A 287,158-nucleotide genomic window follows, 5' to 3' on the forward strand; every position below is an offset into this window, starting at 1 on the left:
GTTGAAAACTTGACGAATATATACGTCATTGGCAGTGAACAGTTGATGAATACGCAGAGTACATATTGAACTATTTAAACATCATGGCTTCTTTTTAGGGGGGGTCAGGCGATTCAAAATTTTTAGCGTAATTAATTGCATGACTTATATAATATAATAATTAACTCACGATTAATTGCAAATTTTATATCTGTTCTAAATGTACAATTAAATGTTTTTTCCCCCTCATTTTTCATACTCTTAACAAAAGTGGGAAAAAATGTTAAACTAATAGAGATACGAAAGGGCTTATTAACTCATTCAAACCCAAAAACATTTTCAATACTTTGTCCTTCACTGTTTTTTTTTGCTAGAGCATACAGAAGGCCTTGATGCAGCCTCTGAACTGAAGAGAACAGTTGAAGCAATGGTAGTTATTACAAAAACGACCAGCAGGTGGCAGCAGAGTATAAGAGATCAACCAGGGCAACAAGCTCGTTTTGCCAGTGTTTTCAACAGATTTGTGAATAATGATGAAACTTAGCGCTATTCTAACGCTAATTGCTGCAAAACAGAAACAGATACAAATATACTTTTTTTTTCCTGATAAAAGAAGAGACTCTAATCAATCTCCATGTTTTTATAGCAATAAAACACAATATTCTGTGCGCCTTGCAAAAATCAGTCAAAATCCAGCAAAACAGACGGGAGCGAAGGGGGTTGCTTCAGTGAAAATGGCTGCCAGTGAATGAGTTAAAACAGGGTGCGTCCCAATACTTTTGTCAACATTCTCAGCTGAGCGTCATCTTTTTTTACTCTTCCCCACACAGGCGCTCCTCAGAACGCCAAACCAGAGAATGTCGGCCCCCCTCCCATCTCGCCAGTGTTTCGCACGGGGAGCGAGCCCCTTCTCAGCCCCAAGCCGCAGCAAACGCGTCCCTGTCACCTCGGTAACGCGCACACTGTCGATCAAAAGTGATCACCATGCAAAGGCAGAATCGTTCCATTTCCATTACATCGGATTGTGTGCCTAATGTTTTGTCCACTCGGCTTAGGTGGGGGTGTGACGCTGCGAGGGTCCGATGGACAGCTGCACTCCCGAGCGCCCCCCAAGCCCCTCAGGATCTCCGCCATGTTCCCCAAAGCCCCCCGGCCCACCGCGCCGTCGGACCAGGACGGTGACCCGTCCGCTTTCTACGACGAGCTGGTCGTTCAGGTCGGCCCCTTTCACGCACAAACTTGGACCTGAGACAATTGGATTTTTATCAAGCATATTACGATATTTGGCAGAGTAAAAATTACGATAAACGATTAATGGGCCGATTAGTTTAAAAAAATGTAATGAATAAAATAACCTCTTTCGGTCCCTTAACACTTACATCAACAAAGGTGCGAATTTCAAGCTGGTTTACAACTCGATGTCCTTTAGTATTTGTTTAAATTTACAACTGAGAGAACAAATGGCAAAAAACAGGTTTGTTTGAATGTCTTTGTCTTAAGTTGTAATAGAGTAATGTGGAATTTTTTTTTATATTCCGTTACATCTGATTGTGTACCCCTTTCACACTGCCACACGGCATCCAGCAGATAATTTGATGTGACGTATAAAATCCAGTGCTACCTTGACGTACAAATTTAATTCTTTACGTGACCATGCTCGTAACACAAATCACACACATCTCAAACCATTTTTCACCATTGAAATGTCATTAATCCACGCCAGTCGTCTTAAAAACACCCATTCTGTTGGTACCTTTCACACAGAAGGGTGGAAAAATTCCAGCTCAACTTTATCCTTTATCACCCAATTTGATGTTGGTACATTTCACAGAAAAAAATGGTGGAGAGAAAACACTAGGTCAACTTCTTCACCCCTTTCCAACTCGGTACCTTTGACGCAAAAAGGAGCAAAACACTGGGTTGACGCCCCCCCAGCATTCCTTGCTATTGCCGTTCATTCAAAAAAAATCAATCAATAAGTCAAAATCAATCAGTTATTTTACAGGCAGTGTGAAAGGGGCTTTTTTTTTTTGTGTGTCTTGCAGTCCTCACACGTTGCCTGTGTGTGTTCAGGTGCCTCAGTCCCGCCGCAAAGGTCACGTGGATCGGCTTCGGGCGGAGGAAAAGTGGCAGAGCCGGGCGCGGATCACCGAGACCTCCTTCGGCTTCCTGGATGCCGACAACAGCGGCGAGGCGGCGTCCCGTCTGCCGCGACTGCCGGACAAGGAGCACTTTGAACGTCCACAGGTTTCTACGCGCCGCACAACACCACATGAATTTCCTTCTACCAGGTCATAAAAAAAATATATATATATAAAACTTATGTTCATTAACCGTCAAAAGTTTGGAGTTGCCTCATTCATTAGCATGCGAAAAGTGGCAACATTTTGACTGCTGTCTTTATACCTTATACTTTCACCCTGCAAAGGTCAACTTTGTACCTTTATTCTGTCATAGTACGTTTTGCAGAGTGTGACTGTATCCCCACATTCCATATCGGTACCTTTCATACATAAAGGTGAAAAAAATACTTGACTTCGTTCTGCTATTCTTTGATAGCTTTGAGTCTAAAAGGTTGAAAAAAAATTAGGTGGTCAAAAATACTGGGGTTGACTTTGCCCTGATGTTCTGTGTTGATACCTTTCACACAGAGAAACACCAACGCGTTGAAAAACGCCATGTTGACTGCGCATCTCCACAGCCTGTGTCATTAGGTTGACAATAGGGCTGGGTTTAAAATATGGATATAGCGATATCGAATCGATATCGCTTTTCATAGGCCAAATATCGATTCATAAAACCATGTATCGATACTTTACTTTAATATGGCTTCTTCTGGTCAATTAATGTGCCCGAGCCCGTGTGAGCCTTGTTCAAATGTGCCCTTCTGTTATTCAGAGTAGCCCAAAAGCAGCCCAGTGCTTACAAAGAAAGGAACCAGCTCAAGCGTGAGCTGCTGATTGTTATATCAATTGAAAAATGGGCTTCGTTTTAATACAAGCGGACCACATCGCGGGTCTCCCTCTCGAAAAATACACGCTGTTTAGACTGATGCACTGTGGAAAAGCTTTTCTTTTTGCAGTAGTTTTAAATGGCTTACCTTAACTAAAATTCTGCGTCACATTGGAGCCAAAAGTAGAATCCTGATGGTTTACTGCGCATTTTGCTGCTCTAAATAGTAAATAAGTCATACTACACTAGAATTTACACGAGACTACGGACTTCTTCTTCTACTTCCATTTGATGGTTGTCAAATACTTTTGGTTCATTAGCGCCCCCTTCTTTACCATAGATACCTATGGCTATGAAGAAGGCCACTGGCGGTAATGCGTGACTTCTTCTTCTTTTTTTTATCGCGGTTGGCAGGTGCGTTTGGTGCATTACCGCCATCTTATTAAAGGGAGTGCATGCATGTGGCAGTAATTAAACTGTACATTAAATGAAAAAAAGAAGCGAAAGACTGAACACAAATACCCCCTAAAAGAAGTAAGGTAATAAATACACAAAATGCCTGTGACTGTGTCTCTTATGTCAATTTCTTTTTATTTATTTATTAACCACTGGAAGCTTAGCATAAAAACCGTCACAGGAATGTGAATGCCGTGATTTGCCAGAGTGTTGCTGCCACTTTATATACAGAGCGCTTTAGTTGTAATTGATTTCAATTATTATTTATTGTTTTGATCAGGTCATGTTCAATAAAAGATACATGATTAATGCTTTGGATTAAATTATAAATGTAAATATTCATATTTTTACTAATGCTCCAAATAAGAGAAAGAAGTTTCTACTATTTGCAACATTGGTACTTCTGGGAAGGTTTTCCAAGTAAAAGTAAAATTGGTACTGCATGAAATCCTTAACTGAATTGAAAATCAATGGGAATTGTGAATCGAATCGAATTGGGCCCTTCGGAATCGAATCGATTTTGGAAATCTGAATCGATACCCAGCCCGAGTTGACAAATGTTGTTTTGACTCCATTCACACGTTCCGCGTGTGCACCTTTCATGCGGAAAGATGGAAAAATACTGGGTTGAATTTGTTCTGCCATTCCGTGCTGGTACCTTTCACACAGAAAGGTAAAAAAAAAAAAATGCAGATTGATTTCATCCATGCATTCCGTGCCAGTACCTTTCACACAAAAAGTTTGAAAAACTGGATTGTGTCTATATTCTGTGCTGTCACCTTTCACACAGCATTGTGCAAAAATACTGGATTGACCTTTTTCTACCATTCCGTGTCGGTAACTTTCATGCAGAAAACCGAAAAATGACAGCTGGCTTTGTACTTGCATTCTGTCTTGATACCTTTCACGCAGGAAGTTTGAAAAATGTGAAGGTTAAACTACATCCTTAAATTTATTGTTAACACCTTTCATGCGGAAACCTGGAAAAAAATGTTGTGCTGACTGCATGTTGGTACCTTTCACGCCGAAAGGTTAAAAATGATTACTTCATCCCCATAACCTGTGTTGGCACCTTGCATATAGAAAAGTGGAAACATACTGGGTTGATTTGTTGGTATCTTTCACACAAAAAAGCAGAAAAATGTTCACGTTAATACCTTTTCACACAGAGAAAAATGTCATCTTGACTTTGTCCCCTCCGTTCTGCATCTTAACCATTAAAAGAAAAAATTGACGGCTACATTTAATGTTGCGAAATTTCCATCTCCAATTTATCGGTCTGTACCTTTGACACAGCTCCCTCATGAGGCGGTATATTTCGATAACGTCCTTCTTTCCCCCCCACGCCGCTCACAGGTAGAATGGATCTCGTGCTTCCAGCTGGACCGCTTCGAGTCGCTGCTGTTGCCGGAAAACAACCGCCCGCTGGAGCCCGGCGTGCTGCTGGCGCTGAAGGAGCTCTTCAACCGCTCGGACCCCAACACCACCGCGCTGCACATGCTCAGCGTGGACTGCCGGGTGGCGCGCATCGTGGGCGTGACGGCCCAGCAGAGGCGGGCCATGGGAGTGGCCTCGGGGCTGGAGCTCGTCACGCTGCCGCACGGCCGACAACTGCGCCAGGACCTGCTCGAGAGGTACCGAGCGCTCGCGGTGGAGAATCCAAGCGAAAGGTCCAAACGAAATAGAACGGAGCAGAGCAAATGGCGAGATTCGAGATGGCGCCGCCCCCCCGCGACCGGCCATTTGCACTTGCTTACCAAACAACTCAAATAGTTGTTGTTCATTTGAGGTAACACAATTGAAAAGATATGACGCAATTTTGAAGAATTGTAATTTCCAACATAAAAAGGAAATTGTTGACTTATATATTTTTGTGATATGCATTTTCGATTCTATAAAATGTTGCCCTCAAAGTGAAATGTTGAGTAGTGGATGCAAAGAAGCTGTGGGAATATTTTTTGATTGGCTTTTCAAGTCGCGCCTGACAGAGTTGGACTTTTTGAGGCCTGAACTGAAGAAGAAAATACTGCAGAATACTTTTTTTTTGATAACCCAATCATTGGTTGAATAATTTCAGTAAAAATATTATATAAATTATAATATTAACTGAGCGTTGGCTTACATTTGAATCTGTTAGATGTTCCATTTTAAGAGCGAGACAATAGTCATAACGAGCTAAAATTAATTACAGTAACCTCCATCATGTGTTTTGGGGGCTCGCTATCCTACTTTTTTTGTTGATTTATAAATACAATATATGCAGTATAATAATATATATTCATTCATAAATGGAAATTAATTGTGTTTATTTTGGATGTAATTCCATTGTCAGCCATGTTTAACACTGTTAATTTGAAAGACAAGTGAAAACAGGAAGTATTTCAAGTACAGCCTAATATTTGCTGAAAAAGAACGATATTAAAAGTCAAGTCATTTTCAATTCCGCTTTTTACGACGACAGAAAGCAATGAATGTAGGTTGATTTTTTTTTATCATCTTTGAGCATAATTATTGCTGTATATTTGGAGATACGTTTGTTAGTTTGGAACAAAATGACATTTGCTTAGTGCGATAAAAACACGCCTATGGAGTCATTAGGCTTATTTCACTTACTGCTGGGATGAATCCCCCCCCCCCCCCCCATTTTAATTTATTTTGCCCCCCCCCTGTAAGATGCCACTTTTGCCGGCTGTGCATGTCGACGCCGTGCCATGAGAATGTGCCCTTCGCCACTCGGTCATGATAAGTTGGTCTTGCGCAACAGAAATGAACACGAGTGTCCCCCCCCCCCCCCCCCCCCGCAGGCACCACCTGATCGCGTTGGGCGTGGCCGTGGACATCCTGGGCTGCACGGGCACCGTCAGCCAGCGGGCCACCGTGCTGCATAAGTTCATCCTCCTGGCGCAGGCGCTCAAGGACCACGCCCACGACCTCTACGCCTTCTCTGCCGTCATGAAGGGGCTGGACATGCCTCAGGTGGGCCGCCATCGCCGCCCGCGTCGGTCAGAAAAAGCACGGCTGCGTTGGGGAAGCGCGGGATCGAACGCCCGAGGCAGTCAGTTGGCCATTAAAGTGCTGCTCGGCGTGCGGCGGGTAAATAGATTGGGTACGAAAAAGAAATGAGTGAATGCAGTATCACCTCAGCAAGTATTTTATTTTCATTATTAATGGTGTCACGATAAAGTAATTAATCGACAACTAATTGGTGATCAAATTAATCGACAACTATTTTAGATTAAAACCCTATCCTACTTTGAAAACCTAATTTGAATCCTTAATCCTAATTTGAAATTCTAAGCATAGTTTGAAACCCTGATTTGAACCACTAACCTGAGTTTGAAAACCGAGCCACACTTTGAAAGGCTTTGGGTAGGGATTCAAATTGTGTTTTTAAACTTGGGTTTGGGTGTTAAAGTAGGATTTCAAACTAAGGTTATGGGTTCAAAGTGGGGCTTTAAAGTCGAGTTATGTTTTGAAACTTTTGATAAGGCTTCAAATTTGAGTTAGGGTTTCAACTTCAGGCTCGGGTTTGGGTTTCAAATCGGGTTTTTTAAACAAGTGTTAGGCTTTCAAACAGGTTCGGATTTCAAACTTGGGTTGGGGTTCCAAATGAGGGTTTTAAAATGGGATTAGAATTTCAAAGCGGGGTTTCAAACGATGATTAGTCGAGTTGCCACTTGTTATAAAACGGATTGACAAATTCAGCTGTCAGAATGTGCGACCTCGGGTTCAGGTTTCAAATGAGGGTTTCATAGCAGCGGCGTGCAAAGGATGTTGAGAACGTCCGTAACCCGAACCCCCGCCCCGGGGGGGGGGGGGGGGGGGGGGCATCGCAATGTGCCAGTCCGCCCGGGCGTCCGCTGATGTGATCCACGGAGCGAATGACTGATTGCGTGCGTGCGTGCGTGCGTGCGTGCAGGTGATGCGACTGGAGATGACGTGGCGCTCGCTGAGGAGGAATCACACGGAGAGCGCCGTCCTGTTCGAGAAGACCCTCAAGCCCTTCATCAAGTCGCTCAACGACAGCGACGGTGAGGCGCACGCGCGCAAAAAAAACAATCCCTTCAAGCACGATTTGTGTGTTTTGAAGTCTGTCCTTTTCCACCCGTTTGTGCGTTGAGAATGCGTTTTGGGAGGTCCGGTGGCCGTGCCGCACCTGGTCCCGGCGCTGCTGCTGATGGAGGGCGAGGACGCCGTGGAGGACAGCGAGCGCGGCTGCCAGATGCTCTACGACGTCTTGCAGGCGGCCCGGCGCCACGCCGCCGGCGCGCGCGACTACCAACAGCACGCCAGCGCTCTGCTCACAAGTACGCGCGCACGCGCAACATCAACACCAACAATAATGCGACCCATACCCTTCTAGGCAGCTATAATATTAGTTCTTCTTATTTTATTATTCTACTCATTTGCTCCCAAAAACGTATAAATGCGTTCTATTTTAAAGTGTCCCAAAGACGTATTTATATATATATTTTTAAGTTTTTTTCTATTTTTATGCTAGAGCATACAGAAGGCTTTGATGCAGCCTCTCAACTGCAGAGAACGGTTAAAGAAATGGTAGTTATTACAAAAACGGCCAGCAGGTGGCAACAGAGTATAAGAGATCAGCCAGGGCTATGTTGCAAAAAAAGCTATTTTCCCCACTGTTTTAAACAGATTTGTGAATAATGATGAACTCAGTCAAAATCCAGTCAAACAGCCGGCCGGGAGCGAAGTGGGTTGCTTCAGTAAAAATAGGCAACTTTATTCTCAATTACGTTTTTTAGGACTGTTGTCATTTTTTTCCTGCTACAAAAAGATCTTTATTTGACTTTATTCAATTACAACATTTTCACATCAAAAAATGCAACTTTCTCAATCCCAAAACTAGGAATTTATGCTCAGATATTTACCAGTACTTTTTCTTACATAAAAAAAAGACTATTTTTGCAATATTAAAATTTGATGTAAAAAAATAAAAAATCTATCATGGTAATATGTATCCACGCATACATGTAATAATGCTTTTTTTAAACGTAAAAAACAACAACTTTGACCTCATACCTGTCTAGGTGGCTGGACGCCCGTCCCCGAGATGCTGGAGGCTTTCCAGACCGAGTTTGCTCTGCGACTCTTCTGGGGACAGTCCGGAGCAGAGGCGGACAGGAAGGAACGCCACGACAAGTTTGACAAAATTCTCTGCGTGCTCTCGGACAAACTGGAACCGGTCGAGATCAGACCCGAACTCTCTCAGCCTCTCAGCTGAGACCATGGGAGCAACTTTCCTGATGAAAATGTGACGGAGAATTCTTTATCCATGTTAAATTATACAATTACAGCCAGTGGAGTAGTGGACAATTCAGATTTCATGTGGGCCGCAGCCCATTTAGGCAGTTGTACAAACTTCGCCCTATCTCCTTTGATCAAAATGTGATTTTAGACCCGAGGGAGTCTTTGACAAAGTTGCATTATTTACTTGCCACCAATGGACCATTCAGTCTTTAATTGAACCGCAGCCCAACTATGCAGTTGTACACACTTCTTCAATGAGTGAATTTGAGTCGAAAGACATGACAGAGAACTTTTTGTTAGATTGTATGATCTGAACGAGTGGACACTTCAGGTTTTAATTGGGCCCCAGCCCATCTTGGCAGTTGTACAAACTTCTCTCATAAGACTTCAAATGTGAATTCTGACATTACCTATCATAGCTAAGTTATACATACAACAAGTGAACCCTTCATTCGTTAAGTGTACCACAGCCCATCAAGGCAGTTTTGCTAACTTTACCCTGACCTGCTTTTGGGATAAAAATGGGATTTGGACAGATGGTGTAGAACTTCTTGTCGTAGTTAAATTGTACATATGAGTAGACTCCTCAGTTATATTAGACTGCAGCCCGTCCAGGCAGTTGCACAATTATCTCCCAAAAGATTTTGTGGTAAAACTGTGAGACATCTTTAAATCATATATGCAACAAGTGGACCCACTTGTCTTTCATTGGACCGCAGCCCATCTAGGCAGTTGTCCACTACAGAATTACACTGTTGTATTTTTTTTTTTTTTAACTGATTATGGATAAATGTGCTGAGCTGCTTTCACAATACGAAATGTTTTTTTTCACTTGTGTAAATAACACCAAGTAAATGTTTATTTTTCTTGTACTTTTCTTGCATTATTTGTAAATATTTACAGTATAGACCAATTAACACCACAACCCGACTAAAATAAGAAATAAGATCAACAACTTCATTTGTATTTTGGTAGTTCATATTTAAAGTTTTTAGTGCTCATGTACTTTTTACGATACATCCATTGAAACATTTTAGCGCAGTATCCAGTGTGAGTCAGGCCCGAAATGCGGCACTGACTGTGTGACCTTGAACAGGCTCATTTAATGATACAAGGCAAACAAAAGTGTCAAGTGGGTGTGCTGTTGAAGGGCTACGAGGGCTGCACTAAGAAAATCTTTCACTTTTCACAGTTTTTACGAATGAAACCCACAAAAAAAATCAGGATTACTGTAATAATTTTTTTTATCTTGAAAAATAAAAAAACGAATTCCTTAAAATATGAAGAAAAATTCTCTTAATACAATTTTTTTATGTAGAAAACACGATCATGAAAAGTATGATGTAAGTTTGACTTTTTAATTACATTGTCTTGAAAAACTTTGACTTGGCAATATTGCAGTATGTTAAGCAGAAAATATGAATTTTATATTATAGTTACTATCATGAAAAATATACTCAGATTTTCCGCTTTTTATTTGTATAATAAAATCTCACTTTTTTTGTATTTATTGTATGTTAAAAAAAATACTGTGAATAAAACATTGAGTCTTAATGATTTTTCTTTAAAAATATTTTTTAACAAGGCTACTAAAAGATAAAAGGGAAAAAATCACTCATGAAAAATTCTGACTTTTTACTCTCAAAATAAGTTTGTATTCACAAAGTAAAAAAAAATTTATGTTAAGAAATGTTCTCGTAATATGCGTAATATTTTTTTCTCAGAAATATACCGATTTTCTAGTACTACATCTTTTGAAAAAAAACAAAAAAAAACTTTTTGAAAAAAATATGAGTTTGTCCTAAAATTAGAACTCTTCACTTTCTTGATTTAAGAAAAAAATGACTTATTAAATGGGAAAAATTTGACTCACTATTCATAATATTAAGCCATTATTTTCCTTGGAAAAATTATGGGGGGGGGGGACTATTTTTTTTTTTTTTTAGTGCAGCCCTCAGCACCTTAATAATGTCCATGGAAGGACATTTAATGCCAACCCAGTAAAAATGGATCTTTGACGTCAATAGCCGTCAACGGCAGTGAATGAGTTCATGAGGATTTTTTTTTTTAAATGACAAAAATAGCATCCAATCAGAAAAGAGGAGCGTGGCTACAGCAGCTTGTTGAATAAAAAAAAAAGTTGTTGTTTTCCGAGACTAAATGCACTGCGGAAAAAAGCCGTACATTTCCTACATGGAGAGTTGCAAGTGTACGACGAGGACGTCGTGACCTTAAGTCACGACCTTGACGTAGGAGGAGGGGATGAAGCCCTCCTCCCCGTTGGCCCGCAGGACCCTCATCCAGCCGTCGCCTTTGTCCTCCTCCATGATGGTCAGAAGCTCGCCGTCCGTCACCGAGACGGTGCCCTCGCTGTTGCCTGCGTGGACAAAACAAAACAAACCCCACATTCTTCAAGTCGTCTGTGCAATCGGGGCAGTCGGGGAAGTGCCCCGTCGCACGGCGCCTCGTTTATTTCTAATGTGTCATTTTCATTGCAAATTGTATTTTTATGTATTTGAAATGTGACTTTATTCCCACAAGATAATGACGGTGAAAGTGACTGTTAATCAAAAATATATACTTTTTTTTTTTTTTTACGACCAATCATGGCTCACCTGTTTTCTGGGTTTGGTCAGCAATCTGAGCCATGATTGGTCGTTACCTGTTTCCCGCGCACAGGTGATGTCATCTTTAGTTGTAGTGGCAACGTTTGTTAAAAAATATCTTCTTACTGCTGAAAATGGCTCAATAAGTCATGAAAAATGTGACTATTATTGACAGATTATATTAGATGTTTTAAAAAAAAAAATCTGGAAAAAACTAGGCTCATATTAAAACTTTTTTTCTGTTCACAACTTTTATTCTTAAAAAGAAGAAAAACTGTACTCATCCTCACATTACTACTTTTTAATCACAAGAATATACTTGAATAATATGACTTCATTCTCTGTAGTTTTTTTCTAGAACAAATCCAACTATTCTCTTTTACTTTTTTTTTTTTTTTAACTATTCTTGAAAAAATATAACTTAATTATTAATTGTAATAATAATAGTAATAGTGCAACCATTTTTTTTAAATAAAAAGAATATGACTAATTACACAGCTATTAGCTAATATTGAGAGACACGTTACGTTTTTGCTTTAAAAATACAACTTTATTCTCATCTTGATTTTTGACTTTAATCTCGAAAATGCAACTGATCTCCATTTTTCTAGAAAAAAACAATTATTCTTGAAACAAAACTTTTTTCTCATAATATTATGATTTTATCACCAAAAATATTCTACTATTCTAAAAAAAAATGGTTTTATTCTCCATCATTTTTGGGGGACGTTTTATTTACGAAACAATATTCTCATTGTGGTATCTTGACAACCTTATTTCTCATAATACAACTGCCACAAAAATATGACTTTATTCTTGATTTTTTTTTATTATGTACTGTTTGTTTTTTGGAAAAATATATTTTTGAAAAAACAAAACTTCATTTTCACATTTATGGCAAAAATCGGACTATTCTTGAAAATTTTTACTTTTTAAATAATTTTCTTGTAGAAAAAAATACTTCAGTTGTATAACAATAAAAGTTTACAATTACAACTTTAAACAATGCCATTTTACTTCATGAAAGGAACGACTATTTTGTGCCTTTAAAAAAAAAAAACGGACTCCATTCAACCTTGAATTCCGCCTAGCAACAAGTCATTGTTTTACAGAGTTTCCATAATTGTGTGGACAGAAAAAATATGCAAACCTTCAAAGTTGTACAAAGCCGTGCACTGGCCGCAGTCGTCAAAGTCGTCGTCAAACTCGGTGTAAATGTTCTGATGGTTTTCAGACGTCGCGACTCTGTGGGACGCAAAGAAGAAGAACGCGTGAGCAGTCCCAAACGATTTTTGTTCCTGACTTGGAGTCCATTCAATCGGCAGGAATTGTTCGCCAACTTGAGAGCTCCGGCGAAACACTACGAAATTATTGCGGGCATGTTCCCAAAAGAATGCTTATTTTGGACTCTTATCTCCTGGATGCTGATGCTGCCGGACGTCGCCGCCCCCTTTCAGTCTCCCTCGCCCCCTCCCCCCTTTCATTCTCCCGTGCTTGAGGAGCCAGCGAGGCTGTCTCCATGGCAACGAAACGATGTGTTGGCAACACAACACAAGCTCCTCCCCTATTATATGTGCAAGTATTTGAGTCGTGATTTTTATGTCTGTATGTTTTTATGAGGATTGTCCCCCCCCCAAACACATACTAATTGGGGCAAAGCTTGGGAATTGTTTTTTCATTGTTTTATGTTAAATTTTTCATTTGAGAAAACTGTTGGGGCGACCCGTTCGGTTTTTCAGTTTTCCATTCCTTGCCGTGAATTTGTTGTCGTATTGAAGACGAGCCAGTAGCGGCGCCCGTGTTTGTCCTTACGTGTTTTGCGTGTGGTTGTTGTTGTTGTTGATGGCGTTGGCGCATTCGTCTCCTCCGACCGCCTCGGACAGCCACGTCTGCAAAAACAGAACAAGAAGAAGAAGAAGAAGGAGGAGGAGTCAAATGTCAAGAGGAGTTTGGTAAGAATTCGATTTTGGACTTTTGCAGCTCGTACTTCGTATTTGGCGAGCTCGCCGTGCAGGTATCCGATGTTCTGCGCCGTCTCGGCGATCTGAGGTTCCAGAAGTGTCGGGTTGCCCAAGTCGGCGTTCTGCTCGTACACGCCTTTCATCTTCTCCAGGGCTTCACTGGCGCCCAAGCACACGTTGACGTTAGTTGCCTCACAGAATACATTTGATTTTTAACGCACTTTACGTTTGGAGAAAGACGTCAAAGTGCGCAGAACCGGCAACAGAGAAATGAAATACAAGCAGGCAACAAATAAAAAAAGGTAAAAAAAAAAAAATGAAAACAATCAATCGATGAAATCGGATCAAATCGGATCAAATAAAACATGCTCATCACATTTTCAAAAATTCCGCTTTAATCTGTTTCAATACAATTCAGAATCCCAAAATTTAATACTAAACTGTATTTTTATTCATATACTTGAAATGACTGAAATGTGTTCATTACATTTTGCCTTATAATGAACAAAACACAATTTAAAATCGTTTTTTACATATACCAAATAAAAGTTTTGATTTAGTTTTCATTGAAAATTCTACAATTAACTTTCAACGTAATTATCAAAACGTGTATTTACATGATATGAAATTATGTCAAAATTGTATTAAAGATTTCATTCAATATAAATCATTTTTGTGTTTTAGTAACAACATAGCACATCATTTAATCATTCATTAAATTCATTGTTTAAAAAAATCATTAATTTAAGACCACGCATTTTGTATACATTTTCAATATGATACATTTTAAAATCATTTGATCTGTGTTTTCCAATAATATAGCACAATTACATTTTTCATTAAATGTCATCCGTTTTTTAAATTTTCAAATGCCTATTTTTTAAATGTTATTTTGTGCTCATAAAAGTCAAACTTAAATGACATTTTTTTATTTTTGTTTACTGATTTCATTTATAAAAAAAAAATCATGTACATTTTGTGTTACATTACTATTTGTACATTTTAAATGAATTCAATCGAATCAAATAGAATGCCTTGTTTTTTATTCTTATTTAAAAATGTTGAAATTAATTTTGTGTTTGATTTTTCTCAATGCCACTTTGACCTCATTTAAAGTGTCACGTGGCGAAAACGGATGCCATTTTTATTCAACTTTTGACGCCATTCTTCTTCAAATAAGCCCCCCCCCCCTTCGTTAGGAAGAGGCGGGCGTCCAGGTGCACCCGATCCCGTCTCACCTGGTCTCCTGCGTCTTGTGGAGCTTTTTGGACACGTCGTCGATCTTGGCCTGCAGCATCTTCTTCCTCTGCTCCGGAGGAAGGTGAGAGAAGTCCTCGGCCGGCGGCGGCTACGCACACGCACACGCACGCGCACGCGCACACGCACACACTCGATGATTTTTCATGCCAAGTATCCAACAACGATGCTGACCACCAAAACAAGATTCCGAACAAAAGCCACAATCATTCTTTTTTTCTTCTGTGATGTCACAAATGTTGTCATTTATTTCATCTATGTCATAATTAGGATTCAATATAAATACATCCTTTACATCGGTAAAAGTTAAAATGGGAAAGAAAGAAATAAAAATGAAAAATAAAACGTAAAATAAGGCATCAAAAATGAGCATTAATACTGTATTCTTAAAAACAGAATTGACTAAAAATCCAATTGAAAATAAAAAAAAATATTGAAATGACATTAAAAAAACATTTAAAAAAATAAAATATAAAATGAAAATAAAAAAATGAACATAATAGTTAAAAAATATAATTCTGATGGAAAATTCCAATTTAAAAAAATTGAATGAAAATCTTAACAATTTTACAGGTACTAAATACTGAAAAAATTAAAACAATTTCCAAATATCTAAAAATCAACAAACAAAAAACTACATTTAAATCAATTTTTGGGACACTTTAAATTAGGAAATATAAAATCAAAAAAATTTAAATCAAAAAACATTTAGCGGCCACGTGATTAGGTACACCTGCACGAACAAAACGAGAGAACTTTTTTGATGAAATTTTTTCAGGGCTGGACGTACTGAACTGAAAGATGTTTCTAGTCATTCATATTTTGAATATTAGCAACAACTTTTTGTCCGAATTTCTCTATTTTCCCGCATGCAGGTGTGGCTAACGAAGCGGCTGTGCAGGTGTGACATCACAGAAGGCGACGTTATCATTGTGAAGAAATGAAAAGGAAGATGGCCGCTCCCCCGCACCGTCACCCCCCGCCAAATGACAACAAGTTACCGCGTGCTGTTTCTCGGCATGCGACGTCTGGACGGAGACAAGAGAATGCTTCATTTGGACCGGTCGCAACACAAAACGTGAAAACGACACATGCAAAAATCCCCAAAATCAAAATCCCAAAAGTGCTGTTGCTGTGTGGAGGAAACAAGTCAGTGCAGGAATTAGACGGCCCCGAGGGGGAAGGACAGGAATGCGCACGTCGTTTTACGACTGGCTCACTTGGCAGCATTCTTTAGCGTGCGTGCGTGCGTGCGTGCGTGGGTCATTAAGTAGTCGTCGTGGCGACCGTACAATACAAGAGGCACATAAGTCATGATGGAAGGAAAACATAACAGCTGACGCGGATGTTAATACAAATCGTGCCTCGCGTAATGATTGACAGGCAGACTGACCAATGATGCAACCGACCAATCACGTGTGCTCGGTGTAATGAGTGCATTGTAGACCGACCATTGGTGAGTAAGTGACGCAGCCGACCAATCGCTGGGGTTGCATACTTTGACATGGAGACTGGCCAATGCAGGTTGATGACCGACCAATCACTGGTGCTACTTTTTATGATTGACATGAAGACAGGCCAGTGAAGAGAGCTGAAAGACCAATCACTGGTGCCAATTTAATGATTGACATTTAGACTGACCAATGGAGAGCGGTTAGTGACCAATCAAAAGTGTTACATGTAATGATGGACATGTAAATTGACCAATGCAGGTTGATGACCGACCAATCACTTTTTATGATTGACATGTAGACAGTCCAATTAAGAGAGCTGAATGACCAATCGCTGGTACCAATGTAATGATGGACATGTAGACAGGCCAACGCAGAGTGATGGACACAACCGACCAATCACTGGGGTTGCATACTTTGACATGGAGACTGGCCAACGCAGGTTGATGACCGACCAATCACTGGTGCTACTTTTTATGATTGACATGAAGACAGGCCAGTGAAGAGAGCTGAACGACCAATCACTGGTGCCAATGTAATGATGGACATGTAGACAGGCCAACGCAGTGATGGACGCAACCGACCAATCACTGGGGTTGCATACTTTGACATGGAGACTGGCCAATGCAGGTTGATGACCGACCAATCACTGGTGCTACTTTTTATGATTGACATTTAGACTGACCAATGAAGAGTGGTAAGTGACCAATCAAAAGTGTTACATGTAATGATGGACATGTAAATTGACCAATGCAGGTTGATGACCGACCAATCACTTTTTATGATTGACATGTAGACAGTCCAATTAAGAGAGCTGAATGACCAATCGCTGGTGCCAATGCAATGATGGACATGTAGACAGGCCAACGCAGAGTGATGGACACAACTGACCAATCGCCGTTGTTACGTGTCATGACCGACCAATGGCGGTGTCGTGACATAAGCAACCAGTCGCAAGGGCCGCATTTGACACCCCTGACGAGCACGTGATGTAATCCTGGGCGTTTCGATTGACATGCGGACCGCCCAAAAGAAGACGACAAAACGACAAGTCGCCGGTTGGGCATGTAATTAATGACTGACGTGTAAAGCGACCAATGCAGGCGCACGCGCGTGTGTTGACCTTGTTCTTCTTGCTGAAGGGCCAAAGCCGGGCTCGCACTTTGGGCGGGTTGAGGCTGGAGTCGGAGCCGGCCGCTTTGATCCCCTGCGTGTAGTCCTCGAAGTCCACGTCGCCGGGACGCTCGAAGCCCGACTTGTGCTGCTCCACCAACAGCAGCGAGTCCTGACGCCAAAGGACACGAAAAACGCAATCGCAAGTCAACATCAGCAACAGCGACGGCGGCTAAAAATGTCTGCCGCGAAGCGCGTTTTGCGCCGCTGTCCATGTTTCTACGCGGGCCTCTTTTGCAAACGCGCGCGGTGACCGGACAGGAAGTTATTGAGCTCAACGTCGCTAACAGGCGGCTCCACTCGTTTCCTCGTCGACTCATCATCGACACGTGACTTTTGAGACACGAATATATTTGTAATGTCGATATTATGACGTACGTGTGAACTAAATTGCATTCTCTAGCGCGCTAATGCTAATCGCGATTGCTAACCGTTTAGCAAAGGCTAGTTTTGTTGGTAATTAATAATGCATATGTACGTAAGTTAATTAATAAACACACACGCACGTGATATGAACACACGAAGATGATGATGTACGTGTGAACTAATTGGTCAGCTAGTGTTTGTTTTCCTTAAATGGCAGTCGCTAGTGCGCTAATGCTAATCGCGATGGCTAACCGTTTAGCAAAGGCTAGTTTTGTTGTTGTTTAATAATGCGTATGTACACAATGTAATAAATTCAACATTCAACACACACACACACAATATGAACACACATGAAGACGCAAAACACACACAGTGTGGTGATTTTGTTGTTGTTTGTTGTTTGTGTTGTGTGGTTCGATCGCTAGTGCGCTAATGCTAATCGCGATTGCTAACCGTTTAGCAAAGGCTAGTTTTGTTGTTGTTTAATAATGCATATGTACACAATGTAATAAATTCAACATTCAACACACACACACACAATATGAACACACATGAAGACGCAAAACACACACAGTGTGGTGATTTTGTTGTTGTTTGTTGTTTGTGTTGTGTGGTTCGATCGCTAGTGCGCTAATGCTAATCGCGATTGCTAACCGTTTAGCAAAGGCTAGTTTTGTTGTTGTTTAATAATGCATATGTACACAATGTAATAAATTCAACATTCGACACACACAATATGAACACACATGAAGACGCAAAACACACACAGTGTGGTGATTTTGTTGTTGTTTGTGTTGTGTGGTTCGTGGCGTGTCCCCGTGTGCGACTGGCCTGCTTTTCGTCCACTTTTGCTCCGGCCGCCGAGATTCCGTCCAGACATTTGGAGATGATGGGCTGTACCTTCTTCTCCAAATCGGAGAACTGGCAGTATCCTTCCGCCAGGCGATGGATACGACGCTCGTCGAGCGCCTGTAGCTTCTACACACACACGTGCGCGCGCACACACACACACACACACACGTATACGCGCGCGTTGTCAGCCGACGCGTCAACGATGTCACAGGCATTAATGTCATTAACGTGTTTTAAACCCCTCACCATTATGTACAAATATTTCATTCTCAATACACAGCCATTAATAGCTCAACTGCTGGCAACAAAAGTGAGCACACCCCTTTGTGAAAATCACCCAGCTCGACCCAAGTGTCAGGATTTTTGCCATCATTTTTGCAGCACTGCCCAAATCTTACGCAACACAAGAGCTCACACAGACCAAATACGTTTATCCTGGTCTCGTCAGACCACAGGATACCGTGGATATCAAAAAAGTTTTTTCTAAACTTAAAAAATATATATAATTCTCTCCACCTTGTAACAGTAACGAGTCACATGACAGCAGGAAAGAAAAATGGCTAATTGGGCCCAGTTTGGACATTTTCCCTTCGGGGTGTACGCACTTTTGTTGCTTGGACATTGATGGCTGTGAAATGAATCATTTTGAGGGGACAGCAAATGTGCACTCTTTTACGAGACGCTGCCGACGTTCTCACATTGAAGATCTGCGGTATCTCGGTGTAGTAGAAGTGGTTCTGGTCCTTGTTGTACTTCTGAAGTTGCGCCGCGTAGTCGTTGCGGCATTCCTCCGCCGCGTGCGTGCGCATGTGCGCGTGCTGCTTGGCCTGAGGCGGACCAACGACACAACGTGACAACAACGGCAGCGGGACCCAAATTGGCCACATTTTACTGTCAGCGTTCGCCTCGCAGCATTCGCACGTGTCACCTGAACGTTTACATTTTTTTACTGCGAATGCTTCTCTCGCGGCATTCACACATTTTTCAACTCATAACTGGCAGTTCTCATAATCGAGTTTTTTTATTTCTTTATTTCTTTACGTAAAATATTAAAATTGTTGTCTCAGCATTCACGCATTTTAACGTGGAAATGATGCTCTCTCAGCATTTCTCACCAGGAACGTTTGCATTTTTTACTGCGAATGCTTCTCTCGCGGCATTCACACATTTTTCAACTCATAACTGGCAGTTCTCATAATCCAGTTTTTTTATTTCTTTATTTCTTTACGTAAAATATTAAAATAGTTGTCTCAGCATTCACACATTTTAACGTGGAAATGATGCTCTCTCAGCATTCCCACCTGAACGTTTACATTTTTTACTGCGAATGCTTCTCTCGTGGCATTCACACATTTTTCAACTCATAACTGTCAGTTCTCATAATCCAGTTTTTTTATTTCTTTATTTCTTTACGTAAAATAGTTGTCTCAGCATTCACGCATTTTAACGTGGAAATGATGCTCTCTCAGCATTTCTCACCAGGAACGTTTGCATTTTTTACTGCGAATGCTTCTCTCGCGGCATTCACACATTTTTCAACTCATAACTGGCAGTTCTCATAATCCAGTTTTTTTATTTCTTTATTTCTTTACGTAAAATATTAAAATAGTTGTCTCAGCATTCACACATTTTAACGTGGAAATGATGCTCTCTCAGCATTCCCACCTGAACGTTTACATTTTTTACTGCGAATGCTTCTCTCGCGGCATTCACACATTTTTCAACTCATAACTGTCAGTTCTCATTTCTCAAAATCTTCTTTTCTTTTTTACATAAACACTAAAATAGTTGACTCTCAGCATTCACATAATTAAAAAAATTCTGATTCATAAAATCGAATTTTGGATTTTGTCAGTGCGCACACTCGTCTCTCAGCATTGAAGTGTGTGCGTGTTTACTTTATCCACGTCTATCTTCGTGGCGTTGGCGTCGCTCTCCGTTTTCTCCGCCTGTTGCGTCGCTTTTTCGGCCTCCGCCCACTCCTTGGCGAAGCGCTTCTTTGTCTACACACGCACACACGCGTCATTGATGATGTCATCAAAAGCGGGACGAACGTAATACCGAACACATGAACGCAAAAACCGCAACACGAAGATAAACGCAAAAGGCGAACACGTACGCTTTCCAGCTGTTTGAAGCTGCTCTCCAGGTTCTGTTGGGCTTTCTTGCCGTCGGAAAGATGCTGTGAAGGCAACACGATGCGTTCAGGGACAACGCTGGCACTGCCGAGTGCGCGCGTGTGCGCGTGTGCGTGCGTGCGTGTGCGCCGGTCACCGCTTTGCGGTCCTGCTTGAGGTCCTGCAGGAACTTGGTGAGCTCCACGCAGATGTTGGTCATCATGCTCTCGGCGATCATCTCCCGCTGGCCCGCGTAGTCGTTCAGCTCGTTGACGATCTCCTGCAGGGCCGCGTGGTTGCTGAACCTGAACGCACGCGCGCGCGCAACATATGAACGACGTTGAACGATGGGAGAAGGAAAACACACGCAAGCCGAACACGCGTGACAGACAACATAAGACAACAGAAAACACATTCAGGCTAATAATAATAATAATAATAATCAGGCGATTTTTTTTTTATTGTAATTAATCGGGCATGACTTCAATAGTTAACTCACGATTAATCGCAAAATCTGTTCTAAAATTACAATAAAATATTTTTCTCTCTAAGTTTTCATAATCTCGTTAACATAAAAGTGGAAAAATGTTAAACTAATAAAAATATGGCTGCATCTGATACAGTAATTTCATCATTCATCAAATTGGGTTCAAATGAGTGCGTTCATTTTGAGTTAATTCAAAGTCCCTTTAACGAGAAAGTGGCTCGACATTCGGGAGTGTTGAGTATAATGAAAGTCGAATTTCCTTTTGTACAGCAGAGGACTATTATTTTTATGGTAATCCGCTGTAAAATAACAGTATGATACTGGCGACCAGACCAGACCATAAATTAACGGTCATTTTGTTAGTGTGTAAAAAAAAACAACTGTAAAATGCAAATGAAGGGTTGACAGAATAATACTGTGATTAAAATTATTGTAACAGCACAATAGTGCATTACTTTTTACAGTAATCAACTGTTGTTTAAGGTCACAGTAGTACACTGTAAAAAAAACGCATGCTGCCGGCGCTTCGAGCTGCCAGTAGTTTACTGTAAATTGACGCTAATTATTTTTTACAGTGCACAACAAACAACCTAAACACACACGCTTATTTTTACAAAATCACATGCACACACGCACACACACACACACAAATATACAGATGCAACCTGAAAAGACACACTCGGAAGACACACAACCTGAAAATGACAAACGCACAACCCTTTACACAAAGACGCACACAACCATAACATGAAGACAAATACACAACCTGAACTATCTGGACAAACACACAAAAACACACAATAAACATGCAATTGTGACCTGCAGTCTTGCTCATCTTTGCTTCCTCTCTTGGCGTACTTCTTGGACAGACTCCTGCAACACACACGGTCAGCCGTACATCATCGCACAGTGACACACACACACACACACACACACACACAAGGCGAGCGGTCGCACCTGAGCTGCTTGGCGTAGCTCTGCTCGATCTCGGTGCGCTCCTTGACGAACTTGATGTAGCGCTCCACCAGGTCCAAACCCGCCTGAGTGTGCTTGTCGATCACCTCGTTCTGGTCCTGATGTCATGTACACACACACACACACACACACACGTGCGTGTCTTACTATCTTAGTGGGGACATCCCATTGACATAATGCATTCATGATGATTAATACAATCACGATGAATATAATAATCCAAGTCGTGTAAAGTTCACAATGGTAATTATGTCATGTTGTGACGTAACACTTTGAACGTACTTCAAAGTCAGTACAACATATTGATAAAGTCGTTCGAACAAATTGGTAACCAGAGGTGGCAAATCCAGGTCCAGAAAGTAAAAAATACTGCCACAATTTGGCATTAGCCTCAAGTGCTAGTTAGCTAGCTCCCTAGCTAGCTCCCTAGCTAGCTCCCTAGCTAGCTCCCATGGCGCTCGTTTACCTGCTAGGGAGCAAGCTAGCTAGCTAGCACCTGAGGCTAAAGCCAAACTGTGGCAGGGTTTTTACTCTCTGGATCTGGATTTGCCACTTTTGTTGGTAACCTTGTTCGAATGTGTTGATAAAGTCGTTCGAACAAATTGGTAACCAGAGGTGGCAAAACCAGGTCCAGAAAGTAAAAATACTGCCACAATTTGGCATTAGCATCAGGTGCTAGTTAGCTAGCTCCCTAGCTAGCTCCCTAGCTAGCTCCCATGGCGCTCGTTTACCTGCTAGGGAGCGAGCTAGCTAGCTAGCTAGCACCTGAGGCTAAAGCCAAACTGTGGCAGGGTTTTTACTCTCTGGATCTGGATTTGCCACTTTTGTTGGTAACCTGGTTCGAATGTGTTGACAAAGTCGTTCGAACAAGTTAGTAAAGTTGATCGAACGGCGTTGATAGTCGTTTGAACAAATTGGTGAAGTCGTTTGAAAAAAATGGTAACATCGTTCGAACGTGCTGGCAAAGTCGTTCAAACACACACACACACGCGTGCACACTTTCTGATCACACAAAAACGCACAATTGAATCCCAATAGATTACACATCCTGAACGAGAACGCAAACAAAATGAACACACAACACACTTCATGAGAACAACTTGCAAACTCTGAGCACACTCTAAAAAATGACCGCAGTGTGTGTTGCCGTGTGTTGTTGTTTGTGGTGCACACACACACACAACAGGGCTGTTCAAGCAACACGAGCGCATGTCAGCACACATTCGAAGTACAGTAATGGACAAAAAAAAAAAAAAAAAAATTGTGTAATGGGAATGTTTGCCATTTTGGCACCTGCGCAAATCTCCTCATGGGTGTGTGTTGTATGTGTGTGTGTTAGTGTACGTGTGTTGTTGTTGCGTGTGGTACAGCGCGGGAACGTCATGATGACGTAGTCTACTTGGAATTGCCGCACAGTGAGCGAGACAACGACTCCGCCTAAGTGATGTCAAGGCCGTTTGGGGAAGGGGGGGGTGGGGGGAGAGGGGGGGGGGGCAGTGTCCTGTTGGGGAAGGAAGGGGGGAGACAATGGAGAGGAAAGAGGGTCAAGGGTGAGGAAGTCAGCTGAACGACAACAAAAGGGCTCAACTTGATCACGCCCTCAAGTCGTCGCGTCGGCTTCGTCTGCTTCAGGGACTTCGACGACGCTGAGCGCTCCGCCGAAGTCTGAACCAGTCCGACTTGTCCACCCGCGCCGCTCCGATACCCGTTGACGGCATGCGATCCAAATCTCAGCTGGCGAGACCGAGGAAAGTCCAAGCATTTACCTGCGGTTTTGTATCAGTATCGTCCTGAATAACTGGAGAGGAGCCGTCTAACTAAGTAACCAACTAACCAACTAACCAACTAACCAACTCCCGTGTGAGCAAACTAAGAAGTGCGAGAACTACTCTAACTAAGCAACCGAATAACATTAGCATAGGAACAAACGGACCAATGAGTAAAAATTTACAGACAAAAAACTCTCAAGAAAATCAACTAAAAAAAGATGATGTAACTACTAGAACCAACCTACCACATAGCAACTAACTCACTAACAAATAAATGAGCAATTGAAGCAACTAATTTAATGAATAAAAAAACTAAATCACAAGCGGGCTGTCGATGACGGAACAAAGTTTTGTACTTGGAAAATATAGCACACTTTTGTATTCTGTATGAAATAAACCCCAAAAGAGTAATTTCTTCGCAATACTGAAATCCAGTCATATGTGGCGTTCCACAGGGTTCTGTTCTTGGCACGCTGTTGATAACCATTTACCCTTCTTAGCAATCAAACTAACTTATCAATGAGGAAACTCTGTAAGCACGTCATGAAAAAAACTCACAAACAACTAAATCAACTACGAGAGCCAACCAAACTTACTAATGACACAAACTAACAAGGTAACAAAAACAAACTAACAAAGCAGCATACAATGTTCGGCAATTGAGCTAACCAAGCACGTAATGACTCATTTATGAACATAAACAAACACAGCAACGAATGGAAGAACAAATAAAAAATAAAAAATAAACCCCAAAAGAGTAATTTCTTCGCAATACTGAAATCCAGTCATATGTGGTGTTCCACAGGGTTCTGTTCTTGGCACTCTCTTGATATCCATTTACCTTCTTAGCAATCAAACTAACTTATCAATGAGGAAACTCTGTAAGCACGTCACGAAAAAACTCACAAACAACTAAATCAACTACGAGAGCCAACCAAACTTACTAATGACACAAACTAACAAGGTAACAAAAACAAACTAACAAAGCAGCATACAATGTTCGGCAATTGAGCTAACCAAGCAAGTAATGACTCATTTATGAACATAAACAAACACAGCAACGAATGGAAGAACAAATAAAAAAAAAAGAACATAACGTCGTAGTACTACAACCAACTACTTATACTCATAGAATAACAAACAAACTAACGTAATAACTAGCTAACAAACGTAGGCACAAAAACGAAAACATAACTTCTGACTATTGTGCTCAATTGGGACAACAATAAGCTTTTTAGTGCCACAAATTTGAAATAATGGTTGCAATAACATCGAGGACATTAGGGTGTATCTGCTTGAGGGGAGTGGGGGGGGCGGGGGGGGGGGGGGGTAATAACCCAACAAAAATAATAAACAGCTGCTCAGCCACACGGGACAAAACTGACATCTCATAATCATTTTCATTGGTCAGAACCCCCCCCCCCCCCACCACCACCACCACCACCACCAAAAACAAGAACAAGGTGAGAGAAGGTGAGAAGGTGTCGTTGTCCCCGAAGTGTCCCGACCGGACTTCCTGTCATACGTAAGCAAGCCAACAGGTGAAGTCGTGTACTGTTCACCTTTAAGAGAAAACAGCAAAAGGTATGCGGGAGGGATTGCGAAATCTTCTTTTCACACTCTTCCACTCACGCGCATTATAAACTCACACTGCTTCCCGACATGACTTAAAGCAGAAAGACCTCAAAGTGACCATTTGTTGTTGTTGTCGTTGTTGTTGTTCACAAAAAGTGCGTGAAACTCACCCACAAATCAGTGCCCCAGTCCATGTCTGCACCTTTCGCACGTCTCTCGAGCTGAAGTTCTCCTGGAAGGCTTTGAAGGAAGTCCACGCCTTCTCACTGCACAAAACAATGCGGGTACGGGTTTTTTTTTTTTACCCTCCCTTCTCCTGAAACTGGTTTGTGTCATAAGAGAGGAGAGAGAGAGAGAGAGAGTAAAAAAGGGGAGGAGCCTAGCAGCTGAGTTGATCTTAAAGTAGCAGCAGCAGCACATGGTTCTTAAAAAGCTAAAAAAACAACAACAACAACAACAACAACACAAACGAGAGTGAACAAACAAGCAGTTAAACAAACGAATTAAAGCATTGAGGAGCAAACAAACAGAAACTGAAAAAACAACAACACACTATGTAAATAACTATTAGCAAACAAGAACGCGCGAAAACAAATTAAAGAACAAAGACGTGAATGAACGAAAGAATGAAGGCGTCAATGAACTAACTAGCTTACAGTAAATGAACAAACTATGTGACTTTAACTGCCGTGAGCAAGCGAGCGAGCAAACTAATTAAGGAACACATGAATGACATTTCTAATTGCTGAAAGAATGAAGGTGCAAACTAACTAACTGGTGGGGAAAAGGTGATTATGTAAATGAGCTGATCTCATCCAATCAAATGCTTTAACACAATTATACAATATGGAAATGTTTTGCACAATCAGGCTGATAGCTGAATTTTAAACCACATCATTTCCTCTAAATAAGTATACTTTGAAATCGATGAGGCCTCCTAAAGACAGGAAATGCCGCCGGAATCCTGATCGACGATGTCAAAAGTGACGTCACATCGCCCTGCATGTGTTTGACCTTGTTGCCACGGCAACTTGAGCATCCAACACTCCCTGCTCCTCTCTTCCTTGTTCTTCTCCTTTTTTTTTTTTGTCATTCTGGGGATGAGAGGTCTGCTCGTGTCACCGTGGAAATCGATGCTAATAAATGATGGATATCATCAAAAACATGATTCCAGAAAGTAGAACAGAGAGAGAGAGAGAGAGACGCACGATCGGACTATGTGACCAAAATGTGTGAATGCACGGCTAAAAGGAAAATACAAGGATAGATGGATGCGTTTTGTGGTTGATAAAAGCGTGGGCAGATACTTTGGATGATGGATCGATTGACGGCTGGATGGATAATACCTAATAATGTGCCCACCTGTCGCCATAAAACGCAAACATAATCATGTTGTAGTACTGGATGTGAACCACTAGATGGCGATGTTGCTATTCTTATCCTTCAACTCTCTCTCTCTCTCTCTCTCTCTCTCTCTCTCTCTCTCTCTCTCTCTCTCTCTCTCTCTCTCTCTCTCTCTCTCTCTCTCTCTCTCTCTCTCTCTCTCTCTCGTGTTTCTTGTCCTTCAGCCGTTGCTTGAGATGTTGTTTTCTCTCTCTCTCATGGAGCAACAGAAGAGAAGAGGATTACCAGATCGATAGAAGAGACAATCTCCTTCCTTTCTTTTCCCACAACCGCGCATTTTCCTCTTCTTATGCTGCTCGGGATCTCACCAGTGAAAACACATCAAGGACAAAGACAGACAAGAGAGCCGGGGGACGGCAGACGAGGAGAAAGTCCCAGAAGAAAAGAAAGGAAGGAAAAAGGGGGCGGGAATGAAGGATAGAAATGGATGGAAGGAAGACAGGAACAAAAAAAATAGGAATAGAGGAAACGAGACAGGAAACCAAAAGGAAAGAAAGGAAAGGACAGATAGCAGAAAGATCAACAGAAAAGACAGATAGCAGAAAGAGCAACAGAAAGGAGAACCAAAAAAAAAAGAAAATTAAAAAAGCATGTGAAAGGAGTAAAGTTAACTATAAGGAAGGCAAGAAGAGAAGTGATATAGAAGAGAAGAAAAATGAAGGAAAGGAAAAGAAAGGATGAGAAAGGGGAAGATGGGAAATAAAATAAAACACACTGCTGCAAATAAACACAACAAAATGAGTGTGTGTGTGTTTGTGTGAGAGTATTCCAAAAGTTACCCATCTTTTATGCATGAGTGTGTTTGTGTGCATAGCTGTGCGATTCCAATTACACGTGCCCAGTTAGGCCTACTTCCTGTCACACACAAACACAAACACAAACACACGCACACGCACATGCTCTAATTCACACATAATGCTGCCCCAAAGATAAACAAAGCGCATGTGCACACACAAACAAGCTTTACAATGGAATGTGTGTGTGCGTGTATACATAAATAGTTCAGAATGGGAAACAGAATGTGCGTCTCTTCCTGACCAAACGCCCATTTCCTGTGTGTCCTACTGAGACACAATCTGGACACACACACACACACACACACGCACACACGCGCACCCTGAGATGAATGATGTTGTTTTTTTTGTTTGTTTGTTTGTAACATAAAAGGGGAAGTCATCCATTCAAATCGAACTCAAACTGCTTCTTTTTTTATGGTCTTCTTTGGAAATAAGAGAGGCAGAATTCATCTGTTTCTAGGTCAAACTTTGGCCATCAGAAAATCTATTCAGGTGATTTATTATTTATTTTTTATTTTTAAAATGATCAATTGTCACAAAAGTATGATGAGAAGTTGCAAAAAAAAACAACCACTAAATAAAACTCAAAAGTAGGAAAAAGTACTGTTAACGACAGCAAAAAAAATAAATAAAATAAAACTGCTTTCCCCCCTGATGTCATTCTTAACTATTTTACAAATGTGAAAAAAGAAAAAAGTTTACCACTGCAAAAACCTCAATTAAACTAAAAAAAGACAAACAACTAACGATGATATTAGATTTGTCAAAATATTACATAAATAAAACTAAAATACAGTAAAACGGCTCACCCTCTGAAGTCATTCTATGTTTGTGGAAAACAATTTAACACCTACAAAAATCAAAATCAAAATACAATAAAGTCAAACTTGTATTGGTAACTAAATATCCCCATGTCTTGCAACTGGAAAAAAAAAAAGTTAACTGAAGTAAAAAAAAAAATATTTTTTTTTTTAAAAAAGTTATGCTACTTGCTCCACACGTGACAGATGTCATTGGACTTAAATAATAATGATTTAAAAAGATTATATATATATATATATATATATATATATATATATATATATATATATATATATATATATATATATATATATATATATATATATATATATATATAGCAAACAAATATAAGAGAAATAATCTATCAAATAAAAAAATAGGGTCTAAAAGTGAAAACCCCCCAAAAATATCTTAAAAAAAATCACCACAATCCAACTAAAATAAAGCAACTCGTTCCAGTTTGGTTTATTATTGTGTTGTTCTTTTTACGGCTTCTTCGAATCTCATCTCATTACAAATCTAACCAATCACACGCCCTACCCTGCCTCATGCATATTAATGAGTGAGGCGGAGACTTTAGGGTCCCGTTTCGACCGCATAATCTGTTTCGTGTACGTGCGCGGCGACACTTTGGATTTGCTGATACGCACTTTCACCCTTATGAACCTTAATATATCCGTGCGTGCGCGCGCGCGCGTTTGTGCGTGTGTGTGCGTGCGTGTGATGCTAATTGGCTGCTGGCTTGCTCTGGAGGCTATAAATAGATTCAACAAGGCAGGTCCTCCCTGCCTGTTAAATATTAACAAGAACTTCGGTCACTCGTTACGGTTCTCTTGTGTGTTTTTGTGCAATGCACACTTTCCCTTTGTTTTCTCCATTATTTCACCGCCCTGCTCAGGTGGTCTCTTTTAATGGGGGTGCATTATTTAGCAGCCGGCCGTCTGACCAGAGGGACCAAAAACCCAGAGGATATAAACGAGATGATGAATAAATGAGAAGGTGGAAGTGATACAGACGCCAAGGTCGAATTGAGCCAAAATAACAACATTTTCCAGTTGGCCAGCATCAATAATTAAGAAGCGAGTGCAGAGAAAAAAAGACACTCATTAAACGAAACTAAGATGGCAAATGTAGTGTTGTGGTCACGCTGCCTGTTAGTGTGAGTTAGCGTATTAAAAAGCATAGCAAACAACCCCAACGAATGCTACATGCATCCAGTTACAAGACGCGCCATGACTGTGTTGAATGGTAAGTAACAATCCGCTAATGAACTGCACTGACGAATGCTAATGTTAGCCATTTGTGTCAATTTGCAAACCTAAGGCTAATGCTGGTTGGTGACAAATGGCAACCGAACAACTCTGACGAATGCTAACGTTAGCCACTTATGACAGCTTGGTAGCAAAGATGTTGAATGCTAATGTTTGGCAATTACAATTCGCTAATTAAAAACGACGATGAATGGTAACAAATAAAAGCCATTATCTAAAAACTCTTGAGGATGTTAGAAAGTTGGCTAGTTACGACCGGCTAACAAATCATTCTAATGAATGCTAATGTTAGCCAGTAATCCCAAATTGCTAACAACACTGATGAAGGCTAATGTTAAAGCCAGTTACGAAAATCAGCTAATAACTCAGACAAATGCTAATGTTAGCTAGCAACGACAATTTTCTTACCTGGCAACACCGGTGAAGGTGAATGTTAGCTTGTTACAACAATTTCCTCACTAACTACACTGATAAATGCTCATATCAATGCCTGGGATCCACGCATACGGCGACATTTGTTTTCAGTTTTTTTTTTTTTTTTTTTTGCTTGTCTGAAACAGAAGAGGGAGAAGAGAGGAATGAAGTTTGTTGATATTTATTGAAGGAACAAAACCATGCAGACCCAACACAATCCACCACAAAATCAACAAACCCGACCGTGTCCGTGACTCCTCTCCAGACCCGTCTAACGTGGTCTACCCGTCGGCGCGTATGACGTGGAAGAGCGTGACGTTGTAGAGCACCTGGTGTCCGTTGTTCCAGGTGTACAGCGCCCTCTCTCGGGGATTGTAGTCCATCATGCTGATGTGCGAGTAGAGGTTGTGGAAGGGCACGTCCGTGTACTCGTAGGTGGACGTGTTGGTGTTGTAGGCGAAGTGGACCTTGGCTCCGGCCAGGTGCGAGTTGGTGACGTAGAGGACGCCGCAGATCATGAAGGCCTCGCCCGCACTGCGTTTCGGGAAGCCCGTGGACCAGCTGCGTAGTACGTCCAGGGAGCGGGGACACAGGCGGCTCACCTGAGAGCAACAATCTGCTAATCAAGCACTTGAATGGATGCTAGCATTAGCCCGGAGCAATCAGCGAACAAACAACGCTGTTGCAAAAGCTAACGTTAGCCAGTTACGATCAGCCACCGCGCAACTGTGATGAACGCTAAAACGTAAGCCGGGTACAAACATTGAATAAAAACTCAGTCGAATGCTGTTAGCTAGTTAGCTAGCAACTCTAAGGAACACTAATATCAGCCCGGTATAAAAATTGGCTAAGAAATCCATTGAATTCCAACGGTGGCGAGGTACCACAACTCTTGTCAACCGTTTAAAACGGCTAACTAGCAACTGTGATGAATGCTACAATTAGCGTGTTACGACAATTGGGCTAATGCGATAATTAATCCATTTAAATGAATGCAACTCTTGTCAACCATTTAAAACGGCTAACTAGCAACTGTGATGAATGCTACAATTAGCGTGTTACGACAATTGGGCTAATGCGTTAATTAATCAATTTAAATGAATGCAACTCTTGTCAACCATTTAAAACGGCTAACTAGCAACTGTGATGAATGCTACAATTAGCGTGTTACGACAATTGGGCTAATGCGTTAATTAATCAATTTAAATGAATGCAACTCTTGTCAACCATTTAAAACGGCTAACTAGCAACTGTGATGAATGCTACAATTAGCGTGTTACGACAATTGGGCTAATGCGATAATTAATCCATTTAAATGAATGCAACTCTTGTCAACCATTTAAAATGGCTAACTAGCAACTGTGATGAATGCTACAATTAGCGTGTTACGACAATTGGGCTAGCGTTAGCCAGTTACAATCAAATAATTAACAACAATTAAAAATGAATACAAATGTTAAACTCGTTCAACAAGAATTCTGATTAATTCTAACATTAGCCACTTACGATAATTGTCCAGCTCACATCTCACACAAACGCAAACTTTAGCCAGTTACAACAATCTGCGATGTCACAAATTTTGATTAATGCTAACAGACACAATTTAAAAAAATAAAAAATAGAAGTTCATAATAAGCTTTTGTCATACCACGATGTTTCCGGCGTTGGGTATGGATGTGTAGACGGCCCACAGGCCCGTCTCGTCGGCCATGAGGTCGATGTCGGAGGATCCGCCCCAGCTGTACGGAAAGGTGTTGTTGTAGCCCGCTCCGCTAAGGCTACGTTGCAGCAGCACGCTGCGAGAGCGGAAGTGGTATTGCACCTACGACACACGCGCACACAAACAAGTCATCTTCTTACAAAAATAGCAAGAAAATAAAGATTTTTCTATTTTATTAAAATTAAATAATTGCCAAAATGTTATAATGACATAAATTATGGTCAAGATGGTCACGCCCAAGTTTGAAGTCAATCGGGTTAACCGTGTAGGAGAAGGGGGCAAAAGTAGGACCCCTGTAAATGAGCAAAAATGGGCTAAAAAAATTGGACATTCAAATACTCCTACCTCACTTCCTGTTCATTTTAGGGTTCAGCTATCCAAATCTTTTTTTGTTCGTCTGGATGTGCTACGGGTGCCACCCAATTTTCGAATCGTGGGACAATCGTAGCGGGACAGGGATCCGTTAAACCTATGTAGGGGGCGCTACAGGCCCATTTTTCTGTTATCAATAGAAAGGACTAATGAAATACAATTTCTAGGTATTATTATTGATGACCATATAACATGGAAAGCGCATATAGAACATGTCAAATCTAAGGTTGCCCAAACCGTGGCCGTTTTACACAAGGTTAAAAAAATCATTGACCAAAAAAATGCTTTTTTATTGTTATAGAATTCATTGATTGTCTCGTACCTGACCTATTGCATTGAAAAGTGGGGGTGTCGTTTTTGGTTGTGGATGCAGAGACCACACGAATCCAATATTCATCCATCCATCCTCTTAACCGCTTGTCCTTACAAGGGTCACAGGGTCGCTGGCTTCGGTCAGTGGGCGGGGCAAACCCTGAACCGGTTGCCAGCCATAATCCAATATTCGTGCAACTTAAAACTTTAAAAGTTAATGAATTGATGGAGTTTGACCGCCTTTAAAATAATGTATAAAACCCATCATGAAAGCTTACCAATTACCATGCAAATCAATAAAAAAAAAGAAAAAAAAAGGGAAAATGAGTTCAAAATAAGAGGAACAAAAACCAAACCGAAATGTACAGTAGAACAAAACAAAAAGAAAGATGTGTTTCAACTCAAGGTGTCAGTTTGTGAAACAATCTGAATTATAAAACGAAATAACCTCAGTCCATTTATATTTTTAAGAAATGTATAAAAGCTCAATTAGTGGAAAAATATATATATAGCACAAGGTCATTGTATTTAATTATTTGATTTAATTCTTACTTTGAAGCCGTTTGCTGTCATCTATTTTGGCAGATATCACCTTTCCTTTCTTTTTCTTTCAAAGAATGAATTATTTTTTTGAATCGAATTGAATTGAATTGAATCATGTATGGCGACATTAAAAAAAAAATTTTTTTTTTTTTGCTAGGCCCGATGTGTGTGTAAAGTTTGGTGAGTTTTCGTTTAGTGTCTCAAAAACGCGATAGTTTGCGGAGAATAATAATAACGAATAATAATAATAATAAGAAGAAGAATAGCTACAGAAACAATAGGGCCTAAAAAGCGCTGCATCGGCCCCAAAAGAAGCCGACCCAGACGGCCAGTCCAGCCCCGCCTCGTGGGGGGCTTCGGGGCATCAAATGAGGATATTGCCCTTTGCCCCCTGAGGCCATTTCTTTCTTCACTCATCAATATTTGCAATCAAATAAAACCAAAAATGTTTTGGGGTGCTGGCTGGGGCACCCGCCCCCCCCCCCCCCCAAAAGCGTGTGTGCGCGTGCCACGGTTGAACGTTTCCCCTTCGAACCCACCAGGATGTTGCTCTGGTGCTTGTTGTAGTAGAGCGAGCCGTTGTAGACCACGTGACCCGTGCCGGCCCAGGCGTGCGGCAGCAGGTGCTGCACGAAGTTCTGACCCTTGGTGAAGTCGGCCATGGTGCGGTACTCCAGCACGCGCCGGCCGCGGTAGAAGCCGTCCATGGACCACACCTCGAGCACAACAACGCAACATTTCAACGCTTTCGTGGTGGGAAAATCCAAAAACAAAATTTGTGTTATTTTAGTCTACAAACATAACATAACAGGTTACATGTTTTCAATAAAAAAATTATTATTATTTTTTTAAATGACATGGACAGGAAGAATAACGGGGCCCGGACGCTGCGCCTGCTGATGCGGCCTTGCTTGTTGTGTTGCTGCTGCTGCTGCGCGTCTCTGAGCGGAAACTCTGACAGGCGCAGGGTCAAGGCAGCCAAATAAATCACACCTCGCGAGGGCCAGACGGTTGCCTTGACAACCACCTTCACGGGCTCACTTCACATACAGTGCACGCGTGTACGCTCGGAAAATGTCGTAGCCCACGTTTATTTATAAACTTGCTGTGCTACTTTCTGCTCCCCGAATCGCCCAAAATAACGGTTTGAAAGTGGATCTGCGGATGTTCAGTTTTGCTGTTTTTTCGGTCCAGGGAAAATCCAGGAAGGACCCGAACACCAAAACAGCAAAAAACATACCATGTGGGAAAGTGTTAGGTTTGAAAAAGTAAATTTTAGACTACCTAAAAGCTGGTCTAACTTGTGGTGCAGGTGCTGCATTGCAATTTTTCCCGGGTTTAAAGGGATACTTGACTCATTGGGCCATTTTCAGCAGTGGAAAGTTCATATTTTGTCCATAATCAATTTGATAACATCATTATGAGCCAATCATGGCTCACCTGTTTTCTGGGTTTGGTCAGCAAACCGAGTCCTGATTGGTTGTTACCTACTTCCTCAGCACAGGTGATGTCATCTTCAGTCGACAGCAAGTGGATTTTTTTTTTTAAAGATATTAATTGTACATAAAAAATAATTACTAAATTATAGACAAAATAGTAACTTTTAACTGCTGAAAAAAAAAAACTTTAATTGAGGCGCAGGCAGAGAGACAACATTTTTTATCTGTGTGCCTTGGGACCCCAGATTGGGAAATACGAGGCAGAGACAGACAACCCCAAAAAAAAAACGAAACAAAACACGTGACCACCTTTTTAACACCTGCTTCACACGCGCGCGCGCACACAGGTCCGAGCAGAGCGTCAGACTCACCCTGCTGTCAGAGCTGGGAATCATCGCGTCAGTCATCCAGGAGCCGAAGCGGGACCCAGACGCCCGCACGGTGACGGGGCCGTTGACGGCTGTCAGGCGACCGCAACCTGCAAACAGAACATGCTTTTATTTGGGGCGCGGGAGAAAAAAGCCTAATTAATGAAATCAATCAACACAATTCGATTTTTGGGTGTTCGGGTTTTATCTTCCGAAGTCAGCTTGTAATTCATTTCATGCTTCGAGATGCAAAATACCAAATGACATACTATGAAAGCACGAAAAGTTTTGATCTCATTCAATTACAAAACATATTCTCCAAAACATGCTTTTTACTTTTAAGAATAATCATTTGTTTCCTTCAAAAATCACAACCTGATTCTGTGAAGATTATTTTCAAGTAGAACGTGAATTTATTCTCACAGGATTCGTTTTTGTCTTGGGCAAATCAGCTTTATTAAACCTGGCTTAACTCTGGTCTGGTCTCGTAATATTTGGACTTTATCAAGTTTTTATTTTGAAACAAAAATGCAACTTCATTTTTGAAGACATTTAACTTGATTTGTGTAATATTATGTCAAAAATCATATTTTTCATCTTCTAAATCTTATGGCTTTAGTCTTGAAAAAAAAATACGTCATTCTGGAAAAATGACTTTTTTTCTTCAAAGCTAAAAAAAAAAATGTACCTTTTATTTTGAAATTACACAACAATACTAAAAAATTATTTGTTTTTGGTAAAATTACAATATTGTTCTTGGAAAGAACATTTTGTAATTATCATAATACCGTATCTGATTTTTTTCCATGACTTTCTTTGAACCCCCCACATATATATGTAAAAAATAAATTTCATTGGCCCCAAAAAATCCAAAGGTACTGTCTTAATAGTATACCTTTTTAGTGAAATCTATATATATATACATATATAAAAAAAAATCCAACTTTGTTTTCATAAAATTACTGTATAATTAGCTTATGTGGAAAAAATGTCCACGTCAGTAAAAGTCCCACAAATGGGGCTGTGAGTAGCAAAAATCATGACACCCCCCCAAAAAACTATTAAGTTTGGACACCCAGCTGCTCTAATGTACTACTTTCCTATTTGGCAACATTACATGTCACATTGGGCACCTTATTTCCAAAAGCACAAAAAAAAAAAAAAACACTAGTGTATTTTTTTTTATTATTATTATTATTATTTTTTAGTAAACACCTGTCAAGAGCTTGCCAAAAATCCAATAGCAAATGATGACTAATGAGTAATCAGGGCAAGTCGACTTAAAGTTGCTGGCTGACCGAGTTTGTTCATGCAGCTGTGCAGTCGGGTCTCCAGCAGCAGGACCCTCCTCTGCAGCTCCTCGTAGTCGTACGCCCCCACCTCCTCCTGGATGGCCGTCAGGGCCGCCGACAGGTTCGACAGTTGGCCTCGCAGGCCGGTCAGCGTCTGAACGTCGGCGCGGTACTCGTCTGCCGCCGACAGGAGGGGCTGAAGCTGGGTCACCTGACCCTTCAGCTCCTGAACCGCCACAGCAAGCGGCCGGTGAGACCTTCTGTATTATCGACTCTGATGGTCCCATTCATTAAAAAAATCGAAAAACTTAAAACTCATTGCAATTCTTTATCACGTGAAACGAAGACACTTTATATTCGATTTCATTTGACTTTCCTGTCACTTTAAATCCTCCATCTTGTTTCTGCCGGGAGGTGCGAAGGAGCCGCCAAGCGAGAAGCGGCGCTCGCTAAATAGAAAGAGGCCCGAAAGTCCCATCTGCTGGGCACGGGATAATCCCTGAGGATTCCCGTGGTGCGCCACTCAGGCCATGAGTTGCGCAACAAGACTGCTTTATTTTTCATGAGTTGGCTGTGCGGGTTTTCGAAATGGGGCCCGAATCCAGGCCAGCTGGATCTGGCGGGAGATGTTTGGAGATCTCTGTGGACTTGTTATCCAGGTCTTTGTTTTGCTTACATTCTTCAATGGTGACGGTTATTTCTTCGGCGGGAAATGATGCACATCACCATCATGCTTGTCTACTCCATCCTATCAAGCGATGTTACCAGATGGTGCTAACCACTTTTAGCTTTTGTTGAAGATTTGAAACGGTCTCGGACGCTTACAAAATCAAGCATGTTATTATTATTATTTTTTTTTTTTAATGCTCAGTTGCCTTTGATGCACTCCAAAACCCACGTTAGGTTCATTGAAGGTCAGGGGTGGCAAATCCAGGTCCAGAAAGTAAAAACCCTGCCACGGTTTGGCTTTAGCTTCAGGTGCTAGCTCCCACGGTGCTCGTTTAGCTGCTAGGGAGATAGCTAGCTAGCAAGCACCTGAAGCTAAAGCCAAACTGTGGCAGGGTTTTTACTTTCTGGACCTGGATTTGTCACCTCTGTTGAAGATGCTAAATTATTTTAGTGTTTAGAAACCCTTGATGCTAGGTTTGTCAAAAATGCATGTTAGGTTCACTGAAAATACTAAACTTGGGTTTGTCGAAGAATATCTAATGACTTGGACGTTAGGCTTGTATATGCTAAATCATTTTGATGTTTACATGAAGACACGAAGGTCCCATTGGTTGACCACGCCAAATAACAAAAACATGTACGTTAGCTTGGTATTACGCAGGAATGTAACGATAACGGCAATATCGTGATATGACGATATTAAAACTGCCAAAAATATTGGCGTCGTCGTGTCCCGATATTAAAAGCAGCACATCTATTAAAAAAAAAGTCAGGTTGTTTTCCATTTGTGCAGCTCTAGCACCCTCTGGTGGCTACTTTTGTAGTGCCGTTTAATTTTCACAAGGCATGTTTTGGCCCTTCTATGTTTAAAATCCACGTCAGATGAAGGGGAACGTAATATGCTTGTGAAGTGAGTCAATATGTGGAGGGACTCGACGTGTGCGTGCATTAGCAAGTAAGTGCTAACATATGAAGTGTTATTAGAGATTGTAGGTTGTTTATATGTATTGTTGTTACATACAAAAGCTTTTTTACTTTTTTTTTTTAGTATGAGCTCTTTTTTTTTTTTTTTTACAATATCGCGAGATGTTTTTTATACGGCCAACCCCCTCACAATATCGTGATCATATCGTATCGTTAAATCACTAATTTTAAGTTGGTCGTAGATGCTAAATTGTCCTTCGATGTTCACACAAAAACACGTTCACTAAATTGTCGAATATTCTCAAGTAACGATTCAGGACATTCGACAAAGGGCTCGTCATTACGCTGGGAAACGGAGCTGCTGCATGTTGTAATTATATTCCACAACTTAAATAATCAATAACCACATGCTATTTTTAGCAACACTGTGGGAAGAGTGTGGAGTCGGGGTGTGCAACATGGAGGAGGGTTTCCTCTCTGCAGGGGTTCCGGATGAAAGGAAGGAATTAGAAAAGGTTGGCCGGAGGCGCAGTCAGATGAAGATGAGGAAGAGGAGGGGCGGCATTAGCAAGTAAAATCAAGTCGTGTTTTTTGTTGTTTTTTTTCTTTCCACACTCGCTGGTTGAATCCATTCGGATGCTGAGGGAGGAATTCGACAAGGTGTCGGAGCGAATATCGATTTTCTCCCCCCCCATCTCAGCCAATAGCTACACATGTTGTTTCTTGATTAAGATGTCAACTGATAGTTGTTTCATCGCATCATGCGGGAACGATTTGCTTCATCGAACCTAACCTGCGACGTCAAAGTCGATTCGCGTTAATAATGGCTGTCTTTTTGTAATCAAATTGTAAGAAGCTGACATGCAAGACAATTCAGAGCCTTGGACAAATCTAACGTTTGCATTTTCACACAATCACAACACACCTGAGTCTTCAACAAATAATAACTTACGAGTTTTTGTAAACACAAACAATTTGTAGTGCTGTTGAAAAGTCTTTGATGTGAAGTCGATCCAATTTTGCAATGCAAAGATTTGTAATTCATACAAGTGACGCATTGAAATATGCAATCTGCCTTCCAGGATTCGTATCTTTTTTTATTTGTCTCTCACTCTGCTGCCCACAACGTGTTGAGAGTTTGCATCTGTTATCTCGAATACATTGACCTTTATCTTGACCTTAGCTGTTGTTATAAAATATAATCATAATCTGTTCGTCAGGAGGCTCAAAAATTTCAAAATGGCAGCTTTAATCTCCAAGTGCCACCACCCTGACCTACATTCAAATACGGTATCGTCTTGGGCTCAGTGTTCATCACAATAAGGCAGAAGTACAGTTAACTTTATGAAAAACAAAATTCCAGGAACTAAATTTGAGGAAAAACGGGCATATTAAAAAAAAAAAAATAAATAAAAACAAAGGGGTTGTCAGAATTGGGGGAAAAAACAGGTCGATCTTACAGGAAAGTTTTTCTTCCAAGAAAAATGCCATCTCAAATCGCCATATTTTTGGCAGAATATATATATATATATATATATATATATATATATATATATATAATTCTTTCATTTTGGGGGAAAACACCCACATATTTTTCAAGACATTTAAATAAATCAAACAAATAAATAAACATATTTGTTTTTTTTGGGACATTTTTTAAGGATTTTTAAAAATTGATTTATTTACCCCCAAAAATCATAGTACCACTCAGAATGTATCACAGAATGTTGACATAATTATAACAATAAAAAAAAAACAATGGGTTTGTGAAGCGATCAAGCTCGGCAGCTGGAAACAACTCTGGCTGCACTAAATAGAAGATTGAAGCTCTGCATGGGAGGAACACGCCCCCCCCCCCTTCCACCATTCCCCCACAAGAAGCATCAGATGAGGATAAATGTGAAATTGTATTATTAATGTTGACTTGTGAAACCAAAGCAGCGGGAGCGCTTTTTTTTTATTTGGCACTTAGAGGCGACGGCGGGAAGAAAAAAAACGCAGATGATGTCTTGTGCCCTAAAAAATGAAGCGCTTGGGCTCACCCAGAGGAGCTCACACGTGCGAGCAGGGAACCATACGGAAAAGTTAGCTGCGGAACTGATGAGCGCGCCGCCGCTCGAGTCAAGCTAACAAACACAAACGGAAGCAGAAGGAACATTCGGTATCACGCGAGGCGAACTTAACATCGCGAACCTTACGCGAGCGTCAGACAACTCTTTGGACAAAATTGAAGTATTTTGCATATATTTTTGTAAAACATCAAAGACAGTTGAAAGTCTTCAAATAACCTTACAATCATATTTTTTGTAGAACATCCATGACAAAATAGTCTTCTTTTCATAAAACATCATAAACAATGTCACGTCAATTAACCTTATAAGCAATTTAGTTTCACTAACCTCGTGTACTTATTTTCGAGAAAAAGTCAATAAAGATTTTGTTTCAATTAACTTAACAGGTATTTTTGTAAAACATCATGGACCATTCCGAATCTTTAATGAACTCTTACGCACATAATGAAGCGAATTTCTATCTAACTATTTATTATTATCATTATTATTATTTCTAACTATCCAAACGTATGTATTTTCATTGATCATCGTGTCCAATTTAGTGCCTTCGATAAACATAACAAAACTAGCCACATATTTACAATTTAGTTGAACTAACCTAACGTACGTACTTTGATAAAAAAATCCAATTAAATCAAAGACTTTCGTCAACAAACCTAGCATAAAGATTTTTGTATAACATCATAAACAACTTGTCTTTAATCAACCTAACATAATCAACCTTATATAAACATTGTACATAATTTGGTTTTTAACTAACCCAATTTAGGTTTTAGTAAAACAGCATAGACAATTTAGAGTATTCGCTGAACATGACGTAATTAACCTTATGTATACAATTTAGTTGAGTTTACCGAACATACAAACCTTCGTGGGAAAAAAAAAAACTTAGATTTGAATGAAATGAATTTCAAATCGCTACTGCCACCTGTGGCCGAAAAATGAAACAGCATTTTCCCTTCTTCATAATGCGTATGTGTCGTCGTGCGACGCAGACACGGGGCGGTCAATTCGAACCCGAATCCAGTCTGAAAACTTTTGGCCAGAGGCTTGTAGGAGTTGCAATTATAAAGAGCTAAAGTGTTAACCTACGAATTAAAAATGGTCAAATAAAAAGGCACATTTTGGGGCAAATTGCAGCTTTAACTAGCCTAATGTATAATTTCTTTAAAAACATGATAAACAATTTAGAATAGAACCTAACATAACGAACCATACGTAAACATTGTAGACAATTTAGAGTTTTCAACAAGCCCGTCTTATAAAACATCTAAAAAAAATTTAGGCCCTTCAACAAGCCAGATTATATTTTTTGTAAGTGCTGTCAGAGTTAAAGCGTTAACTCATTAATTAATCACAAAACATTACCGCAGATTATCCTTTACCTTGACATCAGATGGTTACGTTTAAGGTAGCACAAATTGTGCTTGAGCAATAAACATAATTCATAAATGTTTGCGTTTGACTTTCAGAATATTTGTTCATTTTAAACCCCTGGGGTCATTTATTTTTTCCATTTGAAATTATGCAAGTAATTAATCGATTCGAAAAAGAGGAGGAAGAAAGAACATGTGCAGCGGATCCAAAAATGTCATAATATTAAATGTCGAAAGAATTTGCATCTTCAAATTTGGCGGGCAAAAAATTTGTTGATAAAAAGCCTTTAGAATTAAGCGATTCATCGTCCATCCATCCATCCATTTTCTGTACCGCTCGTCCTCACAAGGGTCGCGGGGGTTGCTGGAGCCTATCCCAGCTGGCTTCGGGCAGTAGGCGGGGTACACCCTGAACTGGTTGCCAGCCAATCGCAGGGCGATTCATCGTGATTAATCAAAATTCTAAAACGTGATTCATCTGATTAAAAAAATTAATCGTTTGACAGCTGTAAAAAAAAAATTAATCGTTTGACAGCTGTAAAAAAAAAATTAATCGTTTGACAGCTGTAAAAAAAAAATTGCAGTGCAAAAAAAGAAGAAAAAAAAAAGAGGCAGAGCCGACGATAAAAGTGCCTCTTCTGCTTTGGTTTCGTAAGCCAACATCAATAATACAATTTTGCATCCCTCCCCATCGGATTCTTTTTTTTTTTTTTTTTCCATCCTGCCATGCAGAGCTCTCAATCTTCTACTTAGTGCAGCGATGCAGGTGTCAGCACAGCGACGGCATCCGCACGCTGCTTTATGTCCTCCTCCGCCTCCTCCCGCTGCCCGAAATCAATGCGTGTGCGCGTGTGCGCGTGTGCGTGCGTGCGTGCGTGCGCGCGTGCGTACCTGTAGCCCCTTGTTCGTAAGCGTCCGGGGGCTGCTGGCGAACGAGTGCAGACGTCCGTCCACGCCCCGCAGCAGCGGCTCCGACTCGCGAAAGTGTCGCAGGTCCCTGGAGGTCCGCAGGTGGACCCCCTCCACGGATTGGCTCACGTTCTGCACCTGAACCACAAAAAATGTCTTACTGGCATCGCTCTGATAAAAAAATAAAAATAAAAAAAATAAAGAAGAAGAAAAAAATAAAAGTGCCATTGTACATTCCTATCGAACAAACATGGACATTTCCAGTTTGGCGTCTTTGATGTTCACCAAAGCGCATATGTTAGGTTGCCGAAGGCTGACATTATCTTTGATGTTTACGACCAAACGCATCCTCGTAATCATCAAACATTATTTAAAAGTCTTGAATGAATATGAAATGTGTACGATCACAGGAAATGATCTTTGATGACAATTTTTTTTTTTTTTATATTTAGAGTTTGGAGTTTGGCGTCACAGACTGGAAACTGCTTTGATTTTTCAACCAAATGTGAACAAGTTAAGAAAAAGTATGTTGGGTACTCTTGTCTATGACACTTACAATTTAAAAGTGTTTTAGTAAACTTCAAAGACAAACGCACTAACACCATGTATACATTTGGTAAACATCAAAGACAATTTTGCGCCATTGACAAACTTCATGTAAAACATCGATGACAATTTTGAGCCTTTGAGCCTTTAAGCTTAAAGTACGTTTTCCTAAACATCAAAGACAATTTTGCAAATTATTGTCAACATCAAAGACAATTTTGAGCCTTTGACAAACTTCATGTAAAACATCAATGACAATTTTGAGCCTTTTACCCTTTAAGCTTAAAGTACGTTTTCCTAAACATCAAAGACAATTTTGCAAATTATTGTCAACATCAAAGACAATTTTGAGCCTTTGACAAACTTCATGTAAAACATCAATGACAATTTTGAGCCTTTGAGCCTTTGAGCTTAAAGTACGTTTTCCTAAACATCAAAGACAATTTTGCAAATTATTGTCAACATCAAAGACAATTTTGAGCCTTTGACAAACTTCATGTAAAACATCAATGACAATTTTGAGCCTTTTACCCTTTAAGCTTAAAGTACGTTTTCCTAAACATCAAAGACAATTTTGCAAATTATTGTCAACATCAAAGACAATTTTGAGCCTTTGACAAACTTCATGTAAAACATCAATGACAATTTTGAGCCTTTGAGCCTTTAAGCTTAAAGTACGTTTTCCTAAACATCAAAGACAATTTTGCAAATTGTTGCCAACATCAAAGACCATTTTGTGCCTTTGACAAACTTAATGTACATGTTTTCGTAAACATGAGAGATGACTTTGAGTCTCCAATGAACCCAATGTGTGTGTTTCGGACAAACTCGAATCTAAAACACGTACGTTGGCTTTGACAAAGACTGGAAATTGTCTTCAATGCAAAACGTACACGTTTTTGGAAACAAGTCAACAGTTTGTCTGATTGGCCGAAATGCGCCTGTTAGGTTTGGAAAAAGTCGATTCGTTTGCCGCAAATTGTGTTTGCTGACTGCGATCCCGGTTGTTGCCGACGTCCCGACGCGAGCGCTCATGAGCGACTTTTCTCGTAATGCACGCTTAAGACAGCTGCCATCAATTATTGAGCGCGCGTTTCTCACAGAAACGCTCGCACTCTCCGACGCTGTCGTCATAAACACCAGCAAAAGAAAAAACACTCTTTTACTTCTTTCTTTTACTTCAATTACGAATCGCTGGTATGCGCGCGCGTGTGTGTGTGTGTGAGAAAGAGAGTTTGTGTGCTTGTGAGTTTTTGGTTAAACGTGCGCATTTTTTGTGTAACTGTGTAAATCATAAGTGTGTGTGTGTGTGTGTGTATGCGTGCGCCATTTTTATGCGTGTGAGAGTGCTCGTTTATGAGTAATTGTATCGTGTGCGTGTGTTTGTTTCATGTGTTTTAGTGTGCGTGGATTTTCGTGTGTTTTAGTGTGCGCGTGTGTGTGCGCTCATCTTGGTTTGTGTGTTACAGCGCTGTTTTTATGTAATTATCTATTTGTATTTGTGTGTGTTTTGTGCATATGTGTGTGTGTGTGAATCTTTGTGTGTTTTAATGTGTTTATTTGTGCATGTGTGCGCACACTAAATTTTGTTTGTGTGCGTCTTTCATGCGTTTGTGTGTCAATCTAGATGTGTTTATTTGTATTATTGTACATTTTGTGTGTATTTTTCTGTGCGTGCGTTTGGTTGTTTGGTGAGAGAGAGAGAGAGAGAGAGAGAGAGAGAGAGAGAGAGAGAGACTTTGTTGTGCCTTACACACACACACACACAGGTTTGTTTTACTGTCTTTGTGGGGCCATCTCATTGACATAATGCATTTCCTAGCCCCGCCCCCTAAAACCAAGTCTTGACCCTCAAAAAGAGGTCTAAACTTGTGGGGACCAGCAAAATGGCCCCACATGGACGGGTGGGCCCCACAACTGTGTGAACTCCCAGAATGTCGGCCCCACTATGTAACACACACACACAGACACACACACACACAGACACACACACACACAGACAGACACACACCTGTAGAGTCAGCAGGTTGAGCTGTCGACTGCGGTGGTCTCGCTTGCAGAGGTTGCGGGCGGGAGCGACCACGGCGCACACGCAGCGGCCGTCCGGGTCCGACGCGGTGCTGTACACCTGCCACGCCTCCTCTGAGCCCGGATACAAACCCTGCACGCACACACACGCAGCGGAATATGTCAACATCCATCCTCCATCTTTCCTTTTATTGCTTCATATATCCGTCCGCTGTCGAGCTTTTTGCATAATTGTGCACTCAGGCATCCAAAATGGAGAATCTCAAGGCGGCTAACTGATGCTCTTCCCCCCCCCCCCCCCCCGCGCGTCTCCGAGAGGCAGAATTAGCGGGAACGCCGCCATCGCGCCTCTTTCCGACTGCTGCTTTCGTAGAAATGTCTTTTCTTTGAAGAAGTCCCATTTTTGGAGTTGGACACGTTCAAATAAACACACGCCCCCGAATGCATCGCAATGCAGTATGTTTTCATGTTTAAATTAGCTTCCACCTGGGACCCGGAATTCTCCACGGCCATTGGCCGGATAAGACGTCAATCACGACGTGATGACGAGCAGCGGCGATCGTCTGTTTTTGTTCGTAATCGCGATAGAACGCAAACACAACGGTTGTTGTCAAAATGACGAAAAACATCTCCAAGGAGCCTCACGCAGAATCCAACATCTGCGTCTGCTTGTGTGTTGACATCAACTCCAGGGTTTGTTGTTGCTACGGTAACCAATGGCCAGATGTCCCACGGGCCGGCCAGTCTTCCCAGGGAGAAAATATCACCCCTGGCAGCGCAAACAAACGCGCGCGTCTCCAAATGTTGCACGCACGTTAACAAGAAAATGGCAAGTGTTGCAATTCACTCGTGTTTGTTCCTTTTCTATGACTTGAGTCCTCGTTGGGGGCGGAGCTACATGGTGGGGCCGCTTGATTTAATGAGCCAATATTAGCGCTTTTAAATGTTTGAGTTTTTTTAGATTCAGATTCAGAATGCTCACAAAGGAACAACTTTGTTGGTAAAGTGAAAAATCCCACAAAATAAATACATTTTACACATCATAACATAAGTCAAACATAATGACATTTAATTGTGCCCCTCCAAAAATGTTGCAATTTTTTTCCCCAATTTTTCTCTCCGTTGTAAAATTCCCTCCAGGCTCCCAATCAGCTGTCGAATAGATTTAAATTTTTTAAATTTTTATTTAAAAAAATGCTGATGGAATAAGAACTCATTCGGGTTCTGAGATCTGCAGATGGGGGTCAAATAGTGGAAACGAGTTCAAAGGAAACACGGTGAAGCTGCATTTAGCTGTTATGCTGCACACAATTGGAATACGATGGAAACAGAAGTGAAGTCAGCCCCGAGTGTAAATGCTTTTAAATCTTATACTCAACTCAACGCAATTTAGGGCTGTGCGATTAATCAATATTCAATTTCAATTACAATTGCTAAATCAGCATTATTATAAAAAAAGATACTAATTTTGTGTCGTTTACGTTGTTTTAATGTATACATTTGCACGTTTTTAAAAAATTTTTTTAAATAACTAATTGAATAAATTTTATTTCATCCAAAAGGAACTTGCATAATTCTAATGCTTTAAAAAAAAAATTGTCTTAATAATTTTTACATTTAAACATTTTCTAGTTTTGTGACAAAAAACAAATGATCGTCGCAATCGTGATTTCAATTATTACCAAAATGAATGATGATGAATATTTTCTTCACAATTGAGCAGCCATAACTTTATTTATAAAGCACTTTAAAAACAACAGCAGCTGAATACAAAGTGCTGTGCGGTCAACACGAAACGTTGGAATAAAATACCTTTTGATTAAGCTCTTTTAGTGTTTGGTGTGACAAGTTCAGCCGACAGCACATAACAAAAGCTCGATGTGTGTGTGTGTGTGTGCGTGTGTGTGTGTGCGTAACAACAGAGTACATACGCTGACGATGCGTTCTTGCGTGCCATCCAGGGAGACGCCGACGGCGGTTCCGTTCAGTCCCACCAGTGAGGGCAACGTTTGGGACATCCAGTTGGTGACCATGGCCATGGTGCTCAGCACGGCGCCGATCTTCAGCATGGGCACGCTCATCTTCAAACACACACACACACACACACACACACGCGGCGGCTCCTTAATTAAACTCTTGACATGCTTAAAAGAAAAAGAAAAAGAAAAAGGAAAAAAAAAAAAAAAGAACGCAAACGTCTGCTCTGTTGCTTCCCAACGTCAAGTGTCCTCAATGTTGTTTAATCCTGTCATGGCCATGTGAGGTTGCTTCCAAGATGCTGTCAGGAGCTCTTTCTCTCTTTTGTCTTCCCTCTCTCTCTCTCTCTTTCTCTCTCTCGCATCCCTCCTCCTCCAACCTGAGATGACGTCAAAAAAAAAAAAAATCACACTCCCCCCACCCCAAAAAAAAGCCTGTGTCCTCTTTTCCCTTTCCCTCCCTTTTGTCCTTGTCCTCCTTCCCGTCCACTGCAGTCCGCCACCCTCGCTCTGCTTCCTGTCCACGTATTGATTGATTGCCTGTGTGAGAGAGAGAAAAGAGAGAGAGAGAGGAGAGGAGAGGAGAGGAGAGAGTGATGCTGGGAATTGATCAGCATCCTTCCTGTTCTGTGGCCTGACGCTTTTTGCATTATGGTGTTTTTTTTTTTTTTTGTGGTGCAACACTCCCACCTTGTGGTCATAAATAAGTCTCCTGCCGTCTCATTTGTATGATCTGCGTGGAACTTCCACTCAAAGGGTGGGAGGGGGTTGGGGTTGGGGGGGGGGGGGGGGTGTTGTTAGCCAAGTGCCAGACTCAGCTGGAGTGCTGATCAGGATGCCCTCATTTCAACTCCAAGATGGGAACGCTGATCCAAATTATGGAACAACAACAACAACATCACTGGTTAGTTACTGTACAACATATTCTAAAATGATGTTATTGTTAGCCAGTAAATGAACATTGCAGACAACCAGCAATATCAAACAGAAATCACTCTACGTTTACGTTTCATAAAACACATTTCAATAAACAAATCCAACCAAAGTCAATTGACCAGCAGGGCAACCGGATTTGAAAAAAAACTGCCTGTGTGGGAGAGTTAACGCCATCACAGCTAAGATTGTTACATGCTAACAAAATGTTTTCTGGAGTCCAATTTGTGAGCAATCTTTTGCCCAATCCTACAATGCACGATCAAATTCGTCTTTTTTCTTCACAAAACAAACAAACCCAAGATACACATGCTATTTGAAAAAAAAAATTCTCACAAAAAATGAGTACAAAAGAGAGAAAGGGTCAACTTTACACAACACAAAGATGAGTTAAGGACTGTAGGTTAAGTTTTGTTAAGTTTACACTCTTGATTAAATTTGTCACCTCCTATTAAAAGGCCATACCTCAGTTGTGTATTCCAATTCAGGGGATAACAAAAACTTTAAATTACTTCACTGAAAACTAGTTATAACTTTCAGAGAAGTCGATATCACCAAGTTTCAGACTAAGTGTTGCAAATTATAGCCTGTGGGGTAGATGCCACGGACTTCCGGGTTTTCGGCCACTGCTGGACGCGTTCCAACAATCACACCCCCCACCTCTGCCCCCCCCCCCCCCCAACCCCCCAACCCCCCAACCCCCCAACCCCCAACCACTCGCTCCCGCCCCTCGTCTCAACTCTCTGAAATGCTTCAAACAACTGAGATAGACACACTTCACACTCGCGCTCGTCGACGGAACGCGCAACCGAGGGGCACAAAGGCGGAAGCGCAAGTACTGGGACGCGGCCCACAACAAACAAAGCTGATGTGTGAAAACCAGGAAGCCGGAAGTCTCGTCTCCTCCGTGGCATATACCCACTGACCCAAATGCACATTTTGAGGTCGTGCGGCCGCCATATTGCTCCTCCCAAGAAACGTTTCTCGGCATACCATCCTATACATTTACAGTATCGAAATCGCAGAACACTTGAGACAGTACTTAGTAGAAACAGCATGATTTACGATGTTTTAAATGTGTTAAACATAAATTGTATACATTATAAGCTTAATGACGTTTACAGCAGGAAATATGTATATTTTTATGAAAGAATTATAACTGTAATTGAAAAGATGCCTCTGCCAAATTCAATATTGGGGTATAAGGAACTGGGCGATAAAAGGAAAAAGGGGGTCTTCAAAGCAGCACATACCGTCCACTTGTTAATTTATTTTTATTTTTTTACTTGCTAAAAACTAGTGACCAAACTGCCACAAAACCCGCCCCTATACTAACTGTGTACGAGCTGTATATGTCTAATCTGTACATATACAGTAGTCTGCTCGCGAGAGGAGCAAGATGGCCGCCCTGTGACTTCAACGGCTTGCACGGGCGCGTATGGGCTAGCGGCTATCCAGTCATATATATTTAGATCAGTGCATTTAGCCCATTACTGGTAATGTCGCTTACATTTTGGGTTAGCGTAGTCATAAAGTACAACAAAACATTTCCAACTGCTTGTTATGAGACCACTGATAAATTTAGCTTTACTAACCTTGGTTATTGTTGCGAAGCGACGAGGGATTCGGGCAGATCATTTATTCACACGTAGTTCGTTAGCTCGCTCACATGCTAATATTAGCATTACAGCATTTTGTGTGGAAACTGAGGGGCACATGACTGTAAAAAAAACGAACAAAAAAACAGCAGGATTTGTGTCAAAGTTGTGTCATGAGCATACGTAGGCAGTTAACTAGCGTGCTCGTGTTTTCTAGGTTTACTTTGGTCACATGAAGTTCGCAATGCGAGCCGAGGGTTCTTTGATGTCAAGTTCTGTCAACAGCCAAACTGGCTGCTGCGCTCTTGTGATGGATGAAAACATGTGGATTCATCTAATGGATTCATAATCCACTAAAACACAAAATTATTCAGAATAGCTTATTGCCCAGTGACGGCACAAAATACAATTGCAGACATTTTTGGGCTGGACTTCAAAACTCCATAACCCCTTAAATTGCTTAAAATTGAAACGCCGCCTTTGACAAGTGATGTATAATGTATGGCTGAAAATGGCCTCCGAACAGTCCCGAACGGCGAGTTGTGTTCACTCAAGTGTGTCGCTAGATGTGCTGCAGATGCGCTTAAGACGTCGTGAATGATGAATGAACACGGCTGCGCTGAATGCAAATCACCCTCAGTACCTGCCTTACTCGTATTTCTGAAGGTGGAAATAAAATATGAGTACGACCCACCTATCATGATGAATACCCTTCAATGACGGCGTGCTCCTCGCTCGCCCGACAGGAAGTGACAGGCGCAAGAATAACTCGGCAAGTTTGTAAAATAGCCGTCAAATTGTTAATAACAACGCGCGCACACACATATGCAGTTGTGAACGTCACTACTGCGACGTAGCAAAACAAATTACCATTTCCTGTTCTATTCTACCGTGGCTATTGCTATGCTAATTATTAAGAGCTAACACCGTTATGCTAATCTGTGAATTAGAGAGATTCAATATACAGTATACAATATATATATATATACACAATTACATTTCATCACGAGGTCACGGAATTACATTTGTCGATGAGTGCAACGGCGGCATGACACGGCTAAACGGCCTCCACATTGGCTAAACGTTATCACAAGCTAATGCTGCTAACCCTGATCTGGGGCAACGCTGCAGCTCTTCTTACCTTACGGCTTTTGATGGTGCTTCCAGGCTCCGAAATTTTCTCCAAACAAGCTCATCATGTTTTTTTTGCTGAGACTCCGTGTTGGCAGGGAGATTTTATAAATACGACAAACTGTGACATCACAATACGACACATAAATGTCACAAAAAGTCTACACACTGAAGTCATGATGATCAATACACTGTTTGGAGTAAGTGAAAGAAGCCGCTTCGATTGAGGGTGAATTTTATTTGATTTTTTTTAATGTAATGGCTTGAGCGCCACATCCGGTCTATCATCCCTCCGTACAGGTTTTGAAACTACAACGCTAGGACACAAAGTGCAGTGGTTGGTACTCACAGGTCAAAGGTTAGGATTACAAACAAATTTCCTGTTCATTACCTTTTTTTCTTCAACTTTCTATTTTGAACTCAAACCTGCCTGAATACAAATATTTTCCCCCTCACATTTTCTTCCGTCCTCAATAGAAATAAAGCACAAAAAATGCGAACGAAGGAGACCGTGCGTGTCTGTGAAGTGACCCAAATCAGGCTCGGATTGATGTATTGTCTTGCTCCAAATACAGCCGGATGAAAGTCTGCGCAATAAGACGGGCCGATGTTACGTAATCCTCATGGGGATTCGTTGCTGAAGTTAAATTCCGTTCAAACATTTGTTCAACGAGAAAAAACAAAAAACAAAAACCCTCTTCCATTCCCGGCGGCATCGCACTGGGGGAAAACGTCAGGACATTCGGAAGCAAAATAACAGTCGACCAAGACATCACAAAATGTTAAATTACATTCAAAAGCATGCAGTATTTATTTAGTTTTCTGTAACTGCTAAACAACTTTGAAAATGTTTCTTCTCCTCATTGAGCCATCTCAGGGCATCATTTTGACATTTTATGTCCTCTACAAGCACCATTCAAAGCATGCAGCGATATTTGTGTGTTATGTTATTGAAAGAGTTTTTAAGATTAATACAAAAGTGCTGCTTCCCATCTCAGGGCTTAAGATTTTCATTTTGACTGCTTAACGTAGATCTATGTCCGCCAGATGGTGCGACTCTTGCCCGTTCAAAGTGATGTGATGCTGCTAAAAAAGCAATAATAAAAATAATACAGTCATCATTTTTGGACTACATAGTTTTTCTATGTGTCCACCGGAGGGATTTAAATACAAATTGAAAGCATGCAGCAACATGATGCAATTTTTACTGTCTTTACTGATGTTACATCAATGTTGATGCCTATCATTAAGAGAAATAAACCTTTTGAATTTTTTCACAGTCGTTTTTTGCGTATCCACCAGAGGGTGCCACACTCATTTAAAGCATGCAGCAACATGTCACACATTTTCTTTTTCTTTTTTTAAATTGCAAAAATTATATGGATAGTATTGCCAATCATTAAGCCATGTAAGGCATAATAAAATAAATATTTTTTAATCTGTAGTATTTAGATAATGAATGGATAGTTTTTAGGTTTGCCCACCAGAGAGTGCCCCATTGAAAGCATGCAGTTTTCGAACATAAAAAAAACATGTAATATATACCTATAAAAATCAGTGATACTGCCAAACAAACACGGAGTGATCTCGGAATCTAAAAATACAAAAAAAAAAAAAAAGCAAATAGTCCTGGAAATGACTATTGATGTCAATTTTATAGTTTTTTTTACAGCCGTTTTTGAAAAGGTGCTGTTTTTTGTGGTTGGGGACAAATGAGGGAGGATATTGAATATTTAAATGTACATTATGTACTTCGTTTTTTTTTATTATTAAGACACTTCCCAGTACAAACAATGACAACTTCTAAAAAAAAAAAAAAAAAAAAAACAATAATAAAAAAAATTAGAAAAAAAAAAAACACTTCCCCAATTTCCTTATGTAGACAATAGCACCGTGATGACATCACAACAACACACATGAGCATAACAACGTGGCTTAAAGCTAATAAACAACAGCAATGAGGTTTTTGGCGGGTGAATTTGGGCGAAATACGGCCATTCACGTTTTTTTTGCAGCAGCATGTGAAGGCCACAATCCGTTAGCATCCATCTTTTTTTTGTGTTTGTCCTTATTGGAGTGGCGCGCGAGCTGCAGCCTATCCCAGCTGACTTTGGGTGAGAGGCAGGGCACACCCCGGATCGGTCGCCGGCCAATCGCAGGGCGCTCAAGACAAGCAACCATTCCCACTCATGGACAATTTTAGCGTCTTCAATAAACTTAACATGCGTTTTTGGAATGCGGGACGAAGCCGGAGAAAACCCAAAACAGGAAGGGTGGAGCTCCGATTGGCGTGTTAACCACGAGACCGCCGTGCTGCCTTATCAGTAAGCAATAAAGTATAAATACGACGAGGCGCCCGCTCGGAGTCTTGGAAGTAGTTTGTTTTTCTTTTCCCTGCACGTTGAAAGAGTCAGTCAGTTTTGCTCTTTTTTTTTTTCTTTTGGTTCCGTCCCATCCGCGTCGTCCGGAAGGTTTAACCGCCAAAGCAGACGGGCCCGACCTGGAAGCCGAACTTCTGGCCTGCGTTGCCGAAGTCGCTCACCGCCACGTCGACGACGGGCAGCGCCGACGACTGGGGGGCGTCCATTTCCAACACCGTCCTCTCCTGCCCCGAGCGCGTCTGGGACGGAAGAAGCGCCATCAAGCAAGGTTTGTTTTTTGGGGGGGGGGGCAGGAATGAGATCTTCACAAGGACAGCACAGTTTGGAAAGTTTGGAAATAAAGCTTCTGATACGAGTCACGTTTCCATCCAATTGTTTCGTAATTTTTCAGCTCATTTACTGAAATTGCGCAAAATGAAAATGTTCTTCTTTTGCGAATATTGAGAGGGGACTCCGCCGCTGTAGGTGGCGCTATACACCATGAGAGATGTGATCCACCAGGAATTTCAAAGAAGAAGAAGCCCAGGAAGCGACTGCGCCGTGCAACGACGTCGTATGAGTTTGCTTTTGTCATTCTTGATCAACCGTAGCGGTTTTTGTTTTTTTGCTGTTTTCCATCTAAAATTGCATAAATATTCGCTTCTTTAACCCGTTAAGGCCTGAAGCGCCCGGCAAAACATGCCTCTAAAAGCTAAGGGTGACTTTTGAGAAGCTGAACTTTTCCTGGCAATTCAACAATATTAAAAAATAATTCATATCTCAGCTGCTGAAGCAGATAGAAACATCATTCCAAAAAGTTTATTACTATAAACCTTCAATATAATTTTTTTTTAAATCAACAAACAAATGTCGCATCTGCCGGTACAGAACTCCAAATATATTTACCTTCATAACTGGAGCGCAGTCGTAATAACCTCGGTGGATCGAGTGCTAATTATTCGCCGTTACAAAGCCGTCAACATTTTCAACATCCTCATTGTCTACAAACATATTTCATAAAAACATGTCACTGTCGTTACACTGATTGGAATTCCTCCCGCGCCGTTGTCAATTGCGGCATTTTTTTTCATAACTCCCGCGAATCTGCGTCAACCATAAACGCTCCAATAAAAATTCTAGGACGTGCTACGAGGCCCACGTCGCCCGATCGTGCGTATTCGGATGCGTTTTATCGGCTAAGAAACCAAGAATTGGTCAAATGACATAACCCGTGTTTCCATAGCCAAAATTTGCATTTTCCTTTTTTTCCGATACACTTCAAGCGCAAAAACTTTTTTTGCGAATTTTGAGCCCTTTTTCAAATTTCTAGAGTTTGCAGTTTTATTTTTGCATTTCTTAAAAATGCAAATAAAAAATGGGTGGATGGAAACCCCACTACGGTTTGGGCATGTGCAGAAGAGCGACAGTGGACAAATCGGGATGTCGGAGGTCAAAGAGGAGGCCGAGATGCGAAGGAGAGGGAGATATGGAAAGAGATGATTGGCTGTGGGCAAAGAGGAGGAAGAGGAAGGAGAGGAAGAAGAGGAAGGAGAGGAAGAAGAGGAAGGAGAGGAAGGAGCGTCAGCGCGTTTCCCCGCTCACCTGACAGCCGTCGTAAAGGGCGCGGATGTAGTGCGCATTCTCGTGCGTCAGCTCCTCGCCGTCGCCGCCGCGGAAACGCAGCGCCGACCGGTAGCCGCCGACTTCGCCGTTCAGCCAGGCGGCGGAGTTGAGGCAGTGGTACGTGAACGTCTGCCTGACCGTCACGCTCAGCAGCTTGAGGAAGTTCATCTGCACCACGGCCACCGGAACGCCGTCCACGCCGGTGTATGAGAACTGGGGGGGGGGGGGGGGGCGAAGAAGGGAAGAGCACATTTTCAGGCGGAATCGGCAGGGACGGCGGAATCCTCAAATTCACGTGTACACTCCGTGACCAGTTTATAAACATTTAAAAAAAACATATTCTGCTGGTCTTTGTGAAAGTTTCACATACAGAATGGAGGGCTGATGTGATTCAACTTGGCCTCAAGTTTTCACAAGTGTGTTCAATACATTATAAACATCACCGTGTACCTTTTTTCCTTTCCGGAATTTACTGTACCAGGTGCCGGGCTTCTCCCCTTTCCACCCGGCCAGCTTCACCTGATGGTAAACACAAAGTCCATTTAGTACCTCAGACTTTAGAAGCCATGAACTCATTTGCTCCCAAAAAACATATAAATACGTTCTATTTCAAATATTACCATGCTCCCAAAGACATATTTATACGTTTTTTCTAAAAAAAAAAAAAAAAACGATTTAATGCTATGCTATATATATATATATATATATATATATATATATATATATATAGCATAGCATTAATTTTTTTTATATATATATATATAGCATAGCATTAAAAAAATTTTTTTTTTTAGAAAAAACGTATAAATAATATATATATATATATATATAGCAAAAAAATTATAGGCATTAAAAAGTGTGTATATATATATATATATATATATATACACTTTTTTTCCTGATGAAAGAAGAGACTCTGCTCTTTCTTTTGGTTGGTTCAATGTTTTTATAGCAATATAACACAATATTCTGTGGGCCTTGCCAAATCAGTAAAAATCCAGTAAAAACAGCCGGGAGCAAAGGGGGTTGCGTGCGTCTGTGAAAATGGCTGCGAGTGAATGAGTTAAGTTCCTTGAGATGCAGAGGTCAAACTCACCGACTGAAATTTCTTGTCCGGGTCGAGACACGTCTCACCCTGAGCGGTGAAGTTGCAAAACACCTTGAAGGAGTCTCGGTGGCAGCCCTGGTTGGGGTCGATCCAGTACTCACCTGGAGGAGTTTCGATACGGTTCACTTAAAAGCACTGAACTACTACGTAGACTACTTTTGAGTCAGACAAGATACTTGCAGACCCTGCCAATGTGTCGAGTGCTGCAGAGGCGGGAAGTTGGAAGTAAGCCTAAGACCCAATTCACTCTTGACTGCGGAACCGACGCGGTGCGTTTTCCGCACGGCGTCCGCACGGACTGCAATTCGCACCGGAAATCTGCAGCCGCCAGATCACAAGATCGCGGGGGTTCACGGTGGAGTTGAGTTGAGTTCAAGTGTTTAACAACCCGTGTATATCGAGTCCTGTTGGTAAACAATAGCCTGCTGTCACATCGATATGTTTTTGGACATTATTTCTACCATGGCGAAGTACGTCGTTTTGTGTTAAAATAATGTTATTTTGTCATGTTTAATTTTTATTTTTTTTAATTTATTATTTTTATTTTTTTTATAAGAGCTCAGTATTGTTCATTCGGAAATGTCATCATCATTGCTCTTTTATTTTATTATTTTTATTTTTTATTATTATTTTTTTTTTTGTGTGTGTGTGTGTGGGTGAGTATGTGTATGTGCGTGCGTGCGTGCGTGCGTGCGTGTATTTGTTAGCTCACAAGAAAACCTATTAGAAAAAATCTCATACCGTTCACCTACGTCATGTTTAATTTATGATGAGCTTGTTTTTTGTCTTAAACTCATGTCATACTATGTAGTTAGCTCGCTTCCCACACAGAAACAAAAACGAGTTCGCAAACGGTTTTATTTTGAAATATACCAAATATATCTATCACGATGCCGACGCTCGACTTCCTGTCCCGGGCTCGTGTAATTTCTTCAGCTTCATGAAAATCCGCATGCGCCGTCCGTCCGGATCAAATCGAATGGCTTGCGAAAAACCTTCCGCAGCGCCGCATCCATTCCGCAGCTGCATTCGCACCGCAAATGCAGCTGGTGCGAATTGACACGCAGACTCGAATGCTTTCTTTTCCTTGCGGCGGCCGCACGGAAAACGCACCGCGTCCGTTCCGCAGTCAGTGTCAATCGGGCGTGAAAACTTCCAAGTTTCAAGCAAGTCGTACTTTACTGCGATATCAATCAAGGAAGTCATTTATTCACCTTCTTTTGACTCTATTTTGTCTGGTCAGGTCTTTCATATGTTTTATGGAAAAGTCCCAAATCGGGAGTCCGGAAATAAATAACAGCCCAAAATTGCAGACTTCATTTTGATGAACAGATGACACAGAATGTAGAAGTACCGTTGGGAAGTTCTGGACTGAGTAGCCAGAGCTCCTTGCAGGAGCGGGCGGGGCTGTGGTACGTCCCCTGGGGGGTGCGCAGGCCCTCCACCTCCACCTTCATGGAGGACAGCGAGGCGAACACCTCCTCCATGCCTTGACCGTCATTCTTGCCGTTGGTGCGAGCGTCCGACTCGGCCCGGTCCCCCTGGTCCCCCTGAATCCACTCCTCGTCGTCCTCCTCCTCACTGCCACCCGCGATCTCGTCCTCGCCTTCCAAAACCGCACCGTCCAGGACGTGAGTTCGCCTCGGCCTCCCTCGATCCGGCAGCGGTGTGACCGCCGGGTGTCCCTGAGGGTTTCAATTCTCAAAGTGTTAATTGAGGAAATATTTGTTTTGTTTTTTTAAATAATATTTTACAGTACTCACGGGGGGTCCTGGAGGTCCTGCGGGTCCAGTGTCTCCTCGGGGTCCAATCGAACCCTAGGTTCGCAAAACTCATTCGTTTAGTGCAGGTGTTTAAGACACTGTCAAGTTAGCAAAAGACCCTTACCGGATTTCCTTTCGAACCCTTTATACCGAGAGTTCCCTGCAAAGGACAGACAAACGGACGGCTGATCCACAACTCGACCTTACGATGCATACTTAAATCTGAAGAATTGTACTCACAGAGAGACCCGTGGGGCCAGGGGGGCCGTGAGGACCCGGAGAGCCAACGGGGCCCTGAGATTAAACAAAAAAACCAAACAGCAGTCAATCACCATTGGGTACCTTTCAAGACCAAGACTGAAGACCATGTGATCATAACATTGAGAAGTTTAGACCGAGTCGCGACTAATTTGAGAAATTGAGACGAGTAAAGACTAAACTTTGAGGAGTCAAGACCAAGTCAAAACCAACACACGTGAACCAATTCTTATTCTGGGGAACAGTTTTAAAAATGATGACATTCGCAGTTTTGGTCTTGATTCATCTTGACAGGCAAGACCAAGACCTGCAAGTGAAGTTGCCAATCAGGTTCGTGTTTTCAGTACCTCATCTCCTTTTGTACCCAGCAGTCCCTGATTTCCTGGCAGCCCTCGGTCCCCCTTCTCTCCGATGTCCCCCGGGGGTCCGATCAAACCTATGAGGCCTCCATGACCCTGTGGCACACGTCGGATTGAGTTCACGTGGACCGTTTTGTCGATGTGCGCCGTCAATCTTCAACTCACCTTGTCTCCGATTTTTCCATGGTCTCCTTTTAGTCCGATTAATCCTGGTGGACCCTGAAAGATATGGTGGTGGTAAATGGAACGATGTAGAAAAGAAGTGTGATCGAAACAATCTTACCATCGGACCAGGTGGTCCCGTCTGGCCAGTTGGTCCAGATAGGCCTTGTTCTCCCTGACAAAAAAAAAAAAAGAAACGATTGACAAATTTAACAATTGCACAAATGTATTTCTTGATCGGGTGACTTACAGCAGGACCAGGAATCCCTCTGAGACCTTGTGGACCGGCCTTTCCGGATTGGCCTTGACGGCCCACCGGCCCTATTTTTCCAACGGGACCCTCAATTCCAGGAGCACCCTGACATGAGCACAAAGTGACAAACTGTTAAAAAGATGTGAACTTTTCCCAAGTTGTGATTGAAGAACCGCTTTTTGGTGCCTACCTTGGCTCCTTTAAGGCCTTCTTTTCCGTCTTTCCCAGCTTTGCCCAAGTGGCCCTGAAGAGGGACATTATAGAAATGCGAAGATTTCACTGAGGCAAGACTTTTTTAGGAGTTAAGGCCAGGTCAAGACCAAGACTTCATAAGTCAAACAAAATTTTGCAGAGTTGGAGCAAAGTCATGACCTCGACTTTGGGACGTCAAGACCAAGTCAAGAATATGTGTTTGAGGTGCGAGTCAAGGCAAAGTCATGACCAAGACTTTAAGAAGAAAGGAAAAGAGTCAAGACCAAGACTTTGGCCAGTTCATCAAAAGTCAAGACCAAGACTTTGGCCAGTTCATCAAAAGTCAAGACCAAGACTTTGGCCAGTTCATCAAAAGTCAAGACCAAGACTTTGGCCAGTTCATCAAAAGTCAAGACCAAGACTTTGGCCAGTTCATCAAAAGTCAAGACCAAGACTTTGGCCAGTTCATCAAAAGTCAAGACCAAGACTTTGGAGCGTTAAGACAAAGTAAATAATATTTATTTGAGGAGTTAGGACCAAGTCAAGACCAAAACTTGGGGGATTTCAGACTTTAGACATCATCGAGACCAGGCCCAAGAGGATCTACCTTATCATCCAAGTGTCTCCCTAATTAAATCTGGAGTGTTTCATTTTTAATGTCAGCTTAGATTCAAGGTTGAAAAATTTTAACCCACCCTTCGGCCAGGAGGACCTAGTGGTCCTGGTTCTCCCGCTGCTCCTGGTGGTCCCTGGGAAACAGAGAATGAATGAAGAAAACAGGTTATACTATCAGTCATACAATTTTTTTTAAATAGATTTAACACGTAGGATTTGCACGCACAGATTTTCCAGGCTCTCCGGTGTCTCCTTTAGACCCGGGAAGGCCGTCAACGCCCTGACAGGACATCAAACATCTTTCAGTGATGACAGCATTTAAATGTATCCGCATGGAAATCAGTGATTGTGAGGATGGTGTTCATGAGTGGCTCGGATGTAGAAAAGGGGCGGGTCCACTCACGTTGGGTCCAGCCTCCCCTTGCTGTCCCAGGTCCCCAGTGACACCAATCGGACCCTGAGACCAGAGCAGTCCTATTATAACATGTTTTGCTGTTGAATATATTTCCCGAATGGTTTTTGAGGGGGTTCGATGGCGACTCACCGCATTGCCCTTGGCCCCGTCCTCCCCTTGGGTGCCTCGGGAACCCGGTGGACCAGCTGCTCCCGATAGACCAGTATCTCCTTTTTCCCCGTGGTCACCCGTCTCACCCTAAGGTACCAAAGAAGACGGACGTAAAAGGGCCGGTTCTGACAAAGTATGAGATACGAATCGAACTCAAACTCGCCATTTTCCCCGCAAAACCCACTGGGCCGGGATCACCTGATTCGCCGTCCTCGCCCTAGGTGAGAGACGAATGAAGGGATATCGTAAAAAGAAGCGAGGGTTGGAATGTAGACCACTGAATGGGAAGTGACCTAAAGCAAGTGTAATCATGACCTTTTCTCCGACCACACCGGGCTGTCCAACCATACCCTGCCGACCCGTGGGTCCCTGCATAAAACACAAAACTCATCGGAACCCAATCCATTGAAATGTATTGAAACGTACGTAGGACGTTCCGTACCAGTCCTCCGATTGGTCCTTGAGAACCCGCGGGCCCTTGTTGCCCAGGTGGACCCTAAAAAGCAGACCTCCAAATGAATGAGAGAGAGAAATGTACGGGTACGTGTGATGGAGAAAGAAAATGGCTGCCAGCTCACCATCAGCCCAGCATGTCCGCTCTCGCCTTTTTCACCAGGAAGGCCCGGCATGCCCTTGAAATGAGAAACATCGAAGCATCGTCCGCTACACGCGTCCCGATTGGCCGTGCGTGACTCACCTGTAATCCTATTGGTCCTCTCAAACCCTTGAAGCCACGAAGTCCCTCGTCTCCTTTGGGTCCGTACATTCCCTGCTGGCCCCGGGGCCCTACCTCCCCGTCTTGACCCTGGAGAACACACAGGAAGTTGTCCAACGGGCAGCGTCACAATTGTTGGCCTTTCATCCCAAATCCTCTGGTTTTTGCTTTGACCCGGTGCAACATCGACACGAGCCGACTCACAGGAAGTCCCGGTTGTCCGAGGGGCCCCTGAGTACCAGTGGGTCCTGCAGGTCCCTGCGGAGACATGATCCAAGGTGTTATATGTTTATGGCGGCCATGTTGAGTGTGTCGTTGGAGACTCACAGCTTCGCCTTTGTCGCCTTTACTTCCTTTCTGGCCTGGTCCTCCTTGCTCGCCCTGCAGATACAAAACTTGTTATTACCATTTAACGCCTTACATTTTCTTCTAACGTCATGTTGTTGTCATTTAACTCATTCCCTCGCAGCCATTTTCACTGAAGCAACCCCCTTCGCTCCCGGCCGGCTGCTTTACTGGATTTTGACTGATTTTGCAAGGCCCACAGAATATTGTGTTCTATCGCTATAAAAACACGGGGATTGATTAGACTATTTTTTCATCAGGAAAAAGAAGTGTATCTGTCTCTGTTTTGCAGCAATTAGCATTGGAATATATCTTAAGTTTCATCATTATTCACAAATCTGTTTAAAACAGTGGGGGGAAGGGCTTTTTGCAACATGGCCCTGGTTGATCTCTTATACTCTGCTGCCACTTGCTGGCCATAAAAAAAAAAAACTACCATTGCTTCAACTGTTCATCAAAGCCTTCTGTATGCTCTTGCAAAAAAACAACAACAAAACAAATAAATATATAAATATGTCGTTGGGAGCATGGTAATATACAAAATAGAACGTATTTATGCGTTTTTTGGAGCAAATGAGTTAATAAAAAAACTACATACTATCTGATAATGGATGGATGATAGTGGGACAGTAATTCTGTGATATCGAGGCTTAGATTGTTCCAACATGGGGCCTCATTTCCCGCTTTTTGGAGATACCAGAACCTTAAGAGAAGTACAACCATCAACTTTTGCTCGTCCCAGAGATTTAAAGACTACCTTAGAATAGGAATTTATTCACCTATGCCATTTACACAAAATCCAGTGAAGTGGAAGCATCTGGTGTGATGTACAAAATTGTTTTTGTATAGCGACTTTCTTTTGGCGTGACAGGGTGGGACGGGACAGGTGAGTCGGGTGTTAAACGTCCCACCGCAGCCCTGGTTTTGATTACCTTGTCTCCATCATCTCCTGCGGGTCCTGGAGGGCCTGTCGCTCCGAGCATGCCCACTGGTCCCTGTTCTCCATCCTGACCTGCTGGTCCAATTGGACCTTTCTCACCCTAGGACAAACATGCACAATTGGCCAGAATAAGCGCCTTTTCAAATCATCTAATTCTTGCCAACATTTTTTTTTTTTTTACTTTAAATCATTACAAAATAAGCAAAAAATATGGATATTCAATATGGATATAAACTTCTTTTTTTTTTTTTTTAATAAATTGAATTTTTTTCTCTCACTGATGTCAAGTTAAACAAATGCAAAGGGAAAAAGTATCGTGAACAATCAAATGTTCTACCTGAAATTCATAACATAATTGTAAGCACCGAGAGTCCAAAAAAGATAATTCTATTCTTTAAATGAATAGCCCAACTAATTGGTTATCGGAATTTTATTCTTCCAAATATCAGAATCAGCATTGGCCTAAAAAATTTTTTTCTATTAGTCAGGCCCAAGTAAGCACAACAGTAAAGATTTTTTTTTAAGGTATTAATTGCAAATCTAAATCTTACAGGTTCTCCCTTCTCTCCCATTGGTCCTGGTCCTCCAATGGGTCCAGCCCGTCCCGGCTGTCCAATGGCACCGGCCGACCCGGGGGGGCCTCTCTCGGCGGACGGCCCCTACACGAACAGGAACAAATGCTGTTCAGGTTCAATTGAATCGCTTTTTTAAAAAATGATTTGATTTGTAATAACGGCCAGATCATGTGACATAAAACAAAACGTTAAAAACCATGTATGTGTGTAATATAGCTTTTTTTGTGTAAATTCTAATTATAATAATATATAATTATAATTACTTATTTAATGTCTTAATGCTTTTAAATGTAGATGTAATACTGTTGATTTTACATTATTTTTTATTTTATTATGTAAATTAATCCACATAAATTTTTTAAAATGTAAATATATAATTGTTTATTTTACTTTTTATTGTACTATTCACAATACACTTGACTATTTAAGAACAAATACAATATTTAAAATAAAATTGTTAAATGCATGTGAAAAGTGTTTGCAATTCAATTCAATCAATTAAGTTGCTATTTTATGATTTATTTATTTATAAAATAAAACTAACAAATTTTTTAAATTTCTGTTATTGATACTTAACTGATTTTTTTTTTACAGTTTTACTTTATGAATTACAATAAATGTATAAACCAATTATTTGATAACAAATTAAAAACTGCTGTGGACGTAATATTGTAATTAAAAAAACATGACTATTTCATTATTTATTATTAATCAATACACCAATTAATTAATGAGAGAAATTACTTCATTTTATTTATCCAATTAAAACAAACAAACACATACCCTACAAATATGAGCTAACTCTTGATAATATCAAAGCACGGCGGGCTGAAGTGAAGAACGGAGTGACCAGTGAGTGACCCCGTAAACCATGCTTTGCCCCCCGCCCATTTATGCGGTAACTTACGTTGGCGCCGGGTGCACCAGAGGGTCCCGCGCTTCCTTTCAGACCTTGAGGCCCCTAAGAACACGAAACTTATGGTCACTGTATTTGAAATCGTATCGACTATTCAGTAACGTGAGTCGTTTGTGTTACCATAGCGCCAGAAGCACCTCTGCTCCCCCTGAACCCCTTCAAACCCGGGGGTCCGTTCTTCCCCATAGTTCCGGGTAATCCAGGATCGCCCTGAGGACCAAGCAAACCAACAGAAGATGACTCCGTGTTGACGATCGCGACGGGTGAGAGTGAATTCCGGGACCCACCTTTCCGCCTTCCTTCCCGGCCGAGCCAGGTAAACCGTGCTCACCGGGCACACCCGGTGAACCCGGGTGACCTCGGTCCCCTGTTGGGCCGGGCTCGCCTGACTTTCCCTGAAACGCACACAAAAGGACGACTGGCTCAATAAAAGAGGAACCATCACAGCTCACAAAAATCCAAAATGATGTAACTTTTACGCCACACCCTTAAGTTATAATAATAATAATAATAATAATAATTCTAACACTAATTGTTAAAGCTGATCTTTTATGTTCATTGCTGATTTTGTTTTATTATTGAATAAAGTTGGTCTTTAAAAATAAAAATCATTAAGGGGAGAGTGGGGTCATTTGTGCCAAGGGGCAAGTAGCTCAGCCCCTGTAATTTAGAAAACCATAGAAGAAGTTGGTCATGTGACCACGTATTTTTGAAGAGACATCCATTTCGCTCATCCGGTAAAAAAAAGGGAGACACGTGGCTTGAGAGATAAGCACATATAAATTCCCAAAACATTTTTTTTGCCCTCCAAAGTAACATTTCTATGATTAATGTCTTTTGATGTGTTGTGTTTGAACAATTATAGGCAACTTTGATAACAGGTCACACATGTTTTCGTGCTTTAGAAAGATACATCACGAGTCTATATTATGGTTAGCATGATGCTGGCTCAAAACAGCTGGGGGATGCATATTTTTCCAAAATGGTGGGCTTGGGGTCATTTGTGCCAAAGGACCAGGGTTAAGTTGTGCCAATGGCATTTCCCCTAAAATATGATTATTTACTTTATTTATTTATTTATTTATTTATTTATTTTTTATAAGAGCTCAGTATTGTTCATTCGGAAATGTCATCATCATTGCTCTTTTTTTTTTTTTTTTTACTTTATAATGAGATTGGCTGGCAACCAGTTCAGGGTGTACCCCGCCTACTGCCCGAAGCCAGCTGGGATAGGCTCCAGCAACCCCCGCGACCCTTGTGAGGACGAGCGGTACAGAAAATGGATGGATGGATGGATGGACTTTATAATGATGAGTTGTATTTTATTATTATATATTATATTTAAGTAAAAATTGGCACTACTTACCCCACTCTCTCTATTGATTATTATTTTTTTATACAAGTTTAGATGACGTTTGCCAAAAAAAGCCAAACTAAAATCAACAGCACATCAGCTTCAAAGCCCTAGAAGCTGACCAAAATGGCCGACTTCCTGTTCAATTTCAGCCACGGGTACTTGAGACTTATTTTGTGTGCCCTGTCATGAAAGATGTCAATTTCAAGTTGATCTCTGAAACAGTTGCCAGAGGTGACTTTTTCTTTAAACTTTCCAGGTTTGCTACAGACGGGACTTTTGGCTTGTGGCCCCACCTGTGGCCCCACCACACCAGAGGGTCCCGGGGGTCCCGTCTTCCCTTGGAATCCCTGCAGTTAAAAACAAAATGGTCAGGAAAAGAATATCCGCGCTTCCTCCAAATTCCACAAAGAAGATGAGTTGGTTTGTCACTTACCGCTTCTCCTCGTTGACCCGGGTGTCCCGGAAGACCGTCTTTCCCGCCTGTGCCCTACACAAGTGAGTCAGATTGCGGGGGGAGGGGGACAACATGAATCACATTAAAGGATTTTCTGTATATCAAAATATGTCATTTAAAAAAAAAAATACAATAAAAAAGTCAGCATGAGTGGGGAACTCACAGATGCTCCTTTGGGTCCAGGCTCTCCACTCCTTCCTTGAGGTCCTTGTGGTCCCTTTTCAAAATGCAAATCGCTCCATGAGTGGATAGCATGCAGCCTGTTTTCTCACCTCGTGTATTTATGCTGTCTCTCACCCTCTCGCCACTTGATCCGGGGGAGCCGTCGTGCCCGGAGGCTCCCTGATTTAAAAAAAAAGAAATAAAAAAAAAAGAAGAATGCAGCAAGTCACGTGTGGATCCCAGCGACCTCTAGTGACCCTCCACGTGAGGCGAGTCAGCTGACCTTTTCTCCAGGTTTGCCCGTGGGCCCTCTGGGTCCTCTACCTCCCCGTGCACCCTGAAGGGACGTGTCAGGAATTATTACTTGATTTGATTTTGTTCAAGCAATATTCGATTTTTAATGAATTTATACATTTTATTAGTTGACTTATTTAGTATATTGATTGTTGAGGTGTACCTAATAAAGTGTCAATGCTAGTCGGTGCTGCACTTACATTTGGCCCTCTCTGTCCTGCGCTTCCCGGTTGTCCAGGAGGACCCTGCGTACATGGAGCGAAAGGTTTTTGGATCAAGTAAAAATACTGACATAGGCCAAAAGCTTTTCTTTGTTTTATGTTTTTTTTTTTTTTTTTTTAAACACTCACTTTTTTGCCCTTTTCTCCGGGACCTCCTAATACTCCAGGAAAGCCATCAGAGCCCTGTGACAAGACGCCTGATTCAATTTAAATGTCTTTACTGTATGTAGGTGGATTATGAATGAAATGACCTTTGGTCCAAGTCGTCCGGGATACCCTGGCAAACCGGGTACTCCTAATTTTCCCTGAAAAACAGCAAAAAAGTTGTCCAATATTCCTTTTGGCTGCTGCTGTTGTTGTTTCTTTTTGCAATATGGCCTTTAAATAAAATATTTGACTTTCTTCACAAAAAATCGGGACGCTCTCTCGTAACTTCGTCCACTTACAACCCAGGCTAAATTTAGCCCCTCCCCGGCATATAAAAAAATGTCTTTCAGTTGCGCTGTATCGCTTCAACATACTTCCTTGGCATCAAGAAGTCACACGATTGCACCAAAGCAGTCTAATAGAAAAAGTAGGACGACTAAAGTCTCATAGGAAAATAGTTAATAGTGAATAGTTAATGACGAAAGTTCACCCCAAAAATCCACAAGCATATACATTTGTGAGTAGCCAATTGCAAATTTTACTACTTTCCTATTATTTAGGGCTTTAGTGCCATTTTGTGGCGTTTCAGAAAGAGCACAAAAAACACAAATAGGTGAATATGAGAACAGCAAACTGAATATGCAAGCGGGGTTACAAAAGTAACAATGTTAACCCCCCCCCCCCCCCCAACAAAAACAAGTCTTGACCTAAAGACTCGCATTACATTGATACTTTCTATACCCATCTGCAGCATTCAAATGATAAAAAAAGACACATTTTAAACACACTGTAAATGTATTTGGACATAAAATACAAGCATAAAGTATATCGGAAAAAATATTTACGCATTATAATATCTGTGTGTTCGAAATGTGTCTTTAAGAGGCGGGGTCTGGCTGGAACAGAAGAATAGATTTCAATTCATTTTCACATTGTTTTGGAAATCCCTAAAAAAGCTATTGCGTAATCTGCGGTACAACCGATGAATTACCAGCCATACTTTTTTTTAGCATTGTACTCCATACCTTTTCTCCAGATGTCCCCGCGGGTCCCGTTTCTCCCAGAGGCCCCAGTTGCCCTTTGAGTCCCTCGGGCCCGTCTTCCCCGCGTCCTCCCGGAGCACCGTTGTCGCCTCCGTCGCCTTTGCCGCCCATCTCACCCTTGGCTCCGGGGAAGCCGTCCTCGCCCTGAAGTGGGGGACGAAGGAGGTCAGCGAGGAAGTTGACATTTGAAGATACAATGAAGACGCTGTCGATGGAGATGACCTTCTCGCCTTTGCTGCCCTTCAGTCCTCGGACGCCATCCGCACCCTGGTCAACACACAAGTGGCTGCATTAGACTCATTTTTTTGAAAGGCTCATTTTCTCCATTTCATTTACAACACAACAAAAAAATCAGTCCCCAAAGTCAGTTACCTTTCGCAAACCTAAAATTTGGTACCTATGCTTGTCTATCCAGAGTGGACCCACGAAAAACTCTGAAGATACCAAGGTGGTTTGAAGTGGCCATTTTAGGTTCGTTTTGGCAATTTCCTACAAAGACAAACTTATTCTAAAAAAATTCAGTCCTCAAAGCCAGTTTTATATATTTACAAGAAATTTGGTAAAAATGTCTTTCCTAGGTAGACTGACAAAAACAGTAGGCCCCAAAAACACACATGAAGCCTGACATGTTATCTTAACAATTTCCTTCAAACTTTCCTTTACTAATTTCAAAATTTGGTAAACATGTCTACCATGTATAAAAAAAAAAGTCTCAGGAAGTCATGCCTGAAAACGCACAGGAAATCTGTAATTTTAGTGCGAATTAACTCTTTTAGGCTAGTTTTGGACAATTCTTAAAGAAAAAAAACTCCTGAAAAAATTCAGCCCCTGAAGTCAGTTTCTTTGAGCAACCTCAAATTTGGTAGACATGTCTATCATGTATTTAAAAAAAAAGTCTCAGGAAGTCATGCCTGAAAACGCACAGGAAGTCTGTCATTTTAGTGCGAATTAACTCTTTTAGGCTAGTTTTGTACAATTCTTGGAGAAAAAAAAAAATCCTGAAAAAATTCCGCCCCTGAAGTCAGTTTCTTTGAGCAACCTCAAATTTGGTAGACATGTCTATCATGTATAAAAAAAAAAAAGTCTCAGGAAGTCATGCCTGAAAACGCACAGGAAGTCTGTCATTTTAGTGCGAATTAACTCTTTTAGGCTAGTTTTGTACAATTCTTGGAGAAAAAAAAAATCCTGAAAAAATTCAGCCCCTGAAGTCAGTTTCTTTGAGCAACCTCAAATTTGGTAGACATGTCTATCATGTATTAAAAAAAAAAGTCTCAGGAAGTCATGCCTGAAAACGCACAGGAAATCTGTAATTTTAGTGCGAATTAACTCTTTTAGGCTAGTTTTGGACGATTCTTAAAGAAAAAAAACTCCTGAAAAAATTCAGCCCCTGAAGTCAGTTTCTTTGAGCAACCTCAAATTTGGCAGACATGTCTATCATGTATAAAAAAAAAAAGTCTCAGGAAGTCATGCCTGAAAATGCACAGGAAGTCTGTAATTTTAGTGCAAATTAACTCTTTTAGGCTAGTTTTGGACAATTCTTAAAGAAAAAAAACTCCTGAAAAAATTCAGCCCCTGAAGTCAGTTTCTTTGAGCAACCTCAAATTTGGTAGACATGTCTATCATGTATTAAAAAAAAAAAGTCTCAGGAAGTCATGCCTGAAAACGCACAGGAAGTCTGTCATTTTAGTGCGAATTAACTCTTTTAGGCTAGTTTTGGACAATTCTTGGAGAAAAAAAAAACTCCTGAAAAAAATTCAGCCCCTGAAGTCAGTTTCTTTGAGCAACCTCAAATTTGGCAGACATGTCTATCATGTATAAAAAAAAAAAGTCTCAGGAAGTCATGCCTGAAAATGCACAGGAAGTCTGTAATTTTAGTGCAAATTAACTCTTTTAGGCTAGTTTTGGACAATTCTTAAAGAAAAAAAACTCCTGAAAAAATTCAGCCCCTGAAGTCAGTTTCTTTGAGCAACCTCAAATTTGGTAGACATGTCTATCATGTATTAAAAAAAAAAAGTCTCAGGAAGTCATGCCTGAAAACGCACAGGAAGTCTGTAATTTTAGTGCGAATTAACTCTTTTAGGCTAGTTTTGGACGATTCTTAAAGAAAAAAAACTCCTGAAAAAATTCAGCCCCTGAAGTCAGTTTCTTTGAGCAACCTCAAATTTGGTAGACATGTCTATCATGTATTGAAAAAAAAAAGTATCAGGAAGTCATGCCTGAAAACGCACAGGAAGTCTGTAATTTTAGTGCGAATTAACTCTTTTAGGCTAGTTTTGGCCAATTCTTGGAGAAAAAAAAAATTCAGCCCCTGAAGTCAGTTTCTTTGAGCAACCTCAAATTTGGTAGACATGTCTATCATGTATAAAAAAAAAAAAGTCTCAGGAAGTCATGCCTGAAAACGCACAGGAAGTCTGTAATTTTAGTGCAAATTAACTCTTTTAGGCTAGTTTTGTACAATTTTTGGAGAAAAAAAAATCCTGCAAAAATTCCGCTCCTGAAGTCAGTTTCTTTGAGCAACCTCAAATTTGGTAGACAAGTCTGTCACGAGTAGATTCACCAAAAAGTATTCTCATTTTGTTTTCTCGCTATAACTGCATCGACGCGATGACCCCCGACCTTGACTCCTCGTTGTCCAGGATACCCGACAGGCCCCTGCACTCCCACGGGACCCTGCGACCAAAAATGACACCTTTTATTTTTCAACATAACATTTTACAAGCACGGATGACGACAATTGAAACGAATGTGCCCGTCTTACCGGCAAACCTTTTTCACCTGGTGCGCCTTCTCGTCCGGGATGACCCTGTTAAGCGAGAACACACGCTAATATCGCTAACATGGCATGCTAATGTGTGATGCTAGCGCTTGTCACAGTAGGAGAAAGTTAGAACTTCCATCAAGCGCTACGTCGGCAAATTTGCTTATACAAAAAAAAAAAAAAAGAATGGCTCAGTCAAGTCGGGAGGATTTTACGATGCCGCCGTGTCAAGCTCTTTACATGCCACGACTTGATGGCGAAGGTGTTAAGCTTACGGGAGGGCCGTCGTTTCCAGGTAAACCCTGCATCCCTTTCTTCCCTTGCGGACCCTGTCAGACAAAACGAAAGAAAAGAACAGCTGAAATTCCTCCGACCCACAAGAGTGCTAAAATCCTCGCCTCTTTTCCTGGTTTTTTTTACCTTCTCTCCGGGCAGGCCGACTAATCCCTGAGGACCAGGAAAGCCCTGAGGGAGCCACGGAAGATTCTTTTTTTTTGTAACCATCTGACTTTTCAAGGTGATTGTGCTCTTATTTTTTTTTTTTAAGTGTGCTTGTACCTGAATTCCAGGGTTGCCTTGCTGTCCTGGTGCGCCGATGTCTCCCGGGGCCCCCTTAAACACGAGCGCACAAACAAAAACGCACGCACACACATAAACAAACCGTGACATCGGGGCAACCGGATCAGGCTAAAAACACGATTTGAAAGACTCACGATGTTACCCTTTGAACCTTGAACGCCATCGACTCCCCGAATGCCCTGCGAGAAGAAATGAGACAGGTATTTAAAAGGGAGTGTGTGTGTGTGTGTGTGGTCTTGTTTTTGTGACATAGTGGGGCCAACATGTCGGGATTTCACAGAGTTGTGGGGCCATTTTGCTGGGCCCCACAAGTTTAGACCTCTTTTTGAGGGTCAAGACTTGGTTTTAGAGTTTAGGTTTGAATTGGGTTATGGTTGAGGTTAGGGTAGGCAATCATTTTTGCTGGTTGGGGTTAAGGGGAGGGGCTAGGAAATGCATGATGTCAATGAGATGGCCCTACAAAGATAGTAAAACAAACGTGCGTGCGTGTGTGTGTGTTTTGGAAAAGTTCACACTCACCGACTGTCCTGCGGGTCCCGAACGACCTCGAGGGCCATTCATACCTCTGGAACCCTAGCGCACAACATTTTTACACTTGTTAAGGCTTCCAAAAAAGTAAAGAACTGTGACAACTTTCCAACACTGTGCGAGTTTAAATTGGTGTATGGAAAGTGTGAGGAAAACAAAAAAAGGTCATTTAGTCCATGTGGACACTCACCGCATCTCCCGGTTGACCTCTTGGTCCAGGCGGGCCTTCAGAACCCTGCGTGTGACAACGACAACAGTGTCAAAAACAACAAGAAACGTGACATGCACAATGACTCCCATCAATGTTAAATAGTCGACCTTTTCTCCTGGCTCTCCGGCAGGACCCGTGGGGCCCGGTTTCCCCCTGTCACCCTGAAGAAATACAAAAAAAACGGCAGCGAGTTCCAGCATGCATTTCAAAAATCCTTTACAATAAGACCCCATGCTTTTATTTGCCTGAGGGACTGCTCATGTGCTTTGGTGGGTGCTGCTGTTTTGGCTAGCATCTCACGAGGCCTCATGTTAGCAGCATGACGTTGGCTTTATTTCCTGGATTGAACTGACTATGCGAATGGCCGTATCACAATATCCAAATCCTCTGTCAGGGGTTGGGATCAGATTTTCAAAGTACAAAACCTGGAATTTGGCCAAAATGGCTGCTCTGAACCAAAATGGTTGACTTCTAGTTGAATTGTGATCATGGGTCCTTGAGACATTTCTGCGTGTCTTTAATGATAGACATGTCCACCCAATTGTACGAAACTGGTATTCAGGGCTATTCCCCCCCCCCCCCCCCCAAAAAAAACTTTTCAGGGTTTGGAGTAAATTCACCCAAAAGAACTACTATGAACCAAAATGGCCGACGTCATGTTCTATTCTGGGCATGAGTCCTTGAGACTTTTTTTGTGCGTACATGTCCACCCAATTTCCTGTTGATCAGCGAAACTGGTCTCAGGTGATGATTTTGAATTTTCTGAACTTTCAAACCCTAGAATTTGCTGCGCTGCTGGAAAAACAAAAAGTTGAAAAATGTAGACTTTCGTTTCAATTTAGAGCATGAGACGTTTTGCTTTATCCTGTTAATATTGACACGACCCCTCAATTTGCTGTCCATCTGCGAGACTGGTGTCAGGGTCAGATTGGGATTTATTCATTTATTTTGTTTTAACCAACTTTCAATTTCAAAATTTCAAAGAAATGGCTGCTTAAGACCAAAATGGCTGACTTCCTGTTCAATATTGAGACTTTTTTGTGCGTCCGGTCATCATAGACATGTCCACCCAAATTGGTGTTGGTCAGTGAAATTAGTGTCAGGGGCAGATTTTTTTCTTCTTCCAACTTTCAAACCCTGGAATTTGCCATAAACGACAATTTCAATTTGGAGCATGGGACCTTGAGACTTTTTTTTATTTGTCCTGCAAAGACAGAGATGTTCACCAAATTTCCTTTTTTCCTTTCCTTTCGTTTGTGGTACTTACTTTATGTCCCATGTCTCCTGGCAGACCAGGTAGGCCGTCGAAGCCTCTGTCCCCCTACGGGCACAAACAGTTTTAGGATGACATTTTCAATGTGCCGAGCGGTCGGGTTCACGACTCACCTTTACCCCCGCCTCTCCGATGTCGCCTCGCCCGCCATCTGCCCCGGCTCGTCCCTGACAAACATCCAAACAAACGTTAGACTGCATGCATCAACGCGTATAAACTTGCGATTAAAAAAAAGTCGCACCCTTTTCCCGGGGCGTCCATTCTGGCCTGGGATTCCAGGGGCTCCGAATGAACCCTGAGTGGGGGGGACTGTGTTAGGGCGAAAGGAGTGTGTGTTACCGTGACAACCATCTTATACTTACAGGTGGTCCCAGTTCTCCATTGCTGCCCTTCAGGCCGGATGGACCTGGTACGCCCTGAAGACAAAAAATAAAAATAAAATCATTTAACTCAGCTATTTTCACTGAAGCAACCCCCTTCGCTCCCGTCTGTTTTACTGGATTTTGACTGATTTTGCAAAGCCCACAGAATATTCTGTTCTATTGCTATTGCTATAAAAACATGGAACCTACCAAAAGAAAGATTAAAGTTTCTTCTGTCACCAGGATTTTTTTTTAAATATTTGTATCTGTTTCCGTTTTGCAGCAATTAGCATTAGAATATGGCTAAGTTTCATCATTATTCACAAATCTGTTGAAAACGTTTGAACTTGTTGCAACATGACCCTGGTTGATCTCTTATACTCTGCTGCCACCTGCTGGCCGTTTTTTTTGTAATAACTACCATTGCCTCTATAGGTCAGAGGCTGCATCAAAGCTTTCTGTATGCTCTAGCATTAAAAAAACGTATAAATACGTCTTTGGGAGCATGGTAATATTTAAAATAGAACATTTTATAGGTTTTTTGGGGAGCAAATGAGTTAATATAGTATGTACGTGTGCGTGTGTGTTGGCGAGTAAAAACTCACAAGTGGACCAGGTCGTCCTCTAAGGCCAAGTGGACCAGGAGGACCCTTCATTGACAACTACAAAAAGAAGCAAGATGCAATTTACAGAGGTCAATCCGGTTGGATGCATTGGAGGTGAGGCGTTGGTTTACCTTGGTTTGCTGCAGGATGGCCTGAGCTTGAGCCTCCTGTGCAGAAATGATGGCCGATTTTTGACCGCCACCCCCTCTAAACTGCACAACAACAAAAAAAAGACATTCGAGATTCGTTACCTAGTGGCTATGCGGACAGAGGCTTAGCTTTATCCCAGCATTGATCTGGGTACTTTTGTGATTGTGAAACAATTTCCAGTAAACACACAAGACTCCACCCTTATAAGTATTCAGACCGCCATGTAGAAAAACAAAGATCCATGACACAAACAGACAAATAAATCACTTCCACCGCACACATGAACAGACTCAAGATTTTTAGCCCAATAACTATGCGGACAGCAACATGGCTTTATCCAGATCGTGCATTTGTCTAAGTTAGCTTTTGAAACGGAAGACAAACTCATAACTTCTTCAGCGTCCTGCATTGATCTCGTTTTTTTTTTCCCGGTTTTGAAGCCAAAAACCAAAGAACATTTACGAAAAAAAGTCATTTGCCATTTGTATTTTAAAAAATGGGCCGATCCTCTACTTGGGTCAATTTGACCCAACTTTGAAAAATCATCATTTTGTAAAAAACAACCCAGAAAGTTGGGTTGTTTTATACAAAATGACCCCATTTTTTAAAAGTTGGGTCAAATTGACCCATAAAGTGGATCACTCCATTTTTTCTCCATAATTGGGTTACTTTTGACCCAACTGTTTCTAGAATGTAAAAAAATAAAAAATATCACTGCTCACAAAAACAGACAAGAGCGCCTATTTTGCAACTATGCGGATGGACGCATATCCTGACCCCGAACAAGCATTTATCTGCATACTTTGGCTAATTTAGGACACTAAAAAAACGCTAATTAATTACGTCGTCATTGTACAATATGGCAGAAATCTCCGACGTAAGCGGCTAGCGGCTAGCTGTTAGCATGACCAACGACTGTCTGGCTGCCGGCTTACAAGTACGTTTGACAGCTTGAATTATTTTTCAATATTCCAATAAATTGCACTTTGAGGTCTTTTCATAATAATTAAAACAAACTTTAAAAAAACTAAATAGAACTTCCTCATTTATTTTATAAAACACTTTTTGCTCATTAAAAACAACATTCAAATGTCAAACATATCCGTTTCGATTTTAGGAACACAACTTTAAGCCATTAATACCTTGTTATTTTACACATGAACTACGTAAAAAGAAGAATGTTTCTGCGTCATATTGTACTTAAAAATTGTGTTCCTAAATCCTTGGCTATATTGGACATTTTGAATAGTTTTTTTTTTTTTACTTAATTGAAAAAGCGCTTTACAAAATAAAGACAAAGCACTATTTATCTTTTTAATTTTTAATTTTGGCTGATCCGAAAAAAAGATCCGATCCGTGACTCAAATCCGTAATCCGATCGGAACCGTGACTTTTGTGATCCCTTGCACCACTACTGCTCACAAAAACAGACAAGAGCCCCTTATTTTGCAACCATGCGGATGGACGCATAGCCTTACCCCGAACAAGCATTTATCTGCATACTTTGGCTTTTTGGAAAAGATAACACCAACAAAAAAAACATTGACTATGCACACAACCAGACTCAAAACTGCGTACGAAAACTATGTGGACAGCCGCATAGCTTGTCCACAAACGACATTGATTCACATTAGTTTAGTTGTGGAAAAGGAATCATTTTCTTTGTTTTTTGTTTTTTGTCTGTACGTTACCGGTAACACCATGACGTTTCCCGGCGGTCCCGGTATCCCGTCCACTCCGTTGAGGCCCGGCAGTCCTGGGGGTCCCTAAGAAGCCCGCATAGATTAGACCAGTTTGGGGCATGCTTGACAACAAACAGAGGAAAACCCTGACCAGTTCTCCAGGGTCTCCTCGAGGTCCCACCAGGCCCGTGATCCCGGAAGGGCCCGCTGGACCCTGCGCACACGCACAAACACACACAAATGAACACACACATAAGGCCATTCGCGTGGATCATTTTATTTCATTTAGTTCACTTTGGTGTGTGTTTTGTATCCTGCAAGGCACCAACCTGAGGTCCCGGAGGCCCGTACGAACCTACAAATTGTGTGCCCTGAAATCACAAAAACACCCAAAAAAAAAAGTTAGAAGAATCGATTTTAGGCTGTGTTCACAATCACTCTCCACAAGAAAGTGCTTGATATAGTGAGTCGGCCATTTTGTAGTGCTGATGTGTAGTGAGTACAGGTTCTCAGTACCAAACTCAAGGCCCGGGGGCCAGATCTGGCCCACCACATCACTTTACATGGCCCACTAAAGCAAATCATTTGCGTCTATTTGACATTTCTTACAAAAATCTGTAACAAAATGACTTGTCATCACTTTAAGAGGGGAACTTAACGCTATTGTCCATAATAGCGTTAAGTTCCACAATTGTTTGAACCTGCACTGCAACTGTCCTGTGTCCTGTGTCCTGGGTAATGGTGGCTTGAGAATGATGACTTATTCTGTTTAATTATTTTCCAGGAATGCAATAACAATCAGAATACTGTCTTTTAAATGGTGGCACATACAATGCATTATTTTTCTTCTTCAAAAAAAAAAAGTTTGGCTCCCCTTTAACTAATTCACTGGCAGCCATTTTCACTGAGGCAACCCCCTTTGCTCCCATCTGTTTTACTGGATTTTGACTGATTTTGCAAGCCCACATTGCTATAAAAACATGGAACCTACCAAAGAAAGATTCTCTTCTTTCATCAGGAAAAAAACAAGTATATTTGTATCTGTTTCTGTTTTGCAGCAATTAGCATTAGAACATAGCTAAGTTTCATCATTATTCACAAATCTGTTTAAAACACTGGGGAAAATAGATTTTTGCAACATAGCCCTGATTGATCTCTTATACTCTGCTGCCACCTGCTGGCTGTTTTTGTAATAAGTACCATTGCTTTAAGTGTTCTCTTCAGTTCAGAGGCTGCATAAAAGCCTTCTGTATGCTATAGCATAAAAAAAAAGTATAAATACATTTTAAAACCATGGTAACATTTAAAATAGAACATATTAATACGTTTTTGGGAGCAAATGAGTTAATAATGATGAGATGTAGAATTTTTGCCAGACAATAAAAAAAAACAATAATTTAAAAATAAATTGAACACCTTGTCCTTGACTTGTTATTTCAAAGCAAGTTATCCATAAAACGAATTTCATTACTCTTAGTCCTTTGCCACCATCTTGTGGCATCTGTAGGCAATTACAGTAGAATAAAACGTTTTTTTTTGTGGCTAATTGCAGATTTTCACCATTCGTAGCGAGGCTTTATCCCAATCCTTTGCAATAAATTAATCAATTGCATTCAACAATTCAAACGGACGATTCACTCGTTTCCTACCCCTCAATCATTACTGTGGACATTTTATTGAATTGTCTCGGTCTCCTATATCGTAATTGGCGAGTCCAGAACGATTCCAAACACAGCCAGTCTTTGAAAATGAGTTTTTCTTACCACTCCCAAAAGTGCCGGCTCTCCTTTCTCTCCTTTCTCTGGAACAAACTGGAAGACAACAACAGCATCAAAATGTTGCCCCTGAACATCCTTCATGACCTTAACAGCCTGCCACATTGCCATTGATGCCAAAAAAATAACACAATACAGTAGTTCTGTCACTATTGAATATTCTTAGAATCGATTCATCTATCGATTATTCAGTCGATTTAATTGCTACCTGCGTGTCCAGGCCGTATCCTCCTTCCCTCTCGGCCGGCCTGTATCGCTCATCCACTTCCTCATCTTCGTACTCGTACTCGTTCACCTGGTAGTCGTCCGTGGAGTTGTCGTAGTCCTCGTATTCGAAAATCTGTCCAACGAATGACAGGTGAGAGGCGGGGGGGGGGTGGGGGGGGGGGGCAAAAAAGCGGGAAATAGGAACGGACGCCACCCTTACTTCATACTCTGTCAGGTTGGGTCCGGCCGTCACCGTGGAGACGGACACGTCCTGGTAGATGTCGCTGAAGTCGTCATACTCGTCGAACTCCTCCACCACGGGCTTCTTGGGCGTTGCGTCCACCTGAAGAACACGCAGTGGATCATCTTCAGAGGTGGCAAATCCAGGTCCAGAAAGTAAAAAACCCTGCCACAGTTTGGCTTTAGCCCCTCGTGCTAGCTAGCTAGCTCCGTAGCAGGTAAACAAGCAACCGGGGAGCTAGCTAAAGAACTAGCTAGCTAGCACCTGGGTCTAAGGCCAAATTGGCAGGGTTTTTACTTTCTGGACCTGGATTTGCCAACTCTGATCATCTTCAATATCCATGATGAGCGGTGCGGTGAACTTGTTTGACATCAACTTTTGTTCTTTTGTTTTTCTTGCTGCTTTTATGCAGAGGTGGCAAATTGAGGTCCAGAAAGTAAAAAACCCTGCCACAGTTTGGCTTTAGCCCCTCGTGCTAGCTAGCTAGCTCTCAAGCTAGCGCCTGCTACGGAACTAGCTCGCTAGCACGAGGGGCTAAAGCCAAACTGTGGCAGGGTTTTTACCCTTGGACCTGGATTTGACATCTCTGCTTTTATGTGTATCACGACGAGGAAGAAGAATTGGGGAGATTTTTTTGTCTTTTTTCACACGCAAAAGAAAACAAAACTTTCCTGAGACTGGCCGTCCTTTTTGTGAAATCTTGTCACAACAACTGTTGACTTTGACTCAAATAAATTAAAACCAAAACCCCCAAAAAATAATACGACGATTAGACAGACTCAAGATTATTTGGATCACATCTGGAAGAGAACTGCATAAAAAAAAATGTCTCCAATGTGGTTTAAACAAGTGAAAAAAACAAACGCTGAACCTTCTTCACTGTTTTCCTTTCAATTTGGACCCGCCTCTTTCATCATCAGGATCTGGAGTGACTGCAATAAATTCTCCCCCCCAAAAAGACACCCTGCAGCGCTTTTGAGCCCACAGCCAGATCGTAAATCACGCAGTGTTAGGCGGGAAAAAAAAAGCATTTGTAGTCTTTGGAACTAAAACAATCTGACATATACAAGTCGAAAAATAAACGTTGGTTGTTTTCATACCACCAGGAAAAATAAAATGAAAGTGAATGGGGATTTTCCTGCTTGATAAAATAATCATCATGAATATATCATAAGATTTTATTATTTCATTGGGCTTATTCCCTTTTTCCTTTTTGACATTTACATAGACCATTTTAAAAATTAATGAAAGCACTGTCATCTTCAATCCTTCTTTTTTTTTTCTCCCGGCCACTCAGCAAAAAAGGTTATGACCCTTTTAAAAGTTACAATCAAATACTGTATACCAAAATAGTACAATATTTTTCATTTTATTTTATTATTATTAGCATTTTTTACTATACCAATTTTAATACCTGAAGGAAAATTTATTTTAATCAGTGATTAAAATGTAGTAAAAAAAAAATAATGACATTTGATGGAGGAAATAAATACTCATATGTCATTATTTATTTAAAAAATCCCATTTGAAAAATGCAAAAATTAAAATGTGGTTTTATACCAGACTACGATTACAGTTTTGTGCACCACACTACATGATTAAATATAGACCTCTTCAATCTTGCGCCCATAATAGCTCCAAACAGACTTGATTTGCACTTTTTATTTCGGGTTTATGCGGGCGAAGGTGTGTGCCAAAGTTATTGTAATGCTGCTCGTAATATTTCCTTTAGGACCTCAAAGCAAATATCTTGTGGGCCATAAATACTTGCAATATTTGTGAGGGAAGGAAAGCCGGCGGGCTGCTTTGGATTGACATCATTCGGGGGGTGGGGGGGGGGGGGGGCGGGGGGGCTCACCTCGTCTGCTGCGATGTCCATGATGATGCTATCGTAGGGTAATGCGGCATCGCAGTCGGGTATGAAGTCCCTGCAGTAGGTTTCGGCCGCCCCGGGGTCGTCCACCAGCAGCAGCTGCTGGATGTCACCCTGTCCAGTAAACAAAGAAGACGTTTTTTTGTTTTTTTACGAGGGATTCATGCGGAAGAAGATTAGGGCCAGTGAAGAGAGAGAAAAAAAGTTTGGTAGGATTCTCACTTTATTCTCAGAATTTTGATTTTAAAGTCAGAATTCTGTGATTTCTCTTTTCACTGGCCCTAATCCTCTTCGGTAGATTGAAATTAAATATTAAAACATCGTTTTTTTTATGTTTTTGAAATAAAATACAAAGCCAACCTCAAAGACGTCTTGGTCCAGCAGTCGCGTCCCGAACACGGTGACGCCGTCGGTGCTGACGTGTGCGTGGGGTCCCCGCAAAAGCTCCAAGGTTTCCAGCTTGGCGCAGTCCAAGTAAAGAGCGACCTGCCGGCCCTTCACGCTGTAGGCCACTCGGTGCCACCTAGCGGCAAATTGTCAACCATATCGTCAAGCTCCTAAATTGTCTTGGATGTTTACAAAATGCACGCCTTCGGTAGGTTGAATGTCTTCGAAGTTTACAAAAACATGTCGATTAGGTTCTCTGAAGATGATTCTCTTTTGTTTACAAAATAGTAAAAAAAAAAAAAAAATGAAAACAGTTGAAGAGTCCAAACTGACTTTGATGTTTATGAACACAGTGGAACTCTCCAGATTGACTTTGGTGTTGTAGAAAAATTTCATTCAAGAGTCCTTTATGAAAACTCGTAAGTTAGCTCACTGTGGAAGACACCAAACGGTCTTTGACGAGTTGTGTTTGATGTTGAAGGAAAACACATACATTGTGCTGCTAGTTGAACTCCGGCAATTGTAATTTGCACTCTGGTGTGTTACTACCCACTTGCCGTCCGCCAGGTTGATCCTCCTAAAAGTGGGGTAAAGTTCCGGGGTGGGCTGACCCTCGTGGTCCTCGTACAAAAAGACGGGAGAACGTCCGATCTCTAAACCCAATTGTTGCGTACCCTGTGACGACAACAACAACATCCTTATTCCAAAAGTCAATCTATTGCTCCCCATAATGACGACATGATGATTGATGCCCATTTGGCAGCAACGACAAGCTCAAATCTTTTTTTTTATTTTTTATTTTTTTATTAAGAGCTCAGTATTGTTCATTCGGAAATGTCATCATCATTGTTTTTTTTTTTTTTTTTTTTTTTTTTAAATATATATATATATATATTTTTTTTTCTTCTTTTTTTTTCAAATCTTTTTGAATGTGATGCCTCAGGCAGTTTGCCCGCTTGGTGAACAGAGAGCGTTGGTGGGCAGCCATTTTCAGAAATCTTGCTGAACCCTTCCCCCCGACTTTTTGCCTCTTGACAATCCTGTCTTCAGAGGTCTTCAGACAACTTCTTTGACTTAATGCTTGCTTTGTGCTCTGACATCAACTGTGGGAACTTATATAGACGGGTGTGCGACTTTTTACTGGACTTTGACTGATTTTGCTTGGCCCACACAATATTGTGTTCTATTGCGATGATAAAAACATGGAACCTACCAAAAGAAAAATGAGAGTCTCTTAAATAGTTGATCTGTTTCCATTTAACAGCAATTAGCATTACAATAGAGCAAAGTTTTATCATTATTCACAAATCTGTATAAATCAATGGGGAAAAGAGCTTGTTGCAACATGGCCCTGGTTGATCTCTTATACTCTGCTGCCACCTGCTGGCCGTTTTTGTAATAACTACCATTGCTTTAAGCCACCTCTTTAGTTCAGAAGCAGCATCAAAGCCTTCTGTATGCTCTAGCATAACCCCCCCCCCCCCCCATAAAAAAACATATCAATATGTTTTTGGGACCATGGCAATATTTAAAATAGAATGTTTTATACGTTTTTGGGCGCAAATGAGTTTCCCCATCTGATTTCATAATTTTTCAAAAATTTTGAATACATTTGTAAAGTAAAAAAAAAAAGAAGAATGTTGTGATTATGGGGTGCCGTAATTCGTCTCATTTTGTTATGAGGCTGTAAAGTACGAACATGTGAAAACAAATGATGCACTGCACGAACGGACTGATGTGACACAAACCTGAGGGTCGTACAGGGACAGCAGAAAGACCTGCGAGCCCTTCACAGCTCGAACTGTGGTCATCAGTGAGAAGTCTTCTGGAAACGGAGAATCTGAGACGGGGAGCACATGAAAACTTGAGCTCATTTGTCCAAATCGTTTCAGGTCGTACCCCGCCGGCAGGACTTTATTTATTTTACCAGGGAAAAGCTGCTTTGTGGGAGCGCTCAGTTGGATCTTCTTGTTGATCTTGAAGGCGAGGTCCGGCTCTTCTCGGCCCGTCCGGCTGGTGCACAGCCCGGCCTCCAGGGATACGCCCTCCATGTCCTCGGAGAGCTCCAGAACCTTCAGGACGTCGATTGGACTGCCTGCCAAAGACAAGACAGGCAACTCCAACATCAGCTTCGTTAAAGACTCTAAATTGTCTCTAATGTTTACAAATAAATGTACAGTAGGTAGATGAGAAATGTAAAGTGTCTTTGATGTTTACAAAAATCATGTGCATTAAGATCCTAGTAGACTAAATTGTCTTGGATGTTTGACGAATAAAGTAGAAGCGTTTACAGAATGCTCTAAATTCTCTCTCATGTTAACAAAAACCTGTACGTTCACTTAATTCAAGACTCAATTGTCTTTGATTATTATGAAAACGTTGGGCACCTTCAAGAGTAATTTGTCTTTGATGTTTGCGGAAGACTAAACTGCCTTTGATGTTGGAAAAAAAAAAAAAACGTTTTTAACAAACGCTGTCATTTGTCTCTGATGTTTACAAAAACTAGTTAGTACATTAGGTCTTTTAAGACTCTAAAGTGTCTTTGATGATTACAAAACAGGTGTGTTAGTCCGTTGACGTATCAATTCTTTGACGTTTACGGAAGCATGTATGGTAAGTTCATTGAATATTCTCAATTGTCTTTGACGATTAGAAATGAGGTCTTTTAAGACTCTAAAGTGTCTTTGACTTTGATTAAAAACACACTTATTTGGGGTTCTTTGATTGCCTTTTAGTCTTCAATGTTTACAAAAACAGGTGTGTTTGTTGTTGAAGATCAAATTCTTTGACGTTAAGAAGCATAGTTCTTATGTTCATTGAATACTCTCGATCGTCTTTGATGCTAAGAAAAAACATACATTAGGTACATTGTTGCTGAACTTTAAAGTCTCTTTAATGCTTCCAAAAACACGCATGTTAGCTACGTTGACGACCCCAAATTGTCTTTGATGTTTAACTCGTTCACTCCCAGCTATTTTCACTGAAGCAACTCCCTTCACTCCCGGCTGTTTTACTGGATTTTGACTGATTTTGCAAGGCCCACAGAATATTGTGCTCTATTGCTATAAAAAAAAAAAGTTTCCGTTTTGTAGCAATTAGCGTTTGAATATAGCTAAGTTTCATCATTGTTCACAAATCTGTTTAAAACAGTGTGGAAAATACCGTTTTGCTTTTTTTCTCTTATACTCTGCTGCCACCCGCTGGCTGTTTTTGTAATAACTAACTTTTCAGTTCAGAGGCTGCATCAAAGCCTTTTGTATGGTCTAGAAAAAAAAAAGTATAAACATGTTTTTAAAACCATGGTAATATTTAAAATAGAACGTATTTATATGTTTTTGGGAGCAAATGAGTTAAGAAACAACAATTTAGAAGTTATTTATAAAAACATCTTTGTTTGGTTCCTGGAATGCTCCAAATTATATTTTCCATAACAGAAGCTATACGAGCAAATTTGTTGGGCAAAATAAAAATAAGCAACATTCCATGCACACGTAAGGAAAGCCATGAAAAGGAGGTCGAGAGAGAGAAGCTAATAAGTGGAGAACACGTCTCGACTGGCGTGGATCATCGTCACGTGGATTTGTAAGCATTACGTAAAGCTTTCATACGCACGCACGTACACGTCTTGTTAAAGTCTGCCAGATGTATTGTGTTTATGTGTGTCCAACTGTCCATGTGTTTGTAATTTTTACCTTCATGTGGTGACGACTAAATTATTTGCTTTTGTTGCTGCTTTACTGGCTAAGAAAGCTGCGTAAAAATGCCTGTTGTATGGTTTGTCACCTAAAACGAGACGAGGGCAAAGTAGCTCAAAAATGAAATGAAAGGTTATGTAATATTTAGCTTTTATCTTAAAAAAAAAAAAAAAAGGCCATGTTTGGGTTTTGGGATAGAAACTAGGGTTGAATGACTAAAATGATTTTGTCGTCAAATATTATAATGTGATGAAAGTCGAGTCAAAGTCGATTGACTGATGATACAATTGATTTAGTTTCAGTACAACACTGTAAACCCGAACATTCAAAATAATCAAACAGATTAACTACACAACGCTCACATTTTTACAAAGTTGGTGTAACTTTGTATGCTTTGATGAGTAATTTGTATGGATTTGGATTAAATTGAACTCTACTCGTTTTTGGTATTGATAACTTAAAAACATTAATTCGCTGCAACTTAATAATATTGAGTTATAAAATCTTGTTTCTATTGTTTCAAAAATGTGTAATATTTACAAATAACATACTAAAAATAAAACTTATGTTGTTAGAATATGAAAATAGCAACCATAACTGTTTTTCCCACATGTGACACTGGAAAACTTTAACTTTTGAGTTTATCAACTCAACACAAAAAAAAGTGAGGCAACCGATTACCTTGTTTTTTTTTTGTTTTTTTACTTCTGCAAACGTATTCGGGTTAACGGTGGCGATGTGACTCCATTTTGTTACGCTGCCCTCATTCCTTGCCGTCCGTGGTCCCACTTTAAGAGCGCCATCGATTATGTCAAGCTATTGCGCTAATCCATACGCTACGTTCTGTTCTTACAGGATCTTCCCTGTGTTGCGCTATAACGCTCTTTTTATTTTTCTGCCGCCAACGTTTGCATGACCAACTTGTGTAAAGTTAGCTTCTGATTTTTTTTGTTGTTGTCTTTCAGTCAAACGTGACGACAAACGCTCAGAACACGCGGGACAAGACGAGACGCGGACAGTTTGCTCTTCAAACAAACGGCAGGCAAAGCGTTTGTATGGACTGTGTGTACAGTACACATGGCATGTTCTTTTTTTTTTTTTTTCTTCTTTTTTTAAGAGCTCAGTATTGTTCATTCGGAAATGTCATCATCATTGCTCTTTTTTTTTTTTTTTGCATGGCATGTTCTAGCGGCACGAAGAGAGAGGCTCGCTGCAATTTTGGATGCTTACAAAAAAAAACGTCCAGTCATCAGTGCTGCGTCTAAATGAATGAATGTTCGGTTTAGGTGAACGGTATGAGATTTTTTCTAATAGGTTTTCTGGTGAGCTAACAAATACACGCACGCACGCACGCACATACACATACTCACCCACACACACACACACAAAAAAAAAAAATAAAAATAAAAAAAATATATATATAAATAAATAAAAAATAATAATAATAATAATAAAAGAGCAATGATGATGACATTTCCGAATGAACAATACTGAGCTCTTAAAGAAAGAAAAAATAAATAAATAAAATAAAAATGAATGACCAATCCAGAGCGAGGGATCCCTTTTGCTGCATGAAGTACTTCAAATGTAGTTGATGTGGCTTGTAAAGACTGACCGCTGTTTTGACAAATTAGACTGACCAATGACCAATGACATCATGATGTCATCGACGAATCGCAAGGGATGACTAAAAAGTAGTAGGTCGTAATTCACAATTTCACATGGAGCCTAACCACCGCAGAGTGAAGGTCGCAACAGACCACGCCCCACTGCTGCGTGTAATGAGAGTAGATGGACCAATGAGGAGTGTGTCTGAAGTAACTAGTCAGTTATCAATGTTGCACCTAACTCATTCACTCCCTGCCATTTTCACTGAAGCGACCCCCTTTGCTCCCAGTTGTTTTACTGGATTTTGACTGATTTTCACAGAATATTGTGTTCTATTGTTATAAAAACATGGAATTTACCAAAAGAAAGATTAGAGTCGCTTCTTTCATCAGGAAAAAAAAGTATATTTGTATCAGTTTCCATTTTGCAGCAACTAGCATTAGAATATAGCTTAAGTTTCATCATTATTCACAAACCCTGGCTGATCTCTTATACTCTGCTGCCACCTGCTGGCCGTTTTATTAAATAACTACCAGTGCTTTAAGCCATCTCTTCATGTCAGAATCTGCACCAAAGACTTCTGCATGCTCTTGCATAAAACAAAACATAACAAACATATAAATATGTTTTTGGGAGTGAAGGACACATTTTAAAAAAATAATTGTATTTTTACACTTTTTGGGTTTGAAAGAGCGAATGAATGACAAGTAGCTTGACCAACGCAGAGTGAGTGACGTAACCGACCTGTCATGAGTGTTGCGTGCAAATAAGGAGCAACCAATGTAGAGCGTGCGACTTAACTGACCAATGACTTGCCATGCGTTAAACAACTGACATCCACTGTACCGACCAATTGCAGCACGCAAGGAAATCACCATCTTGAGACACACGGGAAAAGAGGGCATCTGCTGACTGAAGAATAACGCACACTGGGCCATATTTCGCTAAAACTGCTGCAGCGAGCCTTGCTGAGCTAACATTTCGGGTGGCAACACACACGCGCGCACACGCACGCACGCACACGCACGCACGGGAGTTGCAGCTGCATGGCCTGAGGACCAGTTGAGAAAGGCATAAAGTTACCAAATCTGTCAATCGGTCCTCACCTTCTGGAGCGCTCGACTTCCTTTGGCTTCCAGCACGTGTCCCAATACTTTTGTACACCTTCAATCACATTGAATAATTGAACAGGCAAGAAGAACTGGAAAGCAGATGCCTGTCAGTATTTGAGTGGGGGGGGGGTCAGTAGGTGTGCTTCTTGTAATTTGGGGTTGGGGTTGTGATTAGGGAGTCATCAGGCAAAGAATGTAATAACAATGTTAAGTGAAGCGAGCTGCCCCGCCCGCTTCATGACACTAAACTGTCATGTAAACTGTCACGACACGTCCGGTTTGGTTGGCAAGTCTGAAGCGTACACAAAAGCAATTAAAACAACACCAAACCTTTCACAATGATTTTTCTTCGAGGGGGGGTTTCGAGGGGTTGTTTGACGGAAAAATTTGATACAGTGTAACTTTACGGTGGGAAAACAACAAAAAATATCAAATTAAAAAACAAAAGTAGTTTTTATCAGTATAAGATCACAAATAACCTTGGATTTGATACTTTTATATAATCAGAAAAATATAAATAATTTTGGGCTCATCTTTTTGTACTATTTTTTTTCCCTTCAAATGTTCAAATTCAAGTTTCTTTTTTTCTTTTACCTTATAAAATGTGTTTATGTAAAACAACAGTGACTTTTCCTTGTCGCTTTGGGTGAAAAAACAAAACCCCAAATAATTTCTCTTGGCTATTCAGTTAAAAAACTGGTGACTTCTGATCCATTTTTTATATGAAGCAATCATATATTATATTCGGCCCTCCGAAGGAAACCAATACGATGACTCTGATGGTCTGAGACAAAAAAATGAGGTTGACGCCACTGGGTTAAAACCAAACGTGCAAAATTTCAACCCAAATAGGTCACTTAAAAAAGAAACAATTACAAAAACAATTTGAGGCATTTAAAGAAAAAAAAACTTTTTTTTTTATCTAGGTTTTCTTCAATTGTTCTCATTGCTTTGGATAATAAAAAAAGAAGCAAAATAGCTAAATGTATTTATTGTTTTCATGTAGAAAAACAATTATGGTGGAAACATCCCAAAATAAGAAGAAATGAGAAGAGGTATAAGTAAAAGAATAGGATGGACGGAGCATGTGTTCCATTTCCTCTTGGATCAAACACAATGAAAAAGCTCTCCTGCTGTCTGGCAACACACACGCACACGCACGCACGCACACGCACGCACGCACACAGACGGTAAAGTGGACGGATCATTAGCACTAGCATCATCGGTGTGTACGTAATCCCGGTTGATCGAGATTCTGGCTGGGGTGTCAAAGGCCCTTCAAAGTCATCATGTTGCGAGTCAGCGGGTCTCACGCATGCTCTAACTTTTGCTGTTGGACGCATCACGTCGAGAAGAAAGAGCGACGAGCGCATTCCTAAACCGTCGCACTGTCCAGGACGTTCCCAAATGTTTCTTATACCTCCGCTTACCAGTGACTCAAATGACACATTTTCCATTGCTCGGCCTGATTATTATTATTCGTATAATTTTTTTTGCCTTGTCTTGCGAGCAATGATTTCACTTCAGTCCGCTAGATGGCGGCAGCCATGATAAAAAAAATTTGACTCGATGTACGTCCTTCCAAGGCTGTAATACTCCAGATGAGAAAACGTTCATTTATTAAGGACTATGTTTTGATAAACTTTTGTTCATGTACCAAAATAAATTAATCATGTAAAAAAGGGGAGAAAAAAAAGACAATTTTTTCACATCAGATGTGCAATACTTTCGCGTTATGATTTTTTTTTTTTTTTAAAGCAACATATTTTTTTTCCATGATGTGAATGAGGATGTTAATATGAAGATTGGCTAACTTATTTTGCACTTGTGTGAAGGCACAATAGTGAAAATACCTACGAGAGGTCACGCTCGCGGCTCCAGGTTAGCACGCTAATAAGACCCCCAGGCCAAACTTTGACTGTTCGCATTATTTACAACACATAACGTCGTGTACGAAAGCATGTTAATCCTTCCAGGAATGATTGACAGGTGAAATTCTAGATTTCACAAGGAGGTCATCCAGGTGTAAGGGGTTGCTATAAAGTTCGCACCCTGCACCTGCCGTCGCTTGAGCCCTATATGATTTCCACCCGGCAACAACCGGACAAATGCTCATTAGCCTGTTGTGCCAATTATGTTAAGACCTACGTAGTTCACCAAGCAACAATTAAATCGATTTTTCATTGGTCCATGTGGTGCTTGTGATAGAAGTTCTATATACACTTTACATATCAACACTTGACAAATCTTCTCATTGGCCCGTGGCTGGGTTAGGTTTGATCCCTGTCAACTTTGCCTAGCAACAAGTGACATAGAGGGGGGGGGGAAAATTGGCTTGTGAGCCAGTTATGTTTGAGTACTATACAGTACATTCTGCCTGGCAACAATTAGATATATTTATTCATTGGCGCATTGGGGCAGTTAGGATTGAGGCTTATGAACTCTGCCTAGCAACAAGCACCCATGTTTTTTTTTTTTATTGAAACAAAGGTAGTTGACGACAGGGTACCTCGCGAAATTTGGATACGCTTTTTATTGGCCAATGATGATATGCAGCATTTATTTAGTAACATGTGAAAAGGTCTAGGGTCGTGACAATGGATTAAAAAAGACATTTAATTACTAAAATCACGGTAAAACAATGTATCTAAATTAGGTCAACGACAAACATGTTAAATAGGTTCTCAGAAAGTAAAGGCGGAATGATTGTGTGGATGTGGAGTGCACCTAATGTTGATTTTAAAAGTCCCTCAGGCTCATACTTTGCTTCTTTACAGCTGAAGAATTTACCAAGTGAAGCTAAAATTGAATTTCTTTTTGAGTCTACGCAAGCCACGAAACACTCCACCGATGAGCCGAAAAAGAAGGCCACCCGTGGCTTTAAATGTAATTTAGGTACGGTAACGGGGGGGGGGTCAGCATAAGAAATGAGCAGCACTCACGAAAAGTTGCAAGTTAAAGTACCACCGATTGTCACGGCAGTAGAATTTGAAGCTGCAGCGCAGGTTGAAATATGCAGCGAGGCGCAAAGAAAGAGCAGGTATGGAAGAACAAGTCCAAACACATAGTTGACGTGTCTAATAAATGTGCAGCGACTGTACAGCACCCAAAAAATAATAAAAGGAATCATATTGATAATAATAAGACAATTCAGCTCCGACATTTCCACAACAAGTCGTTCTTTTTGTCATCGGCTCGTTGGGCAGTTTTCAAGCCCAATGAACTCTACCTAGCAACAAGAGCCACAGGTCAAATTCTTACATTGGGTTCAATCGTATATCAGTTGCACCCCCAACCTCCCCAATGAGCTGAGGGGGCAGTGACCATTTGAATCCTATACATTTTAGTGGCATATTCATCATGGCCAATGAGAAAACTAGCCATTGGGCCTTTTTGTTTTTTTTAAGCACTGAGATTTCTGCCTAGCAACAAGTAGCATTGGGGCATGGATCACTAAAATCTGCCTAGCAACAAGTGGGTCATTTTTGCTCACTGAATGTCATGAAAAAAAAGAAAATGACATTTGCACATGTACTTAGAGCACAACAATGAGCCTTGTTTGCACACAAGATGGCGGGGAGGGATAGTTTAACAAGGTGTCCGTCACCTCCCTGAGGGCCTCTGGGTGGAGGTGATGATGACACAGCATGTCAACTTCCATCCACTCAATTTATGAAAGTGAAACCCTGATTTCAAAGTTTGTCTTCAAAACCTCATTTGAAAGCCAAACATTTGACATTAACTTGAAAATACAACTTTTTTTTTTTTTCTCAAGAACTTTTTTGAAAGATATACTATTGTTTTAGAAATAGGGAAAAAATTAATAAATAAATAAATAAATAAATAAATATATATATATATATATATATTAAAAATGGAAATATACTGCTTATGTTGTAATGTGTTGCTACCATTTGTGCTCTTGTTCAAACTACTTGAATATTGATGCTAGTTTCATTAGCCCCTCCATTGTATTTCCATTACGTGTTAGCGCGAAGCTAGTGGACCTCAAGGTAAAGTTCACGAGGCAGTATGCTTAGTTTGGTCGTAAACTTCAATGGTGATAAATATCTTCGCGCAGGCACTTGTCTTCCGTTTTGAAGAATTGCTCACTATCTTGCCAAACTGCTGCTTATGTTGGGAAATTCGCTGCCACCATCTCGTGCTTGCAACTTCCAGTTTTTGCACACAACTCAAGACGAATAATTGAGTGAGCTGGAAAAAGGCAAAGGTCGGGTCACTCGTGCACGTCGAGTTACTACGACATTTTTCTTGGCCAATGTGCTGTCGTCCCTCGTGTCAACTTTTTAGAAACATCATTTCAAAGAATATCCAATAAAAAAGTGTACATTTGGACGGACAAGCAAGCCTTCCTCCTACCTGCTATTGAGCCGTGAAGCCCGACGGCGAAGAAGAGGAGCAGCGTCCATCGATCCATCCTCCGCATCCTGCCTCCTCCGACGTCTTCTCAACCTCCTTTCCTGCCTTCCTGCTACTCCTCCTAATTAATCAAAGCATGAAGGCTTTAATCAATTCAAGTGAAATATTTCCAAGCGAGCTGAGCCGCAACCGAGTGGGGTTTTTTTTTCTGGATGGCGGAAAACGACAACAGCAAGGAGGGAAGAAAAATCCACCCCCCCCCCCCCCCCAATTATTGCAAGTTCACTCTTCCCTCCCACCCTGTACTACTTTTCCCTCACTTTCTCTCCCCTCCTTCCAACCCCCCCCCCTTCCTCCCTCCTTATGAAACTCCCATCTGCTTAATTACTTTTTTAATTAGCAATATTAAGTGACTAGAAAAGTAAGTACGGGAAATGACACAAGACATATCAGCATGATTACAAATGAAAACTGTGCTTCGTTTAGGGCACACCAACACACGCGCACGTGCGCCGCGCGCACACACACACACCAACGCACACTCGCACAAACACATTTAAAGCATGCTAGGACAGGACAAAGCTGCTGCCCAACTAATAAAAATATGCTGCTGCAGATTCCTGTGAGTCTATGCCACGCCATCCACGCACGCACGTGCGCACGCACGCACGCACGCACACACACCCACACACCCGCACACACACACACACACAGAATGAAAGCATAATGTAAAAAGTTCTTTGTTGTACTCTAAATTCAGTCAAAAGACAGCAATAAAAGTCGCCAATAAAAGCCATTTGCTCGCAGGAAGACATTTTGTTTATGGGGGTGAAGAAGGCAGCTGGGATTAAGAGCACATTGCACACATGCAGACGGTACCCATGAACACAGACCTTTTTTTTCTCTCTCTTTTTTTTTTTTAAAGCTTAAGTGGGGAATTAGGTTATTTTTGCTAAAAATTTACATACATTGATGAAATGTGGATTTAAATGATTTGTTTTCATTACTCCACGTTTTCCAAAACATTTTCCATTTTCCACCAAATTGTCACATTGTTAGTACTACACATTTTCTAAGATAAAATTCCAAATAAATGCAGTTTGTTTGATTTTTTTTTAATACATTTTTTACCAAGTTCTACACATTTCTCGTCACTAGCTAGCATTACTTCTGCTAACAACAGTAGCTGGGTTTACATTTACATTTTATTATTATATTTGTCACTGAAATCACTTGGATTGAAAAGATCTGTTCCAATCTGGTGTTTGCATTTAATCAGAAGCGCTGTTTTATGATGCGTGACATGCACAAATCATTGTAAACATAACATGACTTAACAAGACGGAGACAAAGACTTAGCAAAAATTTATAAATATAAGTTTAAAATAAAAATTAAAAATATATGCATTTTTTTCATAATCCAATTTTAAAAAAACATCGCAAAACTGACTAACTACCAGTAATATCCAGAAAAACAGAAAATTGACTGGATGAAACGATAAAAATACCCTTGTTAACATGTTTTAGTATATTATTAACGAACAGTTTTTCAGAACCAAGAACAAATTATTTATCTTTCCATTTTTTTCCTATTTGTAAAAAACTTTTTTTTTACAAAATAGGAAAAAAAAGATGCGATTGTGTTGTAAAGACTGAATGCAACTGACCCGCAGGACTGACGGAGGTTAATCCGCGTCTTGTCCATGTGACTTTGATCCTCTTTGGGTGAGCGCTCATCCCGCCTCAGCCTTCAGCGGACAGAGATGGCGAGCGGCGGCCAGAAAGTGGTGCTGATCACCGGCTGCTCGTCGGGCATCGGCCTGAGGATGGCCGTCATGCTGGCCAAGGACCAACACAAGCGTTACCACGGTAGGTGCATTCTTGCTGCTTTCCTTCAAGGCATCAAAAGGAGAAAACAGTAGTAATATAATATTAGAGTGTGCACAGCAATATTGTAATATTGTAAATCTGACATGGAATCTCTGCATTTAGTATGTTAGCGCCACAAGACAACCACTTTTTCACCTTTTTATGTTGGCATATTATGTGTATGTTTTTTTAGGTACATTTTAATGGCATTTATTTGTTATTTGTCGGCTGCAAAGTATCAAATTATGGAAAATATTTTTGTTATCATTTGAAATGTTGTTTTATTTGTATTTAGTTGTTTTGGTTATATAATGTTTACATGCTGCATTTCATTACAATTTTGTAATACATCAGCAAAAAAAAATATCTAAAAACACAATTCCATGGTGTTATGATAGGAGTAATAAAAAAATAAATACAAATTAAATCAATAATAAATAAAATTATATATATATATATATAATTTTATTTATTATTGATTTAATTTGTATTTATATATGTATATATATATATATATATATATATATATATATATATATAATTTTATTTATTATTGATTTAATTTGTATTTATATATGTATATATATATATATATATATATATATATGTATATATATAATTTTATTTATTATTGATTTAATTTGTATTTATTTTTTTATTACTCCTATTATAACACCATGGAATTGTGTTTTTAGATTTTTTTTTTTGCTGATGTATTACAAAATTGTAATGAAATGCAGCATGTAAACATTATATAACCAAAACAACTAAATACAAATAAAACAACATTTCAAATGATAACAAAAATATTTTCCATAATTTGATACTTTGCAGCCGATTTGACAAATAAATGCCATTAAAATGGACCTAAAAAAAACATACACATAATATGCCAACATAAACAGGTGAAAAAAGTGGTTGTCTTGTGGAGCTAACATACTAAATGCAGAGATTCCATGTCAAATTTGCAATATTACAATATTGCTGTGCACACTCTAATATTAATAAACCCATCTTTTTCTAAGGGCTATTAAGTAAGACTGATAGGGACCAAAAGACAAACAACAACTTACATCATGATGACATAAGTGGTATATGGGCCGTATCATTATACAGGATATTTAGTTATCCATCCATTTTTAATCAAACAAAACAAAATGAAGGAAATACTGATCAGATACTTTCCAATCGCTAAATCTGCATTACAGCCTGGCTGAGATTACATTTTGAAGGCCGTCAATGGCTATTCCAGGACACTAATGCTAACATGTGACGGTCCGCTAAGGCTACTTTGGCTTATATTTACCTCTCGTGAGTATCTTTAGCATTTCTGCATCCAATCCAATCATCGCATCAGCACTTTGACGCAATTTATGCCGCATTTCCCCCTCATTATATTTGTGTTTATTCCTGTGTCAGGAATGTTCACAAAGCGAGGAATCCTTAAAACCGCACACAACCTTTTGCGTATTGTGTGTGTGAGCCGGTGAACTCAGTTTGACACGGCGTATAGTGAGTCTTTTAATAGCCTCGTTTTCCCGCAACCGACGAGTAATCTCTGCTCTATTTGTAGCCTCGGCCCGATTTCCATTGCAAAGCATGGAAATAGAACCGATCGCAAAACGTTTAATTGCTGCCAACGATGATGTTGCGAGATGCGGGATAAAGAAGCATGTGTTTTTACACGACATGGCGGCTTTAGCTATCTCGAGTGTTTTTAGACCAGGCGGGAGAGCATCGTGTTCGTGATGGGGTCGTTGCCAAAGTTCAAAGTTGTGTAGTATATTAAAAAAAAAAAAGTCTACATATCCTGCTTAAATAACACATTTTTGTGAAATAAAAATGAAAAAAAAAATAATAATTTGACAATTGACAAATTTTTTTTTTATACTTTTGTAGCTAGTTAAAAATTTTTTTACTGAAAGCTACTGAATGCAGAAAATTCCATTTTGAATCGTGACTGACACCTGTTGACAAGAAAATGAAACCGCACACACCCGTCTTCACGTACACAATGCGACCATGATGTCACATCCGCAGACAGAGGGCGGGACATTCAAACCTGAATCCATTCTGAAAAGTAATGGCCAGAGGCTTGCGAACAGCTAAAGTGTTCATCCATACTAATTAGAAGATGTTTCAAAATGGTAAAATAAAAAAGCTATTGTGAAAACATTTTGGGCCAAATTGTTAGAGAGAGCAGCTTTGAACGAATCTTCTTACTTGTGCTTAAAATACACAATGTGAGTACTTTTGCTACCGCTAAACCAACCAGATAGCATTGTTGCTAACCAGTTGTTTATTCAAAATATATTCATTTGATGCATATTCCATTTAATTCCGTTCCTCAGATTGTCCAATCGTAAGACCCGTGAGAGGCACAAGCCCGATATGTTGGTCTGAACACTTTGAGGAATATCTTTTTTTTTTTTTTTGGTTCAACTCCAAACTTTCTTTCACTTTTGCTTACTCCATCCATAGTCATAGCTACGATGCGAGACCTGAAGCGCAAGGACAAGCTGGTGGAAGCTGCCGGCGACGCCTACGGGAAAACGCTCTCTCTGGCCGTGCTGGACGTGTGCAGCGACGAGTCGGTCGAGCAGTGCATCAACGGCGTCGAGGATCGCCACGTCGATGTTCTCAGTAAGTCGTTTTTTTTTTTTTTTTTTTTTTTCTTCTTCTAAGAGCTCAGTATTGTTCATTCGGAAATGTCATCATCATTGCTCTTTTTTTTTATTTTCTTTTTTTTATATATATATATATATATATATATATAAGTAAGTCGTTTCTAATGCCGCGGTTCGTCCGTTGACGGAGAGAGCGGACTCACTGGAAACACGGCGGACCAAGATGATAACGGGACGGAGGAAAAACGCGACGTAAGAAGATTCCTTTGAATCGAGTGACTCAAATGATTTGGTTCAGTGGCAGGAATTGGCGGATTTGGTAGAAACGTCCGCAGATTGCGAAGTTCTGGATCACTGACTCAAGTGGGCGCACTTCAGCCATTATGCAGAGAACTCAGAAGCTTCAGTCCAATAAAAATGACTCCCATGGTTCACTGAACGGCGGCACGGTGGCTGACTGGTTAGCACGTCCGCCTCCCAGTGCAAAGGTTGTGAGATCAAGTCCGGGCTTCGGCCTTCCTGGGTGGAGTTTGCATGTTCTCCCCGTGCTTTGCGTGGGTTTTCTCCGGGTACTCCGGTTTCCTCCCGCATTCCAAAAACATGCATGGCAGGTGAATTGGACACTCCAAATTGTCCATAGGTGCGATTGTGAGTATGGTTGTTCGTCTCTGTGTGCCCTGCGATTGGCTGGCAACCAGTTCAGGGTGTACCCCCGCCTACTGCCCGAAGCCAGCTGGGATAGGCTCCAGCAACCCCCGCGACCCTTGTGAGGACAAGCGGTACAGAAAATGGATGGATGGATGGTTCACTGACCAAAGTTAGTAGACTCATCAGAAATTCTGCAGACTTATGTTTTTTGGATTTGTTGGGGTCTGGATGTTTCTTGGGCTGGGGAGGAGTTCTGGTGGGGGGTGTCTGGTCGGTGCTGGATTTCACCTTCCTTGGTTTTCTTTGGTCCCCTCGGGTCTCCTGGTGTTCGGTTTAGGTGAACGGTATGAGATTCTTTCTAATAGGTTTTCTGGTGAGCTAACAAATACACGCACGCACGCACGCACGCACGCACATACACATACTCACCCACACACACACAAAAAAAAAATATATATATATATATATTAAAAAAAAAAAAAAAAGAGCAATGATGATGACATTTCCGAATGAACAATACTGAGCTCTTAAAGAAAAAGAAAAAAATAAAATAAAAAAATAAATTAAAAATAAATTTAAAAAAAAAGAAAAAGAAAAAAAGAAATTCTGCAGACTCGGTTGAATCGAGTGCCTGACTCGAGTAAGAAAAACTCTGAAATTGAAATTTAGTGGACCCAGAAGAGAAAAAGACGACGGACTTCGGAGACAGTCCTCCAATGAATACGACCACATTACATGAACGACCATCTTGTGTTTTCCCCCGACCAGTCAACAACGCGGGCATCGGCCTGGTGGGCCCCCTGGAGAGCATTCCTATCGAGGAGATGAAGAAGGTGTTTGAAACCAACTTCTTTGGCGTCATCCGAATGATCAAGGAGGTGATGCCTGACATGAAGAGACGCAAAGGGGGACACATCATCGTGGTCAGCAGTGTCATGGGACTTCAAGGTGGGCAGTGGGCACCTCCTGATGCTGCAATTCAATAACGCTGGGATTTTCTTTGGAGCTAAAGCGGCATTGCAACTCAAAAAGTGATGAATTTCGAAATGAAGCAAAACTGCTGTACAGCTGACAAGACACGTAAGAGACAACGGACAGGAAGCTTTAGTATCGACATAAACACATTTCTCAGTACGCCACCAAACCAAAATGTCGCCAAAAGTATACGGAAATAATTAACATCTTGTTTAACTTAACTCACAAATTCACAACCTCAGTGTGAAATCCTTTTAGTTGAACACTAACTGATTATTCTGTTGCATGAATGGCAACAGGTGGATTGCACAAGTTAATGATGCCTTCTGCCCTCTAGTGGAAGAGCATTTAATGGTTAATTGAATAGATAGATGAACAAAATACGACGGCGTATTAGGGTTTAGGGATTTTTTTTTTTTAGAGGGTGGGGGCAATATTCCAAGAAAAAAACTTTAGAAAGTGGTAAATTTGCAAGAAAAAAACTTGCGACTTCATAAAGTGGCAGATTTGCGAGAGAAAAAATAACGTACGAGAAATACACGTAGCATTATAGCATACTACTGGAATGTTTGTGCCAATACTTTTCGGTCGGGTTTTCAAATAAGGAGATAGTAATTGCTCCGGCAGAGATGAACCACGAAGCATGAATGCATGAAGACGTCTCGCTTTGCGAAAGTCCAAGCGTTGAAGTTAATTTGTTCAAATCTATATTTACTTGCACATTTATGTTTACAGAATTATCATTTACATACATTTTATTTTTATTATTATTTATTTATTTATTATTATTTATTTATGTATTATTATTTATTTATTTATTATTATTTATTTATTTATTATTATTTATTTATTATTATTTATTTATTATTATCTATTTATTTATTTTTATTAAATTTTTGTAAAAATGGATGTGTCGAATCTGCCGTCATTCACTTGCCTTTACCTAAAGCATGCTAGCTTCTGATTGGTTAGCGTTAAGTCAGCTGATAGGGATCAGGAAGTGTTGTTGCTCGAGTAGCTGCTGTGTATGAAAAGTAAAGTCTGAATGAAGAAGGAGTCCGTCTCCATCGTGCCTTTTCATTTTATAAACAGTGTCCCATTAACCACCAACTAAATCCTCATATTAGACGACGCCGCATGTATTTCTGTTGAGTTTTTTCTCGCAAATTTGCCACTTTATAAACTCGCAAATTCACAAGTTTTTTTTATATAGTAGAAAATTTGCCACTTTATAAAGTAAATATTTCCCCCCGCCCTCAAAAAAAAAGAAAAAGGTATACGTGGCCTTAAAACGACGTCATGAAAAAATAGTTTATAGTAAATAAATACATTTCTGACCAATTCCAGTAGCTCCTATATTGTTTTTGTTTGTTTTTCCTGACAGGAGTGGTTTTCAACGACGTCTACGCAGCTTCAAAGTTTGCCATGGAGGGCTTCTGCGAGAGTCTGGCCGTGCAGCTGCTCAAGTTCAACGTCAAGTGAGCATCATTTTATAAGTCAGGTCAGGGACACTTTACAGGGGAGACATTTTTCCAAGGACCCTCTCATAATTCTAACGCCAATTAGCCATAATTACCATGTGTTCCCCTCAACGCCATATTGAATATAGCTATAGCATTAAATGGATATTTTTCCCATTTCAGTTTTCCTCATTTTTCCTAATGGTGCAATTTGACTCCCCTACGAGAGTCTATAAGATTTCTGTGATGATATATAACAAATCACAATCACCACAGAGCTTTTAATTGCCCCAAAGCTAATGAAGGGATCTGTAATTGGTTTCTTTTGAACATTTTCTTGGCACGCCGCTCCTCATATGTAAGTATGCTTTTTGTTTTGTTTAACTCATTCAAACCCAAAAATGTGTAAACACATTTTTTATAATTTGTTCTTCACTCCCAAAAACGTATTTACACGTTTTTGTTTTTATTTTTTTTAATGCAAGAGCATACAGAAGGCTTGGATGCCGCTTCTGACATGAAGAGGTGGCTTAAAGCAATGGTAGTATTTACAAAAAACGGCCAGCAGGTGGCAGCAGAGTATAAGAAATCAGCCAGGGCCAATCATGTTGCAACAAACTCTTTTTGACAGTATTTTCATCAGGAATGTGAATAGTGATGAAATTTAGCTATATTCTAATGCTAATTGCTGCAAAACGGAAACAGAAATATAATTACATAAGAAGAGACTCTAATCTTTATTTTGGTATGTTCCATGTTTTATAGCAATAGAACACAATATTCTGTGGGCCTTGCAAAATCAGTCAAAATCCAGTAAAACGGCCGGGAGCGAAGGGGGTTGCTTCAGTGAAAATGGCTGTGAGTGAATTAATTAAAAAAAAAAACTCATTTATTTCCAATTATTTTGCAGACCCTAAAGCTATGGCTCATGGACCCCGGGATCCGCGGTTCGAGAACCACCATTAAAACATAATACAGAGCGGTGATCCCGTGATTGCTGTGTTCATTCCCAGATTGTCGATGATTGAGCCTGGCCCAGTTCACACCGAGTTCGAGGCCAAGATGATTCAAGACGTGCGGCAGAAGGAGTACCCGGGAACCGACCCGGACACGGTGCACTACTTTAAGAACGTCTACCTGCCATCTTCTGTGGACATCTTTGAGATGCTGGGGCAAACGCCGGATGACATCGCCAAAGTAAGTCCTACCACATGCTGAGAAGTACAAATACTTCATTTCATTCATTTTTTTTTTTTTTTTTTTTTTTTTTTTTTTTACACAAGTACAGTATCTGTTCTACTCCAGCCACCTCTGCCTTTTTCACAGTGCACCAAGAAGGTGATCGAAGCCAGCAGCCCGCGATTCCGCAACCTGACCAACCCCTTGTACACGCCCATCGTGGCCCTCAAGTACGCCGACGAGACGGGAGGCCTGTCGGTCCACGCCTTCTACCACATGCTCTTCAACCTGGGCTCGCTCATGCACGTCAGCATGACCGCCATCAAGTACCTCACCTGCGGCTGTCTGAGGAGCCGCACCGTGTCGCCAAACTAAGGAAGCCTAACAACTGCCACGACTTGGTTTACATTGAATTAATACTTCATGAGTCATAACCATGAGGGGGTGGAATGGTTGGTCTTGCAAAAAGGGTGGAAAATTTCCCTATTTGAAGCCAACCTTCAATTTTGCTAATTATTTATTTATTCACAGAAATATCCGTTTATTAATCCCGTTTTAAAAAAATCTGGAGTTTTAAAACCCTATTAACAGTATGTACAGTGAATCTCTGTCCCGTTCATCGTGTGGGATACCTGATAGGTAAAAATCCACAATATAGTGAGACCATTTTTTTTACTCTTGTAACTTTGTGACTTTTAATGCAACTGGAAGTCTGTACAAAGTCATAAAAAATTAATAAACTGCATATTTAGCAAAGATTTCAACTTAACCATTGCAGTAGTGATGCATCATATAATAAATTTCACTTAGAATTCTATCGTCATTTCATTGTGTTATGCCATATTTTCTTCTGTACATACAAATTGTAATAAAACCAATCCCTTCAGTCTTTTCGCAATTTGTTGTCATATCACTTTAAAACAAAAGATGGGTGACCAATTGTGAACGTTTCAACTGAATGGCGCCCTCTTCCGGGCTTATCTTATAAACATTTCAGTTCAGGGGTTGTGCAAAAACATCTCCCTCCCCCAGTAAACTTCAGATAGTATATTAAGTGTTATTGTTGTTTTATTTGCAAGAACATATTCATTTCAAATTGTATCAATAACGCAGTGCACAAGAAATGGTCACAATCGAAAAACGAAGAAACTGAAAAGCTAACTTCATCAAATTACTGACCAATTGAAATTATTCATCCACTTTCAGATGCACAACTCATCATATGTAAAAATATGCATGTGTTACCTGTTTTCTGATGCCGAGTCATGATTGGTCGTTACCTGATTCTGAGTGATGTCATTGTCAGGCCACAGCAAGTGGCAAAATGGCCGCCCCCTGAGACAGACAAAACCAGGTCGTTATTAACTATATATTTGATTATTTTATACATTATTTATACATTATTCATGAATGCCGTATATAGACTAGACTAGTGGGGACACATACAACATATTATTTTGAAGACAATTTGGGGGTTGACTTCCCTTTTTGTGTCTTAATTGTTTGTAAATAAATACATTCATTTCACCTTTCATTTATCCGCATTTTAACCAATACTAAACGATAAATTTGATGTTTCGATTGCGAAAACTCCATTGGAGTGACTAAAACTCACCGATTTTGACTTCGACAGGTAGCCGTCATCTTGCTCGTACTGATCGACTCATCGGAACTCGACTGCTGTGGCCTGCGTTGAGTGCAACGCGTAAATTCTTCCGCCAATTTGCAGCGCTGAATTATGTCCGTGCTTCGCCAACCAGGCGAATGCAGTGATGAGGGGAGCCGAATCCCGAAAGCAAGAATGTCTCCTCAGCGAACGAACACTTGACATTTAATTACCAGCGCCAATGGTGTCCACGGTGAGCGGCACTGCTGACCTTACAGACGTCAAAGGAACAACAAGTTCACCAGGTGGGATGTTTAGCAATTTAGCAGCAACACTAAACCGCATTAGCATGTGGGCTAATTGCTGCATCGCCAGGTGATTTTCAACTTGGAATCTAAATTTTCTACGTGTTCACTTTATTGTTTTATGTCCGGCATGATCGACCAAAAGGATATTAGTTAGTTTAAATCAACGTTATGGCTAAAGACAGGTTTTCCTCGTTTCTTGATTGTCGACTAAACTAAAAAATAAATAAATCAAATTATAGCTCGTGTAACTTTAATTGTTATCACATTTAATAAGTTCATTATAAAACAAAACAATGTATATAATTTTCGTCAATATGTTTTGGGTCAAATAAATTGTAGAAATGTAGAAATTCCCCCCCCAAAATGGAAAATGTGTTCATGATGTAGCTTAATTTTTTTAATATATATATAAATATGTGCTTATGTACCTGCCTCCATTTTAATTGAGGTGAACCCACAAATGTTGGTAATCTATAATCACGCTCATCAATGTGTTAATACAGGCCAGCCCAAGGAGGACTCCGTGATGGCGACGGTGGGCATGTCCGATCTGTCTGACGAGATCCTTCTCTGCATTCTGCGTTACGTACCCGTGTGCGACCTGCTCGCCAACGTGGCGCCCGTCTGCCAACGGCTACAAACGCTCTGCTGCGACAAGAGTCTGCTGGCGCACGTATGCCTATCCGAGGAGTACACGGTACACACACAGACAGAGACATGCATGCCACATGCAGAGAGACTTAGCAGGTGCACACAGATACACGCCATATACATACATTCATTAGATCGTATAGCATGTTTGCATGCCTCAGTTGGTGCTGCTGTTTTGGTTAGCATCAACATGAAAATGGGAACAATAGCGTCTACTACAGTTGCTGTTTTTTTTTTCCCCCTCCCCTTTCTGGGGTCAACTTGAGTGTGGCGTTTGTCTGTTGTTTTCCTAATATTTATCCCACCCTCCACCTTCTTGCGCAGATGGGCGATCAAACGGTACGCCACACGCTGCGGCAGCTGTCCAATCACGTGCAGTCCCTGAGCCTCAACGGCGTCTACTGGCTGAGCAGCGGCGCGTTGGACTCGGTGGGACGCTGCAAGGCTGTGACGTGTCTGGACGTGAGCGGGTGCCGGCTGACGGCGCCGCGTCTCTCTCGCCTCGTGGCCTCGCTGCCTCTGCTGCGCTCGCTCGCCTTCGATGTGCAGCCGGGCTTTGATGCCGGAAAGCTGGCGGGAGAGGCAGTGGATCGACTCAGCCGTCTGGCCGAGCTGCGGCAGACGCTGCTGACGCCCAGCTACGGTGTGGTGCCCTGCTGCGCTCAGCTACGCAAGTAAGGACTGCTCAGGAGAAAAAAGATCGGCATTTCTGTAGTAAAAATTATTATAATAATTATTATATTATTATTAAATTATTATAATAATTATTATTAAAATTATAAAAATACAATTTGATTAATTCAAGTCAAACATAACTAAAAGTAAAAAAAATTAATTCAAATGCAAAAATTTAATTACAAATAAATGTTATTAAAAGTAAAAAAAAAATTATTATTTTTTTTAATGGAACAGTAAGTTTAAAAGTAGATTCACGTAGGAAAAATATGCTGTAAAGGTGATTTTTTTTAAAGTTGCTTCTAAGTGTGAAAATATTTAGTTGTGATAAAAATATAAAACGAAATACACAAATAAATATAAATAAATAAAAAATCTAATTTAATTAAAATTAAAGATCAGATTACATCTGAAAATGGCATTAAAACAAAAACAAAGTTCAATAAATACAAATATATACACTTTGTTTTTAGACATGAAAGTAAATACTTTTGGATTTCAAATACAAAATTCCTAAAAACGAAATGTATTGAAAGTATAAAATGCATAACAGTTAAAGTCAATTAAAAATAAGTGTAAAGAAAAGACTGTCAAAATTTTTTTTTCAAATAACATTGAATAAAAATGTGATTAAAAACAATCCTTTGTGTGTCTTCCATGTGCAAAGCACTGAAATGTATTTTTAATGTGCCTTCTTTGAAAAGATCTCAAATGTTGCGTTGTGTTTGTATGTTGTTAGGCTGATGCTGCAGTTCGACATCTCGGATGTGACCAGGGAAGGCTTCGGCGTCAGCTGCCACCTGATGGTGGGCCAGAGCAGCGTGCCGCACTACGAGCAGCTGGAAGAGTTCAGCGCCCGACTGGCACCGGGAGAGGTCGCTTTCAAAACCACGAGTATTTTTTACTTCAATTTTACTTTTATTGCACCAATATTAAAATAAATAAATAAATAATTAAATAATACATATATATTATTATATTATTATTATTATATTATTATATTATATTTATATAATTTATTATTTATTTATTTATTTATTAAATATTATTTAATATTATTTATTAATTTATTTATTAAATATTATTTAATATTATTTATTAATTTATTTATTTTTATTTATTATTATATTATTTATTATATATTATATTATATATTATATATTATTATATATTATTATTATATAATAATACATAAACAAGCAAGCGACATAAAACAAGTTGCCAACAGGGGCCATAAAATGCGATGTTTGTCCGCCCTGAAGGTGAACCAGACGTTGCTTCTGCTCTACCTGGCCGTGTTCAGCGTTCACGTTCCGGAGCGTCTCCGCGTTTTCCTGGTGTCCGTGCCCGGCCCCAACCCGGCCCGCTGGCCCGCCGCCCCCTCGCTGGCCCAGAGCCTGGGCCTCCGTGGCGACCTGGAGGCCCTGCAGCTGCCCCGCTCTTGGCTGGACCCCTCGTCGCTGAAGCGGGCGCTGGAGGGCAACAGCCCCAAGCACCTGAGCTTCAGCCGCTGTCCTGCCCTGTGGCCACAGGTTCAATGAAAGCAAATTATATTGGCTACAGTGTGGTACCTTGACTTACAACCTTTTCCACACCAAGCTCATATTTCAAATACATTTTTACCCATTGATATTAATTGAAATGTCAATGATACCTTCCATATCCCCCAAAACCTTTTTTAATTAAAAAAAAAACTGCATTGTATTGTCTTTGTGCAGACTTGAGTCAATTAGTGGAGCCCAGACCTTAAAGGTGAATCGCTATTTAGCTGTTATGCTGCACACAAATGGAATAAGCTACCAACTGAAGTCAATCCCAAGTTTAAATGCTTTTAAAGGATCTTTGTGCAGTTTGTCCCTTTTTTTACTTGCGACAGCCACCTCTGGCCCAAAGCGTAACTGCAGCATCTGTGTCAGGCTCGTTCATGGTGCGCGGGGCAGGTGCGTGCACGATCTTAAAGCGACAGCCACAGTTGACAAACGAAGACGTGACTTGCACAATGCGCCTTCAAGTGTTGCGCTTTTAGTTGTGTGAAGCACAAGTTTTATGTATGAAATGTGCGCTATCAATGAAGCTGCCTTCCCTAAAAAACACAAACGAACCATGAACGTGCCTGACACAGATGCTGCAGTTACGCTTTGGGCCAGAGGTGGCAGTCGCGGATAAAAAAAGGGACAAACTGCAAAAAGATCTTTTAAAATAATTTGCTCCCAAAAACGTATAAACAAGTTCTATTTTAAATATTGACATAGGTCGATAACATATTTATACGTTTTTTTTTTAATGCTAGAGCATACAGAAGGCTTTGATTTAGCCTCTGACCCGAAGAGGACGCTTAAAGCAATGGTAGTTATTACAAAAAAAACGACCAGCAGGGGGCAGCAGAGTATAAGAGATCAACCAGGGCTATGTTGCAAAAAGCTGTTTTTGTTAGTGTTTTGAACAGATTTGTGAATAACGATCAAACTTATGCTATATTCTGATGCTTATTGCTGCAAAATGGGAACAGATAGAAATATACGTTTTTCCCTGATGAAGGAAGAGACTCTAATCTTTCTTTTGGTAGGTTCCATGTTTTTGTGGCAATAGAACACAATATTCTGTGGGCCTTGCAAAATCAGTCAAAATCCAGTGAACAGAGTGAAGGGGATTGCTTCAGCGAAAATGGCTGCAAGTGAATGAGTAAAAAAAAATAATAATAATAATTATTACTGCAGGTACTACCGTAATCATGCGTTGATGTAAAGCATTGTGACTGTTACTTACGTGCCTGCCTACCCACTTCCAAGGTTTTCCAGTCCCTGTTGGAGGGCGGCGTGCGAGACGCCTCGCGGCTGCTGAGCCTCAACTTGAGCGGCATCAACCACGTGCCGTACTCGGAGTGCCGCGGTGCCGAGGACCAGCTGCTCCCCGCCAACATGAGCCGACTGGCTTCCTGCTGCGTCCACCTGCGCCACTTGAACCTGATGCACACCCACTACCATCACGAGCATGCTGACACCCCGCCGCCGGCCGTGCCCCATTTGTGCGCCAGCCTGGCTCAACTCCGGCACCTTCGCTCGCTCACCTTACCTGCCTGCGCCCTTTCGGACGGCGTCCAGTCACATCTTGGCGCTGCACAGGACTCGTCCCTCTTACTCCTGCATGGCTTGAAGAAACTCCCTCGAGTGGGGGTTCAGAACTACAAAGTTGGCTCGGAAACGGGGACCCAAGGTCGGTGTGGTTCACAAGAGTTCGAGTCAACTCAGTAAATGGTTAAATGATTTATTTATTTATTAATGAAAGTAACATTTTATCACTTCAAGCAGCACTAAGGAACTTTTCAACCCTAATGAAATATTTTCATAACTCTTCTGATGAAACATGGACTTAAAACGAGTTGAATGGTACCTTTGCCATGTCCTGATGGGGTCTGTATCATTTTTACTGGCACTAAGCAACTTTGTGGAGGATGGTAGGAACACTGCCACAAAAAAAAACTACAAATGTGCTGACTACTTTATGGCATACGTCACTTCCCCTTTTCCCCATTCGTTACAAAGACTGAAGTCAATTTGAACGTCACCGCACAATTACTGCTTTCCTGGCAGAAGCTGCAAAACAACGGAAAAGTTTTGTCTGAGGAAACGTAAACCAAAAGGGAAAGCTACCCGGATAAAAGGACAGTCAAAGATCAACATTGGTCCAGCTTTCACTCGCTGGCGTGAGCTAAAAACCACACAATGCGCTTGTCCTCATGGAAAATGTGGTCTTCCTTCAGGCATAACATTATGGCTTTTGTCCATATGGCGGCGCCATAATCAACGTAAACTGAAAGTTCCTTAGTGTTGCTTTAAGTGTTACACAAACATTGACATCAGCATGGATGAGATGAAAATGTCATTCAAATTCAATAATTGTAAATATAAATAAATTAAAAAAAACTGAATTGTCTTACAATAAGTGAAGTCTTTCATAAATGTAAGAAAATACTTTTGGATTCATGTGAACAGTAAATTTCAAGAAAACAGTACATACAAAAAATGGCCTTCAAAATTCTATTTTCTTGTTAATTTATTTGAAAAAGAAATTAAAAATAATAATTTAATGGTTTTATGAATCAATATCACGTAAAAAAAAAAAAAAGAAGATTTTAAGCCCGCCCCAGGAAATACCTTGAACCTGTTCTAACCCATTGAATACTTAAACTCGCGTAATCATTTGGAGGACTACTTTCAACTTGACAAAATCTTTGTCTACTCCACCCACCACTAGGAGACACCACCTCGGGAATCAGCCAACTGGCCGCCGGCTGCCTCTCCCTGGAGACCTTGGAGCTCATCGGGCCGGGTTTCGTCTCAGCTCTGCCCCGCCTGGAGCCGTGCACCCGGGCAAGCGTGGAGCCCCGCGGCATGTGTGCGTGGGCCCGGGGTGTGGGGGACGCCCACCTGGCGGCGCTGGGAGGATTTCAACGGTTGCGCCGCTTGACGCTGGCCGGCCTGCCCGGTGTCCTTCGGGGGACGGGGCTGGCCCAGCTCGTGACGCAGTGCAAGGACCTGCAGGTGTTGTCGCTCGCCAACATCGGCACGCTGAAAATCATGAACTATAGCGCCTCCCTGCTGGAGGCGCTTAGGAACTGCTTGCAGCTACGAGAACTCAGGTAATGTGGATGCTTACAAAGCTGGTTTCTCTTCGCAACAGGAAATTGGATCGATGTGTCTGTCATGAGTAGACCTAAAAAAAAAAAATAATAATGGCCATCATGATTTAACCCACAAAAAAAGTCTCAACAAGCCATGCTTGCTTGACAAGACACAGGAAGTCTGCCATTTTGGTTGAAAATGTAGGATCATTTTTGAATGAATTGCATTTGTTGTGAATGTGTCGTTCAGGTTAGAGCAACCCTACTTGAATGCCAACGCGTCCTTCTTTGACGCCCTCTCCTGCTGCACCCGCCTGCAACGTTTCTGCCTCATCTCGCGCAACGGCTCCTTTGAGGCAGCGGCAGCCGAGTCGTTTGTGGAGCGTTGCGGCCGCGTGGTCATGTGCCACATGTTCACCGGCGGCACCTTGGTGGCCTGCCGGAATCTGCAGAAAACGCTCCTTGACAGGTCTGCGCTCAAATACACAACCAAGGCTGAGCGATGTATTTATTTCATCATTGCATTTTTTTTGATAATTGACATTTCGTGTGTGTCTTTTTTACAGGTTCTCCTCCCAGCGTCCGGGCCTCTCTGCTGTCATTTACCCCATACAGCACGAAGACTTGCCTTCCATCATCAGAGACATCCCACTCACCCTGTTGGATGGCACCACGTTATTCCAGAGTCACGTGGCCCAGCCGCCGCGTTTGTCACCATGGTGACGCAACGCAATACGTACTTCCAAAGTCTAAATTGGTGCTACTGTTGAAGTTTACGCTTGAAAAGACTGCTTTGGATCGTTTGTCTCGTTTTCAAGCATATTTCTTTTTGACATTAGCTTGATATGCCTCAAATTGAGTTACGTTTTGTTACAGTGAGATTAGAGGGAGGTGTCTTTCAGAACTTTCAATTTTGACTTTTTTCGGGGTGTCAAAAATATCATGCTACTCTTTTGCAAGTGCCAAATTAAAGGATGTATTTGTTTACAAACATATATATTGCAACTACAATTTCAATAAATTATTATTTTTAAATTGCTTGATATTTGTGTCCATCAGTAAAATCCAACTGCCTAAAAGGAAATTAATAATATATAATCAAATGATGTTTTTAAAATCTTTTATAAATGTGTGTATATATATAAATCTTTTACATTTAGTGTTTTTTAAATGGCAATTCTGAATTTCAAATTTTACTTTTTTAAATATTTGTTTCCGTGTTTTGAAAAATGTTAATCTTTTTAAATGTTTATTTCTATTTCTTCTCATTATACATGTTATTTTCTGATTTTTTAATTTTCTTTTAATTTAGCTGGAAGTGGTTAAAAAAAAGTTGGATTTCATTCCAAAATCTTTTATGTTTTGTTTATAAATACTATTCATACAAAGATGAATACAAAAAGACAGAAAAAAATGTCACGTGCATTTCTTTGTTTTTTAATATAAAAATGAGTGAAACAAAAAATACGTAACGTTTGTATGTTAGCAGGCATACTAAACAATTACTAATGTTGACAATCGGCCTGGGACACTTTAATTTGATTTCATGAACTAAATGAAACTCCTTTTGTTTTAGGCTAGCAGTGGGCACACAACACTACAGTTTTACATGAGCCTGATTATGTACCAGCCGAGTGTTTATATTTGCTCATCAACAGTATTTATTTTTGCTCGACTATCGACTACTCAAGACTTCTGTGGGCGGCGTCATCATCAGACATGGCGGCGGGCATGACACAATACGAGCTCGTGTTGTCAAACAAGACAACTTTTTAAATTAATTAGGAATTATTACATATATACTTTATAACCAGCTATCTTGAACCATGCTCCAGTCTGTAGCAACTTTTTGCTGCCGAAATGGGGCAACAATGTCAGCCATGGTTGCTAAGTTGTCCCGTCTACCAGCGGTCAACGAGCGAGCTGCTAGCCGCTTCGGCGCTCCAACGCACGTCCGACGGTTCTCCCCGACGGCCTCTTCGTGGCGGCAGGAGGCGGACTTAGCCTCGCATTCTGAGGAGAACTTCGGCGCTCTGTCCGCAGACATTTCCGCTCGGAGGTCTTTCAGGAAAGTTAGCCCGGAGATGTTGGACCTGAGCTACCGAAAAGACGACGACGACCAGAAGCCGGAAGAACCTTCACGCAGGCCCGGCAGGAGAAATACTACCTATTGGTACTTCTTGCAGTGCAAGAAGCTGATTAAAGCTGGGAAGGTTCGTATTATTTAGACGAATATGTATCTGTATATATCTACTATAAATTTCTAGTCCCAACATAATTGATTATTTCCCATAGAAGAAGTTAGCACTAAGGTGCGAGTGCGCAGAGAAGGTACCAGTTCCAACAAGATCATCAAATCCCAAAGAATAGTCTGGTACAGGGATAAAGTACTGGTAAGAGGAGGGAGAGAGAACATACTAGTCTCAAGGTACTAGCACCAGGAGAACGTCTAGTCATAAGAGAATGGTCGAGTCCCAAGTGAGGGTTCTAGTCTCGAGAGAGAGAGAAAACACATGCCTTCAGGCAAGGTTTTAGTCCAAGATAACATTCTAGTCTTAAAGGAATGTTGTAATCCCAAGAGAAGATACTAGTTCTTTTCACTTTGATTCAGCGCTCAGTATGAACGGTAGCTCCAGTCATCATAACAAAATACAGTAGATAACGTCACAAAATGGTGGGTTTAACTTGAAAATGTTCCATTTGAGCTTGAGGAGGCGTTGGAGATGTTCGAGAACGACATGCTGCGCGGGGAGCGGCTGCAGCCGGAGGAGTACAACTACAGCGTGCTGATCGGAGGCTGCGGGCGAGCCGGCTGTCTCAAGAAGGCCTTCAAGCTCTACAATGATGTGAGAGCACATCACATGACACACGGGAGGTTTTCACGACACGTATGTTGCGATCACGTACAATGCGTAATATGTGGAAGATAAATGCATTGAAAAACCTGCAATCGCGTCATACAGTGTCATGAAAATAAAATCTCATGCAAGTACTTTTCTTAATGTTTATTTTGAGTTTCTTAATTAAAACAGGGTAATTAATTATATTTAATGTTTATTCATTAATTAATTTTTACTTTTAATATTTTTAATATTCCTACTTTAAAGATTTTTTTTTTTTTTTTTTAACCTGCTTTGTAATAAATGTGCGTTCCAGCTGAAGAAGCGAGATCTGGAGGCATCGGATGCCACCTACACGGCCCTGTTCAACGCCTGTGCGGAGTCGCCGCACAGGCGTGTGGCTCTGGAACAGGCGCTCAAGCTGGAACAGGAAGTGAGACGCAAGAACCTCATCCTCAGCGTGGCAACGTACCACGCCGTCCTCAAGACGCACGCGCTCCACAACAACCTTCATGCCTGCATACAAACGCTCAGGGTTTGTGTGTGTGTATTTCGTGTCTGTGTTTGTCTTCAAATATCCATTGCATCCATTGATTTACTAATTTGCTCCCCAAAAAACGTATAAATACGTTCTATTTTAAATGTTTTAAGTGTGCCAAAGACATATTTATGTTTTTTTAATGCTAGAGCATACAGAAGGCTTTGATGCAGCCTCTCAACTGAAAAAAAAACGGTTGAAGAAATGGTAGTTACTACAAAAACGATGGCAGGTGGCAGCAGAGCAAACGAGATCAACCAGGGCCATGTTGAAAAAAAGTGCATTACATTTCTAAATAGATTTGCGATAGTGATGCTAAATTAGCTATATTCTAATGCTAATTGCTACAAAACGGAAACAGATACAAATATGCTTTTTTCCCTGATGAAAGAAGAGACTAATCTTTTTGGGGCTAAGGCTCCATAATTTATAGCAATAGAACACAATATTCTGTGGGCCTTGCAAAATCAGTCAAACTCCAGTAAAACAACTGGGAGCGAAGGGGGTTGCTTCAGTGAAAATGGCTGGGAGTGAATAAGTTAAAGAGTTATAAGTAATGACTCAACATTCTTAGCTTGTGGATGGCATTTTACATTGTGTGTTAGCGTTAAGCTAGCAGACGTTGGTCAAAGTTTGCTTGTACCAACAAAAATAAACAGCCATGGAAAAAAACAGTTTTTTTTAGGCTGTTTTATTGATAGTATTTGTGCTTAATCGTGTGTGTGTGTGTGTGTGTGTTTCCAGGAGATGCTAGATGTTGGCCACGCCGTCACTCAGGAGACGTTTCACTACTTGCTGATGGGATGTCTGAAGGACAAAGAGATTGGATTCAGGCTGGCTTTGCAGGTCTTTCTTCCTCATGATTATTGCTGGCCAAACCACGCTAACAGCTAACACTTTCTCAGATGGAATAAATGGGACATGCACAAAAAAAAGTAAATGGCTCATTGACAGATAAGAATTTCACCGGACTCGGCACAGTTAATTAATTGCTAAAAAAATATATATAAAATATTTATTCTTTATCATTATTTACTATTATCTACAATTTTACTACGGTATTATCTACAATTTAGGACATACGGCTATCGTGACAAGCTTCCTACAATGGTGGCATCAGGTGATGGTTGAGCACGCCACATAATATTTTCAACTTAAATCCATGTTAAGAGGCTAACAGTTAGCAATCTAAACAAAACTAGCTTGTTAGCCACACAAGTAAAATGATGGTGAAAAAATGTTTTCATACCACATGATGGAGGAATTGTTAGTACGGACCTGAAGCATATTTATATACATATTTGTGACCAGACGATACGATTATGTAACTGTTTAAATCTGTTAAAATATTCTGGCATTGCCTGGCAATGTTGCATATTCAGGCCGTTCCGGAGCTTCGCTTTGCATACCGACGAGTGCTGTCAAAGTGAAAGCGTTAACTCATTGATTGATCACAAAAAAAATCTCACAATCTTGTATTTACGCAGATTAATAATCACACCATTAATTTTGACTGCAGACGATCCTTTAGCTTAACAGCGGATGGTTACGTTCAAGGTAGCACAGGTTGTGTTTGAGCAATAAACGTTCAAGTAAAGCATTTCATAAATGTTTGCGTATGACATTCAGAATGTTTGTTCATGTAATTGTCAAACTACTGGGGCCATTTTTGTTTTCATTTTCAAAACATGCAAGTAATTAATTAACTGGATAGAAAAAGAGGCGGATGAGAGAAATTTTTTTTGAAGACGTCCTTCTAACATTTAATGTCAAAAGAATTGAGCCATAACAGGTGCTCTTCTAATTTGGCAGGCAAAAAATGTTGCTAAAAAAGCCTTTTTAATTAAGTGATTAATCTGATATAAAAAAATTAATTTTTTGACAGCTCTAATACTGACACACAATTTGTTTTGTTTGACAACCAGTAGTTGGAATCTTAAGGAGTGTACATTTTTGTGCCCTCCGAATTCGTGAACTTGCGCTCGTGTTATAAAATCGTTATAAGTTGTGTTTGCCTTTTACAGGTGTGGCGGCAGATGCTCAAGTCTGGCCTCATTCCGGACTCCAAAAACTACAACCTGCTTTTGAGGACTGCAAGGGATTGTGGGATCGGCGACCCCGCGCTGGCGTCCAGCATCCTGCTCCACTCGAACGAACCTCACGTCAAGTCACGCAAAGGAGTCGACATTGACCTTCTGGAGCGTCAATTGCTCCACCAACCTGACGTCCGAGATGGTGGCGGTGAGACACAAAACTCCTTGGTGCCTCTCGGACCAGCAGAAACTGCACCACTTCCTGTTGACTTTAAGCCAAACATGCTGGACCTGCTGGAGGGAAAGCGCGGCAGTGGCGTGATCTCCTTGGGCGCTGTGGAAGGAGCATCCGACAGACTGGCTGTGCTGGGCGGATGCCAAGGCTTCCTGGAGAAAATGGCAGCCGGCGGGCTTGAGCCGGACCTGCGGACTCTGACGCTGCTGGCGGACACCATGGCGCCCGGTCTTCGGTCTTTGGAGACGCTCTTGAAGGTGGCCAAGCGGCACCGCATCAAGCCCGACGTGGCTTTTTTCAACTCGGTCATTCGCAGGGCTGCCAAGAGCGGAGACCTGGATGGAGCTAAGGTATCGGCGCTGGGTTGGATGCTTGCAGCTTTGTGGGAATAGTTTGGGGAAAGCCCGCTTTTGGTTTTATGTGTCTGTACGTCAATGATTGAAGTAGAGTCAAGCATGCAAAAAAACCAATCACCAAAGCTACGTGTGAGATTTGAATTGCAGCCTCGGTGGACGTGAGCAGATGCCCGGGGCGGCAATCTGTCGTGACACTAGTCAGGTTTCCAATTTCCACGTACCTATTTTTGTTCGAATTGCAAGAAAGAAACTGAATGCAAATGCCAAAAATTCGCAAAAAGTTTTTTACGCTTGGAGGGTGTGTGGGAAATGCGCATTTTGGCGAATAAGCTACTACAAGAACCGGATACACGTCACACATTTTGACCGCATATTACATCACACGTACGTTTGTAGTCACAAAGCAATGTCGGACGATAAAGTAAGGTATGTTTGGGAAGGGCGGGCGGGACGAAACAAATATTTTTGGAATTCATTAAAGAAGCGAATATTAATGCTATTTTCGATGGAAAACAGCAAAGAAACGCTACGTTTATTAAAAATTACAAAAGCAAACTCATACAACGTCATCGCACGGCGCAGTTGCTTCCTTCTTCTTTTAAAGTACTGGTGGATCACATCTCTATGGTGTATAGCGCCACCTACAGCGGCGGAGTCCCCTCTCAATATTCGCAAAAGAAGAACAGATGGAAACGGGCATAAGTCGCATTTGCGTTTTGCACATTTTCACAAAATTCACTTAAAAATTTCGAACCATTTGAATGGAAACCTGACTATTGGCATGATAATAATAATAATAATAAAAAAACAACTTTCATCCATCATTTTCAATATGAGTGGCTGAGCGCCCATCCGAATTTGAAGGCATCAAGTTAAATTATGATAAATATTGTAGCTAGCCAGAGCTTAGAAGCCTCTAAAAAAAATCCACCTCATGTCACTCCCCATCCTTTTGCTTATGTAGTATGATTTTATTGATTTATATCCCCTTCCTATATTATATCTGTACACGGGAAATAAAAACCTCAAATTAAAGTTAACATCTAATCTACAACTTTTGTTGTGTGCAGGCGGTGTTGAGTGTGATGCGACAGCGCAACGTGAGCGTGGATGTGCAGACGTTTGGGAGCCTGGCACTCGGATGCCAGAGACAAAAGGAAGGACTTCAGCTACTCTCAGACATGGAGGTAAGGATCATCATCAAGGTTGTTATTATTAACCAAAACGAATGAAATTAAATACAACAAAAATTATTGACAAAATTACCAAAAAAACAAATGTTTTTCAAAAATAAAAAATAAGAAACTGTTGTTTGTAAATTGTATTTTACTTTATTTCACAATCCTTAGTTTGTGTTTTATTTTATTTTATCTTGCACTCAAAAAACACTCCATATATCAAAAAACTAAAACTAATTATTAAAAAAAAACTAAACAAAAACAAATCCGTTCCGTTCCGTTCCGTCTTCAATTCCGCTTATCCGGGGTCGGGTCGCGGGGGCAGCAGCTTTAGCAGGGAAGCCCAGACTTCCCTCTCCCTAGCCACTTCAGCCAGCTCCTCCGATGGGATCCCAAGGCGTTCCCAGGCCAGCCGTGAGACGTAGTCTCTCCAGCGTGTCCTGGGTCGTCCCCGGGGCCTCCTGCCGGTAGGACATGCCCGGAACACCTCCCCAGGGAGGCGCCCAGGAGGCATCCGAACCAGATGCCCCAGCCACCTCAACTGGTTCCTCTCAAAAACAAATCACTTTTGAAAAAATGAATACAAACCTGCTCTAAAAACTTATTAAAACTAATGGGGAAAAACCCCTCAAAATAAAATAACTATAGTGAAAAATCCAAAACTGATATAAAACTGATCATCATGTTAAAACTATCAACGCCAATAAAATACACAGTGCTAAGTCTCACTTAAAAAAAGAAAAAAAACCTTAAACTATAAAGTCCACTACATAAGTGACAAAACTGTAACATTATCAGTACTCCATTGACATGTAGACTGACCAATGACTCCATATCTTTTGTGTCAGGGGGCGGGGTTACAGCCCAACGCTCACGTGTTCTCTGCTCTGATTGGCCGAGCGAGTCGCCGTCTGGATTACGCTTACCTGAAAACGCTGCTGAAAAGCATGCGTGACAAGGAGGTGTGGCCTAACCAGGTCGTCATCAAACAACTGGAGTTTGCTGCTCGGTATCCTCCCAACTACGACCAGGTAACCACGGCGACCGCTGTTTCTTTAAGAGGAGGCATTATGAATTATTTTCACACCATTAAAACACTTTTCATGGGTCGTAATAACAGTGCTTCACTTTTTCCACATTCTGATATGGGTTATAAAAAAAAGTGCAGAATGAAATCTTACTTCTTACTTCCCCATGGAAAAGGTCTAAATATCACAAGAATAATGAAATCAGGTTTTGCAGAATGTTTCTCTCTCACCAACACGTTTTCAAAAATTTACATATACAGTAGGTGGGCAGCCAGTAAGAGACCCAACTAATTGTACACAAACAATAAAATATACATGTTTCTTAATATCACCCCTTTAATGTGTTGTCTTATTCATTCCTTTCCTCCCAGTACAAGTCCCGCAACAACTACCTGCTTCAGATTGACGGTTTCCGCGGCTTCTACGAGCAGTGGCTGCAAAGCATGCCGGCTCAGCGGGAGCAGGACGGACGGTCGGTCCGCTCCAGCGTGGCGTTTGTCAAAAATCAAGCAGAGAAGATTATGGGCCGCAGGAAGCAAAGAGCAGCGGCGAGAATCAAACTGAGCAGCGTGGAAAAAAACACAACACCTTAGTCAAGGCTTTTGTATTGTTATTGTAAATGTTATTTAAGAATAAATACAGGTATACCATTTCATTATATCGGTGGCATTATGTGTTATTTTCTGGGATGGGGCTGAGCCCTTCCACAAATATATATATATATATATATACACTCCTCTTTAGCTGTAAATGGTGCACAAAATGTACTGAGGAAAAGCAAGGAAATTAATTGATTGAAGGAATAAAGACACCAGGAATGAATGGTGAAATAATAAAAGGCGTTTTAGAGTGTGGGATAATGGGAAAGGGAGTGAGATATCAAGATTTATGAAACAAATTTGATAATGATACCAAGAGAGTAGATTGCAATAGATTTATTGTAGAGCGCACAATAACCGACAGGTGGCAGTAATGCAACGCAATAGATGTCAACCGCCGATCATTTAAATACCGAAGAAGAAGAAGCCGGATGTGTGTTGTGCGTTTGCAAGCCGCGCGGCAAATCAATCCAGTCGAATGTTTGGCCAACACCGGTAAGGACCAAACTCTCATTTTCTCGACTTCACATTTTCTCGATTTCTAAGCACTTCTATTGCTCCATAATCTAAGAGAAGGTGTTATATTCTTTGAGTCGTGACAAGAAAAGTGTTTGGTTTTAAAAGCTTTTTAGCTTCGCAATTCGGTGTGTTGTCAATTTGTCGTTTGTTTAAAACCTAACTTAAGTCGTCGCCTCGAAAAATCAGCGATCCTCCATTTTAAAAAAAATTAATAAAATTACGCCACGGGCCGATTTTGGCTACAACAATCTTTTGACGCCCTGGCATAAAACATACAGCCGCTCCCATTTTGAGTCAATGCGAGACAACTAATTCATTCATTTTGTAGCCGTCCTTGCATATAATTAACCTTCACAAAGATAAGATGTTGGAACTGGAAGTAAGTTATTCCGTTTTTGCTTGCTTTGGTCTCAGTGGGTCATTTGCAAGACTGTCTCCATATGTTATGTCGAGTAGGACTGCTATAATAATCGACTGTGTTTTCTCATTTTAAACGTCTGATGTTTTCCCAGACTTTCATGATGTGCACAGCTGTGGAAAATGGCAGCATTATCCTCATCAGCGATGATGATGATGAAGAAGAAAAAGACTACACCCGGGACAAATCCAGCTACGAATCGTCACTCATCCTCATGGAGATGGAAGATGTGCCACAGAAGGGTGAGCCAACCTCCATTTTGTTATCTGTACTTTTTTTTTTGAGCACCAAATAAACACAGCGTTATTATGTGTCTTTTTAGAGTGTATTCTGTCTCCCAGTAAGTTGGACGAGGACCTAGTGGTCACCTTCTCCCGTCCGGCTGAGTTGTTGCCCCATGCACGCTTCGACTGCCCCAAAAATCCTTTCACGTGAGGCCTTTAGTTTTATACAGCAGTTTCTAGTACTTGATTGATTTTTCTACCCAGTTCAATACAGTGGAGTTTCTAAAGCACCAATTAAAAACAAACGTGTGGCTACGGTGTGTACTGTTTGTCACGACTTGTTCGGGATTCATGGCAAGTGTTGTTAAACAACATAATGGCATATTTACTTAGTGAGATCATGATAAATAGCATTTTTAATTATCATGTATAAGTGCAACGATTAGTTGACCACATATTGAATTTTGAATGGATGACTTGTGATAATCATTTAGACACATTTTCCTTAAAATTGTTGTAATGCAGGAATTTCAGCTTCTCATTATTAAATATTCTGACATTTGCAAGTGTCTTCTTTTAAACTAGAAAATTAAAATGTTTACGGATCCAAGCATTAACTGAACCATATATCAATATTATAATATTGAAATAGATAATAGTTTTTAAAACAGTAATCACATTTGAAATTGTTTTCATTTATTCAGAAACAATAGTACATTTATTGTTAGATTAACTGCACTCGTGCATAAAAAATATAGATGTTTTCTCTGACATGATAAATAACTGTGATGACTGATCACGATAACAATATCTATCAAAGTAATCATGATCATTACAATTTTGGCCGTAATTGTGCAGCCCTAACTAACTTTCTAGTCCTCTGTTTGGAAACTGTGTTGAAATGGAGGAAATGCTAATGTTGCAAAAATGAAGGTAAAGCAAACTAAACGTCTACTTTGAGCACACATAATGCAAACATCTGACACCAGCCTCATTAAGTCGCAAACGAGAATGTCATAACTGACCATCAACACGGTCACTTCTGTCCCGCAGAGCGACAGACGAGCATGAAGAGCCCGTGTCCGGGAACCAGCTTCTGTGTGACCAGTGCTTTTGTTACATCTGCGACAAACTGGCAGCCAAGGTATGTGATGGCGTCTCGAGTTGTGCAGTGGCACTTTGAGAATTCAAATTGTTTCCCGCTTGCTCAAAACTCAGCACTTGTTCGGGGTCGTAAAAGAAGCAGGATCTGATGTTCGTCAGCTTTTCGTAGGGAAGAGGGACAGAGCAGTGTAACGAATAGCAAAAGTCTGCAGGCGTTTGATGCCATGTTCAATAGATGGCACATTGCCACAAGATGGCAGGAATGTTATCGGTATGAGTGTCATGAAAATTGTATATGCGAGTATGAGGATATGGTTCACAAATGTATTATGGTATGTGCCTATGAATTTCATGTACAGATGTTGCTGGCAAATGTGCACTTGTATATATGACGAGGTTTATACATTACCTTATCAGTTTATCAACATGAAAAACGAATAAGGGGTCCAACCAGAAATGTTTTTAATTTCCTCCTACCCCTTTTGAACATATAAACTCTTTTCTTTCTTCCTATTCTTTTTTTATTTATTTTTTTTTAATTTATTTTTTTATTTTTTTTATTTATTTTTTATTTTTTATTTTTTATTATTATTATTTTTTATTATTATTATTATTATTTTTTACTTATAATGTGTTTTCTTTATGTTTATATGTTCAATAAAACCAAAACCCAAGTGTGCAAAGTGGCATCTTCGCGGCGTGTGCCACTGCAACAGCCACAAGAAGAGCAACTTGTGGAACGGTGTGAGAAACGACACACTGCTGGGCCACTTGGCGCCCTTCAAGGTCGCGCTGTCTGAGGTCGACAGCCACCTCCGACAAGCGGGTACCTGCAAACTTGACCGTCCCCCCCCCCTACCCCCCCCCCCCCCCCCCTTCCTCTCGCCCGATAATAACATTCGTAATCGCTCACGCCAGAGTCCATGGTGTGCAGCTTCAAAGAGAAGCTCAGGCTTCGGATGGCGTCCTTGACGGCCAGAAAGTGTCCGGGTGACGGCGTCTCTTACGAGTGAGTCGCTCGCACCTTTTTTAATAACGCCGCGTGCCTTTTCTAAGCAGACGGCAGTTTTGTTTTCTCTCCCGCAGCTGCACGCCCGCCTATGAGTACGTGTCGGCTTTCTTGAACACAGCGGACCAACAAGATGGCCGAGCGGCGGCCATCATGAGGCTGGCGGCAGCTGAGGAGTTCTTTCAACTTTTCTACACACAAGGGTGTGTGGTTGTGTGTGTGTGTGTATACACTAACGTGTGTTCTTTTTGTCGTGTGCACATGTATAATCTTTTTTTTTCTTTTCTTACTTTCTGTTTAGGATTTGCTGCTCGGTGTTGCTCGCCACCACTGCCACGGCGGACAAATGGATGTTGGTGCACAGGTAGCATTTGCTTGTGTGACCCATTTAAGTGTGCATGCAAATGTGTGTGCGCGCTCACACGTGTGATTTGCGTATGACAGGTTGCTGTCTTCGCTGCAGCGGCAGATGGTCATGGATGATTTCACACCCGAGTTCATAAAAAAGCTGCAGGATTTTTACAGGAATTTAAATTTCCCACCTGAGCTGCATCACATCAAGTTCAGGTGTGTTTGTGTGATTTTGTGTTCCAGATTATCTGAACGATTATGGAAAATAATATAATTGTGATATATGTGATTTTTTTTTTTCCCCCCAAGGTGCTTTTCAATGAATTTTTTAACTCAACAAAAATGTAATTATAATAAACAATATCAGATTTATTATAGATTACAGGATTTTAAAATAAAGGCAAATGAAGCCTTAATATCATTTTTTTCTACTACAATTAGTTAAAATTTACCACTTCAACATATCCAACTTTTCATGTTGCATGCAACATGACATGTAAACTGCACTTTTTAAACGCCGCATTTATCAATATATACATATTACATATATTAAAAAAAAAAAGGAAAACATGGCGATCTCCAGTCAGTAAACTCACACATTCTAAAGTGTAGGCAAAGTAAAATTATATCTGCTTACATGACGTAACATTTTCTGTTTTGATTTAAAAAACTACTAGCATTCTGTAGCAACCCTTGTTGGGTAGTCTCCCATAGTCTGGACCGGCCGTGAACGCAAGATAGACTTTCGTTTTGGTAAGCTCAGCACGTTCGGAGCTGTTGTGTTCTTACCGACAGTTACATGCAAATTGTCATTAAGGAGTTGTTGTTTGTTTGCCGCTTGGCCTGATTAGGTCACCAGCGCGTAATAATGACGAGCAATAATCATTTCGTCCGTCCTAATTTTTTATTCATGAAATCGGACGACACATTTGGGCCCCATGCAGACCTATTTAACCTCAAAATATGGCACAAGTCAAATGTATCCTTTATTTTGGAAGGCTGCGCTGTATTTCCGTTTCCTGTTTCACGTTCTCCATTCGCAAGTAATCAATCACGATATACTACATAACATACAAAGAACTCCTTGTGGCGCTCAATAAATGCAAAATGACCATTTCAGCCTTCACTTCCTCACCAAAAAAACAGCTACAAGAGCGGGGCCGATACCAGATACGATGTGGTTTTTCCTGTCGATCAATGCACTGGCATGAAGTGTTCGTGTGATTGTCTCAGTTTGGACGTGCGCCCGTGGGAGGACATCCTGCTGGTGTCCGTGTTGAAGGGACAGAACGTTGACGGCGTGCGCACCAACAGAGGCAAGAAGGACACGCTGTGTGAGGACATTGAAGTCGCTCTGTTCAGGGTGCAGCGACTGCTGGACCAGAACAGGTACACGCTGGAAACGCACGCCATTGATGCTTAGGCTCAGTCGGCACGAGGACGACACGCGAGGTCGGTGGTTTTCAAATGGGGCGGCACGTCAGCGGGTTTGCGAGATTGTGTCCCACTAAAAGTCAGTTCAGTGCAGCAATGCCGTATTCGGTGTTGACAGTTGGGAACCTAATCCGAGGTAGTTAGAAGCCTTACTTGATTGAACATGATGCTAGGCAGGCTGTGAAGCTTTACTTTTCCAAAGGTTTGGAGGCGTCACTATAAGCGTTGAGCAAAAATAATGTCTTCTTTTTAAGTTGTAGCAAACAATTGAGCTGTTTTGTTGCAGACAGTTCTTGTTGCAGTAAAATATTTTGTAAATATATCTCGGGTCACATCATATGAAACGACTCTATGCATTAGCAAATATGGTCAAGCAATTCCTGTGCGTTGTGACCAACTGAGAAATTTGCGAGGAGCAGTGCTAGCAATGCCAAAGATGATGTCGTGTCGTGGGACCTTGTCATCGAACGAGCAATTACTAAGCCATGATTACTGTATTAAAAAAAAAAAAGAGTGCGTTGATGTGATGGAACATATTTTTCTTTTGCATGATATTGAAATGAAATAGTGTTTTTATTTTTAAATAAATTAACATTATAAAAATCCCAAATTCTCCCCACTGTCTCTTTATATTGGCTAATCTGTAAAATAAAAATAATACAGCCATGTGACGACTGAACAATAGTATGGATTTGTAAAAATATATCTTTCCACCTGGCAGTGTCGCTATTTTTAACTCCATCAGCCATTTTCGCTGAAGCTGCCCTCTTCACTCCCGGCTGTTTTACTGGATTTTGCCCACAGAATCTTGTGTTCTATTGCTATAAAAACATGGAACCTACCAAAAGAAAGATTAGAGTGTGTTCTTTTATCAGGAAAAAAGTACGTTTCCATCTGTTTCCGTTTTGCCGCAATTAGAATATAGCTAAGTTTCATCATTATTTTCAAATCTGTTTAGAACGCTTGGTAAATTAGCTTTTTTTTCCCAACACGGCCCTGGTTGATCTCTTTTGCTCTGCTGCCACCTGCCGGCCGTTTTTGTAATAACTACCATTTCTTCAACCGTTCTCTGCAGTTGAGAGGCACAAACATAAAAAAAACGTATAAATACGTTTTTGGGGCACTTAAAACATTTAAAATAGAACGTATTTATATGTTTTTGAGAGCAAATGCCTTGAGGTGGTCCTTGTTTAATTTGCTCCAGTGAAAGGGAAGGCTTACCTTTTTAGCCAATTAGAAACTTGCAAGCAGTTAATTGTTACCACAAATGTCTTGCAGGTTCCGAGAGTTGAGTCGCTACGTACGAGTCGTGCGGACGAACCAGATCAATCGGTGAGTGTGTGTGTGTGCGTGTGCCCTACCAGCCACTCACCATTAGATGGCGCTGTGACAACAACCCCCCCCCCCCCCCCCTTCCCGCTTCTGCTTCTCGGGCCAGCTTCCTGCCGCTGAAGGACCGCGCCCCTTTGTTCATGTGCTTGGGGGGCAACTTCATCCCTGCGCTGTCCGCCTTCTTCGAGTCGAGCAGGTACGCCTCGCGCATCGACCAGCACACCTTCTGGATGTACCTGCGCGTGCTGGACACGGCCACGGCGCCCAAGCTGACAGTCAGCCGCGCGGGGAAGATCTGCGTTGCCGGCAACCGGTGGTGCGCCATTCAAGGTGAGGAAATCGCGCCATCCGTGTGATTTTTCGGTATCCTTCTCCATCAAAGTTGAACCCTTCTCTCTGGTTTAGGTGCGACGCCGCTGCCACGTTTGCAGCTGGTCCGCTTTGCTCTCAAGGTCAACAAGTGCTGCCCGCACGTCTACGCGAATGTAAGTGTGCCGCGAGCTTCAGCGGGTCACACGCCATCCCGTTTTTTCTGAATGAAGACCAATATTGGGTGCTTGAATATTTTTGTGCAAAACCGGTGACATTGAAGTGTCCTTACATCCCCTTTTAAGTATTAAAATACAAGTTGTGCTAAATGAGATTGGTTAGTTTTAAATGTTTTTGTAAACGTATTCTTGTAGGAGAAGTTGAAACCGGTGTTTTACACTGAATTTAAAATGTAAGCCGATGTCGTGAGGAATCGAATTGTGAGTTACCCGTAGATTCGTCCCAGTTTGGCTCCCACTTATTTATTTTTTTAAGTGCAATTGTAAAGGGAACACCAAGTGGAAGGACAAGATATTCTCAAATTCTGTCATTTTTTTTGCTGTAAAGTTAAGAAAAACAGCCAATGGATTGCTTTATTTTAGCACCGTCTTGAAAACAACTTGCAGCAATCAAGAAATCCAATGTTCTTACTTAACTCGACATGCTGAGAATTGGGCCAATCTTCTTCATGATTTAAATAACTGTTCATGTTAATAAACTGCTGTTAATAAAGATTTAAAAGATTGGATTAACCCATTAAGGCCGGGAGCGCACAAAACGCGTTTCTACCGTTAAAGCCGGGAGGGTGACGTACGTGGGCCTCGTCGCATGTCCTGGAATTTTTTATTCGATCATTTATGGCTGGCGCAGATTCTCGGGAGTTAAACCAACGGTCTATTATTTACGCGTGTCCCACGCTTGGCGTTCCGGATGTCCGCAGGTCATTAAACGGCCTTTTAGATGTGATGTTAAGGTGTTGATTATCCTTAAATGTGAATCTTGATCCCGAACGCTCTCTGTTGTTGTCTTTATAAACATGACATTTTACACACACACACACACACACACACACACACACACACACACACTTCACCTAGTCCGTCTTTTGGAGCAACTTGCTGAAAATCGTCCACGTGACCCACCGGGCGCCCGCCGGTCTCCCTGCACCCACCCCGGCCTTCCTACAAGTATGTCCACTTCATACGGTTTGCCATAAAACTCATTTTATTTTTCATTTCTCTGATTCATCGGGTTTTCTTTCTCTTCAACCAGGAAGCTTTACACACGGTCCGATTAATTCTGAAAGATAAATCCAGTGACAAACTGCAAGTCCCGCAGCACTTTGTGTCGGTAAGGACGCACACTTATAGACAGACATCACAGGTAGATACTATGGAGGTAAATATGGTGCAAAACTAACTTGTGCAAAAAATGTGTACATGTAGAAAAAAGTCTAAATTTGTATCTGTAAAAAAAATGTGCGCCTGTAAAAAAATTTTTTGTGTCTGTAAAAGAAATTTGTACCTGTAAAAAAAAAAATGTGTATGTGTTAAAAAACTGATTTGTACCTGTAAAAGTCATGATTTGTATCTGTACAAATTTTTTTTTGTACCTGTAGAAATGACAACTTGTAGTCAAAAAAGTCGCCACTAGGAGTCACAAGTGGTTTTTCTGCTGCTGTTCAGTGACGTGAGTTTTGCCCCATTTGTCGCGCTACAAATGGAGCAAAACTCATTTGTACTTGTAGAGCGCCGTGATTTGTACTTGTAAAGAAGGGGGCGGGCTCTGGTGAATGAAGGGTTGTTTTGACCAATCAAGTGAGAAGGATTTGAGCGGATTGGAGCGCAACCTCATTGGTTTAGCGAACGACGGTGGCGGGACTCGCGGAAGGATACAAGCAGGACACATCGTCGCCAACCAACATACATATTAAGAATACTTCAGTCGACTGAAGTATTCTACATATATGTATGTTGGTTGGCGACGATGTGTCCGATATTAAGAATACTTCAATACTGCAGCAGAAAACCCACTTGTGACTCCTAGTGGCGACTTCTTTGACTACAAGTTGTCATTTCTACAGGTACAAATCACAACTTTTACAGATACAAATTTATAGTTTTTGTACAGGTACAAATTTGTTTTTACAGATACAAATTTGTTTTACACATACACATTTTTTTTTTACAGGTACAAATTTCTTTTACAGACACAATTTTTTTTTTTACAGGCGCACATTTTTTTTACAGATACAAATCACGACTTTTACAGATACAAATTTAGACTTTTTTTCTACAGGTACAAATTTTTGCACAAGTTAGTTTTGCACCATATTTACCTCCATAAGAGATAGGGTTATAATAGTTTGAGATTTTGGTTTTCAATTTTAGTTATAACCTTGATGGAGACTCTCAGAAACAGTTGCTCCTCACGAGTGAGTCGCATTGCATGTGTTTGTGACGGCAGGCGTTCCCAGATCAAGCCGTGCTGCTGCTGGTCATTGGCGCTTTGAGTCCCGACATCCTTCAACCTTGCATGAGTCCCATCATCCCGCTGCTCTGCACATTTGAGGTAGCAACAACAATGCGTCTTATCGAGTACGTTCGCATCCGTGGCCAACAGGATGGAGCAACGTGTTGTAGAGATGCTGCCATTTTGTAAATTGCACGTGACATGTAAACTGACTTTTCACTGCAAAAAAAGGGATAGTAGAAAATTTGAGAAAAAAATATAGTAAAATAAGAAAATGTTCAGATAAGCAAAATTATGTGCCAACAGAACAAGAACTTTTTACTTAAATGTACCTGTAAGGTTTTTTTTTAAAAAAAATAAGAAAATACTAGGCCCGTGTTAACCACAGCGGTCTTTAAAATTGTATTTTTTAGACTAAAAACAAGTCATGTTGACTTTTTTCAAGCTGTAATAAATATAACTATTTTCTTAAAATACCCACGGTTTTTTTTTTTTTTTTTTTTTTTTTTTTTTGCTTGGGTAAAAAAAATGGTGTTGCTTCATTTGCTTAAGCAGATTTAGTCCTTTTTTGTGAATGTGTGATGATGACTGTGGATTTTTGTATGGCAGAAGAACGTGTGGGCTCTCCACTGGTTTTGGACCGGATATTTGAGTGACATGTCGCCTGGCAAAGAACATCACATGGCCGTCAAGCGCATGCTCTATTGGGAGCTGGAGAAGCGAGCAGGTGGGATTACACAACTGGAACCCGACAAGAACGCCCCCCCCCCCCCCCCCCCCCTTGAGGAAATTGCTTGATTTGGGTCGGATCTCTGACTTGTGGCTCTTCTCGCGTCTCTTTTTTTTTCCCCTCTCAACGAAAGCGAGCGGTGAGCAGTCCAGCGTACACGTTGTGTGGCCCACTATCGGGAACTGGGACCCGTAAGTGCTCTTCATACTATTTGGTAGTGATGGCAAAATGAAGCTTCATGAAGCATTTGCGATATTTTTTGACTCCTCTAGATGGCACTCATGATTCAAAGATGCAATGCAAATGTAATCCATTTTCATTGCACTTGCTTTTATCTTTAAACCAAGAGCACCATCTAGAGGAGTCAAAAAATATCGCAAATGCTTCATGAAGCTTCATGAAGCTTCATTTTGCCATCACTACTATTTGGGGCCATTTATTGTCAAGACATTTCGTCTGTTTGGAATGAACACATACAGTAGGTTGCATTTGCTGCAAGTGTTTGACTATCGAATCATTAGATAAAACTAATATAGAACTTTACATGTTCCACGCTGTTGTTTATCACATTTTGTAGAAACTTTATTTGGACATTATTATTTACGCCGCAACGCATTCAGTGCGCGGTGACGTAGAATGGCGGCGAGAATGTGAAACGCCTATAAAGAAAGCAAAGGTAAGCCTCGTAGCGTTCATGCGTCGTGTTTTAATAATAACAATACATTTTATTTGTAGCGCTTTTCAAAAGACTCACACTTTACAAAAAAACTGGTAAAAACTAGTTAAGAGAAAAATTGAAATATGCACAACTAAAAGAAACATCTCAACAATACATCATGTAAATTAAACTCAGAAGAAACAAGACAAAGGACAATAATCAGAGATTAAAAGCAGTTCTAAAAAGGCGGGTTTTGAGGTGAGATTTAAAAGAGGGTATTGTCAGTACAGTCACGGATGTGTTTTGGAAGAGAGTTCCAGAAGTTAGGAGCTGCTGTGCAGAAAGCTCGGTCACCCCAAGTCCGCAACAAAAAAATTGCCAGGGTAACGTTTAGGGCAGACACGGTAAAGAAAGCCCACACTGGCGACTGCCGTGTCGCCGTGATGCAGCTTCGGTCACGCACATTATGACATCACAAATACGCGACACCACTGTAGGAGAGAGGGGAGGGGTTGAGGAGTTGGGCACAACTTGAGCCACAACAGATGGACCAACGTGGCAAGACTATTTATATCAGTGGATTTCTTGTGACGTCTAATTGGTCGATATTTGCTGATAATTATCGACGCGTTTCTTTATTATTTGGTTTGTCTGTATGACGTCAAATTGAAAGAAACATACTTCGAAAGGACAAAGAAATCCGCCAATATGTATAGACAATTATCGACTGATTTCATTGTCTGGTTTGTCTGTATGACGTCAAATTGGCCGATAATTATCGTGCCTCTATAATAATAATAATCATAATATTAAGGGGATTTTACATTATTTGTCGCTTTTTATTAATTTTTTTAGGCTTTTGCATCTGAAGGACCTCCTGCCGTTCCTGCTGTGCGTGGAGGGCCAAATGGGTGACGCGCTGAGGATGTTCTTCCCAAAGAAAGGCCTTGCCGCGGTCCCCACGCCACAAACCTTCCCGCTCTTCCTCCGCCTGCTCGCCTCCATCATGGCGCCCAAGATGGGCGGCTCCCGCAAACGGGAGCTCTGCGCCCATAACGACGGCGGCAACAACAATAAAGGTGTGTGTGTGTGTGTGCCCCATAACCCTTTCTTGCGTCCTTCAACATTGACCTGCGTGTGTTCAGGTGATGCACCGCTGAGCCGTCCACAATTGGTGCACTTTGCACTCAAAGTCTTCCAAAACTACCCGGCCTGCTACAGCAGCGTAAGTTGCAACTCTTCAGATAAGAGTTTCATTCGTCCCGTGACGACTGGGGATAGACCGATTATCGGTGCCGATATTTGGCGGTTTGACAAATATCGCCGCCGATATTTGGCGGTTTGACAAATATCGCCGCCGATATTTGGCGGTTTGACAAATATCGCCGCCGATATTTGGCGGTTTGACAAATATCGCCGCCGATATTTGGCGGTTTGACAAATATCGCCGCCGATATTTGGCGGTTTGACAAATATCGCCGCCGATATTTGGCGGTTTGACAAATATCGCCGCCGATATTTGGCGGTTTGACAAATATCGACATCTGTCTTTTTATGAATCTGAAGGCCGATAAAGTTGGTATCTCACTGAGCAGTGAATGCTTGCGAATGTAGTGAATTTAGGGTTTTCATCAGGATTTTTGTAAGATGTTCACAGACAGTTTTTACTGGTCGCAAAGACATTTTAAACAGTCTGCAAAGATCTTTTGAGACCTTTCACAAACCCCAAATTAGCTACATTTTCATGCATTTGTTGAACAGTGAGATACAAGAAGTTCTCATTTAAGAATCAATTTAAATTTCATCTTTATAACAAAAAAAATATGATGCTGGCACTGGGAACTCCCTACACTTTTGATTAAAAAAAAAAAAAAGTTAGAATAAAGACATTTTGGAAAACTGTCTTTACAGTAGAAAACTTTAAGTAAATATTTACTTGTTTAGTATTTAATTTAGCTTCACACATGCTGATGACCATGGACACTCCCGGCCTTTTTTAAAATAATTTTTAATTAAGCAAAGCTGTCAATATAGTTAAAAAAAAAAAAGTTTTTTAATTTTGGCACTAATATTTTCTCTTTTATTACAAATGAATATTGACTTGAAATATCGGTTATCGTCCTCCTTGACTACTAATAACCGGTATCAGCCTTGAAAAAGCCATATCGGTCTATCACTAGTGACGACGCTCATATCTCAAAGCGCCTTTCCCGTGTCATCACTCAAGGCACTGCTGTTTTCATCCGTTCACCTCCAAAACCCGGTCAACGTTTGTTTTAACTTTGTGTGTACATGTGTTGGTGTGTTGTCCAGAGCCAGTGTTGGATCAGTCTGCTCAATGTGGTCAATGTAACAGATTCACTCGAAAGCATCCCAGAACCAAGTCCGGACATCTTGCAAGTATGGTTTTTTTGTATGTATTGTTTGGTTTGTTGTGGGCGTGGGCTGTTGTGCGTGTGACGGAGGTTCCATTTTGTTTGTGTATGTGTTGGGATGTGACTTTTTTGTGAGAGATGAACTGAAGCATTTCCGTCTCTGCGTCAGGAAGCCGTCACATTTGTGGATTCTGTTCTGCTGTCCTTCACCAAGGGCTTCGTCCCCGACTTTGAGATTCCACAGCACTTTTTGCCGGTACCAACGTCAACACAACACACGTGGCATCCATCTTACTAATGTGCATGCATTAACGTGTGTGTGTGTTTGTCACAGTGGCACGTGCATCAGGCCATGTTGCTGCTGGTCACCAAAGCTTTACGGCAGATCATCCTCCATCCTGCTCTCAAGCCCATCATCCCCATTCTCAGCTGCTTTGAGGTAGTAAAAAGGTCTTCAATGACTCCAATGCACATGCTTGGACAACAATGGACAACAATGGACACGTTTGGTTCTGTTTCCAAATGTCAGAAGAGCCTGTGGGCTCTGCACTGGTTCTGGAAATGCTTGCCCAAAGATGGATGCCACGCCGCCATCATGGAGACGATCCATCAAGAGCTGCGTCAAACAACTGGTGTGTGTGTGTGTGTGTGTGTGTGTGTGTGTGTGTGTGTGTGTGTGTGTGTGTGTGTGTGTGTGTGTGTGTGTGTGTGTGTGTGTGTGTGTGTGTGTGTGTGTGTGTGTGTGTGTGTGTGTGTGTGTGTGTGTGTGTGTGTGACCCATATTCAGTGTGTTGTTGCGTGTCGTCATTGAGCGCGTCCTGTTTTCGTTATCAGGAAGTGGTTCTGTTTCTCTCAAGTCCATCAGTCACCTTCTGGCGCCTTCCAGCAAGTGAGCACCAGTAAGTCGTGTCACGTGACCGCCACCAGGGGGCGCTGCATACACAAACACTGCGTTTAAACTGACCCTGTCAAACTGCAAATCGAGAACAAAATGTCGGCTGTACAAAATATTAGTTGTATGTTTGTAATTGTGTGAATACTTGACATGAATGTGCTAACTTTACTCAAGAATGTTGACCATTTGTCAGCATCTTTACAACCTTTTGTGCCTTTTTTAATTTTTGTAATGTTTTTTCCACTTGTTAAAGTTGAATATATTAAAAGCATGTTCAAACCGCACACATTTGTTGTTAAATTTAATATAACGCCGCTTCACATTTGTGGATTATTTGTTGGGGGGGGGCTTCTGCCCTCCAATAAAGGGATACTTGACTCATTGAGCCATTTTCAAAAGTAAAACGTTAATATTTTGTCCAGAATGAATTTGATGACTACATTATTTTTCATGTACAATTAATAACTTCAAAAAATAATTTTTCCACTTGCTGTCGACTGAAGATGACATCACCTTTGCTGAGGAAGTAGGTAACGACAAATCATTGCTCATTGTTTTTTGGGTTCGGTCAGCAAAGATTAGTCGTTACCTACTTCCTCAGCACAGGTGATGTCATCTTCAGTCGACAGCAAGTGGAATTTTTTTTTTTTAACTTAAAGGTATTAATTGTACATGAAAAATAATGAAGGTTACCAAATTCATTCTGGACAAAATTTTTACATTTTACTGCTGAAATCGGCTCAATGAGTCAAGTTATCCCTTTAATTGCTGAAAGTCACTTTGCTGTTTTTGTGCTCAGGCCAAAGCAAGTAACATTTATCACTTTAATGATTTCCAAGGCGCATCATATCGACCAGGGATGAGCAACTGAGCCGTGCCAACACTGAGTAGGCCCTTGATTAATGTTCAAAAACTTTTTCCCCCTATTTTCTTTTTTTTGGGGGGGGGGGGGGGGGGCGATTATAAACATGTTTTCTGTACTACAGTGTACCCTTGCATACTTATTTTTAACCCCCAATACCATTTTAAAACAATATTTTTGAGGAGAGGGAGGTCGAGGCCCCCCACCTTTTTTTTTATTTTTTTATTTTTTTTAATTTATTTATTTTTTTGGTGTGGAAAATACAACATTGGAGGTTTATCAGCGAAGAATTTATTTTCTGCTGTCCCGGAAATGTTCCACCCCTTTCCCACCAGCAGCAGTGGTGTTTTTGTGCACGTGCATCGTCACGTAGGAGAAGCGCAACGCCGACGGTCCGCGCCCGGCGTGCCGCCGCTTGATGAGGTCCGACAGGAAGCGCATCACACTCAGGTCGTCGTCGTCTTCGTCGTCGTCCGGCCCGTCGTCTTCGTCTCCTCGCCGGGCGAACGTGAAGAGCAGCGCCCGATTGGCCAGCGCCGTTAGGCCGCTCTGCACGTGCGGCAGGAAGGCGGCGGCGGGCACCGCCGAGCCCACCAGAGAGCCCACCAGCGATCCAGAGTAGGACGGGCAGCGCAGTGTCCTCTGGTCCAAGTCCAGCAGGCCCAGGTAGCGACTGTAGCGACTCAGCCAGTGAAGCGGGCCCGAGGACGGAGACCTGGTCGCGGGAGACGGCAGTGCCAAAAAGGGCAGGATGACAAACGGTTACGGCTTCAAGTCCCAAAGTGAGTCCAACCACAACATCAAGGGTTAGTTAGCTGCCTGTGTTTATAAATATTTCAAGTAATTTCATAGTTAGATAAAGAAAAAAGTGCTTGTTTTTTTAAAGCCAAAATTTGAGGTCGATGTGAGCTTCATTTCGGTCACAACTTGCACACTTCTTAAAATGTGTTTTTCTTCATGGTGCTGCAGGTCAATTCTGATTTTCTTGCCAGTGTGAATTTTATTTTATTTTTTTCTTCTTCGTAGATGTAAGGAATACAATTAAATTTTTCCCCCAGCCAGACCCAGGCCTTTTGTTTGTGGCCGTAAATCACTTAACTCATTTTCTTCCAAAAAATAAATACGTTCTAATTTAAATGTTACCAGTGTCCCAAAGATGTATTTATAAAAAATAATTTATGCTAGAGCATACAGAAGGCTTTGATGCAGCCTCTCAACTGCAAAGAACGGTTAAAGCATTGGTAGTTATTACAAAAAAACGGCCAGCAGGTGCTAGTAGAGTATAAGAGATCTACCAGGGCCATGTTGGAAAAAAGCTTATTGATGAAACTTAGCTATATTCTAATTGATGCAAAACGGAAACAGATACACATATACTTTTTTTTCCTGATGAAAGAAGAGACTCCGATCTTTCTTTTGGTAAGTTTTGTGTTTTTTATAGCAATAGAACACAATATTCTGTGGGCCTTGCAAAATCAGTCAGAATCCAGTAAAAAAAAAAAAAGCCGGGAGCGAAGGGGGTTGCTTCAGTGACGATGGCTGCGAGTGAATGAGTTAAGTATTAGATGTGACTTGGGCACTCAGATTGCGCTCATCACAAAAACATCACAATTGTTCAACGAGATTGCGAGGAGAAAAAAAACTGGCAGGAAGGAGATGATGTGGAATTAAATTGATCAAGAAAATATTGACTCTGGTTGCACACAATTGCTGAAATTGGCAAAAATGTGTCATGTCTGAGACCTATATGAAGGGCCCTGTTTACTAATATAAGCTCGTTTAAAGATGTGTTTAAAAAAAAATAATAATGTATATATTTTTTAGGGGTGTCAAAATGAGTGTGTTAATTTAAAGTTTTTTTTAACGCCACTCAGTTTTTTTCTGTGCGATTTAATGACCACCCCTTACTTGGAAATCCTGTACGTCAAAAACTAGCAGTGATAAATTTCATAATAATGCATATATTTGTGGAAACTGGGGTCAAGTTGTATTTTACAATTTTTTTTTAAATATGCAGAATTTCAGATGAGATGGCTCTTAATAATGAAAGAAAAATGCACTGAGCTGTCAAAGTTTTACAAATGCAATTATGCCATCTAGTGGCAGAAAAATTACCTGATCACAAAATATCACTACTGAATTTTATGAATAAATTATGTATGTATTAATGACTAAAAGATGCAGCCATGTTTCTATTAGCTAAAAAAAAAAATTCCCACCTTTTTGTTAAAAGTATGAAAAACTATATTTTATTGTACATTTCATTTTAAAGATATAAAAATCTATTGAAGTCTTACAAATAGTTTATTTAAAAAAATCTATATATATTTTATGGTAGATGTTTTTTTACCCTTACACGTTGACAGAAATTCCAACGTTCCCACCCCAAAGAATATTTTGAAAAAAAAATCGGCAAGTTAAACTCTGCCGTCATGTTTTGTGCGCGTGTCACTTCACAGTGGAAGTATTTTTACATATACATTTTTTTTTTTTTTTTGGTAATTGTGCATGATGGCCTGCAGTGTGGATTTGCCTTACCTGTGGAATCCAATCAGCCTCCACGCGAGCAGGTCGCTGAGCTGGAGCGACGCGCTCAAACACGGCATCACGGCGCCGGCGGGCGCCGGCAGAAAGAGCGCCAGGGCGTCCACCGTCTGCCTCAGCTTGCTTCGGTCTCCCGAGAGCAGCACCAGCGGACGTCCGCTCAGCAGGCAGAAGACGGCGTGCTGAGAGAAGGAGTTCTGCTTCAGGAAGTGCTGCGCTCGCAGCCCCAGCTTGTCCAAGGGGGCGCCGCCCGCTCCGCAGACCCTCCGGTGCGGCGAGCGCATCTCGGCGGCGCCGCCGTACGACCCCTCGTCCACGCTCTGTGGCGAAGACCATCGCTCCGCCAGGAGATTGGGCAGCCGATGACAACTTCCTGCTCGGGCGTTCCGTGCCGCGGTGTCGCTTTTGTCGTCTTTAGTAGGCTCCTCCTCCTCGGTGATGGCGGCGAGGTCTTCGGGCACGATGGACTCGGTGGTGCTGAGGACCTCGATGCTGTCCTCGCTGTTGGTCCTCCTGGCGTAGACCCTGAGGCGCCGAGGTCCCGGGTCCGAGGAAGCCATGAGAGGCGCTGCATCGGATGACCCGGCGAGCAGGAGCGACGAGGTGAGAGTTGCATCGGCGGATGCGAGCGTCCGGTAGGATCTCTCGGTTGCGATCACTTGTATGCTGTCCCCGCTGCTGATGCTTCCTGTCATCTCGCCGCTCGCCACTTCTTCTTCTCCCGCATCCGCGCAGGACTCGGAGCTCGGCTGACTTCCCGTTTCCCTGGCCGCCACTTCCTCTCTATTCTCCTCTTCCTCTTCATCATCCTCAGGCGGCTCAAAAAGGAAGCTGGTCAGTTCGAGTTTCCTGTTCAGCGAGCGCGTGATGCTCGCCATGCGCAGGGCGGCAACGTCGCCACGGAGGCGGGCCTCCGTTTGCGACAGCTGCTCCGTCATCAGCGACAGGAAGTAGTCATTGCAGAGTTCCTGTATTGGCTTCAGGCAACGCTCTGACTCGACGCAGCGGGCGGTGGGCGCAGGAGGCGGGACGGCGGCGGCGTCCATCGAGGCGTCGGCCGGCTCGTAGGGCAGGAAGTCGGGCTTCTGTAGCTTCCTGTTGGGGTAGGAAGTAACCTGGCGGAGGAGATCTTTGTGCGTCACGATGGCTCGCTCCACCGCCTCCAGATCCTCGCGCGTTTCTTCCACGCCGCCAACGCCGTCAGCCTGCAGCAGCGCCAAGCGTTCGTACCTGAAACAGTCACATGACACTTTGTGAATGCTGAGAGATGACGTAACAATTCTAGTATCTCAGGACTGTCGCCACGTTTAAAAAAATGACTTTATTCTCTGACACACGACTCGATACGAGAATGCTTGTCTCTCAGCATTTACACACACTACGCTTTCTAATGCACGGTACCTAGAATGTTACTTTTCACTCCGCATTAACACAAAATATTTACAACGCAAAGAGGAGTACTATAATACAATGCTCGTATCTCAGCATACATAGTAACTACGGTATATAGTACAACACTTGTCTCTCAGCATTCACGCAAAAACTAGAATGATAATCTTCTCACCAAAAAAAAAGTCGGTTGTTCTGATGCACGATAGCTGATCTAAAATGCTTGTCTCACTTTACTGACACATTTACGACACACAGTGACTACTGTGTAGTAGAATGCTCGTCTCGCAGCATTCACACGATCATTCATGATGCTGATTCAACATACTAGAATGCTTGTCTCTCAGGTACCCAAAAACGAGAATGCTGATATGTCGGCATTCACGCAAAATATTTTATATACAGTTACTATTGTACAATGCTTGTCTCTCAGCATTCACACAAAACTAGAATTCTCATCTTTCAGCATTACAAAAAAAATCTGGAATGGTCTTCACAGCTTTCACTCAAAACTTGAGGTTGGTCACAGCACGTTATTCGTAACGGAAATACTTGTCTTTCAGCATTCACACAAAATTTGAATGCTTGTCTTAGCATTCACACAAAAATGTTTCAGACATGCAGTTACTATTGTACAATGCTTGCCTCTCAGCATTCATGCACAGCTCGAGGCTGGTCTGTCAGCATTTACACATAACTGCAATGCTCATCTCTCAGCATTCACACAAAAACTAGAATGGTAAGCTCTCTCACAAAAATGGTGGTCGTCCCATGCATGCTTGTGCCTCAGCATTTACGCAGAAATGTTCTGATGCACGATACCTGATCTAAAATACCGCTCTCTCTACACTTTTACGACACGCACTGACTACTGTCCAGTAGAATGCTCGTCTCTCAGCATTCACACAATCATTCATGGTGCTGATTAAGCATACTGGAATGTTTGTCTCAGGTACCCAAAATTAGAATGCTCATCTCTCAGCATTACCCCAAAAATCTGGAATGGTCGTCTCTTAGCTTACACTCAAAACTTGAGATTGGTCTCTCAGCATTCACACACAATTAGAATGCTTGTCTCAGCATTCACACGAAAATGTTTCAGACGTGCAGTAACTATCGTAGAATGCTTGCCTCTCGGCATTCATGCACAACCAGAGGCTGGTCTGTCAGCATTTACACAACTACAATGCTCGTCTCTCAGCATTCACACGAAACAAATGCTCAACTCGCAGCATTCACACAAAACTAGACTGCTCATGCACAAAATGACCATGCTTGTCTCTCAGCGTTCACGGAAAAATGTTTCTGACATACACTAATTGTGAATGCTCATCTCTTAGCATTTAAAGAAATCTTCGCTAACAACTCAAGCGGCTGTTTGGACGATCTTACTGCAGCTGGTGCAGCTTGCGGTGCAGCTCCGAGGCGAAGGCCTGCCGGTTTCCCGTCTTGAGACTCTCGGCCGCCCGGCGAAATCCTGCCGACAGCCGTCCGAAGTTGTCCATGATCTTGGCCTGCCGCGAGCACACGTAGGCCATGCAGAAGGGACGCACCATGCCGCGGGCCGCCAGATCCAGGAGGGTCACGTGGCGCACGTACGCGAAGGCCCAATCGGCCGAATCGCCCAGGACCACCTCGGAGTCCTCGTGGAAGTTGAGCCGAGGCCCGGTGGCGGTGGAGGCGGGACCTCCGGGGCCCGACGCCTGGTAGTCCACAGACATGATGCGCACGGAGAAGTGGTTCAGGTCCAGGGAGCCCGACGCGCCCTCCTCGTCGGGTATGGTCATCACCGGTTTGGGCCCCACCTGGTGGACGTTGGCCAGTACTACATCACTACTCAACAAACGCACACTAATAAGAATACATGTGCGGAGTTTATTGCGCACATTTCATGATAGTGTTTGTGTAGTTCAAATGTTTCTAAAATATCATTTTAATTTATGAAAGCTATAGTTTATTCAGTAGGTTATTGTTTTTTCAGTTGAATCAGATTGTATTTTTGGAGATTTTATTATTTGAACACAAAAACAATTACCTATATATGATTTTTTTTTTCTCAGTAAAGTAAATCAAAATGTATGTTATATCTTGTATTTCAGAAATTATAGAATCAAATGTTGATCTAAAATTGCTAATACATTTTATTTTATTAAACAATATAAGCAAAATTAATTTGTAGTATTCTCACGTAGCTAATTTTTTTTAAATTTATTCAATTACAGGAATATTTATTCTACACTATTAAGAGAAATAAAAAATATATATTACTAATGCAGTACATTATAAATGCATTCCATAAAATTAAAAATATAAATAAAAACATGAAATACATAGATGCGTGTGTATAATGAATATTACGTTATATATGTGTTCTATAATATAAATATTTTAAAGAAAAACTACAGCATATTGCTAAATATAATGTATGAAATTAGATAGGTACAAAAATAGACATCTTTATCTGATCACCAAAATTTTGAAAATTAGCCCCCCCCCCAAAAAAAACAAACAAAAAATAAATAAATACAATCTATGAAATCATTCTTCCAATGAAGTCAGGACAACCCCTCGTCATCAACACCGACCTGCTCAGAGAACTCGGCCACCAGCACGAAGTCCTTGTCAAAGCCCGCCAAGGAGCTCCACGGGTGGTCGCCGGCGGCCAAGGAGGGGAGCGGCGGGACGGAGAGCTCCTCGGGAAGAAGCCCCCACGCCGTTCCGCGCTCTCCCACCGCGGCCGCCTCGCCGTCGCCGAAGCCCTCCGGCCCGGTGAAGAGCAGCAAGTCCGGGGACGAGATCATCGGCGGACCCCCGCGAAGCTCGCAGCTTCTCCGGCCCACGTCAGATCGCAACAGCTGACACCGAGAGTCATGTGACCGCCGCTGACAGAAGTAAGTCACACGCTTCCCGGGATTCACTTCCTTTTTTTATTTTGTTCCCGGGAAGGAAAAAAATGGACAAAAAGTCGCTTCAAGTGACAATTATTCAGTGTGACGAGTGACGGCTGCGGTTTGGAAACTTTGGCGTGTCAAAATGTTCACCGAAAATCAAATTGGTGCTGCAATCAAGTTACGCGTGCTCATGACCGATAACTATTTACGTCAGAAGCAAAAGATTGCGCAAGAGCCGTGACATCCGCTCGCGTTTCAGAATAAAATCTGTTTAAAAAGTACTGTCTAATTACATTTATTTATTAAATAATAAAAATATATTCATTGAAATGTATCAATAAAAATAGTATATAATAGAATATAAGGCAGGTATAACACATTATACTGTATATGCAGTCACTATCTGTAGTATGTGTTTAAAAAAAAATACTAATAATTGTATCCATGTAATATCAACTATGGTTTGAATATTTAAGTCTTAAGAGTTTAAGAAGTGCGCATTTCATTATTAAAATAATTTTTGTAGTATTAAAGTTACGACACAACTGCTTTAAAAATCTGATAAATGTTTGGTAAAATGTTTGTTCAGTGTAATATAAAGATTCATGTCATATTTTATTTTCAAATGTAATGTAAACATCAAAATTTAATTTAATTACCATAGCTATAAATAAATAAATAGTATAATGTGTTAATTTATATGTTATGTACGGTTTTCGCCTCAGGGTTAGCTTTAGAGTCAAAGTCGTTTTGTTTGTTTTTAAACTAGGGATATGGTTTCAAATTAAGATTTTAATATTAGGTTACGGTTTTAAACAAGAGATTAATTGAAACACCAGAGAGTTAGGGTTTAAAATCAGGGTTTTACATTTGAGGGTTTCAAACAGGATTTCAAAAGAGTACGCTTTCAAACTTGGGTTAGGTTTCAAATCAGGGTTTCTAATTTGGGATGAGAGAAAAAGAAAAACGGATCAAAACACGATTTACAAGAGCAACTCGCGTGAGCATTTCAAGGATTAATGTTATGAAGGAAAACATGAAGTCTTGCCATGTTTTGAAGTCTTGATGTTGAATGTTTTCCCGTCAGAAAAAAAAGGTTTGTAAACAAACAAGTGTTGTTGTCCATTTGGCAAAAAGCAGGAAATTGCACCTGTTGCGCCAGCTTTTATGTAACACAATCTACTGGCGTAAACGAACGCTCGTCTTACATTCTATTTATAGCACACCAAAACGACTGACTAATGTTCGAATATATTTACACCTTCGTGTCAGATATGAACGACTGAATTTGTTAATCCGATTTTTGTACATATTTTCAATCGCAAACATTTCTAACTTGTCATTGATATATTACGTTTGTTTTGTTGTTTTTTAAATAAGTAGCGGTCACTGTTGTTCATTTAATAAAGAGTGAGATAGTGACGAGTGGTGGCCACAATGCCCCCTGCAGGAACTCCAGCACAATTACAGCTGACATTTGACTGAAGAAGAAGAAAACTGTTCAAAGCTCTTTATGACAGAAACTGTGGTTCAGGTCTCATATTTTTGAAACATTTGTTCTTATTACTTTTTTTTAATTTTTTTACAGACTTAGAGAGCAGCATAGTAATGTCGCTAGCTAGTAACTTTGATAAAGACAAAAAAGGACTCGACCAGTGAACTGAACAGAAAGGAATTGCTTCATTTCGTTTTGACCAACCATCTTTTAAACTAATGTGATATCTCGTTAACGGGTTAAATTGATCGGGTTATGACGTGAAACGTATCACATTACCACGTCAAACTTTTCATGTTATATGAAACTTGTTTTAATGTGCAATTAATCATATTTTAATTAACATGAAATGAATCACATTGCAACATGAGTTTATCATGTTATGTGAAACTTCTCGCGGTAAAACTAATTTATGGCGTTGTGACGTTTCATTAAAATGTGAAATTATGTTTTTATTATTTTTCCTTCCAAGCTTATTATAGTTAACAAAAACTAAGTAAATAAAGCTAAAAAATAAATTAAAATGCTTTTAAAAAAAAAACTGTACATTTTACATTTATAAAATTAACTATAATTAAAGCACAAATTTGTGTTTTTGTCTTTCAATTAATATTATACACGAGTTTTTGGAGTTCATTTTAAATGTATTAATTTTGGTATTTGTGTACATCCGTAGCTACAGAATAAGGAAGGTCAAGCAATCCTTTGACAATGACTTTTTAGACAAAGCTTACTTCATATATTGTAAATGTAAAAACTGACAATCGTTACAAATAAAAAAATGCTAAATCCCAATCTATTGCAAAATGAATCCGTACTCTGCACGGTCCCAGCAACTTGTTTTGAGCTGAAAATGTCAACTGGCGTCGCTTACAGTTAAATATTAATAGCCCAACTGGACGGCCGACGCGTTCCCCCCTCAAACGTCCGATGTCGCGCGCGGCCGGCTTATTTCTGTCGATGTGTAACTGAAGAAGCGGGCGGAGCCGCCAGAGCGAAAGCAGGAAACCAAAACGGTGAGGAAGATTGTGCTTTAATAGAGAAAAAAAGCAATAACATGGCCTCTGGCACTCGGAAAGGAAGGAGGCCCAAGTTTGTAATCATCCTATACTTGTTGATGCCAACAAACAAACAAACAAACAAACCCAAAGGTGCGAAACGGACGCAGGGGCTTCAAGACGAAGACAAACGTTATTGTACAAGCTGCGCTTTCCTTATGTACAAGCAGCTTTTTTTGAAGGTATGTACAACATGAGAACACAAACACGCCCCCCGTCCGCGCTCCCGCTAACGACGAACCCAAAGTTAAAAAGAAAAGTGGGCGGGGAGGCGGAGCTCAGTGGCGCCGCACTTTGACTTTGCGCGACAGGCTCTCGCGGTGTTTGTCGTAGTCCGCCTCGCGCTTCCTGTAGTCGTCCGACGAGGCGCTGTGACGTCGCTGGCCGAAGGACGATGGCCGCCGGTTCTCCTCCTTGTCCATCTCCAGCACGCGCGGCCTGCAACAACAAGCGCACACGCACACGCCGCATTTCAAGGCACGTTTCGCGCTTGGCACATTAAGAGATACGAGGGGTGTCAAAATGAGTCAGTTCATTTAAAGTTCCTTTAACGCCACTCTTTTTTTTTTTTCTCGTGCGATTAATGAGCGCCCCCTACTTGGAAAGTCTGTAGTGGGGGAATTGCAGTCGCACCAATTTTTATGGTCAAGATTGGAAAGGTCTTAATAGGAAAAGAAAAAAAAATGCACCCATGTCTTACAAATGCAATTATGCCATCTAGTGGCAGAAATATGACCTCACCACAAATCAATATCACAATCGTTTTTTTACAGTACAGTACATATTTTTAATTCTAACTCAATTTTATTAATTATGACATTACGGTATCAATGACTGAAAGATGCAGCCATCATTTTAATAGTTTAACATTTTTTCCACTTTTATGTTAAGTGTATGAAAACTAAGGGAAAAAATATTTTATTGTGCATTTAGACAAGATGTAAAATTAGCAATTAACCGTGAGTTAACTATTGAAATCATGCGATTAATTATGATTAAAAACGTTAATCGGCTGATAAAAAATATCAAACAATTACGCTGAACATTAAACAATGCAAATTGTTGAAGTTAAAATGATATAGAAGCTATAAATCATTCACATGTTTCTATGCATTTTTATCCAATATTAAATAGTTTTATTTAATGAAATATTTCATTGCTTTTGACAGTTTTCCATTGTTTTCCCCATGTAATGACTTTTGTGTTTATTTCATAAAAATATATTTTATATAATTATTTTCATTGAATAGAATTAGTAATTATGTAAGAGACTTAATTACTCGATAGCAGATGTTTACAAATGTCTAATCGGTCTGCTTTCATGGAGGAGAAATGGGAGAGAATTTACTGAAATTCTGAGGATTTGTGCAATTCTGTTGTCGCGACTCTCAAAATTGACAATTGATTAGTCGTCAATTGGGGAAAAAAAAAACATTCCAGTAATGTTTGATTGTGTCCGGACTTTGCACCTGTGAGCGGCGTGCGGGTCGGCCTTGCGATGCGAGCGCTTTGCTTTGAGGGGAGGCGGCCGCTCCACCGGGGCGGAACTTAAAGGGCTGTCAGAGTCCAGTCTGGGGGCGTCCGGCCTGGTTCTGAAAAAAATAATTTAAAAAATCCGTTAGGTGATATTTTCGGAGGAAGTCGACTTGGTGAGGGTCGCCATCAAAAGTCTCACACTTTGAGCAAGAAGATCTCAAACAAAACGTCATTGAGTTGCATCTTCCGGAATGTTAGAAAAAAAAAAAGAGAGGGACAAATCGGCCCCCGAGTCCAGTTGGCCCGAATGGAATGGCAGATTTTGCCATTTTAGTTTGAAGCATTTCAGGTGAAGTCCGCGGATTGGACAAACTCTTACTTGGGAATTTGTTCAAATCACAAGCAGGTATCTGATAAACTCAAGGTTCAAGGTTGTTGTTTTTTTGTGCCAACGGCCTCTTGAGTGGGCTAATGTCCAAGTTCCATGAGCAATACTTGCCATCAAAATGTTCTGTTTTTATTTTGAATGAGCTTGTGGACTCACTTTCTCAGGATGATGACCGCTCGCCTCTCCTTGATGTCCTGAGGTCTGATGCAGTGCGTGATGTCATCAGCAGCGTAGCCACTGAGAAGCAAACATGTTGTGTAATTATTTCCTTTTCAAATCACAATTTAAATCAAGCCCATCAGGGGGGAAAAAAAATCATTGTAAATTCACAACAATAAAAAAATAATAATTCTGAGAAATCTCGAGTAGAAAATTCAAAATGACACTATCAACTGGGAACAGTGTTAAAATAACAGATTTAAAATGATTTATTTTGAAGGTTTGGGTAACTAAAAATAGCATTTAATTTAAATTGTGTAAAAACATATTTATTTATTTAAAGCAATCAAATAATTTTGTGTTTTATGATTTGGTTTTAAATGCTTCAACTTTAAAAAATAAAATAAAATAAAATAATCTGATTAAAATGACATTTTATTGTCGCTTTTAAATACGTTTTTTTAAATTAAAAAAAAAAATCTGATGACCATTAAGAATACATTAACATATTTTATTAATAAGTTCTGTTGTAAATTACTGTTTTTTTTATTTTATTTTTTTATTCCGTTTATATAAAATAAACTCTAAAGTAAAAAGCGCTCAAACATCCGCGTTACCTGAGGACGGTGACGCCGCCCCTGAGGACGGGCAGCACGAACACGGGTTCGGACACCCGGATGGGCTTGAACTGGAAGCGGCAGCCGAAGCAGAGCGCGCTGTCGCTGAAGAAGGACACGGACACGATGGGCCTCGCGAAGATGTGCAGCGGGTCCACGTGGGACACGATGCAGCCGCCGGGCTGGTAGTCGTTGATGACCGCGCTGTTGACGAAACCCTCCGGGACGACGCCGGACGACACCAGCCGCTGGATGACCAGCTCGTGCACCCAGCTGGGGATGTCGTCCACCTGGCCCTTGCGGTAGAGCCTCTCCTGGCCCGGGCCGCGCTTCTCCAGCTGCGAGCCGTACGTGTAGCCCTCGCCGAAGAAGTACTTGTTGCGCAGCGGCGCGCGGTCCACGGTATGCTCGCGGTACAGTCCGGCCTCCGCCTTGGCCACCACGTCGTCGATCTTCTCCTCGATGCGCGCGCACTCTTCCGGCGTGAAGATGCTCTTCTGGAGGACGCTGCTGCGCACCCGGTGGGCCTCCTGCTCGCGGAGCTCGCCGCTGTCGTCGCTGTGGTCGCACTCGTCGTCGTCGGACTCGCGGCGGCGACGCTTTTGCCCCGCGCCGCCGTTGCTCGTCCGGTACTCGTCCCGGTGCGGCGGCATCGACCGGAGCTTGTCGCGCAGGTCGGAGAAGCCGCTGGTGGCCATGGGGAAACAATGCCGCTGAGGGAGGGGGGGGGGGGGACAAGAGAGCTGCTAAGTTTAGCTTGCGGATGTCATGTGTCGGCTGACACGACGTCAAAAGCGGCCCGTGCTGGTGCGGATGTGGCTCGGCTCTCACTCGTTGGCCTGTAGCTCGGTGAGGCTAACGCGAGCTAGTCCGCTGCCCCCTTGTCCACCGGCTCGAGTGGCGTCGAAAATCAATCCGCGCTCCTATGGATATGGCTGGGCTCGCGTGCTAGGCTAAAGTTAGCCAGTCCGCTAGCTCGCTCCGCCGGGTAACGGCAAAATCAATCCCAGTTCGTTTGGATGAGGCTCGGTTCAGATGGTAGGCTAACATGAGCTAGTCTGCTAGATCCCTCCGCCGGCGTCCCAAGCACTGCGCCGGATGACGTTAAAATCAATCCGCAGCGCTCACTTACCTAACATTAGCATGTCTGCTATACCTATTATTTTCTCCCGCCGGATGACTTTGAAATCAATCCGCACTGGTGCGGATGGGGCTCGGCTCCCTCGCTAACCTTTAGCTCACTAGGCTAAATGCTTAAAGAAGCTAGTCCGCTAGAGTCCTCCGCTGGCCAGGGTGACGTCAAAAACAGGCCAAGCTCGGCTCATTCGCTAGCTTGCTGTTAGCTCATATAGCATAACATTTGTGTGGATGTTTGCTCAGCTCAGATGGATGATCGCCAACCTTAGTTTAGTCCACTGAAATCCTCCACCGGTGTCCGGACCTCTGGGCCAGGTGACGTAAAAAATAAAAATAATCCGCGCTGCTGTGGAAGTGGCTCGGTTCTCTCGCTCGCTGGTATCTCGGTAATGTTAACTAACTTCCTCTGGCCGTCCCGCCGCTTGACACGGAGACTATAATAAATGTTTGTGGGTGTCAGATGATATTCCGAGTCAGCCAACAGACAAAAAATGAAACAAAAACAAAAAACCCAAATTGAACACGACCGTCGTCACGACAACGTAGCTTATTTGATTAGCCTGGCTTGGACGCTCCCCCGCCGCCGCTTGGAAATGCCACAAATAAACCACGCAGCAACATTTCACGACAAGTGGCGACTATATTTCCCAAATAATGGCGCGTCCACCCGGATCGACAATGTGGAAGGAAGCTTTTGGGCAACCTCGTCGTTCCACGCATACGAACTCCACACCGAAGCTCGTCTTTGGAGAGGGGGAGGGAGAAAAACATGGAAATAAACGCGTGTAAACTAGTCGTCTTCGCGCATGCGCGGTGGTAAACTGACGTCTTAAGAGCAGGACAGTCACGTGTCACACGAAGACGCCGTGGCTATTTTGGGACATCAATCTGACCCACGAAACAAAATAATAACATATTAAAATTAACTCACTGCGTATCTTTCGTTTTGTTGTATACTTACAAAGAAAAGCACACATTCACCGTTAATTTACATTTAGGTTTTAAATATGCAATGCAAACTAGCATTATACTGACATTGCATTTTGACAAAGTGGTGTTGACTTGACAGCTCGTTTTATTGTCATTTGTTTTCTTTTTACACAGTATTAACAGATACATTACATTTGATCTTGAACAGAATTGTTACAAAACTAAAAAAAAACATGGTACCATACAAAACACTTAATGTAAAATATAGTGTAGTATGTAGAAAATACAGTGAGTCACTATCTTTAGTTTGCCATTTTTTCCCGTAACTATGCTACAATATTTAATACAAGTATGAACATACATACACTTGCCTGTCGCGACATTAGGCACACTTGCTAATTAAGACATATTATGTAGCTAAATGAGCTAAACAAAATGTTAGCATATTAGCTTAGCAGCTCTAAGTGCACTCGACATTAGAAATCAAAAGATGACAAAAAGAAACATTTTAGGTGCTTGATGAAATTAGTGTACTAAGCTTTTTATTTTATTTCACCACAGCTCCCCCTGGTGGATCTGGTGGGTCACTGCCCCACTCTGCCCCAGATGCTAAAAGGGTTGCACACTGTAAAAGGCAAATAAATCACTAACGTGGCATTTTTGTGGTGTCTCTGCATGAACGAGGACACTAACTCGCAAGCTGACCTAACTCGTGAGCATGAATATACTTTTGCACATGCAGATATTTTTTTCCATTCATCTTTGTGCGGGTGGAGCTAATGTTGCGTCCAGTGAGCAACGTTTGGAGGTAGGATGCGTTAGCTTAACTCGAGGGAGGGCGACGTATGACGCCGTTCTTTCATACACGCCTGCCATATTGATTTCATTCATTTAGACATGTTTTTGCCTTGAGGTGGGTTCATAAAAATCGAATAATTTTTATTGGTTTATCTCATGAAATAATTGATTTATTGTAATTGTTAAAATAAAAAACATTGGTCAAATAATACATTTTCAATAAAATGAAAAATGAGAAATAGTACTTTAGAATTAAAACAAACTATTTTATATACATGTTCCCTTTTTCACTTAAATGTGTATTTAAAAAATATTCAAATTAATTTGCATGTACAATTCAAGTGAATTAAAAAATTTTTTTTAAGTATTAAGGTTTGACATTAAAATGTGAGAATGAATAATATTTCAAACAAGCTTTTTTACATGACTACTTTCTAGGTTTCTTTGTCTATACGACGTGGAAAGGTTCGAATTGATCTGCCAAACTGCTGTTGCCAGTTTGATATGTTTGACCTATTTGAACCTTTATCTTCCCCAGATGTCATCTGCAAATGACCTTCCCCATCGGAGTGATTTAAAAATGAAAGTTGACCCCCCCCCACCCCGAGCAGCAAATTGGACCGCCCCAGAGTGAGGAGCGTTATAACATGGTGATCTCGCTGGGGGGCAAGGTGAGCCGCTTCTCGCGCACCGACATCATGTTCTCCACCTGCATGGCGACCACGCGGCACAACTCCAGACCCTGCGGGAAGACGCCGGCCGCGTTTAGCAAATGTTGAGCAAACCCTCGACTTGAAACGCTTGAAGCCATCAAGTCTCATTGATCTTGTTTTGAGAATGACGTACGATGCAAGAGGAGAATTTCTAAGATGATCAATCTTGTTTTAAGTGGATTTGTCTTTTGTTTCTTACTTTGTTTGTAAATCTTAAAATTGGTTAATTTTTTATGCGCAATAAGCTAAAATGCTGTAAGAGTTATTTTGACTTCAAATGAAATTGCCAGACAAGATCATTTAGCTTATTTTAAGATACTTATTACTTAAAAGTATCTTATTTGATCAAGCAGTCTTAGCCTTGAGCAAGTTTTAAGTGCCGTGAGGCTTAAGACAAACATTTTCCACATTTTAAGATGACGAACCAACATCAAAGGCCCTGAACTGCGGTTTCATAAATTGAATTTTCTTATTTTAAGATTTTGCAGAATCGAGCAACAAGATAACAAGAAGCGTGAAAACAATCAAACAAAAGTGCAATAGAACAGGGCTGCTCAATTATGAATCACGATTATTTTGGTAATAATTGAAAACACGATTAAGAAGATCATTTATTTTTTGGTAGAATACATGAAAATGTTTAAACGTAAAAAAATATTCTGACAAATACAATTATTTGAAACACTATAATCATACAAGTTCCTTTTGGATGAAACAACATTTTATAGTTATTTTAAAAATGGTGCAAATGTATACATTTAAACAATTCAAACAACTCAAAATTAGTATAAATCTTCTTCTTTTTTTTTTTTTTTACAATTATGCTGATTTTGTAATTGTGAAGTGTAATAATTGAAATTGTAATTGAATTTCGATGAACTGCACAGCCCTACAACATAGCACTTTATTGTAAGCATTTTTTTCTTGTAAAAATCCGTTTGTGGTTTTGTCATATTTACGAAGCTCATTTTTCCTTTTCCCAGTAAACAGAGAAACCAGCTCAGTGGCCTCGTGGTCTCCCCTCAGACCGGGAGGTTGTGAGTTCAACCCCTGGCAGGGTTATACCAAATGCAATAAAAAAAAAAAAATGGTGGCAGTTATCACTCAACTGAAAGTACAAATAAAGATTGACACTTCGTGCTCTGTTTCAGTCGGGTTTTAAGCTTCTTCTTAATTAAAAATAAATAAATAAATACTTGAAATAAGGCCTTTTAATTTTTATAAAAAGTGTTCATGGCTTATTTTAAGATTTAATTTCTTTGATTTTTTTGCTTAATAAGTGTATAAAGCTTATTTTAAGATTAATGTTGATCTACACATTTTTCTTATTTCAAGAAATCCAAGTTAGCAAAAACGATCTTCGTGCACTGGCAGATCATTTCACTCGTTTGTGGTAAATTGACACGAAGTGTATTTGATGGAATATGAAGCAGACGTGTTTTTTCTTCTTCTTCTTACCTGCTCGAGCTGCAGCTGGATGAGTCGCCGCGCGTCCGTGTCGCCCAAGGCCAGGTCCACGTACGGGTAGCTGGTTCCGGCAGAGGGCCTCTGGGTGCGGCTGGACTGCACCTCCGTCAGGGGGACCACCGCCATCACCTCCTACGCCGGACAAACGGCACAACATTGGCCAGATGGCACTCCGCAGTCCCACGCGGCAAAATCGCCGGCGTTACATTAACACGGTTCGCGTTCAACCGAAAACCGGAAAAGTGTTTCTATGTGTCCACGCCAATGAGTTTTTTGTCTAAAAAAAAGAAAAAAACTAATGACTATATAGATTTGAAGACAAGATTAACTATTTTTTTTTAAACCATGGTAGAGATTTACATCATGAGTCGATCTATCAGAAAAGACACAGGAAGACAGCCATTTTGATTTAAAGCAGCCATTTTAAGGCTGGGTGACAAAATTATTATTATTTTTTTTTAAAGGTTGTAAATAATTCAACCCCTGAAGCCAGTTTCACTTCATATCAAATTTGGTCGACATGTCTATGATGAGCAGAGCCACAAAAAAAACCAAAAAAAAAATCTTAAGAAGCCATGTGGGTCCACCATTTTGGTTTGAAGCGGCCATTTTAAGGCTGGGTGACAAAAACATTTTTTTTTTTTAAAGGTTGTAAAATTCAACCCCTGAAGCCAGTTTCACTTCATATCAAATTTGGTCGACATGTCTATGATGAGCAGAGCCACAAAAAAAAAATCTTAAGAAGCCATGTGGGTCCACCATTTTGGTTTGAAGCGGCCATTTTAAGGCTGGGTGACAAAAAATTTTTTTTTTTTTAAAGGTTGTAAAATTCAACCCCTGAAGCCATTTTCACTTCATATCAAATTTGGTCGACATGTCTATGATGAGCAGAGCCACAAAAAAAAAAAAAATTTAAGAAGCCATGTGGGTCCACCATTTTGGTTTGAAGCGGCCATTTCATGCTGATTTTGAGCATTTGCAGGCGGACAGCACAACCTTCGACTTGACTTTTGAGCGAGCGAACACGCGAGCGAGCGTCTTCTCACGTGTGTGCTTTTGTGCAGAAAGTGAAGGCCGTTCTGATTGACAGCAACGATGCAGGGGGCGTAGAAGGAGGTGGAGCTGCTGCTGTGGACGTAGAAGAAGGACGAGCCAAACATGGGGAAGGCGCTCACCAGTCCTGCACGCACGCACAAGATGAACGCATAATAAGGTTCGAGTCGCAGCACCGTTCGGGACATCCTCGAGATTCGCGTCGGCACTCGGGCAGCCGCAATTTTTCAACCAGTCTTTATTAAAAGTGTTGTAACTCTCGAGAATCGTTGCGTTCAAGGATTTCCCCCCCGTCAAATATTTCAATGGAACGTAATTGGAGATGGCTGGAGGAGTCCAACGGGTCCACGAGCAACTTTCCTTTCGGCGCTCCAGCAAGTCATGACTTTGTGTTCACTGTTCGATATGAAAAGAAGAACCCGAGACATTCTGTTGCAAGAGATCAATAGTTACACATTTCAGGGATTTAGATTTTACATGGAAGCAAGAAATATGTTGCGTTTGACTTTGAGGTGATTTCAGACAATTAATCTCGTTCGGGTTTACGTGTTTTTATTGCAACCCCCCCCCCCCCCCCCCCAGAGCTTTTCCTCAATCCATCTAATGCAGAGGTGGGCACACTCGGTCCTCGGGGGCCGGAGTCCTGCAGGTTTTGGATGTTTCCCTTCTCCAACACAGCTGATATATGATCAGCTCATCAGCAAGCTCTGCATAACCCTGCTAACGATCCTGTTGATTGGAATCAGCTTGTGTTGGAAAAGGGACACCTCCAAAACCTGCAGGACTCCGGCCCTCGAGGACCGAGTTTGCCCACCTCTGATCTAATGTATCGTTATTCAATCAATACGTTTTGCAGGCTCTTTACAGCAGTTGCGCAACCACAACTTTGAGCTCTATTTTTATAAGCGGCGTAAATCCTGCGCGGCAAGGAGGTGAGTTAAACCCAAGGTTATTTTAGTTAACCAAAACTGACGAAATAACTCAAACTAAAATGAATGGAAAATCAAAACAAAAAGGCTTTAAAAAAAAAAGAAAACTAACTGAAACTACTAAAATGAACTATAATTAATGCAAAAATGTCCTTTTTTTTTATTTTTAAAAAGTCTTTGGTAATTAATTTAATACATGAGCCTTTGAAGTTGATTTGAAATGTGATTTTGAGCATATTTATTTCAATATTTACCGGAATAAGGACAACTGAAAGTGTGTCACACAGAAGCGATGTCATCGAGCAGCAGCCAATAGAAACGCACCTTCCGATGACGTCGCTCCTAATTTGCGCACTTGACTTTTGGCTCCAATGGCTCGCCTTTCCCTTTTTTTTTTTGTATTTAAAGATGAAGTCAACCCCCAAATTTTTGTTTGACAATAATATGTTCTATGCAGCCCATTAAGTCTAAATGTGGTATTCTGGTTAATACTACGTTAGTGGAATATGAGTTAAGCAGCAAAATCCAGCTGTTTTTAATCCATCTCAGGGGGCGGCCATTTTGCCACTTGCTGTCGAATGAAGATGACATCACAGTTGCTCAGTTAACGACCAACCACAGCTCACCTGTTTTCCAAAGCTGAGCTGTGATTGGTTGTTACCTGAGACCTAAGCAACTGTGATGTCATCTTCTTTCGACAGCAAGTGGCAAAATGGCCGCCCTCCCTGAGATGGATAAAAACGGCTGGATTTTGCTTCATAACTCATATTGTGCAAATGTAATATTAATCAGAATGTCATGTTCAGATTAGTGAGGTCAAATAGAACATATTATCGTCAAGAAATGTTTAGAATTGACTTCCCCTTTAACTCAGCTGAAATGCAACGCTAGGTAAAAAATGCGTAACATTTTAATTTTACCATTGTGTTTAGTAAAAAAAATAAAAACTAATACTGTAACTACGACAGCATATTAGGGCCACGTCTAAATTTTTAGGGAGGGAATAGTCCGACAAAAAACTTGCAAATTTGCGAGTTTATAAAGTGATAAATTTACAAATTTATAAAGTGGCAAATTTGAGGAGTTTTTTTTCTTGGACTATTCTCTGGGGAAAAAAATAAATATATATATATACATGGCCCTAATACGCCGTTGTAGAAACTAATAAAAAATAAATTAAAACTAAGCATTTTTTAAATCACAAAAACTAATAAAAACTAACAGAACCACCCTGAAAACTCATCAAAACTAAATGAAAAAATAAAAATAAAAAATAGCTCAAATGAAAATTCCCAAAATATAATAAACCGTGTTAGACCACATCTGATGTTGGCTCTGCAGGAGGGAGGGCTGCGCCACTGCGGGAGCGGTCACAACCCGATTTCAATCACGGCCGATCGATTTAAGCGATTTCTTTCATTCCTTTTTTTTTATTTTTTTTTTTTATTCCTTTTTCTTTCATTCCTTTTAAATGTGGCACACACTCGAGCCTCGACACGGCGGAAGGACATCGGTTTCTTTTTCGGTGCTCGGGCAGCCACGATCCTCTCTTCTTTTTTCTTTTTTTTTTATCGTTCCATACAAAAATGAGAAGACCCTCGCGCTGAAAAAGTGATGTCGCACGCGCCGGACGTTCATCTCACCCAGGAACTGCGCTCGGGCCTGGTGCGGGCTGAGCGTCTGGACCTGCTGCATGTGCTGCGTCGCCATGGCAACCCACTGCTGCGGCGGCTGCTTTTTGAAGAGCGGCGCGGCGACGTACTCCGACAGCTCGTGTCTGCGTGAGATTGCAAAACGCCTTCTCAGTCACGCACGCTTTTTTTTTTTGGGTCTTTACCACCCAGAGATGAGAGGACGCGCAACGAGCGCAACTGATGCTGAACCCGTCAACGAGTCTCCTCCTGCATGCTTGTTGAACATCATCAGTGTTGCATGTTGATGCTAAAATAAGATGAACTGGAGAAAGGCGAAAAAGTGTTGGGACCGACCAATCGCAATGAATGATTGACATGAAGACATTTTTTCCTGCCAAATCATTTGTTGGCCGCTTTGACCATTTGGCTTCATTACGTTTGCTTCGTCAATTGTTGCTAGGCAGATTCCAACCTGCAAAAAAAAGGAAATGACAGATGGCTCACATGCTCGGGACGAAGGCGCCGTCTTTGGCTCTGTGCTGCAAGACGGCGAGCTTGGAGATCTGACGGAACTGCTGATCGCTAACTTTTCCTGCCGGGAGAACGTTCAGGAGACCTTTGCGGTAGTCCGGAAGGATCTGGCGGCACCGGTGAAGAACACGGTTAGGCACGCAGGGATGGGGGACCCAAAGATGGCAAAATTGCAAATAAATCAATGATGAAAACAAAAACGGATATATAAAAAAAAATTGAATTCTAAAATGAAATACAAAAAAAATATATATAACAAGTTGCAAGTTGTGGTGACAGTGGACAAGATGGTCGGCCATTGCTGGAGTTCTCCAATACAAGCCGGCGAGGCGTCCCGGTTCAAATATTCAACAAAATTGGGGTTAGGGTTCACACTTTAAGCATGGAAGAATGTTCTATTAATAGTAATATGAATTAATATTTAATTTCAGGGCTGTTCAAACATGAAACAGACTACATACAACCTGTAGCTCAAAAGTTTCAGATAAATAAATAAATTTTCATACAAATCTTACAAGTTTACTGATTAGTATTTTCTAAAAAAAAGCCCAATAATCAATTTATAGATTTGTATCGGGATTAATCGGCATCTGTCATGTTTTGGGTTCTGTTTTCCTTGTGTGTCTCCCTTGGTCTTGTTTAAGTGTGATCCCGCCCTTCCTCGTGTCAACCAATCAGTGCCCTCAGCCACTTGTGTCTTGCCCCAGGTGTGTCTTGTTGTGTCGTTAGTGTGTGTATTTAGTCTGCTGTCTCCGGTCATTGTTGTATTTCCCCCCCTGTGATGCTGCCTGTTTTTGCCTTGTTGTTTTCTCCATGTTATGTTTTTCCGTGCAATTTAGATCTCGCCTTTTGTTTTGTTTTGTAGAAATTAAAATCCCTTTTTTTGATCGATCCTCTGCCTCCTTGCCCCGCCTTCCCGCATTTGGGTCCTCAAGCTCCCCCTTCTTGACAGCATCCATCGAATCGTGACCTATGAATCGTGATACGGATCGAATCGCCAGGTACTACGCAATTCACATCCCTAATATATATATATATATATAATTTATATATATTTTTTGTATAAAAAATTGTAATTATATTTTTTGTATAAAAAATTGTAATTATATTTTTTGTATAAAAAATTGTAATTATATTTTTTGTATAAAAAATTGTAATTATATTTTTTGTATAAAAAATTGTAATTATATTTTTTGTATAAAAAATTGTAATTATATTTTTTGTATAAAAAATTGTAATTATATTTTTTGTATAAAAAATTGTAATTATATTTTTTGTATAAAAAATTGTAATTATATTTTTTGTATAAAAAATTGTAATTATATTTTTTGTATAAAAAATTGTAATTATATTTTTTGTATAAAAAAAATTAATTATATTTTTTATATCCGTTTTTCTTTGCACTTTTATTAATTTATTCTTTAATTTATTCATTACTTATTTATTTATTTTAATTTTGGCAGTTTTGGTCCTGCACACGCAAATTCGTTTCAACTGAAATATTGCGACAACATTGTCATAAATTGCACCCAAAAGTATTCACAGCGCTTCACTTTTTTTTTTTTTGTCTATAAAAAGTCTACACACCCCTGTTCAAATGCCAGCTTTTTTTTTTTCTGCTATAAAAAAAGATGAGACTGAACTCACTCATTGCTTCTTTCCGTACCTGGTTATAGTGCATGGCTACGTAGAGCTCGTTGTCAAATTTGAGAGGCTGAGTCCAGACGACGCGTCGGAACCAGAAGCTGTAGTTGTTGTCGACCAATTCCGCTTGGGTGGCCACGTCCAGGATGTACTCGCGTTTGTTGAGAGGACGCACGTTCTGACCTGGCAGAGCAAGTTCACTTCCGAAAGGTTAAACACCAACGAGACGGTCAAACCCACCCTGACCTTTTATATGCTGATGCTAGGCAGCTACGTGTTAGCGTAACAAATGTACCGTATTTCCTCGTACAGCGGCCAACGGTGTTGACGTACTCAAATGTAGATTTTGCATAATTTCATAGTGAACATAACAATAGTGGCAAACATGGCTGCCACATACTGTACGGTACTGACCATTTCCTGTCTATTGACTGCGCCACAGCGCCACTTACTGGTGCCGTGGCCACTTGCGGCCAATTCGGAAACAAACAGACTCTGACAGCTACTTTACAATAAATAGGGCTGGGTTTAAAAAAAATAATAATCGCACAATGGATATCGAATCGATTTTCGATACGGATTCACAAGACCATGAATTGATTATTTTAATATCTCTTTTTTCCCATAAATTTAGAACAAAATATAATTTTACAGGCCAATTTTTAAAAAACAGTTTTCATGAAATGTACTATTTAATTTAAAAGTATTTTCTTACATTTATGAAAGAGCTGACTTATTGCACTGCAATTCAGATTCTTTTTTTTTTTTAATTTATCTTTACAATATTATATCATATTATATTTTCTTCCTACTCCCTTTTTGAACATGTAAACTATGACTAATTGATGATCATATAAGGTTTTTCTTTCTTCTTTTAAATTTTTCTTTTTCTGCTACTTGTTTATATGTTTAATAGAATTATATATTTTTTTAATTGGAATTCCTTGCTGATATCAATGTTTGTGTTACACTTAATTGATTCTAAAACGTGTCACTTTCATTAGCCTTTGCAAAATTGAACGTTGTGTCGTTTTTATCATGTCCTTAATATTTAAGAAGAATTGATGTTCCATAATTAATCGATATCGGATTGAACTCAAGTGAATGGAATCGTAAAAATTAGAATCGATACCCAGCCCTACTTTTTTTTTTAACCTATTTTTAAAAATGAGGTTCACTTGCATCCCCTTCTGAACTGAAGCGTTTTTTTGCGGCAACCGTCATTCGCGGCGCCTTTCGTGAGACGCACCTCCGTCGGTGACCAAAAAGATGGCGTACTCCTCGATGGCCTCCAGCCGGTGTTGGCCCATCTCGGAGCACAGCTCCTCCATCACCTCCAGGGAGACGGAGCAGGTTTTGATCTTCACGTGGCGTTCCAGGCCCCCCGGGAAGAGGAACAGCTGACGCTTGGAGCTTCGGCCCGCCTGAGGACGTGCAAGCAAACCGGGACGGCGTCAGATTGCAAGTGAGCGGCGAGCGTGGACGCGAGGAAGACGTTTCACCATCATGGCTTTCAGCTCCATGTCGTTGGGGGGGACGCCGCGGCCGCCGTATTGGAAGGTTTTCTTCAGATTCTGTTCACACGCCTTAGCAATTCCTGAAACGCACAAAAACACTGGTGGACAAAAGTATTGGGACACCGACAGCTTATCCGCCAGATTTTTATTTTTTTAACATGAAGAGTTGCTTGGTGTTTTGACTCTCACTCTCCAAAGAGTCATTGTTGAATCTAAGTCAACCACCATATTTGCATTTTGTGTCATTTAGTGATAATTCCGTTGACGAAAAAATGTTCATCATCATTTTTGTCACCATTTTTTTTTTTTTACCAAAATGAAACGAAAACTAAATTAAAAGCCATTCATTGAGACGATGACGATAACTAAAATTGACCAGACAATGTCCATCGATATTTGTCCAGTTTTTATTAAGTACATTTTTGTCTCATCTTCATTAGTTGATGAAAATGCGTACGACGGTGAAAAATGTGCGTTGACAAAATTGTTTTTGTTGAGTTCGTTCCAACACTTCATTGTGCAGCTGTAAGATGAAGCTCAGGCAATTATGCAGTTAAAAATTGTTTTTTTAGGTGAAAACTAAACACACTGTTGTGTTAAATGTGTCTTGCGTGTTAAACTACAGTTACAAATAGGTGTGTTACAATTTTCTGTATAAAAGTTTCAATGTATTCTGAAGGAAATGGCTTTTTATTTCGTCGACTAAAATTGGATTAAAACCAAAATATAACCAGATGACTAAATTCTGACTACAATTTGAATTTGTTTGATTCAAAAGACGATAACGAAATAAAAATGTCTTGTCAAAATGAAGACTGGCGTCATCGAGGTGAACGTGATACCCTGATACTGCAACGCAGCGCCGATGGAGGCCTGCATCAGGTACTTGAGCAGGAAGGGTTTGAGGACCTCAGAGCAGCGACTGAACGCCGTCAGGATGTAGAGCAGCCTCCACCCTCGCTGGCAGCTGTCACTGTAAATACACACACACACACGCACACACACATGCACACACGCACACACGGGCTTTTGGGTGCAATTAAACCTTAACGGCCCTATACAGGTGAAATTAATTTGACTTTCTGCAAACTTCTTAATGCATGTCCAACTGTTCATTGTTTCAGTAGGCTTTTTTTTTTTTTGCACAATTTGCTGATATATATATATACACAATATAAAAGTTGAAGCCTATAAAGCCTGAAACATGAAATATATTTGAGAAAATTCAGAAACTTCCACATATGACTTGATGTGTTTCATATTTGATACATCCGGTCAAAATGCTTTAGATTCGTACATTTATAATCATTTATTTATATTATTTATTTATATATATATATATGGACGCAAATTTCCGTGAGCCCGTCCCTAATGTTTTGCATCATGTTAGGCATTAAAGCAGCAGACTTTTGTGAAAGGAAATTCATTGTTTGAACGTTTTGCTGATTAACTATACGGTACAACGTTCATATTCTTTTTTTTGTCTTAATATTTTCCAGGATTTATAATGATAAACCGCTTGAAGCTAAGAATTGCACAGAAGCAGAATGTACAAAATGTTTTCTTTAGAAAACTGGAAGATGTGCAAAAAGTCCTGAAACATGGATATATATGCGCATTTAAAAGTTGAAGCCTATAAAGCCTGAAACATAAAATATATTTGAGAAAATTCAGATTCTTTGTAAATAAAGTATTTCTAGACAAACGAAAAACTTTTTTTTTTTTTCAAAATCAACTTCCTCATATGACTTTTGATTTGTTTCATATTTGATACATCCGGTCAAAATGCTTTAAATTCGTACATTTATAACTGTCAAAAATATAATAATAAAAAGACATATATCATATTTCCAAAAATCTATTAATTATTACTATTAATAAGTATAGGTGTCTCTTCTTTTTCAATTGCAAGACCGCTGGAAAAGCCATCAGCTGGGTGATACTGCCCTCTAATGGATAATCCGTGCAATGCATGTGTCAGATGATATACGTCAGGGTTTTAATGGGAAAAAATCATATTACACTCATGAAATAAGAGGGCTCAAAATGTCTTGTATTTAATATGATACTTTTAGCTTTATAGGGTTAAAGAAGGTCAAATAATTAAAAAGCACAACTTTAGGTTCATGTTCCAACTGAAATTCGCTCCCAAATCCAAAATATATTTTTGTCAGATGTCGTAAAACTCACGGTTTGGCGCTGGTGTTGGCCGTGATCTGTTTGACCACTTGACAATAGGCCTCATCCCTCATCAAGGTGAACTCGCCAACCAGCTGCAAACACACACACACTGGATGTTAAACCAACACACAACACCGCACATTATATTGCAACTCTGATCCTGGAACTGAAACGGATGCATGCGGGTGTACCTAATGTAGTGTCCAGTGAGCGTGTACGTACATTGAGGAAAGTGCCGACCACTTCCTGTTCTGTCGTCCCCTTCAACGGCGAGTCCCCCATGAAGCGCATCGCCGCTACGCAAAAATGACACAAACACAACAAAATGTTATGCATTTGCTTGTAAAATGTCGGGCCGATACGCGTCGGACATACAGAGGAAAAGATCTGCCGCCACTCGGTTCATGGTCGGATCCGTCAACTCTATGAGCGATTCGGTCAGCGGAATCTGGAGACGACACAATGCACAAGGAGAGTTGTTTGATGTTCATTTTAACCAGTCAAATGTTGCTACATTAGAAAAAAAAAACAATAACAAAACACACACACACACAAAAAAAAAAAATATGTCATCAATGAGGTCATTGGGACACCTTGGAGAATTTGATCAATTCTTCGGGCTCCCTGGACACGCGGCTCTTGCTCTTATTCTTCAGAGAATCCCTTAAAACAGCAGTAAAATTATTATTATTATTATTATTATGGAAAATGTCAGTATAATGATTACTGCATAATAGTCGATTTAATAAGAATTTTTTTTCTAGCAGTTGATTTTAAATGTGTAACAAGATATAATAAAAACAAGATATAATAAAAACAAAATATTATATATGCACTAATAATAAAAAATATAATATTATTTAAATGTAAAAAAAAAACAAACATACAATATATGTTATAGAACAGTTAAAATTTTGTAAACTGCAAACACACAAATATGAAATACAAATAAAATACATGTGAAATATAAGTGTAGGTTTTTAAGAATATCCTTTTGTCGACTCCGTGCGTGCGTGTGCGTGCGTGCGTATGCGTGCGTGCGTAGTGATGCCGAGTGTGCGTCTCACCCTCTCCCAGGCGTGGCCTGCCTGAAGTAATTTCTGGCAAACTCCAGCATGTCGTATTTACTGTCCTGCAGAGTCCTCTCGTCCATTTCTCCATCGAAGCCGTCCGCAGGAACCCTCTGACCAAAAGCAAAGATGGCCGACATGGTGGCACGCATACGTTCATAAAGTGACGACCTGCAACGTGCTTCTCAGTCATGAATCCTTTTTGGAAAGCAGTACCAAGTAAGAAGGTTGCGGTCCCGAGAGAAGGTTCTAGTTCTGATGATTATGAATTTGGAAATGTGAATAGATTCGGAAATATTGAATCTGTCTAAAATAAATACATAACGAAATGTCTATGTCGCATACGGGTTTTCTGAATAATGAGACATTTTGCCTTGAACTGACTTTGATGAACGGTTTGGATATTTAATACAACAAAAAATACTCTTGAGAATTATTATTTTTTTAATTATTAATTTTTACTGTTAGCTACAAATAAGCGAATTCTGTTGGCAAAATTAAGTAAGAACGAGCCAAATACATTCTAAAGTCATCAACGCACAATTGAGCACCCGAGTCTTTTATTTTGGGGTCGTGTTCATTTCGTCAACCAAAACTCAACAAAAATCATTTCATCATCACACATTTTTCCCCCCGACTAAAACGAGACTAAAACCCTCATTAATAAACAATAAGTGTGACTAAATCAGTACGCATTTTCAGCAACAAATGAAGACGAGGCGAAAATATACTTCACTTCATAAAAACTGCACTAAAATCTGTGGACATTTTAGTTCATAAAGAAAAACGAGAGGAAAATGATATGATTCTGTACAATCAAATTATGCCAATAAAATTATTATTTTTTTGCAGCGTAGGAAGAGCAAATGCCGGTGAGTAACGTTAAGAGCTTCTCTGTAAGCATTCTCGAAGCATTTTGTATGAATAGCTCTTCTTTTAAGTGATAAAAGTGCCGCGACTAGCGTGCTAATTAGCATTAGCGAGTCAGACTGGAGTCGATCATGACGATTCTTTGCGCTTGTCTATAAATTGAAGCAGAAATCATCGTCAATCAAATCTGATTCTGAATCAAATCGCAGACCCAAAAATTCAGAACCGAATCCTGAGACGATTCCCACCCCGCGACGAAGGATCGTACCTCGATGGTCTGGTCTATCTCGTGCGCGGCCACGGCGGACGCCACCGCAACGGCCACCGCCGACGACGCGGCAAACTGGCCGGCGCCGCCTCGCGGTTCCGCTTTGCGGTCCAACGGCAGCGACAGGAAGTCGGGCGGCGCCACGTGGTGGACGCACTCGGACGGGAAGGCGCCAGAGCGCCCAAACACCGCGCCGAACTTCCAACCTGTCACACGACGAGGGGTTGGAGGTGTTAAGAGTATATATATATATTTGTATTCTACTCTTTGCATGTTCAATTAACTGAATGGTGAGATTCTGGTGAAGAAGTCCCTTTGCAAAGGTATCAGAAATTTCTGGCCACACAATGAAGACACTCAAACCGTGTTCTGTTCAGATTGTGTGTCCTCTTCTCCTGCACATCATTATTTATTGAAAAGTGGGTGAATACGAAAAGTCTCCTCCCATCAGCCCACAGTACATTTGTTTACAACTCAGTGAATACAAGAGAATCTGTTCCCATAGGTATAAATCAGATTAGAGAAAAACAATAATACATCAGCCTGTCCCTCCCCTCTTCCGACTGAGACCGGTACCAGGCTATACTCCCTTCTTTTCTCAGGAGAGTGAGACAGATAAGAATACAATAGACCATGCTATTCATTGAGCTACACAGCTATAACTAAATGACTCCAAAAACGGCTAAAATATAAATTGAAACTGAAAAACAATGTTAATAATTTAACAGAGGAAAAGGAACACGAGCAAATATGGACGGACGGAGGAGGATTCGGATGGATGTCAAGTGAAGGCAACGTGTTGCTCGTCGGCACTCACCGAAGTCCTGCGTGTCCTTCTTGACCTCCTCCAAGAAGACCACCTTCTTCCTCACCACGCAGCCGTGCGCGTAACCTGTAACACGCACACACAATCTTGAGCCACGCGCGCGCGTGCCGTCCCTCATCCACGGCAGTCCGTCCGTCCTTCCGGTCACCTTTGTCCAGGCCGTCCAGCACCTGCAGCCGGATGACGTCGCCTTTGTGGAAGGTGAGCAGGTGGCGGCGGTCGGCCACAAAGTTGCGCTCGGCGATGACGTAGTCCGAATCCTTCTTGATCTCGCCGATGAAGGCGTCCACCAGGTGCTTCACCTGCGGCGCCTTGGCCGAGAACAAGATCAGCTTGTCGCTGCTCAGGTTGAACTCCAGCACGTTCTCCGAGGGGATGGCGACAAACAGGATGTCTGCGTAACTGAGACGTTGCGGTTTGGCGTCAGAAATGGGATCTCCGGCGTGGCGAGCAATGAGAGTTATATTACATCTATTTTGTTTGAGCTAAAAACGATTCCGTATTTAACTTAATTTATTGGTGTCAGAAATGGGATTCCGCAATACTTTTTTCTTTCGCTCGGGGGCAGAGGGAAATTTTGGTGTCAGAAGGAGAGGCAAAGTTTATAAAAAGGATCATAAAAGGTGCCACTTGCAGGTGATGAGGTGCATTTTGGGCACTACTTTTTAGTCCTATTTAGAAAAAACTTTTTTTTTGCATAAAAACAATACATCAAATGTTGGTGTCAGAAGTGGGGTTCCGCAATACTTTTTTCTTTCGCTCGGGAGCATAGGCAAATTTTGGTGTCAGAAGGAGAGGCAAAGTTTGTAAAAAGGATCATAAAAGGTGCCACTTGCAGGTGATGAGGTGCATTTTGGCCGCTACTTTTTAGTAACATTTATAAAAAATTTAAAGAAAAAAATACATCAAACATTGATGTCAGAAGTGGGTTGCACACATGATTTGTCCTTCACTCAGGGGCAGACGTTGAGCATCTTCCTACCCCAATCGACCTTAAGAGAGGTGACAATTGACCCATTAAATTGCTCAAATTGGGTCGTCAAATGTTGGTGTCAGAAGGAGAGGCAAAGTTTGTAAAAAAGGATCATAAAAGGTGCCACTTGCAGATGATGAAGTGCATTTTGGGCACTACTTTTTAGTCCTATTTAGCAATTTTTTTTTGTTGCATAAAAACAATACATAAAATGTTGGTGTCAGAAGTGGGGTTCCACATGTCATTTTGTCTTCTGTTGAGGGGCAGAGGCTGAGCATCTTTCGACCCAAGTCGGCCTTAAGAGAGGTGACATTTGACCTATTCAATTCCAAACTTTTTTGTTTAAAGATTGCTCGATCGAATGTTGGTGTCAGAAGAGGAGGCAAATCTTGTTTAGAAAAAAGTATGCATAATGAAAGGTGACACTAGCGGTGATAAAATATATTTTGCAAGTTTTATGTAAGGGGAAAAAATGTTTTGCGCTATAAAACTATGCAGCAAACGTTGGTGTCAGAAGTGGGATCCATACGTGTATGCCCTGAGGACTCTGAAGTAGTCTGGTGCGGCGGCACTGCTCTTCACGGTCTTCAGCAGCTTGATGCCGCCTTGCGCCACCGACAACACTTGCACGCCCGTTCCTACGCTACCCTGTACGCACACACACACAAAAAACAAATTCGGGCAATCAAACCCACGGCCTTTTGGTCACATGGCGCATCGTTATCCACTTGTGCACAACCGGAATGTGTGCAAGAAGTGCGTCAATGCAAATGCATTCAGCTGATGTCCAATATTTCGAGGAGTTGTTGCCTAATCTTACACCATTGAGTTTGCTTTTTGACCAAACTTTAAAGCATTTTATGGTAAGAAGACGAGTCATTTCAAAAAAAGGTATCGGTCACAAAAAGTGTTTGCCTTTTCAGTACAGCGTATACTGTAGTTTCTATTCGAGACTCGAGCATCGACAATTTTCGAGAAAGCTTTAAAGCATTCTATAGGTGGCATCCATTTTTAAAGGATATTTGCCACACACCCTCTTGAAATCTATTAATGTAACACAATGGAGTGTAATCAGTGCTGTCGATTTTCTATTCAGCGCTCGAGCATCCGCCATTTTTAACCAACTTCTACGCCATTCTCGACAAGAATCTTGCGTGATTTTTTTTTTTTTGTAATATCTGGAAGACACACTTGGGAAAAAAAAAGTCTGTCTAGTTTCTATTCAGCACTCGAGCAACCACAATTTTCAACCAAACTTTAAAATGTTCTCCATCAAGAACCTGCAATTTCTACACCACGTTCTTCAAATACTGTATTTTCGTGTAAATGCTGATTGCTGGAGTCTAAAGTTTTTGAACCAACCTTTAAATGTTTATGGAAGAGGATTAGGGCCAGTGAAGAGAAAAAAAAAGTTGGTCAGGATTCTCACTTTATTCAGAATTCTGACTTTAAAGTGAGAATTCTGACTTTAATCTCAGAATTCTCACTGACTTTATTCCAGAATTCTCACTTTAATGTCAGAACTCTGAAGTGAGAATTCTGACTTTATTCCAGAATTCTGACTTTAATCTCAGAATTCTGACTTTAAAGTGAGAATTCTGATTTTAATCTCAGAATTCTGAAGTCAGAATTCTCACTTTAATCTCAGAATTTTGACTTTAAAGTGAGAATTCTGACTTTAATCTCAGAATTCTCACTGACTTTATTCCAGAATTCTCACTTAAATGTCAGAACTCTGAAGTGAGAATTCTGACTTTATTCCAGAATTCTGACTTTAATCTCAGAATTCTGACTTTAAAGTGAGAATTCTGATTTTAATCTCAGAATTCTGAAGTCAGAATTTTCACTTTAATCTCAGAATTTTGACTTTAAAGTGAGAATTCTGACTTTAATCTCAGAATTCTGAAGTCAGAATTCTCACTTTAATCTCAGAATTTTGACTTTAAAGTGAGAATTCTGACTTTAATCTCAGAATTCTCACTGACTTTATTCCAGAATTCTCACTTAAATGTCAGAACTCTGAAGTGAGAATTCTGACTTTATTCCAGAATTCTGACTTTAATCTCAGAATTCTGAAGTCAGAATTCTCACTTTAATCTCAGAATTCTGAAGTCAGAATTCTCACTTTAATCTCAGAATTTTGACTTTAAAGTGAGAATTCTGATTTTAATCTCAGAATTCTCACTGACTTTATTCCAGAATTCTCACTTTAATGTCAGAACTCTGAAGTGAGAATTCTGACTTTATTCCAGAATTCTGACTTTAATCTCAGAATTCTGAAGTCAGAATTCTCACTTTAATCTCAGAATTTTGACTTTAAAGTTAGAATTCTGACTTTAATCTCAGAATTCTCACTGACTTTATTCCAGAATTCTCCCTTTAATGTCAGAACTCTGAAGTGAGAATTCTGACTTTATTCCAGAATTCTGACTTTAATCTCAGAATTCTGATTTTAAAGTGAGAATTCTGAGAGTGAAGTCAGAATCCTGCCAACCTTTTTTTTTCGTCTCTCTCCACTGGCCCTAATCCTCTTCCATGGGTTCTAAAGCAGGAATCCCAGCATTTTTTTTGTAAAAAATGACATCTGTCAGGTACTTTTTCTTCTTCGTCAAAATCCCAATCTTTTTCCGATTTCCAGGCCCCCTCACCGATGCCGGGAAGAGTCGGGAGAAGTAGATTTCCCAGGTGTCCCTGGCGGCCGTGACGATGGCCTTCTTCACGCGTTCCTCCACCGGATCCGTGTTCTGTTGCACCCCGTGTTCATCTGTGAGTCACGCACACACACACACACACACACCCACACACACACACGCACACGCACACACTGAGAGTGTCATTTTGGTAAGCGTGTGTAAAAGGCGTGTGGGAAGAAGAGAAGGACTACCAAAGAGAGCTTTCATCCGCTGCCTTTCATCCCGGCGGATGCGGACGCACGCCTCTGACAGGGTGTCGTTGACGATCTGCGGAGGAGCGCACAAATTAAGCACGCCGCCTTTCATCTGTTGCGTCGGCGGCGATAAAGCAGCGACGACAAGCCGGGGAAAAAAAAAAAGGAGAGTCGAAAGGGGAGCGCATAAAACAATATTTGGAGATGGTTTGATGAGCTTAGTGGAATGTTTAGTCACACGTCACAATGGTTCGCTCGGTCACATGCGCGGATGAAATGTGCTTTTTTTTTTGGCCGCATTATTCCAAAGAATGAGCTCGTCTTTGGGTGCTGCGCTTCAAGGTGTCTTTGAGTGATGGCGATGGAATACTGACTTTCTAATGAGGCAGAGTGTGTACTGTCTTTGACAGGCAGGGTCTTTGACTTTTGAGCTTTTAAGGAAACTATGCTTCGAGTGCTTAATTTCTACTACAGTTAAGTGTCTTTGAGTTCTTAAGGCGACGAAGTGTTTTTGATGTTTAATGTTATTCTGAGTGTCTTTGAGGGTTGATTTCTAAGGCGACTGCGCATCTTAGTCTTTGAGTGTTACAGCTTTAAGGTGACTAAGTGTCTTTGATTGTTGAATTTTAAGGGTCTTTGATTGACTTCCTAATAACAAACGCGATTTTAGGAGACTTAGCGTCCTTGAATGTTGAGTTCCAAAATGACCAAAGTGCCTGTGAGTCTTTGCGTGTTGAGTTTTTAAGGTGACTAAGCATCTTTGACTGACTTTGAATTTGGGAGTTTTAAGAAGACGAAATGTCAAAGTGTCTTTGAGTCAAGAGCTTCCGAGGAAAATCTGTGTCTAAAAGTGAGTCTTTGAGTGTTGAGGATTTAAGGTGGCTGAGCTTCTTTGAGTTCTGGCTGAGTTTTTAAGGCAAGAAAGTGTCTTTGTTGAATTTTCTCACTTCAACTAACCATCTGTGTCTTTGAGTGTTGACTTTTAAGGTGACTAAGCATTTTTGAGTCTTTGAGTGCTGCGTTTCTGAGGCAACCAAGTGTCTATACTTGTTGAATTTCAAGGTAACTAAGTGTTTTTAGGTGAGTGTGTGTCTTTGAGTGACAATGAGTCTAAGTGTCTTCAAGTCTTGGGGCATTAAGTTTTCAAAGTGACCAAGTGCCGTAGAGTCTTGCATTTTTAAGGTGACTTAGCATCTTTGAGTGACTTTGAATTGAGGGGTTTTAAGAAGACAAAATGTCAGAGTGTCTTTGAGTCGAGAGTTTCAGAGGAAAATAAGCGTCAAAAGTGTCTGAGTCTGAGTGTTGAGGTTTAAAGGTTGCTAAGCATCTTTGAGTGCTGGCTGAGTTTTTAAGGCAAGAAAGTGTCTTTGTTGAATTCTCTCTCTCTTCAACTCAGCATCTGTGACTTTAAGTGTTGCATTTCTAGGAAACTCGGCATCTTGGATTGTTGACTTTTAAGGTAATTAAGCATTTTTGAGTCTTTGAGTGTTGCGTTTCTAAGGCAACCAAGTGTTTATATTATAAGGCAACTCGGTGTCTGAGTGTGACTTTTAGTCTTTAGTTTTTTTTTTTTTTAGATGAGTAAGTGTCCTTGAGTGACAATGAATTTTTAGGGTTTTAGGCTTTTTCAATGTTGGCTAATTTAGGTCAGCTTCAGTGTCTTTGAGTGTCATGATTTGCATCACCTGTTTGAAAATCAGGTCCAACACCAGCGGATTATTGAAGCTGTCTTTGGGGTAGAAGACCTGCCAAAGAGACGATCACCCGTCATACGATATCGTTACGACATTTCGCCTGAATCGTCACACAAAAATGGCATCAAAGACAATCCAAACAAAAGAGTGCGCGTGCACCTCCTTCCTGAGGCAGAGCTTCCAGGGAACGTTGGTGTAGGTGAAGTGTTCCTGGTTGGCGCTCTGGTGCAGTCTGGTCTGGATGCGCTCCGATTCCACCGGAAGCTCTCGAGAAACTGCGGGGCGGTTCCAAATTCACATGAGTCACGTGACCCGGGGTCGTACGTGAGCGGAAGGCGTGCTGGCGGGCTGTCAGGACCTGGCGGAGGCACCGGCACCGGACGATGAGGCGCTCTGCCCTTTGTGCTCTTGGTGGGCTGGAAGCCGGCCTCCTTAATGGCAGATGCAGACGGTGGGGGGGCCACGGGACGCTTGAGCTAAACATGCAGACACGCGTTTTCAGGAGATAGTTTTTCACTTGAAGCTTCTTTGAGTTTACAAGGCAACAACGTGTCTTTGAGTGTCGGGTGACTAAGCGTCTTTGACTGCTCTTTGTAAAGTGTCCTTTTGTGCGCACAGTTAGACAGCACTTTTATGCTAGACTTGCGCTAGGCACAAAACAGGGCCCAGAGCGTTGAGTTTGGGATGCGATGACGTGTCTTTGAGTGTTGAGTTTTTCAAGGTGGCTAAATGTCTTTCAGTTTTGCATTTTTAATGTGACCAAGTGTCTTTGTTTGCCAAGTTTATAAAGTAGCTGTGCATCTTTGGGTGTTGATTCTCAAAAAACGACGAGGCGTATTTTGGTGTCTTTGAGGGTGACTGTGTCTGCTGAGTTTTCGAGGTGAGTAATCATCTCTGTTTTTAAGGTGAATACATGTCGTTGCTTATGCATTTTTAAGTGTTGATTTTCAAAAGTGACTGGGCGTCTTTCGGTGTCTTAGAGGGTGACTATGTGTCTTTTTCAATGTTGACTTTCTTAAATTGGTACGCCTCTTTGAGGGCTGTTTTAAGGCGACCAAGTGTCTTTGAGTGTCTGACTTTGAAGTGCTGTTGAGTTTTCGAGGCGAGTAATCGTCCCAGTTTTTAAGGCAAGCACGTATCTTTGGGAGTCTTTTGTTTTTGACAGTCTTCAAGGTGACTAACTGTCTTTGAGTGTTTGTGCGCGCGCACCTGCGCAGCAGGAGGCTTGTCCATCTGTGGTTTTAAGATCTGCAAAGCTTCATCACGAGGCGTTTGCTTCTTCTTAAATTTACCCTCTGGTCTCCTAAATGATAAATATATTATAAGTGCACACACCCTTATGTCACTGTGCTTTCTATGATAGCGCTATAACAATAATTAAAACAAACACAATCATAATAATAGTAACAAAAATAATAATGCTGACACCTTTTCCCGGGCGGAAATGCCTCCATCGGGGGAGGCGGAGAGTTGTACCGCCTGATAATTTCTGGGGTAAACAAAGAACCATTAACAATCAAAATGCAGTGTTGTGTTCATGTAATAAATGAAAAAAACATTTGGATACAAAAAAAAAAAAAGAATACTTAATTATATATAATTAATTCTATGTAGTATTATTCCTCCTTTTAAAAACACATTTTACCTTGAATATCCTGACTCGGCACAACAAGCTCAGAAACCCGAGCTGAGTACTTCACCATCTCGCCAGCAGGGGGGGCAGGAGACTTAGCCACTGGGGCTACACACACTCACACACACACACACGCACACACACACACACAATTAAAAAGCTAGTCAAAGTTCACTAAGCAGACTAAAGAGAGTCAAGTCGTTTCTTACCAAACGTTTTGGCTGGTTTGTCCTTGTTGATCGGACTTCCTGGAGCTTTTCTCTGAGGACCGAGGACGTCCTTCTTATCATCATGAGACACAACCTGAGCATCATAACATTGCAATGACTCATTAGCATAAATATTACATGATTATAAATGCCAGAAATGACTTTTTTTGTTGGTTGTATGTTGCAAAAATAGCTCGTTGAATGCTGGACAACAAATCAATTTGCCAAGCAATCATGATAATCTATTTAATGCTTAATTACGATCTTGAAAAATAATCTTACGAATGTATTAGAATTGGACTAGAAATAAATTATACAAGAAACATTTGGAGAAGAGCAGAATATTTAACACGAAATAATAGAAAAAGGTATTTCGAATGTTTAATAGGATCTTTGAGTTTTTAAAGTGATTTGGCGTCTTTGAGTATATTTGGTCAATGGGTTGATGAAACATCTTTGAGTGTTGGGGTTTTAAGGCAAATGAGCATCTTTGAACGTTGCGTCTTTAAGGGGACGAAGGTCTTTGAGTGTGTCTTTGATAACGTTTTTCAAGCCACTTTGTGTCTGAGTGTATTTGAGTATTCCGTTTGAAAATTGACCGATCATCTTTGTGTGTGACGATGACGCGTCTTTGAGTATTAACTTTTCAAGGCAACTAAACATCTTGCAGTGTCTTTAAATGGTGAGTTTTTAGGGCGAGACGAGGCAGCTTTGACTGTTGATTTAGATTTTTGTTGAGTTGACTTCCAGGTGATTAAACATCTTTAAATTCTTCTTAAAATGACAAAGCATATTTGAGTGTCTTTGAGCATTGAGTTTGTAAGGCAACTAAGCATCTGAGTAACTTTTGAGTGTTAACGTTTTGATGATGACAGTGTTGACTTTCTGTTGAAGTGATCCGGAAGTGGCCTAAAATCAACAGGAAGTGACCTGATTTCAACAGGAAGTGACCTGGAAGTGACCTGATTTCAACAGGAAGTGACCTGGAAGTGACCTGATTTCAACAGGAAGTGACCTGGAAGTGACCTGATTTCAACAGGAAGTGACCTGGAAATGACCTGATTTCAACAGGAAGTGACCTGGAAGTGACCTGATTTCAACAGGAAGTGACTTGTTATGGTCACAAGGCGGGTCTTTGATTGTTACATTTTCAAGATGACTAGGTGTCTTTGAAAGCTGATTTTCTAAGACGATTAATTGTCTTTGAGTGTCTTGATGCGGCAACCTGCGCATGAGCCTGCGGCGACGAGGTAGACCCGCTTCTGTCGGTTTGGGCGTCGCCCGTCTGAGGGTCCAGCTCGGGCTCGGACGCTGGAGGATACAAACTGGATGCCGAGCTCGCGGCGGCGTAGGGAGACGGCGTGAAGTTGGCGTATGGGCTGAGCGGGATGTTGGCGTAGGGACTCGGCGGTATGTCGGCAGCGTACGGGCTGGGTGGGTGCTGGAGTAGGGGACTGGTGGGGGGGCTCATGATGGGTGAGGTCGGGGGGCTTGACGGGGCGTCTGTCACGGGGGCCACGGAGGCAACAGGAAGTGACATCACAGCTCCTACGGGAAGCACTCGCACAGCTGCAGGACGCAAAATCATTTGTGTCAGAAACATGCTGTACAATGTGTGGTGGTGTTTTTTGAGGGTGGTCTGACCGCCGGGTGGAGGCGGGGGGCCACCCGAGGGGCCCTGGTCTTGCCAACCGACCCCTCCACGGCCCTTCAGCCTGCTGGAGAGCAGTGCGACCGAGTCCACTTCCTGTCAAGGACCACAAACATTGGTTACAGGTAAGTTCTGGAAAATACATGAAAAATGTAAAAAAAAAAAAAAAAGCAATGTAATACCATCATTACAGTCTAGCAAAATGACATTGTGTTGTGAAATGAAGAAAAATGTGCAAAAAAGAGACAATCTAAAAAAAGACGTGAAAATAAAACCAAATATAAAACTAACAATATGATTAAAAAATAAATACATTCGAACCTATTGATTACAGTCAATTTTGCAGCTGTTTTTCATGCTAAGCAAAAATACATGAAAAATGTAAATAAACTGAATTATTTTTTTTATGTGACAACACTGATTACAGTCTAAAAAAATAGGCATGTTGTCCCTGCTAAGTAAAAAAAAAAAAAAACTCAAAGCAAAGCAAAGATAAGCTGGTTGCACTTGTAGGTAGGTGCTGGGCCGGTAGATGGAACGGTAGAGTCGTAAGTTGGTAGGTAGATAAGTAACGACTGTAAGAAGAAATGTAAGGCCTCGGTTTATTTGAAAATCAATGATGTTCTAACTGTTTGACATGAAAGATTGATCCCAGAAAGAAAGCCCATCACTGAAAATGAACATGACTTGAGCCGCATTTGTCAGATATCATTTCAAATCAATGGCGGTCTGGCTGTGAAGCAGATGAGCGCACAAGTGGATCGGTGCGAGAGTGCTCACCGGAGGCCAAATCCCTATGAGTGTATTTTGCGGTGGTCTCCGAGCACAGCTTGGTGAATAAAACATGGCCGGGTATACTTGAGGGAAAGCTTTGGAAAGCACTGGGGCAATAAATAATAAAGCAGACTAAAATGCAAGTCCTGTATGTGGAAATGTGCTGTTGGGAATCCACACCGGGCCCCGCGGACTTTGTGGATGATGCAAAAGCTTCTGTGGTCGCTTACTGTCCATGCATCCTGTTTGTTTAAGAGCCAGATAACCGTAACCACCGACAGTAACTAACAAACTCACTTACCTACCAATCAGTCAACTTGCTAACTCATTTGACTAAAGAAAAAAACGAACTGACCGACCATTTAGTTTGTACTTGATCAGGATATAACCAACAAAACAACCTACACACTAACTAGTTTGAATGTAACGAACTAACTGAGTAACTGAACAGCCAACAAACCCACTAAAAGCACACTAAGTAACTCATAAACTGACGAATGACCAACCAAGCACTAACTTTTTATTTACGGGATGGCACGTCATTGTGCTAAACAAGCAAACCAGCTTGTAATTAATCATGCTGACTAACAAACGGATGAACAAACTGCCCCCCCCCAAAAAAAAACATAAACTAGTTTGTATATAATCCGATCCGATCTATTATTTTATAACTAACAAGATAAACAAAACTGGCCAACCCAACACACTACCTAGTCATGCTAACAAGCCAACCAACCGATCAACATGCAAAGTAGTTTATATGTAATCATGCTAACTAAAATAACCAACCAACCAACCAAGACACGTACAGTATTGTTTCCCCTTTTGAATCAAAGCATTCATGCATGCCCTTCATCAGGAAAGTGTCTGTTCCTGCCTGGTAAGTTGATCCACTGCCCGGCCAGCCTCGTGAAATCACCGTGGCCATCTGGTACCCGTGCCAGTTTCTCGGTAACTGGGTAACGTAATCGGCCAGAGAGAGCTCTGTCCAACACATCTGATACACGTTCATTCCTGTCGGCAACATCTGATAGCCGGTGACTGACGGAAACCACGGTCGCGTTCCGGTTTGGAAATGGAAGAATCTTTCATTGTCATTAGCGTCTTGAGTGTCTTTTGTGTGTTGAACTTTGAAGGTGGTTAAGCGTCTTTGAGTCACTGAGTGTTGAGGTTTCAAGGGGACTAAGAGTCTTTACAGAGCTTCGAGTGTCAGTTTGGATGTTGTTAGAGTAGACAATATTAAGTATTGTACTCTTTGCGTGTTCAATTAACTGAATGGTGAGATCCTGGTGAAGAAGTCCCTTTGCAAAGGTATTATAATTATCAGAAGCTTCTGATGACAAAAACTGACGACACTGAAGCCGTGTTCCATCAGATTGTCTGTCCTCTCCTCCGGCATATCATTATTTATTAAAAAGTGGGCGAATACGAAATGTCTCCGCCCATCAGCCCACAGTACATTTGTTTACAACTCAGTGGAAACAAGAGAATCTGTTCCCATGGGTATAAATCAGATTAGAGAAAAACAATAATAATCAGCCTGTGCCTCCCTTCCGACCGGCAGAGACCGGCCCCAGACTAAAACTCCCTTCAAGATAGCAAATGGAATAAACCCGTTGCCCTTCTTCTGAGAGTGAGACAGATAATACAATTCTATTCATTGAGCCATACTGCTATAACTAAATCCAAAACGGCTAAAATATAAATTGAAACTGAAAAACAATGTTAATAACTTAACAATGTCAACTACGTGTCTTAGAGTCTTGAGTTTGGAAATTGTTGCTGTGTGGTCACCATAAAAAGTGAAAAACGATTTGGCTGATCTCAGTGTATTGGTATGTAACTTACTGCACTCCCGTCGGACAGCACCGGGTCAAACAGGCTATCCAGATAGCGGTCCATTCCTCGATGAGGCTCCAAGTCTAAGGAGAGGATGCCCTGCTTCCGTCAAACATACTTTTGTGTAGGAGTCTGTGTGTGTGTGTGTGTGTGTGTGTGGTTGTGTGTGTGTGTGTGTATATGCACTAACCTTGGCTAGCAAAGCCATCAAGGGCAATGATGGCCGATGTTAGGAATTCGTCATTGGCATCAAATCCACCACCCAGCAGACTTCTACAAAAACAAGTGAGGAAACAAAATGTGACTTTTTTTAGATTCATTTAAAAAACAGAAAGTACATATTTAACATTCAGGAATTTTAATCAATGTGCCATACAACCAAGAAACTAGCTTGTATGTGTTTGTGCTAACAGACTACAAAACTACTAACTAATCAAGAGAACCAACCTCCCAACTAATTAGTTTTTATGCAATTGTTGTAATCAACTTATGAATTACATGAAGTAAATAACAACCAACACACAACCGACTGACTAATCAAACAATTAGCTGACTGGCCAATTGACCAGCTTATCTGGCCACCTAGCTAACTACCAACCAACAGATCAACTGAAAAACTACCAACCAACTGGCGCAGCATGCAACCAACCCTCTACCTAGTTTCTTAGTAACAGTGGTAACAAACTGACCATCTAATTGTCCAGCAACCAACCAACTAACTGACTGAATAACTAACCAACTCATGAAGTAACTAAATAACTAACTGACAAACTGACCAAAAACAACCCAACAAGCAAGCAAACTAACTCACTGACTTGTTTGTATGTCGTCATGTAACCAACCAACCAACTCACTCAGTAATTGACCAAGTAACTCACCAAACCAGCCAGACAAGGTACCAATTAGCAAGTAGACTAACTAACTAACTAACTAACTAACTAACTAACTAATACATTTGTTTATATGAGTGTATGTATGTGTCTTACATGCTGGCATTGGCCCGTACACGTCCCGGTTCCTGTGCAGAAATGATGAAGTAGCTGCTGTGCTTGGGGAATTGGGCAGGCAACTCCAGGTCCGACATCAGGTCCAGGACATAGTCTGATCCTTCCAACTCCACCCACTGCGCCGACTCCTTCAGCAGCACGGACCAGCCCCGACGACCCTCTGTCACGCCCCTGATAACACACACACACACGCACGCACGCACGTATGCACGCCCGTACCAGGCTCACTTTCACGACATGACACTCGCCGAACTCACGCTAACTAAATCTTTTCTGTTACCTGTGTTGCAAGATATCGTTAGCCATGTTCTCCCCTGTAGTCCAAGAGTGTACAGGACACAGGACGGATATGCCTGGAGAGACACACAAGTTGAACAACTAACTAACTAACTAACTAACTAACTAACTAACTAGCTAAATATCTAACTAACTATCTATCTGACTATCTAACTAACTATCTAACTAACTAACTAACCAACTAACTAACACAACTATTAAAATAAGCACCTCGCCACTAATAAAATCACAGATCAAACACAACTGTGCTAACTGACCACCTAACAATTCACCAATCAACCAACATTTACCACCTAACTGAACAAGTAATCAATGAGCCAGCCAACTTTGTAACTACTTTATATGCAGTCATGCTAACCGACTAACTGACCAACTAAGCAACTAGCCAGCTGACACGTGACTTTCTAAACTAAACTGACCATATAACAAACCAACCAACCAACCAACAAACAAACCTATGTTGTATCAAATAAAAAGCCGAAACCTAGTTACATGAAAAAGTTATTAGAAACTGTTAATAATAATAATAATAATGATAATAATAATAATAATAAAAATGTCAATCTACTGTAAATCATGACACACGACTAATTAATGGGTTTTTGTCCATATAGCAGAAGACCCGTTATTTTAATAATATCCCCCTTCATGTATAGACGATGTTGTGGCCTCGTACCGTCAAAACAGTGCACGTGGAGTAAGGCGTGCGCTCTCTTGCGGTTGGCGGTCCACTCCAGTAGACATGGCGGGTAGGTGCGCGTGTACTCGGGCCCACCGCCGCTGCACCGCTGCACGGCCTGCAGCAAAGCTCGCTGACACACCGAGTCGTAGCCCTCGGGCCCGTAGTCGGACACGAACCTGAGAACGGGACCCGAGTGCACGCAGCAACAACCACAACTAATATGTGCTGATTTATTTCATCATGACAAACAACACATTGCATTAATGCTCAAAACTATTGCGGCGGATTAATTAAGTGTCGTGTTAGTTTGCAAGTTAATTGGTCAGTTAACAAAAGTACATGAGAATGAGTAATCCAGTGGGTTAGCAATGGTTGTTGGCTAGTTGTATGCATGGTTGATTCGATTATTTTGGATTAATTAGTTTGTTAATAACTAACTAACTAACTTGTCACCCTTTGGCAAAACTAGAAATTTGGTATTGGTATGATGATTACATAAATTCTAAGTTAATCAGTTAGCTAATAACTAGTTAGTCATGAACTAATTTTTTGAGTAAGTTACTATTGCAAAGTTGGAAAGTTACTGCCTCCTAAAAAACGACAGGTACATAATAGCATGTCAAAGCATTTTTTTTTTTAGCTTTAATTTGTTAGCTAATAACTAGTTAGTCATGAACTAATTAGAGTTAGTTGCTGTTGCAAAGTTACTTCCTCCTACAGAACCACAAGCACGTACTAGCATGTCAAAGCAAGCGATTGTTTAGCTTTAATCAGTTAGCTAATAACTAGTTAGTCATGAACTAATTTTTTGAGTAAGTTACTGTTGAAAAGTTGGAAAGTTACTGCCTCCTAAAAAACGACAGGTACGTAATAGCATGTCAAAGCAAGCGATTGTTTAGCTTTAATTAGTTAGCTTATAACTAGTTAGTCATGAACTAATTAGAGTTAGTTGCTGTTGCAAAGTTACTTCCTCCTACAGAACCACAAGCACGTACTAGCATGTCAAAGCAAGCGATTGTTTAGCTTTAATTAGTTAGCTAATAACTAGTTAGTCATGAACTAATTTTATGAGTAAGCTACTGTTGCAAAGTTGGAAAGTTACTGCCTCCTAAAAAACGACAGGTACGTAATAGCATGTCAAAGCAAGCGATTGTTTAGCTTTAATTAGTTAGCTAATAACTAGTTAGTCGTGAACTAATTAGAGTTAGTTGCTGTTGCAAAGTTACTTCCTCCTACAGAACCACAAGCACGTACTAGCATGTCAAAGCAAGCGATTGTTTAGCTTTAATCAGTTAGCTAATAACTAGTTAGTCATGAACTCATTTTTTGAGTAAGTTACTGTTGCAAAGTTGGAAAGTTACTGCCTCCTAAAAAACGACAGGTACGTAATAGCATGTCAAAGCAAGCGATTGTTTAGCTTTAATTAGTTAGCTAATAACTAGTTAGTCATGAACTAATTTTTTGAGTAAGTTACTGTTGCAAAGTTGGAAAGTTACTTCCTCCTACAGAACTACGGACACGTGCTAGCATGTCAAAGCAAGCGATTGTTTAGCTTTAATCAGTTAGCTAATAACTAGTTAGTCATGAACTAATTTTTTGAGTAAGTTACTGTTGCAAAGTTGGAAAGTTACTTCCTCCTACAGAACTACGGACACGTGCTAGCATGTCAAAGCAAGCGATTGTTTAGCTTTAATCAGTTAGCTATTAACTAGTTAGTCATGAACTAATTTTTTGAGTAAGCTACTGTTGCAAAGTTGGAAAGTGACTTCCTCCTACAGAATTACAAGCACGTACTAGCATGTCAAAGCAAGCGATTGTTTAGCTTTAATTAGTTAGCTGATAACTAGTTAGTCGTGAACTAATTAGAGTTAGTTGCTGTTGCAAAGTTACTTCCTCCTACAGAACCACAAGCACGTACTAGCATGTCAAAGCAAGCGATTGTTTAGCTTTAATCAGTTAGCTAATAACTAGTTAGTCATGAACTAATTTTTTGAGTAAGCTACTGTTGCAAAGTTGGAAAGTTACTTCCTCCTACAGAACTACGGACACGTACTAGCATGTGGACGCAAGCCGTTGTTTGCCGCTGTGCGGTTGTCGTGATGAACTTACTTGAGCAGGTGCTTGGCCAGCCTTGCGGAAGGCAGGAAGGCAGACAGACATGAGGACATGAGGAGCCAACCGCGCTCGCAATTCAGCATGTTGGGATTCCTCCAAACCTACAAGAGGACAAACAAAGAGCTCGGCGTGACGAAACAACATGTCCACCTTCATTCAAGTTCGGCGAACGCCGCCTGGACCTGATTGGCCACTTGAGCAAAGATCTCGTCCCGGAGCTCGGCATTGGCGAGCCCTCTCTGGATGATGTAATTCCCAAACAGGTTCTCCTGAGCTCCGTTCAACTCCGGGTCGCCCATGAAACGGAGAATCTGACACAGGCACATTATGTAAAAACTAGTTAGCTCGCAAGTAATGTGGTTGGCTGGTTAGGTTGATGGTCAGATCGTCAATGGGGTATTGTAAACATGAGTTAGTTTGGCTATTAGTTGTATGGTTAGTTAGATCACTTGGGTCAGTTAGTTAGCACTGTCAAACTAGTACGTTTGGGAGATGGTTATTTAGTTAGTGGTATGGTTAGTTGACTGCAAGGTAGGTTGGTTGTTCGCATGGCTGCGTGAAAATTATGTCGATTGTCAATTTAGTTAGCTGTATGTAGAATTGCTTGGTTAGTTAGTTGGTTGTAAGTGAGAAAAAGTTGGTAACATTTTAAATTAAAAATGTTGCCTGTACAGTGAATGAAGATCTTGTAACGTTGACCGTATTGGTACCATTTAACGTTTGTGTGTCATTCTATTACATTTGCTGCTTTTGTGTGTGTGTGTGCGTGTGTGTGTATGTGTGTGTGTGTGTGTGTGGGGGGGGGGGTTATATCACATCATGGGGGACCATTTTCTGGGTGTTTACTATGATTGTGGGGACATTTTGGTGGTCCCCATGAGTCCAAACCACTTTTTGAGGGTCAAAACTTGGTTTTAGAGTTTAGGTTTGAATTGGGTTTTGGTTGGGGTTCGGGTAAGGGTAAGGAAACACATTATGTCAATGAGATGTCCCCACTAGAAATGTAAACCCAAATGTGTGTGTGTGTGTGTGTGTGTGTGTGTGTGTGTTCTGCTCTGTATTTACCAGAACAAAGATGTTGAGGGCTCCTTGCTTCAAGTTCTGATCCAATCGGGTCAGGGAGTTCTCCAGAGGGGCTGTCAGCATCCCAAAGTATGGGTCCTAAAAAAAAACATACACAACCTATAAGCACTGCTTCTTCCACGTGCGTGCGCGTGCGCGTGCGTGTGCGTGTTCACCCTAAATATGGCGCGGACATAATGAGTCATGAGGTAGTTGTTGATGTCCAGGGGCAAGGTCAGCTGTGGTTCAACCTGAACTTTGGGAGCCTGGACCAGCGCCAGGCAGTCCGAGTGCAACTCGGTGCCACCTGCAAACACACACACGCACACATGCATAAATGGCACATGTTTATTTATAGCGTTGTCCCGTGCACACCTGAAGCCGCCTGAAGCAGCGCCGCCAACTCAGCGGGGATGGGCAGCGTGCTCACGTTCACCACTTCGCGGTTGATGCGGTCCTGCACACACACACACACACGCACGCACACACACGTACAGTACATTTGTCTCAATTTGCGATCCTCCTCCTCCTCCTCCTCCTCCTCCTCCTCCTCCTCCTCCTCCTCCTCCTCCTCATCCTCACCTCCTCAGCCTTCCTCGCTGGCTGCAGCACCGTCTGACAACAAGACAACACAATGAAAAGTCAAATCATATCAATACTGTTTTGTTTCATGGCGGTTTCTTTGTTATTAGGCAGCAATTTACAGAAATCTTCTCGAGGACTTTCTATGGAACTTTGTATAACAGAGGGATATTGGCAAAGGGAAAATTCATTCGTTGACGGTGCAAATCTGGCTAAATTTAAAATTGCATATTTTATATATTTTATATTTTTGATATATTTTATATTTTTGATATATTTGATATATTTGATATATTTTATATATTTTATATATTTTATATTTTTTATATATTTTATATATTAATATATATATATAAAGTAAATTTATATAAAACATTTATTAATTTTTACCTGATTATTAATTTTTATATTTAGACTCTGGTAAGTTTTCAAGCCAAATAAGTCATTCATAATGTACATTATTAGAATCATACTTTTTTGTTGCATAGAAAGGAGTGAGGCTTTTTTTACAATGAAATAAACCCCCCCAATTATTATCGATATATTTTTTGATTTTTTTCTATTAAAAAATATAAATATTAATATATAAAAATAAAAATATTTATTTTATTGTAATTACTAAAATTAGCACCCAGATTATTATTTTTTTTTGTAATTTCTCAGCGAATCAACTTTTCCATTATTATAATTATTTCCTAAATATTACACACATACCCTCATGTAACGCTGCCGGTTGACGACGATCCTCATCGTGGCGCGTAACTTGACGAGGCATTTCCTCCTGCCGGCAAACTTCTTCCTGCGCGCGTTATTTCGGAAAACAAAACGACAACAAAAGTGAGCGCGAGTGGAGGCCGCTTTGGGTCCCAGAGAGCCGCTCGATCACCTGACAACGTAGCCTTTGCATCGGGCCTGCAGCAGCGTCATGCAGTGCCGGAAGTTGACAAAGTTCTTGCGTATGAAGTACATGCGCACGTATCTCTGCAGCGTGAGGGCGGCGATGTTGAGCACGCGGTCGCGCTTGCCCTCCAGCAGCTGGTGCAGATCCTCTTTCAGGAAGATCTGCGCGCACGCGCACACGCACGCACGCGCACACACAAGCAGTTAAATGCATCATCTTCCTATGTATGTGTGTGCGTGTGTGTTAGCGGACCTTAGTGACCCCCAGCTGGTAGGAGCCGACCTTAACGGGTCCCAGCTTTCGCAGCATGATGACGCAGTTTTCTCCATCGGCCATGGGCGGGTCCTTCAAGCAGAGCAGCGCTTTGTACCTGCACGTGCACATGCAATATATACATTGATGCAATATCAACGTTATGCTGTACGGTATCGGATGTGGTTTGGTTCAGTGCACTTTCGAGATGCTTGTGAAAGGCCATGCAGTGCATCTGGTCAGGATCCATATAAAGGTGGGAAAAAAAGGTACCTGCACTAACTTCTCTTTGATTCAAGGCAATTTAAGTTTAAGTCTTAATTTAATTTTTATTATTATTATTATTATTATTTTTTTTTTATAAATTTAAATTCCTAAAAACACATCCAAATGCTAAATCTATCACAGTCATATCGAACCACGCCCACCTCACTTCTCGTTCAATCATCTGACTGCGCACGAGCAGACTCGATTCACGAAGTTTGTGAGGGAAATCAAGCGGCAGCTGCAGCTCATGCATTTGAATATTTTTGCTTCAAATGAAAGTCAAACATTACGACGGTGTATTAGGGCCACGTATAATTATATCATTTTTTTTTTTAGAGCAGTGGGTAATATTCAGAGAAAAAAAACTCATATTTGTGCTACTTTATAAAGTGGCAAATTTGCAATTTTTTTCCTCACAATTTTTCCACTTTATAAAGTGGCAAATTTGCCATTTTTTTTTCTCACAAATTTGCCACTTTATAAAGTCACAAATTTGCAAGTTTATTTTTTTGCAAAAAACCTTGCAAATTTGCGACTTCATAAAGTGGCAAATTTGCAAGTTTATTTTCTCGCCCAAAAACTTCAGTTTTTTTCTCTCGCAAATTTGCCACTTTATTAGGTCGCAAATTTGCCACTTAAAAAAGTGGCAAATTTGCGAGTTTTTTCTCTGAATATTACACCCCTCGAATGTGCCATCATACAAACATGGAAGATATATGTAACACCATTTTTTTCCCAAAACCGAATGCCAATTGAAACTGGCTGCGCTTAATGAGCCGATTCTTGTCTGTTCCAAACATCCGGTCAGAAAATATCAGCTTAGCAGTTTATGTCAGACTGCTAATTTAATGGCACAGAAGCCACTTTTTGGGGCTCAGAAATGTGTAAAACTGACTCTGACGTGCTACCGACCCGCCTGCATACAAATACCTGGTTAGGAAGCTGTAAAAAGTCAACCTGACGGGAAAGCCCTCCTTGCGTATCCGGATGGTCTCCATGATTCCGGAGTAGCGCAGCTGCATGCACACCAGGTCCGAGTCAAACAGGACAGCTTCCTGAACCCGGCACAAAAAAAACACCACGTGAGCAGTTTTGACGCAGAAAACGTCACGCGGCGTTCTCGACGTTAGGTACCTTACGCTGGTTTGGCTTAATGCAGCGTACAAAATAAGGGCGGCACCTTGAAAAAGAAAGGATAGAATAAATGGAGAAAAAAAATGGAGCGACAGCAATTTCCCCGGTGTTATTTTCTACCTCTCCATCTTCTCCAGCAGCTCCTGCAAGCTGCTCTGGAACTTGCCGCTCACCGTGCCGGCCTGGAAGCGGCGAGCAGCGCCGCTGCGACGCGCGCTGGACCGACGCTGCGACACCAGCTCGGAATGTTTCAGGAAGAGATCAGACACCATCTGGTGAAACACACACACACACACGCACACACACACACGCACACACACACACAGGTAAGCAGTGAGGTAGACGACATGGAGACGGTTTCAAAATAGTCCAAGTCTGACTCCGTTTTTGCTGCGGATGAAAAGGTCTAGGACTTCTTGGCGGACCGTGTCAAAGTTCTTGTCCAGAAACTTGTTCACCTAAGACCCAAAAATATTAGAATTTTTTTAGCAATTGAACTAAACATTTATGACCTCCCAATTTAACTACTGTACTTAGAACTCACGATTTCTTTGACTAAGCAGCCATTAGCCACATTGTGACTTATGAGGTATATACGATACGATACGATACGATACGATACGATACGATACGATGCGATACGATACGATACGATACGATACACTTTTTTTATATGATATGACATCACATCTCACCACTTGGTCCCCAAAAGTTTACACGCACGCACATACACATACTCACCCACACACACACACACACACAAAAAAAAAAAAATATATATATATATATATATATATAAAAAAAAATAATAATTTAAAAAAAAAAGAGCAATGATGATGACATTTCCGAATGAACAATACTGAGCTCTTAGAAAAAAAAAAAGAAGAAAAAAAAAAAAAAGTTTATTTCCGAGTAACGGCAGTAAAAATTGCAAGCGATGGAAAAAGTACCTGGTAGGTAACTTTCCCGGCAAAGTGCTGGAGGGTGAACTCGGGCAGCGGCGTCTTTGGCTTGGCATACAGGGGGTCGTTGCCATGGTGATAATGGCACTTCTGCAGGAACGTGTGGTCTGTGGCCTAATTGACGCGAGAGCAGGTGGTCAGCGGACATGGGGGGTCCACTTTCCTTGGGGACATTTGGCAGCAAAAAAAAAAGGGGCTACCTGAGGGAAACCACACTGATCGTCGAGTATGCGTAGTATCCCATGAGGCTTTGCGGCAATGAGGTCCAGGCAGGCCCGGTTGCGGCTGAAGGGTTGCTGCTGCCACTCGATCTGCTCGCGCATGTACTCCTCCTATAGACGCAATCTTTGCTATGACAGTCAACCCATGGACATTTGAGACTTTTTTTTTTTTTCCTGTATAAAATGTCTAAAACTGTTGGCTTGTTTATTTTCACGCTGTCATTGAGAAGGCGTTGATGTGTATATCATAACTTTGGGAACCTAAAAATATCAATTACTACAGTGCTTTCCAAATGAGCCACTTTGACTTTTTTATACATTTTCAAAAAAAATCATATACAGTAAATGCTATTTATGAATTCATCGATTCACTTTTTTTTCCCTGCAGCATATTTGCGGGTTTTGTGCTTTTTCTGAAACTCCCGCAATTGCCATAATATGGTGACAAAATAGGAAATTAGTAATGGATGTCCAGGAAGTGTGTCAAGCTAAACAAGATTCGTTACAAAAATATGTTCTACACCCCTTCACTAGTCTAAACACAACACCCTAATTAATCTTGCATTTGTGGAAACTGAATTAAGCAGAAAAAGCCACCCTTTTTTATCCATCTCCGGGAGGGGGGGGGGGGCGGCCATTTTGCCACGTGCTGTCACCTGAAGATGATCACAGTTGCTCAGGCAACATCGTCCTGTTTTTATTTAGTCAACTTTGAGTTGACTAAAAATCTAGCATTTTAGTCTTTATTTTAGTCCGAGAAAACGTCATTTAGTTTCGCCTCGTTTTAGTCAACAAAAACTGTCAACATTTTAAATTTCTCTCATCTTTTTGGATGAAAAACAACTTGACACACAATTAAAGTATATCAACAAGTGGCTACTACGGCTCCATGCTACGAGCTAGTAAGTTAGCCAGAATTAGTTAGCGGTCAGATTAACATTATTGTTGGAACGTTATCGCCGTTGGGTAATGTGACGTTATAATTATACTTTATTATTATTATTTTTAACCTTACACCCTGATTCCACCTCCTGTCTGTCCTTTGTGTTTGTGCATGCTACACTCGCTAACTGCAGACATGACAAAGTCACAGTAACAGATTAGCAGAGGCAAGATTTGACAAAATCATATAATTTTTGTCTCGTTTTTGTTCATGAACTAAAATGTCCGTAAGATTTTAGTCCAGTTTTTATTAGGTGAAGTTTGTCGTCTTCATTAGTCGACAAAAATGCATACTGATTTAGTCCCACATATTGTTTATCAATGAGGGTTTTAGCCTAGTCTAGTCTCGTTGTACGTTTCATCATTATTCGCAAATGTGTTGAAAACGCTGACAAAAAAGAGCTTGTTGCAACGTGGCCCTGGTTGATCTCTTATACTCTGCTGCCACCTTCTGGCCGTTTTTGTAATTACTACCATTGGTTCACCTGTTCTCTGCAGTTCTAGAGGCTGCATCAAAAACACATTTTTTTTTATAAATACGTCTTTGGAACACTTAAAACATTTGGTTTTTTTTGTGTGCAATTTGCAGAAGTTCTTGGTATAGCGAACTTTCACCGAAATAAGTATAGAAAAGGTGACGTACAGAAAACAAAGTCTTCCCTGACCTGCTCCTGCTGGATGATGACTTTGTTAAAGAAGAACTGCAAAGTTTCGTTGGCGTAGTTGATGCACAGCTGCTCAAAACTGTTCAACTGCAGCTCCTACGGAGGTTTTTTTATTCAAAGTGAGGGGGTCGTCAACGTCAACCTTAGTTTGGAACTAATATAGGGCGAAAAAAAACGGGACCTCAAATCCATAAATGTCCAGTATGGAGATGGAGAGCGCCTCGTTGCGAGGGTACACGCGTCCGTTGACGCGCTCCGTCAGCCAGTTGAAGAGCAGCGAGTAGAGGATCTTGGCAACGGCGTCTCTACCAGACACGCACACACACACACAACAGGGTTGCTATGGAAACAAGAGGACCTGGTTCCTATGGAAACAAGAGGGCATCTGAAAAGATATGACCACCCCCCCCCCCCCCAATGTCTCCGAGCACCCCTGAAACCCCCCTTGTCTTTACATCCTATGTCCTTACTTGGCTCCCACAAAGATGGGAAGAGAATATCAAAGAGGTCTCTTAGCAAGAATTCAATTAAATTAACCCCAATTTTTTTTTTATAATTTATAATAATAATTATAATTTTTTATTAATTTTGAAAAGTTTTGTTACTAAAAAAAATAAATATTATGGAATATGAATTAAGCAGCCGTTTTGATCTATCTCATGGGGCGGCCATTTTGCCGACTGAAAACGACATGGGCTGAGCTTGCAAATGTCACATGACCAAACCCAAAAAAAAACAGGTGAGGCGTGATTGGTCGTTTTAATGTCATTTTCAAGTAAAATGGCAAAATGGCCGCCCTGTCAGATGGTTCGAAACGGGTAGGTTTTGCTACTTAATTCATATTCCACAAATATGAATCAGAAGGCCATGTTTAGACTATCGGGGGCACATAGAACATAATGTAGGGAAATATTTTGACGTTCCCTATAAAAAAAAAATTATGGAAGAGGATTAGGTGAGGAGAGAAAAAAAAGTTTGGCAGGATTCTCACATGATTCTCAGAATTCTCACTTTATTTAGAATTTAGAAAGTCAGCAAGTCAGAATTCTCACTTTGAAGTGAGAATTCTGAGAATAAAGTCAGAATCCGGCCAACCTTTTTTTTTTTTCTCTCTTCACTGGCCTTAATCCTCTTCCGTAATTTTTTTAATTACTTTATGTTAAAAAACAAAAACAAAAATGGTTTAAGGGCGAAGGGCCATACTTCTTATTTTTGTGACCGTATAACATCAGATCATTGTAAATACAAAAAAACCAAAAACGGTCTTAAACTGGGCGGCACGGTGGCTGACTGGTTAGCATGTCCGCCTCCCAGTGCAAAGGTTGTGAGATCAAGTCCGGGCTTCGGCCTTCCTGGGCGGAGTTTGCATGTTCTCCCCGTGCCTGCGTGGGTTTTCTCCGGGTACTCCGGTTTCCTCCCACATTCCAAAAATAATGCATGGCAGGTGAATTGGACACTCCAAATTGTCCATAGGTGCGATTGTGAGTGAGTATGGTTGTTCGTCTCTGTGTGCCCTGCGATTGGCTGGCAACCAGTTCAGGGTGTACCCCGCCTACTGCCCGAAGCCAGCTGGGATAGGCTCCAGCAACCCCCGCGCGACCCTTGTGAGGACAAGCGGTACAGAAAATGGATGGTCTTAAACTGACCTGGCATCCACGGCACTCTCCACTGTGAGCGGAGTGGATATCTTTTCCCTGACTGTGTCCTGCAAACGGAACACGCTGACCATCAAGCCTCGTTGTGTCGGCGGCGTGTCGTCGGGGTGTCGTCAGCGCTCACCATAACTTTGAAGGTGACGCACTTCTGCAGGCCGTCGGGCGACACCTGCAGCAGCTCGGCGACCACTCGGACCTCTTGAGTGCTCACCACCGACGACGCCTCCTGACCACCTCCAGCCTGCAGGGGGCATCATCAAGTGTTTAGCGCGGCAGTGTGTGTGTGTGTGTGTGGGGGGGGGGGTGGTGGCGGCATCTATCTATCTATCTATCAGCATTAGATGGCACTAAATTGTCCCTTTGAGGACCAAAATGTGGCCCCGGCGCATCCGTTTGCCCCCCACCCTGGTTTAGCGTCCATGTGTGACGTGTTGACCTGGTGCGACTGGAAGTAGACGTTGCCGAGATGTAGGACGGAAGACAGGAGCCGGTAGATGTCCTTTTGCTCCTCGGCGCTGAATCGCAGGATGTCCATGGCGTCCATCAGGCGCCGGAAATCCTCGCCGTCGTCCTTGCCTTCAATTTTGCAGTCCCCTCCCTGCGCTCACAGATATCACACGAGCCTCTTAAAAAAAAAAAGTCAGGTAAAAGAAGGGAACTAAAAATGTCGGCAGTCAGCCATGATGAAGGCTCGCATAGCAGAACGGCGTTCATCGCGTCGGTGCATTTACTTCAAACAGAGTGAAAGGTTACGCAAGCCACATTTACATTTGCGGCCATTAATCAGCGTCTGAAGAATGAATGTCACCTTGGCAAGTCATTTGTGAACCCTGAAACTGATTAGCTGCGCTCTGTGTGTGCGCGTGCGTGTGCGTGCGTGCGTGCGTGCGTGCGCACCTGATTGAGATAGTAGTAGGTCTCAGCATCCTGTAGATACAGCGAGCGCTTCTCATGCGGAGGAAGGCCCGCCAGCATCTCGTAGAAAATGTGGTAGTTTCTCTCGGATTTGGCCTGACCGATCCATGACGAGAAAAAAAAAGAAAGAACACAAGATAAAGGACAGTTAAGTGATAAATACAAACAGTATGTGCTTCTTGTACTGTATTAGTGGACAACTGTCATTTCACTTTTTATGCTAAGCTACATGCTAATTGAGTTTCATAATGCGTTTGTAGTTAAGTTAAAGTTAAAATCATTATTTAAATTTTTCATTTAAAATAATGATGGTAATAATAATAATTATATAATAATAATAATAATAATTATTATTATTATACATTATTGTTGTTGTTGTTATTATCAATATATAATACTAATTATTATTAGCATTATTTAAAAGTACTATTTAAAATCATTATTTAAATCTTGTATTTAAGATAACAATAATAATAATAAAATGATAATAATACACTATTATTGTTGTTATTATTATCATTACAATAACACTAATTATTATTATCATTATTATTATTATTATTATTTGTAATATTATGATCTTAAATACAAAATATAAATAATGATTTTAAAACAACACTAAGGAACTTTCAGTTTACGTTGATTATGGCGACGCCATATGGACAAAAGTGGTATTGTTACGTCTGAAGTAAGACCACATTTCCTATGAGGACAGGCGCATTGCATTGTTTTTGTTTTTTTTAGCTCACTCCAGCAAGTGAAATCCGGGCCAATGAAGATCCTTGACTGTCCTTTCATCCGGGCTAGCTTTTGACGTATGCCATAAAGCAGTCAGCACATTTGTAGTTTTTTTTGTGGCAGTGTTCCTACCATCCTCCTCAAAGTTGCTTAGTGCCAGTAAAAATGATACCGACCCCCTCAGGACATGGCAAAGGTACCATTCAACTCGTTTTAAGTCCATGTTTCATCAGAAGAGTTATGGAAGTATTTTATGAAGGTTGAAAACGTCCTTAGTGCTACTTTAGTAGTAATTTTAAATAATAATAATAATAATACACTATTATTGTTGTTATTATTATTATCATTATCCATCCATCCATCCATCCATTTTCTTAACCGCTTGTCCTCACAAGGGTTGCGGGGGTTGCTGGAGCCTATCCCAGCTGGCTTCGGGTGGTAGGAGGGGCACACCCCGAACTGGTTGCCAGCCAATTGCAGTATTATCATTATAATCATACTAATTATTATTATTATTATTATTATTGTTGTTGTTGTTAATAATAATGTGATTATCTTAAATACAACATTTAAATAAAACATTTTAACTAGTAATTTTAAATCATCACTAATTATAACTATCCTAGAAATTAAATGATTTCAAAAGAATGCATAGTAAAAAACAAATCCTAACCCAACAAATGAAATATATATAAAAAAAAATAGTATACGCTCCAAATCCAACTCCAGCTAGGAAAGAAGCTAAGAAGCTAGACACTTGAAAAGCTCGAACATTTGCAAATATTAAGTGGGCGATTGGGAAACCCCCACAAATGTTTCCACAAATAACAGAACAGGTTCCAAATAAAATGCGCTAATAAGTGAATCGGCAAATGCAGAACTGTGAATATGCGAGGGTCCACTGTAATAAAACAAAAAGCGAACAACAAAATTAAAATATTACAAATACTAACTAAAGGCCACTTTTCAGGTCAGATAAAGAACAATTTTAAATCAGACATCTGCATGGGAAATGTGGACAAATGCGTCTGAGTGATCTCAATCAGAACAGACATTGAGTAAGCGCGTGTGCGCGCGTGTGACGTCATCTTCGTCCTGCGGACGACAGACGCTCTTGATGGAGATGTTTTGATCATCATCAGGTTTAAAGGGACAGAAGCATCATGTTTGACACCTCACACTGGCTGACTCACGAATCTCCTCTTTCTCACACTCTGACTCACTTGTAAGAAGACACCATTTGTGTGCGTGTGCGTGTGCCTGCGTGTGTTTGTGTGTGTGTGTCCTAATTTACCTGAAAGACAATGCGAGACTTCTCCAACAGGTACTGAGACGTTATGGCACCGCTGATTACGCCCCTGGTTAATTAGGTTGAAGTGGACGCGCACGCACACGCACGCACGCACACACACACACGCACATAAACAAAAACACAGTTGAGAGTTAAGTAACAAGCCGTGCATGTGTAAATGTGTTCGTGCCTTCTTTTGTCACAGGTCAACTCATCACCTAAGTGTGTTAATGTGACATGTTACAAAGTTAGGAGTGTTCAATTCTCTGCATGTGTCGTATCGTTAACACGGTGGGCATTACTCATCATCTCATGATTATATAAAAAAAAAAACACACCACACCATAAAGGTCATGTTTACACACACAAAAAAAACGTTAGCCTAATGGCGTAAATGCCAAAGTCATTTTTAATTAATTCAATTTAGCAATGTGATTTCAAAAAATTGTGGAGTGTTTTATTTATTTATTTATTAAGGCAACTGGACTATTCTTGTTTCTTTATATATATATTTTTTTCACGTTTTCTGATAACATTCAAATGTAACTTAGGCAACTATGCTAATATGCTAATTATTTTTTTATTCAAAATGTCTCTTAATACGGAAATGTAAAAGTGAATGAAAGAATGTAAAAAAAAAAAAAAAGGTGTAATTCTGGGGGAAAATGGTAATTACTAGAATATGGAAAAATGTGGTCCAATTTTGACCATTTCTGCATTAATTCAGAAATTCTGTCGTGGAAAATGGAATTTGGGAAATATGGGGGAAAAATTTAAGGTAAACATTTGGAAGATGGAATGGTTTCAATAATATTTGAGTATGTCAAGAAATACAGCAGGATGAGTTTAATTGGGAAAATTCATTCCATGTCATTTTTTTTTGTTTTTTTGTGGAATTATGGGAAAAGTACTCCAATTACTCACTCCTCCATGCAGATCTGTGTGAATTTCCCAAAGCGTGATGAGTTGTCATTGCGCACCGTTTTGGCATTGCCAAAGGACTCCAATAGGGGCGTGGCTTCCAGGATCTAATGAATATGTAAATCCGCATGATCTTGGCAACCTCCTACAGGCTTCGACAACAATGCACTTGAATAGCTTACCTCTATCTGACGAGACACGGTCAGGGCAAAGGAAAGTGACAATGGAGTTAGCCTAAATATTTTGCTTATATACATGGCGTGCGTGGCTTTATTATGTAAAACAAAACAAAAATGGCAGATGCACCTGTTGCGTCACATTGCGCTTGTGATGTATGGCTGTCAGGTAACGCAAGATCAGTTTGGTGGCTTCCGTCTTCCCAGACCCGCTTTCTCCGCTGTAAACAAATCATTCCAAAAAGGATAAATGATATCAGTTAAAAGTTCTGGAACAAAAGGGATACAAACTTGGTACCTGATCACAATGCACTGGTTGTCTTTGGCATCCATCATGTTGGTGTAGGAGAGATTAGCCAGGGCAAAAAGATGACTGCAACACAGGCACACGTCTTTTGTCATACAGTAGCTCAATTGCTGTCGGTTAAAATATCCAATAACATATTACATTGATACCGCTAAGCTAGCAAAGCAGACTGTTTTACACGAGTCACCAAATTAGCAGGGTGGAGTTTTTATCATTAGCCACTAAGATAGTGTTAAATTATTAACATTGTTTTTCAGTTTCAATTTATATTTTAGCCGTTTTTGGAGTCATTTAGTTATAGCTGTGTAGCTCAATGAATAGCATGGTCTATTGTATTCTTATCTGTCTCACTCTCCTGAGAAAAGAAGGGAGTATAGCCTGGTACCGGTCTCAGTCGGAAGAGGGGAGGGACAGGCTGATGTATTATTGTTTTTCTCTAATCTGATTTATACCTATGGGAACTTGCTGAACTTGCTGAAGGGAACAGAAGGGGGGATTTTCTTGTATTCACTGAGTTGCAAATAAATGTACTGTGGGCTGATGGGAGGAGACTTTTCGTATTCACCCACTTTTCAATAAATAATGATGTGCAGAAGAAGGAGGGACACACACAATCTGAACAGAACACGGTTTGAGTGTCTTCATTGTGTGGCCAGAAGCTTCTGATACCTTTGCAAAGGGACTTCTTCACCAGAATCTCACCATTCAGTTAATTGAACACGCAAAGAGTAGAATACAAATATTCTCTACTCTAACAATAGCAAGATGGCCTGAAGTACAGAAGCACAGTTTAGCCACTTAGCTACAAAGGTGGATTCTTTCTACAATAGCCAGTAAAGTATCAGAGAGGGCTCTTTACGTACAATGCAACAGTAGCTATTATACTCGATAGCTGGAGTTTTTAGTAATATATTAAATTAGCTTCTAAAATAGCTTGGACTCTTATGTACAATATTATATTCTATTAGCTGGCATCGGCTGCTAAAAATAGTAGTGTGGATTAGTAATTCCAATAAAATATTACAGTAGCTGTCTCCTGATAAGGTAGGACTTAACTAGAGTATTAACCTAGTGACTTGACTAGCAGGTTGGACTTTTAAGTACAGTAATACTCTAATAACTAAAACAGCAGTGCAGACTCTTAGGTACAATACAGTATAGCCACAAATATAGAATTGTGGAATTTGAAGTATAGTATTACACGTGTTGCTAGTCAGGTGGAGTTTTTAGAAACACGTTACATTATCCTTAACAAACAACAAAATTTGGAGAAAACATACAGCACACAAAAGTGTCAGTGTTGGGCGCGCATAGCAAAATTCGGGTCTTACGGAGGGTTGTCGCCCAGGCCGTGACCCTCATACTGCAGTACCATGTCTGTGCCGTAAATGTTGAGCAGCTTGTAGGGGTTGACGGAGACCAGGATGCTGCCGATGTACGTCTTTTGGAAGAGAAAAAATCAAAGTGTTTTGTATGAGGATGTGTACATTTTGAGGTATTAAATGCACATGGGGACACTTACGTAAATGAGATCCTGGTCGTACCGTTTCTTGAGGTTCATCAGGACGGTGGTCTCATTCAGTTCACTGAAATTAAACAGCTAAGATCTTGACAATGCCATCAATGTGCATCCAGATATTAGACTTGTGGAGCTTACGGCAGCTGCGTCAAGTCCTCCATGCCCTCAGCCCAGCGCTTCACCCTGTGGCTGGTTGTCGGCATGCTTAGGATGGAGTAGATCTAAAAAAATAATGATGTGTAGTTAGCCTGAAAGATTTAGTCTTCATGGTCCAGAATGGAGATGATTCTCTGTGAAATACCTAGTACCTTGTCATACCAGCTCTGACCAGGAACCCTCTCTCGGACAGGAGTCCAGTCTGGATCCTGAAGCTCTCCATTCTCAACACTGGGCATGGGTAAATAGCCATCCAACACACCAGTATCTCTATACATGGACCACTTGGCCAGATGCTGGACCGTGCCGTGGGGTAAAACTCTCTCAGCGGCCCACACGTCCTCCCCTGTTTCACCACCACCTCTGACATTCCGAGCCCAGTGGCCTGAGTGCGGCCCATAGGGTGGGACTGCAGCGTAGCGGTTATCTTCGCCGTACAGTGCTGCTGGAGGCCTGTACGAAGCGTAGCGAAGCTGCTGGTTTTGGATGGCGTTGGCCAGGCTGGGATTGTGGAACCGTCTTGTCAGGAAGGAGCCGTCCGGCAGCCTGTGGGACAAATGTGACTTAAGTTATAACTTTCATAACGATATCACATGCCATGATTTACGTCTGTGGTTTTTATTCTTCCTGACCTGTGACGGATGCCACGTAGTTCATCGTTCTTCAGGGCAGAGGAGAGGTTTGGACTGTCGGGTTTTGGTGCCCCCGTGAACACTGAGTTTTGAGGGAGGTGAAAGCGATCGGTAGAACGGAGGGCCATGTTATTCCTTAGAGCAGCGGTGAGGTTTGGAGGCGCAGGCGGCTGACCAGGGATGACCAGGGAACCATCAGGTAGTTGATATGAAGCAGTCCGAATGCCTTGATTGGCAAGAGCCTACCAGGCGGTAAAAGCAAGAAACCATTTGAAAACTATACACCACCTGCAAAATTTTGAAAACAGAGTTACTAGGATTATGTACTTTTGACAAGTCGGGAGTGAGCGGTTTGCGCGGATCGATGATGATGGTTCCGTCAGGCAGGGTGTATGTGACACCCTTAAGGTAGGGGTTATGAAGGGCAGCAGTCAGGGTGGGACTCTTTGGTTTTCTTGGGTCAACAATCATGGTTCCATCGGGGAGGGTGAGGCTTGCCCCCTTCAAGGCCGGGTTATTGAGAGCCTGTTACGGAGAAGGTTGACAAATAGTTTCAGATAAGGTAAGTTTACAGCACTAAGGGAGACAAACTATTTGTTCACGTTGGTGCATTGCAATGAGGGGTTGATATCAAACCTTCAACAAGTCTGGCGAGATGGGCGTATTGGGGTCTCGAACTCCCTCTGGCAGGTTAAAAGAGGCATTCCTGAGGGCAGGGTTCTGAAGGGCATTGGCAAGACTTGGAGAGACGGGCTTCCGTGGGTCGATGATGATCGTGCCGTCGGGTAGCGTGTAAGATGCCGATTTCAGGTAAGGGTTCTGAAGTGCTGCTGTAAGGTTGGGGGATTTTGGTTTTTTCGGGTCAATGACGATGGTACCATCAGGCAGTGAGTAAGAAGCTTCACGTAAAGCGGGGTTCTTTAGGGCCTTAGCGAGGTCTGGGGAAACAGATTGCTGTATGCGAAGAGACGTTTTACCGGTCGTCAAAGGCAGAAACAATGTGTATTCAAATCATGATTCATAAATCATACATTACTTGGTTTTTAGGGTCTATAATTGTGCCATCAGGTAGAGTGTACGTAGCAGTCTTGAGATCCTGGTTCTGAAGCGCTCTCGCAAGGTTAGGAGACATCGGTTTCTGGGGAATTCGTGAGTCCTGCATGGTGCAGAATGGAAAGTGACATTCTACTTGGTGAGAACCACACAAAAATGCTTAAACGGGGTGCCCCCCAAAAATATTTGGTATTAAAAGTATTCTTTCTTTGATTGTCAATTACGCATATATTTTATCCACAAGTGCCACAGAAGATAACAATGTCTCACAATTCCAAAATAAATGTTCTGTAATGTAAAATCCATTGGTTCATGTTACAAATTATGTTTGAAAAATGGTGGAAACCAGTTTGAATATTTTTAAATGTGCAGGAATAAGCAGACTAGAACTAAGGGGAGGAGAGTAATGTATTATTTTATGACAAAATCGTCTTAGATTTTATGTTATTTTTGTAAGTAATTTAACTGATTAGACTTGTCTTTATCAATAAACAACTAAATAAAAATGTTATATATAAGTCATGGCCAGTCAAAGAGGAAGTATATATCTTGGGGACACGCTGTATATAGAGAAAAGCGGCTTTTAATACCCACCCTGATAACTGATCCATCAGGCAAAATGTATGAGGCTCCTCGGATTTGTTGGTTTTGCAAAGCTTGGGCGAGCTGCGGTGAGGAACGTGGTTCCACATAAGGTGACATTAAAGTTCCATCTGGCAGCCGATATGATGCCTGCATCAGCTGCGGATTGTGTATGGCACTCGCCAGCATTGGTGAAGAAGGTGGCGGTGGTCCGTAGGGGGATCGGCTGAGTTGCAAAGGAGTCTGGTAGGATGCGTGGCGGAGGTTTGTGTTCTGCTGCAGTGCGCTATGGAGCTTGGGGCTGACAGGCGCGTAAGGGTTTTGGCGCTGCATTATTGGGGATCTTAAAGATGCCATGCCCTGAAAGTCGGCACGGTTCTGCAAAGCATCATACAGCAGCGGTGCTGGGCCAGGCTCAGATATGTAATCGTACCCGGTAACATATGTCTGTCCATATGGCGAGTGGAGCTGTGGAGTGGGATAAGCAGTCATACCTCTGAGTGATTGACTATGTCTCATGGCTCCAGAAAGCCGTGGAGGTGAAGGCCCAGGCTGACCGTATGGGGACTGAGGTCTTTGAAGGGGAGAAACATAGGAGGCATCTCTCAGCGCCTGGTTTTGCAGCGCTCTGGAGACCATTGGCGAAGTAGAGGGCAGGGGCTGCTCATAAGGAGATAACGGCCTTGGTAGAGGAGAAGCATAGGATGCATCTCTCAGCGGCTGGTTTTGCAGCGCTCTCGACACCATCGGGGAGGAAGGGGCCATGGGCTGCTCATAAGGAGATAGTGGCCTTAGTAGAGGAGAAGCATAGGATACGTCTCTTACTGCCTGGTTTTGCAGGGCTCTAGACACCATCGGGGAGGAAGGGGCCATGGGCTGCTCATAAGGAGATAGTGGTCTCTGCAGAGGTGAAATGTAGGATGCGTCTCTTACCGCTTGATTCTGCAGTGCTCCGGCCAAAAGCGGAGAAGAGGGGATCACGGGTGACCCGCCGCGGGCCAAAAGGGAAAGGTAGGAGGCATCTTGAAGTGCTTGGTTTTGTATTGCAGCTGAGAGCAAAGGGGATGATGGAGGATACGGCTCTGCATATTGAGCTGCCGTTCTGTCCATGTCCACCATTGGGACGGCTTGAGGGCCAAAAGGGGAAGATAAAGAGGCCTGTCTGATAGAATGATTTTGTAAAGCGCTAGACAGCATCGGTGAAGCAGGTGTAGCAACTGGATCGGTGAAAGGATCCACGAATGGGGCCGAGCCGTACAGCTCCGGAGGAAGCAAGAGGGGGGTGGACATATGAGAATGTCGAGGAGAAAGGCGTGGGGATGCAGGATGCGAAATTTGCTTGAGCAAGGGCGAAGCAGGAGGCCTCCTCCTTAAGGAATTTTGGGCCACAAGTGGACGCCCGCGGGCCACAAGACGCGGTGGAAAACGACCAGACTCGCGCCTCATAAGGGGAGCACGGTGAATCATGTGAGGTGACTGAAAAGGAGAAGACTGATGAGAAGAGTCTATCGTAAGAACAGATGATCTATTGCTTCTTATAGAGGCGGTACGGAATGGACGCACATTCTGGGTGGGTGGGGGTACTGGACGCCCTCTAAGACCCATAGGTGAGGGTCTGACAGTTCCTAATGGAACATTTCCCCCCATTCTGGGTCTGGTTTGTGGTGTGGGATCCCTTATTAGCCGAGTCGAGCGACGGGAGAGAGTGGGGGACGTTAGTCGAGGCCCTTCGGGGGATAAACTTCTGTGAGATTGAGTGGGAGATTGTCTTCTGCTGAGTTGAGGAGAGAGGGCAGGAGATACAGGATCTGCAGAGGGCTGTCCAGTCAACCTTCTCCCTCCATACGGACTGCTGGCAAGAGCAGGTGTTGCGGGTGGATTTCGCATCCTTATTGAGGCACGTGGTGAAGAGGGAGGAGAACGCTGTATCATTGAGGTCCTCGGTGAAGGTGGAGGACTTTGCTGAATCATGGAAGCACGGGGTGAAAAGGATGGCGAGGTTACCCGAGCTGGTGGGGACTGAGGTCGCATTCTGGGACGAGTCAGGGGGGAGGCAACAGGAGAGGGCGGATGCGAGATCTGCCGTGAAATGACAGAGGGGGGTCTTTGGGCATTTATGGGTGAATGTGGGGAAGGGATTTGTCTTTGTGGCAGGGTTGATGAGGGTAGCATTGAGACCATAGGATTGGGGCGATGTGGTAACTGAGGTGAGGGGATTATCACAGAGCGTCGGGATGGACTCGGTGAGGATGGCATGCGATGGGCAGGAAGTGGGGACATACCTGCTTGCTTGATAATCATTGCACTTGGTGTGGGGATTGATGGAAGGCCATAACGCTGCTGGGATATTGTCTGTGGATGGGGTGATATTTGCATCTGTTCTTCCGGTGACATCATTGCATGGGGTATCGCCATGTGTGGCAACATCATGGGCTGCTGCAACATCATCTGCTCTCCTTGTGACATCATGGCTTGGGGAAACATCATTTGTGGTGACATCACTGGTTGCTGTGAGATTGCTACTTGCTCCTCTGGTGGCATCATTGATTGGGGAATAATAATTGAATGCGACATCCCTTGTTGTGGCGACATCCCTTGCTGCGGAAACATCCCTTGCTGTGGGGTTAACATGTGTTGTGGGGACATGGCCTGGTGCGGTAGTATTTGGGATATCATACTTTGATCCGCTAACAGTTGCTGCTGTGGTGACATTGCTGGCATTAGCTGCTGAGAGGACATCAGCATTTGCTCTTGCGGAGACATCATTTGCTGCTGTAACATAATGCCAGTTGAATGACCTGGTGCGAGGGGTATCTGGTCTTCATACTGGATATCGGACATGTCTTCAAATTCTGGGTCAGGTGGAAGATTAGGTGGAGGGGGAAGCGGTACTTCGAGGCGCTCTTTTCCAAAGAGGCGTACTTGAGGTCTGGGAACTCGGAATGTCTCGACGCCTTGAAGGCCCCCAGTATCGCCCCCATACTGATCCATCTGGTCTGCATACTGGTCCTCATACAGACCCTGTACATCCATCACTTGCCCTCCAGAGACCTGTTGGACTCCTGGCGGATAACCAACCATCTGATGAGAATTGTAGTCTTGGTAAGGCACACCCGCAACATCATGGTAGCTTGGTAGAGGTTCGCCTTGCGTTCCAAAAGCTGCTGCATGGACATTATTGTAATATGCTAGCCTGTCGTCATAATAACCAGCTTGCCCATTTTCGTCATAGTAAACCTGAGCCTGATGAAGCCCATACATTGGATCCTCACCCATTGACGTATAGTAGTCCACACCCACTTCATTGTACATTGGTATTGTTTGTTGTTGTTGTTGCTGGTAGCCATAGAACGCTGGTTCCTGATTGTCGTAGTACCCTTGGGCAACCAGATGGGGGTCATAGTAGGCTCCTGTGTCCTCGTCAAAAAGACCTTGCGCATAATATTCCACATTGGGGTCATAGATGCCATCATCTTCATAGTACCCCAAGTCCTGGTAGTCTGCCCCTGCTCCATCATCGTAATAACTATATGGATCTTGGTCACCGTAAGCGACTTCGTCACTAAAACCGCCATAGCCATTATCAAAGTGTCCGTAACCATTTTGATCGTAGTCATGGGGGTCTTCCCATTGCTCATAGCCCTGGTTGTGGTAGCCGTGGAGGTGGCTTCGGCGGCTGTGCCCACGCTGTCCCTCCAGGTAATGCTGTTCAGCGTGCCTTTGGATCTTGTTGAACACAAAACGGTTGTTCAGCCATTTGGCCGCCGCAGCAATCCGACCTAGAACTGTACTCCTGCCCTTGAGTCCACCAGTGGAGCCACCGTGACCGTTTTTCTTCCCAAACAAGCCCTTGAAGAAGCCTTTCTTTTCGGAAGACTTGCCGCCTGCGCCCAGTCGCAGCAGCATGTAGGTGCCCTTCTTCCCATTGTTTGCTGCGTTCTCCTTCGCCTGCTTTCTCTTCTTGCTGGCCTTGAACCTCATCATGAAGCGAGATGTGTTCTTCAGCATAGACTTGCGGCGCTTTTTCTTGGCCAGTCGGTTCCGTCTCTTGCCCAGGCCGAGGAACAAGCGTGAGGTGCTCTTGAGTTTCTTCCGGCTGTTTTTCCGCCGCTTGAAGCCGGAAAACTTCATGAACATACGGGACATGTTCTTCAGGCCTTTTTTGGGGATTTCCCGAATGGGAATTGGAGCTGCGTCCTCGCTCTTCTTCCCTTGCTTTTTTGTGGTATCGGCATCTGACCTCCCATTTTTATGGCGGTGGCCATCTTTGGATTTCTTTTTGGGTTCCTCCTCTTCGTACTCCTCGTCATCTTCATCATCTTCCTCCGAATCTTCCTCCGAATCTTCGCCACCTCTCCGTCTTCCCTTTGCCGCTGCCCTGCGTCCTCCTCGGCCCCGGCCTCCCCTGTAATCCTCCTCCTCTTCCTCATCTTCACTGAACTCCTCATCCTCTTCTTCGTCATCCAGGAGTTCATCCTCTTCCTCCTCCTCCTCTGATTCCACTTTCTTTCCCTTTCCTTTGTCTTTCCCTCCTTTCTTATCATCCTTTCCTTTCTTATCCTTTCCTTTCTTGTCATCTTTACCTCCTTTTTTATCATCCTTCCCTCCCTTCTTGTCATCTTTCACTCCTTTCTTGTCATCCTTGGCAGATTTCTTGTCCTCCTTCCCTCCTTTCTTGTCGTCTTTACCTTTCTTTTCTTCCTCTTTCTTTTTCTCGGGTTCAGCTTTCCCACCCTTCTTTTTGTCGTCCTTCTTGGGGTCTTTCTTGCCAGGCATTTTGCGACGAGTTATTTAGAGTGCACCACCATCACACCCCCCCCCCAAAATGCTGAAAGAGATTTAAACACAAACATCAGGTTGACTTTTAGCATGAAAAATAGGAGCTGATATGTTCAGAAGAGAGAAACAAAATTCTCCAGAGTCTGACCTTTAAGAGAGTTTAGATATGCCTTGGTGGATTTGTGCTGTGTGAGGGCACACCTGCCTTGCCAGAGCTCTACACTGCATGAACCTGGTCCCCATGAAGACTCCTGGAAGGACACGGATATGCAGACACTTTATAAGGATTTCAACAACCTTCAAAAGTCAATGTAAAAACAAAACGTGAAAATGTGACGTTCAGCAAAATGGCTACGATGTTTTGGGACACCTAAAGTATATACATTTAAACCAGGATAAAGTGTACGAGTTAAGAAAACATTGGTCATGGTATTGGTTCTTGAGTTAAGGGGGACAGGGTGAACAGCTGCTGATTTGCAATTAGACAGTGCTGCCCAATCAATACATGCCAAATTTAAACTTCATGATCCTTGGGTTATTTTGACAAAAAAAAAAAAAAATCTCCTGGACATGATATTAAGGCATTGGGAGGTGGTTTAAATTGTGAGAGAAAAAAATAACAATTTACAAGCTATTTGGTCTAAACTGACGCCACACCAATTGCCCTTGTTTGTTAGTTCATTTGATGTATCGCAAGACCTCCTATTTAAGACCGATACATACATTATTAGTCCTGTAGGATAGGATGCCTTTATTGTCATTATACACAAGGACAACGACAATAAAGGCATCCTATCCTACAGGATTAATGTATGTATCGGTCTTAATATTTGTTAAATTGTGTGTGTGTGTGTGGGGGGGAGGGGGGGGCATCTCTTTAAAGAACAATTTCAACGAACCCCAGGACCAACATATTGGCTTTGCTTTTGAGTTTCGTTGAGGTCTTCCAAGAACGCTCATGGCCATAATCACGATGTGTATCAAATCTGATATCAGATCAGGAGGACAAACGCCTCCCATAAATCTCAATCTGGCAACTGAAACACACGCACGCACACACGCACACACACACACACACACACACACACACACACACACACACACCAGGTTATAGTCACCTCCGCACTCAACCAGCAACAAGTACAGAAATGGAAACGTTGAGGTTGCCAGGATCTTGGCGGTATTCCAACGGTTTCTTCCTCTGGAGGCAGCTAGGTAGAAAAAAAAAATACAAAGAAAAAGTCTTTAGCATGTTCTCTTCTTCTACGCTACACCATCTTCTGTCCGTGGCACGTCCCTCTCACGCAACACTTGCTCTGTCGACTTTTGTTTTCGGCTTGACTTTGATAGGAGTTTCTTGCGTCGGCTGGCGCAAGGAGTCTTAATTTGTCATCCGGCTCTACAGGTGAAACCCGAGAGCGCCGGGTGGCGGCGGAGGGGGCGGGGCATAAATAATACAAAAGGTTGACAGAGACGACACGAGGCGCAGGGAGAGAGAGGATGAGACGTTGGGACGCTAAAGATAAACCGCAAAGGTAGAGGGGCCGTGTTTTCCTCAGATGACATCGCCGCATCGTGCCATGTCTTAAAATCTGCTGTCATGTGCAAATTTTCCTCAAATTCCCAATTTGATAACATGCCTGTTACACGCTTTTGACAAAATACCCCAAGGACCAAGAATTACTGGACACTGTCTGTTTAGAACAGTTTCACCCATGACTGCCCTCTTTCTGGGTCCAACACCGAATGTGGCTTTCATTTCTGTAATGACTGCAGGTGGAACCACGTGTTGGTCCTCTGGTCTAGAGAAATTAAAAAAAAAAACTGCAACGCGCATCATAGCCCCAATAAAGACGGTAAAAAAAACATGGATTGCATTTGCCCCGGCACAGCACTTCATCCACATTTTCCCATTCTCAGCTATTTTCTAAAAAAGACACACACAAAAAAAAGCCTCACTGATTTGTGTTTGATATAACGCCACAAGGCGCCAAGTTCGGCCTCATGCGAAAGTACTTGCCATCAAGTAAGTACGTATGTTGAAGTGATACTCAACTCAAATGTATTTTTTAAAGCACTTTAAAAACAATCATAGTTGCATACAAAGTACAACAAAGTACAATAAAACACTGAAACAATGTTGCGTCTAATGCTGAGTCGAAAGCCGAAGAAGAAGAAAAATGTGTCGTGACATGAGTTTTAAAAACGAGACCCAAGTTTTGTGTTCGAGCTTCGGCATTTTCGACCAACTGGAGATGCTTGAAGGAAGGCTGGCTGACTCCAAACTTAACGTGCATTACAGTAATCCAACCGAGATGTAACAAAGGCATGGATTGTTGTTAAGTGCTGTTGTGAAAGGAGAAGCTTTACTTCAGCCAGCTGCCTCAGAAAAAACAAGCTGGGTTTAACTACAGCACCAATTTGCTGGTCCAATTTAAAATCCCTGCCCAAAGCCCAAGTTTTGAAACTGTAGGCTTTAGGTAAAACGCCACGGGGATGTACAAGGGCCACTGGGACCAAACACCATAATTTCTATGTCCTTTAGATTGAACTTTCATCCGCTTTATCAGGAAAAAGGAAATACTGTGCATTTTTAAGATGGAACCCAGGGGCGGCAAATACAATGAAAACAACAGGGCTCCCAGGATTGAACCCTGTGGAGCGCCATACGACAGCGGGACTCAGAGCAACCAAGGCTAACGCAAAAGTCCTGCCCGCCAAATAAGATCTAAACCACTCTTGAGCGCTACCACTAATGCATACATCTTTATTGTATGAAGATTTTTTTGAAAATGGAGGAGAAGCGAAGTCTACCCCGGGTTGTCCGCAGCGTGTGTTTTTGCTGTTGCATTTTTTTCCCCCCATCATTAAAAAAACGAATCCATTATTTTTTAAGAATAATATATGACTAATTTTAAATCAGTATGGTCGTTCGTCTCTGTGTGCCCTGCGATTGGCTGGCAACCAGTTCAGGGTGTACCCCGCCTACTGCCCGAAGCCAGCTGGGATAGGCTCCAGCAACCCCCGCAACCCTTGTGAGGACAAGCGGTACAGAAAATGGATGGATGGATGGATAATTTTAAATCGTATTGAAGTGTTTTGGGAACATGTGCTGGGGTATATTTAAGGGCAAAGATTTTAAATTAGACTATTACAAAAATATTTAGAAGGGGTCCATTATTTGTACATTTTTGCTCATTAAGGGTTCACAATAAAAAAAAAAAGTCAAATCAAGTTTCCTTGAATTGTTAGTCAACATGGAGTCTACCTGTCTGCCCACTTGCGCATGCATCAAGAGAAACACCCACTTCACGACGACTTCCCGCCGGGTATCGGCATCAGGGCAAACGACTCGGTCCGACACGGAGGCCCTCGAGAAGGATCGGTGTCAGGGCTGTGATTATGAGTGCCATCAACCAAATTATTCCTTAGGGGTCGGATTGCCAGATCTGTCCGGTGTCCCGGTGTCGGGTTGCCAGATAGTGATCTTTTGCTCCCCGAAGCGTAAAGCCCATCTGATCATTACCAAGCGGCAAGGAGCGCAACTTTTGTGTCTTTCCCCTTTGACGATCTTGATCTATAATTGTACACGCCGACTTTGAAACGGGAATGAAAAGGTCCAATCAGACGGGGAGCAAGGCCGGACTCAGGCGGGTGGTCTTCCAACACGGAGGCGGGAATAGGGGCATACGGCCGAGAAGCACACTGATGAGGGTTCATCAAAGGCATTCACGCACACACGCTCGCGCGCGCACACACATGCGCGCGCACACACCCACACACACACACACACTGCTGCTATCTAGTGGTCCGGCATTACACCTACAAGCGGCTCTCCAGGTGGTTGCCACAAGTGCTGGGAATGGCAGGAGAACCGATGATATCATACTGAACACATGTGCCACGTTATCATATCAACGCTATTGAAGAACCTTTTCTTGAGTTTGAAAATAAACTTGGAGTAAATACGCTGTTACGAAGCAGATGGAGCCATCCGTCCATCTTCTATGTAACGGGATGACAAAAATCACAGTTGGCGGGTTTGTACCTTGGGTTCTAAATTAACGTTTGTTTCACACTAAACAAAATGCTTAAGAAAAAAAAAAAGCTTATCTTTTGTGCAAACAGGCAGATTTAAAGACGCTTAAAACATTTATAGATTTAATTATTTTTAGCATTTAGCATTTTTTTTTTTTCTTAATAAAGAGCTCAGTATTGTTCATTCGGAAATGTCATCATCATTGCTCTTTATTTTTATTTTTATTTTTTTTAAAAAAAAAATTGTGTGTGTGTGTGTGGGTGCGTGTGTGCGTGCGTGCGTGTATTTGTTAGCTCACCAAAAAACCTATTAGAAAGAATCTCATACCGTTCACCTAAACCGAACACCGCCGTCAGGAGACCCGAGGAAGGACCAAAGAAAACCAAGGAAGGTGAAATCCAGCACCGACCAGACACCACCCACCAGAACTCCTCCCCAGCCCAAGAAACATCCAGACCCCAACAAATCCAAAAAACATAAAATCAGGGAGGCCTCAAGAGACCGAAGGAGAGACCGAGAAAAGGAAGGAAGGAAGGACAGACGAAGCCGCGTGAGATCCGCAGACACCAGCCAGCCTCCACCGATTCAATAACCTGAGGAGGAAACAGATTGTGTCTGAGTTTCGCTAGATGCTGGTGTGGCGGATCTGGCATGCATGAAAATCTCCACCAAAGAGGGGAGCCGTCGAACCCCCGCCGGAACAGAGCAAGCGCAACACCTCAGGGCCCCCCCAGGCCGCGGCAGCGCCAAAGGACGACCCCCGGGCCCCGCCAGGGCCACCGGCCGGAGAGCAAACCCAGGAGCAGGAGCGCCCCCCCGCCCCAACACGGCCCGCGCCCCCGACCCAACGCAGCAGGACGGGGCACTGCAGGCCCGCCAGGCACCCCACCGGCCCCCATTTAGCATTTGTTATACGACCGCGACTGGCTGGCGACCAGTTCAGGGCGTAGCACCCAAATACAGCTGGGATAGGCTCCAGTACGCCCCCGCGACCCCGAAACACAGCGTAAACCTAGCCAAAAATGATAGTTTCATAAATAATCGTTTTTCAAGGATCTCAAAGTAGGGTAAAGTCATTTGTTTATTTTTTTTTGGGGGGGGGGGGGTGCTGCATAGGTAATCACATTGGCATGATGCCATTTCAAAAGACAATTTTGATGAACTGCCGAAAGCAAGTCGCTAGTCATGATGTCTGCAGAGGCTGAGGCGCACTGTGTGTCTTTGTCGGAACCCTTCTCACATGACATGACTCCCTCTGCACATTTCTATTTTCGTTTTTATGACTAGTGTTGAACAGACGTCAAGGAGAAATTGTAACAAGCTTTTGCGGACCACATATGACCTTGAATTTGAAACAAGTGGCTTACGTGAACACTTACAAAGCTTTATATGTAATGAAATTTATACCATTATTAGGTCCAAATTTGTCATCAAATGTGACTCCTTATATTAATGTTTGACAATTGTGCATCAATGCTGAATCTGCAGGCGTAGTGTTGGAACGCGGCCATCAGTGGCCGGAAACGACGCTGATGTGTGAAATCCGATAGTCGGAAGTCCGTGGCGTCGACGCCATTGCGTGCATATCATAAATGCCCGGATGTTTGTCATTTTCCATAAGACACTTTCCTCATCCACTTTGACACATGAATTAACAAACTTAGTATCCTTTTTGTGTTATATTAAACGTAATAAGTGTCTTGAGTGGCAGAAAGATGAAGAGAAAAAGTGTTTATGTCGACAAGAAACATGGAAATTAGGTAAGAAGCTTCGGGAAAACCCCTTTTTTTTGCTCACCTTTTTTTTGCCAGCGTCACTGGAGTTCCCACGTCACGTGACACCCGCCATCCCTCGCCAAAGAATGCGGAAGTGAGGGGAAAAGGCGGGGAAAGCGAATGGTTGGTTTTGTCTGACCTGAACGGCGGAGGTCGCTTCGAATTTGCAGCTTCGACCGAAGAGACGGGAAGTTCTAAGCCGGCCGGAAGTGGAGCAAACGAGGCAGAGAGAGAGAGAGAAAGATACGCTGCCACGTCCGGATGAATTTTTAACGACCGGCCATTCTTCGGTGGTGACAGCGCCGGGGGGGGGCTTGAGTTCCACCGTAATGACGTGGACGCCGCGGGTGGCCCGTGACGACAAACACGGTAAGAAGGTCTGTTCGTACACTTGAGTTAAAAAAAAAACAACTTAAAATGCAGTCTGACATACACTATGTTGGGTCACTGCCACTTGTAGGCCTACATTTTGTATTTAAGAATTGAGTCGAATTAATTGTTGTGGCTGCTAAATATTGGTCCTCAAAGTAGTTCTACTGGAAACAGTTTTCAATTTGCGGCTGTTCAGAATTCTTTGACACAAGATATGGCTTTGCCCGGATCTAAAAAAAAAAAACGGCAAATAGGTATACGAAAGGTCCCACCGACCCAAAAAAAATAATAAAATGATAATAAATCAACAATTAGGCACAATGTTCAATTAAGGATGGAGGATAGACTTTCCCGCAATGATGCATGAATGTTTTTTCAGTGAACACAGGAGAGGTTCTCAACCCCACCCTCCCAAAAAATCAAAACAGGTAAGATTTTCAGTGAATAACTGAGGATCAGTTATAAAACAACAACAACAAGAACATTCATATATGGAAGTTTTTCAGTGAATAATAGAAGATAGGGCCTTTAAAAAAAAAAAAAAAAAAAAGCAAATAGGCCAGTTTTCCTGTGAATAAATAAGCAAGGTACCCACTGAGCAAGACGACGTAGTTTCTACGTAATGGGCATGCGTAGAAAATACGTTACATTTGGATGCAGATTACAATATCAGATTACGTAATTTCGTCAACATCATTTCAACGTAGATTAGTGACATATATAAAACATCTGTGAAAAATTGAAATCCGGTTTTAAACAGGTCACGTGGACGTCCTTTTGGTGCTTTTTATAGACTAAATTGTAGGCCTTAATCATCATTTAAAATGATGAAATCTGTAATAATGTGTCCGAAAGGAAAAAACGAATAAAACAAACAAAACAAAACAAACGCACGTGACAAAAGCGTACGAATCGTTTTTTTTTTTCTTTTAAAGCCATAAGTGTGCTTTGCTCCGTGGCCATCGGATGGTTCGGTCCAGATGAATGACACCAGCTTTTTTTTATTAACTAAAAAAAAATAAATACACAAATAATGCAGTGTATGAGATACTTTTTTTTGTGCTCAAGTACAAACATGGTGAGTGTGGGACATCATATCAACGTCCATATTAAGGCCTTGGTTCGACGTCATATGTCAACCTATTTTGGCGGTCACATGGGCGTAGAAATACGGTCCACGACGGGCCGACGCGATGAGGACATGATGCGGAAGAAGGTCCATTGTACGTCGGATGTTTAGTGGGTAAGTCAGCAAATTGTCAAATCCACGCCAGCTGAACCGGGACTCTGCAGAGCTTCACCAGTTACATGTCAGGCCAAATATGTTTAGTGCATTTCCAAACTGGCCTTTTAGCCTCTTAAATTGCCTCGTCTAGCCAAAAAAAACCAACCAAAAAACGTCATGTTCCTCTCATTTATTTTCGCCTTTCTTCTTAGGTTGAGCCCGCGCATGGATGGAAAGTGTGTCAGGAGATTGCTTAAAGAGCTAAATGGAGCATAACAGATGAAGGTGAGGCGCGTTTGTTTCTCCCCCCCCCCCCTGTTAGTCCTCATGTAGTCCTCCCGCGGGCCGCCAGGGGGAGCTCGCCTGCAGAACAAACAGCAGCCGATGTTGCTCATCGTCCTCATCAACATCATCATCTCTGGATTGTCTCCACAAGCCGGTCGACCTTGCTCCGCACCGCACACGCACACGCACACGCACACGCACCCCCACACACACACCTACTCACACCCACACACACACACACACACACACGCAGTAGCACGCCTGCTTTTTTGATGATAGAAGCCCACAGAGGTTCTGCATCGCAGTGCCACACATCATTGGCTTTTTTTTCTCGCCTGCTCTTTTTTTCCTCCCTAGAACATTTTGGCAACATTTGGTCTATTTTTAGCAGTGTTTCCTGGAGTGACATAGATAGGTTTTTAACCAATAAGACACGTTTGCAGTGTTTTTTGGTGCAAGTGTCGTTTTTTTAAAAATTTATTTTTTATTTTTTGTGAAGTTGGTATTGTGTAGCGCAGGGGAAATCAGATCCAAATCAAAGTCTATTGTTCACAATTTTTTTTTTTTAATTGCTTGATTCCAACTTCTGTTGAGTAAATGGCAATGGGGGAAAAATGGCAATAGCCAATTAGCAGGAACAAATATTAGAAATAATTGTCAATAAATACATTACAAACATTAAATTACAAACATATCAAACAAAGTCGACTGTATAAGAAATGGGAACAGAACAGACTAGAAAACGTACCAAATAAAAACAAAATATTAGACAAATACAAAAATATGAGTTTAAAAAAAGGTTAGTCAAACATTAAAAAAAAAAATGACACACATTAAAAATTTATTTGACAAAAATATCTGAAAAACATAAGAAATTAATACTAAATTCTTGAGGAACCAATATAAAAAATATTACACAAAAATCCGAACAATACCGGTTATAAAATGTAAAAACATTAGACCAAAAAAACTAATTGGACAATACAAACAAATATTACAGAAAGATAACAAAAGTATTTGTTGAATTATACAAAATTATGAAATTTTTTAAAGAATCAAAATATTGGACAAAAATAAAGAATGGAATTGTAAAATCATGAGACAAAAAAAAAATCATCCATTATCTGAACTAGGTCACGGGTGTACTGGAGACTGTCCCAGTTGCTCTACGGGCAGTAGGTGGGCTGCACCCTTAAGTGGTTATCGGCCGAAGGTAGGGCACACACAGACGAAAAAAATATATTTAAATAAAATCTGGAAATGATGCAACACCAAAAAATACAAACAATATTACAGATAGAAAACAGATCCTGGTTTTAAGTATATAAAATGAAACTGAGGCAAAAATACTATTAGTGCAAAAGAAAAACACGTAAAAAAAACCCATAAATTCTAAAGAAACCATAATAGTGAACAAAAATACCAAAGAACTGTATGAAAAATTCCCAAATATTCATCTCAAATTATTTTCAAAAGTTTACCCCTCCGACCCCCGTACCCCCCCAAAAAGTTCCATCCATCCATCCATCCACTGTACCGCTTGTCCTCACAAGGGTCGCGGGGTTGCTGGAGCCTATCCCAGCTGGCTTCGGGCAGTAGGCGGGGGTACACCATGAACTGGTTGCCAGCCAATCGCAGGGCACACAGAGACGAACAACCATACTCACAATCGCACCTATGGACAATTTGGAGTGTCCAATTCACCTGCCATGCATTATTTTTGGAATGTGGGAGGAAACCGGAGTACCCGGAGAAAACCCACGCAGGCACGGGGAGAACATGCAAACTCCACCCAGGAAGGCCGAAGCCCGGACTCGATCTCACAACCTTTGCACTGGGAGGCGGACGTGCTAACCCGTCAGCCACCGTGCCGCCCCCAAAAAGTTATTAGATGCAAATATGTCAAATGTGGGACACGAAGCAGCGCAAAAGACTAGCGTGCTATCCTGGGAACGTCCTCCGACTTGAAATAGTGCCTTGCTTGTGTGGCTTATACAGTAGCAGCGAGCCCGTGTCTTTGATGTGAAGATGATATTGTGTCTCCTGCTGCAAATAGAACATTGAAAATCCCACGCACGCACGCGGGCGGCCGTTCGGGCAGGGGGCCTTTTTACCGCAGGCGCTTTTGGCACATCCACTTGATGACTTTTTTTCCCAGCGCGGCTTCGGGCGTTCGGCGTCAGCGGCCGATCCATCCGCCGATCGCCTCCTGCGCCGCTCGCTCTCTCCGAGCAGCTGGTCCCGCTGCCGCCGCCGCCCACGCCGTCCGCGCGATAAAGCCAATGTTGGTGATCCGTGCGACCGATCTGTCGCCCGAGGAGCCTCCGTCGTTCTCGCCTCGCCTCGCCTGCGTTTGCTCTTCCGTCCGAGTGCTGCAAACTCACGATGTTCTCCAGTAAAATGGAAGATTCGCAAAATAGAACTAAATTATGCATACAATGAAAAAACACGTCAGAATTGTCAACAGCTTGAATCGAATGACATATTCGGGGAAAGTTGGGAACAAGTAAATGTATGACATAATTAACATACAGTGCACAAACATGAATTTGGAGAACATGTACTCTAAAAACTGTTGGGTCAAAAGTAACCCAATTATGGATCAAAAATAGACCGATCCGCTTTATGAAAAAAGAAAAATGGGGTCATTTTGTGTCAAATTGACCCCATTTTTTGACCCAAGGAAAGGATCTGACCAATATTTATGAGTTGTTTTACACTAAAAGAACCATTTCTTGACTCAAAGTTGGGTCAAATTGACCCAAGTAGAGGATCGCTCCATTTTTTTACCCATAGTTGGGTTATTTTGAACCCAACTGTTTTTAGAGTGAAAGACCTTAGTCAAATGGGGAAAAAACATCGTTTTTTAACCTTGATTTAAAGAATTTGCACTTGTGGCTGACTTCACCCCAAAAAAAAAACCAACAACCCGGCAATCCCTCGTGAGGTCATCCATCTTTTTCGGCACCTTTCCTGGCTGCTTAGCACGATTGTAGCGTTTTTAGCGCGTCCCCGACGGCGGTTCCCAGGCTCTCGGCGCGGGCGTAACGAGGATCATGTGACTGGCTCTGCGCGCTTTTTTGCTAATGAAACCTTTGTTGATCCCGGTTGACCGTAGCGTGCCAAGGAAACGTCACCTGAACCAACGTGTGCCACTTTTCCTAGCCGGAGTTGCGCTCCATCAGTCCTGCAGGAAGAGGTGGCAGATGGACAATAGTCTGCGATTCCCAATTAGGAGAAACGCAGCGCCAAATCCATCATCCTCACCATCATCATCATCATCATCATCATCATCATCGGCGGCGGCGGCCACAAAACGAAACAAACGCTACACAAATGAGCAGATGGACATTTAAAAAAATAAAAAAAGGCATGCACCTGACCTCATTGTTGGATGGTTTTAAAATTTACATCATAAATTCCGTATGGAATAAGTCTCACTCTCAACCTCTGTGGGGGGGCCGCTGGAGTTTTAGAGTCCGCAACAAGTATTGCACAAAAAAAGGGTTCAAGTATTAAAAAAAAAAAAAAAAAGTACAACTACTCCAACTCATAACCCTGCCTGAAACTAATTAGAACCTCTAATCCGGGCTTGAAACCTTAATTTAAGACTTGAAACTCTAACCTTGGCCTCTAACCCTAATTTCAAACTATCTCTGGCTTGAAACTCAAATTTGAACCTCTAAAATCTCTGCTTTAAACCCTGACCTCAGTTATCTTGAAACTCGAACCCTGACTTGAAACCTTAATTTGAAACCCTAATTTTGGCTGGAAAGTGGAAACCCTAATTTGAAACTCTTAAAGGGATACTTGATTTATTGAGACATTTTCAGTAGTAAAAAGTTAATATTTTAAAAACCTTTTTTTTGTTGTTGCTATTTTCTAGACACAGAAAACAGGTGAACCATGATTGGTCCTCAGCACAGGTGATGTCATCTTCAGTCAACAGCAAGAGGAAAAATTCGTTTTTAAAGGTATTAATTCTACATGAAAAATAATGAAGCTAACAAATTCTACTTTTCAACTTTTTACGAGGGCCCGACCGATTAATTGGCCACCGATTTTAATCGGTCGATTATTACCCTTCAAACATTGGCCAAACCAATCAGCCAGTTGGGCCAAATGGCCGATTATTTTCCCCTTAAAACGTTATCATCGAAGAAAACCGAAGTTTCCGACGCTGTGAAAGTACCCCGAAGGCACCATTTTGCTTGCGCAGCATTAGCAACTAGAAATTGTGTAGCGTATGTTATTCTGGTTATTCCGTTGTCCCTAAGTGTCCTTTAAGCTGTTTAATGACATCCCATTTGGAGTTCACTGTAAATCTAAACACACAACGATAAGAATTGCATCCAATGTATATTTAAATACAAAACATGCTTAGTTTTTAAAACATTGCTAGCCTAGCGCTAATGCTAAAAGGGAAAATCCCATTCAAAAAACGGGAAGTTAGCATCAACATCGGGAGTGTTTTTCTGTGGGAACACAATTTTATGCATTAAGTATATCTTTTTAAAATAATCTGCAGATAAATCGGTAATCTGTATTTTTTCTGCCAAAATCGGTAGCGGTATCGGTCTAAAAAAAATCATATCGTCGGGCCTTACTTTTTACTACGGAAAATGGTTCAATCAGTCAAGTATCCCTAGTAGTCTTGAAACTCTCATTTGAACCCCTAAAAAACCCCGCTTGAAACCCTGCCCCCGGTTTGAAAGCCAATTTCGGAGCCCGAATCCTTGTTTTGAGAGCACTGAAAGCCGTGATGTAATCCAACTTGTCCACAGCTCGAGGGTGCGCCTAAAAATACAGCGGGTGAAAGCGTTTGGCGGCGAGTGTCCAACGGACGCTGACAATCCTGCTAATGCTCCAAACATACAAGCCTCAACGGCGAGTGACGAACGTTGCATGCAAAGGCCACGGGGCCGCTCCCTTTTCATCGACATCTTTCTTTTCACGGAACATATTTAATGCACCCGCTGGCTGCACTGATAATAGAAAGACCATCAAAAAAAAACAAAACAACAACAACACTGCCTCCAGATGAGCTATTTTAAATTGTTCACTGGACTGCGCCAATTAGCTCCAGCCCGCCGCCACCGCCGCCGCTTACAACTTTTTGTCACGCTCCACTGCTCCGACGTACCAAGTCAGCGGGCGGGCGGTTGTGGCTAGCGTCAACTCCCGCCATCGACCCCATCCCAAAAATTAATTTCAATACGCCAACCTTATAGCTTAAAAAGGAAGTCAAGTCAAAAATGTTCTTTGTGCTCCCGCGAGTCTAAACAGGGCATCGTGTTTGTTTTGGTGTAAAATCCACCCGTTTTTTTTAGCCATCGAAGGGTGCGGACATTTTGCCACTTGCTGCGGACTTGAAATGACATCAGATGCGCTAAGGTAACAACTGTCACGGTTCACCTGTTTTTTTGGGTTTGGCCATGTCACGTGACGTTTGCAATTTGAGCCCTTTGCCGCTGTGATGTCAATTTAAGTCAACAGCAAGTGAAAAAGGGGCCGCCCCCACACTAACCCGGGTTTCAAACCCTCGTTTAGAACCCTAACTTGTACCTAAAACCCAAATATAAAACCCTAACACTGTCTTAAATCCCTGCTTTCAAATGCAATTGCTGACTTGAAACCCTGACCCAAGTTTAAAATGGTAACCCCGGCCTGAAACCCTAACACTGCCTTAAATCCCTACCTTGAAATGCCAGTCCTGGCTTGAAACCCGAACCCTAGTTCAAAACACTCAAGCTAGAAACCATTACATTAATTTGAAACACAAAGTCAGATTTGACATTCGAACCCTAACCAAGACTTGAAACCCTCACTCCAATTTGAAACAGTAATGCAGACTTGAAACCCCAATTTAGAACCCCAACCTAGGCTTGAAACCCTAATATAAAACCCTAACACCGTCTTGAATCCCTGCTTTCAAACGCCATTGCTGATTCAAAACCCTGACCCTAGTTTAAAATGGTAACCCTGGCTTGAAACCCTAAAACTGCTTTGAATCCCTACCTTATAAAGCCAATCCTGGCTTTGAAACCCGAACCCTAGTTTAAAACACTCAGGCTTGAAACCATGATATTAATTTGAACACACAAACTCAGATTTGACATTCGAACCCTAACCAAGACTTGAAACTCCAATTTGAAACAGTAATGCAGACTTGAAACCCCAATTTAGAACCCCAACCTAGGCTTGAAACCCTAATATAAAACCCTAACACCGTCTTGAATCCCTGCTTTCAAACGCCATTGCTGACTCAAAACCCTGACCCGAGTTTAAAAAATGAACCCTGGCTTGAAACCCTAAAACGGCTTTGAATCCCTACCTTATAAAACCAATCCTGGCTTGAAACCCAAACCCTAGTTTAAAACACTCAGGCTTGAAACCATGACATTAATTTGAAACACAAAGTCAGATTTGACATTCGAACCCTAACCAAGACTTGAAACCCTAACTCCAATTTGAAACAGTAATGCAGACTTGAAACCCCAATTTAGAACCCCAACCTAGGCTTGAAACCCTAATATAAAACCCTAACACCGTCTTGAATCCCTGCTTTCAAACGCCATTGCTGACTCAAAACCCTGACCCGAGTTTAAAAAATGAACCCTGGCTTGAAACCCTAAAACGGCTTTGAATCCCTACCTTATAAAACCAATCCTGGCTTGAAACCCAAACCCTAGTTTAAAACACTCAGGCTTGAAACCATGATATTAATTTGAACACACAAACTCAGATTTGACATTCGAACCCTAACCAAGACTTGAAACTCCAATTTGAAACAGTAATGCAGGCTTGAAAACCCAATTCAGAACCCCAAGTTAGTCTTGAAACCCTAATATAAAACCCTAACACTGTCTTGAGTCCTTACTTTGAATGCCAGTCCTGACTTGAAACCTTAACCCTAGATTAAGGTAACCTTGGCTTGAAATCATGAATTAAAACCCTACCCCTAGTTTGATGCATTAACCCAGGTTTAAACCTTAGCCTAGGCATGAAACCCCAGTTTGGAACCCTAACACTGTTTGAAATGCCAATTCTAGCTTCAAACTCTTAACACTAGTTTAAAACTCTAACCCAGGCTTGAACCCCTAACCCTAATTTGAAACCCTATTATTTAAACACAGCCCTTTTTTTCTCTCCCCCGTCTTGCCACCCGCCAACCCTCACCCACGGGTGGCAATCATTCCAGGTCACCCACTCGCTCAGCGACTCCCCCTCTTGGTGAGAAAGAGCGAGTGATAAATGGCAGCGAAAGTAAACGCACGCTTACTGATGCGGTGATTCACTTCCTGCGTCTAAATAAAACCCAACGAGCTGACTGAGTGCAAAGAGGAGAGGAGAGGGCGGGCACGGGCGCGAGGGGGGATTGCGAGCGCAGCCCACCGACGCCGTCCGCACTTTCCACTTGCACAACAAGTGATTCAGGCTTTCGTGTCTCATCTGGATTGTGTGATGCCGTGTCACCTTTTTTTTGCGGCAGAAAAAACGATATTACGGCGCCCAACGAGCCCGACCAAAGAAATAAACGGACTTCATGAAAGCCTGACCCAGGCTTGTGGCCGACACCACACAAAACCCTAATTTCAAACTCTAGCCTATAATTGAAACCCTAACCATGGCTTGTTGAAACCCTAAATCTGTCTTCAAAAACCATTAAATGATCAACTCTATTTGAAATCCAGCAGCTTGAAACCCTCAGTCTCGAAACCCTAAATTGAAACTGGAACCCGAGCCTGAAACGCTATCATCAAACCCTAACTCTAGTTTGATACCCTAATTTAGGCTTGAAACCCTCCTTTGAAAACTTGAACTTGGCCTGAAACTTGAATGTAAAAACCCTAACACAGCTTTCAAACCCTAACACGTTCTTGAAAACCTCGATTGTTTAAACCAAGGCCCCAAAAATTCAGATTAATTACAAATAAAGTAACTTATTTTTTTTATTTCTTCTGATGAGGGGTTTTTTGCAGTCAATTCCGATACCGATCATCCATGTGTTGATACCGAATTTGATAATGATCATACGAATTGCACTTTATCTTTATATCTTTCTAATTTTAGTGCTGCTCACTAACAATTATTTTAATAATGGAAGAATCTGCATTTTTTTTTTTTTGATGAATTGATGAACGATGACATCAGATGAATCCATTTCTTGTCGCCGAGATTTTGTTTTTTTTTAATCGGTCATGCCTAAATTTGAAGCCTGGTGTCGAACCATAATTGTAGACTCGAAACCCTGATTTATAAGCTTGACTTGAAATTCTAATCGAGGCTTGAAACGCCAACTTCTCGCCTCCCTCTCGGCCCTTCTTGCGCATGAAGAACATTTCTCTTTCACGCCGTTATCCAAATCTGCACCTTTTTTTTTTTTCTTCTGGAGTTGCACCCTCCGTTCCTGTTGTCATGGAAACGTGTCTCGCTATCATTTGGAGCCTCGTCCGTTAAATTTATTTATTTTTATTTTTTATTTTTTTTTAAAAGCCCTTTAGCTTTCCCTCGTGCGTTTGTCTACGAGTGGGATGCTAGCCCGTAACTGGGATGCTCTGCTGCCTTCACAAAAAGTGGTGACACTGATAAAGTAGTTACCATGGTAACCAGAAATTGCCCACATCATTTTTTTTTTTTTTCTTTTTTGTCAGAGGCCTTGTGTAATGGTTTTCTCTCCTCTCTAATCTATTTATGTACATTCATATTTATCAGTTTGTGCGCTGGCTGCCTGGCGCTGGGTTTTCATATATCGCCGCCTTTGATTTCATCGGGATGACTCTTTTCATTTCCGCCGCTATGTTAGCCAAACGTCGTTAGCGGCGCCAGCCTTTTGTCTTGGCTAATTATACAACAAAAGGAAAAACGAGTCGATTGTTAGCGCGCGCCGTCCGCGACGTAGCGCACCACGATAATGGCTTTTGCTTGCAATTTTTTTTTTTTTTCACACACACTTTCCATAATAACACACTTGCTGGAGTGATTAGCGGCGAGCGGGCGGCTGACTTTGAACATTCGTGTGTGTGTGTGTAGCTGTGTCGATTTTGTGTTTGGATTTGTGTGGGTGTAATTTTATGGTGGGTGGGACTTTTTGACCCAGTAATTATATATTTTGTCTAGAATTAATTTGATGATTTTTAATGCACAATTAATTCCTTTAAAAAAAACACATTTTGCTGGCGACTGAAGAGGACATCGTGTGTCCTCAGTAAACAGGTAATGACCAATCACGGCTCAGTTTGCTAACATCACATGACCAAACCCAGGAAACAGGTGAGCCGTGATTGGTCGGTAGCTGAGCCCCGAGCACGTGTGATGTCATCTTCAGTCGACAGCAAGTAGCCAAATGGGCTTTTAAAGGTATTCATTTTGCAATAAAAATCATGAAGTTATCAAATTAATTCAAGACAAAATATAAACTTCTTACTGCTGAAAATGGCTACATGTGTCAAGTAATTCTCTTAGTTGTATTTCTTTTTTTAACTCAGAATATTGTGTTCTATTGTTATAAAAACGTGGAACCGACCAAAAGAAAGATTAGAGTCTCTTCTTACTTCAGGAAAAAAAAAGTATATTTGTATCTGTTTCCGTTTTGCAGCAATTAGCATTAGCATATAGCTAAGTTTCATCATTATTCACAAATCTGTTTAAAACTGTGGGGGAAACAGATTGTTGCAAAATGGCTCTGGTTGATCTCTTATACTCTGCTGCCATCTGCTGGCCGTTTTCGTAATAAATACCATTGTTTCAACCATTCTCTTCAGTTCAGAGGCTGCATGAAAAAAACTAAAAAAAGTACAAATACGTCTTTGGGACACTGGTGATATTTAAAATCGAACATATTTATGCGTTTTTTTTGGGAGCAAATGCGTTAAGCTGCCGTTTACTGAGAAGCGAGTTGAGTTTCATCAAAGTAAAACACGACTGAACGACGGCCTTCATTCATTTAACAACAGAGCTCTGTTTTGTGTTTTTTTTCAGTGCACTCTGGCATCCTTGTTTGGCCTTGGCGGAGGTCTCCACTTTTAAAAAGTGCTCCCGTTTACAAACTTCAAGCGCTCCTTCCACAACAAGCGCATGTTCAGGTATCTCCTCTTTTCTTCTTTGCCTTTTCTCCACAAAGAAAAAGTCATCTGCTTCCGGATTGGCCGAGCAAACGTTTTTTGTGTCAAGGTCACGTCGCCTGACGGTTTTATAGCAGGACAGCTTTGAAACCGAAACCTTCATTGCGCTCCCCAACGTCAAGAATATTAAAAGAGCAGCTTTGCAATTGCTCCACCGGGGCTCATTTTGGCTTGGCGAGGGGCTCTTAATGGACCTTGCGTCGCATCTGCACTGCAGGGCTTGCCTTGACAACAACAATGAAAGAAGAAATAAATAAATAAATAAACACAACTCAAAGCGTTTCTATTTGGAAAGCTCCTGAAATCTCTTTTTTTTTTTCCTCAAAAGAAAAGCGCACTTTCCTCTTTCATGTTGACATTACGCAAGCGTCTGTTTCCTTTCGTCCCAGCCAGGCGGGCTCGAGGGGAGGGGGAAGGGGAGGGGGAAGGGGAGGGGGAAGGGGAGGGGGAAGGGGGGGGGGGCGTCAACAGGTGGAGAATGTGATCCTCGGGATGCGATCGAGGAGATGACGAGGAAGAGGAGGATTGCGCTCCTTTGCTAATGAGCCCCGCAGCCTGCTTTTTTTTTAAAATGTGGCAGCCCGAGTCGAGCCGAGCCGAGCTGAGCCGAGCCAAGTCGAGCGGAGCGGAGCTGCGTTGCGGGCCCGCTAACGTGACCCGGTGCACGCCATCTGTCTGCATCGGGACTACAAGGCGACTCTCTCTCGAGAGAGATAAGGGGGGTGGGGGGGCTCCCCGAGGACCCCCCCCCCCTTATGCGCGCATACCCCCCCCCCCCCCAGCTGCAGTTTTGATGGGCTAATTACGTCTAATTGAGGCTGCGCGGCTCACAAGCCTCTCCAGTTTCACTCATCTCGCCCGCTTTAACGAGCAAAAGCCACTGACGGGGAACATGACACATCATCGGGCTCGTTTGCGTGCGTGCGCGTGTGCGTGTCAGTGAACGGCTGAGCGGATATTGAAATGTTCTGTCTGTGCGCGCGGAGCGTACTGATGCTGTCGTGTGATGGCGGTGACGCGCGCGCGTACGAACGCCACGTGTGCGCACACTCCTATATGCGCCACAAATGCGCGTGTAGCGTGGACGTGCACGAGTACGACGTACCCACGCCACACAAACCACCCACGTGCGTGCGCACACGCACGCCCACACGCCAGCGGATATTAGCTCTTTTGAAATCGGCATAAATTGGCCAATCTTTCTCTCTGATGCATCTCAATTATCATTTTTCCTACGCCCCCCCCCCCATGAAGGAGAAAATATTTTGCCCCCCCCCCCCAACTATCACATCTTTATTTTTTTTGTGGGCGCAATATTCATAGAGAAAAAAAACTTGCACATTTGTGAGTATAAAGTGGCAGATTTGCAAGAGAAAATTTTTTTGCAACTTAAAGTAATTTGAGAGAAAAAAAAGTTGACGCATCGAATCTGCTGCTCTCCGTCATTCACTTGCATTTACCTAAAGTATGCTAGCTTCTGATTGGTTAGTGTTAGTCAGCTGATAGGGGACCAGGAAGTGTTGAGTCAGTTTAAATTAAGAAAGAATCGGTCTCCATCCTGCCACCAACGGATCCTCACATTAGTCTATAGCTACGCTACGTGTATTTCTCGTAAGTTTCAGAGGTTTTTTTTCTTGCAAATTTGCCACTTTATAAAGTGCCGAATTTGAAACTTTATTTAGTGGCAAATTTGCGATTTTTTTTCTTTCTCTCAAAATATTGCCCCCGCCCTTTAAAATAAATAAATAAATTAGATCCGCCCTAATACGTTGTCGTACTGCACCGACTATAAATAGTTTTCATTTGTTTATATTTTTTAAATGTTTCTCTGCATACGAGCTATAATACTCTTTGCACATTCAATGAAAGCGCCACTGACACCTACTGTAATGGGTGTGCAATTACACTTTATTCTATGTTCTCTGATGCCACCGTGAATCACCTATGCTCCCCCCCCCCCATTAGAGAAGGACTGCTCTGATGCAAAGTCAAAAGTTTTGTAAAAGCCAAATTCGGACTGTAATTCATTTCTGCATTGTTGTAAGCGTTACGGCACCAAAAATAATAATAATTTAAAAAATAAAATGGTTATTGTAATTTCATCAATATCAGCATTAGTTGTACTCCGTTCCATGAATTTGCAGTCACCTTTATTCCCGCTCGCCTTCCGTGCCGTTTGCGGACAAATTCATCTTTTCAAGGCAGCGTAAAAGCAGCACAGAAAAACACACAGATGACGTTGGACGTTTTTTGACAAGCGCACAAGTCGGATTCTCCCGGCGGAATTGTTGCGCATGCCACTTTCCCATAATGCACTTTAAATAGACATTTGATAAGATTTTATAAATGGAAGATGAAGTCACCCACTGCGTGCACCCCCCCCCCCCCCCCCCCCGTCCCTGCTCCACCATCCTGCTCTCATTCAGGTCCCGGTGTCCCTATGTTTAATTAACTAGTCTGCTCCTGTGGAAGTGCCGTCAGCCAGCGGTGCGTGGGCGGGCGGGCTGCGGGCGAACGAAGACTTGAAGCGGGGAACATTTCCGTGCGCGTCTCGGCTCGCCAACTACCAACTTGGGTGCGCGTTTTTTTTTTTTTTTTTTTTTTTTTTGTGCGTGTGTGCAGGGGGATTACATATAGCCTACATACATACGTACGTATCAATATATGTGCGTGCTTGAGTGTGTGTGTGTGTGTGTGTGACGGAATCTCCCCTCCACACACACACACACGTTCTTGAGTCTCCAAGAATCCACGCGGAGGAGGACAGAAGAAGAAGAGGAGGAGGAGGAGGAGGAGGAGGAGGAGGAGGCTGAGGCTGTCCACTGGCTCTCATACTGCAGAACGCGCGCGGAGCTGCCTGGAGATCCCCCCCACCCCCCACCCAAAAAATAATAATAAATAAATAAATAAAAATATCGGCCGATCCCTCCAACCGCCCGCACTCCGTCCGCCGCCACCCCACGCGCGAAGCGGACATTTGACTCCATCCAGGAGCAGGAGGGAATAAGCACCTGAGCTCCGGGAGGGTGGCCGCGGCCGGCGGGGGTCTTCGCGGACACGACAGGTGGATTAACCCGAGCGTGTGTTGTTCTCATTTCTGGGTAGAGGTGCTCCTGGTGCGTGCGCGTTTCCCCCCCCATCACTTCTTCCCCGCGGATGGAGGTGCAATTGATGGATTAATTTGACAGGGGTGGAGGGGGGGAGACTCACCCCTTGGAGGGCACCCGAATGGAGTAACAGGCTGCAATGTCATCTCCACCCGGCCGCCTGGAGAGATGTGTCACGGGAATGGGGTGAGTGCATGCGCCGTGCATGGCTTTGCTTGGGAATTTTGCTTTTTGCACGCAGCTCTGGTTGCGCAGGGGCACATTTGGGGTTTTTGTGGATGGGAACGGGGATGCATGGAGGGGAAGTGGATCACAACCTGCTGCGTGTGGAGCGAGAGGGAGCGTCATTTTCCGCACCTCTTTTTATTTATTTATTTTTTTTTTTTACGCGCACTTTTTAATTCAACTCCGATCCTGAACGCGCGAGCACGCCGTTAAATATGCTAACGAATCACGCTGCCGTGCGCGCGCGCGCCCTCGCCTGGCAGGATTCAACAAGTCGCCGCATGCAGTGCACGCGCACCACAACAACACCCGTGACACGCACGCACACTAATCGCGCACACGCAATGTGTACGATTGGCAGATCAAGTTGAAACACTTTGGCACCAGGAGGAGGCGGAAGGAGGAGGATGAGGAGCCGGAGAAGAGGCGCGATGGCCGACCACGACGACGGCGACGCGCGGGTCAGGGAGGCGGCGGCGCGCACGCTCACGGACCCGCGAGACGAAGGCGCAAAACGCGCCTCGTGACAGCCAAGGTAAGAAGAGACGAGACGAGCGATAGATGGCTCTGGCTCCGCGCGCGTGGCCGCCGCAGCCTGTTGTTGACGCGCGCGGCCGCCGCCTGACGCTTGGCGGCGCTGTTGCATCGCTGGCTCTTGCAATCACATGACGATGCTTGAGATGATGCTGACGAGAAGGGCCATGCAAATGCATTCTCAAATTACACTTTGAATAGAGTCACGTTTTATACGCGCACGCACGCACACACGCACACACACACTCTCTCTCTCTCTCTCTCTCTGCAAATGCATGCACACACACACGCTTGTATTGAAGTCATGCAGCCTCCTAATTCTCCATCAGGCGTATAATTTGAGCTCAGGCTCATCCTCATGCTAAACAGTGCGTGTGTGTGTGTAAAATGCACTCTTTCATTGACTAGATCTGACTAAAAGGGAGAAGACTGCTTTTTATACCGTTATATGTATAAACGTAATAATGCCCTTTCTTTAATATAGCCGATAACACATTCGACCTAATATCGAAATGCTAATAAACATCTCCATCAAAGGGAAATGGCCAGTATAGGGACATTGTGTGAGTGTTCTTGAATAGCAGCATGACCTTGCCCCCCCCCCCCCCCCCCACACACACACACATACACAAAAAGAGGGCATCTCCAGCCTCTGTGGGGCACGACTGACTGGAACGTACTGACAATCTTCATTAATATAAATATCTTGTGCAAAAAGCTGCAGTCAGTTCACTCGGTATGCTTGTAAATGTGTGTGTGTGTCTTTGTTTTTGCAACATGGTCGGGCCCATATTCTGGGATTTTACAGACTTGTGGGGCCATTTTGGAGGAACTTTAGACCTCTTTTTGAGGGTCAAGACTTGTTTTTAGAGTTTAGGTTTGAATTGGGTTATGGTTGGTGTGTAAGAGGCTCGAAAATGCATGATGTCACTGGGATGGCCCCACAAAGATAGTACCACAAATGCGTGGGTGTTTTTGTGGGTGATGTGACCACCACTTACTTTTAGGGTTCGGCTTGTTGGTCACCAGGTTGCTCGTTTGCCACAAAGCAGGCCACACGAAAAGGGGACAGACGACGTCGCAACAATCAGAGACGTAACCAACCTAATAAGTTGTGATCAAAACAGATTTGGAATTAGGCATGGGCCGATATTCGATTATCAGGGTATGATAGCCGTGATTCAGTATTACGACTCTAAAACTACCATTTAAAAAAAATATGGTTTGGTTGAATTAAAAACAGCCTTTTTATGCTCATTCAACGCAATCCATTTTATTTTTAAACACAATTTACAACATTTGACACAGAAGAAACATGTACCATGTTAAGTTTCATTAAATAAATCAATGTCAATAATGTTTAGTTATTTTTAGTAAGTCACAGTGTCCCATCACATCACCAGACCAGTGGGCTACTCATGTTGTCCTGGGGGCTAACTAGAAGCCACTGGCATCATTTTCTTCTTCTTTTTTTAATTTTTTTTAGGACAATGCATATTAATCAGAGCTAAACGCATCATTGCAGTGTCCCTTTTGTCTTGCTCCCTCCCTCCCTCCCTCCTCCGAGAGTAACTTCTCACCGTTCACCGAGAAGGAGAAAAAGATTCATTTCAAAGAAGTGGCTCGTTTACTCAACTTTGCAAGCAGCCAATCATATTGTGCCCTCCTTATAGGTCCCCTAAAAAAAGATGTGAACCCTTCGGTAAAACTTTTGTCAGGGACTCATTTTTTTCCTATCTTTTAAGTCCTCCTTTCCTTGAAAAAAGGGTCCAAAACGGCTGCTTCAAACCAAAATGGCCAATTTACTGTACAATTTCAGGTCTGGGCAACTTTTTGGTGCATGCCATTATGATAGGCATGGTGAGTGAAATTAGCATTGAGGGTTTAATATTTTCCAATTTTCAAGTCCCCCTTTTTTTGTGGAATTGGTCCCCAAAATGGCAGCTGCAAAACCAAAACGGCCTGCTTCCATTTTAGTTTGAGACATGTTGGTGCATTCCACAATGATGGACATGTTTGTCCAGTTTCACATTGATTGGTGACACTCCTGCCAGGGGACTATTTTCCATTTTCATGAAATTTGCCCCTTAAATGCCTCCTTCCAATCAAAGGTGGCAGACTTTCCGTTCAATTTTGGCCCTTGAGAATTTTTGGTGCGTCCTATTATGATAGACGCGTCCGTCGAATTTCATGGCGATTGCTGAAACTCTGCTAATTTGCTGTAAAGTAAGCGCGCCAAAAGCAAGCCACATAACGCGGCGCGGGAGTCAGTGATGAGATGTGATGTGAGCGCATTCGGAGGCCCCATTTTATGCTGGAGCGTGACACAAGTAGCGCGGAGGTGACGCGTCGCCCTGCATCTGGAGGAGTTGCTCGTCAGAGCCGAGTCGGACCCTCCGCCGCTGCCGTAGTGGTGGCCGAGCAGGTGCGGCGTCTCCGGGCGCCTCTCTCCTCGCCTCACTTTATAACCCACGTAATCCGTTACGTTAAACGCCGCTCTCTCTCTCTCTCGCGTTGCTCGCTCCATCTTATTATTGTGCTCAGTTATAAAAAGATGACCCACTTGGGATTTTCCGACACATAAAACCTGGTCACGTATACTGTCGGTGCTCCCTGACTGCAATGTGTTCTCAAGCACTTGATGGAGATGCACACGACTTCAATAGTTGAAACCTCCCCGATTCGCATAACCTGACTATTAGTGGTCAAAACCGAGTAGCGCTCTAGCAAACTTACTATCTCTAACTAGGTAACAAGTGACGATCAAAAACATAATCAACCCAACCAACCAACCAACAGTGAAGTATGACCAAGCAAACAAACAAATTAAGCAGTCAACTACAAAAACAAACTCTCTATTTTTTCTGATTGATTTGTTAAATGGAATATTAATGAGCTAACTAACCATCATAATCAAACTATCATCTCTAACATACCACGATCAGAAGATAACCAAACCAACTAACTTGGGAGTGTATTTACTGTGATAAAAATGAAAACAATCCAACATCTAACTAACGAACGAACTAACTAACTAACTAACTAACTAACTAACTAACTAACTAACTAACTAACTAACTAACTAACTAACTAACTAAAAAGGTATGATCAAAATTAAAGCTGGCTGATTGGTTTGTTAATTACTAACCAGCCAACTAACCAGCAACCTCAGCGCTAACTAATATTCCCATTTCTAACTAAATAAGAAGAGATTATCACAACTATTGCTTTTAAATTAGGCATTGGCGTCTCGGTTAAGGTTTCCAGGGGGTGCTAACATAACACTCTGGTTGTACCTAGTGAGTTATGTTTGCAATAATAATAATAACAATAACAATAATAATAATAATAATGATGATAACAATTCCTCAGTGGGTTAAAAAAAAGAGTCTTCCAGCTGTGCGTCGTGGCCCTTCCCTCCATGACACACTTCTTCTTCTCTTCCTCCTCCTTCATTTTCTCCTTCTTGTTGGTGCGTGTTAGACATTTTTGGAGGCCGATCCCAAAATTAGCTCTCGATCTCCATACGACCGCCGCCGAGGGGAAATGGCCAGACAGCAATGCAGCAAAGGTAGCTACGCAGCCGTAAACAGATGCTGCTGATGCCTCAAAGAAAACCCGCCGCTGCTTTGAGAAGCCGCTAAGTGCTGACACACATACGGGAGAGACGCCATTTACTTCCTGGATGGCGCCGACTTGGCTTATCATCTCAGTGTTAGGAGGAACAGTGAAGGAAACAAATATACATGAATTGAAACCCCAATGCGGGCTTAATATCCTAACGCTTGTTGGATATCATATTTGAATCTTAAAACTCAAATGTTAAAAACCCCAAACCAGGCTTAGGTGAAAACCCTAATTTAAGACTCCAAGATTTCTCGGAAACCCCAACTTCAAACCCTAACTCTAGCTTTAAACCATCATTTGAAACAATACTCAAAGCTTGTGAAGCCCCAAGCTTCAAATTCAAGTTGAAACCTTGATCCTATCTTCCATCCATCCATCCATTTTCTGTACCGCTTGTCCTCACAAGGGTCGCGGGGGTTGCTGGAGCCTATCCCAGCTGGCTTCGGGCAGTAGGCGGGGTACACCCTGAACTGGTTGCCAGCCAATCGCAGGGCATCCTATCTTGACATCTTAATTTGAAACCCTAAGCCTTACTTAAAACACTGCCTTCAAACCCTAACCCAGGCTTGATATTAATACCCTGAGCCATTTTTTTGAACCCTAACTTAAAACCCTAACCCTAACTTTATACTATAATTCGAAACCATATCCAAAGCTTGTATCTTATTTGTTTGAAATCCTAATCCTTTTTTAAAACCCAAATTTGAAGCCCTAATCTTAACTAAATACCTTAACCCAGACTCGAAACGCAAATTTAAAATTGCCAGCCTTGTTAAAAAAAAAAAACTTGAATCTCTAACCTTGACTTGAAAATAAAAGTTCCTTATAAACAAAAGCAGGCATTGAAGCCCTGGAAGCAAAAAAAAAAAGAAAAAAAAAAAAAGCCAAAGCAGGCTTTCAGGTCCTGGAAGCCTGCTTGCCGCCTTGCCAGATGCGAGTTGGGGTTTCCTTCTTGTTGAAGGTGACACATTTTCTCTGTCCGAGTGTTTATTTCCACTCAGAGCGTTAGCGTGCGCAGCCGGCCGGCCTCCGGCGAGGCCGCCGGCCGTCAGCTGGCCGCCAAGCGAATGAAAGGAAGGAGCGGATGAACGACTTGAAAGTCAATTACAGCCGCCTACGCCCTCGCATTCCGCCACTCCCGGAAACATCTGCGGCCCCCGAGTCAGGCCGCCTCAGCTTGTGCCTTCCGACTGGTTCCGCCAAAAGGACGCCACCGCTGCGCGCGACATCATTCCCGGACCGCCGGGCCCGACGGGATTTTTGGGAGGTTCTCGGGAGCCGGATGCAAGCTGGGTCCCGCTCGCTGGGGGGGGCGATACACGCTAGCATTGCAACATGGATTAAACGCCCGAGCCTTCTCAAATTTGAAATCTTCTCGCCTACTTTGAAACACCAACCCTGACTTGAAAACCATAACCCTTTTAAAAACCCCAAATCAGCTTGAAACCATTTTTGAAAGCGCAACGCTGGCTTGAAAGCCCTTTTTGAAACTCCAATCCTGGCTTTGAAACCCGAGTTAACCCTACTCTGAAACAATGACCCTGTTTTAAAACCCTAACCGTTTTCCCCCCTCCTCACCCAGACTTAAAACCCAACATTGTGCCCCAAACCCTGGCTTGAAAACGTACTTTGAAACTCAGATACGTTAATTGAAATCTCTCATTTGAAACCCTGAACCAGACTTGAAAACCTGTGCCAAATGTTGAAACCCTCATTTGAATATTCTGGCTTGTGACACTTATTTAAAACCCCAGCACAGGCTTGAAAACCTGTACTTTGACAGCCTAATCATATGTTGAAACCATAACCAAATATTAATTGTAATTCTTATTTTGTAATCTTTAACCTTAACCCTTAATCACTAACCCTAGTTTAAAAACCCTGAACCCTGCTTGAAAGCCACATTTAGTGATTCCCACATTTGAGCTTTGTGATGCTAGGTGGCTACATGTTAGCATGCTAGCGTATGATTCCCTGGTTTGATGGTTTGCTTGTGCCAAGGTGTTGTGTGATTGTTGAACTCGTCACGGGTCACACGACGAACGTGATGGAAATGGACTTTTTATCCTGTTTGGGGGGGAAGCAAGCGAGCTGGAGTCCATTTTTTTTTAAATTTTTCTCAAAAAGCTTGACTCGCTAATTTGAGACCAGAACCCTGGCTTCAAAACCCTCAATTGAAAATCTCAACAGTTGTTAAAAACCATAACCGAGTTTTCAGACCTTACTCTGAAACTGTAACCCTGGTTTGAAACCCTAACCAAAACTTGAAACCGTAATTTGAAACCAGACCATAACCTATTTTCACACTTTAGCATAAAACCATAACCTTAATTAGAAAAATTACTCCTGACTTGAAGCCCTACTATTAAGAAACCTTAATCCTTGCTGCTCATATTTTAACTTTTCTCTAAAACCCTAATATGAAATCCAAACCCTTGTTTGAAACATTAAGCCTGTCTTAAAAACCTACTTTGAAACCCTAACCCAAGTGTGAAATCCTGATTTGAAACATCTCATTTGAAGCCTTGTTTGAAGGTCGCATGGAATCTGAAAAGCACAATTTTAAACCTGAAAACTATTATGAAACCCTAATTTGAAAAGATAAATCTATTTTGAAACCCTAACCTTGGCTTGAATCCCTACTTTAAACCTTACTTTGAATCCCTAAACCTGACTTTGAGAACCCTTATTTGAAAATGTAGGCCAATCTCAGTTGTCTTGAGATTCTTCTTTGAAACCCTAATGCTTGTCTAAAACCTTCAACCTGGCTTGGAACCCTCCTTTGAAACCTTAATCCTTGTTTAAAACCCAATGTCTTGACTTTGGAACCCTAATTTGAAAGTTCCCAACGCGCGTGTGTCAAAAACAGCCCAAATGTGTGCTCGGCCCGAACCAGCTGCCTTCCTTTGATGATCTCCGATGTAATGATGTCATCGTACCTTCTTCCCCTCGGTGGTCTCGGAGCGCAATAATTGCGTTCTCTGGTAAACGGAAGATTTCCCAGCAAATGCAAACATCTGTCGGCGGCATCTGGAAGCCAGACTGACTGACGAGGGTCCAGAGATCCCAGCGTTTTTTGCCGCCAGGATGCAAATTCTCTCGCGGCTCATCAGCACTGCGACAAACACCTTCCGTGTCACACTCACAGACACACACTCACTCAGACACACACAATAATATTAACACCGCGGCTTAGTGTGGATTGAAGCCATCTGCCATCCATTTTGAAAGCAAAGACGAGCTCAATATTGATACGCGGCGGCCATTGTGGAGGACGACGCAGATGTGTTTGGTCGCCGACGTCAAAGATGTTTTTTCGTGTTGGACTGCGCAGCTCTCGTGTCCCTTACTCTATTTTAACTGATGTTTTTTTTTCAGCTTGATTTCATTTGATTAGTGCAGCATGTATCAGCGACACTGATAGCCCCCCCCCCCCACCACCCCCCCTTCAATCCTGCTTGTAGCTCAGAGTGGTACCATTAGTGAGCCTGCCTCTGGCAAAACATAACCGAGACCATAAATGAACGAAGAAGAAAAAACACACACAACTCAATTAACTCTGGTCCAGATGTAAGCGGACAAAAGGGGTAGTACTATGAGAAACTAATAGTGGTTGAAAAGTCCAAAGCCATAGAGGAAATTAACTAGCTGGTTGACATGAGCTAACTAACTAACTAATGGTAGACAGAGAGTAGTACAAAAATGGACGAAGAAATGAGTAAACAATTATTTAACTCTCTAGTTCCAATATCACTCAAAACAAAACAAGTGACTAGGTAACTAACAATGGCCAACAAATGTTAACACAAACTAACTAACTAACCTTGGTCAAATAATGTGGGAACTAACAACAACTTAAACACAAAATATGTGTCCGCCTTGCTCAAAACTAACTAACTAACTAACTAACTAACTAACTAACTAACTAACTAACTAACTAACTAACTAACTAACTAACATACATAACAATAACCAGATAAACAGCTTTGAATAAAATAAAATTAAAATGAGAACTAATAATTTGGTTAATAAACTTTGACATGTATTTATTGTTTATTTAGTATAGTTTGCATTCGTTTATCCACAAATAATTGGTTTATTGTAAATAATACAAAATATTGTAATAAGTGATTGGTTAATTAATTAATACTTAATAAAGGATACAATGTCAAATATTATATGCTGTTTCTAATATTAAAATAATATATATATATAATATAATATAATATATTTTTTGTTTTTTGACATCTCCAATCATGCTGGCCCCTGTTTTCATGATAAAAGAAAACTAGCAAGCTTATAAACGAACAAATATGTACTAATATTATTAGTATAAATATGAGTGAGTAATAGTAGTTTAGTATAATAATAACTGACAAGACATTTTTTGTCTGTTCATTTTTCTCAATTTCCCCCCATTGAGTCGTTTGAAATGCGTCGCAGTCATTTTCCATGCGCGCACGCTCTGCCTTCTTTCCATGCGACGTGACAATGCCGACCTCCAATTGGCTGTTGTTTATGGCCTCGCGCTTAAGACCGCCATTGTTATCCTGCCTGCTCACACACGCGCGCCCGCTATTGTGACGCCTGCGAAGCATTATTCGAGAAGAGATAACACGCACAGCGGGGTTCCCGAGTGAAAATGACGGCAAAATCCTATTTTCCCAGCCGCCTCGGAGGAAGAGCCAGCAGATGATTAGGCCCCATCAAGCACAATGGCGCCAATACGTTATATCGTAACAATGACTCTGAATTACGTCGCGTTCAAGGCGAGATCTTGCTCCAGAGCGCCCTCTACGGGCGTACAGCGGAATGACGTCTGTGACACTCGCCTGAACCCAGCCAAGGTGCAACGACGCGGCTTCCTGCAACCGTACTTTGCAAAACTACACCTTGTTGCTCATTTGTCACCTGAACTCTGACTTGAGACCCTAATTTGACATCGTGGGAAACTTAACCCTGTCACGAAACTCTGCATTACAAGCCTAACCCTGGCTTGAAAGCTTTATTGGAAACTCTGACTTTGCATTGAAGCCCGACTTTTTGAAACCTGACACGGCATCTCTTGAAACCCTAACCCTAGCTTTTGAAAGTTGAACCCTTAACCTACTGCCTAAAGCCTGGCTTGAAAGGATGCATCGCAAACCCTAACGCTGCCTTGAAATGCGAATTCGAAACCTTGTCCCTCTCATGCAAACCTTACTCTGGTTTGAAACCGTCATTTTCAGCTTTAACTTGAGTGCGAAATCCTAAACCGTTGTCTTAAAACACGTATTTTGAAATGTAAACCTTGGCTTGAAACCCTAACTTGCAGCCTTAACCTCTTTTTTTCCAACCCTAAACCTTGATTGAAAACAACAGTACTGCCTTGAAAGCCACATTTTGAAACCTTAACCCTGGCTTGAAAACCCAAATTTGCAAGCCCAACCCTCTATTTCCATTCGACGACACATCGGCCATCTTCATTCTTCACAGTCAAGAGTTTTTTTCCGGGGCTATTTTGTACTTCCGTGATGTCCTGCAGTATTGAGAGGACATGGGTCACAAGTGCAGTTTGTGCTGGACACGCTGGAGCTTTTCATCAGCCAATCAAATGACAGACTGTGCTTCAACACGGAAGGTAAATAAAAAAAGAAATCAAAACGCTGTCCCGAGGGAGACGCGGCGCCGTCTCAATTTGAACAATCTCTGGCGGCCGTGTCAACAAACACGCTTGGCAGTCTGTCCGGCTCTCGTCAGGGACGACGTCCGCTCCCGATTGGCTTAGAGCAGGTCACGTGACCGCCGCCGCCGCCGCCGGGTCTGCCTTCAATTTGAGGTCCTCTCCTGTCAGCGGTTGTGAGTAAAGCAGAACAAATACTTCGTTATGGTGCTTAAGTAGATCTTTTTGTTATCTGTACTTGTATTTTCTAAAAAAAACACATCTGTACTTTTTACTCTTTTTTTTTTTCTTTTTCTTAAACAGCTCAGTATTGTTCATTCGGAAATGTCATCATCATTGCTCTTTATTTTTATTTTTTATTTTTTATTTTTTATTTTTTATTTTTAATTTTTTATTTTATTTTATTTTTATTTTTTGTGTGTGGGTGAGAATGTGTATGTGCGTGTGTGCGTGTATTTGTTAGCTCACCAAAAACCTATTAAAAATTAAATTAAAATAAAAAAATAAAAAATTAAAAAAAAATACAAAAAAATAAAGAGCAAGTACTTTTTACTCTTTATTGTGTCTAAATAGGCTGGTTATGTATTTTGAACCTCTGCGTGGATGATGATTCGACGTAAAAAAAAAAGATGGAAATAGAGACTTTTAAGGCGGCGTTAACATGGAGGAGCGGGAACCAGGCAACGTTGACGAATATGACGCAACAGATTACGAGAAAGCAAGATTTCAATCTTTTCTGCTCAGAATGTAAAAGAGAGAAACATATTTTGTTTGCTTTTTTCATGATGCCAAGTTGTCAAAATGGGTATTTTATAGTACTGACAGCAAAAAAGGAATTTCTACTCTTTGTACATGAAAACATTTCAGTGTATTGTACTTTATTTGACCTAAATATGTGACGCATGCGCTGAAGATAATTGCTGAAAACGGTTAAGATGTGGAGACATCGCATGAAACCGTTTTCATTTTCACCGACTTTCTTCCGAAGCACGTGACGCGTTTTGGAGTCCTGGCGTGAGTCGCCCCCTCCCGAGTCGCCCCTCCCTTCCCCTACAATCTAAGAACTCGCACCCAAAATCCACATTCACACTGTTACAAATTTCTGTCAAATCTACAGTCAAAAATTATTAAAAAAATTTAATTTGACAATATTTAACTGTATACCAGAATGCATTTTGTGTCAAACAAAGTGTAATTTGGTTAAAAACAGAGTACAGTAATTTGCTGTATAATTAGCGGTCAAATACAGTAAATTTGACAGCAACTATGAATTGATGTGGATTACTATGATGAAAGATTTGTCTCCAAAAATATTCCCACAAACATATTCGTCATTTTCACATGTGTTTTTCACATCCACAAATAAGGCATCACTGTACTTGTACTTGTACTTGTAATATCGAGGGTGACTGCTTTTGCCACCCCTTGTTGTCTGCTTTCCAACTGTGCTTCCCAAATGCTATTAGCGGCGAGCAGATTTGTGTCCGCTTGCAAAGAGAATGATGTGACCGCCAGTAATCACCCCCCCCAACCCCCCCCCACACACACCTCCACCTTGTTGTGTTGTTCAAATCACCACAACGGTAATCTCAAGTGGATAAATAACACGCATAAAACTACGGCAGAATCGATAAAGGTGTGTGTGCGTGTGTGTGCGTGCGCGCGCGCGCTAACAGACCTTTGACGGACTGACTTACAGGTGAGTGGGAAGCGCTATAAACACAGGAGAGGATCGATAGCGATTTAAAGGGAAGGTTCCAGGGCGACGCAAGATGTTGTCAATGTTCGTCTCGTAAGCGCGTCCGTATCTTTCCTGCTGATTTGCGATCCATATTTAAAGGGGGGGGAGGGGGGGAGGGGGGGGGGGGGTGCGAGCCACAGCGGAATGAGAACTGACAAACCCACTCATGTTATACACGAAGTCGCTACCAGATACTGACAAGATCAACTGACAAGTTTCTGGGAGGGAAATGAGGTTTTCAAGGCGGGGTTAGGGTTTCAATTGAATATTTCAAAACTGGATTAAGCTTTGAAACAAGGATTAGGGTTTCAAGGTAGGATTAAGGTTTCAACCCCAGATTTGGGTTTAAAACAAAGGCTTAGTTAGGTTTCAAAGTCAAGTTTTAAGATAAGGTTGAGGTTCTCAAATCACTTTCAAAGACTTGTTAAGGTTTTCAGGTTTAAGGTCTCCAACCATGGTTAGGGTTGGTTCGAGGGTTTCAAGACAGGTTGAGGGTTTCAAAAAAAAGAGTAAGGATTCCAAATGAGCGCTTCGAGACAAGGTTGGGGTTTGAATTGAGTGTTTTAAAATGAGGCTTTGAGGACAGTATTGGCCTTTCAAATGAAGGGGTCCAATTAGGGTTTTAATCCTTGATTAGGGTTTCGGACAACGATTCAGGCTCCAATTTTAGTTTCAAATCAGGGTTAGGATCTCAAACGAGGCGTAGGGTTTCAATTTAGGTTTCCAATCCATGGTTTGGCTGTCAAACAAGGGTTAAGGTTCTACATTTTAATTTCAAGTCAGGTTTAGGATTTCAAGCCTGCCTGTTAATTTATCTTTTCATCTGAAGAGTCATTGAGATCAATAAAAAATATTGGGGCGTCATCCATCATGTGAAACACCTGAAACACAAATGCCACATCTGGCCAGTGAGCATTTCAAGCCTCCAGCCAATTAAATAATAGATTTAAAAAAAAATAATAATCTTTTTTTTAGCAGGCACACGTTGAGCCAACTGCTAGCCTAGCATGTAGCATACAAATCATCAACCTTCTCCTTCGCCCGGGGGCCAAAGTTGACAGTCAATTTGGATGAAAAATGAAGTGTAATGGGATTTGTGACGAGACACTGCCGGCTGCTTTCGTCTGCCAAAGTGACGCCGATGAGGTCAAAGCGCGCTCGTCCTGCTCTCTGCATATTCATCCGCGCCGCGACAGCGCTACGCCGCGACAGCGCTACAGCGCTACAGCGCTACAAGCGCTACAGCGCATTGCCCTCAGTTATTCGACGGGTAGCAATGTCCATCAGGAGTTGATCCACAAAAAAAAAAAACTCAACATGCCATGTCAGGGAATCTACACAGTCGGCCATTTTGAGTTAAAGGTCCCTCGAGTTTTACTTGGTAGAGCCTCTCTGAACATTTGGAAAATCGAGCCCCAGAATCCAGGTTCGCCATATTGGTACGTTTACCACGCAACGAAATACGACCAAGTGTTATCGGCCATGTTCTATCAGCCATGTTAAATAGCGAAAAAAAAAAAGTAATAGGAATCGAACCCGAGTTGTCTGGTGGGAAGACGAACTTACTGAGTTTACTGTGGTTTATTTTTATTTTTAGTGTTCACGTATGTCAATTCGCTGTCACGGACTAATGGTTGGGGTGAGGATGACGCTTTCGGTGAAGTTGTACAGTACGCGTTATTTTTAAAACCCCTAACCTCGCAATTTGGGGAAATAACAAGCACTGGAAGCTCGCTTGACCAAGAAACATGACATTTGCTTGGCATGTACTATATATTATGAATAAATGAATAGTTTATTTTTCTTTTGGTTTTATAAGTGGTACAGAAAAAGAAAATACAAAGAATTTCAAACAAATCAATTCATAAACAAAAAAGAAATATGTATGCCAAAGCCCAACTTTTTATTGCCTATTTCCTGTTACTTTTTATGTATTTACGGTCGTTTTTTAAATGTTGGAATTTTGGGGGGATTTACTGAATTTTTTTTTTGGACCTTTTGGGGTTTTCTTGTTAATCTCATATTAACCTGTGCAATTTTTTAAAATTTATTTCTGGTAATATTATTTCAATATAGTATCGTTTTTCCGGTATTTTCCTGTGAATCTGTGCAATCTTTGAGGTTGGTTTTGGTTAGATTTACTTCCACATATGAAACTTTTACAGAATTTTACGGTCATCTTATTTTAAGATGTGCGACTTTTGCAGTACAAAGGTTTGAATGGTTCTAACCTGCTGTTTTTTTTTTTCACCTGCACTATTTAAAAGAAAAGCAAAGTTTTTTTTGACAGTAATCTCATGTTAAACCTGCAAACCTTTGCTTCTTTTGATCATGGTAATCTTATTCGAACCGGCGCAGCTGTCTGTGTTTGTCTTTATTGTGATCTTATTCGTCCCCCCTTTGTTGCCGTACGGGTCTTATTTGCTGCTGAAAGGCGACGCGGCCCATCCATCTTATCTGGCGCGCCCGTCGGCTCGGCCGTCTCCAAGGTCGCCGAGCCCGTCCGCTAAACAGTCAATAGACCTCCGAAACCCGGCGCCGCTCCATCCCCATTTTATTTTAATATGCACTTCTTCTCATGCCGGCCCTTCGCTCACCTCTGCCAAACACCCTCAAAAAGTCAAAGACGCACGCCGAAAGGCGGCATGTCCTTTCTGGCTGCTCGTCCTTCTTATTCATATTTATCAGCGATGAAATATGAATGATGCGACGTGTTCGGCGCCCCCCCCCCCACCCCCACCCCCCCCCCCCCCTCGCCCCCGCTGCCTGCTTCCCCGCGTATGCCGCAAAAAGGAAAGAACATTCCGATTGGCCGCAAAATGCCTCAACGTTGTGAAAGTTTGATGCTTTGGTTGGAAGGCGACTCAGGGGGACGGACAGAAACTCTCGTCACATGTACAGTAAAGACGGCTTTGGACTTTGTTTTTGTCTTTGGCTCGTTTTTAGATGTCGGGTGCGTCAAAAGTAGGACAACACTCGACATTCTTTTCATTTCATTACACTCGCACTTTTAGTGTTTGGTGGACACCGTTTAGTCCTGTAAGTTCAAAGTCGGCGCGTTTCAAGCCTTTCGATCTTCTACTTCCTTCCTTCCTTCCTTCCTTTCTTTCTTTCTTTGTTCTCTCTTTCTTGTTACATCCCTTATAGTTTTCCTTCCCTCCATCATACCTTTATACATACTTTTTGCTTTCCACCTTTCCTTCCTTCTGTCCTTCCTTCATCGCTACTTCCCTTCCTTCCATCATTCAATCCCCCCTTCTTTCTATCATCCCTTGCTTCCTTTCAAATCATCTTCCCTCCCTTTTTTCCCTTCCTTGCATTATTTAGTCCTTTCAAACACCCTTCTTTCCTTTCATCCTTCCTTTTATACTTCCTCTCATGCATACTTTTTTTGTCTTTCATTTTTTCCACCTTTCACACTGCATTCCTTAACCTTAAAACCTTATTTCTTTTCTTTTTCTCATAACACCCTTCCATCCTTCCTCCTTCCCTCCCTTCTTTTCTTCCTTTGTTTATCATTCATTTCTCCCTCCCTTGCTCTCTTTTCTTCACCGTTCCTCCAGTATTCTCTCCTTCCTTTCTTCCTTCCTTCCTTCTTACATTCCATCTCTCTTTGCATACCCTCCCTCCCACCCGTCCTTACCCCTTACTTTTTGCCCTTCACCGCTTCTTTCCTACCGCAGTCCTTCCTTCTTTCCTTCCTTCCTTCCTTCCTTCCTTCCTTCCTTCCTTCCTTCCTTCCTTCCTTCCTTCCTTCCTTCCTTCCTTCCTTCCTTCCTTTATTCCCTCCTTCCTTCCTTCTTACATTCCATCTCTCTTTGCATTTCCCCTCTTCCCACCCGTCCTTACCCCTTACTTTTTGCCCTTCACCGCTTCTTTCCTACCGCAGTCCTTCCTTCTTTCCTTCCTTCCTTCCTTCCTTCCTTCCTTCCTTCCTTCCTTCCTTCCTTCCTTCCTTCCTTCCTTCCTTCCTTCCTTCCTTCCTTCCTTCCTTCCTTCCTTCCTTCCTTTATTCCCTCCTTCCTTCCTTCTTACATTCCATCTCTCTTTGCATTTCCCCTCTTCCCACCCGTCCTTCCCCCTTACTTTTTGCCCTTCACCGCTTCTTTCCTACTGCAGTCCTTCCTTCCTTCCCTCCTTCCTTCCTTCTTACATTCCATCTCTCTTTGCATTTCCCCCCTTCCCACACGTCCTTCCCCCTTACTTTTTGCCCTTCACCGCTTCGTTCCTTCCTTCCCTCCTTCCTTCCTTCTTACATTCCATCTCTCTTTGCATAGACCTTCCCTCCCACCCGTCATTCCGCCTTACTTTCTGCCCTCCCCCGCTTCTTCCCTACCGCAGTCCTTCCTTCCTTCCTTCCTTCCTTCCTTCCTTCCTTCCTTCCTTCCTTCCTTCCTTCCTTCCTTCTTACATTCCATCTCTCTTTGCATACCCTCCCTCCCACCCGTCCTTCCCCCTTACTTTTTGCCCTTCACCGCTTCTTTTCTACCGCAGTCCTTCCTTCCTTCCTTCCTGCTTACATTCAATCTCTCTTTGCATTACCCTCCCTCACCCCCGTCCTTCCCCCTTACTTTCTGCCCTTCACCGCTTCTTCCCTACCGCAGTCCTTCATTCCTTCCTCCCGCCCTTCCTTAAAAGAGTTCATTAAAAAAGTGTCTTCCTACTCGGGCATGTGCTGCAAATCCCTGAGCATGCGGCATCCAGTCGTGCTTCACAGTTGAGTGTCATTGTGGGTGTTGTATAAATGGCACACGATGTCCTCCTCGTAAGTGGAGAGAAATGTGCTGGAAAAATCCAAAGCACCTCTGTGGCCAAACCTTGTTCTTGTTGCTGCAGGTGTGTGTGCGTGAGAAAAGAACATTGCACGAGTACTTTCTTTTTTATCATATATTAATATAACAGTTGATGCAAGCATTGTTTGATCACTTGTTTGGTATTAAAAGAAATAAAGCAAATCTCAGAGGGAAGTGGAAAAGGCATTTTATGGACTTTTATGGAAAGAAAATGGGAGGTTTGGTTTCAATATATCATATAAAAGGTAAAATCTCTTAGAAAGTTGACCAAAAGTAGTTCCCTGAGGTTAGCAGTTTGAAATTGATTTTTTACATTTTTTATAGGCTGTCATATATTTTTTTTTTAAATGGCCGATAATCGGTCCCTCCCCGAAGGTGAGTGCTGCGCATCACTTCCTGTTTTTTTCCTTCTTCTTCTTCTTCCTCTCTTATTAGTGCTTGTTGAGGCTGCTCCTCCTTTTGTAACCAAAGCATCATCCCACCAATGCACCCCCACCTAAAAAATACATACGTGTATGAAGCAAGTTCCCATTAGTCATTTCGACTGCGTGTGTCTGTGATGACTTTGATGATCCTCCTGCGACTGTTTTCGATGAGTCGCCAGCGGCGCTCACGTGTAAAAAGTCCCTCATCAAATATTGAACGCAAATGTGACATTTTTTTTTTTCCCGGGCTCCTTGAAAAGCTCAGCTAAAACCTTAAAGAAGGTGACACCTGCCGTCGTCATCTTGGCTCCTCTGCCTTCAAACTTCTCAAAATGCAGGGAACTATCGATTCAGATCCACTTTCACCTTTTTAACAAAGTCACATTTTTCAAAGATGAGCGCTGACTGAGTCAATGTTTGAGTGAGCTGCGCTTACGTCCCCCAAAAGTCAATCAAGTGAAATAAGGACTGCTGTAGCGTGTTGAGCACCCGCACCATGTGTCGAGGCTCGTCCTTGGAGCAGGCGACCCCCGGTTCGATTCCCGGACTATGCGGTCCTTTCCTGCAGGTCATTCCCTTTTTCTGTCCATTCGTCAGATGTCCTATCAATTAAAAGACAAAAAAAAAAAAAGACAAGTGCAAAACCGCAAAAATTGTGCAGGATTACCGTAAATTTCCCAAACATTGCTCGAGTCCTCCAAAAGTTAAGCACGTTGAAATGAAACCGTAAATCTCCCAAATAGAATGCACTTTGAAATAAAACTATTGTAGTAGGTAAAAATAAAATAAATACAAATAAATGTTCAACACATTACATTTTTGTGTGTTAAATAAATATTTGTTATTTGAGGGCATACCACTCCGATGCTAATTTCCTGTTAGCATGTCAATGGGATTTTTCATTGACTTTAGCATTAGCGCTAGTGATGTTTTAAAAAACGATGCATGGCTTGTATTTGAATTACAGTATGTGTTCAATTGGCTTTGTTGTTGCTTAGTTTGGCGGTAAACTCCAACGGGGGTGCCATTAAACAGCTGAAAGCACGCTCGGGAACGGCAGACGAACGTACATGTCACACACTTGTGACACAAACATGGCACATTCGGGCCACTTTCACAACATCGGCAACTTGTAAACATTTTAAATATCGGGAGAAGCCAAAATTGAAATTCCGATTTCAATTTTGATGAATTGCCCATCCCTAATTCTTACACCCCCCCCACCCCCACTCCCCAAAAATGGGGTGTTTAGCTAATGGGGAGATGTTTCAAATGACGTCTTGTAGAACCAAATTAGCAAGCAACCGACAGTCTTGTGAGATTTGTCTCACGTGGAGATGTTGTCAATTTTTTTACCCAGCCCCAAAAGGAAGCACTTTGAGACTTTTTAGCACTTCGATTTACGACCAATATTTCGATGAAATTAAAAGCTGAAATGACGACAGCGGAGCATCATTGACATCAATGCTAGCCGTTTTTTTTTTTTCATATTTATAGCGCATTCATCACAAACGCTCCTCCCCGTAAATGATGAATGAATTTATTTTTTGTTCTCTTTGGAGTTATGATTGCGGTGAACCCGGGTGGCGTATTAGATGGTTTTCAAATGTCTCTTATGAGCTCATTTCGACCTCGCCGCCAAAGTGCTGACACCCCTCAAATGACACCTCATCACCATCTCAAGGTGACCGGCTTCCTGACTGCATTACTAATTCGTCACATCCGTGTGTGTGTGTGTGTGTGTTGCTGCCTTGCTGGATGAGATGATAAGCAACAGGAAAATTTAATATGAGATCATAAATATGAACAATGATTGACATTTTGTTTGACTATATCTTTTTTTTAATAGGGGCAGATTGGCTGATGTCACGGTAACGACAATATCGTGATATTAACTCATTGACTCGCAGTCATTGTCACTGAAGCAACCCCCTTCGCTCCCCGGCTGTTTTACTGGATTTTGACTGATTCTGCAAGGCCCACAGCATATTGTGTTCTATTGCTATAAAAAACACGGAACTTAGCAAAAGAAAGATTAGAGCCTCTTCTTTCATCAGGAAAAAATAAGTAGTTTCCATTTAGCATTAGAATATAGCTACGTTTCATCACCATTCACAAATCAAATTAAAACAGTGGGGAAAATAGCTCTTTGCAACGTAGCCTGGTTGATCTCTTATACTCTGCTGCCATCTGCAGGCCGCGTTTGTCATAACTACCATTTCTTCAATCGTTCTTTGCAGTTGAGAGGCTGCATCAAAGCCTTCTGTATGCTCTCGCATTAAAAAAAGTATAAGTACGTATTTGGGACACTGGTAATATTTAAAGTAGAACATATTTATACCTTTTTAGGAGCAAATGCTTTAAAATGACAATGAAATAAAATGACTGGCCAAGTCTATTTCTTTTTCAAAATGCAATATTGAGGTTTTTATTTTTTATAAAGTTTTTTTTCTTTTTACACAATATTGTTTTTTTTTTTTTTTTTTTTAAGAGCTCAGTATTGTTCATTCGGAAATGTCATCATCATTGCTCTTTTATTTTTATTTATTTTTATTTTTATTTTATTTTTTTTGTGTGTGTGTGTGTGGGTGAGTATGTGTATGTGCGTGCGTGCAATATTGTGAGTTTTTATGCAGTATCAAATTCCCTAGTTTGCCAACCGTACTTAATCAATACGGCTAATGATATATACAATCATGTACAAAAAACAACAACAATCTATGTTAAACACATAAACAAATACACACTCAAATTCAAAAAGCATATACATCACCCTTTAATATTAACACCCAAATGTCTATTTTTAGCTACATTACAAAATGTCATTTACATTTGAAAACAGCATTTTACTGCATTGTGATGCCGATTTGAATTTGATTCATTGTCGGCCCTCTTCGCCATCCGGGCTTCGTTCCTCTCTTGGCTTTGAATTAGCCACTGGCCATTGACTAATCGGGACAAGACCTCCGACTTTGCTCATGTCATCCAATTGTTGTTGTTGTTGTTGTTCAGCAAACGCACAACATAGCATGCGTGCTATTTATCAAGCAACCGGCCCGGAAGTTTTTCCTGTCATCCGAGACGCGGCTCGCACGCCATCAGTGGAGCGCGCGCTCGTCTTCGACATGCAAATGCATTTAGCATTAAAAAAAAAAAAAGAAAAGAAAGAAAGAAGAAGAGCCGTCGCTTCGGAGATGACAAGATTGAGGATCGCGTTGAAGAGGCCTGGTCCGCTGCGGGGGCCGCTTTTTTGACAAAAGTGCTGCACTTGCCGCACAAGCCCGGGGACTTCTTTTTTTTTTTCTTTTCTCAAGAAGATGGCTGTCTTGCTCTTATATGTTTAATGAATCCCGCTGCGTTGGCTCCGTCGCCAGGACTTCAATTAGCATGACAACAAGGGACGGCGCGTCATCAAATGCTTCCTGATCTCTTTCTTTTTGGGCTTGATGCCTCGCTCTCATTTTAGCTCCCGTTTCACTTCCTGTTTACTGATAATTAGCCGCTAATTCCGACGCTCATTTCATGCAGATTGAGAGCGCGGATATGCGCATAAATCTGATGAGTGTCAAGCGTTTGGAATCGGGGGCTGCCCAGGGGGGGGGGGGGGGGGAGGATTAACACACCAAATTAAATCAAAGCGTTTGAGGATGGCGGCAAAAAAAAAGGGGTTCAGGCGCTACTGTCCTTTTATGCTTCACCGCCATTTTTGTTTTTTACGAGAATAAAGAGTTTGTGCTCCCTCTAGTCTAAAAACAGTAACCGACCCCCCAAATAGTGAAAGTCAGCGTATAATTGATGCCCATTGGAATGCATAAAACCCCCTAAAATTTTTAAACAATTGATAAACATTCAATATATGTTTTCTACAAAGGGAAAATGGGGGCAGGGGGAACAAAGCCAACAAATATTATAATTATAATTATATATATATTTTTTTTATTAATTAGTTTAATTGATCAATTTTCATACATGTCAGCGGTACCAATCAATGCCTACCTCACATATTTATTATTTCCAACCTGGAAATTAAAAAAAACATTATATATAAATTAGAGCTATCAAACGATTAAATGTTTTAATCAGATTAATCACATCTTAGAATTTTGATTAATCACGATTAATCGCTTAATAAAAAAAGCCTTTTTTTTCTACATTTTTTCCCCGCCAAATTTCAGTTAATTACTTGCATAATTTAAAATGGAAAAAAATGACCCCAAAATGTTGACAATGTGATATGCAAACATTCATTAAATGCTTTATTTTAATGCATGAAATGATGTCTATTGCTCAAACACAACCTGTGCTACCTTAAACGTAGCCATCGCGCTGTCGCGCTAAAGGCTAATCTATGGTCAACATTAATAGTTCCATTAATCTGCGTTAATTCATGATTAATGCGATAATTTATTGTGATTAATTAATTAATAGTGTAAATAAATGCCTCCCTGAAATAAATTATTTTTCTCCCTCAAGGAACATAATCTCATAATTCTCACATGAGCATGAAAGACTTCATTTGTCAGATTGCAAAACGACTCAAATAAAATGCCTCCCTGAAATCAACAAAAAAAAATATGGCGGCAAATGTAATGACCTCAGTTCAGTGACTGTTTTACACGTTTAGACATGAGAGTAAACTGTCTTTCAGATATTGTTAAATAAAAACGTACAAATAAATGCCTCCCCTTAAATAGACTGTTCATATATGACGGTTTTTTTTCTTGTTGGATTCAATGAGAGGGCAAGCAATGGGTGAACTCCCAGCATGCAATAGCTGCAGAGTCTTGATTATGATGCACAAAGAAAGTTTTTAAAGGGCAAGACTTTCACTGAAGGATTTTTTTTTTTTTGGGGGGGGGGGGCAACCTCGCGCCCGATTTGGAATTCATAGCCCAATGAAAGCGCTTGAGCGGCCGCAAATGAAATAATGACATTTTGGACCGATACGTTGCAGCCAGCGCGTTATCCGGTCGGAGTTAAGGCTAACGGCGCTGAACCAAAAAATGCGCTGGAGCGCGGCGGGGGGGGGGGGAAACAAAGCCCGGGGTTGGGCTCACGCTGAGCAATCATGTCGTCTGATTTCTTCCCGCTCCAGCTGCCGCCGTTGCCGCTAATGCCGTCCCTCGTCTTCCGGCGTTTTTTGACTGAGCGTCATCTTTCTCGCCAAATTTGCTCGGCCGCTAATTTTCACCGCCGGGAGGCAAAACTGTACTCTTAAGCCAAACGCATTTGAATGATCACAAACGCGGCGCCGCAGCGGAGCATACGGCGGAAGAAATTAACTTCCATGACTCGACATGATGCGACTGAATAGACCGATTGCACGCACCGACTTCAGAATCCAGTCCGAAAGGTTTTCCACAAGCTCCCGGGTCAGCTGTAGAACTGAGTTGAAAATTCTGCTACTGGTCCAGAAATCGCCGACTGCTTTGGTTATTTTTGTTGCGCATTTCATACACAAGGCAGCTCAATGTGCTTAACACAAGGAAACCACAAACAGTAATTAACAGAGCAAGAAAACAAAAGTAGGTTAGAAAATGTATTAAAAGAACATTTTAAAGCATTATACAGCAAACATTAAAAAAAATTTGTGTAAGGAAGTTTGAAATAATAATAATAATAATAATTAAAAGAGAAAACACATGATTTAAAACTGCCGAAAATACCTTAATCAAAGGAATGTGTTTTCTAACAGCAATCCTCTTTTCTTTATTGCCGAAAAAACAATGGCCTCAGTTTTGTTTTCATTTAGCTTAAAGAAATTTTGGTTCATCCGGTTGTTAATTTGCTCTAGTGAGTGACAATATTTTTAACCAACTGGGGACGTTGATAAATAAAGTTGTGCGTCATCTGCATAGCTATGATAGTCAACATTGGCGTTCTGAAGCATTTGACCCAACGGTAGACTGAACAACAGGGGTCCAAGGACTGACCCTTGAGGGACCCCACATGTCATGGCCATTCCATCAGATTCCAAATTTCCAATGGTCACAAAGTAACTCCTTTCCTCCAAGTAGGACCTTGGACCGTAGGGTGTCAGTTTCAAGACAGGAATAGGGTTAGGCCAGTTTAAGGTGTCAAAGGAGAGTTCCAAAGGAGAGTTTCAAGATATGCTAACCGTTTGAAAGTAAGGTTTTGTGCCAGGGTTAGGGTTTCAAGACACATTGGAATATCAAAGTAGGGTTTCAAGCCAAGAGTTTAAAGCCTTTGTATTTTAAAGCAGGGCTTTGAGACAGGGTTCGAAAATAAGGATTCAACACAGGGTTTTAAGGTTTCAAGTTAGGTTTTCAAGATAAACTTAGGCTTCCAAGGGTTTAAAAGTAGGGTTTCAATACAGGGTTATTGTTTCAGTTTTATTTATTTTATTTTATTTATTTTTATTAATATTGCCCTCGACTTGACTTGACTTGGTTTTGAGTCAAGGGTAGGGTTTCAAATGAGGTTTTGTTGACAGGCTCAGTGTTTGAAAGTCGGGTTTCAAGCCAGTTAGCCAGCATGCTAACTCCAGGGCAGGATAAAAGTTAGCGTAATCTTGAGCCGTCGGGGTGAAGCTGACACTAATTGTCAGGGACGCGAGCGTCGCTCTGTGTGATTTAGCGACGTACGCTAAGTGGTGCAAAGGCCGCGGGCCTCGTCTGCGGGCGGCCATCCGTCAGAGCCGGGTTCTTTACCCACTCAGTGTGGCCTGATTCGGCCGGGTGCGAGATGACAAGAATAACAAACGCGTGCAAAATTGGTCAGAAAGACGCGTTGCAGTGATAGAAGCAGAATAAGAAGCGCTCATTTGACCAAGTTAGCAAGGGAGGAAGAAAGAAAGAAAAAAAGATCACAGATTCGATGTTTCCCCTTTGGGTTTTCTTGTCGGGCTCGACCGGACAGCGGCGTTGTCGGAAATTGGCCGAGATGCAAAGCGGCGTTGTTGTGGCGTCTTCATTAGCTCTGGTTGCGCCAACGGGCCTTTTCGCGGCGCATTTATTACTCCGCGCATCTGCTTCTCTCGAACTTGTCTTTGGGCCAAGTGGAAAAGCGCGTCAGAGGGTTTGCAACAAACAAAGAAAGAGGAGTTTTTTTTGGACCTTTCGGCCACAGGTGGGCGATGATGCCCACACCAAACGTTTTCCACAACCTCCCCACCATTGGAATTGCAATCACCAAAGTTAGGGCTTCAAGCTCGGATTTGGGTTCCAAACTAAGGTTTCAAGTTTGGTTTAAAGATTGGCTTAGGGTTTTCAATTAAGGTTTCAAGCCTAGGTTAGGATTTCAAACAAGGGTGTAGTTTTCAAAATTTGGGTTTCAAAGCAGCTTTTCAAAAAGGGCTTGAGGTTTCAAATGAGGGTTTCAAGCCTGGTTTGCGTCTTTAAATCTGTTTTCAAGCCTTGGTGATTACCAATACCAGGCTTTATTTTAAGGTATCGTGTACTCATGATGGCAATACCAGCTACCGATACTTAAGGCAAAACAAAAAAATCATTAAGTATGTCTTCCTCGGCAGTAGTTGGCGCTATACTCTTTGCAGAAAGAAAGATCTTTATTCACTTTTTTTTTTCAGAGTTATCGTTATTCAGTATTTGGTGAGTACTCAAAGAGTGAATAATCATACTTGTATCGGTCTGAAAAAAAAAAGTGTTATCAAACATCCCTTGTTTCAAGCTGGGGTTAGGATTTAAAAAAAAATGCTTTCAAGGATGGGCTAACGCTTTAAAATTAGGGTTTCAAGCATAGGTTAGGGTTTAAAAAAGGGATTAGGGTTTGAAATTGAGGTTTCAGGCTTTGGTTACAGTTTTAAATTAAGGTTTCAAGCCCCGGCCGGGTTAGGGTTTGAAACTAGATTTTCAGCCCGGGGTTAAGGTTTCAAAGTTGGGTTTCAAGCTAAGGCTAGTGTTACAAAAGCGGGTTAGGGTTTCAAATGAGTTGTCGAGTTTAAACCTGGGTCGGGTGTTTCAGAGTAGGGTTTCAAGACAGGTTCACATGGTGGCGTAGTGGTCGGTACATATGCCTCACAGTCAGGAGGTCCAAGTTTGAATCTCCGTTAAGACATCCGCGCGAAGTTTGCGTCCAAGAGATTGTCCAGAGAGACGTGAATGTGAGTGGGGTCCGCTTGTTTGTCTTAATGTGTCCTGTGATTGGCTGGCGACCAGTTAAGGGCGTAATAAGATTTTGTGCCAATTTTCTACCTTTCATTGTGTTGCCCGGCTGAGACAGTTTGTTGATTCGGAGCCGCGCAACAGCATCAATCAGAGCTAACGTGTCATTATCTTGGCAAAAGGTGCCATTTACGGCAAAAGTTGCCCATGAAGAGGCGTCGGCGGCACGCTGTTTATCCTTCCGACCTCATAGCTGTTATATCAAAGTGAGTCACAGCCTCGTGCGCTCCAGGGGTCGTCTTCTCATCTTCTTCATGCCGACGGACCCAAAGTCAATTATGGAACGCGTCGATGACATCACCAGACGCTGGATTTCTTTCCTGAGTGATGCTCTGCCGCCGCCACTTCCCGCTTGTTGGGTCCTGGCGTCGTTTCCCGTCCTCAGCAAGTGAAATGCAAGCTCAGTTGGATTCGGGTCAAAATGGACTTGGCCTTTGGATCCCTTTTCCTTCAAAAACTCATCGGTTGGTTTTTGGCAATATGCTTCGGGTCGTTGTCCATCATGTCATCCCGATGCACTTGTCAGCCGGCACGTCAATCAATACAAGGGAAGCCTTTCCATTGGCCGCCATACATTGAACAGCGGAGGAGCCAACCGTCCCATGACTTTTGCTCTCTGCAAAAGTGTTGTCATTCCGACACCGTTACCTGATTTTGGATCTAAAATACCTGATCAGTTTATTTGCTTTCTTTCTTTTTGGTTCTTTTACAAATGGTCCGCTTGTGTCACTCAAGATTATTATTATTATTATTATTATTATTATTATTATTATTATTATTATTATTATTATTATTATTATTATTATTATTATTATTATTGTATAAAGACAAGAGTCTAATGGGTTCAATTAGGGCTGTGCAATTAATCAAAATTCAATTACAATTTTAATTATTAGATTCCACAATTACAAAATCTGCATATTTGTAAAAAAAAAAAAGAAGAAAAGAAAAGATTATTACTGTTAATTTTTGTTTTGATTAAATTTAGTTGCACCTTTTTTGGATTTTTTAAATAACACATTTAATAAAATTGTTTCATCCAAAAGGAACTAGCATAATTAATTTGAATTTAGTCGTAAATGTATATTTTTTATTAGGTTTTTTTTTTTTTTTTACGTTTAAACATTTCCTTGTTTTGTACCAAACAATAAAGGATCGTCCAACTGCAGAGTGCACATGCTGCACTCCAACTTCAAGTTTTTGCCAACATAAATAAATAAATATATATTATGATAAATTCTGTTTGGTCCAAAAGGAACGTACATAATTATAATGTTTCTATTTTATTTTAATTGGTCTGAATAATTGTTTTATACCAAAAAATTATCGTGATTTAAATGATTGCCAAAATAATCAAATTATAATTTTTTCCGCCCTCGGTTCAATGAGAAGTTAAGATCATTTATGTATTTGTATAGTTTGAAGGACAGCATTAGGAAATTCATATGATTTTTTTTTGCTTATTTTTATTATGTACTGTTGTCTTCACTGTTATATAAGAAGTGTGTTTCAGTGGCCATCACCATTTGCGCTGTCAATAAGGATGACCTTAATGCAAAAAAAAAAAAACACTGCTAAATGTGTGTATGTGTTTTTTTTACATTTACCTTCACCGTTATTGATGAAATTATGAAAATGACCCGTATGTATTAACGACGTGTTCTTTGTGTGTTCAGGGTACGATGTCTGCGGTGGTGTGGGTTCTGCTGCTACTCCTGCACTGGACATCACCGGCCGCGTCCCAGAAGCCTCCGGGGCTCAGCGTGGGCGTGGTGATGGGTCAGACCCGACTGGTCCCGGACGAGGAGCTGCGTCATCCACAGAGCCCCGACGACGCCCTGGACGTATCGGTGGTGCCCTTAAGGATCAACCAGACCGACCCCAAGTCTGTCATTACACAGGTGAGAGGGAGTGCCGCTGTCGGGTTTTAGTTTGCGGAGTACACAGCAAAAAAAGGAGTAAAAAAAAATTTTGCTTTTAGACTTTGTGTCTTGAAATCCTGCAAATTTCTTCTGGGTGGTTCGATTGGCTAATTATGGTCACGTGGTTGCAAGAAAGCAACGTTTGACGTTAATCTCCCATTTCTTGACAGTGAGAGAGCGAAAACAACCGCTAAGGAATACTTTCCATTTGAAATGCGATTCAAACTATTTGCGGCTCACCTAAAATGTCTTTTTTCTGTTTTCCAAGGTATGCGAGTTGCTGTCGCGTTCTCGGCTCCACGGCATCGTGTTCGCCGACGGCACCGACCACGAGGCCATCTCTCAGATTCTCGACTTCCTGTCCGTGCAGACCCAACTTCCTGTGCTGGGCGTGCACGGAGGCTCCTGCATGATCATGGCCGACAAGGTGAGTGAGCGACGCGGCTGCTTGACGACGACGAACTGTTGGCGACTTTGTCGAAGTTTGTTTCATGGAAAGAAATGTTAGCGCTTGAAACAGGAGAAGAATGTGGCAGTATTTGAAAATGATGCGAGTGTTTCAATGGAATATAAGACTAAATGGGCAGGATTGTGGTTTTGAGGTAAGGTTTGAAATTAGCCTTAGCATTTCAAAATTGGCTGAAGGATGCTTGGAAATGGTTAAAATGACGTTCTGCTTTGGAACAAAATGGCAGACTTTTTTTGCGTCTTTTCAGGCATGGCTGTTTGAGATTTTGTTTTTGTGGGTCTACTCATGATAGACACGCTTACCAACATTCGCATTGAAAAGTGAAACTCTTGGGAGGAATTCTTGTTTAAAAAAACAAAAAAAAGGGTGCTTTTCTGGCATAGCTTCTTAAGACTTTTTTTGTGGGTTGGTCTGGATAAACATGCCTAACCAAATTTCGGCTGAATTCTTTTTAAGATTCCAGATAGTGATACCGAGCCAAAAAGGTTGTTGGAAACCAAAATGGAAGACTTTCAGGCTTTATTGTGGGTCTACTCATGATAGACTTGCCTAACAAATTTCTTGTTGCTATATTAGGGGCTAGGTCCAATTCTGGGAAGCTATACAACAAAATGGCTGGCTCCTGTCTACTTTTGGGCAAGCTTTTGAGGCTTTTTTTGTGTGGCGGTCTACTGTCTGATAGACTATCAAAAAGTCTACCAAATATCATGTTGTTAAGTGCAACGACTACTCTTCCAAAAAAGGCACTTGCGATTAAGCTAAAAACAAAACCCAGAAAGAAAATTGTTTACAAAATCCCAACTTGAACTTGGCCTTTTAAATGACAACCTTCTTAAGATCAGCACGGAGACGGCGACCGTAGGTCGGCCACGTGAAGGTCAGCGGCTTTTAAACGCCCCGTCAGGTAAATAATGACGGGGAAAATGAATCAATTGTGCGAAGCGCGGATGCCGACGTGCCATTTAACAAGCTAAGTGAACACCTCCAATATCTTTCTGCAAACCTGCAACGAAACAGCAGAGATTGGCCGCCCACCAGACGGGCAGTAAATCACTGCGGGTGTATTGCCGGCTCGATGGGCTTCAACTGGATGTCGATGGCGGACCGAAAGAGATAATGTTCCTTGTCACCGCGCTCAAAGCCTAATTAGCGCCACACTGTTTACCTTTCACACACACACACACAAAAAAAAAAAAAAGGCAGTGTTTTTCTTGAAAACAAACGTCTGCCTCAGTCATTTCTTTGCTATTTTCTCCCTGCGGCCAACAAATGTTCTTTTTTCACTTGAGCTTCAGTGTAATAAGAAGTCACATGTGAGGATTGACTGCATTGACAATCAGGGTGAAGGATGTCACTGAGGATGGAGGAAGAAATGAAAACTGGGATCAATTGTGAAAGGATACCCAAACCTTCTACACTAACAGCTTAAAAAAAACAAAAAACTAACAAAAAAATATAAATAAATAAATATATATATATATAGACCAGTGAAAAGCAGGTCCAAGTTGTGGCGCTTTCTGCTTAATTAATATTCCACAAACCCAATATTGATCACAATATTAACGAAAAAAATAAAAAAAACGATACGTTTGTTCAAATTTTGCATGGTCTGAGAGAGCACGCCTTTTTCAACACTTTATTTGTATCGTTTTCAAAAATAACGCACACGTGGACTGACTAAGAGTCAGTTTCGCTCCCACGCTAGCGATATAGCAAGACAATGCCGCTTATCTTGTGTGCCTGCCGTTGTGTTCTCCATTTGAATCCCTCTATTTAGACAATAAACGATTAGCCTATCATACTTTAAATGTTTCTGTGCAGAGAATAATTTTGGTGTGACGCTCCATAATCCGGCATGCAGAAACCAAAGAAACCCCAGCGGACTCTCTCAGTTCACATTTAAAAAAAAAAAAAAAAAAAAAAAAAAAAAACCTGCATTGCACGAAACAAAACTGCATAGACGGGAAGCGTCGCGCTCGAGCGTTCCGTCATGTCGGGGATGGAGAAGCAGAAGGCGAGAGACGCTGCCAAGAACATGCAGACAGCAGGCAAAAAGGGAAAAAAAAGGAAAAGAATCCACGTATGTACTGCAGTGTAGGTGCGTGTGGGCGGTGCAAGTGCGAAACACTTTTGGTGCGAGGACGGATTTGTGCTGCCTGAAATGTAAACTTGACTGCCGGTTCATGTCCAAGTGCCACTTTGTATCACAGTTGAGGCAATTTGCAACTCGCAATGTTTACAGCAACAATGTCAAGAAAATCGTGGAAAGTTGCACAAAACTTGAAAATGTGTCTTACAAAAATATTTACCAGTAATATGCATCTCATGTCAGACTTATATAAATAAATAAATAAATAAAAGATCCTTTGGAGATTTTTGAACATTTGTAATTACCTTTTTGTAACATTAGCTTTTGTGGTTTCAATTTTAGATTTGGTTTTTATTTGTAAATAAATATATATATTTTTTTAGATCATCCAATTTGTTGGATTTTTTAAAAAGTTTGTCCATTCAATGCCAGACTTTGGTTTTTTTTTTTCAGATAAAATTTCCCAAAGTCCAAATTTATGGCTCATTCTTGTTTGATCAATGACTTTTGTTTTAGTGAAAAATGGATTTTGATTTTACATTTAAAAGATTCTTTTTTTTACGTAACTTTTTCTGCAATCAATGTCTGACTTTGATGTTACTCGTTCAAAAGTGCACTTGTCCATTTAATGTCAGAATACTTTCTTTCTTTCTTTCATTATTTGGGGATCTTTTATTAAAATTAATAAATCACAAAATAATATAATTTGTTGGTCTTTTTTTGATCAATATCAAATTTTGCGGCATTGTTTGGTTTGTGCATTCAATTTTAGACTTTTTTTTTAAAGGATATTTTAAAAATAAACATTTTGTAGCCGTATTTATTTATGTTTATTCAATATAAAATTTTGTGCAACGTTGAATAAATAGGCTGCATACATGAATACATAAATACATACAAATTTTAAGTACACAAAATAACAGCTAAAATCAAAAAGGTGACTTGCCGTACAGTACAGTTAAGATTTTGTGGAATTATTTATTCTTGTGTATTCTTGTATTATTTTTAATTTTACTCTTTGTACGTAGGCTTATTACGGAAGCGTATTGCATTCACTTGAGAAAAAAAAATATTCTGACTAATTTCTTTGGGGAGCTTTGTTTTTTGGAGTATTTTTTAAAATGTTCTGTTTTTCTGAATATGTTTTTTTCTGTTTTACTGAGTATTTTTTCCTGTTTAAAAAAAACAAAATGTTCCCGTTTTTCAGAATATTTTTTCCCCTTTTTTTCTGAGTAATTTTCCCCGTGTTTTACATTCAGTTTTTCTGAGTATTTTTTTTTAACTGCTATTAGTGAGTCTGCAACAAGTCACTTGGAGTTCAGAGGTAAAAAAACAAAAAAAACTCAGCTCAGTTTTTTGGAATATTTTCTTTTGTGTGTGTGTTTAAAAAAAAATGTCCCCCTGTTTTTCTGACTATTTTAATTATAATTATTTTTATTAAGAAATACAGAAAATTAAAACAAATTACTCAAAAAAACAAAGCCCCCCCCCCCAAAAAAAAAAAATTAGCCCGAAAAACAGGCCATTTTTATTTTTTTTAAGTGAATGCAATACGCATCTCTGCAGAGGTAAATAAAAAAAACAACAACGGAGCACTTTTCTGCCTCCTCGTCATTTGGTGTAAGGCTAATTTGTGTGAATTGGGTCTGCTGTTGTCACGGAATGAACACGGAGAAAGGCCACGGGAGACGGCCAGATTAGTCGGGAATGTTGTACTTCCATTACATGCGGGGGGTCGCTTTGGGAAATCAGAAAAATGTTGCGGCGCTCTCTTCTGCCGCTGCCGGCGGGGGGGTTTGCGGGTCACACGGCGTGTAGCACCAGCGCGCGACGACGTGGAAATGGAAGGCTGTGAATTAAACATGGCCGTCGTTCCTACCGTGTCGTGGGACGCCAAGCCCTTCTGCTAACCCGCCAACCCCCTCGCCATCCGGCGCATCTTCGCGGTTGTTTACGGGGGGGAGGCGGGGCGCTAGGTACGTGCGCCTCGCCTGGGATGGCCCACATCGGTCGGGGCCATTTGCAGTGGCTTTTAATATTTAACACCCGCTCCGGAGAAGAAGCGACGCCGCCGTACCGCGCGTATCCGAACGCTCGCTCTCGAGGTTTACAGAGTCTTGCTTTTGGCGCTGCTCCGCACTTGGGGCGCTTTTGTGTGAAACAAAAGATTGTCTTTTTTTTTTTTGACTTGGTTCCATGGTTAACCTCTTTTGGCGGCACAAATTTGGATTTTTCGATAAGCACTGCTTTTACATGTCGTTAACTGGGGTCACCTGTCAATTTTAGTGAAGCCTCCATGTTGCCAAAACGGGATCGACAATTAATTGTCTTTAAGCTGTAACTGTCAGTACGGAGTTTTTTTTATTTTTTATTTTTTTTTATTTTTTGAGGTCGGTGCTGTATTTCACCTTCCTTGGTTTTCTTTGGTCCTTCCTCGGGTCTCCTGACGGCGGTGTTCGGTTTAGGTGAACGGTATGAGATTTTTTCTAATAGGTTTTTTGGTGAGCTAACAAATACACGCACGCACGCGCGCACGCACGCACGCACATACACATACTCACCCACACACACACAAAAAATAAATAAATAAATATATATATATATATATATAAAAAATATATATATATATATATATAAAAAAATAAAATAAAGAGCAATGATGATGACATATCCGAATGAACAATACTGAGCTCTTTATAAAAAAAAAAGAAACAAATACACGCACGCACGCACGCACACACACACGCATGCACGCACATACACAAAAAAAAAATAAATAAATAAAGAGCAATGATGATGACATTTCCGAATGAACAATACTGAGCTCTTAAAAAAAAAAAAAACATGTCAGTGCGGAGTTGTTAGGTTGACGAGTCAATTATTCGACACGTCGATGCAATGTGTAATGTACATAGACAAACATTGAACATAAAACAGTAGAAAACAAATAAGAAGCCAAAATGGGCAAGAGTCTCATGTAGTAGAAGTGTCAAAATGATTCGATTAATTGTCAATCAAACCGATTTTCAAATGAATCAGCAACTATTTTAATAACGGCGTAATCACCGTTTGATTTCATATGATCCAAATCCTCTGATTTCAGCCTCTCAATGATAGTTCATCTCTGATTTCTGTAGTCCTTCGTGAAAGCGCCACCGAAAATCGTCTCTGTTGCGTCTGCCGCTGCGAGAGAAGCTCCCCTTTTTTCTCTCCCAATTGTTGCTTTTCATGACCACTTTTTTTCGTCTTCCGCTTTGGAAAGTGACGGCAGCGTCAGCACTCTCCCAGGAAAAAAAACACGAATCTCATCATCACGAAGGAGCTAGAAGGCCAAAATGTGCAACAAATAAATAAATAAAAGGCTTTCGATTGAACTGGAGGGGGGGGTTAGGGGGGGGGGGGGGGGTCAGGTGGCAAGACGTCACTTTCAGGGTTTTGTCTAAAACGCTTGGAACATATTCACATATCATGTTTCTTCTCATTCATTTTGTGTAACATAAAATGTTGATTTTATTCCTTAATATAATAATAATAATATTATACTATTAAAGTTGCATTTTTTTTAAATCTCACATTACTTTTCAGTAATGTAATACTTTGCCATAAAATGTTTTTCCTCGTAATATTATCACTTTTTATTTTTATTTTTATTAAATTTAATGCAATTTAAGTTTCCTAGAATTAGTTGTTGTTTTAAAACCTCCTAAATTTTGTCTGTATTCCTGAAATATCACATTTTCTCACTCGTAAAATTTCGATTTTATTTTTTGTCATGTAGCTTTATGTTTTTCTTTCTGTAAAATTCCAACTTTATTCAATTTTTTTAGTGACTTTATTGGTATGAAGTTGGCTTTTTTCCCTTCATGATGTTATGACCTCTTTCCAGAAATATTAAAAAAAAAAAAATCTCATAACATAGTGACTTTGTTCTTGTAAAATAAGGCTTCATCTTCTTTTCAGATTACGCACACCTTTAATGTAACAAATTTGAGTCATTTAATGTACGTCCATCTAATGCTCCATATTTAGATGCAAACGGCCCTTAAGAGTTAAAATGTTCAAGTCAAAGACGCTGCTATAAAGTCAACAAGAGTTTTTATCAGTCTTGTATCCAGACGGCAGCTCAGCGAATATGGAAAAAGGACTTTGATTGAATCCCGCCGTCGCCTCACCGGAGGGCCTCGTACCAAAATGGCGTGGGACAGCGGCGAGATAATGAAACACCCCGGCAAGAATAATAGCGGGAATAATAACGATCCCGTACGAATCAAAGCGAAGACGCGACTGCTCGGACACTCGGAGGAAAAGAAGACGCTCGAGGCGTTGGCTGAACCGATTTCAAAAGATTGCGTATTATTCCGCTTCTTCTAATCTTTCCACCAGGCCTGTCCAAAGTCCGACCTGGGGGACATTTACCCGCTGTGCGCTTCTCTTTGGCCTGCTGCATGATCTAAAAATAGAACTCAACATGCAAAATGCATCAAAAAACGTCCCAAGTTTTGGTAATGCATGTGGCAAGCATGTGGCGGGTGGCTAGCTCGAGAAGCTAACACATCTCGCTAGCACAAGCTAGCACGTTAGAGTAGCCCACACCGATATCACTAAAATTCTGTTAACTGCTGTACTATGCACAGTGGCTAGCACGCTAGCCGGTAGCTGAATTAGCAGTCTGAATTTATCCAGTGCATACGTCTTACACAAAACTGCTATATAGCATGTAGCATGAGCTAGCAAGCCAGTACAGGCTACGCCGGTACCGCCAAAGTTCCGCAGTGACCCGACCTGTGAATTTGGGTACGAAATGTGGCAAGCACGAGAAGCTAACACATCTAGCTAGCACAAGCTAGCACGTTAGAGTAGCCCACACCGATATCACAAAAATTCTGTTAACTGCTGTACTATGCACAGTGGCTAGCGCGCTAGCCGGTAGCTAAATTAGCAGTCTGAATTTATCCAGTGCATACGTCTTACACAAAACTGCTATATAGCATGTAGCATGAGCTAGCAAGCCAGTACAGGCTACGCCGGTACCGCCAAAGTTCCGCAGTGACCCGACCTGTGAATTTGGGTACGAAATGTGGCAAGCACGAGAAGCTAACAAAGCAGGCTACGTCTTTAGCCAGCGCACCTTCCAACACAGAACAGCTAGTTACTAGTTAGCTAGCCAATCGTATGAACTGATTCTCCCTGTCACAAACAAATGGAATCATCCAAATCGCAAAATAAAGACTATACCAAAAAAAAAAAAGAAGAGCTTAAACAGCCAATCTTTAAATATTGTAATCCACTATTTGAGCCGAAGCAACCATTTTATCTCAAGTAGCGTCATCTCGAAAGACAAAATGTTGTTTATTGAGCCGGCGGACATTTGAAAAAGCTCTACTGGGAAAATTGAAATGACTTATGGACTCATTTGTCATTGTTTGTTGAAATTAAATCTTTATTCCAATAACAAATTAGAGCAACAATTAAACATGAACTTTTATTGCAGCCCAGCCGACTGCAACCAAATAATGTGACTCGAGACGACCGATTATCGTTGTCGTGAAATATATAAGCGTCTCTCCCTTTTCTTCTGCAGCCCGTCTGGGCAGCTTGCGAGCTGAACTCTAATGGAGCTCCGCTGATTGCTGACAATTAAGCTTCGGGTTCCACTAACAGACTCGGCCCCGCGTCACTACGGTTTAAAGGCTATTGTAAGACTTTTTTTTTTTTTTGGGGGGGGGGGGGGTGGATTGTTTACAGTCGCTTTTTTTTTCTACTGTGCAAAGTGGCGGTTATAATAAATGTGTGTGTGTGTGCGTGTGTGTGCGTGTGCGTGTGTCCGACACAACAACACTGATTAATTTAAAGCGCATGGATTTTTATCTTGATTAAATCAGCTGTCATTTGAGAAAAAAATGATTTTTCCTCAGCGGCTCTCCGTCACGCCGTCGAGTTCCCCGTCGCCAAAGGTCAAGTCACGCCGTTTCATTTGCGACGTGCTCCTGCCATGATGAATACTTCATGAGCAATCAGAGACCGCCGGTGCAAATTGGGATGCAAATTTAGCCTGGCGGGGATTAAAAAAAAAAAAAAACATTTAAAGGGAGATTGCAGGTGGAATTGGTAAGTGGACTTAAATATAGATAACAGAGTTAAGACCAAGACTTTGATGGGCCGAGATGGAATCTAGACCAAGTCTTAAAAGGGGTCAAGATTGAGATTTTCAAGACGAAGCCTTTAAAGGGTGTTGAGACTGAGTCGAGACTCAAGGTCACATTTTCACAAGTACAGATCAAGGCTTACAAGACCAAGACTTCCAAGGGTCAAGACAGAGTCGAAATCAAGACTTTGAGTTGTCGAGACCTAGTTTAGACCAAGACTGAGGGATTGAGTCCAATGTAAGAGAAATACTTTTAAGACAAAGACATTGAGAGTCCAGATTGAGTCAAGACCAAGACTTTAAAAGTCAAGGTCACATTTTCACAAGTACAGATCAAGGCTTACAAGACCAAGACTTTTAAGGGTCAAGACAGAGTCGAAATCAAGACTTTGAGTTGTCAAGACCTAGTTTAGACCAAGACTGAGGGATTGAGCCCAATGTAAGAGAAATACTTTCAAGACAAAGACATTGAGAGTCCAGACTGAGTCAAGACCAAAACTTTTAAAACCTATTTTATTGTTTTTGTTTCATGGATCGAGACGTGGTGAGTTGAGAGCAAAGACTCGACTGTTAGAGACAGAATCAAGACCAAGTCCGAAGACCAAGATTTTGCGGGGTGAAGGCCAAGACTTTTAGACAGCAAGAATTTACAAAAACAACAAGACAGAGTCAAGACCAAGACTTTCCAGACAAAGCAAGACTGAAACTCAAGACCAAGACTTTGCTAAGCATCCTGATTTAGGATTCACGCAAACGTCTTTTTGCATTTTCCACTCCTGCTGTTCCCTGCGACTCCGAAGTGCTTCCATCAGGCTTTTAGCCACATGCTCGGGGACACAACATTAGGGACGCACGCTAATGAACTCCATCACCAGAGACACTTGAAATATTGTGTCACGGCCGCATTGAAGAGCGAAAGGGGACAAAAGGAAGAGGGACAGACTTGCACGCAAAGAAAGGAAACCCATGAAGTGGGACGCTCTTATTGCGGCCCCCGAGATCCACGAGTCGGTGCCGCGTCTTGAACGACACGTTTCTACTGCTGATGATGTGATTTGGGAGTCTGGCGGCCCCCCCGGGAGTCCCTTTGGTCACGCGGGGGATGTTGGAAACTCTTTCATGCTATAATTACGTCTGGTTCGGTTCAGTTGAGTTTCATTTGGTTGATTTACTTTTTCCGTAACCTTAAGTCTCCCTTTTTCGATGTGGCCTTCGAGTCGAGGTCTTATCACTCCTTTTGAAACGTATCTCGTATTTGCTAAGGAAATATGTCTCAAAGTCAACGGCAGTTATGATTTGACGGTTTGGCACTGAGTTACGACCACAAACTTTATAGTTTATTGAGATCGAGACTTTGAAGGGCCGCTGAAAAGGACCAAAACTTTCATGGGTGTGACTTTGACTGGTTGTGCCAGAGACAAGACGAGTCTTTGAATGGGTCAAAACCAAGTCAACATTGGATTTGTTGGGGGTCTGGATGTTTCTTGGGTTGGGGAGGAGTTCTGGTGGGTGGCCCGTTGGGTGGTGTCTGGCCGATGCTGGATTTCACCTTCCTTGGTTTTCTTTGGTCCCCTCGGGTCTCCTGACGGCGGTGTTCGGTTTAGGTGAACGGTATGGGATTTTTTTCTAATAGGTTTTTTGGTGAGCTAACAAATACACGCACGCACGCACGCACACACGCACGCACGCACATACACATACTCACCCACACAAAAAAAAAAAAAAATAATAATAATAATAATAATAAATTTAAAAATAATAATATATATATATATATATATATATATATATATATTATTATTATTATTTTATTTATTTATTATTATTATTATTATTTTTTATTTTTATATATATATATATATATATATATATATATATATATATGTATATATATATATATATATGTATATATATATATATATATATATATATATATATATATATATATGTATATATATATATATAAAATAAAGAGCAATAATGATGACATTTCCGATTGAACAATACTGAGCTCTTTATAAAAAAAGAAAAAAAGAGAAAAAAAATAAAAATAAAAAAAAAGTCAAGATAAAGATTTTAAGGGCGCACTCACACTTGGGCCCTTGTACCGTGCCCAAGCGTGCTTGCTGCTAAAGTCCGGGTTCAATAGGTCGTGTGAGCGCAATCGATCCGCGCCCGAGTCCGGTTCGGGAACCCCCAGTTGAGCACGATTGGGAGGGGTGGGCCAGAGAACGGTACGGTCGGCCGCACATGCGCACATTTGGGAGGCAACGGTTTGGTTGGAGTCATGTGAGGGCGGGCCGGAGGGGGGAGACCAAGACAAGACAAAAGCCTGAATCAATCCAAGACCACAAGACAATCAAGTGGTACTTCACGAACAACAAGGCATCAATACAAACAGTTGGACGGGTTATGACCAAGACTTTTAAGGTGAGCGGTCCAGATTTCCTCAACAGTCAAATATTCAAGACCAAGACGGCAGAAACTTTGTGAGTTTGAGACAAAACCAAGACCTTTTCGAAATTTTAATGGGGTCAATCAGACCGTCACTCACGTCTGTCTTCTCGCCGCGGTTTTCCTTCCGCCCAATTGCACGCATGCACTGTTGCTACAACCCGTCATGTTTGACAAAGACTGCGTGTGGCGCTGGCTGGGTCCACTTCCTCTTTTTTGCCCTTTTCAACCGGCAGTCCAAACTTTTCTGGCCCTTTCCGGGGGCTTGACCTTCTCCCTCCCTTTCTCTCTCGCTCTCTCTCTCCACTTTTTTTTATTTTCCCCTTGAATATGCGCCAGGCGTCGTGACAGTGCGTAATCCCCCCCCCCCCCTCCGCCCCCCCGGGAAATAATCCACGCCGGCATCTGCGCGCCCATGGTGGGGGAAGTTGTCAGCGTTTGCAAAATGCCAACTCCGATGCCCGCAGTTCATCCGAGCCGGAGACCAATGTTATCTCCCGAAAAAATGAAAGTAAATAAAGTCAATAAAAAAAAAGACAATAAATAAAGAAACAAGTCAGAGTTGCCATGCCAGGTTCTTTCAGCGAAAATGTGGCCCGAGTGATAACACACAAATGTGCAATGAATTAATTTACTGCCTCAAATTTCCACCATCAACGCTTCATTGCAACATGTTGCATGGGGTAGAAACCGAGTCAAGAGAGACCATGAACCAAGACTTGGGGGGGGGGGGGGGCGGGGATTGTCAAGACCAATATATTGAGGGGTTGAGCCAGAGTCAAGATTAAGACTTTGGAGGGTCGAGAATGAATTTGATACCAAGGCTTTAATGACCAAATCTTTGAGGGGTCAACGCTGTGTCAAGACCAAGACTTTGAGGGGTGGAGACTGAGTTGTGACCAAGACTTTGAAGGTTCTAGACTGAGTTTAGGACAAGACCAAAAATGTGAGGGTTTCAGGGTGACTTGAGACCAAAACTTTGAGAGATGAGACTAAGACTTTTGGATTGGGGTGCCAAGACCAAGAATTAAAATGGTTGCAACAAGTGATTAGAGGATCAAGACCGAGAAGTTGAAAGGTTGAGGCCGAGTCAAGACCAAGACTTTGAAGGGTCCAGGTCAAATCAAGACTGAGACCTTGAGAGTTAGAGGCCGAATCAGGACCAAGACTTTGAGGGGTGGAGACTGAGTTGTGACCAAGAAGTTGAAAGGTTGAGGCCGAGTCAAGACCAAGACTTTGAGTGGTCAAGACCAAGTCTCAACCAAGACCTTTGAAGGGTCCAGGTCAAATCAAGACTGAGACCTTGAGAGTTAGAGGCCGAATCAAGACCAAGACTTTGAAGGGTCCAGGTCAAATCAAGACTGAGACCTTGAGGGTTAGAGGCCGAATCAGGACCAAGACTTTGAGGCGTAGAGGCCAAGTCAAGACCAAGACTTTGAAGGGTCCAGGTCAAATCAAGACTGAGACCTTGAGAGTTAGAGGCCGAATCAGGACCAAGACTTTGAGGCGTAGAGGCCAAGTCTAGACCAAGACCTTTGAAGGGTCCAGGTCAAATCAAGACTGAGACCTTGAGGGTTAGAGGCCAAATCAGGACCAAGACTTTGAGGCGTAGAGGCCAAGTCTAGACCAAGACTTTGAAGGGTCCAGGTCAAATCAAGACTGAGACCTTGAGGGTTAGAGGCCGAATCAGGACCAAGACTTTGAGGCGTAGAGGCAAAGTCTAGACCAAGACTTGAGGGGAGGAAACAGACACACAACCAAGAGCGTGACAGGTTAAAAACTCAATCTATCGATCTATCGCAATAATTCTATCTTTCTAGAGGATGAATCCTATTTAGGGAGCAGGATTCATACGTTGACAGGTTGAGACCGACTCATCATCAGGACTTTCAAGATAAAGAGTTTGCAAGTCGTGTCCAGGACTTTAAGGGTCGGAACCAAGTCAAGACCAAGACTTTGTCCAGGACTTTAAGGGTCGGAACCAAGTCAAGACCAAGACTTTGTCCAGGACTTTAAGGGTCGGAACCAAGTCAAGACCAAGACTTTGTCCAGGACTTTAAGGGTCGGAACCAAGTCAAGACCAAGACTTTGTCCAGGACTTTAAGGGTCGGAACCAAGTCAAGACCAAGACTTTGTCCAGGACTTTAAGGGTCGGAACCAAGTCAAGACCAAGACTTTGTCCAGGACTTTAAGGGTCGGAACCAAGTCAAGACCAAGACTTTGTCCAGGACTTTAAGGGTCGGAACCAAGTCAAGACCAAGACTTTGTCCAGGACTTTAAGGGTCGGAACCAAGTCAAGACCAAGACTTTGTCCAGGACTTTAAGGGTCGGAACCAAGTCAAGACCAAGACTTTGGGTGGTGAAACTCGGGTGTCCCCAGTTCATCCGAGGTCGAGGCAAGCTGCGGACCAGCGTTATCGGCCCCCAAAAATACGAAATATATTTTAAAAAAAGTCAATGAATGAATACAAAGTGCAAGTTGGCAGGTGGCGCTGTGAGCGAGCGTGTGGCGTCGCTGATAACGGCCAAAGTGTGCGACGGCTGTTTCCGCCAACCAGGTTAAAAAGGAGCGTCGCAATTTACAACTTTAAATCTTTCAGTTGTTACCTGCTGACGCTTACGTCGGCTAAAAATATAACTTTGTAGAATGAGAACCGCATTTATTTGGATGCCTGACGCGGGATATTGAAGTTAGTCACTGAATAATAAACCGAACCTCCCGCAGAAGTCACAATTCTCTAACAATGTTTATGCTTATTTCAAAATCAATTGATTTGAACTGCGTCCGTCGATTGCTGACGTTTTCGAGTTGTATTCTTATGTATAAGTTTTGTTATGCGTATTTTTTTTTTTTTTTTTTTTTTTTTTTTTTTTTACTTATAACTTCTGTCTTACGGCAATCTATTATTTATTTTATTTCATTTTGAGTTTAATTTTGACATATTAAGATGATTTAATTGACATGATTTCATTTATTTGTACTTATTTAATGTTTTATTTGATTAATAATTTTGAGTTTGAACTTAGATATTTTAATTAGCGTATTTTATTGGATATTAATTGTCCTTAGACTCTTTTTGAGTTTGATTTTCGCATGAGTTTAAGGTGCCATATTTTTGGTTAATTTTTTTATTTTTATTTTTTACATATTCTTATTTATATGTGCATTATTTTATTTTTGTCATTTTGCGTTTGATTTTGACATATTAAGATGATTTAATTGACATGATTTCATTTATTTGTACTTATTTCATGTTTTATTTGATTAATAATTTTGAATTTAAACTTAGATATTTTAATTAGCGTATTTTATTGGATATTAATTGTCCTTACACTCCTTTTGAGTTAGATTTTCGCATGAGTTTAAGGTGCCATATTTTTGGTTAATTTTTTTATTTTTATTTTTACATATTCTTATTTATATGTGCATTATTTTATTTTTGTCATTTTGCGTTTGATTTTGACATGAGTAATGCATGCGTTTATTAATTATGGAAAGCATGTTTTAACCAAATATTTATATATCGTGTTTCGTGTCGTTTCCTTTTTGTCGTATTTAAATAATTTCAATTTGTATGCCGGGCATTTCATTGTTGTTGAGTATTTTTTTTCTCTCTCTCTCCTCTAAAAAGTTTTCTGCTAATCACCGTCATTGAAATGGCAAAAAAAGTGTCAGCACTCAGTTCCGCCTTCCGTTAACGGCCTTCGATGCGCCTAGACGGAACGTCCTCGCAAAAGTTTGATACTAAACTGTGCCGCTGGAATATTAACGAAGCGGCCCGGCGCTAATGCGGGAAACCAGAGAGATGATTCATTTACATGAAATATATCTGTGCTGACAGTAAGGAAGCTTAATTGGAAGGTGGCATATTAGTATGACAGCGAAAGATGTCGGCGCCGATCAGCGGCGGCTCCGTGAGATGCCCGACGAGGCAGCAGACGGACCTGCCCGTCCGCATCAAGTCTACGTCCGAGAAAACTTTCGCAGGGGCAAACTTTCCTTTGATGCATTTCATTGATCTCAAGGCGTCTTGAAGTTGTTAAGCGGCGCTCGCATTGGATAACTGGGTCTGTTGGCAGCAGCCTGTTTAGGCAGCAAAGTACTTTGGTCACTGCACAAACTCTTTATACACATTTTTGATTGCACAAATATCACACGATTGACAAAATTGTAAATAGCCTGATAAACATAATGATTTTTTTTTTACCGCAGCCCGTTTAGGCAGCAAACCAGTCATGCCACTAATAACTTCTTGATGTAAACATTACATAGATCAAATACCACACGATTGACAAAATTGTAAATAGCCTGATAAACATAATGGATACATGATTTTTTTATTTATTTTTTACCGCAGCCTGTTTAGGCAGCAAACCAGTCAATGCCACTAATAACTTCTTGATGTAAACATTACATAGATCAAATACCACACGATTGACCAAATTGAACACAGGCCATCAATTTCTACAGCATCCCGTTGAGGCAGCAAACGAGTTTGGCCACTGCACAATCCCGTTTATGCAAACCGCTTCATAATCAAATACCATGATTGGAAAAAAAATATTAAATAGTATGATAAATAATGAATACATCCATTTTCTAGTGCAGCCTTTTTTGGCATAAAACGAGCCAGGTAAATAACTTCTTTATATCAACTTTTTTTTTTTCTTTTTCTTTTTTTCCTATAAAGAGCTCAGTATTGTTCATTCGGAAATGTCATCATCATTGCTCTTTATTTATTTTTTATTTTTTTATATATATATATATATTTTTTTTATTTTTTTTGTGTGTGTGTGGGTGAGTATGTGAATGTGCGTGCGTGCGTGCGTGCGTGCGTGCGTGCGTGTATTTGTTAGCTCACCAAAAAACCTATTAGAAAAAATCTCATACCGTTCACCTAAACCGAACACCAGGAGACCCGAGGGGACCGAAGAAAACCAAGGAAGGTGAAATCCAGCACCGGCCTGACACCCCCCCCCCAGAACTCCTCCCCAGCCCAAGAAACATCCAGACCCCAACAAATCCAAAAAACATAAAATCAGGGAGGCCTCAAGAGACCGAAGGAGAGACTTTTTATGGATCAAATCCAACACGATTGACACAAATGTAAACAGTATGATCAAAACGATGGATACGGCTGTTTGTACCGCAGCCTGTTTTGGGCCGCAAACGATTCGGGTCATTTTGTAACTTCTTGATGTCAAATTTGTAGGGATCAAATGTCACACGATTGACAAAAAATGGAAATAGCTCGATCCCAAAAATGAATGTACCAATTTCAAAATACAAAATGGACGTTGTACAGTATATTGACCCAATCTTGTATAGACTTATAGTGTATACTTTGTATATGCCACATACGGCAGCAGATAAAAACAAAAACAAATAATCCAATGGAGGCAGGGGGCCGCAGCGGTGTCGGGCCTGGGAATATTCCGAGAAAACAAACATAAATGTCACATTAAATGGAAATAAAATACCAACAGCGGAAGCAGCAACAAATGTGACACGCACAAAGACGAGAAGGTCTGAAAGCAATACCGGTGAGAAATGTCAGACGTCTCGCTGCAAAGTTCCCAAGGCAGAAAAAGAGGAGTTCAGAACATCCTCATCAAAGCACTTTTGATGCTATTGATTTCTTGATTTTTTTACACAGATGCAATTTGTCCATGCAAACAAGTGCAAAGGAAACAAAGGATGGTGATAAAAATGCAATTAATACCTAAAGGGGTTGCTGTGGAAATGATAGCAATTTTTTTCATCATTTCATTGAACTGCTTTTTAGGCGTGTGCTAATCGATCAAAAATATTAAGGTTATGTCGTGACATGACGAGTTTGCTGCATCTATCTATCTTTAAAAAAAAAAAAGAGAAACAAGAGTTATGAACAAAGCATACAATCTAAATTGAAAATAAATCAAATGCAAATTCAAAGTTTAAAAACAAAAACAGGAAACCTGGAAAAACTAAGAATCTAAAGTACAGAAGTTTAGCAAGCAACATGACAGACGAACCAAACCGCCTAGTCGGGCATCTCTGCCTTTGATCGTAAGAATAAGTGTAGCCATTTTGAAATATTTCCTTAATGTTTATCTATTGTGTGGTTGTATGTTTGTAAAATGTCACCCATTTAGTTTGCCGCCTAAACAGGCTGCTGTCGAAATGAATGTATGAGTTTGTGCTGCATGCGGGCAAACAAAAAGAAGAAAATCACATGGACACAGCGCAGCATCAGGCACAACTCGGGGTCCTTCCACCGGCAATCTTTGACAAGTTGTGAGACGGGGGGTGGGGGGGGGCAAGACGGGGCTCAAACTAGCAACGGGTATGATGGCGAGGCGCCCACTTGAACCCCTGGGCCTGCGTGTCGCTCCCGCACGGCGGTCTCAGATGACGGCGTGTCACAGCGGTTTAGCGGCGAGGAACATCTGTTGAACGCCGCAACTTGTCGACTGTCAAAGAATTTGGCAAAGTGCAGCAACAAGTCAACTTTTTCAGTCAAACTGCTTTGCTGCCTCAACGGGCTGCTTTAGAAATGAATACACTTCTCTCAATTATTCTGATTCTCTTTTTTTTTTCTCTCACTTTCGAGTCAATCGTGTGGTATTTGATCAATACACTTTGCGTAATAAGGTTATGGAGTGACTTATATCGTTTTCTACCAAAATTATTATTATTATTATTTCGATTTTTTTTCAATGATGTGGTATTAAAAGGACTTTTTTTTTTATGAGGTTGTGTAGCAAACCCATTTAGTTTGCTGCCTAAACAAGCTGCTGTAGAAATGAATATCATCATAAAATAACTATTATATTGTGTGGTATTTTATCAAAATTGTTTGCAAAAGTGACAAAAAACTTTTCTGTTTAAATGGGCTGTGTAAAATTTTTATAATTTACTTTTTCTTCGTCATTCAATTATTTGTTAATTATGTGGTATTTGCATGATAAAAAATATATATATATGGTAGGGCTGCTCGATTATGAAGAAAATATGAATCATGATTATTTTAATAATTGAAATCACGATTATTGTTTGGTACAAAACAAGAAAATGTTTCAACGTAAAAAATATGAAGACAAATCAAATTCTATTGAAAAACCCTATAATTATTGCAAGTTCCTTCTGGATGAAACAAAAATTATTATTTAAACATTTTAAAAATGTGCGACCAAATGACTGCTGTAAAAATGATTGCCTCTTCCCTTTCAATTTTTGCCAATCGATTACATTTTCGATTTTTTTATTTTTTTTTAACCAAACATTTCAAATGATTATTAACCGCAGGATTAACAAAATGATGATAAAAATCTTGACTTGGATCACGACAAGCTCATCATACAAACATTTACGACACCCTTGGCCAAACATTGAAACGCGTAAAAAGGGATGCACGTTTCTATGGCAACCCGTTTCAGCGGCAAGATCATTTATTTTTTTGTAGCGTCATCCTTGCTTTGGCTTGCACAAATTGCAAATGCGTTTTGGCGAGTGTGGGCGGATGCGAGCCCACGCCGTCGAGCCCACGCCGTCGAGCCCACGCCGTCGAGCCCACGCCGTCGAGCCCGCGCCGTCGAACCCGCGCCGTGTCATCTCCCACACGTCCTTCTCGCCCTTGTAAACACTCTCTTCCTGCCTCCTTTTTTTTCCCCCTCATCCGCTTGGCCGCTCTCGTCCCGTCACCTCACGCCAACACGGTCCAAGCGATATCGCCCCCCCCCTGCCCCGTCGCCATCTCCCCCCCCCCCCCCCCCACAATGAGACTCCATGACAGACTATATATGCGTGCCCCCTCACAATCGTGGCTGACTCTTATTTAATCCGCCCCACACAAGCTATTTAAAGACGCCGTAAATCGTTCTCCAAAGAGCCCGGGAAAAACGATTCGTGCGTATTTAGGGAGAAATAATGTGTGTATGTTTTTTTTTCCCGCATTGGTCAGCTGATAAATGCAGCCGCGAGTCCTCACGATTTGTGTATTTGTCGCGGATCGTCGACGTTATGTTTGGCACGCTAACATCGGACACTCGCGGCGAATCGTCGAAGCGGTCGTCAAGCGGGAAGTTTCTTCCGAATTTGGGCAAATTCCCTGGTAGGAGTTTTGTCAAAATTCTCCTAAAATGGCCGCTTCGAAACAAAATGGAAGAAAGTTTCAAACATGGGTCCTTGATCTTTTTTTCTTTTTTTGCGCGTGCTGTTACGATAGACATTTCCACCTAAATAAAAGGTCATTAGGTCAAATCGATTTTTTTCCAAACTTTTGATGCTTGATTGAGTGAAATTGTGAAGTCGGCGTTCTTGATGGCTTCAAAGCAAAATAACAGATTTTCTGTTTATTTTAAAGCAAGGGTCCTTGAGACTTTTTTTCGTGCAACCTTTTCACAGACATGTCCGTCAATAAAACTGGTTTGCTCCAGTAATGGTTGCTTCAAACCAAAATGGCCGATTTCCTCCATTTCCTTGAGACTGTCCTGTTCTCATAAACATGTCCACTCATTTGAACGTCGATCGGTGAAACTGCTTTTTGGGCATTGATTTTAATTTGAATCTTAATTTTCTTGCTAATTTTCATTTTTCACAGTAATAAGTTTGCTCTGAAAAAAATTCACTTCACACTAAACTGTCTGACTTCCTGTTCCATTTCGCCGGCATCGATCATCGAGACTTTTTCACGGGACCTGTTCTGATACCCTGTTCTGATACTTGCAGGGAGCTAAAACCCAAAACGAGCCACTTTCTTGGCTGTATGTTGTGTTTTTGCGCTCGTCCGGCCCACCCGAATTGTGTCGTGACTTAACGATGTCGCCGCTTGATGAGCTTTTCGGGTGATTGATGGCGCTCTGCTCGAGTAATCACTTATGCGCTTGTTGGCGTGCCTTCTGCCGCCAATAATCACCTCGTTATTTATTTTTTAATTAATTAATAAATATCAAGCTTTGACCCCCCCCGGCTTGCGTAATGTGTGTGTGTTTTTTTTGTTTTTGCTACCTGGTTGGGCCCATATTCCGGGATCTTACAGACTTGTGGGGCCCACATGTCCCTTGTAGGGCAATTTTTGAGGGCCCCAAATCTTTAGACCTCTTTTTTGGGGGTCAAGACTTGGTTTTAGAGTTTAGGTTTGAGTTGAAAAATGGGTTATGGTTGTTGGGGTTGAGGTCATTTTGCATCAATGCATCAAGTCAATGAGGTGGCCCCACAAAGATAGTACCACAAACTTGTGTGTGTGTGTGTGTGTGTTCCCAAGCGTCTTTTTATGAGCATGTTTCGATGCATTTATGACTTTGATGGCTATCCTGTTTTCCCGCACGCAAGCTATGTTTTTGGGCTATATTGGAATTCCAGGCATGGCCGGCGTGGCAGCCATTAGAAAGGTCTGACTCCCCCCAGCATGATATGCTATAAATCAAGTCCAGTTTGTATGTTGCGCACAAGCACGTCATATCTTGGATACGCCTTCGCAATCCTTGGCTAACATGACAAGCGAGTAAACAGTTCAAGGTCACGACGGCTCCCACCACCTCCCTTCGGATTAAAGTGGAACCTTCCTTTAACCGGGACGACCCCCGCCCCGCCCCCCCCCCCCATATAGGGCTGGTGGATTAGCGGCTCGCAAGTCGTCGTCGGCGAATGCTGCGCTATAGCCTGCTAATGTGAATTTGTTAAAGTCGAAGGATTATGGAACCGACAGATTTTTATCGCTTCAGAAAATGGCAGAAAAAGGGAAATCGTTATATAGAATTCGATGTTGTGGCTAACGCTTATTTACAGTGAGATATGTTTTTTTTTTTTTTTTATTGGTCCATTTGAAGTCGTATTTGCTCTGCAGCCTGTTTAGGCAGTAAACAAAACGTTGAATTTCACCTCACTCCCACTTTTTTTCTGTGCGTCTTTTATGCTGTACGTTTGTTCTTTTCTTGTTTTTTTTCTGTTTGGGCTCGAGCTCGAACACTATGGATTTTGTCAGCAGCCCATCTAGGCAGTCCGACTGCACAACACACACACACACTGCTTCCTATACACCACACTACGCTATACAGTCTACTTTGCTCTCTCCCTTCAGTTTGATTTCTTCAAACATTGCTTTCCTTGTAGGTTTCTCCTGCAGCCCGTTTAGGCAGGAACATAATCCTTCGTGAATACATTGCGGTTCCTGTAGCCCTCTATTACTTCAGGGATCACAACGCTTAACCTTGTCGATACACGCGTTACGTCAATCAATGTTACTTTCTCTTCGCAGTTCTTCCGCAACCCGTTTAGGCATCAGAATAATAATTCGTTCATTCATTCATTCATTGACATTTCTGTATCGCTCCAATGTTGTGATACATAGCGACTGTGCAACATAACTTTGTTGATAAGAATGTGACAACACTCAGCATTTCCTTTCTGTATAGATTTCTTCCGCAGCCAGTCGGGCAGTGGATTAATAATTCATTCATTTATTGCCGTTTCTATATCCTTCCGCGCTTCGCAGCCGAGCGAGCACACGACACAATCTTGTGGAGGCTGACCTTATGGTATTTTCTAAGCAATTGGCTAAGTGGGTATCGGAGCTGCTCGTTCATACCCGACTTGCGCCATCGTACCCTCCCCTTCGACAGCGCCGTTTCCCTTTTTGGTGCCGGTCTCTGCTGCAGCGTCTCGCGAGCGGCTCGGCGTCCAATCCAAGCCCGGCGACCGCTTCCAGTTGCGTTCGATGGAGCACATTTCCCCTGTCGGCCTTTTCTTCTTCCTCGTCTTCTTCTTCCTCGTCTTCTTCTTCCTCGTCGTCTTCTTCTGCCCTCGGCTGCGTTGTCACTTCGCACATGAGGCGTGCCACATTGCGGCACACGGCTAAAGGCCTTTTTATTCCCCATTGGTGCGTGTTAGCCGCATTGTTCGAAATCCTGACCGTTTTTTATCCATTTCGTTGTTGTGTGGCCGCAGATCGGACGTCGGTTTTTGTTTGTTTGTTTGTTTGTTGCAGACACTTTGTTCAATTCCTTACTTTACTAATACTTTGTATTTTTATTGTTTGCAATGAATTAACCAATTACGCAATGAAGTTAAATACTGAAAATGCTGAATGTATTTTGGATTTTATTTACAATAAATTAATACATCAATTTATTTATAAAAATGAATTTGAGTCATGATAAATGTCAAAAAAATTTGTTTGACTCTTTTATAGTCGATAATTTAATACAATACATTTTAAAGATAAATGTCATTGTTTATTTTACAGTACAGTATGTTAATTAAATAATTATTTTGTACAGATTAATATAAAAATGTTAAATGTACATAAATACACAATTGTTTATTATTGGCAATAAATTAGTAAGTTGTATAAGTTGTTATATGTAAATGAAGAATTTGCAAAGTAAACAACTAAACAATTGTTTTGTTAAATTAATTTATGCAATTACTTAAATGTTGTATTAATTGTAATTGTATTATGTACGATTTTTATTTTAAGTTTTTATTTTGACTAATATACCGCATTATGTATTATCTGTTTATTCCGAAAGTGGCATTGTGATGAATAATGCCTTTTGTGGAATATGATTAATTAAGTAGCAAAATCCACCCGTTTTCATCCTTCTCGGGGGCGGCCATTTTGCCACTGACTGTCCACTGAAAATGACATCACAGTGCCAAAGGCCTTGGGTTACGACTAATCACATGACCAAACTCAGAAAGGTGTGATGTATTGCTAGTAGGGCCGCATACAAAATATTATTGTAGATTTTTTTTTTTACTTGACTTGCCCTTTGATGCAATGAGAAAAATAATAATGTATACAGTACATACATTAGTATATGTATTTTTTTTATTAATGTGGCAAAAATTATAAGACCTCTGATAATATAATTGCTCAGCGGGCCTAAATAAAAACCAACGATGGATATACTCTGCGTTTCCCAGTTTTTGGCTGTACAATATCACACTTTATTTTATTATTTTTTTTGTCTGTCTTCATCTGGACACGCGCCTGATATCGGTGGAATCTACAATGAACAGCGGTGGATGCTAACGTCAGATGCTAATGACGCTAACGTCACGACAGAGGCCGCGGCCGAAAGACGACGCGATCCGCCGAGGAAACTTCCAGTCATTTTCCTCCGTGTCTTAATGTAATATTCATACGTGACTGCATATGCGAAAGAGCAGCAACTTACGGCGGGTACAGATAAAAAAAAAAAAGCGCTTGCATGAATAATGCACTATAGAGGCCGCGGGAAACAAAGCACTCTTTTCATCATCTGGTAGAATTAAAGCTTCTTTTTTTTTCCCACACTTGCTTTTCTTGATGCTCCCCGCCGTGCAGGGGCGCACGGACGACGCTGCTCCAGTGCAAGCATGCCCATATTTGGAAGCGATCGCTTTAGCGGCAACCAGGAGGTCGCGTGGATGCTTTTCCCGCTGGTTCGCGAATTGCTTTATTTTTTTTATTTATTTTATTTTTTTTTTTTTTGGTTCGCGAATTGCTGTGTGCGCTCTGCAGTCACTTTGCCATCCTCTCTCTCCGATTGGCTCTTGCCATCTGACACACTGTCACACAATAAATGGTTGCGCTCACTAAGTGCAGTGTGAAAAGCTCTTTAGGGTGGGTTACAAATTATGGTTAAGGTTTTTAAATCAAGGCTCCACGCCAGATTTGTTTGAGTTACACATTCCTGTTTTAGATTGTTTGCACGTTTCACAGTTCTGCACTACTTAAAAAAAATAAAATAATAATAATCTGAATTTGAAAATGTTTGAATGAGTACTTACTCGGGTGCTCAGCACTTTACTGAAGTTATTATTTAAAGAACAAGTTGTCACATTTACCTTGAGTTATAATATTTTAAAGTAACAGTACTCTTAAAAAAAAAAATCTGAATTCACTTACAAGTTACTCAGTACTCAAGTACTTTTATGCACTGGATACTTACTGTCTTTTACTCCAGTAGTTATATAGAGAACGAGTAGCAGTACTCTTGCTTGAGTACCATTTTTTTGTCGCTCTCCTCACCAAAGAAAATCTCTTATTTGTTTTCCTATTTGCCACAATGTGATATTCATCCGCCAAATGAAAAAGTAGTTCCAGATTAAAAGCTCCCCCTTGCGAGTAACGTCAAGAACGAGTCGTCCATTTTCATCATGCGCTTATCGGCCATGTCATATTTCACAAAGGCACGCAGGACGTGTGCGGCGTGGCGCCGGTGAAACGGGCGGCCTGGTGGCCGCCATCGCCTCGGCGAGGGAAACGCATTTGCCTTCTAACTTGTTTTGACGGCCGCCATTGCTGCACGGGGAATCCAAATCAAGACAAATCTTTACAGGCCCCCCGAAATCCGATAAACGTCAACATGGCGTCCGGACGACGCAGACAGCATGATTAATGAACATTAGCTGCGAAATCCGTGTCATCAGCGAAGCACGTTTGTGCGTATTGCAACATAGCAACCACGTCAAGCCAAGGTTTGAGTTTTGAAACGAGGCTTGAAATTAGGGCATCGAGCCAGAGTGAGGGTTTCAAATGTATTAATTTTTATTCTTTTGGATTAGTTTTAGTCGTTCTCTTTATTTTTGTTGTGCAAGCGTGAATGAATGTCGAGAGGAACAATTGCATTCATCATATGACACGTACATGTGCATAATAAAGATAGACCGATATGTTTTTTTCAAGGCCGATACCGATACTAATAACCAATATTTGAAACTAGGGGTGTCAGGTGATAACATTTTTGAATCGTATTTAATCGCATGACTTCAGTAATTAACTCACAATTAATCGCATATTTTATATCTGTTCTAAATGTACAATACAACTTTTCCTACGCTTGTTAACATAAAAGTAGAACATTTTTTAAACTAATAGAAATATGGCTTCATATTTGAGTAATTTCATAATAATTCCTAAAATTCAGTTAAAATTCAAAAGATATACTGTACTGTAAAAAACAAGTGTGATATTGATTTGTGATCAGGTCTTTTTTTTTCTGCCACTAGATGGCATCATTGCAATTGTAAGACGGTGACAGCTCAGCGCATTTTTCTTTTCATATTAAGAGCTATCTAATCTTTAACATGAAATACATTTTTAAAATTGTAAAATACAACTTGACCCCAGTCTCCATTTTAATTTTATGCATTACCATTCAATTTATTACTGCTTAATTTCGACTTTAAATTGACTCGAAATGAACGCACTAATTTTGACACCCCTAATGTAAATTTAACATGATGTAAATGTGTGACATTAGAGGCTTTGAGAATAATGTAAATATGCTACATTGACACTGCATATGACATACTGTGTTTGTGCTACACTCGGGGTGCATCCATGACATTTGCAGATATGGCCTTATATATTATGCAAATGAGCACACACGTGTGTAACAAAAGTAGGTGAATGAGCAACTTGTAATCCAGCGCAAGCACATCAGCTCATTGGCACGCTGGCTGCACATGTAAACAAACACGTCAGTCAACATTTGACACATTAGCATATATGCACTTAACATATGCGCTAACAGCATGTTGGGAGGTGGGGTCGCACAGGGGGGGGGGGGGCACACCTCGGGGGACGTACGCGTTCCCGCGGCGGATGTGGGTCACTTTCTGCTCGTCTTCTCGGCTCCTCCAGATGTTTGTTTGTTTGTTTGCTCGCTCGCTTGCTTGATGGAGACGCACATTAGAAATGAGCAGATGCGCGGCGCACAGTGGGTGTAGCGGCATTGATGTTGTTGTTGTTGTTGTGTTCTCTCCGGTCCGAGAGGAGCCGTTTTAGCCCTTTTTGTTGCCATGGCGGCGGAGAAGAGAGCAGCAGTCAATTCAAAGTTTTGCTGTGCATTTGGCTGCCGTCAAGAAAAAAAAGGGGATATTATTTCAATTGGGTACATGAGAGACGACATACGTGATGAAAACGCTGCATATGAGGTGTGTAGACATTAAATGTGATGTAAAGAATGATACATAAGAGATGTCAAGATATGGTACACAGAGGTGGCAAATACCGGTCCAGAAAGTAAAAAAACTCTGCCACAGTTTGGCTTTCGCCCCAGATGCTAGCTAGCTAGCTCCCTGGCTAGCTCCCACGGTGCTTGTTTATGTTAGAGTAGGCAATATTAAGTATTGTACTCTTTGCGTGTTCAATTAACTGAATGGTGAGATCCTGGTGAAGAAGTCCCTTTGCAAAGGTAAATAATTATCAGAAGCTTCTGATGACAAAAGGCTGACGACACTGAAGCCGTGTTCTATCAGGTTCTGTGACAGGCTCTGCGGCACATCCTTATTTATTAAAAAGTGGGCGAATACGAAATGTCTCCGCCCATCAGCCCACAGTACATTTGGTTACAACTCAGTGAATACAAGAGAATCTGTTCCCATGGGTATAAATCAGATTAGAGAAAAACAATAATAATAAGCCTGTGACTCCCTTCTTCCGACCGGCAGAGACCGAAACTCCCATTAAAGATAGCAAATGTACAAACCCGTTGCCCTTTCTCATGAAAGTAACACAGATAAGAATACAATTCTATTCATTGAGCCATACTGCTATAACTAAATCCAAAACGGCTAAAATATAAATTGAAACTGAAAAACAATGTTAATAACTCATCATTTACCTGCTCGGGAGCTAGCTAGCTAGCATCTGGGGCTAAAGCCAAACTGTGGCAGGGTTTTTTACTTTCTGGACCTGGATTTGGCATAAAGTGCCTAAGAGATGTCGGGACACTAAATATGACGTATATTATGGTACATTACAGGTGTATAGAACATTAATAAGTATGATGTAAATGTCATACATGAGAGACACATTCATTAAACACGATGTAATTATGGTAGATTAGAGATGTATAGACATTAGAAATTACGGTGTGTGAGAATCAACTGATTATTATTATTATTTAATTTTTTTGTTAAATGAATACTACTAAAGAACAAAGTATTGTTAAACACAATCTTTTTTGTTGTAACCAAGAAAAAGTTATTTTATTCATTAATTATTTATTTAAAATCCATATTAATAATGCTACATTAAGAGGAGCATATGCACTAAATATTGTGTAATTTTGGTAAATTAGAGATCCATACAATGATGTAAATATGGTGTGCTTTTAATATACTGTAATGCAAACGGGTTTATAGACATTGAATAACATGTAAATGTGTAAAACATCAAATAAAATGTGAATACGGCACATTAAAGGGTTTATACATTAAATATGATGTCGACATGCAATAGTGGAGGTGCATACATTGTGTAAAAATGTTAATATCGTTAAAGCCTTTTGTTGCCATGGCTGCGGAGAAAGCGGCACAAGTGCACTCAAACTTCTGCTCCACATTCTTCTGTTGTGTGTGCGTGCGTGTGCGCGCGCCGTGCTAAACACACATTTGTGCCGCTCTGATGCCATTCGTACCACCACCACCACAATGGCGGCGGCTCGTTTGTCAACGTCTGCGCTAAAAGTGGAGCTTGATTCAGGCTCACACACACACGCACACACACACACACACACACACACGCAAGCCTTTGGATGATTGTTTACACACCTTTTTTTTTTGTGTGCATCAGGCTGAGATTGTTGTCACAATGAGACCACTGCGAAGCGTTTAGAGCGTTTGAGCCTGATTGACGCCAAAGGCTTGGGTACGCATGTGAAGCGAATCGGGCTGTTTTTTTGTCCTGATTTTGCCAATTCCTGACCAAGGACATGAAACGCTTGACTTATTTGAAGTCTGATAAGGTTATGCTGCGGTCTGAGGTGTGTTGGGAAGTCAACGTGTCCCCATATAGCGGGCTGGGGCCAACATCGTATATCTTAAGAGTCATCGTATTGATAAAGTCTTTATGGTCTTAAATATTGGCAGCAATACACTAAAATGATTCAATTAAAATGTTTTGCACGTAGAAATTTCATAACAAATTTGTATGGGGAAAAAAAGGACATGCCATAGCACTTAAAAAAAAAAACATACCCAAATGTTTGTAAACAAGCAATTCTAAAACAGTAATTGCAAATGTATTGTACTTAAAGGTTAAATACAACAAAATTGTCATTAACACACAAGCTAATGCTAACTGTATAGGTAAAATAGAGGTACATTGTGTTTGTGCTAGCTGGTGTAAGTTAATGCTAACTGTATGTAAAATAGATGTACGCTGTGGTCGTATTAGCAAGCTAATGCTAAGGAAATATGTAAAAGAGGTGAGTTGTGGTCATGTTAGCAGGCTAATGCTAAGAGCCTATTCAAACAAAGGTTCGATGTGGTTATGTTAGCAAGCTAACGCTAAGAGCGGACGTAAAACTGGGAGGTTCGATGTGGTTATGTTAGCAAGCTAATGCTAAGCGCGTGTTTAAAACAGTGGTGTGTTGGGTTCATGTTAGCAAGCTAACTGTATATAAAATAGATGTACGCTGTGGTCGTATTAGTAAGCTAATGCTAAAGACATATGTGAAAGTGGTAAGTTGTGGTCATGTTAGCAGGCTAATGCTAAGAGCATATTTAAACAGGTTTGATGCCGTTATGTTAGCAAGCTAATAATAAGGGCGAACGTAAAACTGGGAGGTTCGATGTGGTTATGTTAGCAAACTAATGCTAAGCACGTGTTTAAAACAGTGGTGTGTTGGGTTCATGTTAGCAAGCTAACTGTATATAAAATAAATGTACGCTGTGGTCATATTAGCAAGCTAATGCTAAGGAAATATGTAAAAGAGGTGAGTTGTGGTCATGGTAGCAGGCTAATGCTAAGAGCATATTTAAACAGGTTTGATGCCGTTATGTTAGCAAGCTAATAATAAGGGCGAACGTAAAACTGAGGTTTGATGTGGTTATGTTAGCAAGCTAATGCTAAGCGCGTGTTTAAAACAGTGGTGTGTTGGGTTCATGTTAGCAAGCTAACTATATATAAAATAGATGTACGCTGTGGTCGTATTAGCAAGCTAATGCTAAGGAAATATGTAAAAGAGGTGAGTTGTGGTCATGTTAGCAGGCTAATGCTAAGAGCATATTTAAACAGGTTTGATGCCGTTATGTTAGCAAGCGAATAATAAGGGCGAACGTAAAACTGAGGTTTGATGTGGTTATGTTAGCAAGCTAATGCTAAGCGCGTGTTTAAAACAGTGGTGTGTTGGGTTCATGTTAGCAAGCTAACTATATATAAAATAGATGTACGCTGTGGTCGTATTAGTAAGCTAATGCTAAAGACATATGTGAAAGTGGTGAGTTGTGGTCATGTTAGCAGGCTAATGCTAAGAGCATATTTAAACAGGTTCGATGTCGTTATGTTAACAAGCTAATGCTAAGCGCGTGTTTAAAACAGGTGTGTTGTGTTCATGTTGGCAAGCTAATAATAAGGGCGAACGTAAAACTGAGGTTTGATGTGGTTATGTTAGCAAGCTAATGCTAAGCGCGTGTTTAAAACAGTGGTGTGTTGGGTTCATGTTAGCAAGCTAACTATATATAAAATAGATGTACGCTGTGGTCGTATTAGTAAGCTAATGCTAAAGACATATGTAAAAGTGGTGAGTTGTGGTCATGTTAGCAGGCTAATGCTAAGAGCATATTTAAACAGGTTCGATGTCGTTATGTTAACAAGCTAATGCTAAGCGCGTGTTTAAAACAGGTGTGTTGTGTTCATGTTGGCAAGCTAATAATAAGGGCGAACGTAAAACTGAGGTTTGATGTGGTTGTGTTAGCAAACTAATGCTAAGCGCGTGTTTAAAACAGGTGGTGTGTTGTGCTCATGTTAGCGAGCTAATGCTAAGCGCGTGTTTAAAACAGGTGTGTTGTGTTCATGTTGGCAAGCTAATGCGAATCGCATACGTAATAGCATAGGTGCGATGTGGTTATGTTAGCTGTCTTTTCTCTCAAAACGTGGCACTTGAAAGAATCCCTTGAATTAAATGTTCAAACTGTGTTTGTTCGAGTCGAGAGGACATGGTTACCGCTTCCTCTTTCGTCGACATGCTAATGGCCCGCTTTGCCTCTTTTCCTTGCTTGACTTTTTATTTCATGACGAGGGAGGGCGAGAGACGGCGGCAGTCGGTCGCCTTTCCCCCCTCATCGCATGTGACAAGACGGCACCGTCCTTTTTACTAGCTGGCCCTTAAACCAGCGAAAAAACTTGAAGGTGCTGAAAGTGCTTTTGTCCCTAAAGTGTTTTGGCGCAGGTGCCTTCGCCGCGGTCGCACAAATCCAATTCACGCTCCGCCCGTCTTCAGAGAGCTCCTGGCCGTCTTGAAACCAACAGTGCGCTTCAAAATGTTGCAAAGCTGACAAGGTCGCTTCCCCCCGCAAACCGCTCCCTCCGTCCTCTTGTGTCTGGGCGGACATCTTGTAGCAAAGACTCACGACACGCCTGGACACAAGATCTGTGCACTTCTAATGTAGGCTACCACATTTGCATCATATTCAAGTTTCAATTTAAAGACGTGTGCCTTCAGTGTCGTAGCCTGATAACCTTCTGCTAAAATATTGTGTTTCATTGTATTATGATATTTTTATTACAACTCTAAATTGATTTTTTTTTAAATATTTGTTTAGGTAGCAAACATAACAAGAAATGTGATAGATTTTTCAGTATAAAATCAAAATGTAGTAAAAAGTAACGTCAAAGCAGAAATGAGCTGACGTTAGCCATGCTAGTTAGCAATGCTATTGTAGACACGCTAACTAATGTGTCGTTGACCGAAATCACGTTTTTGCGTATCCTCCAACTGCTGATGGGAAGTTTGAGTGGTTTTGAATTTGTGACTTGAAATCTGCTCTTTGATCAAGTAGAAATTAATTGAAGGTACCTTAACATCGATGCTAATTTCCATTTATGGCATCTACAATTAGATATTAGCATTAAGCTAGCGGGCTTTTATTAGATGAAATTTAAAGGTTTGGTTAAACATGTTGACCTTTAAACATACATACTTTCCTTCAACTAACCCAAAACAAAACGGAGGTAATTGTTTGTGGCAGTATGAAGAAGAGCGTTGCTGTTAAACACTTGCGGCTCATATTTCGTAGAAAGGCGAACGAAACGTACTTTGCGCACGTCGATCTCCTGTTATGTTTCTGCCATATAGACCATGCGCCTTTCCTGCCATGAATTTAAAGGGAACGAGAGGAACGGCTTTGATTGGCTGGTTGTGTTGTGTTCACTCCCACAACGGCGTAAAAATACATAAAAAAAAAGAAGGAAGAATTATTATAATTTGGAGTGACAAATAAGCAAGCACACTCGTCGCTTTGCCATTATTTGGACAACCGTGATGCTTTAAAAAACTGTTTTTTCATGCGTTTAAGCATGTTGTATGTTGAAATGTGTCAAAAGCGTGTGGGAGGGTTCAAAATATATGAAAACGTTTGTTTTAAAGGCTGCTGGAGCGAAAGTGTGCTTTTAAGTGTCTGTGGACACAAGGCCGTGCTAAATAAATCATGTGAGTTTTTGGGTTAAAGCGGCAACAAAGCAGCCATTTTGCTGCTGCTTAAACGCGCTCGCTTCTTCTTCATCTTGTGCTCTTGTAAATATTTCAATTGCGGACCCTCGCTACGGGCGGCCTTTGTTTCATCTCGTCAGCGTGGGCCCACGCGTGCCCGCTTAATAATGCACAACATCTTGTTAGCGGGAACTTATGGACCTCTTGTGTTTTCATGTCGTGTTTGACATGTGGAATGAGCGCTTTTACGTAAAGCGGGAGAACGCAAACATCAACTCTTAAATATTGACTTTGAGTGGCCAGCGACATGTTTGCCAAGTCCCTTGGTGGCGGCTATGGCTAATGTTAGCATTGTAACGCAAAGTCATGGGTTGCAGCGCAAGCTAAAGTTAGCGACACATTTTGTTTATTTCCAACTAAATAGTGTACATTTTTTAAAGTATTTGTTCAATGGGTTTCCTTTTTTTTCCATTTATGGTTTTAAAATATTCTTTTTTTTTTCCACTGATTAAATGGTACTTTGATATATCAATTTAATTTATTGCATGACCACGCTGAAATGCCATTCATTTATTCCAGCGCCCCAGAAATTACAAACAAAAATTGGGAGCATGTTTTATTTTTTTTTTTTTTTTAAATAAGAACAGCTTATTTTATTTGATTATTATTTTTTATTATTAGTGCAGTAGAGTAGTGTAATTTATTAACATATAATATTTATTATTTATATTTATAATATTTTGTACTTTATGTGCTTTCAAAACATTTTCATATTGTTAATCATTTTCTAATATTTTTTATGTATTTTTCTTATCTGTTTGTAATATTTTTTCTTTTTTGTTAAAATGTCTCCGTAACATTTATTGTATTGTTGTAACAGTTTACTGATATACAGTGATCAAATTTAACACAGTATTACCTTTCACATTTAAATGAGCATTACTACCGGTTGTAACAGATTATCCTTTTCTTTTTTTTTTTATAACTGTATTTTTTACATTATTTTGTATTTTGTACAATTTATTTTCATATAAAGACTTTAGATTTTTTCCCTGTCATTTGTTTTCAAATATTTTGTCGCTATTTATTATCAAACATGTTTGCATTTTTTATTATCTTGTTTGCATTTTCTGTTTATTCTCAGTGCTTCATTTTTTATTTTTACGCTATTTGTTATGTTACAGCATTATTCCAAAGTGTGTAACATTAATTTTTCCCTTCGAAAATCTACACACAACATCCCATGATGACAAAGTATGAAAGTTTTTGGGTGTTTTTTTTTTTTTTTCTGAATGCATCCATGCACTGCGGTAATAACAAACGGATCCATATAGATGGCGCCGCTGCTCGGCTTTGAATTTGAGATGAGCGCAGCTTTTGAAGGAAGAAGATTTCGAAGAGTTCATGTTAACACGATTGAGTACTCGAATTTTGAGGAAACAATTGAATTTACACCATTTTAGAAAAAAAAGCTATAACATAATAAATGTAAAATAAAAAGTGAAGCATTGTGAATACTTTGCCAAAGTTAACTCATTCACTGCCATTGACGGCTTTAGACGTCAAAAATTCATTTGAACTATTTGTATTCGTTTAACATATTTTCCTCTTTTGTCAACAAGAGTTTGAAACCCTAAAAAAAAATTATTGTACATTTAGAACAGATATAAAATCTGTGATTAATCGTGAGTTAACTAGTGAAGTCATGCGAGTAAAAATTGTAATCGCCTGACGCCACTCATTTTTAATAATCTTTTATTTTTAATGAAGGACTACTGAAATCAGTTAATTACAGTTGACATGCTGAAATCAGAGGATTTGGACAATTTTAAATAAAAAAAAAAAAGGCTCCAAATGATTACTTGAGTTGATTATTAAAAATAAAAAAAGATTATATTAAAAAATGATGGGTGTCAGGCGATTACATTTTTTAATTGTAATTAATCGCATGACTTCTGTCATGTTTGGGTTCTGTTTTCTGGTCTTGTTGAGTGTGTAATCCCGCCCTTCCTCGTGTGAACCAATCAGTGCCCTCAGCCACTTGTGTCTTGCCTCAGGTGTGTCTCGTTGTGTCATTAGCGTCTGTGTATTTAGTCTCCTGTCTCCCCTCAGTCTGGTTGCTTCGTTGTCTTTCCCTCACGTCATGCTGCCCGTTTTTGCCTTGTTGTTCCCCCCATGTTTTGTTTTTCCTTGCAATTTGGATCTCGCTTTTTGTTTTGTAGAAATTAAAATCCCTTTTTGCGCTTCGCCTCATTGCCCTGCTTTCCTGCGTCTGGGTCCTCCACCAAACAAAGCCCCCTTGACAACTTCACTAATTAACTCACAATTAATCAGAAATGTTATAAATGTACAATAAAAAAAATCTAGGTTTTCATACTCTTATTAACTAGTGGGAAAAAAATGTTAAAATAATATAAATAGTTTAAATAATTTTTTGACGTCTATAGTCGTTAATGGCAGTGAATGAGTTAAGTACAGATTTAAAAAAAAAAAAAAAATCTGCAACAATGGCACGGCGAGGCAAGTTTGCGGTCGGAGTTTGTGAGGTGATGCCCGCCCTCTCACTGGCAAGTCCAATTCCTCTCAGCTCAGCTCAGCTCAGCTCTGCGTTGCTGCGTGGGCCGCCAACGCCGCCGCCGCCGCTTCTGCTGTATAAATAAAACTCTGCCAGCCAATGGGAGAGCGGCAGAAAGAAGAACGACGCGGGAGGAGGTGGGGTTGGGGGGTCGGGGGGGGGGGGGGGGGCGAAGGGAAGGACGTTCGCATGGGAGAAGAAAGTAGGAGAGGGAGGACGGAGTTGATGGAATTGAGATGAGCCCCAGAGAATGATTGCACCATATTTGGTAACTGTTGAGAAGATGAGAAGGAACAAGTGTGATGGATGTGAAGATCAACCCTTCAAACTGTGCGCGCGCGTGCGTGCGTGTGCGTGTGCGTGCTCGTATGACACCATCAGCGTTAGTCACCACCCGCCATGATTAATAGCGTTGAAGGTAGCGCCGATCCCGGGATCAGCACGACTACAAAACATCCTACGTGATATTCATTTCGGTAGAATCAGCATTGGCGAGAAACACAGTCGGGATGAAAATGTTCACGCTTAACAGTAGAAACGAGCGTCGATTACAGTTTGACATGGAAACGAATGCCCGATCAATTCATCGGAAGGCCTTTTTTTGAAGTCATCAAATGAATATATGGCTTATATCCACAAATCTATACTCTTGGTCAATCTCCACGTGTGAGTGTTATTTTTTTTTACAAATGATTGAACAATCTTAAAAGGAACCCCGACTGTCATGAAAAGTTTGCTCTATATTATTTATTTCGCTGTTACTAACGTAACGATACCGTGCCCTTCCACGTGTTAGCCACACCTCCACACAATAAGAAATATATATATTTAAAAAAAAAAAGAAATATATGGTAATATGAGAGAACAGCATAGCAAATACATCCAATTCATTTATTTAATTTCCCCCAACATCCAAACACTCCGTGCCACTTTGGATCTGATATAATGAACGTGATTTCCAGCTGAGCCGAGAATCAATAAGAATTCCTAGAAAAGTATTCTCATATACTCTTTCAAGTCTAATATCTTTTATTTTTAACTCCTTAGAAAATGGCCGATTTCCAGATCATTTGTTTGCGTCAAACCACAATTTAAATTTGCCTAACTCTTTTTCTAACTCGTTTTCATTGAGTCTGCTGGGTTCCATCTTAAGTTCATCTCAGGTTGAGAAATTCTAGCTATGTAGCAAAACTCAAGGAAGACTTCTCTTAAGCTGCTCGGCGATGAGGAATATAAAGAAGACAACACTTTCTCAAGGTGAAGAGAGACAGAAGAGTTTTTGTTCACCAGTAATCTAAAACTCGGTCTTTGAATTTGAAAAAAAAAAAAAAGAGTCACATTTTGTTTTTCAATAAAGAAGGGTTCGGTGAGTGCGCATATAGGAAACCATTTTTTTGGGCTTTTTTCGCCTTTAATGGACAGCTTTACTTATCGCGCTTGAACTTTTCAAATGAGCTCTTTTCTTGTCCTTGAAAAGGTCATTTATCAGATGTGTGGCGCTCACGGAGGGAAACTTTGCATCTCACCTCCAAAAAAGTTCCTGGAGGTCAGTCAGCCTGTCACGCGCGATTAAACTTGCCCGTGTCATTTATTTCCAGTCGAGTCACAAGTCATCAAGGCAGCGAGCCGGCGACGGCTTGACGCTTGTTGGCCTGTTCGCGCTGACTCGAGTCTCTCAAGTCGGTCCCAAAAGCCCGCTTGAACTCGTCAGGTGACTTTTAACACGCTCCCGTACCCTTTTGCGTCACACCTGGCGCAAACGCTTGATTGCGTTAACAACTTCATTATTTAGTCATTTGTCATCCTGGGGGTTGGCTGGGGCAGTTGGGGGTGGGGGGGCCGGGGGGGGGGGGGGGCTGACCAGAGGGCGAGCCGGCTGCACTTTTATCAGCTTGTTAAAAACCAACAAAAGCAAATTGAATTGCCATTTTATTTATTTATTTATTTATTTATTTTTTTATTTTTTTATTATTATTATTATTTTTTAAGAGCTCAGTATTGTTCATTCGGAAATGTCATCATCATTGCTCTTTTATTTTTATTTTTTTTATTTATTTATTTATTTATTTATTTTTTTTGTGTGTGTGTGTGTGTGGGTGAGTACGTGTATGTGCGTGCGTGCGTGCGTGCGTGCGTGCGTGTATTTGTTAGCTCACCAGAAAACCTATTAGAAAAAATCTCATACCGTTCACCTAAACCGAACACCAGGAGACCCGAGGGGACCAAAGAAAACCAATGAATTGCCATTTTATGACATCTTTCATCCTTCTTTGAGTGATGTCGATGTCGTTGTGATGTCATCGGCGAGCGTTTGATGGTGTCGTTCTGGCAATGCATGCTGGGAGTTTTGGGCTGAGAAGAAGCTAAGATGGTTCAGCTTTTTATTTGCAGGCTTGCAAATGGCTCGGAATGTCCCGCAGTCTGGCGGGACGACGTTCATAGCAGCTTGCATGAAAACCAGCAAATATTGTATGTCGGTGATAAGCAAACAATTGTGAAATCTGATTGACAAACGGCGAAAGTTTTTTTCCTGTTGTTGTCAGAAAACTACATTTGTACTTGTTAGAGGTTTAACCAACATGAAATTCAGAAAGCTGTTTATGGGAGAATTTTTAAAAAAAGTTTTGATTTTTTTTTTTTTTTTTTTACTGCTTTGGTTGATTACTTCTGATCAGTTTCTACTTTGAGGCGTAAACAACAATGCAACCAGTGGAGAAATGATCAGAAAATCACAACAAAAAGGTTTTATTTTTATTTTATTATACTTTTTTTCAGCTTTTGCCAGTGAAGGACCAGTTGGAGGTCAATCAACCTAAAAGCCAGATTAACTGTGGATGGAAGAAAAACAAGCAATTGTGAAGCCCAAAAAAAAATGTGGATTCTATTTTGTGGATGTTCGCATCTTAAAGTGAAAACCAGAGAAGAAAAGCAATCAATATTGAAGCAGTTTTCTAGTGTTAGCTAAAGAAAAATTAGGAATTTGAACATCCAGATGAATTCTTTTTTTTTTCTGTGAAAACAAAATTTATTCGGGTAAAGTTATTATTTGCAAACCAGCTGTCAATTGTGGGAAAACAAGCAATTGTGAATCCAAATAATTGTTCATTGTTTTTGTTTGTTTTTGGTCTACTGACGTTTACATCTGGATTGGCTATGCAACTCCCCCCCCCCCCCCCCCCCCCCCCCCTGTGAAGACAAGTGACAGATGGAAGCAAACAGAGCTGCCATATTGAAGAAAAACAAAACAATTGCGAAGCAGAGAAATTGTGGATTGTTTTCTGTCTGCAATTGTCTTAATTGAAAGAGCGACACAACGACAATTCCACGAGGACGTCTCTCCATGTTAGAAGCTTTTATTGCATCCTGCTGCTAAGCTTGTACTTGTTTTCTTTTCTTTCTTTCTTTCTTTTTTTTGGAGTGGTGGGGGGGGGGGGGGGCATCAAAAAGGCAAAGTTGCCAAGCTAAAAGGCGAAAGAGGGACAAGAGCTGGCTGGTGGTGACATCATTGCTTTTAGAGCGGCGGCGACGGGGGGTGGGCATGGGGGGGGGGGGGCATCGCGGGGGCGGGCGGGCGCTCGACCCTCAGGCCAGCCCGCGCCCAATACGCTCTCCACAGTCTTGTGTACTTCCCTCCCACTGAATTATTCAGCGCGCTCCTGATGGAGAGACTCTGACTGCACTCGTGCACGTGTGCGTGCGCGCGCGCGTGCGTGCGTGGGAAGGCGTTTGTCTAAAAGTGTGCGCACAAAACTCAGTGAAGGGAGGGAGTGAGGGAGTGAAATATTGTGAGGGACTGAGTGAATGTGAGATACAGTGAGTGAGAGAAAAGTGAGAGAGAGAAAAGTGAGGGAGAGAAAAGTGAGAGAGAGAAAAGTGAGGGAGAGAAAAGTGAGAGAGAGAAAAGTGAGGGAGAGAAAAGTGAGAGAGAGAAAAGTGAGAGAAATGGGAGTGAGTGAGTGAGTGAATGAAAAGGTGAGAAAAAATAGAGAGTGCGTGAATGAGTCAGTGAACGTGATTGAGTGAATCGCTGCTTAATAGACTTCGCACCGTGTACGTGCGCGCAACCGTTGTGCGCGCGCGCGCGCGAATGCATTTATCTGAAAGTATGTGAATACATACAAGCGTTCATCTGCACTCCGATGAGAGACTGGAGGAGGAGATGACGCTCCACTTTTTTTGCCAACAGTGAATCATCATCTCTTTCGGCCCATCTCGGCACGACGTGCACACACGCGCGCGCGCACACGCACGGCGTTAAGTGTATTTAAGCAGCACTGGAGCTGAGCTGCAGGAGTGTCATCCTCGGTGCTTTTCAGGACGACTGCATGCCCAATATAGCCACAATCGCTTTGTGTGGGTTAGTTTTTGTTTCTTTACTGCTTACGAGGGGTGATGATAACCGTAGAACAGGAAGAAGGACTTAACAACACCAAGTAGGAAAAGGGCCTGGGTTAGTTTAGTTGTTTATTGAATATGATGATAGAAGAAGAAGAAGAAGGACTTAACCACATTGAAGAAATTGAATTTAGTTACTATAGTTTGCTTTTGTGATCATAACCATAGAACACAGGAAGCAATTTTATTTAATGTTTTTGTCATGCACGATAAGTAACTCAGGATTCTATTGTGAAATCAAAAATAATGATGACACTACTCACTCACTAATAATATTGAAGTCAGATTTATTTTATTTGATCTAAAGACCGATGCTGATATTCATCAAAATGCAGGATATCGGCGCTGAAAAAAGCCCCGGCCGATAATCGGTCTTTCCCAAGTTCCAACCAGTCCTCTGTAAAAAGGTGCACGTAATCACCCAAGCACTTAATCGCGGGGATAAACGGTTATGTGCCAATCTAAGGTTAGCTTAGCTATTAGCATTTGGCTTTTCAGTCTTCCTGGGAACGAGACTTGTCAGAAGTGTCGCTTATTTGTCGCCACGGAGACGATGATTGCTAACAGTTGGAGCGACTCCGCCACGTGTTTAGCCGCGTCGCTAGCCAGCCGTTGCTCGTCGCTAGCTGGCTAATGCGGCGGGAGTAGCACCGAGCTTGCCTCCGACAAGACTACCAGCACATACTTATCGGTTTTGCTGTTCTTATTTTGAGCCTTGGAGTGAGTGAGTGAGTGAGTGAGTGAGTGAGTGAGTGAGTGAGTGAGTGAGTGAGTGAGTGAGAGAGAGCAAGAGAGAGAGTGAATGAGTAAGTGTTTGTGCTGTGACTAGATTGCCCACTCTATCAGTGAGTGAGTGAATGAGTGAGTGAGTGAGTGAGTGAGTGAGCGAGCGAGTGAGTGAGTGAGTGAGTGAGTGAGTGATCCACATAGTGAGAGAGTGTTCGTGAGCGAGTGAGTGAGTGAGTGAGCGAGTGAGCGAGTGAGTGAGTGAGTGAGTGAGTTAGTAATAGAGAGAGAGAGCAAGAGAGAGAGTGAATGAGTAAGTGTTTGTGCTGTGAGTAGATTGCCCACTCTATCAGTGAGTGAGTGAGTGAGCGAGCGAGTGAGTGAGCGAGCGAGTGAGTGAGTGAGTTAGTAAGAGAGAGAGAGCAAGAGAGAGAGTGAATGAGTAAGTGTTTGTGCTGTGAGTAGATTGCCCACTCTATCAGTGAGTGAGTGAATGAGTGAGTGAGTGAGTGAGTGAGTGAGAGAGAGCAAGAGAGAGAGTGAATGAGTAAGTGTTTGTGCTGTGAGTAGATTGCCCACTCTATCAGTGAGTGAGTGAATGAGTGAGTGAATGAGTGAATGAGTGAGTGAGTGAGCGAGCGAGTGAGTGAGTGAGTTAGTAAGAGAGAGAGAGCAAGAGAGAGAGTGAATGAGTAAGTGTTTGTGCTGTGAATAGATTGCCCACTCTATCAGTGAGTGAGTGAGTGAGTGAGTGAGTGAGTGAGCGAGCGAGTGAGTGAGTGAGTGATCCACATAGTGAGAGAGTGTTCGTGAGCGAGTGAGTGAGGCGTGGAGTGGGCAGTGAGGGCTTTGCAAGAGATTGATGAGAGGGAAAAAAAGATGTGATGGAAGCGTCGAGTGCAGTGAATTGCCTCTTGTTAGCATCGAGCTAGTGCTACTTCACTAAAAAGTGCTGTTCTGGATTCCATGTGAGAGGAACAAACATGAGTTATTTTTTCCCCTCCTCTTAGCAATCAGTCACTCGTACCTTACTGCTGCTGTGTTGATATGACACATAATAAAAAAAAATCTCATTTCATTTGATTCACTTTTTTAATTGAGCTGTTTTGTACGGCTTTCAAACATCATAGATGTTCCATCACACAAATCGTTCATGAACAAGCTTACGAGATTTTTGGAAAAAAAATTCTGAAGGCTTATGAGATTTTATCATGTCTGCCCGGGTTTGACTAAATTTGAGAGGATTGTCCGAAATCTGGTGTGATTTATGGAAGTCCCACGTAATTTTTTTTAGGAGATTTGCTGAAGATTTGGGGGAATTTTATGAAATTTCACAAGATATTCTGAAGTCTTGAGGAGTTTTTTTCTGGCGTTTCATCAGATTTATTGACCTCTCACAAGATTTTTTTGAAGTCTTGTAAGATTTTCTGTAGTTTCCCAAAATTTTCCTGAAGTATGAGATTCGCTGAAGTCTCGCATGATTCGCAGAAGTCTGGTGAGATTTGCCCGTTTCACGCAATGTTCTAAAGTCTCATGAGATTTTCAGAAGTCAAGCATGATTTGCTGAAAACGCGCCAAATTTTCTGGTTTTCGGGGAATTTTTCTGAAGTCTTGCAAAATGATCTGAAGGCTTATGAGATTTTATCATGTGTGCCCGGGTTTGACTAAATTTGAGAGGATTGTCCGAAATCTGGTGTGATTTATGGAAGTCCCACGTAATTTTTTTTAGGAGATTTGCTGAAGATTTGGGGGAATTTTATGAAATTTCACAAGATATTCTGAAGTCTCACAAGATTTGCTGAAGTCTTGAGAAGTTTTCTGAAATTTCAGTTTCATCAAATTTATTGACCTCTCGCATGATTTTTTGAAGTCTTTTAAGATTTTCTGTAGTTTCCCCAAATTTTCCTGAAGTATGAGATTCGTTGAAGTCTCGCATGATTCGCAGAAGTCTGGTGAGATTTGCCCGTTTCACGCAATGTTCTAAAGTCTCATGAGATTTTCAGAAGTCAAGCATGATTTGCTGAAAACTCGCCACATTTTCTGGTTTTCGGGGGATTTTTCTGACGTCTTGCAAAATGATCTGAAGGCTTATGAGATTTTATCATGTGTGCCCGGGTTTGACTAAATTTGAGAGGATTGTCTGAAATCTGGTGTGATTTATGGAAGTGCCATGTAATTTTTTTTTAGGAGATTTGCTGAAGATTTGGGGGAATTTTATGAAATTTCACAAGATATTCTGAAGTCTCACAAGATTTGCTGAAGTCTTGAGAAGTTTTCTGAAATTTCAGTTTCATCAGATTTATTGACCTCTCACATGATTTTTTTGAAGTCTTGTAAGATTTTCTGTAGTTTCCCAAAACTTTCCTGAAGTATAATGAGATTTGCTGAAGTCTCGCATGATTCGCAGAAGTCTGGTGAGATTTGCCCGTTTCACGCAATGTTCTAAAGTCTCATGAGATTTTCAGAAGTCAAGCATGATTTGCTGAAAACTCGCCACATTTTCTGGTTTTCGGGGATTTTTCTGACGTCTTGCAAAATGATCTGAAGGCTTATGAGATTTTATCATGTGTGCCCGGGTTTGACTAAATTTGAGAGGATTGTCCGAAATCTGGTGTGATTTATGGAAGTGCCATGTAATTTTTTTTTAGGAGATTTGCTGAAGATTTGGGGGAATTTTATGAAATTTCACAAGATATTCTGAAGTCTCACAAGATTTGCTGAAGTC

The 287,158-nt window shown here is 41.4% G+C and overlaps 13 protein-coding genes and 1 long non-coding RNA gene across 29 annotated transcripts in view; 7 read left to right on the plus strand and 7 right to left on the minus strand.

The window, feature by feature from the left end:
• Nucleotides 1-3,237, minus strand: part of vav1 (vav guanine nucleotide exchange factor 1) — a 37,190-nt gene extending 33,953 nt beyond the window's left edge. For 7 of the 8 annotated variants that reach the window (XM_086082226.1, XM_086082222.1, XM_086082231.1 and 4 more), the window contains exons 1-2: nt 3,080-3,237; nt 2,032-2,193 (exon numbers count right to left, since the gene is read on the minus strand). The gene's annotated coding sequence lies outside the window, so the exon portion shown is untranslated. Of the gene's footprint in view, nt 1-2,031; nt 2,231-3,079 lie in introns of all 8 variants that reach the window. The other variant, XM_086082225.1, reaches the window with a different exon arrangement.
• The window catches only part of sh2d3a (SH2 domain containing 3A), a 20,195-nt gene extending 10,665 nt beyond the window's left edge, over nt 1-9,530 (plus strand). For both annotated transcript variants that reach the window (XM_086082232.1, XM_086082233.1), the window contains 8 exons: nt 810-929; nt 1,035-1,195; nt 2,053-2,226; nt 4,744-5,021; nt 6,192-6,363; nt 7,307-7,418; nt 7,509-7,694; nt 8,439-9,530. In XM_086082232.1, coding sequence (XP_085938358.1) covers nt 810-929; nt 1,035-1,195; nt 2,053-2,226; nt 4,744-5,021; nt 6,192-6,363; nt 7,307-7,418; nt 7,509-7,694; nt 8,439-8,632 — 1,397 coding nt within the window. In that variant the 3' untranslated portion in view covers nt 8,633-9,530. The remainder of the gene's footprint in view (nt 1-809; nt 930-1,034; nt 1,196-2,052; nt 2,227-4,743; nt 5,022-6,191; nt 6,364-7,306; nt 7,419-7,508; nt 7,695-8,438) is intronic.
• On the minus strand, nt 8,855-25,569 carry trip10b (thyroid hormone receptor interactor 10b). Of its 2 annotated transcripts, XM_086082234.1 has the most exons (15): nt 25,418-25,569; nt 21,886-22,001; nt 21,748-21,801; nt 20,599-20,746; nt 20,444-20,506; nt 20,223-20,327; nt 19,023-19,151; nt 18,304-18,450; nt 17,057-17,218; nt 15,484-15,510; nt 14,464-14,573; nt 13,252-13,384; nt 13,077-13,153; nt 12,415-12,509; nt 8,855-11,035 (listed from the first exon to the last, which is right to left on the minus strand). In XM_086082234.1, exons 1-15 carry the CDS (start codon nt 25,439-25,441, stop codon nt 10,890-10,892), a joined length of 1,536 nt encoding a protein of 511 aa, XP_085938360.1. In that variant the 5' UTR covers nt 25,442-25,569; the 3' UTR covers nt 8,855-10,889. The 2 variants fall into 2 exon arrangements, with proteins under 2 accessions (XP_085938360.1, XP_085938361.1); XM_086082235.1 differs by lacking the exon at nt 15,484-15,510.
• Nucleotides 25,570-30,099: 4,530 nt separating this feature from the next.
• LOC147169164 (noelin-2-like) lies at nt 30,100-48,050 on the minus strand. Of its 2 annotated transcripts, XM_086082236.1 has the most exons (10): nt 47,879-48,050; nt 47,171-47,346; nt 46,436-47,020; nt 44,488-44,637; nt 41,913-42,068; nt 35,987-36,206; nt 34,692-34,798; nt 33,421-33,597; nt 31,583-31,756; nt 30,100-30,536 (listed from the first exon to the last, which is right to left on the minus strand). In XM_086082236.1, exons 3-10 carry the CDS (start codon nt 46,583-46,585, stop codon nt 30,216-30,218), a joined length of 1,455 nt encoding a protein of 484 aa, XP_085938362.1. In that variant the 5' UTR covers nt 46,586-47,020; nt 47,171-47,346; nt 47,879-48,050; the 3' UTR covers nt 30,100-30,215. The 2 variants fall into 2 exon arrangements, with proteins under 2 accessions (XP_085938362.1, XP_085938363.1); XM_086082237.1 differs by lacking the exon at nt 47,171-47,346.
• Nucleotides 48,051-51,778: 3,728 nt separating this feature from the next.
• On the minus strand, nt 51,779-100,416 carry LOC147169165 (uncharacterized). 3 transcript variants are annotated; one of them, XM_086082023.1, is made up of 69 exons: nt 100,369-100,416; nt 100,034-100,088; nt 91,663-91,887; nt 89,996-90,116; nt 81,128-81,295; nt 80,949-81,040; nt 79,754-79,875; nt 79,174-79,336; nt 78,799-78,927; nt 76,920-77,042; nt 76,701-76,832; nt 76,481-76,528; nt 75,047-75,088; nt 74,869-74,931; nt 74,727-74,801; nt 73,017-73,097; nt 72,886-72,942; nt 72,281-72,334; nt 72,160-72,213; nt 72,032-72,085; nt 71,913-71,966; nt 70,753-70,806; nt 70,625-70,669; nt 70,426-70,479; nt 70,041-70,085; nt 69,886-69,939; nt 69,748-69,792; nt 69,603-69,656; nt 69,328-69,372; nt 69,186-69,239; nt 66,792-66,836; nt 66,552-66,713; nt 65,631-65,684; nt 65,509-65,562; nt 65,359-65,403; nt 65,148-65,201; nt 65,000-65,044; nt 64,866-64,919; nt 64,682-64,735; nt 64,542-64,595; nt 63,179-63,286; nt 63,012-63,101; nt 62,883-62,936; nt 61,952-62,059; nt 61,393-61,500; nt 60,443-60,496; nt 60,320-60,373; nt 60,098-60,205; nt 59,979-60,032; nt 59,843-59,896; nt 59,716-59,769; nt 59,564-59,617; nt 59,380-59,487; nt 59,239-59,292; nt 59,062-59,115; nt 58,916-58,969; nt 58,219-58,272; nt 58,026-58,133; nt 57,897-57,950; nt 57,779-57,832; nt 57,602-57,709; nt 57,237-57,290; nt 57,121-57,156; nt 56,997-57,050; nt 56,588-56,918; nt 55,222-55,334; nt 54,576-54,644; nt 54,105-54,338; nt 51,779-52,762 (listed from the first exon to the last, which is right to left on the minus strand). In XM_086082023.1, exons 4-69 carry the CDS (start codon nt 90,060-90,062, stop codon nt 52,616-52,618), a joined length of 5,235 nt encoding a protein of 1,744 aa, XP_085938149.1. In that variant the 5' UTR covers nt 90,063-90,116; nt 91,663-91,887; nt 100,034-100,088; nt 100,369-100,416; the 3' UTR covers nt 51,779-52,615. The 3 variants fall into 3 exon arrangements, with proteins under 3 accessions (XP_085938149.1, XP_085938151.1, XP_085938150.1); XM_086082025.1 differs by having other exon boundaries at nt 99,999-100,088; nt 100,369-100,393; XM_086082024.1 differs by lacking the exons at nt 91,663-91,887; nt 100,034-100,088; nt 100,369-100,416 and having other exon boundaries at nt 89,996-90,217.
• LOC147169166 (retinol dehydrogenase 8-like) lies at nt 91,696-99,807 on the plus strand. The gene is made up of 6 exons (XM_086082026.1): nt 91,696-91,864; nt 94,346-94,507; nt 95,908-96,087; nt 97,499-97,592; nt 98,588-98,771; nt 98,901-99,807. The coding sequence occupies exons 1-6, from the start codon at nt 91,759-91,761 to the stop codon at nt 99,126-99,128; spliced, it is 954 nt and encodes a 317-aa protein (XP_085938152.1). The 5' UTR covers nt 91,696-91,758; the 3' UTR covers nt 99,129-99,807.
• Nucleotides 100,417-100,484: 68 nt separating the features above from the next.
• Nucleotides 100,485-107,624, plus strand: fbxl18 (F-box and leucine-rich repeat protein 18). Its single transcript, XM_086082784.1, has 9 exons — nt 100,485-100,664; nt 101,171-101,364; nt 101,643-101,992; nt 102,733-102,868; nt 103,256-103,525; nt 104,783-105,206; nt 106,248-106,632; nt 106,865-107,083; nt 107,181-107,624. The coding sequence occupies exons 1-9, from the start codon at nt 100,601-100,603 to the stop codon at nt 107,335-107,337; spliced, it is 2,199 nt and encodes a 732-aa protein (XP_085938910.1). The 5' UTR covers nt 100,485-100,600; the 3' UTR covers nt 107,338-107,624.
• A 701-nt stretch (nt 107,625-108,325) lies between these two features.
• ptcd1 (pentatricopeptide repeat domain 1) lies at nt 108,326-115,480 on the plus strand. Its single transcript, XM_086082749.1, has 8 exons — nt 108,326-108,827; nt 109,320-109,460; nt 109,771-109,989; nt 110,737-110,838; nt 112,017-112,610; nt 113,687-113,803; nt 114,643-114,825; nt 115,194-115,480. The coding sequence occupies exons 1-8, from the start codon at nt 108,441-108,443 to the stop codon at nt 115,413-115,415; spliced, it is 1,965 nt and encodes a 654-aa protein (XP_085938875.1). The 5' UTR covers nt 108,326-108,440; the 3' UTR covers nt 115,416-115,480.
• Nucleotides 115,481-115,707: 227 nt separating this feature from the next.
• LOC147169169 (uncharacterized) lies at nt 115,708-129,535 on the plus strand. Of its 2 annotated transcripts, none has more exons than XM_086084002.1 (25): nt 115,708-115,916; nt 116,453-116,600; nt 116,681-116,789; nt 117,636-117,726; nt 118,362-118,512; nt 118,605-118,695; nt 118,773-118,898; nt 118,997-119,059; nt 119,140-119,262; nt 120,280-120,435; nt 121,759-121,812; nt 121,919-122,142; nt 122,218-122,297; nt 123,219-123,308; nt 123,394-123,471; nt 124,588-124,692; nt 125,203-125,320; nt 125,457-125,514; nt 126,837-127,060; nt 127,127-127,206; nt 128,295-128,381; nt 128,530-128,612; nt 128,691-128,795; nt 128,886-128,988; nt 129,191-129,535. In XM_086084002.1, exons 1-25 carry the CDS (start codon nt 115,809-115,811, stop codon nt 129,257-129,259), a joined length of 2,724 nt encoding a protein of 907 aa, XP_085940128.1. In that variant the 5' UTR covers nt 115,708-115,808; the 3' UTR covers nt 129,260-129,535. The 2 variants fall into 2 exon arrangements, with proteins under 2 accessions (XP_085940128.1, XP_085940129.1); XM_086084003.1 differs by having other exon boundaries at nt 115,710-115,916; nt 128,526-128,612.
• An 846-nt stretch (nt 129,536-130,381) lies between these two features.
• Nucleotides 130,382-137,159, minus strand: smcr8b (Smith-Magenis syndrome chromosome region, candidate 8b). Its single transcript, XM_086082931.1, has 4 exons — nt 136,632-137,159; nt 135,439-135,851; nt 132,652-133,887; nt 130,382-130,828 (listed from the first exon to the last, which is right to left on the minus strand). The coding sequence occupies exons 1-4, from the start codon at nt 136,845-136,847 to the stop codon at nt 130,405-130,407; spliced, it is 2,289 nt and encodes a 762-aa protein (XP_085939057.1). The 5' UTR covers nt 136,848-137,159; the 3' UTR covers nt 130,382-130,404.
• A 2,289-nt stretch (nt 137,160-139,448) lies between these two features.
• alkbh5 (alkB homolog 5, RNA demethylase) lies at nt 139,449-144,079 on the minus strand. Its single transcript, XM_086082031.1, has 5 exons — nt 143,532-144,079; nt 142,131-142,843; nt 141,511-141,591; nt 140,960-141,082; nt 139,449-139,928 (listed from the first exon to the last, which is right to left on the minus strand). Exons 2-5 carry the CDS (start codon nt 142,826-142,828, stop codon nt 139,769-139,771), a joined length of 1,062 nt encoding a protein of 353 aa, XP_085938157.1. The 5' UTR covers nt 142,829-142,843; nt 143,532-144,079; the 3' UTR covers nt 139,449-139,768.
• Nucleotides 142,615-155,257, plus strand: LOC147169172 (uncharacterized). 2 transcript variants are annotated; one of them, XR_015095750.1, is made up of 5 exons: nt 142,615-143,582; nt 145,534-145,666; nt 147,182-148,388; nt 151,252-152,323; nt 154,346-155,257. It is a non-coding gene; the product is annotated as an uncharacterized LOC147169172 (long non-coding RNA). The 2 variants fall into 2 exon arrangements; XR_015095751.1 differs by having other exon boundaries at nt 152,188-152,323; nt 154,346-155,254.
• On the minus strand, nt 145,519-190,419 carry myo15ab (myosin XVAb). The gene is made up of 63 exons (XM_086082032.1): nt 190,278-190,419; nt 190,108-190,190; nt 189,973-190,036; nt 189,782-189,891; nt 188,442-188,516; nt 188,274-188,364; nt 187,971-188,074; nt 187,050-187,113; nt 185,000-185,113; nt 184,539-184,700; nt 184,223-184,343; nt 184,094-184,181; nt 182,629-182,752; nt 182,448-182,543; nt 180,820-180,951; nt 180,608-180,733; nt 180,038-180,115; nt 179,778-179,929; nt 179,658-179,703; nt 179,454-179,578; nt 178,257-178,374; nt 177,990-178,165; nt 177,818-177,902; nt 177,104-177,136; nt 176,897-176,978; nt 176,698-176,828; nt 176,525-176,620; nt 175,642-175,770; nt 175,454-175,560; nt 173,339-173,520; nt 172,646-172,718; nt 172,345-172,536; nt 171,549-171,631; nt 171,368-171,441; nt 168,739-168,841; nt 168,320-168,663; nt 167,095-167,188; nt 166,898-167,002; nt 166,681-166,741; nt 166,462-166,555; nt 165,611-165,728; nt 165,412-165,527; nt 165,244-165,303; nt 163,556-163,631; nt 163,320-163,435; nt 161,201-161,319; nt 159,847-160,100; nt 159,690-159,764; nt 158,873-159,078; nt 157,732-157,847; nt 157,258-157,327; nt 157,040-157,112; nt 156,887-156,960; nt 156,674-156,756; nt 155,326-155,456; nt 154,469-154,563; nt 154,216-154,390; nt 152,989-153,149; nt 151,296-151,429; nt 150,801-150,934; nt 148,222-148,355; nt 147,167-147,307; nt 145,519-145,737 (listed from the first exon to the last, which is right to left on the minus strand). The coding sequence occupies exons 1-63, from the start codon at nt 190,401-190,403 to the stop codon at nt 145,636-145,638; spliced, it is 7,206 nt and encodes a 2,401-aa protein (XP_085938158.1). The 5' UTR covers nt 190,404-190,419; the 3' UTR covers nt 145,519-145,635.
• Nucleotides 190,420-203,106: 12,687 nt separating this feature from the next.
• grin2ab (glutamate receptor, ionotropic, N-methyl D-aspartate 2A, b) overlaps nt 203,107-287,158 on the plus strand; it is a 132,955-nt gene continuing 48,903 nt past the window's right edge. The window contains exons 1-8 of one of the 2 annotated variants that reach the window (XM_086082491.1): nt 203,107-203,354; nt 204,795-204,867; nt 208,754-208,841; nt 214,849-214,952; nt 218,180-218,284; nt 218,685-218,858; nt 244,926-245,150; nt 245,440-245,598. In XM_086082491.1, the coding sequence (XP_085938617.1) occupies nt 218,267-218,284; nt 218,685-218,858; nt 244,926-245,150; nt 245,440-245,598 (576 nt within the window). In that variant the 5' untranslated portion in view covers nt 203,107-203,354; nt 204,795-204,867; nt 208,754-208,841; nt 214,849-214,952; nt 218,180-218,266. The remainder of the gene's footprint in view (nt 203,355-204,794; nt 204,868-208,753; nt 208,842-214,848; nt 214,953-218,179; nt 218,285-218,684; nt 218,859-244,925; nt 245,151-245,439; nt 245,599-287,158) is intronic. The other variant, XM_086082492.1, reaches the window with a different exon arrangement.

This window comes from Leptonotus elevatus, chromosome 8 (genome assembly GCF_054856555.1).
Source record: "Leptonotus elevatus isolate MCC_2025b chromosome 8, RoL_Lele_1.0, whole genome shotgun sequence".
NCBI classification, from domain to species: Eukaryota; Metazoa; Chordata; class Actinopteri; order Syngnathiformes; family Syngnathidae; genus Leptonotus; species Leptonotus elevatus.

Bases quoted from the DNA above. Each gene is read 5' to 3' on its own strand.
- alkbh5 (XM_086082031.1), bottom strand. From the start codon at position 142,828: ATGGCCACCAGCGGCTTCTCCGACCTGCGCGACAAGCTCCGGTCGATG. The intron at 141,083-141,510 runs GTGAGTCCACAA...TATTTTTTTCAG, and splicing joins GCGGTCATCATCCTGAGAAA to AACCAGGCCGGACGCCCCCA. The intron at 139,929-140,959 runs GTGCAAAGTCCG...TTGTTGTTGCAG, and splicing joins GACCCGCACGCCGCTCACAG to GCCGCGCGTGCTGGAGATGG.
- LOC147169165 (XM_086082023.1), bottom strand. From the start codon at position 90,062: ATGCGGAGGATGGATCGATGGACGCTGCTCCTCTTCTTCGCCGTCGGG. The intron at 79,876-80,948 runs GTTTGTGTCACA...TTGTCGTCACAG, and splicing joins TGTCCCTGTACGACCCTCAG to GGTACGCAACAATTGGGTTT. The intron at 76,529-76,700 runs GTAGCAATTAAA...GTTGTCTTCCAG, and splicing joins GATACGGCCTGGACACGCAG to TTTGTTCCAGAGAAAGGAGA.
- LOC147169164 (XM_086082237.1), bottom strand. From the start codon at position 46,585: ATGAGCGTGCCCATGCTGAAGATCGGCGCCGTGCTGAGCACCATGGCC. The intron at 44,638-46,435 runs GTATGTACTCTG...GTGTGCGTGCAG, and splicing joins CGCAAGAACGCATCGTCAGC to GGTTTGTATCCGGGCTCAGA. The intron at 33,598-34,691 runs GTGAGTCTGACG...GTTGTGCTCGAG, and splicing joins TTCCCAGCTCTGACAGCAGG to GTGTGGTCCATGGACGGCTT.
- myo15ab (XM_086082032.1), bottom strand. From the start codon at position 190,403: ATGTATAGAGATACTGGTGTGTTGGATGGCTATTTACCCATGCCCAGT. The intron at 165,304-165,411 runs GTGCACGCGCAC...TCTCTTTGGCAG, and splicing joins AGCTCTGCCTCAGGAAGGAG to GTCTTCTACCCCAAAGACAG. The intron at 156,757-156,886 runs GTACGTACACGC...GTGTGTTTGCAG, and splicing joins TGGTCGGCACTTTCCTCAAT to CTGGTTGGCGAGTTCACCTT.
- LOC147169166 (XM_086082026.1), top strand. From the start codon at position 91,759: ATGGCGAGCGGCGGCCAGAAAGTGGTGCTGATCACCGGCTGCTCGTCG. The intron at 94,508-95,907 runs GTAAGTCGTTTT...TCCCCCGACCAG, and splicing joins TCGCCACGTCGATGTTCTCA to TCAACAACGCGGGCATCGGC. The intron at 97,593-98,587 runs GTGAGCATCATT...GTTCATTCCCAG, and splicing joins CTGCTCAAGTTCAACGTCAA to ATTGTCGATGATTGAGCCTG.
- LOC147169169 (XM_086084002.1), top strand. From the start codon at position 115,809: ATGTCAACCGCCGATCATTTAAATACCGAAGAAGAAGAAGCCGGATGT. The intron at 122,298-123,218 runs GTAAGTGTGCCG...CACTTCACCTAG, and splicing joins GCCCGCACGTCTACGCGAAT to TCCGTCTTTTGGAGCAACTT. The intron at 128,382-128,529 runs GTATGGTTTTTT...TGCGTCAGGAAG, and splicing joins CAAGTCCGGACATCTTGCAA to CCGTCACATTTGTGGATTCT.
- trip10b (XM_086082234.1), bottom strand. From the start codon at position 25,441: ATGGACTGGGGCACTGATTTGTGG. The intron at 13,385-14,463 runs GTGAGACGGGAT...CTTGGGCGCCAG, and splicing joins CACAAGACGCAGGAGACCAG to TGAAGCCCTGGAGAAGATGA. The intron at 12,510-13,076 runs GTAAGGACAAAC...TGCGTCCCACAG, and splicing joins AACAACCACACGCAAAACAC to AGTCGCGACGTCTGAAAACC.
- ptcd1 (XM_086082749.1), top strand. From the start codon at position 108,441: ATGCTCCAGTCTGTAGCAACTTTTTGCTGCCGAAATGGGGCAACAATG. The intron at 108,828-109,319 runs GTTCGTATTATT...GTTCCATTTGAG, and splicing joins AGCTGATTAAAGCTGGGAAG to CTTGAGGAGGCGTTGGAGAT. The intron at 109,461-109,770 runs GTGAGAGCACAT...TGTGCGTTCCAG, and splicing joins CCTTCAAGCTCTACAATGAT to CTGAAGAAGCGAGATCTGGA.
- fbxl18 (XM_086082784.1), top strand. From the start codon at position 100,601: ATGGTGTCCACGGTGAGCGGCACTGCTGACCTTACAGACGTCAAAGGA. The intron at 100,665-101,170 runs GTGGGATGTTTA...GTGTTAATACAG, and splicing joins AGGAACAACAAGTTCACCAG to GCCAGCCCAAGGAGGACTCC. The intron at 105,207-106,247 runs GTCGGTGTGGTT...ACCCACCACTAG, and splicing joins CTCGGAAACGGGGACCCAAG to GAGACACCACCTCGGGAATC.
- smcr8b (XM_086082931.1), bottom strand. From the start codon at position 136,847: ATGATCTCGTCCCCGGACTTGCTGCTCTTCACCGGGCCGGAGGGCTTC. The intron at 135,852-136,631 runs GTCGGTGTTGAT...AACGTCCACCAG, and splicing joins TGGCCGAGTTCTCTGAGCAG to GTGGGGCCCAAACCGGTGAT. The intron at 130,829-132,651 runs GTAAGGCAAATC...TCCCGCGACCAG, and splicing joins AGGCTGATTGGATTCCACAG to GTCTCCGTCCTCGGGCCCGC.